The 266,010-nt window shown below is 43.1% G+C and overlaps 1 protein-coding gene and 1 long non-coding RNA gene across 2 annotated transcripts; both read left to right on the top strand.

Annotated features, from left to right (window-relative positions):
* The first annotated feature begins 22,989 nt into the window (after nt 1–22,989).
* Nucleotides 22,990–211,111, top strand: EXT1 (exostosin glycosyltransferase 1). The gene is made up of 11 exons (XM_009684082.2): nt 22,990–24,109; nt 184,715–184,808; nt 187,628–187,735; nt 191,712–191,831; nt 197,168–197,300; nt 198,582–198,700; nt 199,429–199,524; nt 202,296–202,385; nt 206,111–206,271; nt 207,262–207,433; nt 210,623–211,111. The coding sequence occupies exons 1-11, from the start codon at nt 23,139–23,141 to the stop codon at nt 210,806–210,808; spliced, it is 2,250 nt and encodes a 749-aa protein (XP_009682377.2). The 5' UTR covers nt 22,990–23,138; the 3' UTR covers nt 210,809–211,111.
* A 13,463-nt stretch (nt 211,112–224,574) lies between these two features.
* Nucleotides 224,575–244,404, top strand: LOC104150073 (uncharacterized). The gene is made up of 9 exons (XR_011139304.1): nt 224,575–224,737; nt 225,297–225,388; nt 225,786–225,830; nt 226,661–226,787; nt 227,014–227,760; nt 229,301–229,461; nt 230,964–231,086; nt 235,763–235,939; nt 243,565–244,404. It is a non-coding gene; the product is annotated as an uncharacterized lncRNA (long non-coding RNA).
* The last annotated feature ends 21,606 nt before the right edge of the window (nt 244,405–266,010 follow it).

Below are 266,010 nucleotides of genomic sequence, written 5' to 3'. Positions count from 1 at the left end.
TAAATGGAGAAATGATAAGTCTTCCAGGAAGCTGCTGCTGCAAAGCCTGGGTTGCAAATGGGACTAATTTGAACAGACCAGGTGCCTTAGTACAAAAGAAATAAACTTGATTTGGCAAACTAGCATTTACTGTCCAAAACTCTTGCTTATCTGATGTTCAGTCTTGTTGCGCCCACGCTCCAGTCTGTCAGAGTCTAAGTACATGTTATGACACTCCAGAAGATGTTGTACAGGTGAGATTTTGGACTCGGTCTGGACTCGATTTTTCTGAGGCTTACACCTTTTATACACTTCTTTGCTTCATCCATAGTCATTGCCTTCTCCTTGCTCCTCTGTATCTAATGTGCTTTCTTGCTTTCCAACCTATGGATTAACATCAAGTGGGAAACGCACTGAATTACTGCATGAGAAATACACATGTAAGTGAAGTGGATTTGCTTCAGCTAAGTGGCACCAAGCCACTGGTCTTAGGAGAAGACCAACAAGAGAACAGAGAGATATGTTCTGCCACACCAAGCAGAATAATCCGGTCTTCATGTCTGTATTGGGTAAGACGGAAAATGATGGGTTGAAACGGTAGCAAGAAAGATTCAGAATGGGCAATGGGAAAAACTTTCTAGGAACAGGGATGCTGAGGCAGTAGGAAAGATTGTCCAAAGAGATGGTGATTAGGTTAGACAAGCAGCCATCAGGAATCACATTAGGGCAGCTGACCTGGTGTTAAGGCAGGAGGATGGACAATGTATTCTTCCAAAATCTCTTCCAGACCAATTTTTCTGCAGGTAAGACTCAAAAGGAAAGCCAAGAGCTTATTTTGTTAATTATCATTACCTAACGTTTCAAAAGGAACTGATTCAGCTTTTCTTTTGTACCTCTTAGAGGTAAAAACCTACCACTATGTAGCAGTGAGTAACTTCAGGCATGCTCCGGCTCATTTAAGTCAATACATCAGGTGTTCGACTGAGAAACTGGGACACATCCACCACTGCTGGTGGACCTGAGCAAAGCCTGGGCTGACAGCCGGGAACAGTCCCACCTTCCAGTGCAAATCAACAGACCTTCTCTAACTGCATCATGAATGCCTCACTGAAAATCACCTTGGTGCAGATTCGTATCAAGAGTCCAATTCCTATGTTACGCAGTCAACAAATAGCAGCAATTAGGGAGACTAAGAGCACAGAGGGTTTGCACAGTTTAGGCTAAGGCTCATGGTCAGGGTCGTGCTTCAGAGCATCTCAACTATCCAGGACACTTTCCTGCTCTTTCCTGGACACGATCAGGGGATTAGGGTAGCTAGGGGAGAGGAGTGGGTTGGAGGGGATGAAAAACAAAACAAAACAAAAGCTATTTTGAGCCTACATATAATACTGAAAAGAACCAATATTTTATAGCCAGCTGGCCAAAGCCCTGAAAACTTAGGACATATTTTGCAGAGGGCAGGTTTAGAGGGGTGCATGGTCACCTTCAGCCTCTGCAGAAAGCTGTAGCCTGATTAGAAAAAAATTATCTTCTTTCACTTGGGAATTTTAATACAGAGAAGTGAAACACTCTAGGGCACATAATAAGTCTCAGCTTGAATGCCCTGCTCTGGCACTTTTCAGCAAGAGACTGGGGAGAGCATAGTCTGTGCTAAGCCACGGCTCCTCAGCCTGAGGGGCACTTCAGCTCTCTCTGTGCCACTAAATGGGAAGGAGATGCTGACTATGTGGGAGGCAAATTGTTTTATGGAAAATATTGGGAACCATTGTAATAAGCTGATTAGCTCATTTTAACAATTTTATTTAACTGCAGCATTTGCCCTGTATGAAAAGTGCAGCTGTAAGCGTTTGCACAATGAAAATGCTCCCACATGCAGGAAGGCCAGATAAGCCCCTGCCTGTCATTGTTACAGCTATGTATGTTAGCACGTTGGGGAAAAAGCAGGGTTATTTCTGCCTTTGTTTAAGTTTGAACTCAGAGCATGAAGGATACTCCTATGCTAAATATTTTTGTACACGTCCCTCACGACTTGGCAATTCCTGGGAAGTAAAATTTCGTCAGAAATTTGAGGAACTGGGAAAGCCTGTGGGCTCTGAGCGCATAGTTCCACCTTGTGATAACAAATGCTCAATTTTATCTCATGAAAGTAATTCTTCTCCCCTCTCTCCACTTCCCCGAGTTGTATAGTCTCAAGGAGGGGAAATTAGATTTCCTTCATGCTTCCTCTCCCTCTTTATTAGATCTGCAAAAGGCTGCACCTTGATCTCAAAATATGGACCCCTTTTGACAGCGTCCTGCTAATCCCATGGGGGACAAGGGAACAAATAGGAAAAATGAGATTGTCTGGATTATTACTCAAATACTTTGGACCAAGGACCACCCTCAGCCTTCAGCATTTCTCTTGGGTCACCGGTTTTACCCACCGCTCTCTGTTAAACTTGAATTAAATCTCCTATAAAAATAACATAGTTTCAAGCACGAGCAGCAGGGCATTTATTTATATTGGTCTTTCAGACTGATACTGTCCCATTGGCCACTGCTTCGGACACCCCTGAGTAGAGGACATTGTCTCAATAGTCTCTGAATACCATTAAGAGGCACCGGTGTCCAACCACAAAAATAACTGCTACATCTTCTCTGAAAACGTTAACTTTAAACCAGTTTTAACCTACCCTGTTTACTTTAGAGCCTATGGCTAGCACTTTGACTCCAATTTTCTTTGTTTTCCCTTGTAGACTTAAAGAAGCAGCACACCGTCACCATAAACAGAAGCTGGGGGTGGCTGTCACGTTCACTTGCTATCTGCCAAGGTGCAGAGCCGCCCGAGTTATATAATTGACACTCACGGACATGGCTTCCTAGAAAGCCTGGGCTTATCCAAGGTACTTGATGAAATGGAAAACATGGTCATCCATATCCATGCATATAGGAAAGCATCTGAGAGGTTCTGGGCCCTTTGTGCTGCCATTTGTTTTGTTTTGAATGGTAGTGCTGCAAAAATCAATACGGCACATTTTAAATGGATTACAAGCCGGTTAAACGATGGGTCTCAAGGAGGAGTTGTAAATGAGGAGTCATCTCATGGGAGTTTTTATAGAGGGAATATTCAGGAAGCTGTTCTTGGCTATTTATTTTAGAGGTCATGATGGATAAACAATTGAATATAAGTTCCCTATGTGATGCTGTTACTAAAGGGGCTAATGTGACCCTTGGATGCATAAATGGGAATATCGAGTGGTAGGAAAGATGTATTAACTCTATACCTGACATTAATGAGACAAAAGTAGTCCAGTTCAGCCATCAACACGTAAAAATCACGTTGAAAAACTGAGAAAGGTTGGGAGAAGATCTCTAAGTCTGATTGAAAGCATGTCTTACAATGACCCAAAGGAGTGCAATCCATTTATATTATCAAAGAGGAGTATAAGAGGAGATTTGATCAAGATCTGTAAGTATCTATACATGGAGGAAGAATTCAATACCAGACGATTACTTAATCTAACAGATAGAAGCATAGAAGCCAGGAAGACTGAAGCTAAAAAAAGAAATCAAGTCAGAAATGAGGCATATTTTTTTCTTAATAGCCTAGTAATTAACCATTGGAGAAGCTGACATGGGATATGGCAGATTCTGCATCACCCAAAAAGATCTTTAAATTAAGTTTGAATGTCTTTCTACATGATGCAATTCAAGTTCAAGTTATTGGTGTGGGAATTACTGGGCGAAGCTCCACAGTTTCCATTATGCAGCAGGGCAGAGGAAATCATCGTGGTGTTGCCTTCTGGCCACAAAATGCCTTCTGGCCATGAAATCTATAAAACTATCAAAGCGATGAAGTTTGTATCTTACAGCCCAGCAGCATCTAGCCTGTTTATGCAACATATGCTATGAAAACACTCTTTTAGTGATATTTAGAGGGTTTTAAATATTTTATTAGGGATTTTTGGATAGCCTTTGCCTGTAAAAGCAGGTAGATGAAATGAATCTTAAAAAAAAAAAAAAAGATCACCTGAAATACATTTCCTATACACCCAAATTCCGGTATTAAAGGCCAATATCTCAGGACACTCAGGGCTTTCAATATGATGCTCTAGGGACTCAGCCCCTCATTATGGTTTAAAGCTCCTGTTTCACAGATTTATAAATGCTAAACTCAGAAGGGACCACTGTGACTATCTAATCTGACCTTGTGCGTAACAGAGGCCATAGGGTATCCTTCAATTACTTCCAGGCTATGCTGAAACCTTGCAGACTCTTCCTTCATAGTATTGCAAGGTACAGCCTTTCCTCTCCATCCATGCAGCTAAACTTCACGTTGCCTCACAACATCTTTTCTTCTGCCCTTGACAATGACATGTGCTTTCCTGGCACATGTCCATTCAAATGTCTGGCACATGTCCATTCAAATGTTTCCATTCCCATGTCACCCCTCTCTTTGCCAGCGTCACTGGCTCTTTTCTGCTTTTCTCATCAGCCCACCTACTGCTTCAATTTCAAGGCCTCTCACAGCCTGGCCCCTAACTTTGCCTTTTTGTCTTCATTCGATACTAGCTCACTCCTGTCTCTTCTGGGCCACTTTACATGGCTTATTCTTTTTTCCCCTCTTTTTTTTTTTTTTAAACAAGCCTTTCTATGTCTCTGTGGGTGTTGCCTTCACATCTGGGAGATGCTCCCCACGAGGAGCTGCAAAGTCAGTCCTTCCAGGGCTCAGCAGTTCTCTGCTGCTTACTTCCCCAGCCACCTCCACCGACATATCTCTCGTTTCTTGGGAACTCGATGAGGCTGCAATTGCCATTTTGCTCTCTGCTCACGCAGCCCATAGCCTGATGTAGCACTAGTCCATGGTGAGGTCTCCTAAGATACATCAGTACTGCTAAATGAGAAGATGGCAAAAAAACACCAAGATTTGGGAGGAGAGAAAGGAATCGTGTCTACACACAAGAAGGATAAGGTGATTGGGAACAGTCAAGTGGATTTACCAAAGCTAAATTGTTTCTGACCAACCTGATTGCCTCCTATGATAAAATGACTGGCTGTGTGGACAAGGGGAGAGCAGGCAGGTAATAGGTTTTCAGACTGTCTGAGGGCTAATTGGAAAGTGAAGAGAAAGGATGTGCTAAAATAATCTACTGCCTTCACTGCTTCTGTTCTAAGAAAAAATGAAAATAGTCTCTTTTAAAAAGCCTGAGTGTTCAGAATTTTTCACCTAATACTGATGTACACAACTGCACAACTGGTACCCATCTGAAGTCACAATGGTTACCTTGCTTTTTGTTATGAGCAGAATTTAGTCCTTCTGGAGACAAACTGCATAAAATTGCCAAAAGCTGACACACCTCTCTGCTCAGCATTGTCCGTCGACAAGCAGGCACCCCTGGCCAACCCACCAGGAAAACATCCATCAGTAGGTGTTAATGAGAGTATAGCATGTAATGTGCAAGACTAAACCAGCTCAGCAAGATCAGACAAAATTGGTGTTCTAATCAGGTAATCACAGCTATCTACCATTGCATTCAGTCACCAGTGGATTCCTTGCACACATCCTTCCTTACACAGACATTACATAAATTTTAGAGTTAGTAGAATGCAGACCTGCCCTTTCAAGCTAGCCTATCAAAGTTCATTTGCCAAAGAAGAGCTTGGGACAGGGCCTGGACAGGGGCTTGTACAGGAAAACAAGGAGGTATTAAAGGATGTTGCAAGAGTCCTTTTCTCTGAGTCAGCACTGTTCAAGCATGGGGCTGGAAGCACTTTTTTAGCAATTAGATGTAAAATTAAGTGCCCCATCCCTTGTAACTAGTACTGCTACTGTGTCATTTTTGCAGGAAGTCATGGTCAGCTTCAATCTCCATAACTGCCAACTATCTCAAATGAAATGCTGCTGCCAAAATAGGTGTGTAGCATTATTTCAGGCTGTCAGATGACAGCTTCATGCCTTTGAACAGTGGTGAGCTAAAGCGGATGGAAGGGAGGGGAGAATAGGAGAGAGAGGAGGCAGTAATTCACACAGAGAATTTTTATTTAATTAACTAATTATTTACATCTCACTATACAAATCAGAACTAAGTATATCCACCCAAGCCAATATATATGATTCACAGTTTGTCAAATAGATATTCTGGAAGGAAGAAGTTATAGAAATAAAAGTCATGAATCATCAGTTGTTCTTTTATGCTGATGGATAGCATCTTTTATTACATGCAAATTCAATTTATAACTATCACAACAGAAAAAAAACCAGCTAAAATCAAGTTTGCATGGATAGAAAAGTGATATGGCTTTAAGAATAAGAAATTCTAAGAATGGACTCTGCCTAGATGTTTTGGAGGGATTCGCCTAACCAACAGCAGACCTCTGCAATGTCTATTTATGGGTTCCACTAGGGGATTCTCCATGTTGTTCTAAAGTAGCAGCTAAAATAGTGCAGATGAACTGCACCCCAGAAGCTGCTGCTCCCCTCTGTTGACCATCAGAGGAAGCTCAACAACTAGCTCATAAAAAGACTGTAAGTTATCAGAGTTAGGTGAGAGGAACCCCACTTACTAATGATTTTTGAAGTCAAATGGCATAGACTTATAGATGAGTCCCTGATAATTTTGAGAATTTCAGGTGAGATTCCTGGCTTGATCCACAAGCCCTTCTTTACAGTGATGCTGAGCTCTTGCAGTACTAGCTGACAAAGATAAAAGCTGCAAATACTGCTCCCCCAACTTCTAAAAGTCAAATTGCAAAATCTTAGGCTTAACAGCCAAAAAGAAAAGACTCTTTTTTGATGTGGGATATTTCCTCTGTCTGTTTCACAAGACAGAAACCTGCTACCATGTAAGGTTCACTGTGGGGATAAATTAGCCCAGTGTCAGGAATTGTATCACGTGTTTTTACTGTGGCTTACTGAGAGGACACATGTTGTTTAGTTTGCAGAGGTAGCAAGCATATTTCTTGAGATTTCTTTAACATGTCAAAACATGCCAAGGGCTTATATAGGTTTCTGAATGGAAAGAAGAGCCCCATCCCAAAATGTAGATGTCTCAGGTACTGGGCCCCACCTGAAGCAGCTCCAGTCCATGGTCTCTCTCACCTAAAGATGCACCAAAGAGAAGGACTACACCATGTGTTTTTGTTTCTCTGGAGAGTATCTACAGAGGCAACAAACAAGTGGCTCTAAAGTTAGCTGCTTAACTGGCTTGACTGTTTAGAAATTTAATAAACAAATATAAACACAACTACGTATGAAGCAACTAGTGCTTTATTGTTTTGTCTGAGACTGCCAAGTGAATGGAGAGCAATATTCAAGCCCTGAACTAGACCACAGACAAAAATATACCCGTTGCTAGGAGATGGCATTTAATCTAGGATTTTAGGCAATAAATAAAAATGAAGTTATAAGAAGAAATATTGTTTAGGGTAGAAATTGACACTAAGCAAGTGATTTTTTTATGACAGGAAAAGAACTCGTGCTTGTCACAGAAGAGCGAAGATGCTACCCAACATTACATTTCAAGGACAGAGGTGACCAGGAAGGTTATCATCTTGACCGCAGGAACAAAACCTGTGCCACTGAGAAACACTGGATGAAATCCTTTCCTAGTTAAGTTGCTTGGAGATGAGCCACTAAAGTAAATATTTCAACCTGCAAATATTACCTTTGTCTGCAGTGGAAGCCTGACCAGAACCCAACATGTTGTGAAATTCAGCTTGCTCCCTCTAGTCATGAAAATTACAGCAAAGCACAGCAACTTCCTTGTGAAGTTGAATCTTGAATCCACTAGAGTCTGCTGGTTTCCATCTCTACTGAAAGTCCTAATTTTTTAATAGGATCAAAATTGATAAATGCTGTTTTTCAAGACTGGAATGTCTTGTGAAACCATACTAGCATCAGTGAAAATGCCATCAGGGAGTGGGTTTCGCTAGTACAACAGTCAATAGCCCAGCCCTTGGTGGAGTTCATCTTAGCGGAATTTTAATTCTGCTGAAATCAAGGGCACAATTTCAACACATTTCAAAAAGGTCTGTTTCTCTCACTCACACACATGAAAAGATTCAGGTGTAACCTAGTCAAGCGTAGAGTAATCAGCTACCCCTTTTGAGTACTTTGAAACATTATCTTTCTATTTCTTACATAAAAATGACTATATGCAGATCTTAGAAGTGTTGCTACAATACTACTCCTGGGTAATTCCCATCCCAGAAGTCCCCTGGCTGATAAGCCCTTCCATAATATTTAGTCAGAGTGATTACGGTGATTAGTAGGACCGGACAGTTTGGGTCTGATGGGCAACATGGACATTGAAGCCTTTTGTAACTTTGATATTACTTGCAATCCTGAACACTGTATCACTACTACGTGTTTAGACTTGCTTAGAGCTTGTCTGACCGATGACTGATAATTTTCTCTGGAGAGCAGCCGAAGATCAGAGTACATGCTAAGACCTATGATCTGCCAGAAGGCTTTGATATCGTCAACAGTGATATGGTCAAGCCTAAATAACCAGTGAGTAAGCGGTTCTGTACTTCTTTCTCAGAAGATCCAGAGTGTCAGGTGGAGCATCTTCTCTGCAGGCCCAACGTATCTTCTGAAGGGTAACTGCTGATTTCCATGGCCCCTGCAGACCTAAGGGTGCTAGCAGGAGAGCAGTAACTTCTGCTATGTTATACTAAGCCTGCTGATGGCATCTTCTCTTCGTGCAATCTGGACTGTAGGGACGGTACCATGACATCTGGGTCTGCACACCTTTCACTGTCCTGAACAGTGAAAAGATGAAGGGCTGGACAAGGACTGGTTGGTCTTCATTTGAGATGAAGGGCTGGAGAAGGACAGGCTGGTTGTTGTACGATCCTTATAAATACACTTGCCAGGTGTGGGAATTATGCTGGAATCAGCCGGGGAAGGTTAACTGGATTTTTGTCATTAAGTGAGGTTTAGAGCTCAACCACCATAGGTACAGACTGCATCTCTTCTGTTTTGATGTCAGCAGTGAGTCCTGAACTTACATAGAGGAATGTGAAAAATGATCGGTGAGAGCCCACACCTTTGGGAACTCCCTCCTTCCACTGGTGTGACAGGCCCAGCATGTGCTGTGAGGCTTTCTAATTACACAGGCATCCTCCAGAAGGGATCTAGTGGCTTCTAAATAGGGAGTGAGGCATAAAGACGGAGGGAATAGAAACAGAAGAGAATCTTACTAAATATTTTGTTGACAGAATCCTTAAACATATAGCACTGAAGCAGCTTCTCCACATTGCAGACTCAGATTTTGCACATGCTCTGAAGGTGGATGATAATGGTGACATACACCGAATGGAGAAAAGCACTCAAGAGCTCAATGGAGCTCCAGGCTGCAGGGGGCTTTTCTCCTCATGCAGCCATCACCACTGGACCCTGCAGATCCAGGTCGGTGCGGACTGTCTTATGCCCAGGTAATGCTGCCTGGTCTGCTGAGATCACCGTCACATCTGGGGCTGGGCCAGATCCTGCCCTAATTTAGCTCGGCTGAGTTGCTATGGCAGCACAGTGGCCTATTGTACAGATTAAAAAGCCAGCTGAGATGCCCCTTGGCACAGAGGAACCTCTCAGAGGTATGCAGTCACTGTAGCATAGCTTATTTCATCCTATTACAGCCCCAACAGGGGCCAGAGGGACTGAGTGCAGAATTGGGCTCCTCAAAGGCCACTATGACATCCAGAGTGGAACTGGCTGGCCCTGCAAAAGGGGATGAATTAAACTGCCTTGGTTTCTGCTGGGATTGAGCACAGATTTATCAGCGGGGCTAAGGAGACAGTAACCTCGATTGCTGCCATGTCACGTGGGCAGAGCCAACTGCCCACACTGTCCATCTGCCCACGCCGAAGCTCTGCCTGGGGTTCCCTTCAGCCCTGTGTGTGATTTGAATGAAACTCAGAAGGAAAGAGAGATATAAGAGATGCGTGTGGGCATCACATGATTTTTGAAGGTTATTTTTAAAAGAGTGTATTCCTGGGCCTCCGAGGGCCAGAGGAAGATTTCTGTAAACATGAAGATGACTGTAAACCAGGAGAGAAGAAAACAGTTGCTTATTACTGTTCAGTTTTTAATCTTTTAAGTCCTATGTTCTGGTTTGGGGCAGTCTATGAACCTTTAAGTTAGCTATACAATTCCTAAGAGGTCTAGGAAGAAACTCCTGCTTATTTTCTCATATCTAGGGCTGGAAATACACAAATTTCCTGGTAAGTTAAGTACTTAGCAGTGCCAGGGACTGGTAAGTGCAACACACTAGTCACACCACCAGCAGCCACCATGGCTTCTCTGACGGGGTTCACTGCTGAGCAGCTGCTTTCAAACATTAACAGTGATGTTTATCTGCCTAAAGAGAAGCTCATTTCCCGCATGCATGGACTGTGTGCGAGTCAGGCCTACTTATCTGTTGATACAATCAATATGCAAGGCCTGCTAAGGCTCGGTGCTTTGTGCAAGCTTAATAAAGTTGGAGTAAGTGCTGCTTTTTTAATGCTAGCTGAAGAAGGAAGTAAAACCACAGGGTAGTTGCAGGGGGTCCTATGCCAGCACTGTAAGAATTGTAAGAAATGTGAAAGGGGAAAAGAGCCTGTTAACCTTTTCCCTTAACTTTCTTATTTCCATTCTTTCAAGATTAATCAATCTGTAGATATGTCTTGTTGTAACCTTAACTGTAACTAAATGCGCATGTCTTGCGGAAAGAGGGGAAAAGGGAAACTACCAGTGTGGTTTTCAGAGGAAGAAATGGAGGCAGGGGAGCCAGGTCAAAACACTTCAGAGACCCACTCAGGACAATGGCTCTGTGTAAACCCTGAACACCTGAGTTTTTCAGAGGTATTTAGCACCCACCTTCCTTACTGATGTAAATCAGCATAAGCTTGACATTCAGATGCAGAAGGGAGTCAGGCCCTGTGGGCCAAGGTCATGCCAACAAATAAAAGTTGCTGTTAAAGGCTCCCTTTCTGCAGTAATGTTGCTCACAAAATGTGAGGGAATCCAGATATCCCAGCCCAGTCTCGGTACTCTCCACTTCCCCGGCTGAACTTAAGGATTCTTCTTATTTTCTCTGAAGTGGAAAAAGGATGTTACTCAACAGCAGCAGCTGCTTTAGGTTTACAGTCACCACCCACCCATGGTATAGGGAATGGGGACTCACACCCACTTACTCTGTGCAACAGAACAGGCTGTATGGAGAAGATGGAGTACTTTTATCTTTGTGATTGCTTTACCTTCTGATGCCCTGGGTGTTTATTCCTTTATCATATATTAATTACTGGCATTCTCTAGGCTTCCTTCTGTCTTAATCTGATTTAAAACAGACATTTGCATTTGAAAAGTAGCTAGCATGTATAGCAAATCCTTTCCCTTGGTTTCCTATTAATCCACCTAGCTTTGATGTATTTTATTAATGCTGTTTGCCAGGGGTGATATTAGCACATCACCTATGGAGAGGCACTTCCTTGGTGAACCTACTGCTTTCAGCCACAGGCAACGTATCTGCCTCCCCTGGTGCTAAACTTGGATCCTGACTTCAGCAGTATAGTCACAAAGCCGCCCCTCTCCCAGCTGCCTTCGCACTGCTTGGGCTCCGCATCCCTGCCACGGCATGGGGAGCTGTGTTCACACACCCAGCCTGTCAGCTTGGGGCTGTGAATGGGGAGAAGTGGATTTGCAGGTCAAGGATTAGACATCCGTTCAGTTCTCACTGGAGGAAGTGAGAACTAAATATACTCAAATGCACCAAACAGGCAATTGAGGGTTGTGCAGAGAACAAAACCAATGAATGCTGATGAATCTGTGGTCGAAAGAGGGCCAGAAGAGCAGCAAGCTTTGCCTAACGGACTTACGAGTGTGCAAGCAAAGAGGCCGCAGTATGTGTGCACTTCTGTCACAAGAGTGCATCAAGCTAAGCTTTCTGTTGCAATATCTTGGTCAGTTTGGGAGCAGAGTAAACCAACCCTCTGGAAAGCTCAGTAACAATACTTCTTTTTCTTTTTTTGATTGCACTCTATTGCTTGCATAATTTAGGTCTTTCACGAAGCTGCCTTGAGCCTGATTGATCTGTTTAAACGGTACAAAGGGCCTGGGGGATCACCGATGTAACACAGTTATGTTGATTTAACTGAAATGCTATGTGGTGGGCACATGGCTGGATGACCAAAGGTGCAGTCAGATTTGCTCTTCTGACAGTAACTGAGCTGACTTAAGCTACCAGCCTCAGTCCACTTCAGCTGCTTGTTGCTGCTTGTCCTGTTTTCAGCTGCTGAGATCTAGCAATTTAATTGCATGGAAGAGTCTCTCCCTCACCCTGCTCTGGCACAATATTCTAGGTTAGCTGAAACTCTTCTAATGGGAGGTTTTGCTAACCTGGATGATGTTGTCAGGATTGAGTGAGGGAGCAGTATTTCTGTGCAGCAAAGCTGGAGAGGTGGTAGCCTTTGGCAAGAAGTAGCAATGAGCAGCAGGGGTTGGAAACCAGGCCCTCCCAGGGCAGCATGTCTGATCACTGCTTTAGGAACAGCTCAAAGTGAACTTGTTTCTTCTTAAATGCCTGCATTGAGTTTTGCACCAGCTTGAGTTGCTTTTAAAAGCATTTTAAAAGTTAAACTATTACAACTTCTGCCTGTGGATGAGACTTAAAGCAGTTTCCAGAGCTCATTTACAAAAGGGGCTGGAAAAGTTATTTCAAGTTAACAGCCTACAGTAGTAGTTATTTGAACAGGTGGGGACTGGGGGAAGTAGGGACATTAGCCAAACTGTGATTCATAAACTAATCAGATTGCCACCCATATTTGCACCAGAAGAAAAAAGTGGTGCATGAAAATAATGCACATTGCCAGCTACAGAACTGAGTCAGCAACAGCCCAAACTTTTGTTGAGGTTTATGGGGATGATGAGCTACACTTTGTTACAGTCACAGGCTCTCTCTGGAAGCCATCAGAAAGGCTTGCTCTGTTCAATTGTCTGCCAGCTCCGAAAGTGCCATGACTTGTTTGTATTCTTTGTCCTCCATCACATTTCTGAAAAGATTTGCCTCTAAGTGATATTTCTCTGTACAAGCAGGGATGAGTTTTGAGTCCTCTGCTCTTTACATTTACCCTTAACGAAAGTATTTTCTGCTATAGTGATCAGATCCTGGATTAGAGGATCTTCCTTTAGGCTAGCTGGCAAAGCAGTGAGCCCGAGCTCTGAGTACTCCAGACGGCCCAGGCACAGACCTCAGGATACCCACCGCCTCCACCTCCTCTGGGGTGCCACAGTTCAAACTCCCAGCTACAGCCCTTTTGCTGTATTGGAAATTTGGAAGTATTTGGCTGTCAGGAAAAATGCAGTTCAGAGAGCTGTTCCTTGAGGCTTCTGAAATACAGGTGAAGGGCTGCACAGAGCCATCCTATCACCTCAATATGCCAGGCAGTCAGGGCTCCAGGTGGTCTGCACTGCCTGTGCGTCACTAGGGATTTTGCCTCTTACGGAGTGCAACTACTGAGGTTTCCCTGGGGTAAAAAAGTGCAGACATAATGTGATTAAAAAAAAGAATAAATAAATAAAAATTACACTGTTGAAACTCTGTTGATTTCATGTTTTACATCAGCATCAGCAAGCAGAAAATCAGATCTAAAATGCGGTGGTTGCTTGCCTGTTTGTGTGTGCAACGGAGAAAAGTGCTTGTTTGGTGCTGATTGCAGACTACAGAATAAGAGCAATTTCTCATCCCACCTCCACAGAAGCTATTTAAATAGTTCTACACCCACTTTGAAAGATGCTCTGTTAAAAAAAGGAGTAAATCTGGAAGTTATTACTCCTCGAAGGAAGAAGAATCAATAAATAGGCTTTGCTAAGACTGCCTGGGTTCTTGGGAATAACACCCGCGTAACAGCTATAGCTCCCTCCATCAGACTGACTCCTCCATGGAAAAATTTGTATTACACATCCTGCATAGAAAGTGCATATAGCTGGAAAGAGCCCTGCATGCCACTTTGGGGGAGACTTTAGAGCTGACTCTTTGTCCCAGTGAAGTTACTAGCCAAAGAAGAAGGAAGTGTACAGAATGTGGAAAAGGGGACAGGCCACTTGGGAGGAATACAGGGACGTTGTCAGAGTGTGCAGGGATGTGACAAGGAAGGCTAAGGCCCAGTTGGAATTAAATCTGGCAAGGGATGTCAAGGACAACAAGAAGGCCTTCTTCAAATACATCACTAGCAAAAGGAAGACTAGGGAAAACGTCGGCCTGCTGCTGAATGGGGAGGGTGCCCTGGTAACAAAGGATACAGAGAAGGCAGAGTTGCTGAACGCCTTCTTTGCTTCAGTCTTCACTGCTAAGGCCAGTCCTCAGGAATTCCAGACCTTGGAGACAAGAGAGGAAGGCTGGAGAAAGGAAGACTCTCCCTTGGTTGAGGAGGATCGGGTTAGAGATCTTTTGTCCAAACTCGACATCCATAAATCCATGGGCCCCGATGGGATGCACCCACGAGTGCTGAGGCAGCTGGCGCATGTTATCGCTAGGCCACTCTCCATCATCTTGGAAAGGTCCTGGAGATCAGGAGAGGTGCCTGAGGACTGGAAGAAAGCCAATGTCACCCCAGTCTGCAAAAAGGGCAAGAAGGAGGAGCCAGGAAACTACAGGCCTGTCAGCCTCACCTCCATCCTGGGAAAGGTGATGGAACAGCTCCTCCTGAAGGTCATCACTAAGCATGTGGAGGACAAGAAGGTGATCAGGAGTAGTCAGCATGGATTCACCAAAGGGAAATCCTGCTTGACCAATCTGATCGCCTTCTCTGATGGAATGAATGCCTGGGTAGATGAGGGCAGAGCAGTGGATGTTGTCTCCCTGGACTTCCGCAAGGCTTTGGACACTGTCTCCCATCACATCCTCCTAGGTAAACTCGGGAAGTGCGGGTTGGATGAGTGGACGGTGAGGTGGATTGAGAACTGGCTGGAAGGCCGAGCTCAGAGGGTTGTGGTGAATGGCGCAGAGTCTAGTTGGAGGCCTGTGGCTAGTGGTGTCCCCCAGGGGTCAGTCCTGGGTCCAGTCTTGTTCAATATACTCATGAATGACCTGGAGGAAGGGACACTCAGAGTGCACCCTCAGCAAGTTTGCTGAGGATACTAAACTGGGGGGAGTGGCTGACACACCAGAAGGCTGTGCTGCCATTCAGAGGGACCTGGACAGGCTGGAGAGCTGGGCGGAGAGGAACCTCGCGAAGTTCAACAAAGGCAAGTGTAGGGTCCTGCACCTGGGGAGGAATAACCCCATGCACCAGGACAGGCTGGGGGCTGACCTGCTGGAAAGCAGCTCCGCCGAGAAGGACCTGGGAGTCCCGGTGGACAACAAGTTGAGCATGAGCCAGCAGTGTGCCCTTGTGGCCAAGAAGGCCAATGGTCTCCTGGGCTGCATCAAGCAGAGTGTTGCCAGCAGGTGGAGGGAGGTGATCCTGCCCCTCTCCTCAGCCCTGGGGAGGCCTCACCTGGAGGACTGTGTCCACTTCTGGGCTCCCCAGTACAAGAGAGACATGGCACTCCTGGAGAGAGTCCAGCAGAGGGCTACCAAGATGACTGGAGGGCTGGAGCACCTCTCCTGTGAAGAAAGACTGCAAGAGCTGGGCCTGTTCAGCCTGGAGAAGAGAAGCCTGAGAGGGGATCTCATCAACGTGTACAAGTATCTGAAGGGGGAGTGTCAAGAGGATGAGGCCAGACTCTTCTCCGTGGTGCCCAGCAGCAGGACAAGAGGCAACGGGCACAAACTGAACCACAGGAAGTTCCATCTGAACCTGAGAAAAAACTTCTTGACTGTGAGGGTGACTGAGCATTGGAACAGGTTGCCCAGAGAGGTGGTGGAGTCTCCTTCCCTGGAGATATTCAAAAGCCGTCTGGATGTGATCCTGGGCAATATGCTCTAGGTGACCCTGCTTGAGCAGGGGGGTTGGACTAGATGATCTCCAGAGGTCCCTTCCAACCTAAACGATTCTGTGATTCTGTGAAAGCCTGGCTGTAGAAATGTAGATGTCTTGCAGAGTGCACAATCCTATCACAGGAACACACGCTCCTCAGACAATGCAGGAGGGGAGAGAATGACCAGCAGAAAACAAGAATCATGAAAGCCAAAGCATCTAGCAGACCACTGTTTTAAAAGCCATTATGAAATACTGGGCACAGGGTTGTGCCACATGCAGTCAGTAAGTGCCTCCCTTTCCCCTCCTTTGGGATTCCCTGCCATGAACTCCTCTCAGAGTAAGCTGCGTTAGCCAGCTCTTTCCCAAAACTGCTGGTGCAGATTTTAACCCACAAAATAGTACCCAAATCAGTTGCCCGGGAAAAGGAAGATACATATTTAATTTTTCTCTCTCTCCACAGGACTTCTGCACACTGCAAGAGCATGCTAGCAGTCAAGGGATGCTCCCTGCCGTGTGGTTGCTCTCTGGCTGCCTGTGCCCCAGGTAATGCTCTGTCCTTGGCAACTCCCGGGCAAAGAGATGCTATGTGAACTAGCACAGGCCCTTTCCCAGAGTGGGCAGCTGATCAGGTTTCCAGATTCTCCTGTTTTCCAGGCCTACCGAGGGAAACGTTAAACCCACTTAGTGGTAGGAGGGCACCCCTGGTGCCAGCAGGTGAGGTGCCATCTAACGTGGTGCTCTGGGAGATGAGATCAGGCCACCATCTCTGTGAACAGAGGTGAGAGCCAGGTACTTTGCTCCCAAGATATAAGCAGCTCCGATCATGTTGAGAGCAGATATTCAGACAGCCAGGAAGCTTCCTGGTCCTACTAAATTAGATGCTTGTGGATTTTAGGTGTTTTCAAATTAGGCTGCACCCAATCAGAAACTTTGAGTATATGAATTCACGCACTAAAAATAGCTAGATAGCGCCTAAACCCTCAATGAATCTAACACAATGCTCCTGTCACCTTCAGGACTCGGCCAGGTGCTTGTATTTATACCCTCTTAGCACAGTCATCCTGATCCATAACAAGACATGTTGAGGCCCTGACCCTACATTGAGTTTCAGGCAAAGTCTTATTTGTTTCTGGCTTTGCCCCAGCAGAGATCTACACTGAGATTAAGATCTTAATATTTATAAGCCTTTGGTTTTACTATCTGTTTAATGTCACAGTAAATCAGATGCCGAAATTGCTGTTCCTCCATTCCACCTGGAACGCTCACCTTCTTTGCAAAGGCAGTTATGTTTTCCCTAAAATTAAACTAATTATGAAACTGAAGTCAATTTTTTACATTTAAATAGCCTCTGTAACAGCCAATTATTTCTGAGGACATGAGAAACAGCTGTTGCAATGCTGAAGCTCAGTTACAGCTCAGCTATTTAAAGGCATAAAAGAGGTGTGTTTTTTTTTTTATTCCTATGTGGTATTACCAAGATGTGATAAATAACTATGGTGTTAATATTAATTTGTGGAGCAACGATCACTCTAATTTGCTCCAAGCTAAGGAATAATTTTTATGGAGTTTTCTCATTCCATAAATTCACATTTGAAGGTATGTTTTATCTTTTCCTTTTTTTCCCCCCTTTCTTTTTTTGATAAAGCAATAACAACCCCAGGCAAAAGCTATTTTAAGGTAGAGTCAGTTTTTAAGTCAGTCTTAAATCTTTTCAGATTGGGGAGTGGACTTCAAAAAATGCTTGCTAAAGTTTAACCCTGCACTATCAACTTCAGGATAAAAGGAGACCACTGGCTTTGCCTTCTGGGGACTTTGTCAGCTGCCATTAGAAGGTAGGCAAATATCACAAAGAAGTTGATTCCTCTTCTGTCGCTCTTCAGAGAGGGTTTCTGCTAAAAGCTGCACTCTTCAATCCGTGTATAATCACCTAAATCAAAGTGGGATCTGTGGGGTACTCAGCATCTGTGAAAACTGAACTGCTTTCATTTAGACTTCTAAATATAGAGCCAAGCTTGTGACTTCAGGCCACTAGCTTTGAAAGTTTTGGCTTAATTCTTTTGAAATCCTTGCTGCACTTAACCATGGAAAAGTGTGTCTGTGGCACAAAGAATGGCAGTTCTAGCTAATTAAGCAACAGGCTAATGCTGAGTAATGGCACATGTGTTTATCACTGAGCCTTTCCAAGCATTTTAGTCGCTCTGCATTTTTATGCTCCTTTTCTTCCTAGGATCATGACATACTTGACAATGGCATTGAATTAACTCTCGTGCTGTCTTATTAGCCAGGAAGCCCCATTTAGCTGGAAATCTGAGGCCCACAGACAATCTAATAGCTTGATTACCCCAGGCAGGAATCATCAGAGGATGACTGAGTGAGAAACAGGGCTCAGCACTTCTGAAACAGAGGAAAAGAAAGTTCTTAGAACCCTGTCTTTAACGTACCAGATCGGTGAGAGCTGGGTGCTCAAGTAAATCTAAAAATCCCATGGAGAGTTAGATTTCCTAAGAGATTTGGGTACTGTGTACCTCTAAAGGGGACAGTCAGGCACCTAAGAATAACATCCTTAATCGCTAGCATGTGGAGCAGGGAGCAGCTTGGGCTGGCCAGCTGAAAGCCCTGGAGAGAGGGCTTGCTCTTGAATCCTTTTCTACTCTGAGACTTGGGAGGCTTTTTCTACTGAAGGTTCTGCGTTGAGCCTGCCTAAATTAGGCCCCAAAACTATGGAGAGTGTAAGCAGAGGTTCTCTGGTTTTGTAGCCAGGGTGCTTACCTGGAAGTGACTTCTCCAGTGACACTTCAGCAAAAAAGGGATATATTCACTGAAGTGTGAACCGAAATGCAGGAATTTTCGTTATCAGAGACTGCTCAAATGATGAAGCTGCTTGAGTCGTGCCAAAATCTTGTATTTGACACAATGAGCTCAAACAAAAAAGTTTCAGCAGGGGAGCGCCACTCCATCCACCCTAGGAGGGTGCTGTCCTGGAAGGCATGAGGGTGAATCCAGGTCTCCTGCTTGGCCAAATGCTTTAACCACAGAGTTATCAGATTTAAAAAAAAAAAAAAAAAAGGGGGCGGGGGGTTAGGGTCAGGTGAGTGTGTGGCAGCATTTTCTCTTATGTTTTACCTGGATTCAATCCAGAAAGCACATCCAGAGGTCCACGATTGAACCCTGCAGGCAAAGGAGACAGAGGAACACCTAATTGCCAGTAGGTTAGTCGAGGGTATTACTCAACAGCATCAAAACTAAGGCACATCCAAGTGTGCGAAGCAGTAAGGAACCTTTCACATAATTGCTGTGGACTTTATGTTTTTCCAGTTAGGTGGCAGCCGAGCAGGGAACTCTGAGGAACTAAATTTTGGAGGCCCCTAAAGTTGAAGCGGGTCACCAAGAGAAAGATCCAAGAAAAGAAGTACACACCAATCTACCTCTTAAAGAATCCAGCCCCAAGTGACTTGCCCCAGACTGGACAGGTGCTAAGTGGCAGAGCTAGAAATAGAAAACTAACGATTCTGTCCTGGACTTTTATTTGAGGGCTTGGACAGATTCCCAGGCAACTGCCAGCCATATGGAGATATAAATTATTTGAAAGAGTGCAGAGGGCGATGGACAAGGGTCAGAAGCCACCTGCAAGCTTGCAAACCCTTAGCAGGTAACTTTGGCCAGAGCCAACCTGGGGATTCTGTCTTTCACATATCTGTCTGGTGGATACCTGAAATACTAAGATCTCTTTTACCACAGATTTTCCTCTTTTCCCCAGGCAGAATTTCTAATATGCCGGTTGTGCTCTACCATACATCTGCCTGATAGCAGATGCAGGCAGATTTATTACCTTAGAAAAAGGTAGGCTTCCATTTCTAGAGCTCTCCCTCCAGCACCTGCCGGGGCTGCAGATAACTCTCAAGTGGCAGCTGAATGCAGGCTACATGATTCTTGTTGGTTTCAGTGTTGCCCACAGGGTCTGAGCAACAGTGATGAAACAGGCTGGAGACAGGCTAATTCCATTCTGTTACTTGGAAAATTACAAACGGTAGGTAATAGCTAGTTTGTAAAGGCATTCTTCAAAAAGGCAAGTGATCACCAAAGCTTTATAGCCCCTTTCCCCCTTTGCTGGGGCGGGGGTTGGAGACTGGGGGGGGGGGGGGGGAGGGGGGTTCTGTCTTGCCCAGTACAACATGATCCAGATCCATTTGGAACAATTGTACCGTAAGCCAAGAATGCTATGGATAAAGCACCGTAGGAGTGATTTGTACAGGTTTATTTCCCTGAGTTTTAGGGTGATGTCATAAGTGCCCTTGTCTGGATCCGAAGCGTTTTTAAAGTGTGAATATTTACTGCTGCTGCAAAGCTGGTACTGGCTTCAGCACCTCAAGTGCAGTACAGCCCTCCTTGGAGCCCAACTGCTTTCACTTCCTTTCTACAGCGCTCTGTAGCGGTGAGAAGTTTTTGTGCCACAAGCTCACGAGGACCTGATCCTCAAAACCTGCCTGCAATAGCTACTGTCCTTGGCACAGGCAGCAGAATTCACAGGCTTCCTTTTCTGTTTTAAATGGGTCCCGAGAGCCTTAATTTGCAGATAGTAATGGGATTCCGTCTTTCTGCTCTTGACAGAAGGTGCCTCTGTGAGCAGCCTTGTTTCACCTTTCAAGAAGCTGATTTTTTTCTTGAATAGCATCCCAGTTTTGGTGTGTGGGCTGTGACAAATGTTTCAGGAAAGGATTACAGGGTTAATTAACACATTAATATTTAATCTCGCTTCTCTGCTATCAGGTCCTCAGCCAAAATTTCTGCCCCCTGGACCCAAATCTATGCTGGCCATAAATACCACTTTCCCCTAGCAACCTGACTTTTTATTATTCCTACTCAGGTTCCTACTTTTCTTCTGCCTCAATCCCTGGTCTCCTTCCTTCAACAGTCCTCCCTATAATCAAATTATTTTGGAAGGGCACAGTCTGCTCTTGGCTCCAACTACAAGATCAAACATTGTTTACCGCCAGTGATGTATCCTTCAAAGGTAGGCTCTCACTTATTTTGTTGAGGAGGCGCACTGTCTTTATACATATCATCTTTAAATTTCTCCTCCTCATCTCCACTGGAGTGGAGGGAAGACAGGAGAAGATACAACAGGAGCCCTGGGTCACTTGTGGGACGGGCATAGAAGAGCATAGGGATGGTCTAGGGCAAGCTTTGTTCAAGAATTGAGAGGTTTTGACCCTCAATTGGTTTAATACACCTCTGCTCTGACATGGCAGTAGGGTGAGGGGAGGGATTGCAGCCTGGGGAAGGCCTCTTCATTACAGCTTTAACATTGGGTATCAGTCGCAGTGAAAGCATATCGGCACAGGTCTCAGCGCAGGATAGTTTCTCGACATCTAGGGTCTGGTGCAACCAGCTTGAAGCCTGCCCCATGGAATTTCACTGTCATTATTTGCTGAGCTAGCAAGATCGAAACTAGTACACCTGTCTGTGGTGCAACCACCCCTTTCAGGGCTGCTGTGTGCATACAAGGCCTGATAGAGCAAGTCAGGGCTTCCAGCAGCACCCCTGCAACCTCGTGTCACCTGGCCCTGCAAGCCAATGCACAGCCTGTGTGAAAGGACACTGCTCCCTCCAGTAAATCAGGCTGCTGGTTATGGAATTAAAGGCCAAAAAGTGGGTAAGTTTAAACACAAATATGTAACTGGAGGGATGTTTAAGTGCTTAGGCAGCTCCGTACGGTCTAGTCACTTCATGAACCTTTAGAAGCGCTGCTAATTCAGAGCATCCACCCCTGTGGCACGTAGGGCCTGCTCCCCAGGGATGCCGACGGCAAAACAGCACTGTTGGAGCACAGCGCTTGGTGCTTTGGGACTTGAAGGGAGCATCAAGGCAGGCTGCTGAACTGAGCCGAAGTGTTGACCTTCCCTCGCTATTCAGGCTTTGCCACCCGCAAAACAGGAACCGCAGTGGCAGGAGCTGCAGCTTGGCATGGTTTCGGGGCAGACCTCACTGCCAGGCACCCAAGGGTGCCACAGAACCGCCCGTGGGCAAGGCCACGAGGGGTGCTTGCTCTCAAGTGTCCAGCAGATCATCATTATTATTTTAACTCCTCTCTGCTCCCTCTCGTTTTTTTGAGTCCTTCATTCGCTCTATTCCCTCTCCCCGGCCCCCCCGCGCCCCGGGCGGCCCCGGCGCTGCGGGCCGCGCTCGGCAGAGGGCACCAGCGGCGCCGCGCACCGCCGGCGGAGGGCCGGGCCGAGAGCCGGAGCCGAACCCGGGCCGGGCCTCCCCCCGCGCCCCAAGGCGGGTCCCCGGCCGCCACGGCTCGGCCCCGAGACGCGCGGCCTCCCCGCAGCCGGTTCCCTCCGGTTCCGCCCGGGCCGGCCCAGCCGCGTCCGTAACGGGCCCGACTGAACCCCCTCAGAGGCGCTGCCCACCCCGCCCGTCGGGTTATGAATGGGTGCAGCGGAAGCCCCGCCCCCCCGGACGTGACGCCCAGCCAATGGGGGCACGGGGCTGCGTGGCTGGATGAGGTCAGCGCGGCGGTGCCGGGGAAGGGGCGGTGCGCGGGGGGCCGGGTGAGGCGGGGGTCGCAGCCCGCGGGCGGTCGGGCGGGCAGGGCAGGGCAGGGCGGGCAGCGGCGCGGGCTCCTGCGTCTCGCCGCCCGCTGGTGCCGGGGCCGCGGGGGAGGAGGAGGAGGAGGAGGAAGGAGGGACGGACAGAGGAGGAGGAGGAGGAGGATCCTCGCGGCCGCCGCTCCACCGCGGGGGCCATTCAGCGGGCGGCGGCGGCGGGGGGCGCCGGGCGATGCAGGGCTTCGTGAGGCTACGGCGCGGCGGCCGGAGGCTGTGAGCGCCCGCCCGCACCGCACCGCTCTGCGCACCGGCTGCCGCCGCGGCGCCCCTGGCCGGCCGCGCTCGGAGGGAGCGTGGCGGAGGAGAGCGGCGCCAGCAGCGGCGGGAAGGCGGGAGCGGGGCTGCCCCGGCGCCCGCCCCGCGCGGGGGGCCGGCCCCCGTGTGCATGCGGGGCGCCCCGCCGGCCCGCCGCCGCCGCCGCCGGCCCGCCGCCGGCCCGCCGCGGATGAGAGACGGCCGGGGGGAAAGTTAACGCCGTCGCCCACATGCGCGGCCCCGGCCCGCGGCTCTGCGAAAGGAGCAGCGCGGCGGCGGCGGCGGCGGCGGGAGCAGCCAGTTTGAAGTGTTTGCCGGCGGGAAGATGGCGGACTGGCGCTGAGCGCGCTGCCCGGCGAGCTGGGGCGATCCCCGCGTTCCTCCGCAGCCCCCCTGAGCCCCGCAGGACACATGCAGGCCAAAAAACGCTACTTCACGCTGCTCTCCGCCGGCACGTGTCTCGCCCTGCTCTTCTACCTCGGGGGCTTGCAGTGGAGGGCCGCCCGCAGCCCGCGCCGCGGCCAGCCGCCCGGTAGCCGGCATGGCCCCAGCGCCGAGCGGCCCTGGCCCCGCTTCCCCGACGCCCTGCGGCCCTTCGCGCCGGCCGAGCCGCCGGGCCCCGAGGGGGCGGGCGGCGGCGGCGGCGGCGGGGGGCGCGTCTCGCCCCGGCAGCGGCGGGACGCCAGCGCCGGGCTCTACCGCGGCCGCCGCTGCCGCATGGAGTCCTGCTTCGACTTCGCCCTTTGCCAGAAAAACGGCTTCAAGGTCTACGTCTACCCGCAGCAGAAAGGCGAGAAGATCGCGGAAAGTTACCAGAACGTCCTGGCGGCCATCGAGGGCTCCCGCTTCTACACCTCGGACCCCGGCCAGGCGTGTCTCTTCGTGCTCAGCCTCGACACGCTAGACCGGGACCAGCTCTCCCCGCAGTACGTGCACAACCTCCGCTCCAAGGTGCAGAGCCTCCACTTGTGGAACAACGGTAGAAATCACTTGATTTTTAATTTATATTCCGGCACCTGGCCCGATTATACTGAGGATGTGGGGTTCGACATTGGCCAGGCCATGCTGGCCAAAGCCAGCATCAGTACTGAAAACTTCAGACCTAATTTTGATGTTTCTATTCCGCTCTTTTCTAAGGATCATCCTAGGACAGGAGGGGAGAAGGGATTTTTAAGGTTCAACACCATCCCTCCTCTCAGGAAGTACATGTTGGTATTCAAGGGGAAAAGGTACCTGACAGGGATAGGGTCAGACACCAGGAATGCCTTATATCACGTCCATAACGGAGAGGATGTTGTCCTCTTGACCACCTGCAAGCATGGCAAGGACTGGCAAAAGCACAAGGATTCGCGTTGTGATAGAGACAACACCGAATACGAGAAGTAAGTGAGCGGCACCTCTCCGCTGCGCGGGTCCGTTTGGGGGGATACCAGCCTTTCCGACTCGGGATGGTCTCTGCAGCTGTCAGGCTCTTGTGCCTTTAAAGGCTGGTAGGGGCTTTCAGGCCAAAGGAAAGTCATGATTTTTGCTCTTTCTTTTCTTTTCTTTCCTTTGTTTGCTGTGAGATTGCTGGCAAACTCTTGGTGGGTTGCTGCGCATCGAGGGAGCAAGGAGGGAGGTGGGAAAAGGCAGTCCGGACTCCCGGGGTTTTGGCTTAGGCTGCCTAGGGACCGAGGACCTGTAGAGCATCCGTGCTCGCAGCCCATCGGCTGCACCAACTCAGCCGGCAGCAGAGATGCTGCTGCTGGAGGCTGCTCTGGCAGCCGGCACCGCCGCTCATCCCGTGCTCTGCCTCTTCGGGGGAAATGCCCTCTTCCTTCCCAGCCTTGAAGTTCTCCGCCTAAGCCAAAGTTTGAGGAGAGCTGAGGACTTGTACAATGTGTGCGTGAGCCCGCCTGTGCGGTGGTTTAGTTCCTGAGGGTAACGGCTCATCTCTCCCCAAAAGCGCTGCCCGGAGTCCGGGCTCAATCTGCACGTCTGGGTGGCGGGGACGGTGACTTGCCTCACAGTCTTTCTCCTCTGGGTTCAAATTTGGTACAACATCAGAAGAGGAAGGAGCAAAAAGAAATGCTGACTGTGTTGTTTTCTGTGCTTGAGTTTGAAATTTTTGCGTGTCCGAGAATACTCCAGTGGTAGCAACACACTGTGTGTTCTGCTAGTGCCCGGCTGCTTTTTTTTTTTCCTGCCTTTTTTTTTTTTTAATGTGACTGTATATAAACTTTAGCCAGATTACAGGTTGCTGCGGTGTTATCCTTGTGTCCCAGTAGGTTTTTCAGGTTTGTACATGAAGCCACTGGGAAAATCACTTCCTGGGAATTACCTCTAGAACTGTGATGCTGATTAGGCTGTTTGGAGCTGATTAGTTCATTTAAATGCTGACGACCACTGTGTTGCTGCGGAGTAGATACATAGGAAGTTTTCTGCATGAGAATGTTGCCTATGTTGGAGAAGTTAGAAACTAAATTGAAACAAACTAGCTTTATACTGCTGAGGTAGTGTACAGGGGAGCTGCATCGAGAGCTGCCAAAGGCTGAAGGGGTTTGCGGCGCATGGTAGAATACTACGTGGGTGGAAAAATACTCCTGGAGAAGAGTAGTGAAAAAACTACAGTGGCGTTAATGCTGATCAGAATTTCCACTTTACCAGAATTTTTCTCCGCTAAAATTTGCCACAGAGATTTGAGAAAGATTGCTGCGGTAACACCAAAACATGGGGAAGACTATGTGTGTTCTTGAATGAACTTTATTCACCTTCCGATTATTTTAAAGCCACATTAAGAGGGGAGAAGACAGCAGTGCAAATACTTGATAAACTTTTAATACCGTTCACGTTCAGAAAACTGATGACTGAGTGACAAAATGATGCATACATGGGAAAAAATAGTATATTAATCCTAAGTGCGTAGCTAAAATGATGTTGTTTCTGATCTGGGAGTCCCTTTTACCTGGGATTCCCTTAGCACAGTATTTAAAGGGACCTGTTTTGTTGAAGAAAAGAAGGAAAACCTAATGACTTTGGCTGTTCAGGTTATATTTTTGTTTGGCATAGATTTAGGTAATTTGAGCTAGTTTAAAGATGTGGAAAGTGTAGATCGTTTGCTAGGTTCTACAGAATGTGTATTGTAAGGTTATGATAAAAGCAAACATACCAGCCAGTTGTTTGACATGAGTAAGGCCTTGTTCGTTTTTTTTTTTTTTCCAACTATGCCATTTGGCCTAGTAAGATCTGCTTCTCAGCATAAACTCTTCCCCACCTTAAAAAAAAAAAAAATTGTTGCCTTTTTTGTAGTTAGGAGTATACCTAACTATGTATCAGCGGATATGGAAACATTAAAGCAACTAGTATGTATGGTATTCATATTAAAAATACACTTGCCACTGAAATACAAGCATATCTGGGGTGGTGTATGATGACTTTAATATTCCATCACAACATTGCTGTTTAAGACAGGAAGTTTAAAAAAAAAAAACACAAGATAATTGCAAGAAAATAAGATTACATGAAGAATTGAGGCAGGCTGAGTGCAGTTGTTAGGCTGAACTTGTGGTCAGGCTTCTGAGATGAACAAGCTCACACCGGCGAACAACTGCAAATAGGAAAAAGAACTTTAACCTTGTGTCTTATGTGAAAGAGTGCACCTGCCGGAGCCTGCTGCCACCCCTTGATGCTAGCGATTCAGTGCTGATTTACAGCAAAGTATGCCATCTACTGATATTTCCAATACCACTTCCTGTAGTGTCCTGAATTTTGTGCTTCTCCCATTCAAATACTGACCACGCCTGACGCTCTGCCTAGTTTATAAAATCTGACAAGGTCAACATCCTGAGGGTAGTGTCCCTGTAGTCGGCCAGCAGAAATTCTTACGTGTAAATATGTAACCTGTGCATGAAAGTTGTGTGTGAGAGAGACGGAGAGAGAGGCTCCTTGAGTCATTCAGCCTAAAACAGAATGCGATGATGAACAAGGCTGTAGTACTTGGAAAAGACATGCCTCTAAGTAAAGCTGGGCCTGTGCTGACTTGAAAATCGCTTACTGGGTCTTGGAAACTGCAAGTAGAGCTTCTTTGGCGGGGATTTTTCGACTTGGATTTAACAATGTGTCCTTGTGGCTTTAATCAAAAGGAAGAAAAATGCATTCTCCAAGATATGTATATTTGCATAGCCATAGAGAGTTGGAGAAGTCATGCATTGCACTGTGTGCCAATTTTTTATTCCTTTGCTGTGACATTTAAACTGCTTTCTTTCATAGAAGGACAGGAGCATAGATGCCCTGAGAGAGAGCTGGCCCCAAGATATTGATCATCGCCAGGATGAAATATGAGCAATTGGCTATAGACCTGGCCAAGCCAGATAAATTAGATGATCAGATTTCAAGCACGCTAGTTTCATGTCAACAGAGTACCACTACGTCCTGTTACGTTTAGCGTCAGCGTACAACGTAAGTCATTTGTGGTGGAGTTTTGTCTACAGTGAAACACTCGGTGTGCAGTTGGAACAAGATCTGCGTTTCTGCAGGATACATTGTTTCCTCTCTAGGAAGTTGAAAAAAATAAGAAAGATGACGTCTTTACCTGTGGAAAATGTGTAGGGTGTCTGGGGACAGGCTGGGGGAAGGAGGGAGCATATTTGGCTTTGAAAGATCCATCTGCATGTTACAGCTAATTAATTTGCATCCCAGTTTTGCATCTCGACAGATAAAGCTGATGCAGAGTAAAATGAATTGCATTACCATGATTAGACTACTAGCAAACAGGATTTAAAGGAAAACAAAGAAAGCCTCTAGTTTCTTTGCTGCGCCCTTGTCTCTGTCAAAGTTGGCGTTTACGATCTAGCACTAGGGCAGATGGATTTTCTGAATTCCTGTGCAGTAGAATTTAATTTCAAGCTTTCTGTTTCATAAAGGGTTAAGTGAATAAACAGTGCTGCTGAAGTTTGAAGACATCCTCTTAAATATTTAATGGCAGTCTAAATATATACATATGTACCCTGTGTTTTAAAGAAAGGCAGAATTCATATACAGGCTTAACTGGTTCCAAATAATTACCTTTCGGAAGGTAGTATAAATGACTGTGGATATGAAAGAAATTGAGGAAAGAAATTTATTCCTAGTGAGGAAGAAACGAAACTAGAAATTACTTTCCTTTCTTTTCTGTGCTTATTGCACAGCACTGTAACCTTTGCTCAGGACAGCCTTTTTATAGGCAGGAGACTCAGCTGTGGTTGACACAAGTCCTACCAGTAGTTTGCACACCAGATAAACCCATGGTATACCAGGAATTAATAAAAATATCCACAAAAGTGTGCATTCAGCTGCACATATTCACATTTAAAACTGTATATGCAACCCCATTGAATGTCACCCTGTCCCCCACAGAGATGTCTCAAACGTATGAGCACATTAATCTGATGTCGCCTTAGAATCTGGCCTGTTGGTCTTTATTCTCTCTGCAAGTACTAATAACACCCAAGTAGATGGTTATATAGCTTTTTAGGTAGATTCATCCTAAACCAAAAGCCTTTAGCGTTCTCTCGCTTGCCCCTATGTCACAGTGTCTTCTGTATTTTGCCTGCATTTCTCTGTTAGGTCTTGACCATACAGTCTGTTTGAGCAGTGACCAGTTGAAAAACATGGTAAGACTATAAAGGACACCAAGCTACGCTAGCTTTACCCTCCACCATAAACATATGTACCTAAAGAGAAAGATCAGATTTCTCAAAAAAAAAAAAAAAATTTTTTCTTGGCTGACTCCCCCCTCAGCCTTCCTACCCTCTTCAACCCCACTCATTATTTGTTTTTCCCCATGTATTCACCTTCTACCATTAATTTTAGCTTTCCTGCACAGATATTAACAAAAAGCCTCCAATTAACTTGAATAAGCCTTTGACGAGGCCTTACATTTTTGGATATGATCACTGCTACTCTCTCCATTTTCTAAGGGCAGAGTTGTTCAGAGATTGGGGATGCACTGCAGACATTGCTGTCGTTTTCCTAGAAAGATGTCAGTTTTGATGCAAATATCTTTTATACATCTTGCTATATTACAACGTTGCATTCCTTTTCTGTGCAATGAGCACAGAAAAGAAAGGAAAGTAATTTCTAGTTTCGTTTCTTCCTCACTAGGAATAAAATACAGTTTAAAAAAATCAGTAGGACTAGACACTAGGGCTGACTTTACCACTCACAAGAGAGGCACGAAAACATGCAGTAAGGCTTAGGCATGCCTGTTCAACTTGTAACGATAATCTAAACATTGTGTGTGCCTGTATGTGCATGTTTTGAACAAAGGCAAAATTCTTGTATTTTCAGCGTATTGAATTTCAGTGTATTGTATTCAAATGTAACTGCCACCCTTAATCACCTACTGACTTATTTTCAGAACTGTTGAAAAGCTTTTACAATTCAGCTCTTATTTAGAAGGGGACTGAGAAGCATCCAAGTTGATAGTGGCTGTTGTGAGAGACAGATCTGTTCCCGAATTCGGTGAGCTGAGCTGAGACTGGAATCGGCCTATGGATTTTATATATCAGTGGGCCTCTTCTGCAATCTGGATGAAACTCAAGAACTACTGAGTGAGCTTGGGCATTTTCCCAAAGTGTCTTGGCTCCTGCAAAGACCTATCCCCATCAGACTACTTTTTTATTTTCATATCAATTTTCAAGCAATTGGAAATTTGCCTGTTTTACAATGCATTTATTCAAAAATGCAATAAACAGGTAAATAACAAAGCACCCCTGCTTTAACATGCCTCTGAGAAATTTGAAATTTGTTCTAACAGGTTCCTCCTCCTGCTTTCTGTATGTCTTGCAGAGTGTCCTTATATGCCTGTCAGTGCGGATTTAAGGCAGATAGCTTCCTGGAGGGGATGGGGCCCAAGGCCTCCCCCCACCGATTGGCAGCAAAGTATAGGTGTCTGGGAGCTGTGTGTCCCCCCCGGATGGTCCTCTGGCAGGAGCTAGGAGCAGAGGTGACAGGAGCCCCCATGGCCTTGCCCGAGCTCTGGGCAGCAGCGAAGCCCTCGGCCTCGCCATTGGAGCCCGCGTCCTTGTTGCTGGTGGCTGAATGGCTCTTCATCTCTGTCCCTTTCTTCCTCATCCTCTTTCATCTTGCTGCCTTCAGTATTTCCCCTTCTTTTCTTAACTCAGCGTTACCTATAATCCTCACTTCTTTACTGAACAGCCCTTTCTCTGTTGCTTTTAAACTAAGCAGAACAAGAAGCAATAGTTACCATCTAAATAAGCAAGACACGTGAAAAATGTAAGTTCTTGTGGAGGGTGGCGTGCGCGTGCCCGTTACCTAGCGTGCTTGTAGTCTCAGACGGCGGCAACATAACAACAGCGATAGTAACTCCCTGCTACCCCTGTGCACGAAATTCCTTGAAGTTTGTGGTGGAGTCGGCACAGCAAGGGGCCTTTGCGCCCGCGAGCTTCCCCACGCAGGAGCTCGCAGAAGTGGGAGAGCTCCTCGGAGAGCAGCGGCGTGTGTGGCTGGTTGCGTAGGGTCGTGCCCAGGCAGATAACACGCCCTGCCCGCCGGCCTTAAACCAAGCTCCCTCCTAACCTCAAATAACTAAGTTTTCTTGTGGGGCAAGTTATTATTATAATTGCTCGCTCCAGGCTTTTCTGCGAAGCATCTAATACTAGACTCTGTGGTGATCAAGCATTACATTGGATGACCGGCTGGTCTGGTCCAGCGTAGGCTCTTTCTGTATGCAGCAATGTAGGTGAAAACTACTCTCACAGCCAGAGGGACACCGCTCTTGTTTTCCATGCCTGAGAAAATTGTTCTAGGATAATTTACTGATAAATAATTATCACTGAAAAAATGTTTGGCAAGAGAACGGAACTCAAAAATGAATGATTTGAGCCATCGCTTTCCTTTTAAGCAGAAATGCAACTGAAACTAGTAGTTTGAGGTTTTTGTTGACCCCAAAGCAGAACTGAACCAAAGGTTTCCAGTTATCTCTTCAGGTGAGATTAAACCTGACATGCACCAGCAGCGAGGTCTGCGGCAGCGAGGTGCCGCAGCCGGCGGAGAGCCCCCGTCGCTGCCCTGCCTTCTTCCCGGTCTCCCTTGTGCCAGGCATTTCACGGGCAAACCCCAATCTCTGCCAGCTTCGCCAGGGACTTCTTGCACCAGCCTGGCCTAAACTTGGTTAAACTGCTCCTACTGGGAGGGGGAAGGCTGAATGTTTTATTAGGCCCCTGGGGACTGTATACTGGTGCTGCCTGCAGCACCCTGCAACTGCCTTTGGATCCCCATTGAATCAGTTTATTCCCAGGCACATCACTGTTTCTTTGCATGTGTACATCAGTGCAGACTTACTGGGAGAGGAGAGTCCCAAAGAGGCCTTTAGCCTCCTCTGTTCCTGCCAGGAGATGATGGCTGGAAACAGCTCCTCAGCTGGGGTTTCTTCTGCTGAACTTGCCCCCAGTGTGTCCTCTGAAGTGCATCTTCCAGGCTGAACTGGTTTCGATGAGAAAAGTTTCAGCCAAAGATTAGCCTGAACAGAGTACTGATTTGACTCTCAGCTAAGAGAGAGGAGTTTCATCCTTTTCCCGCATGTACGACCCCAGAATAGTCTACTGGAAAATAAAATGCCAAAAGTCTGCGACAGAGGGAAGTAAATGAAACTGGTAGGCACAAAATACTTATTTACTCAACAGATGTGAGTCAAGAGACTAGGCAGTAATCTGATGATTTCTGGAGTATTATCCGTGATTGTTTTCTCTTTCTCTCTGCAAGGTCTCTCTCAGAAAATCCAGAGTTCTGCAGTCTTTGATAAATAACCTGTTTTGCTAACCAGAAAAAAGTAATCGGTAGGTAACTAGATAACTGTTTTGCTTAAAAATGAAATTGAATAATGTGCTCTGGAGGGACTAATTTCTCTTCTCAAGGACTTGGCTATATCTAGGTGATGATGCAAGATACATACTCCTGTCTCATGTCATACGGAGATTAGTTCAGCATACAGGAATGCCTGAGTATAACTTTAGGTTATAGTCAAGGTTCTGCAGCTTTCCACGTTATGGAGTATTTTAGATTTTGTTTTTAAAGCACGGTCTCCTTATAGCTTACGCTGAACTGCAGATTTTATTTGTTCCTCACATTTTCCTGTTTGTCTGCCTACACTGAGCTTTTATTTATGGTTATTTTTTGTTGCTCTTTCTTAATCCAAATTTCCTGAGGAAACAGGACGTATATAGTCACTGTCTGCCAGTCTTGACCTTAATTTAGGTGCTAAGCTCAGTAAAAGGGAGGGAGCGTCAATGCTATGCAATGTGGAGGGAAGGGAAGATATAATTCATGCCCACATCTCTGCCAGCTGCCTGGCCACTGAGCCGGTGTCCTGGGCAAGCAGCAGTGCTCGCAGGAGTCTGCAGCACGTGTCGCTGCTGGCCCTGACAGGTAGGAAGTTGCAGACAGAGGATTAAAGACCCAGGCCAGAGGATACTGGCAGTCATTATTTTTTCTTCTTTCTTCTGCAAATTACTGTTTTTTAACAGTTGACACCCAGGCAGGCATTAGAAGAAACGGAACAGTGTGTTCACAGTAGCGATCGCTGTTCTGGTATGGTAATGCAGACTTTGCATGACCCGGGAGATGTTTTTGAAGTAGACAGATGAGACATCAGCATAGTACAGAGTCACAAAAGAAACTAGTTTTAAGGAATGAATTGGAAATGGGAACAAAAGAGATAAGATTTGTTTCACATGAGAAAAGAGAAGTAATGCTTTAAAAAATAAAGGCTCTAACTCAGCAATGTTTTGTGCCTAACTGCTTTTCTGGGAAAGAACCAGGGTGAATGTTTTCAGTTAGATGACTTTCCAAATGTGCTGTCACTTTTTAAAAGTATTGTAGTTTTGTTGAATGAGAAAACATAATTATAAGCCAGTTCAAAGGGTGAGGTTTCCGCAAGAACAGAGGAAAGAAGATGCCGTTTTCTTCAAATGTATTGCATTTTCCCTGTTCATCTCTCCCTCTGCATCTTGCTTTGATTTAACTTAAGTTTTTTGAGTGGTGTAACGCTGCCTCTTTGGAAGGGGCAGAGTTAGGGAGTTAAGCAGGCAGGTTCCCAAAAGGGGGTACAGTGGTGGTATTTATGTTGGGTGAATCAGGCTCCCGTTTCATTTTTGAGAAGAACAGACTTTCAGCACTGCTGCAGTCCTTTGTTAGCTATGGTGCTGGTAGGGCTGTCGGGGAAGCTCCCAGCCTTCTCCTGCCATGGTGCGTGCAGGTCACGGGGCTGCAGTCAGAAGACCAGGCTTGCCTCTGACCTCTCCTTCTCCAGGTACATCATTACATTTCCTTGTGCGTCAGTTTTAAAATGGGGAACAATGCTTTGCTTTCCGTAAGCATTTTGGGGGGTTACTTTAGTGCTTTAGAGTATTATAGGGAAAGCACTTCATAAAACTAAAATATTTTTCATGAGTGTTTATTGTGTCCCCTACTTGGGAAGCAGTGGTGAGTATAGGTCTAAATTTGGCTTTCCAATAAGAGGTGATGTGATAGTCATCAGAAGCAGCATAAAGTAGCTGTTTTTGGGGGCGAGGGGACACAAAAACTTTCCTCGGTGCTTCATTTGTCAGTTGATGTAGGTCAGAGTACTTGGCCATTTTTTAGCATCCGTGCCTTTTAGTTCTCCCTGCTTCACTCAGACTTTACCAAATGTCACCACTTTTCCAGCTCTTGTAGCATTGCCATTTCTGATCAGTATTCCAAGGGATCTTGCAGTGTAGTTAGTAAATACAGTAAAGCTGTCCTTACTTAAGTTGACTTTTTTTCCCCATGATGGCTTCTAATCCAGAAATACATGAAAGCGAAATAATTTCCAGCTTCCTAAGTGAATTTCCTGTTTGTTCACTTTTTTTCTCTAATATACTCTTTGTGTTTGTGGATGAAACAGAATTAGGGCTAATTTAGTTGATTGGCTGCAAAACAAAAGTATTCAATGCTAAGAACGGGAAATGAGAAGGCCTTTCTGAAATGTTACTTTTTGCATAATTGTAACAGATTATAATTATACAGTTGGGTTTTTTGCAGTGGATTTGCAGTAAACATGGTCATGTGAAACGTCTCTTGCTCACTTTTGTCAGTTTGAGTCCTAACTCAGTCCTGTCAATGTCCGCGCCAGCATCTCTAATAACGTTTTTTCTTCCAGCGGCGTGGCATGTTACAGAAAATGCCGTCTTCAGTTCCTCTCTAAACTCCTCCTACGAAATTACTGCGGGTCGATGCGACTGTGTCAGAATGTTGACAGAAATCGATAAGATCAATCATTCTTCTGCTCCGAAACGAAATTAAAAGCACAACGCCGAAGGACTAAGCGTAGCAATATTGGCAATGATTCCTAAATGGAAAGTGTATACCATAGCATTTTGAAAGTATATGTGGAGGGCCTCGTCCTGTTAACAATACGGTACCTCAGGCTGTAAAAAGAGCATGGTATTAGTTGTTTCCCCACAAACGCAATATACTTTGACCCCCACAGTCAGAGCATGAGCTGCTTAACGGTGGTGTGGGTAAGGGGCGAGCGCAGAAGAGCAGAGCTGGGGGTCCTTGTGAGGAAGGCCATGGCCTCAGTGATGGCGAAGAGGAGGAGGACATGAGCGGAGGCATGAAACCAGGAGAAGTGGGTGAAGGGAGCTTTGGGCGAGGAGTAGCAAACGATTGAAGCCTGTTACAGTAGGAGTGAGATGATGGTTGAGGCCAGGAGGTCAAGAGTGAGGGCCTCAGACTTGTTTGGTAAAAGACCCAGAGCCATATGGAGGATTTTGCGGAAGGGGGGGATAGGGGGAGGGCGGGGGGGAAGTGTTGATGATGATGTCCCGTTAGCTTTGATCTGCAGTCTGCAAGGTTGCTGGAAGCCTCCTCGGTCAGGGAAATAAATCTTTGCCACAGGTTCCTGCATTTGAACATTGGAAATCAGTTTGTGTGCTTCCCTCAGTTAGTTTGGTCCATTCTTAGGGTATTGAAATAAGCCAGCAGAGGTCAAAGTTACCCGTTTCTGACTGCGAGGGAGCGAGCAGAGCACGGAGACACCTAACACTGGTGCTCAGCGGCAAGCTTGGCGTGTCGGGGACCGAGTGACACTGCCTGCATGTTGTGTGGTGAGTTTGGGTGCATCTCGTTCATGCAGCCCCACAGTAAATTTAGTTATAGATGTGGATTTTTTCTTTCTCCTGAAAGATCTTGAGTTCTATAATCTTTTTTTTTTTTTTTTGGCCTGCAAATAATTGTAGTCGTTTTATCACAATACGGGATTTACTGGTGCAATCAGGCAGTTCAGTGTTTAACAGCTAGAAAGCCCGTCAAGATTGTGCTTGCTGTTGTCTTTAAAAAACAAAACAAAACAAAACAGAGGCTGCTTCTAAAAATCAGTTTTTATCTGAAGTGAAAGACAAATCTTGGTTTATAGTGTCTGACTTTACATCTGTGAAGGCCTCTGTGAGCGTCTCTGCTGATAGACTCAATCAGCTACGTCAGGAAGACAAACACATAAATGTTTTATCTACTTGATTTGCCACCAACAATTGTGCTGGGTGCTTGCAATTTTTTTTTTAATTAAATATAATTTATCTAATCCTAGTGGGAAATATAATTATGGGATTTATTTTGTGTACTGTGCTTTTGGAATTACTTTATAAAGAAGAGTAACATTTCCCCCCTTAAGGGCTGTTTAAAAAGAAACAAACAAAATCAAAAAAAACCCTACGCTTCAGTAAAAATAATAAATCTCAGATAGGAAGCAAAATAAAAGCATCTGATCTGTTGGAGCTGCAATAAAGCTGAAAATTAATAATCAGTAAGTTGGTGCTGCAAGAGGGTGAATGCATTATGAATTGCATTTCCTCATATGAATGAGGAAATGTCTATAGATTATTAAAGGTCAGAATATTTTCGCATAAGCGCTACAAAACACTGGTCAGAAAGTGTGTAATTGTGCAAACTGCAGTCTGAGGACCCAGTGCCACAAAGGATGGGGGAACTCTGTATGGCTGAAAGTTTAGAAGGTGCTTTGCAAGATCAGGCTCTGAAACTGCACACTAAACTTCTTCAGTTTCTGATCAGAGGGATTTAAACATTTCAGTAAGGCATGACTGTAGTCTCGGGGAGAGATTTATCACACTGTAAAACCTTCATACAAAAAGGTATGTATGACTGTTTAAAATAATTTAAAACGAGTAACATCCCTTCCCCTTCCTGCTTTCTCTCATGCCTTTTTCCCTAAAAGCGAAAGGTAAGGCTAACACTGGAATTGTAATGGAATAATATATCAAGTGAGTGATCACATCAGGCATGGACACTTACCAAATCACAGTGAGATAACTGTGAATAACTCCCTAGTTTCAACAATTTGCATGGCCATTAACAATTGATGGGTTTCCCTTAGAACTGCATTATCTATGGCAGCAGGATCTATTCCTGTGTATGGCTTCTGCATATTAAGTGCCAGGGAAATCCTCAAAAGGAAGGGTAATAAAACTCTGACAGCAGCAAGGTGAATGATATAGGTATGAATTTTAAGGTGACATGTTTTTGAAGATGGGGAACTATTTCAGGCAGTCATGCATTTTTCCCCCCCTTATTTTTGTGTGTGACACCCTCCCCTAGCCCCCCTAGCTTGTGTTTTGAAAATGAGTTCTCCAGATCTTAATTCAAGGTTGTGTTACCTTCCTCTTTACTGCTTGGCATGCTTTCAGACGTGAAGGCTGGCTTTGGCATTGGGATTCATTTGAAAGAGACTTTAATATGTGCTTTGTTTTAGTTTTGAATTGGACGCGTGTCTCAAATAGCTCCTATGTGTATTGAATAAAAGGTAACCTCACTGCTAAACTTAGCAGCCCTAGATGGCTAGGTGGCTCTTTTATGAGAGCGATTTTGAGGGGGTGTCAAAGATGTGTTTTCCTTATGAGAATCATGCCACCATTTTAATAAACGCACTAGACGTCCTTTATTTAGGGTACTTTCATCTCCAACTTAAAGCATGACAGATTTTTCCAGATTCCTCTGTCAAGTTGGCTTCTTCAGCCCCAAATCCCCTCTTTCTCTCTCTCTCTCTTTCTCCTGCTGCCATCGTGGCAAGATAAAAGAGACTGAATAAAGTGGCGCTGGGGAAAGCGCGAATAACAAAGTGTATGAGTTGTTAGAGCTTTATGAAGGCAGGTAGATGCCACATTAAAGTTCATGGGTGCAGGCTCTCCAATGCACTTGTGTTTTATTGTAGACAAACCTCCTGCCATAAATAAACCCTGAGTTCCTGTAGTTATTTGTGAATTTGCACACAGATGTGATTGCTTTTCCATGCCCTTCCCAAACTTTAATTGCACAGCACTGTAATAAAATCTTCCCTTTGTTTCCTACGAAATTACTTACGTTATAAAGTTAAAGAAATAACTAAAGCAAAGCCACAGTTGTTGATACATGGGAGGTGCTCGTTCACCTTTCGACTGAGAAGATCACAGCTGCGACCTGTGTGTAAGCGCCGGCTCGGTCCATCTGCCAGTAAATACAGTTTCTGGATTACAGTGAGCGGGGTCACCCTGAGGAATGCAAACAGGAAGATCTGGGAGGTGCATTAACGGCCTCTGGGGGCAGAGACCTGCCGCGCTGGGCGCCTGCGTTGGCGAGGAGCTCGGTGCGGCGAGCCGGGGCAGCCCGGGCAGTGCCTCAGGGTTGCTGCGTTTGGGGAGAGGGTTTCAGAGAGCCTCTGTTCATTGCAGCGCTGCAGCCTGCCACGTCCAGGCAGCGGGAGAAATTCCCAGCGATCTTGAAACCCTGTGAACGTGTCTGAGTAAACGGCGCCACGGTTTGGTATTTTTCCAGCCGATGAGCCTGCCGGCCTTGCCTTCTCCCCGGCTTCGCGTGTGCCTTGTCTTTGCCGTTAGCTTGGAGGTGAAGCAACCGCATCTGTCCCGGCGGACTCTCGGTGTCTGTTCGTACAGCGGGATCCCACTCCTCGTCTTAATTGTTGGCTCTAACCGCGATGGAAAGAATTGCGTTTTGACCCGCCATTAGGCGATGGGGCTGCGCGTCTTTTGGCTGCGTGCGTAGGAGCATCGGTGAACTTCAGTGAAGCCAGATTTTCAGCTTTCGTTCTGTTTGCTGTTTCTGGTGGCTTTTAATCGTCCTTTCTAGCAAAAATGTTGTCTATTTCATTTTTTTAATGAAAAATCTTTCTGACAAAGGTCATAGTAAAATAATTAGCAGAGAGATCTTATGTGCTGTGTATGCTTACAGCTAGAGATCTAAGGATGTAGAGATAGCAGTGTGATCTCAGATTGCCCTCTTGGTGGGGGTACTGATTATAACAGTAATTCTTATTTACTTTAACTTTATTCTCAGGGTAGCTGTGTTTCGCAATATTCAATGCACTGATTACTGTAATTGCATTTTGTGGTATTGTGGTCTTATAATTAACTGACTGGACTAATAAAGTGTGGAATCTAATGAACATTTGTAAACAAACTTCATTAGGAAGCAGCTTAGACTGAGAATATGCACTGGTGGAGGATAGCAGAGGGAACCAACCCATCCTTTATTCCAAAAATTAAAATATATGAAAACCTGGAAGTGATCAGCTAACCATTGAAGCCATTCTACTGTTACTTACTTTGCATTTACTACTGTACCATATCTTTAAAATCTCTCTCTTTCTCTTTCAATTTTTCCAGAAAAAGACACTACACTGGAATGAGATCCTGCATACACAATTTCGGTTTCTTTTGCAGAACATTAACGTTAAAGCAATACCAGGCATGATGTTGAAAATTGAATTTACAATGTAGAGCTAATGTCAGCCTTAAGTAAGAAGTGTCTATTGTTGCTCCATGACTGGATCTTAATGCAATTAAAATGAAAAAGGAAACCACCACTGAAAATAGGAAATAAATTTCCTAGGGGGGTGTCAGTGGGGGTGGATCACTGACATCTGGCTATTGCTGAAAAGTTGGATATATTTATTTTCCTTGAGGAACTGTGTCCAATTTTTGCTTTTGTGTTTGCACATGCTTTATGTGTCTCCCTCCAGTTGTATTCTCTGTGTTTCAAACATATGTTCCTTGTTTCAAGCTTGAGGTTTGGTCCTGTATACTTCTGTCAGACTACTTGGAAGAATATCTTACTGAGCATAGCAAGTCAAGTTTTGGAGAATCAGGGCCGTTTTGAAACATCAGTGCAGTCACTTTGGTTTGTTCCCAGGTAGCCAGAAATCACTTTACACTGCCTTGTCTTCTCTTTCCCTCGTCCCTCATTTGAGTAGGTATCCTTATCTTTAAGAAGCTCAACTCTTTATTTTTTTCTACATTTATTTATTCTTTTATCTTTTAATGAGTTTTCTTGTTTGGGTCTGTGTGTCATTTTTAACAGGTTGCATTAAATTCTCACTTTTTTTTTAAGCTATAAGTTTAATCATCTGCAAAGTTTAGCATTAATTTTTCAGAAAATGAATTCTGAAAGCAAGGTTGCTCGAGGAGCACCAGCTCTAGGCCATGAATATTAGGCTTGTGAATGTTTCTTCTTGCAGTGTGAGCCGTGAGGCAAAAGGGTCTTTCAGCAGCTAGAGTTCATATGGTTGCTTCCTACCTGCTGGTTTCAAACAGTATTAATTTTTATGTATATATTGTGTTTAATTAAAAGCAGTACTGCTCACAACAGTGCTTGCAGAGTTTCATTTCTCTCCCCCTTTCACCCCCCCCAACTCCCCCCCCCCATGAAACAAATAGGCATCTGGTGTTTGTTTTGTATAACACAATCCTCATAAAATGAAGAGTAATAAAATATAATTATCTGTAAAGGCTTGTTTTATAAGCCTAAGAATGAGCTCGTTTCTGCCTTGTTTTGTTCTATTTGCAAGATAAAGGTTCCCTTTGTACTTTTTTTTAGCCCCTCTCCAAATTAGTAAAGAATCAATTATTGCAGTGTTTTAAACCCCTCCTATAAGGGAGTACGTAAGTGTGAGTGGATACACATCAAGGCACGTCTGTGTCTTTAGGGGTGGGGAACATACTTTTTCCCCTCCTTTAGAAAATTTTCCTTCCAAACTATAGCTTTTATTTCAAAGATTGAGTAAAGAAAGAGAAGGAAAATCTATAGGCTATACAGGCAGGGAATACAGGGCAGCACTTCTGAGCTATGGTCCTTAAAGTCAGGTCTGAGCTCTTTTTGCATGCTGGTTATCTTTGGCAGAATACAGGACAGCTATGTATATCCAGTTTATTGCTTGGCTGCATACAGGGACTCTCTTGTTTCGGGGCCCCTGTGGCTCATCTGACAGACTGTAACTGCTGCTCTATCATCTTCTCTTTGGAGCACTGCTGGCCTGATCCAAATCCAGTCAGGTCACTGGGACTCCTGTTTATTCAGCAGCTTCGAATAGAGGATTATTTCACCTCAGGTTTTGCTGTTTGTTTGCAATTTATTTGCAGAGCAGTATGCATTTGTGCTTCTCTTTGGCTTGTTGGCATCTTGCAAAAACGCTTCCAACTACCAAACGCTAGCTGTGCTGTGGGATTTTGCTAACTGTTTCTGCATCGTGTCCGTGCCCAGGGAACTCGGTCTCTTGGGAGCGTCCCCACTGCTGATTCACAGCTCCGTGCGCCCCTTGAAGGCGAAATCCTCTAAGGATTGCAGCCTCCTGGACCTGTGTGGCTACTGCTGCTGGATTAAAAGAAGCTACTGGGTAACGGTCATGCAGCGTACTATATCACTGGCGACAGTTTTATGTGCTTTTGTGGTATTGCAGAGTCTTGTATGCAGTATCGACCTGTTCGTTGGCTTTTTTTTTTTTTCCCCCCAGGGAAGAAGGTGGAAATAGATAATTTAAAGCAATGAGATATTTAAGTGAGAGATGCTAGTATGCTTTGCGTATTCTAAAATTAAGGTATGAAAAGAATCCTTTTAGAGAACTCATACTGTAAGCCTAGTGTTTGTTATTGTGGAAAATAGCAATAAGCAAAATTTCACTTGTTTATCGTGAAAACAAAAAGCTGTGGGGCTGCAAGCCACCCTCAACACAAGCATGCTTTGTAATACAGTGATTTAGGCCCTATTCTTGTTTGCACAATTAATTAAAGTGACAGAAAAGAAAATAAAGCTTCTCTGAGCTTTTAGGTGAATTGTAGCTTTCTCGAAAGCAGATATGACTTAGGTATTGCTTTCTCTCTGCAAGGCAAGCCTTGTAATTTTGAATCTTGATTAGCAGCTGCTTTTGTTCTTCTGTGAGTCTCGGAAACAATGGGGTTGAGAGCATGTAACAAATTGCTAAATGATACCCTGGCAGAGAGCGATTTCTCCCTTTCGCTCCCTGCATTTTCCTCTGCAAAGAGGCTCATATTAGTACAGCCACAGACAAAACAGCTCCCTGCCCACTGCTGAGGCTGGAAGGGGCTTCCACAACAAGATGTTCTTCCTGGGCAGAAAACTGCTCCCATGCATATTTACGCTCTGCTCTGCTGCTACCTACCGCGTTTGAGAATCGTTTGCTTGCAATGCATTTTCCTTGTCTTATCCCTTCCCAGCTATTTGGAGATACTAGCATCATATGCAAGTTGCTGGCTCTAGTTATTTCTAATACTGCCACTGTGGCTTTTCTGGGTCTTTAGCCAGCTGATTATCATCAGCAGCAGATAAGGTGTTAGGGGGTATCCTGCTGCCTGATGTGAGCTGGTTCATTTTCTGTGGCCAGAAGTCTTTGATCTATTCAAACAGAAGCCTGCCCTCCTCCAGAGAAGCAGAGGATGGGTGCCAAATTGGATGCTGATGTGTAAATGTGTCATTTTGCAGTGCAGTTTCATGTCACACGTGAGCTAAATGTGCTATGTATTTTGGAGACTATAGAATCCAGTTCTAGCTACAAGTCAAATGGTCTGAGACATGTGGGCCCCACCACTTCCCCATGCCGTATAGTATTCCACCTAGTTTTTCATAAAGGGTCTGGAATGTGTCTTTGTCATTTCTTTTCTGGGCTATTGTTTTTCCCACTTGTAGAGTTGGGAAATAGCTACCTGGAAGGTCTACTGGTGCTCAGTTAGTTAATGGCTACAGAATATTCTGAGACCAGTGTTGCCTTGCATTCACAACACCAGAATTACATTTAAAAGCTGGGCCAGCTTCTAAGGTAGCCTCCTTATATCACCAGAACTGAATGGCTTTTACCTTATCAATGTAAAGGGAGGGACAGGCAACAACAACAGCAACAAAAAACCCCAAACCTCAAGCCTTTAGCTTTAGTCATGCCATTAATATCACATGGATTCTTTATTTATATGTTCTCTTTCCCATTGTCTATGAAGTGGTAGCATTGGGTGCATTTTCTTTTAAATGTGACATAAAGTGGAATCCTGTTATTTGCACAATTTCTGTGGCACTCATCTTCACAGTATCTAGGCAACCTTTATGTAAATGACACTTTCAGCTCAAACTCTTCATCGTTGTGGGTATGGCCCCATGGAGAGAAGTAAGTTTGAAAAAGAGCTGACTTGAACTCATGGTAGGCAGCTTGAGTCACTTACAAGATTCTACGTAGACAGTACAATACACTGAAGAGCTCTGCTCCCATATGCTTAAAGCCTCTGCTTCAAGCTATTCCATGTTTTTATTTGAGCTTGGGCAGGTAGGGGGAGATCCTGGCTTTGGTGAGGCTGATGGTAGAGCTCCCTTGATAGCGCTTATAGGAAGTGGGGTTTTCATTGCTTTTATAATCCGGTGTCAAGCAATGAACTTGCTTGCATAGTTCTCAATTTCAGGCTCTTTAGCAAGAGGGCGAGTGCTCCAAAAAGTCATGGTGGATGCAGTAACAGGGCTGTCACACTGAGAGGAGGGTATGTTTAGAAAGCTTTTTAATTCAACTGTGCTCTCCAGAAAACAAGAGACAACGGCTGACTGGGAAGCTTTCAGGAGTTCAAGAGGAAGTTGCTGCTGCTTTGAACTCCCCTGAAGGAAAATAAGAAGGAGGAATTACTCAGGGGAGATTCTTTGAATAAAGACACATCTATGGCGTTCGGGGTGGGCAATCGTGTGACCGCAACCTGCTGACAGTCCATATGGAGCAGGCATCACTAATACAGTTATAGGATCTCTGGTTGGAAATTAATCTCCACTGAAGCCACACAACCAACCACAACTGGATATACCTTGCTACATAAGGCCACCTTTGGTCAAGGTCTCGGCAAGCACTGAGGAAACTTGACATCTCTTTTTGGTGTAGCTGATGGAGGTCAGCACTGGCAATGCTTAGGGCTGTAGGCCCTGGTCCCATGAGGCAGTAAGTCCGGTTGGAGGATGTCAGGCATCAACTATATCACATTGTTGGTGCATGATGTGGTGTATCGTATATCAAGTAGTGCAGACTCAGTCTGTTGGGTCAGATGCTGTCAGTGTACCTCGAAGAAGTAATGTAGTCCTGGACTGTGTGGCGAGTGTGTCTGTCAGAGTAGTTGGTTAGATCCAGCGGGCTCTCTCTTCCCCTTGTAGCGACAGGGCCTAACACCAGTGTAGACACCATACCATGTGCTGTGGCTAATTTGACGGGAATGTGATTGCATACTCATACTTAGTACTAATCAAATGTGGACTCCTGGATGATTGGTAGTGCACAGATTGATGTTAACGAGCGCATAGTGTGGTTCAGCATCACTGGCACGCTGGTTGATTGGAAATCTCATACTTTCTTGCCTAACCCTGTTCAGCTGACTCGGGCTGTGGTTATCTTGTTATTGATCCTGGAATATGGAGTAAGGCTCCTATTTCTGCAACCATGTTGCAGGTTGCAGTTGGATGGCAGCATTTGGGAGTGTAAGGACGGTTCCTCGCTTTGGCGCTGACACGAATCTGATCCTACTGTCCAAACTTTGTTCCTGCTTAGTGAGCTGAACTGGCTTCCTGGAGTGGGGGAGATGACTTTAGGTGAACCCCAACGATAGTGTAAGGAAGGTGGGACCATATGGATGGGGCCGTTGTGGAGGACATGAGGCATTACCTGAGTCTCCCTGTGGAGACCAGTTTAGGCTGCCATGAGCCTGTGATCCCGGTCTGTGAACCCCAGCCTCCATCAAAAGGAGGAGAGTTTTAGGAAAAATCCTTAGTGTAGATGACAGGTGCAGCCAGGATCAGTTGGCTGCATACCTTCTCACCAACATCTTAACTGCAGTCCTTTGGCTTTTCTGATAACTTTTTGCTTTACATCTTTGGGCCAAACCCATAGCTGTGGAAAAGAGAAGCTTTTTTGCCTTTAGAGGGAGAAGCCTCTGCTTTTTAGTGGAGTCCTCATTTAATGACATAGCTCGACCAGCTGTTTGTGACCAGATGTTTCCTGCTGCCTTGCAGCGCTCCACCTCAATTGTGCGATCTACATGGACTATGACTGAGATTTGGCTTTAATTAGCCCATTGCCTTCTTACAACCTCCTCACCCTCCAAACCCAAAACCCTCAGCGCACTCAAGTCTCTGTTTAGCCCCTTTACCCTGCTATCTGGTGCTCTTTGATTGCTAAGTGCTGTATTGCCCCTGCAAAGGGAATGGATGAGATAGTGGGAGGATTGACACCAGAAGACTATCACGCTGGTTTGGGGAGATAAAATGTCGGATATCAGTGATTTACATTTACTGGGCAGTTATTGCCTTGTGCATTCATTGCATTTATTGAGTCAGCCAACGTGTCTGTGACCGTACATGTCCGTGTGGGGAACTGATTCAATGTGGGGGAAAAAAAACAGGCAGCCACCCAAGCCTGACAGTTTTATTTGTTTACTTTAGTTGGAGGATTTTGTTTGTTTTTAACCTGTGTCAGTTCAGTTTTAGTTTCATTCACAGCTTCTTCACACACACAGTTACACTGGCCACAGTGAGGGGGTTGGGCAGGAGGAAGGAGGGATGCAAAACTCCGTAAGCCAGTATTGCCACAAGGCCTGCACTTTGGGAAACCACAGCCCCAGTCGGCCAGCCAGCATTGCCCAGGAAACCTGTGCAGTACAGAAGGTGACACTCAGGTTTCCCAAATTCCCATGCTAGTTCTCTAGTTGCCGAATCCCCTTCCCCATCCTTGTGTAGTAATTCCAATTTTTATCAGTAGCTAAGGCTGATTTTTTTACAGTATCAGAATAGTGATTTTAACTGCTTTCTTATGAAATACTGAGACGGAAAAGTAAGGAATGGCCTAGACAAATATTTAAAGTGTGGGGAGGAGGAAGATAGTGTTTTCCATGTATCTGTATTTGAATGCTTTGGGCTGCAAACAGCTTCCTGTCATAAGGCAAGACAACTATATTTGTAGTCAAAGTTTCTTTTCTGCTATGCAGAACAATATCATTCCTTGTGAGACTAGTGGGGGTAGCAGGGAGGAATTGCATACGCTAAAAGGAAAATCATACTGTAATTTGATTTAGTGCATGGTTTTGCTGGTAATGTGCACATAAATAGAGACTCTAGCACTGAGCTCTTCAGTGGAAGACAGGTCTTCTATATTTATCAGTTTTTGCTATTTTTGTAGCATGCCATGTAACACTGTTGTTAGAAGAAAAAAAAATCCATATTGCTTCCAAAGTAGTATTGTTGCCTCATTTGAAGGTCAATTGTATCAGACCTTTCTCATTGACTCTGACCTCACTGCGTTTTAAATGGCGGAAAAATTCCAGTATTTCTTGTCTGCAGGAACACAGAAACAGTCAGGTCTGAGTTTCTGTTGCTCGTCTCCTATCCTTAGGATTGCTTTCCTCTGCTTTGAGAAGATTCTCCGTTTCCTGCTGAAGCCAATAGGGACAGCTGCCCTTATGGATTCCCTGTAGGATGAGGACTAGAGTCGGCCATGATGGCTTGATAATAGCAGCAGCGGGCTGGATTCTCAGCTTGCTGTTTTGTACACCAGTGCAACTTTATCGATTTTGGTGAAGCTAGCAGGGTAAATAGCAGAATACATAAATCTTTGCAGTGTAAAGAAATAGACTGTATACTTGTAAAAGATACAGTCTTTTAAAATAATGCATATCTAGTAAAGATGATGAAAATGGCTTTTACTTTCCTTTAGCACCAAAGTAGGGAAAAAAGTCTTCTATGTCTTATAATATAGTAAGCTGAGTTGAGTTTTTTATTTTCTCTGTGTCTGTTTCAACTGAGTAATCTTGCTGTACATTAGTTTCTTTGTCTGCAAAATGGAAGTATTGAGTTTTTAAAAATGCTTTGCAGTCCTCAGAGAAAAGTACTTCTGTTATTAAACGTATGGTTCAGGTTACCTTTCGGTAATATTTTACATGTCGATGATGCTCCCTTCCAGAAGGGTTTTCCAGATTATACACAAGCGTGCAGCATCCTCAGAGCGCAACCACCGGAGGCAGAGTAGGGCAACCAACTGATTGACAGCAGAGCAAACAAAGAGGGAAGAAGGAGAATTTCCCTTAAGGATGCCAGGTGGTTCTCCTGTTTGTGGGGAAAAAAGGTATCATGGGATACTTCCGATTTCTTTTTTCAGATCAGATTTTGTCCTTTTAAGGCCTCGCCCAGAGCTGTTCACAGGTAGCGTATATGGGACTTGTATTTATGTAACGATGAAAGTCTAGATTGACTTTTCAGGGTTTTACATTTTTAGTTCTAGGAAGACTGGTTATTTCAAGTTGGGTAGTTAACAGTAACACAGCGTTGGTCAGAAAGGAAGAGAGTGCTTGATACGTCTTATTATTGAAAGGCCAGCTGCATAGTACTGTGACTTCATTTCTCTACTACAAAAAGCTAAAAAAGCCAGCTTGGACACGTCACCTCATGATTAATGACAGATTTGCCTGTAATGAGAATAGTGCTAGTAAGTATCTAAGTGCAGTAATATTTCTTTATTTCTGTGGGTTGGTCGTGAAAGCTGAGATGGATATTGACTAGTCTAATCTTGACTATATGCTTAGTTACAGTGCAATAAGAGTAAAGTGGATCGTATTTCGGACAGTAGCTGTAGAGAATGAAGTGACATGGTAAACTGAACCCTGGTAGTTCATTTGGGACAGTGTAGGGGATTGTTATTACATTATAGTGGGAGAAGCTGCCAAGCAGATACTACTGTACGATTAAATGGGGCTGTTAACAGCATGACTGAGTCAATTCATTAATGACAATGGTGTATTCTTGTATCTGTTTTCCTTTACAACTCCTTGGTGAGGATATGCGGGGCGGGGTGGGGGTGGGGAGACAAATGAGAAGAAGTGAGGAGGAAAGGAGAATCTGAAGATCTTGCACAGATGTGGTTTTCTTTAGGTGTTTGTTCCCTAAGTCATCCTAAACAAGGTCCAGAAAAATTGTATGGAGACCTGTCAATACTTGATTAAAGCAGGGAAGCCAGCGTGCTGCTCTTAAAACATCTTCACATAAATACTCCTTCTGTGTATCTGCTTATTTGGTGGGTTGGAAAGAAGTGGAGGAAAGGACAAAGTTACTCCTGTCATATGGAGACTTTTGAGTGAAGGGATCTATCAAGGCAACAAAGCATCCTTGGATACAGCATTGCATGGATATTCTCGGTTACTGTTTTTTTCAGTGGCAAATAGCAGTAAACTGCAGGGGTGTTTGAGATAGGAAAACAGCAAAAGTGCCATCTTTGGAATCTGAAAGCAAAGCCAAAGTGAAGAGCTGGAAGCTGCGGGCATAGTAATATTTCCTTAATCATATACAAAGCTGTTGTATGACCCATTTCTCTTTATGATTATCAGCTTCCTTATTAGGAATTAAGGTCTGGTGCTGGACCTTAGAATTTTTGGAGCTATCAGAAGATAATAAAGGAGACCCTGAAGTAACCTTCTGTTAGAAAATAATAGCAGGAACAGTTTAGAAAAAACAAAAAACCCAAACCACTGTGTTTTAAACAGTCAAATACACCACTTTAGTAATTAGAGCATTGAACAAGCCCCAGATGCCGTTTTTGCGCTGCCCGTGTAGAAGGTGGCCTCCCCAAGGAAGAGCGGGACGATCTTGGGCTCCCGGGCTGGACGGTGGAGGAGTGCCAGCTGGCCTGTTGGCCTCAGGAGAAACATGGTGAGGGACGAGGAGCTGTTGCCTGCAATCACCAGGGTCCCGACAGGGACAGCAGGACAGATCTAAATAAATGGTAATTATGCAGAGTTGGCTGAGCTTTTGTTTGTTGGGGTTTCTTCCTTGGAAGGGCTTTAGAAGATTTAGGGCTACTCGCTGCCACGGCTTGGCCCAGATCCTGGTTTACGTTATCGTAATGGTGCTTCCCTGTTGAAGGCTCCTGGAGCATACGGAAGATAAATGCTTTGTGCGAGAGCCTGAGGAGGGAAGGAGGGAGGGAAGTATGAATTTGCAAAGCAGCACAAGCTTTTTCAGTGGAACAGCTTTTTCTTCCCTTCCAACTCCGTTTCTCCCCATATAATATTGCAGGAAGGATTACGCTGTTTTGTTTTGGGTAGTGAGGGGGTGAGAAGGTTACTTTCAGTTTTTAATTTGCGATAAAAGCCATTGACCTCTTCTAGGCAACCAGATGGATGCAACAAACACACCTGAGGGAGAGATGCTCGCTATTGCTTAAAACATCTCTGTGTCTGAGTGGAGGGCATTTGTGCCTGGCATCTTGATTCAGTAATAAAATAAACCTAATTTAAGAGCTCCCAGTACTGGATTGTGCACCCCAGGCACATGATTCAAAGTGCAAATCTGGTGCAAATTGCCTTTAAAAAGGAAAACCCAAAAGTGTGATGGTTTGACTTAGATTTGGCAGCATGTGCTGAATCAGGTATTTGCCAGGCTGTTATAATTTAGCTCAGGTGCCATCCCACCTTGAAGCCAGTATGAAACCAGCACAAACTGAGTATTGGGTGCTCTGCTAATTTGGCAGCTGGGAGACCTACGCCTGTGCCAGAGGCAGCAACTTCCAGCACCGGGGTGGGATTGACCCCCGTGGGACAGCGATGCCGAAACCGGTGGCGCTAAATTCGCCCCCGGCCAGAGACGAAAGGCCTCCAGAGAGCCCCGCAGGCTCCCTGGGCATCGCAGCTGGGCCCGGAGGGAAGCTAGTGCCTGAGCCGAGAGCCTCCAGCAAAGGGCTCGGAGCCACTTCCTCTGCCAGCAGCTCCGGTGGTTGTCCCAGTCCCTGTAAATGGAGTTTTTATGTCTTTGCATGTCCCTCTGGAACGTTTATATGTGTATAATCGCTTGAGCTAAAGCATTTATTTTCTGGCTTCCTCTTATTATGCTAATTTTGTTATGTCTTTATTTTTTTGAGTGCTTGTGTGTTTTGCGTTTTTGTCTCGTACAAAAATCTGCTAGGGTTCAATTTAGAAACAGGTTTTGCAATAATATTGTAGGCATTCTGTTGCTTTCCAAAATGCAAAATGTATGCAGTACCCAGGCAAGGGAGAAACAGCCCTGGCCCTGCCCTGAGCCTCCAGTGTGAAGCAGGAAAGGGAGATAACTCAAGACAATGGAAGTGTTTCCTGGAGGTAACGAGATGCCTTTTGTTATCCATTTGAATGAGCTCTTAAATGCGGTGCTAAACAGTGGTGTGTTAAACAATTAATGGTGGTTAAAACTTCACAATAAATGATAACTTCAAGGGAAGGTTTAAAAGATGAGGCATTTCCTGCTTTGACTCTTTATATAAGAGATCAAATTAGGCAAGCAGTCTGACCTTTGAACTTCCTGAGACTTAAACATCAAAAGGGTTTTATCTTTTATAGTACTAAAAAGCAATGCATGAAAGTGTCTCACAACACAAATTTTTGTTCAGTGCCACAGTTCGAGGACACTGGGAAATGCTGAGGTAGCTCTTCATGTGCATTTGTGACACAAAGCTCAAGTAGGATGTTTTTAAATGTTTTTTTTTCTCCTTTCCTTTATAGGGCCAGTTTGTGTACATGTGTGCACGTGTGTATAAGTAACTGTTAATCAAATAGATGGAGAAGTATATTTGGATGTTGATTCTGACATTTTTTCCTCCTAATCACAATTGCTGTCAGCATTTTTGCTCCGTTTTTTTTTTTTTTTAAATAACACCAAGGCTGATCCGATATCCAGTGCACGTTTTCCCTGTTAAATGAAAGTTTCCCTGTCCTGAAAGTTTTGACCTGTAGCATTTCATAGAAGCTTGTAAATTATGTATGGAAATATTCTATATTGTTACGGTATGAACTCCACTGAGATGGGGTGTCTGAGTTGCGCCGTTTGTTACCAAGCTTGTGAATGTTTCCCTGTTCCTCCCAAAACTCGCATCGCTGCGCTGTTTTAAACTTGAGATGACTTTTGTCTGTGCATACAGAAAACCTGGAGTTGCTCTTAGCCAGATTAAAATAATGGATCACTTGAAAGAATGTTGCTAGTATTTATTGCTGCTCACCAGAGGATAGTTGCAGTAAGAATTTACCACGTTTATTCAATAGAAGGCTAATACATTCATATTTGTTTACACAAAGACTTGAGGAAGAAACTGCTAAAAGCGTACTCTTATATTCACTGGAGGCGTAAGCTACTCCATTTCACTCAATGTACTTGTACCTGCTTATGTCACCAGTTAATTTGGCTCTTAATATCTTATTTTCAGAACTTTGTTCTTTTTCCTCTGGGTACTGCAAGTCGTGTTCACCTCTGATGTAAGTCTGTTGAGGATAACGGCATCTCTGATGCTTTCTAGCTTTGTGTGAATTTGATTTGTTGTTGTGGCAAAGTCTAGATAAATAAAAACAGTATTACAGGAAAGTATGATCTAATATGCTGAGCTTGAAACCAGAAATATCTTTAAACTGAATTCTCCTATGCTCTCCCTGTGCCTTTGAATAGTTCACCCAGTCCGTCTTTGTTCTCCGGCTTAAAAGCAGGCTCAATGGTTAACACATCGAAGGTGTTGCCGTTTAGTATCTCTACAGTGTTGTGTGTATGGCAAGCATGTGCCAGTACAAATTCTTATATGGTTCAGTAGTTTGAGATTTTTGGTGGGAGGTGTTCTAAAAGCAAAGAAAGCAGAAAGAATATTGGTAGCCTAATAGCGAGTGGGACCATGTGTGGCATGGATGAAGGGTATGTGTTGTTATAATATGAGCATAAAGCTAAGTGATCTTTATATATATCTTATTCTAATTTGTTGGGTATAATATTTTGGGAAACTAAATGGATGCTCTTAAGAAATTGCAGTTTGGGTGAAAGTTTTTTTATTTTTATACTAAAGTTAAATTTGCAAAGCTAGGTCCTCTACATGAATGGGAATACTCCAGGGGACTAGAATATGTTATGCCAGGTGGCTTCTGGATTTGTCCCTGTATATGGTGCAATCTGTATGTCTCTGTGTGTGTTCAGAACTGGTGCATACACCATCTTGTACACTTATGTATGTAAGTGTGTGTGTGTGCCATGCATATGCTTTTTTTTTTTCACCTGAGAGAGTTCTGCATTTTTTAATGGAATTCAACATGCTGCTACTTTTCCTATTTTGTTGGTTGCCATCCCACCAACTAACACATCCCACTTTGCATTTAATCTTCTTCAACTACAATTAAACCACTGCAGATGCTCTGAAATAAGCTAGGGCTCTAAAATATACTAGACCTAAAGACAAATAAAAACATTGATGGAAGACTTGGTCTTGAAGAGCACTGACATGGCCAACAGAAAGCTCAAGCACTAGAGACCTGATATGTTTTGCAGGCTGTATTCATGACTATTTCTTAAATTCATCTAACAAACCTAGTCATACCAGTGAGAATAGTATTTCTTCCTTATTTGTGCTCAGCAGGCTTTTGCCAGTGCTCTGCTGGACAAAGAGTTTAGGGCTTCCATCAGACTATGAAAATTTGAAGAGCCCCACCACAGCTTTCATTTGCTTTGTGATAGTCTGATGTTTGAACGTGCAGAATATGGAGGGTTAATAATGGTTCAGGAAGGAAATGCCAGGATGACCTTTTCTATGTAAAATAAGGTCGAGGAATGCTATGCATATTAACCTAAAAAGGCTAAGTAGGAGTTGTGGGCTTTCTAGGAAACCTTTGCGTGTGTTTGTGGTTTCTTTTCCATAAGAAATGATTTCTTCTGTGTCCTGGGAGTGAATCACAATTTTTTTTTCGTCACTTTTTAAAAAGTAAAAATAAAAGACAGCAAACTAGATATTTTGAGATTTCTTTTATAGAAAAGTGGTTTTAAAGCTGGGCAAGCCATAAGAGATAAATAAACCAATACAGATTAATGGAGCCAAGTAATAGAAATGACAGATTCCTGTGCTTTCAAATCCTGGCACAAATTTAGTAATATGACTAACATGTTGATTTCCTAATCTGCCCTTGCATTGCAAATTATTTTGTGGACAGTATGCTTTCTGAAATCCAGAGTAAAGTAAAGTAGTTTGGTGTCTTAATTTGATCTTTGCTATCCAAGTAAAGTACTAGAAATGCATTGCTGATGTAGCAGGCATTTTGAATTATCTTACTGGTAAACAGGGAGAAAGAGTGATCTGGGCAACTTTTTGAACCTTGAAGTCTTCTTTCATACATTTAAAGCAGCTAGGCGTGCTCGGCCGTGTGATCTGTGGACTGCAAGCAGTGATACGCCTGGTGACTCTGTGCAGGCAGCACTTACCTTGTACCCTTAAAGTTGCCCATGTGGTTAGTATTCATCACGTAGATGTTATAGTTTTTTAATTGCTTTTGTGTCTGGATGGGTGGCAGTGCTCTGTGATTTATCATCCTTGTTATTTGTATGACATTAGCGCTCAAAGACTCGCATCAGAGCTGAAATGCTGTTGTGCTGAGGCACCGTAAGGGTGAGGCTCGCGTAGCAAAAAGCTGCTGCTGCTGCGGGAATTGGGGGGCAGCTCTCGTTGGCTGCGTCCTGTGCCGCTCTTGAGAAAAAGAGAGGCAAGAGTCAAAGGGCAGTGTTCAAAACCAGTGTTTTTTTATTTAAACTGATACGGTTCTAGAGTATCTGCTACACTGCTCGCTGTTAAAGTAGCCCAGGGTGGTTTTAAATTATGCTCTCCTGCATTGTCAACAGGGAGTAAACAGTTATGCCAAGATCAGTGTGGAATAAGTCATCCTAAAATACTCACTCCCTCTGTGCACCTTGCCAGCGGGGAAACGGGGGTGTAACGCATGCATTTCTAGCCGGCTGTCCACCACTGCTGCTTTGCTCCGACGACTGGTTATTCTTCCTAAGCCGCTCGTTTGGGAACGTGTAAGCTAAAACCCTCTTCGTTATGGCCTGGGGGTGGGATGGGGTGGAGTGGGCTAAAGGCAGTTGAATTTCTTTGCTGTTGAGGCTAAAATAATGATGAAAACTGAGGAGAAAAAAAAAAGGCAGTTTGAGATTGGTGATTTTGGGTAACTTGTTTATTGTAAGGACAGGGACTGAGAGTGAGCACTGTAACTGGGCACTTCAGCAAAATGTCATTTTACTGATCTGGGTTTGGATTTGCAGATGTTTTGCTCTCTCTTCCAAAAGCTCAAGGCTTTTGAGGTCTATGTTTTGCTTTGTTATGAAATTGAGATGGCAGGCAGTGGCCTGAAAAATGTTTCTCTAGGCGTATTTTATTTGCTAACACAATGTGAGCCTGTTTGCATGGTGGAGGTTGCTGGAGATGAGTGTGTGGATTTTGGCTGATACCTCAGGTTGGGACAGGCAGAAGGTGGCCCTGAATGTGCGTCACAGTCCTTGGGTCTAGGAGCTTGCCTTCTGCTGAGGACCAAAACCTGGCGTCGGGATCACAGCGTATGGTTTTACTGGCTGTGAAGCTGAGCAGCTAACTACCTTTACAGGAATAGTGCTAATGAGCGTTTATAACCCCTTTTTGAGGCCTTCAGGTTTTTTTGGTTTCAGTGCAATAAATGGGCACCTTTTTAGTGCTGCTTTGAAAAGGGACAAGCAAACTATTTTTGTTAGATTCCCATCTGAATTGCTCACGATTGGTTCCGAGCGTGCCGGGGCCTCTGCTGGTCTTCATGCGTTAACCAAGGTTTTAAGGGCTTTATAAACACTTCCCATTAGCTACGCCATAGCGATTGTCATGAATACTTAATGTCGAGAGCGGTACTTTGCCTTCTTATTACTATTTTTTTGGTCAGTCTGCTTTGAGAAGAGTAGATGTGGAGCTCCCTTTTGGCCCGGAGCCCCGGCGAGGCAGCGGCGGGCGGCGCTGCCCAGAGGCCAGCCCATCGCACTGCCTTTGCCCCCTCCCTCTTTCAGCGCTAGCTGTGAGAAAGGTTACCCTAATGCCATTGTGGCCTTTGGGTTTTTTTGGTTTTGTTTTTGCCTTTTCTCCCTTTTTCTTTTTATCTCCAGTTTGGCCGAGGCCTAAACTTCTCCTCCTCCCCCTCTCCTGCCTTCGCGGCCGCTGGCCGGTCCAATGAACGGGGCCGTTTCCGATGGGATTTGTGGTTGAACTTCGCTCGAGCACAATAGCTGCCTGGCCACTTCACCCAGGCGCCGCTGGATGAATTCCCCACACTTCATGGGTCGCTGGCCCCTTTCTGTCGGCAGCCGAAACAGAGCAGCGTCTGCAAGGCAGGGTGACTTTGGAGGGCCTGCAGAGATATGACTTCTCTGGGGCAACCTCTGGGCTTTTTCTTCTTCTTTTTTTTTTTTTTTTTTTGCTAAAGAAAAGTGTATTTTTCTGATTTATAGCCCAGTCCTCTTCCTCTTAATTGATAATTTATTTGATTAATATTTTTACCTTGTCATCCTTCATATCTATGTTGTCCCCGATGCCATACTGCTTTTACACCTAGGTACTCACACATACATACGCACACACACGTGCACGTATGCACACACGCACACACAGAGTCTCTGCTCCACCTTTTGCTCTCAAGGAACTATTTTTTTGTTTTGTTTTTCCTCTAAGAAGTGTGAACTTTGACTGCTCTGAAATGTTTGGGTGTTTGGCACCAGTAAAAAATCACATCAGGAATTACTAGAATATGATTCTGTGCTGAAGTTAAAGGCACAGGTATGCTCAAGATACCCGGCTACTTTATTTATTTTCCTAGCAGTATAACAACAGACAGCATGGATGATGATGCTTCTTCATTAGAATAAAAGTTTTCCTAAATAGAGTGTGATGTCTATTTAGGTACGTTTGACCGTTTCCTAATCACTTGTGCATAACAGCCTTGCAGTTCACGTGGGGCAGGGATTTATGTTCTATGCTGGCCAGATGGGACATGGAGCTGCAGGAAGGATTATGGGATTTGTCCGTGTTGCCCAGCATATCTGCGTCAGACCAGAGGGCTGCGTATGGGTCTCCGAAGTGCCCTTCAGACTTCGGTGTTTCACGTGCCACTTTTCTCAGAAAATATTTGTGATATGAATCAGATTTGGATCCTGCCAGCAGAATGAGCTACAGGCCAGGAATTTCTGCTGGTGGTGCGAAGTGGTGCCAAAAAGTCATTGACTGGTTTTGGGTAGAAGTCTTCCAAGTGTGGACTTAGGAAGGCCTCTTGGAATTGCCCCATTTTAAAAAGTATGGATAATAGCAATGCATACACTTTGCAGAAGCTCCACTTAATTCTATTTGATGACATTCTTACCCGAAATCCAAAACATGCATGAGTCCAATTAAAGTCAAATCCTGTTGTATCCAAAATTGTGAACATTTTAGTCATAAAGGAGGAATCACTGATGGTCTACACTGGTTTTCATTTTGCTCCAAAGGATCCACTTTCAGGTTTTCAGTTGCTCTAAACACCAGCGGTGGCATTTTTCCCATTTTTAAGTTACCACCAGCTAGCAGGAAGAGTGCGCCCACAGAGTTTTAAAGGGATTTTCTTAGGTACGACCTCTAAAAATAATAAAGTGAGAACTTATCTGTACATTATCTGTCCTGAACACACCTCTCGGCTTTATCTCAGTGTGTTTGAAATTGTTTTACTTGATTTGTAGACCCAGATCAAATGGCCTCATTGTTTAGCGTCTGTGTTATCTTGAATTCACGAACTCTATAACAGAGAGCACTGGAAACACATTAAAAAAGCGAATCACCAAAAACGAAGGGCATAACTGCTGTCGTTGGCTTTGGTTCTTGGTGTGTATTTCCTTTAATAACAAGTTTGGGGGTGAAGCCCGTGAGTTCATTTTATGTGAACTGCAAGTACTTGTAACCATTTTCTCCGTGTGTGTTTTTGCTGTTATTGGTTAATGTGTAGCTAGCCGAATAAGATTGAAAATCCTAATTGGCTGTTTTCACAGACAGGAGTTCCCACCACTGCTTTATTATGCTCTCTATGTGTTTTGGCAGGATATGTCCCATGCTTGGGTTTTTGAGGTTTGAGAGAAACTGAACTGTATATGTTGTAACTGATCAATATGTAATTATTTCAACCACGATCCCCTCGCACCTCCTCCGATGAGGACGTGGATGTGCTATTACACACATTGCTTGTTTGGAGAAGCATTAGTTAAAGGCATCTTTCCACGAGGGTTGTACCAGTACGTCTTATTTTTTTCCTTTTTTTTTTTTTTTTATTATTAATCTAGTTATAACTTAGCCTCCAGAGGCAAAGTCAGCCTAACCACATGTCCCAGATTTATGTGTATGTCAAGTTTTAGTGTTAGGGTGGGACTGGATGATTTAAGCAGATTTTTCTTATAGTAGGAGAAAGGCTTGGGGGCAAGAGAGGCTTTTCACTTCAACATATTTACTTTGACTAAAGCAGCTAGAATGCTTTATTCTCCAAATCCTACTGCAAACTCTCTTTCTTCATTTCTGGTGCTTTTGAAGCGTAGCTCAATTTGATCCATGGAGAGTTTGAAAACTCTTGTTTTGCAAATTGGTTCCTGGAGCCTGTGATTGCAATCATGACATTAAGGGTGTCGTAACTGCGGGAGCTGTGTCTGCCAAATGCCTCTCACAGGCTGCTTTTCTGGTACGTGAAAAATGAAGTTCAATTCTGGATTCAGGAGCCAACCAGTGGTTTGATTGTGCACACGGAAGGTTGAGCTTTGAGAGATGAAGGCTCTTCCCATTGAAGTCTCCTTAGTATGATTCCTCCTACTCCTCTTTCTCCTGCAACTCAAGCTTGAGCCCTCTTGGCAGTGGCTGTTGGTGCTGGTTTTATATAGAGAAAGGCAAAGAGAAGGCAGTTTATGATGCCACCAAATCTGCTGTGGAGATGACCCTCCATCTGTGGATTTTGATGTGGGTCCCTAGCAGGGACAGCTTGCCTCAGGACTCTCTAAAATTATTGGGAGGAAGAATGGCCTCGTGATTAAAGCACAGGAGCGTAAATCCTGCCAAAGCACTTCTGGCTGCAGGTTTGGAGATCAAGGGATCTGGATCTGTAGATCTTTAGGAACCTGTGATGAATCTCTCAGTCTGCTCCCTGGTGCTACAGACTTTTTTTTCTCTCTCTACCAGTAGTAGCTTGGTGGGCTGTACCCAGCCTTCCCTTGCTCCCCTCTCCTGGGCTTCAGTCTGTTGAACTAGTTGACTGGTTCAGCTGAAAAATAATCATTTTTCTTGAGGTTATGTTCCAGACAAATCAGTTAATCAATCCAGTTCACTCTACAGCCTCACTAATATCAACACAGCACAGAGAGTCATTGCAGATACGACCTACACAGAAATCAGGAGAAATGTAAGCCTGTTTAAGCCACATTGTATGTGAATATTTAACCATGGCTTCAGGTTTTTCTGTCTAAAAATGAAGCAGAAAATCTTCCTTGGTTAGAAAGTTGTTAAGAAATATAAAGCATTACTGAAAAACAAGCGGTGGTTAAACGTTAGAGCTAAAGCTTTTTTCTTTCCACTGCAAAGAGCCTTTGTTTCCTTGCAGGTATCTGCCATCACCCACAGTATGCTGCTTTGTCAGATTATACTGATGTAAGTTGTCATATTTCTCTTGGGATTATGAAGTGAGAACCTGTGATTTATCTCTCTGTCTCCCTCTCTGTGTTGAAGAAGGGGCTGGGTGGAGTTCTTGGGTGCAGTTTTCCTGGAGGTGAGTGGTGCTTTCTCCATGGAGTTCCCAGCATAGCACCATGGTCTTTCAGTAGGACTTGTGTAACAAGAAACACTAACAAGCTCTGCTCCTTTTAATTCCATTGATACCATGTGTACTGGAAACAGTGGGGCTTCCCTCCTCTTCCCCTTCCTGTCCCTGGAAGAAAACCATCTCTGATTGTTTAAACTTGGTGTTCCCCAGCTGAGAGTTTCCTAGCAATTGGGACACTTCCATCATTGCTGTAGCCCTTTATTCAAGATAATATTAAGAGACATCATAACATCACAGTGTCAGAGCAAACAAAGCGCGATGTAATTTTATCCCATATTAATGCAGAGTGTCGCAGATGGTGCTATCATTAGACAGCAATCTATAAAAATGGCCCATGAGACAAAGCCCTGGCACAATTATTTATTCTTCAATTATTTATTCAGCCCTTTAGGATGTGCAATACTGACAGACAGCACAGAATGTACTGCCTACCAATTTGCCGATCTTGACTGATTTAGTCCTCCATCATTTTATGGAATAAAGCATTAATGGGGAGAGAGGGGTTAGTTGTGGTCTTGGATTTTATTTTTGCTTGTTTTTCCATTTGCTAAGTGGCTCTAAGGGTACCTTTTTAAAACAACCCCTTTTGCCCTCATTTTCATCTTTTCATTTCAGTTAATTATGAGAAGGACTTAGCGATCTTGGCCTGAGGTTTTTAATCCCTTGTGTTTTTGGACCCAGGGGTTCATATCCCAGCAGGGTTAACATCGGCTCAGCAGCCTTGCGGGGCAGACTAATTGGCTGGATTTCTGCTTTTCCCGCTACCTGTGTCAATCCAGCAGAGCTCTGCTCTCGTCACTGATTGATTTTATGATGGATTCGGCACTGACCTGATGGAAAGCAGAATTTAATCCGCTGATTTCTGGTCAGATTAGTGCGAGAAAATGCAGCTTTTTTTGGTTAAGACTGTAACAGCCTACAACATTGCCTGCTCCTGACGGCTGTTACAGGTCCAGAGGCATTTCGAACAGGAGTTTACCTCCTGCGAAATTTTCACTGTCACTTTACCATCAAAATGATGTCACTGCTATCAAAAGGAACACATCTGCCTTCTGACACTACCTTTGCCTCCCCTGTGATAAGATAAACCTTTCTGTGGTTGCCTGGTGAACAAGAACTGGGCTCCGATCTGGTCGTTGTTATTGGTTTAGGTTTAGGCTTCAAGTGACTGAGAGAACAGAAGTGTCAGTGTCCAAAATGGCTCACATTCATCCAGAAACATCCTCCGAAGTAGCTATGTTATATTATATTAGTGATAACTTTAATTGGGTTTTAGAATCCCAGTAAAGAGTAAGTGCGTCTGTCACCAATTTCTCCTTTCTCGTTCCGTAGCTGTTGATTAGGTTCATAGCTTTGGCCTGCGTATTGTCAAAAGTTCTGTCCTTTGAACTAACCTGAACCTGAAACCACTGGCCCAAAGGCATCGCTCTGTTCTGTTTTACTTTTTTAAGGAAATGTCTATAACATTCCTTTGAAAGCCTTCCTTGCCTTCCCCGTAACAGTTCTCTTCATACCTGTGATAAAAAATGAACGGTGGACCTTTCACTCAGAAATACAGCTGGAGTTATTTATAGACTATATTAACTACTTGTCTTTAAAACTCTAAAATCCAGCTCTGCCCTCTTATTTGGTGTTGAGTCATGCTGGCAAGTCCTTTGTATTACGCTGGTAAATTATGGGCCAGTGAGGGTAACCTCCCATTTCTTTTAAATTTACTGATAAATCTATAACAAGTAGCTTGTAACTGACGAGATAAAGTCTTTCATTAGGTTAGCCCGTAATTTCTAAAGAGCATGGTTTAGAGAGCTAAGTTAGCTAGTTCTGTTCCGGATGAGGTAGGGGCTCTTGATAGTTCACTATGTAATTTAAGTAATTTCTTAAGTTTGCACACAGCGTTGGTCTGAATTCTAAAAGTGGACAGAGAAAACGTATGCATGGGCTGTACCCTTCCCATGATGTCAGCCACAAAAGGCATCCGTAGTTTCCATTGTTTGACAAGATATTTAATTACATGGGAAGGAGTTGGGTTTGGTTTGGAGTTGCTTGGGGTGCCAGCCGCAACATGTGCGGGCCGGGGGAAAGAGGTGATGCCACAACTCTGGCTGGGATCGGTCCAATGACTGCCGAGCCGTGCCCGGGTGGAGCACCCGTCGTAGCCCCACCGCAGGCCAGGCCAAGCGTTTCCGCTTGCAGTGGAGGTTTTCTTGGTCATGTGAAGCCACCTCCTAACAAACTCCCCCAAAGCTTCATATTCTCGGTCTCCAAAGAGCCACCAAGTTATTTTCAGCAAGGGGTGGGTTCTTTTAAAATACCCAAGACTTCAGCCAGCTCTGTATCCGTTTTAGACATAACATCTCTCCCGGGGCAAGACTACTCCGTGCTTAATCCCCCAAGCTTGCTTTCCACCCGCCGCCCCGGGTCCAGGCTGGAGGGAGGGAGGGAGGGGGGACTGAGAGCTGGATTCTTGCTATTTGACACTGCTCTGAAATACCCATTGCTACGGTTACACAGGTCTGCTTGTCAGTACTATTCAGCGCTGCTTAATTCCCCTTTGTGTCTACTTTGGAAGGATATCTGGGATTTTGCAAGTTGGTTCATGCAGTGTTTGCAGGCGTTGCAGGGGACGAAGGCGAAGGCGCACATGAAAAGGTGTGTGGGTGCCTATGCATATACAGCACATGTGCACACACACGTTGTTTTCATTAGAGGTTCATATGATATTAAGAAGAACACATCTGAGTGAGGTTAGCAGCTTGACTTAAGCAAAGAAACTCATGATGAAGCCTGAAAATCTCTGCTGACACACAGGCTTTAACCCAGGCGGTTGTGCCAAAAGATCCAGAAAAGGCTTAATGGCAGGAGATAATGCTGCAGTGTCAGCACACATTTTCAGCCTTAGCTGTGAATTTCCTGGCTTTTGTGTACTTAAGTTAAACCCATATGTTAGTAGCCCCTCACCCCCTCCAAATAAGTACCCTCAAACAAAGAGAGAGTTGAATCCCAGCAGTTTGCTGCTCAGCGAGGGAGAGTGGTAGGTGGTAATGCGTTTGGAGGCGTGAACCTGATGAACGTGGAGAGCCATGTTGCAGTCCATGAGTGACCTATTAAACTTGCTATACTTTGGGTCAGTATGGACGTTCCAGGCCTGCCATTCCCTGAAAGATATGTTTAGTCTGTGGATCGATAGCTAGAGATAACGACTCCTTGGGAATCGGAGGTGCAATTGCTGATAATCTTCTGCCCATAGCAGAATATACACAGATGTGCTAAAAAATCCTTACTTAGAAATTATGTGGCTGTACTTCTTTTAGTAAATGTAAACTACAACCAGGTGCTTTTGTATTCACGTTAACTGCATAACCTAATTATTGTAGTAACTTATATTTTCCTTTTTTACATTCTACTGTTTAGTCCTTGCACTTTGCAAGTTTCTAAGCAGGAGTGTATGCTTATAATAATACCTGTTATGTCTTAGATGCTGGAAGTGCCACATAAGCTCTTTGAGTATAGTAACAATGGCACCCAGGGCATTCCCGTGCGAGAAAATACTATTGTTTTGACAGCACCAAAATAAGAAGACAAATACTGGAAAAAATGACAGATACCTAGCGATATTTTCAGTGATAGCAGGATTCGGTGTTAAGACTGATTCTGTGCTGGAATCCGTTAGGTCTGATCCCAGATGTCCCAGTGACTCAATCTCCTTTAACAAGAAACGTTCGAGGGAAGGAAGGGGAAATCTCTCTCTTGAGCTTGAAGTTGCAACTGGTATGGAGAGTGAATCTATCTAATCCAGCAAAGCAGGGGCAGAAGGAAGGGTTTATCTTCTGTGCATAACCAAGCCTTTGTCAGTCTCTAAAGCCAGAAAACATGTAAGAGCATAATATTATTGATAAGCCATGCTGTGTGTATGCCTTGAGGCAGCCCTAGGACACATGTAACTTGAATGTGACATGTTCAGACCATTTGCAGTCAGTCTGAGCTCAGGAATCCTGCCTGTCCTGTGGACCCTTCGCTGAACATCTGGTCATTCCTGGCAGGAGATATGGGATGATGCCAGTCCTATGCACCCTGCCAGTCATACCACAGGCAGATACTTCCTGGAACCAGTGTTAAGGATTGGCATGATCTGAAGCGTGAGCTTGAGTACCACTTCTGCAGACTAAATGAACTAGACACATTAAATCAAATGCAGACCTGTATTTTGTACAATGTGGGGTGTCTAGAGTTGTATAATAGTTACTGGAGAGAAATGAACACTCCAGGGTGCAATTCTTCTCATCCTGTCATAGCATTAAAAAATAGGTTAGGTGACTCAGCCCTAAAACTTGACCATGAAGTCTTCAGAGCGACTAGATGGCTAGCTCAAATTATGATCATTTGATGAGGATATGAATTGCACCTGGATTAGAAGGGTTTGAATATGGGTTTGTGCTTAAAATCCAGTCTAAGCAAAGATGGTGCTTTCATGGAAGAACAAATATTTCTATTTCCACTCCCTGTAGAAAAGCCAGAGATTGTGTTTGTAAAGTGGCATATTTGGGAAGCTCTTATTTGACAGGTGTCCATGCAGTCCTCATTCGGATGAAAAGTTCAGAGAGAGACTGAAGAAGCTGATCTAGCTGTTGAGATGCTACCCCCATTGTGTGCGGTGTTTTGTTCTGGAAAACTTCAGCTGTTTGGCCCAAGGAGCGTATAAGTCAATAAACCATCAGCATCTTCAGGAATGAAGAAGAAAAAGGGATGGAGCATCTTTCTCCCCCCTTTTTTGTGAAACTGATGCACACCTCTTCTTTCACCTTTCAGACAAATGAGTGAAATAGAAATGATGTTTTAAATAGTTAATGCTGTTAATGAATCAAACAATCATCTGTCTTTTTCCTCGAGGGCTTCCAACTTCGGAATCATATAGACACTTTAGATATTGCATGTCACTGCTATGTAAATATACAGGTCATATTGTTAGTAAAACCAGGATATAATAAATTTGGAAAAAAGTTTATACCAGGTTATTCTGTTTACTCTGGTTTACTCTGCTTATATATGAAAGCTGAATTTGGCCCATTCTCTTGTATTTTTTATAGAAGACGTTTACTTTACCTCTCTAGTGCTTCAAATACTACAAACAGATACAACAGCTAAAATAAAGGGGAAGTTTTTATCAGTGATAGGTTGGCATGTAAGTTTTTTTTTTTTTAAGAAAAAAAAAGCAAATTGCGTGAAGCTCTTTTCTTTGAAGTTTTGTTGGAGATGTGGTTTCAGCTGTGGGCTTCTTATAGGGTTTAGTTCATTCTTCTTCTTAAGGAGGTGGTGGTGGACATAGGCCTGCTTTTGAACCAGTTCCCAACTGTGCAGAGCTGGGATGGCCTCACCTAAAGTTGTAAGGGAGGAGAAAAAAAAGGACAGGAAAATAGAATAAAATTTTAAAGAAGGCATGGGAGGAGGCAGGAATGAGAAAATAGTTATCCCTATTTCCTTTGAAAGGTAAGGAGCTCTGTTCCTCTTTCTCTGCAAGGTTCCTGTGGACTTCAACACTTCATGAAAAGGATGAATATGGTTTCCAGTGCAGCTCTTCCACATCAGGCTAAAGATTTTCTATCTCAATGACAGATCGGGATAAAATTATAGCTTCCTGTGACTGTGTGGCTGCTTTGGAGAAAAATACGGTTTAGTGGGAATATTACAGAGCTTCAAGTATGAACCATGGTGCAGTTTAATAGCTGAGCTTTGCCACGCAGATTAAAGTCTTCATTCAGGAGAATGATGCTTCTGGGCCATGCAGAGAAACAGTGAGTAAAGGTTGTAATCTGTGGGGAAGCTGAATTTCATTTGTGTGGTGTGAGACCTAGACATCACTTAAATCCCATGTATCTGTCAAAATAGTTCGTAAGGGGATTGAAGTAGCGTCTAGGCTTTGTGGTGACCCTCTGTGCTAAGGAGGATTTCCTCCCTGGGAACAGTGCAAGGAAAATCTGAAGGAGCTGAAATGTTAAGTGTCTTCATTTCACTTGGTCAATCACTTGCTGTTCTGCAGCATCCTTTTTCCAGGTCTCTTCAACTACTGTTGAGTAAATCATGGGAAAAAAAAAATCCATCTTAAGCTAGTGTTAATACTGCTGAAAGAACTTATCTCTATATGCAGTCTGCTGCCCTCCTGTTCAGATAAAGAAGGAGTAGAGAGGCTTCCTTGACTTCAGATGGGAGAAGGCAGAGAGGCAAAAGGTTCACCAGCTGTGACAGGCAGCAATTTTGGGGCGAAGGTGGGTTTGTGCTGAGGTGCGTGCTGGCGAGCTGCAGGCTGAACCCATGGAGGAACACCAGCATGAGCGCTCCTCTCCCTGCCGTCAGGGCTGTCATCGCTGGCAGAGGATGGTCACAGAGAGCTGGGGGCGGTGAGGTGACAGGGGGGATCGAACTGCAGCTCGCTCAGCAAATGCGAAGTGGAGTCTGCTGTGTTGTGCTCATGTCCCTGCATGAAACTATTTTGCAGTGGTTCTGCTAAAAGGTTGGCACCAGAGAGAAAATGGGAAAGTTTCAGTTCTCCTTAAAAGGATAGTATGTTTGTAATAATTCTTTCCCTTCCCTTTCAGTGAAGGGAATTTCCTGGCAAAATGTCATTTGAAAGGATTGTTTTCAAATTTAAACATGTATCTTTCCAATCCCTCCTTCTTTTTCTTCACCTCCAAGAAGAGGAGAGGTATGAATGCTAAAATAAAATTTGGCTTGGCTATTTAGGGGTGTATGAATGATTCAGAAGAACTCAAGACTGATAGAATTGCAGACATTTGCTCCCACAGTTCATTGCAGATTTTGAAATCTTGTTGTATTTACGTCTCTTCTTTTCAGTTTTGTCTTGAGGTGCTAGGACACAGGTTTGCAGCCAGAAAAAAGTAGAAGCTTGGCTTGGATGGTCATCTGTACTATCTAGCCTTGTCCAGTTCTCCCTTCTTTCCTTGAGTACAACCCTTGGGAAGTTGTTTTTTTTGAGATTTATGTGTACAGAAATTGTGGAAACCAACGACGAATTGAAAGCGAATAATAAATTTCCACATGATTTTGAGTAGTACTCTTCACACACCAAAATCAGACTTCTATTGCATTCTGGTTTTAATATATTTAAAAAAGAAAGGAAAAGAATGACTCTTTCTCATGGAATTTCATAAATGGTTTTATAGCTGATACTGGTTCCAAAACAAAATAAGCTTGAGTGAGGTGTAACAGTATTTGCTCTATGACTTTTGGCAGAAAGTGAACCGTACAGCAAAATGTACTTTTCACAGATGCTGCAATCTGAACAAAACTTTATCATAGGCCTCATTTAATTTTTCATCCACCTATGACTGTATTGTGTTCTCGTAGTAATTGCTTATGAAGAAATGGAAGAGTCAGGAATATTAGGTATTTTCTAATGTGACTTAGTGGATAAGCTTGGCTGGGATTTAATACCACCTAACCTGTTGGCTTTGCATACGTGCATCAATAAACCCAAGGCTATAGGTTGGGAGCTGCTGCTTCACGGTTAACTAGGTTACTGTTTTCTGCTTGTACCCTTATCTATTCTGTAAAGTCGATTGTTGGTTTTGCCACTGTCCTTTTTTGCTATATTCAGTAATGAAGGATTGAGGGCAGCATGCTTGTGAAACACATCTGTTTCTTAAAAATTATTTTAAAAATTATTTTTATTGATTTTCACTTATGATTTTTTTGACCTTCTAGTAGAATTGTAGCAGGAGCCAAAAGCAATTTTGATGAGAAAAGCAATAGCAGAGAATCTTCTAACTTCTTTACATATACTGATAAAGTCACAGTGTCCTTCAAACATAGGCAGAGCTCCTGTCCTACCAAAAAAGTCACTTGATGGGTAAGTGAGCTTTTTTCATTCAAATAAAATATATAATCTATTGTGTATTTCAGTGTTCATACAAGATTGAAGAGTCTTGATCCTTGTGGGAAAGTCCCTAAGCATTTACATTTGGTCTTGTCGTTCAGGGAAGGTGTCTTGTGCAGCAATACCAGGCCTCTACTTTGCAAAATAGATGATTTTAGGACTAAAATAGATGATTTTAGGACTTTGAACTAGTTGACAGAACAGTTATTTTGGACATTTTCTTCAAAAAGCTATGTTGTCTTCTGATGCAATATACGTTCTCTCAAAAATAAGGGCAGCGGACATATAAATATAAACATCCTACAAACATCCCTTTACTGGTATAAACATAGGACTGTTGACTAACGTCCAGGAGATAGCATGCTGCCTATTTTGCTTCTGAATTTTAGGAAATATTTCCTCAGCACTAGGAACAAGAGCAAAAATGTAGCATGGAAAGTCTGAAAAATACCCAGAGGTGCTGCCAGTTCAGCAGCCACCTTGCCTGACTGCAAGGCCAAGATTCTTGAGCTCCTAGATCAGGTCTACGTGGAATGGAGTGGTGTTGAGAGCCATAAATCAAGATTATTTAGTCACATTGTGGTTGTGAAAGTACATTTAACTTTCAATCTGATTTTATCAGAAAGAGCCATATAGAACTGAATAAACAAACAAAAAAACCCCCTTAATTTTAGGAGCAATTATTCTCCAAAAAAAAAAAAAAAAAGGGAAGAGGAAACTGTGAAAAATACATTTTTTGTTTCCAAGGGAAATGGTAATGAGAAAGAGTTAGGTCACTGTGGAAAAAATCCACAGAGAAAAACTTTTTTAGCAGGGAACATGGAAACAGGGCTTATCTTTTAGGGCAGCTTTGCTCAATAGATAAAGCGCTGGACTGGAACTGGGTTCAAATCCCAGCTCTGCTGGAGAATTTTTGTCAACTTAGACCCAGCAGTTTATGCCCTTTTAATGTCTTTTTGAATAGTGAAGATAATATATTTTCCTCTTCTCAGAACTGTTCACAGTAAGGATGAGGTGCTTGTATGGTGCCCCTCCCGGCCCCGTTTTTATACTGTCTTAATACCTACCTGAACAGATACTTAAGATCTGAATTTAGGTGTGACAGTAGGCCCTGCTCACTTTTATATCCTGTTTGCGTTATCACTTTATTTTTCACCTTTGCCTAAGGAGACTGTTGTTACCTCTAAATGACAGTACTGTCAGAGATGCTATATGCTGTAAAGTGCCCCAGCTCCTAAGCTCCAAGCTCTCCCAAGGTCCACCAACTTCTAAGAAACCCAGTGACCTTATTGAATCAGTACCTTTCAGCCAAGGAGCAGATGCTAATTAATTAAGCCTCGTAGCAGACTTTTGAAAAGGCTAAGCATAATCCCAGCTTTTCAGGTAGATGAATTAAGCACGGGGAGGTTAAATCACCGTTTCAGGATTGCCAGCCGTGTGCAGTCTAGATCAGAGCCCTGAAATTGATCTCTTACTAGATTCCTCACCTCTGTGTGAAGACAAGCTTTAATGTATCACACACCACCAAACCCAGCATACAAGGCTTGGGTCAGGGTTAGAACAGGGACCATCAAAGAATGGGGGAACTGGAAGCGATGCCAAGGCTTTGCTTTCTTATCAGCTGTCTCTAAGTCTGCAGGAAATGAAATCCTGGTTGCTTGGTGTTATGAAAGCTGCAGGCTTGCTAACCCAGCGATGAGCCAAACCCAAAGCCATGACTAGCAGGGCTTCCTTAATTTTCAATTTTCAGCGTGGCGCAGTAGTCTTTGTTTCTTCTTTTCCTGGTACGTAGTGTTTTCTGTAAGCTGTTGAACAGCTACTGTGTGTGGCAGAAATCTGTGTGCGCGCCATGTTGCAGGTACATTACGACTCTTTTTAAAATGTTTGAAGTCGTGGAAGTTCCCAGCAACTTTGGGAGGCATAGTGGAGAACATCTGATAGAAACAGGCCGGGGTACACACACGCTCATGGGCTGAACTTGTTGTAAGCCTGCGGTTGTAAACCATGGGAGACCAAAAACAATTAAATGAGAATGTTTAAATTTTTTAAGCCCATTTAAATTCAACATGTCATTTCCATTTTCACAAGGAATGAACTTAAAAGATGCAATACCTCAAAGCTTTCAGTTAAAGTGAGGGTGTCTTTAAGACTCATGTTTCAATATCTCACTGGGGAAAACCAGATTTCTTATAGCTTAGAGTCCTAAGGTAAAAATTAACTGAGAAACCATAACAAGGCACCCCCTCCCACACACACACACACACGAACACCCACACGCTCGCACACGTTCTCTCTTAGTCTTCCACGCCTACTTTGAATCTCCTAAAGGAGAAAAGAAGTACAGACAACCTATTTAAAAAAGAACTGCTTTAAAAAAAAAAGTAAACTTCTTTCCCAGGTTATTTTTAAGGTGGTCCTTTGGTCCACCAGTATTCATAGCCTTGAAAGCCCTGCAACAGAGTTACCCCTCACCTTACAGCCCTGCCTTCACTTCACGCATATCTTCTTAACACAGCTGGAAACCTCTACAGGCTACACAGGTTACTCCTGGCATTATAACTGTGGTAAATCAAAGCCTGGCAGAAGCTCTGTGAGCCTTCTGTTGAAGCAGCTTTTCAATTACAAATGGCAGTGCTAGCTTGATGACAGTTGTTTTTTGCTGATAGTAATTTTTTTGAGACTAATTATTGCTTAAGTAGTTTTTAAGCAAGAGAGTGATTGAAATCACCCCATTTTGAAGAGAAGAGGCGAAATACTGCTAATTTATCTGTGAGTAAAAACCAAAGCAGAAAAAGGTTGTAGTTCTGTTACAGTTCCTGTTAATTCCTCTGTTAACCAGCAAAGTCCAAAGCAAAACCTGACCAATGTCTGTGTATTTATATTGGCCACAGCATTTGGTATCATCAGAGTATGGGAGAAAAATATTTGATATTGACCCTGCGCAAAAGCCAATGGTAAAGTTGCAGGCAACTTCAAAACGCAGTTACTCCCTACATAAAAAATGTACAGTAGAAAATAGCAGGTCAGCCATGTGGAGAAATAAAGCCAGAAGAGGGAGAGTATATTTTCAGTAGCAATTTAGTGCATGATTGATCTTACTGATAGTGTGAGTGTAGTGTTCATAGCTGAGTAAGCCCACCAGCAACAACCTGCTTGTAATGCGTGTGTTGGAAAAATGCAAGGAAAATAAATTAAGTTTTAAGTAAAATTTACATTTGTATTAGGAAATCAGCATGTTAGTTTAGCACGATTAACATTTTATGAGAGCTAATTCCTTTTCCAAAATTGCTCTATTTGTATGTTTGTTTTGCTGTTTCCTCTGACTCTCTTCTGTGGCTGTTTTTTTGTCTTGGTATCTTTGTGGTTTTTTTTTTTTTTTTTTTTTTTTTTTTTTTAGCATTAAGACCTGAGAGCAAAACCGATGATTTCGGATGCAGTAAACCAGAAGTTAAGTTTACCCCTGTGTGTATGTTTTCTAGTTAAATTTTCTGTAATGCTTCCTCCCTTCCCACTACCCTCTCTGATAAAATCTCATCTTTTCACTGAGTCAAGACAGCTGATACAATCGTGTGCTGCTTTTGCTCGGGGATGTCCCAAAGCGGTTGCCTCCCTTCTTCAGCCAACGCAGCAGCGCCCGCCCCGGTGGAGCGGAAGAGAAACATTTGGAGGAGCAAACGCGGGGTGCAAGCCCCACCTCCACGTTGCGAAGCCATGGCACGCATGGTGGCAGCTCCCAAGGCAGAGGCTGGTGCAGGAGGCTGCAGCCACTGGACGTTGGCCAGGTGCCCACATCTGGTTTGACTCCAGTCATCCTTCCTGGTAGGCACTTGTGGTTAGATTGCAACTGGCATGTGTGCAAGCAAAAGCTCTTCTTTGTTATGATGTGAAGGGAAGCTTTTAAGCTCAAGTCTCTTACCCTACAAAAATTTGAATAGGAAAGCTGTCAAAGCCACCTTGCAGTGAGTGGTTGAGAGAGATTTCCCTTCTCTCCCTGACCTTTCTTTTACAATAAGTGCACTAGCGCATATGCTTCTGAGCAATGACGGTAATCATAGGGATGTTGTTCAAAAAGACTTCAGTCAGAGGTAGTCGGCCTTGAGTGATGCATTCGCTTTTCCAGCCCTTCCTTAAGTGTGCTTCCCTTTGTAATGAGGGTGTTCAGAGTAACAGACAGCCTTGAGCATTATAAAGTCGGCATCATAAGTAATCATTATATTGGTTCATCCTTTTTCCAGTGCACAACCTATTTGCTGTCAGAAACAAAGCAGTGGTTCTCACCTTCCTTCCCATCCCCTTGCAAAGAGAAGATTAAGAAATGGTTTAGTAGTACTACTGAATCCTGCATTAAGGCAGCAATGATCTGTTGTGGATACAGTGATCCTCTTCCTCGTATTCCTTGTACTGCTCTGTGAGGGTCTGTGCTTCTTGGCTGCAGGTCATGCAGGCTCACATTTAGAAGTCGAGCCACTTAGCTGGACTTCAGTTCCTGTTGGCACCTTTGTTCAGAAACTTTACCACAGTTTTGGCAGGTTGATGTCTGCAAAATTCAAGTTCCCTTTTCACTTTTCAGTGATTTGATTTGGTTGAAGGCATGCTAATAGTAATGTTTTCCTCCAGTGAAATTTTAGAGTGCTCTCTTGTGTCTTGCCTCTTTGGGACTTTGCGCTCTGACAAGATTTGGTACCTCTTTTGCAACAGTTTAAAATGCTACTGCTCTCAGCTGATTACAGCTGTGCTGGAAGATTGGCTTGTAGCAGAGTTGGTGAACTCACTGTGTGCCTGTATGTTAACCAGGTCTCTGGGTTATTGTCCTAAATATTACCGCTAGTAAAAATAGGCTTTCTCCAAAACTCTAGATGGTAAGTTGGAGATGCTAAAGTGCAGCATGCCCACCCTTCTGCTGAGTGTGCACGTGTGCAGGTACAGAGTTTGGCTCAGCTCTGAAGTTCGTGGGGAAAAGAGAAGATATTAGTGCCTTGTAGGTCTTGACGGATCTGGCAGAGATGAGGCCAAGCAAGCTGCAGCCTGAGTAACCAGCTCAGGTAGACTGAGCTCCTCCCGAGCAAAGTGACTGATCTGCAGATCAGCAACGTACAGCTGCTGCAGTACAGCAGTGAGGACAGAAAGGGTTCAGGTCACTGGGTGGAGGACATGCTTGAGCTTGATCATCGTTTGTAGGTATAACAGAAATCTAAAGTCTGAAATAAAAATGACAGTATCTTGGGGCACAGAACGGACCCAACTTTATCTAAATCCCGACAGTCTTAGGTTTGAAACAACCATCTATATTTCCTCCTGTTTGGTTATATCCCGATATTGTTTATATTACTAAATTTTAGTTATGATCTGTTTTGTACCAGGGTGGTTTGTTTTGAATTCCTACAGTAGCTGAGCTGTGATCTCTAGATTAATGACACTGCTTCTGTATTTGCATATATATTTCAGTTCCACTTGGGAGGGAGTGGATATCTGGGTTTTGAACAAGTATTAAAATATTATTTTGGGTAATAAATTGTTGTTATAGGCTGTTCACATAGTGCCTTAGATTTACATGCCCTAGATTGATAAATAAAATGAGTGATCATGTTCTGAGTAAATTTAGCCTCTTTATTTTACTATACTTTTTCTTTTGCAGAAAGGCAGACCCAATGTTGCGTGTTGGATTTTGCATGCATGATATGAACAGCTAATATTGTTCCATAATAGCTTACATTAGAGCCATTTTATGGTGGGATGTTACTTAGTAGCCTTGAAAAAGCAGGTTGCTACAGCTTGCTTAGCCCAGCGGCGAGCAGTTCTCCTTGACAGCGTCCTCAGTTGAAAACTCATGGTTTGCACCATGGGCCTTAGGTTGTGCTCACTTTTTTGCCTTATTCCCTCCTCTTTACTCATTCATGTCTGTCATGTCATTTTTCGTCTGTGAAGGAAAAGATGAGTTATTTCCTTTGGAAAGTATCTTCCTTTGCATAAAAAAGTGCTTCTGAGTGATCCTCTTTCCTGTTGCTGTGCTTCTGTCACCGGATCAGCTCCTGTTTTGCTAATGTGGTCTCCATCTCCAGATGTGCCATACAGGGCAGTGGTAAGCAGTACAGAATACTGCAGCATGTATTCACTATTGTCTGTTCTGGAGTATAAAGTAGCCATAAACCCGTTGCATCTGGAAAACAGACCCAGGTTTTGGTTCTTGTGTGCCACTGGCGTTCCACAAAAGCAAGGTGCCCTGGTGAGTGATACTTGCACTAGTTGTTTTCTTCTACTTATAGATCTCAGAATATCTTGTATGTAGATCCTGAAAGTGTATAACATCACTACATGAGATGTATAAAGTACCTGCTACTAAAGAGGAGTTTGGCTCACTCTACAGTAGTTTTCAGAAATGTGAACACCTAGTCCAGGCTGGGCAACCAAGCTCCCATTCTAGGCAGTGAAAAGCGAGCAGCTCCGGAGGGCGCTTCTCAGGTTGGGTATCCCCACGATTTAAATCAAGGTCACTGTGGCCTGGGATAGATGGATTAAATTAGTCTATGGGAAACGCATCTCTCCCCCTTGACTTAGAGAGCCTGTATAGCTGGCTTAGAGCTGATGCCTGGTTTTCAGATGGCTTGTTAGGTGACATGAAACCCATCCTTGCTCTAGCAATAGATCCATAATAAAGAACTTTATTTAACAACTTTGTCTCTTAATAGATTTGTGTGTGTGTGTGAACTGTGGAAGTTGTGTTTGTGATTGTTTTATCTTTACAATATGTTATTTTGAGGCAGTTGTAAGTACCCTTCCTCTTGCCCAGCTTAGTTGCATCTGCATGCATTAGCCCTGTTCAGTGGAAGTTTTCTTAGAGAGCACATCTAGAAATTGTGGAGGTTCTCAGAAAATGAACAGAAGGAGATTCCTGAAATGTCTGTTGTGAAAGGAAAAGGAGCATTTTCTGTGAAGAGTGTAGAAAAGATTAACAGACCTCAAGCAATTTACCATCTGAAATGTGCTGCTTTTGAGAGGTTTCAGAAGACCAAAGGAGACCATGGAAAACAAATCATTCTGCTAATGCAGGGCACAGCTCAGTCCATGAAAGTTATTAGGTCTTGGAAACTTTCTGTAATCATGTCAAACTCTTTCCTAAATCATCAGGGCCTGTTTTCCTTTCTTGGCTTGGTTAGTATGTGTAACCTCTTTTACTTGGCGTGAATAGATAGGTGGCTGAAAAAAAAAAAAAACAAAACCCTTTTCCAGGGAAGGGAAAGGAGACCTTTTCCAAAGATAAATTTTCACGCAGAGAACTAGGAGATAGAATTTTATCCCACTTTGGAAAAAAAACCACAGAGGCTCAAGGAGTTGATGAGGCAAGTACTGAAGGAGCAAAAAACAGTTATGCTTAAATCAGATGCAGGTGCTAGAAGATCAGCTGGCCTTTGCCCAGAGAAGTCATTTCAATGAGTCATATGTGTGTGTCTGCCTCCAAGCAGCCTGAGCTAAGAAACTTTTAAAACTCTATTATCTAATTAAAATAACAAGGCATTTGAGAAAGGATCTTTCCCATCTGGATGATTTTAATGAATCAGCTAAAGTCTATGAATTTTTTAGCTGTAGTCTGCCTCAGTGAAAAGAAACAGCTGGTGTAAAAAGATGGAAGAGTTGGCCTGGAGTCAGCTTCAAACTGCAACGTTTCAAATCTAGGTCTGTTGCATCTCTGAAGTTATGGGTGTTTGGATACATGTCTAAATAGGATGTTTTGTTTATTTGAGAGCGTGCATTTCTTTTACCCTGCAGTATTGTTGGCTTGTTCGAGACACGACTCAAGTGGCTCCTCTGCAGGTGTCACATGGCAGGGAAGTTGCTCATCATAGCCTATGCTTTTACTTGGAACAGAGACACATATGTGTATGTGAGTGTGGGTGTTCCTCATTTTCTTCTGAGGAGAAGGCAGATTTCATGTCGTGCACCGCGGGAGATGGGGAAGACGTACTGCTCAGGCATGGCAGACAGTGGATGTCAATACGCCCAATGTATATTGACAAAAGCATTTGATGCGTCAGTCAGAACAGGGCGTCCTCCCAGAGACGGAGGGCAGCTGTTGGCTGCTGACTTGAGAGGCGTTTGTGAGCAAATAAATCTTTGTCTTCTTTCAATCTGCTAATGGGGATGTACTAAATTAGTGCAAAGAGGTAGGAGGAAGGTGTGAGTGCCTGCCTGCCAGTGAGGGTGTTTTGCGCAGGTCCTTTTCTCTCCTGGGAAGTTAGCATCAGAACTGATTTTTGTACCACTTCTAAAGTGTTGTTAAAATACTCAGAAAAGGAAGACTTCTATCTCCAGATACTGAGTCAAAGCATGATCTTGCTAGAACTTTCAAAAAATAATAGACCTAGTATGGTCCTAGGTGAACACGCTTGCAAGGGAAGCTTCTCTGTCCTGTGGTTTGTGGTCTGCTAATTAGGTCGGTTGGTTTATTTGAGCTAAATAGAGATTTGTTAAACGGTATGATTACTAAAGAAGTTTGAGAGTTAAACATTGTTCTTTTCTGGTCCCAATTATGTTTTTACAGAGTAATGTGATGCATGTTAGTTACCTTCCTAGACACCTGTGTTACTTTTGATAAATACCAAATGTCAGGTGTAGAAGGCTGGAAACAAAAATATTCACAGGTTCACAACTGTTTGTGAATGGAGTGTGAATCATTGCTTCAGTCAGAGTGAGACTGAATGTTTAATTTATAAAAGATGATTCCAATTAAAATACAATTTCCAGCTGCTTGCAGAAAATGGGGTAAAAAAGGAGCTTTTTTTTTTTCTTCTCATAACTTTGACTACAGTTTTTTTTTAAACTTCTTTTTAAAATGGATTAAAACTAGATCTAGTTGTGTTTTGTTATAAAAGATTAGTCTATGAGAATTACTAGACAGAAGTTTTTGCAGTGAAGATGGCAACCTATGGGATAATCTGCTTGGAGAAGCTGGAAAGGAATTTGTCTCGTTTCGCATATTGCAGAAAGAAGGACAGTAATGAGAGTTATTTTGGGCTCTAGTAGGTTATATACCTCTTCCACTTGTTTCTTTAGTCTCAGTCATTAATTTAACCTTAATTCCTTTTCTTCTTTTCTGTAGATTTAAGATGAATTTTAATGGAATATCTTATCAATATATTTAAAAATATATAATGTTGGCAATAGATTGCAAGTAGGCTAATTGAAATGCATAATAAATTGTTTGCTGTATAGCTGTTCTGGTTTTCTGATTACAGCGGTGCCAAAAGCTGAAGTTGAGGGAAGTTTAAAGTTCTTGTCATCAGTTGGAGCTTGACTGATTTGAATTTTTACTTAAACTGTGCCTTATGTCCTGGCTTCAGATGAGTTTTTGGAGCACAGGGTTTTTGTAGGCTATCCGTTTGAGTCTCTTCTGCCTTTCTGAGGATTCAGCCCCCCCCAATGTGAACTGACCGTGACAAAATCCATCCTCAGGGGCTGGGAGTGGGAAGGAGCCTCGGCTCCTCGTACAATAAAAGGGAATTCAGTGCGCGCTTTCGATTTCTATCCGAACGGTTTATTCCATTTTCCTAGCAAAAGACCAGATACTTGGTCTTAAAAAACTGTTAATTGGATTGAATATACTTGCAAACAGTCACAGGGTAACAAAGAACCGATGGAGCAGAGGGACAATGCCTTGGTCTGAACTTAAGGCTAAACGACAGTCCCAGGCTCATTATGAACCATTGTAGTGCATCTCCATAGTTAAGGTTGCAACTGATTTCCCATTGTATTTTGTTATATCAGGTTATTTGTTTTGTTGTATGAGAAAACTTTTGTCAGCTAACTTCATTTTTCACAAAGCTTTTTTGGTGCGTCCTCAGTACTAATTGAGGTCCATCAGTGCCTATATGGTTTAATGGCCTTAATAGGAATCTGTGAACACAAACAAAACACTGTAAGTCACAGCATGCATGGAGAAAAGTAATTCTCTTTCTGTAGAGAGGTAAGCAGCAAAATTATTGAGCTGTATAATACTGTATACCCTATAGGTCACTCAGAGAACTGGGATTTCAGATTTATCCACTTTTGTAAAATAATGTCACATAAACAGAGTAAAGTATAAATATCAATGACTTCTTTGTTTCCTTTATGTGGCCATAACGAGTGCTGCTGTTGTTGGGGAGTTACAGCAATTTACCGTGCTCCTGCATGCTCTCATACGGGTATAGACATTAATTTAATTGAGCACATTTTCTGGCAAATAATGTTTTAAAATAATTGAGGATAAGGGTTTTTTTTTTTTTTTAAACTATGCACCTGCTTATGATTCTAGTAACCTAGGCAACTTGTATATGATATTATATGGAGATGTCTTAGTTTTATTGGGACAGCCTGATTTTATTTTATTGTCAAGTAGGTGGCAACCGTGCAGAGATTTTTACATGAAGACAGTGAGAACTGCTACGTAATTATTAGTCTTTCTGGTATGAGGCATATGGAATGTAGTTTTATAATCTTTTTTTAAACATGCTATATTTTATTATATAAAATATAAAATCTATCTTTTTCTTCTTCTGCTAATAAAATAAGATTTAGATTAAGCACGGAAACACACATTCAGCAACAAACACACGTTAACAGACATTTGCCATAATGGTTGCAGCTGAATAGGTGTTATTTCCCATCTTTTCTCTTTTGACCTTGTTAGCTAGAAAATCTAGCATGTCATCTCAGACTAATTGTGCTACTGGAGTGTATGCATTGTCTCTGGCTGAGCAAGATCTTTTGATGTACATAGAGATTTAATTATCAATACATCTCTTGACAACATTTCAAGAGTGGTAGAGAACAGAACAAGTGCATCATTTTTTTAAAGCTATCGTTGACATCTTCAAAGCCCATGGGATGTTGACAAAGCATAACATGTAAAATTCCATGGTGTGATGTTGAGTGCTACTATCAGACTTTTAATAAGGAAAAAAATATTATTTGCAGAAAGAAGCAAGCTGTGGATGGCAGGTTATTTCATGTTGGAATAATGTGCCATGTGTCACAAAGTGTGTATTTTATTGCTGCTCTGTGCCTGCTCCTGCTGCCTTGGGTACAGCACAGTCTACCATTTCTTGTGTGCTACCCCTTCCCCAAGGGGAAACCTATTCCGTTGGCGAAGGTCTGTTGCGTAAGCTGGTCAGGCACTAACTCGCCGTAGTCCATGTTCTGTTTTTTGGGATTTATGGAAAAGGCAGTCTTTCCAGTGGAAACAGTGAAGAGAACGCCCTGCGTGGAGTGGGCCCAACAGAATGTGCAAAGAGCTGGGCTGGCTGGGGTCAGCTGAAAGCACGCAGCGGGTGAGCGGGGCTCCCTTTTGCAAGAAACCACACTATCTTGAAGCAGATTGCCAGCCATTTCCCTTGTTTGTTATTTGTAGTATGAAGACAGCAAACCTTCACCTTCATGATGTGTTGTCAATTCTCATTGGCAAAACTTGGTGGGGGGGAGGGTACAAGATTAAAAAATGAGGAAAAAAAAAGATATTTTCAATTGTACAAAACAAGAACCCAACATTTGAAAACAAAGAATCACAATAACATTCACTTAAGTGCTGTTAACTTTCTACGTGTTATAGTATGTCACACGTACAATTAATGAAATAAGTGAAATAAAATTCATTAAACCTTCTGCCTCTTTTCTTTGTTCCCGTAATAGAGTAAATCATATAGAATTAATATTTGTAATCTTGTGTTAATTGCTGGATAGACATAGCACTGCCTAAACTGTATACGCATGCGTATATTTATTCCTCGTTGCTGACATGCCAGTGACAGTCTTGAACTGTGGGCATCGTGCTCTGACTTCCTCTTGCTACCCTGGTGCAGACATGAAAGTCCTCTGCCTCTGTTGCAAATATTTCGGTTTTAAACCACAAAAGCATAACCCATTTTTTCCCTGAAATGCTTTGATATGGTAATGATCAAAATATGGTGTGATTCCAAATGAGGTATACAAACTTCCTTGTTCTAGGCATGAAAATATTTCTCTCTGGAAACACCTTCTGTGTCAAATGATGGATATGTTCGTGTGATTTATGTAAGTGATTGTCAGGGGGTTTTGTAGCTCATCCAATTTGAGCAGTCAAGTGCTCTTTCCTCGCCACTTATGACATACTTGATGAATTTTCGTGATTAGCTAACGTGCTTCATAATTGTCAAAACTTTGCAGTGGTATTCCTTAGAAATATTGAGGGGAAGTAAGTTCTACCTCCCTATTTTTCTTTCCAGGCCCTCTTTTTTTTTTTTCCCCAGTTTTTCCCAGTACATTCGCCAAGTCAAGTAACCTTTCACAACTCTGTTTTGCTTTACTTAACTCTTTCTTGGATGCATGCAGTGTTTGTTCATTTTTTAGCACTCAGGCAGGGTTAATACCTTAGCGTATGAACGTTCCAGTTGTATTTAATGGGACTAGTGTGGTCGTAAGATACTGTGCTGCTGAGAATATGACACTGGTATTTTCTGTCTAGTGTTTTATAATTTGAATTTTCTAGGTAAATGCGGATGTATGTTTTTTTTCTTTCTTTCTTTCTTTTCCTCCCCCACGTACAACATTTTCAAATGCTGTTGGCCTCCGTTTTGAGTTCGTACATACCTCATTACTTTGCTATCTAGGTCATTAGTGCAGATGCTTGAGAGACCTACCAAGGATGTCCTTCCTGTTGCTGAAAAGACGTAATTGTTTATGGTGCCTCTTATGATCTTTAAATCTGTGATTTGGTAATTCCTAGCCTGTCTGCCTCGTGGCTTGGGAAGCCTGTAATGGCCAACCTCTAACCCGTGCAGCGCGGCGCCCGCAAAGGACTCCATCATTAAGGGTGGCAAGGCCAGCACCTCTCTACCGCTCTTCTCCTCTCTGTTACTTATCTGTCCTCCGCGGCCAGCGTTAATTACAGTGGATGAAACAGGAAAGGATGAGGAAATGCAGCGGAGCCTGACAGTCCTGCTTCAGGTTTGCAGCGCTGGCGGAGAGGGCGGAGAGCGCAGTGCTCCCGTTCGTGTCATCGGACCCGCCGGTACGGGAGAGGCGGCCAAAGCAAACGGGGTCGGAGGGACTGAGCGAGCAGTGGAGACCTGTAAACAATTAACACAGGTTGTTTCAATTTGTGGGAGGCCATAAAGGGTAGCCAGGCTTGACTCTTAGCTGGGTAAATAATAGCGACAGCCTTTGGAGTCTGCTGCGAGGAAGCTGTAAAGGTTTAAAATTTGCCGAACTAATAAAAAATGGGGAAGATGGGGAGCAAAATGATGTAAATGCTCTAAACTTAATGGATGATTTTTGCAAAGGAAAAAGAGGAGGAAGACAGGGAGACAGCTCCACCCGCCCTTTCCCTCCTGTGCCCCGAAAAGAAAATCTGAGGTTCAGAGGGAAATCCGGATCCCAGAAACCGCCGGCAGGGAAAGGGGCGTCAGCTCGTGCCCCACGACGAGGAGAGTCGTCTTGCCTCCGCAGGGAGGTAGCTGCTTTATGTCCCCTTCTGAAATGGAGAAATCTCTATGCCAAGGTCTGCTCTGAGGGCCGCAGGGTTATCCCTTAAAAGGGACTGTGGTTTTGTTTTTCTGCTATGTGCCCAGGTGTCCCCAGGTAAGCTGGCTGTATGTTAACCCTTTAGGTGCGCAGGGGCAGCTGGTCTCGACCGAACCGTGAGCTCCAGGGCTCGCTAGCCACTGTGTGTGCAGGACGCCAGGGCGCTCTCGGTAGCAGCGGGTGAACAAATGCCATCTGCAGCCATCTGCTCAGGCTCTGACGACTGCAGTATATATTACCAGGCTTTCATTCAGAGGTCCTACGGGCAGATATGTGAAGATCCCTGCCTGATATAGTACTTGTGCTGGAGGCGAGAATATATAAACTGCATCCTGTTAAGGTTCTAGGAGGTATATTTTATCAGTCATTTTTCCTCCTACCTTCCATTTTAAACCTTATTGTGAACTCGAATCCTCCCTTTAATTTGCCTGAAGGAAATGTGAGTCCACTATTCTTATATCTCGTTATTGACTCGTTGCAGCAGGAACATTTTATCTTCTGGAGGCAGCAGCTCTGGGTGCCTTAGGGAGGATGCCATACAGCGTAGGCAGCACAGCGTCAGTCAAGACCACTGTACAAGGAAGACAAAACAGTAAATGCTGCCGTCATAACATGTTTGACCTAGGTCCTTGTATATGCCAGAGACATCAAGAAGTTAGCTACAGAAGCAATCAGTGCAGTGCTTCTTGCTGCTAAAATAGTTTTATGGGCTTTTCTTTTTTTTCTTTTTTCTGGGTAAAGTTTTGGAATGGAAACCTTTGTCCTTGAAAAGTCCTTGCAGCATAAAATCTCTCAGAGATGAGAAACCAGTAAATGTGCTTCCTGAATTGCTTACATAAATAACTGGAACACTCATTTTCTTGCCTCTTCAAAATATCGCAGGTCAGTATATCAGATATGGTGTGGTGTTCCAGACTTTCCCCTATGGCCCTGCAAAGGCCTGGACGTAGTTAGGCCAGTCCATTTGCAGGCAAGTTCTGATGGTGAGACCTGTTAAAATGTTTTGCGAATGAGAGAAAATATTTCTTCTGCTGGGCCCTCCACTACTTTCCATCTCTACAAAGTTTAGCCTGCATGCTTGCATCTTCTCAGTGAAAGCATCTAGCGTTTTTACTAAAGAAGTTGGTGCCTTTGAAAACTAGACCTGCCAAATGCCATGTATCCCATGGTGAGGTTGCAGGCTCTGTGGAGAAGGGTTGCAAAAATTTTTTTTAAACTTTGAAAATTAATATTCAGAATGAAAATTCTTCGGCATTGCTAATTCCTAGATGACTGCTGATCAAAGTCTTTGCATTTTTTTTACTGTTGGTTTAAGCAGGGATAAATTTATGCCAGAGCTGGCACTTTTTGAAAATCCAACCCAGCTGTAGGTACAACATTATGGGAGACGTGATGTAAAAGGGAAGAGGAGTGGGAAATGTTTTAAAGACTGTAAAGCAAATACCAGTGAATGTATCATATGGGATTTCTAAAACCCAGCAACTGAACCTCGCTTTCAATACATGTTCCTGCAGATGCCTGTCTAAAAGCCGTCATTTTAGCAAAGGAAGGGAGCAGAGCCCTTGTGGGTGAGTTCAGCATCAAAATTAGTTTGAAAGAAAAAGCTAAAGAGAAATAAAATAAATGTTAAAGAGAGTTTCTCATTTTTCCATCTAGACTTTTAGCCGCATTCACAAAGTGGTCTGGCAGCTCTGTAATACATGGTGGACACCCACTGAAATGTATACCCATCCATGGCATCAAAGATGCTGTTTTCCCTGGCTGGGAGTCACCGCGAGGCCACGAGGACAGGATGGGCTCCCCGATAAAGGCATCTGTCACCTTGGCATTTAGGCAGGTCACTCACTGCAGTGAGACTTCAGAGGGACCTTTCTGTTTGCATTCCTGGAGCATTCCTCAAAAGTCCGCTCTCCCAAGCAATTGGTCACCGAGCTGCTCTGAAGCGAATTCCTGGACGACCCGGGGTGTAACATTTCAGCACGCACCTCCTCCTTTTGCCCAAACACGAAGGGCTCTGGGGCTGTGCCTGCGCGCGTGCACCGAGTTTTGCTTTGCTGGCCGTCGCCAGTGCCGACAGCAGGTCCCCCCCATCCGTGGGGAGAGGGAGCAGGTGACCGGCACTTGTCACGCGGCTCATTACTATCGCAGAGCTGACACTAATATTGACGAGCGGGAATGGCATTGAGCTGGACTCAGACTGTGGCATAGCTCAGGCGGGTAATATTTATGGCTGCATTTAAAAACAAGCTCCAAAGCGGCCGGCTTGCTCGCTCTTCTCTGTGCTGCTGCTGCAGCTACTTCAGGTGTGTTTTCAGTAATGCATTGCCAATGCATTAGGGAAGGTGTGCACGTGCGTGCGTGTGCGCCTATTAATCTCTAAAGCAGTAATTTCCAGTGGGGTTCGTAATCTCCAGTTTCCTTTGTAATCTCCAGTTTCCTTTGTAAAGAGCGCTCTGTCTGGAGAGTAAATGCAGTCCTTTTTTTCGCTGGGTCACTTACAGGGCAGCCAGCCAGTATGAATTTTCCTAGTCCTGCTATGCAGGTGACCTAAATCTTTTTCCCGAACTGGATCTTCCCTCTCAGCAGTGATACGTTTGTGAGCCTTCCCTGCTCAAGCCTAGATTTTGCTCTTGAGCAGATACTGCCAAATTTGCCTGTGCAGTAGCTTTTGCATTTTTACGCCAGTACCTATTCCATGATCCGGCCATCAGTTCTTCGAGCTCAGCTGAGATCAGCAGTTCTGTTTTTATTTATCGTCTCTTCTTCAGCAAAGCACTGTAGATGGTGTTAATTTATAGCTCTTCCACCTAGTCTTCCTTGTTCTTCTTTGCATTCCTTATTCATTCTGGTCTACTGTTACAGGAGTTGCAATATATATTAAAATATTCAAGTACTTTAGGCTGGCAAGCATTACATTATGGACCGTGACTGTATTGAAAGTTGGCAGTTTCCCTAAACGTTTGTAACAATGAAACTGGCTCTGGAATGTATTTTTGCCCTTCATGGCCGGCGCTGCGTAAAACTATGTAAAATTTGCGAAGATAAGAACATTGTGAAGGGTAGGAGTGTTACCAGGTATTCTTTTTCTCAACTACATGATGCAAGGTGAGATTAAAGCTAAGTGAAATTCGTGGCCAGTACAAGAAAAATGATCCCAAAAAAAGTCAGTGACCAGCTTTAAGAGAGCAAGGTTTGCTGCTGGAAAATTTACATAAGCAAAGCCAGTGAGTGCTTATGAAAGAAAGAAATTAGATTTTTGTAATGTAGAAGAAATTAACTTGCTTTTTGTAATGCTTACAAAATCAGTTTCCTAAATGGTATTGGTCAAGATTTCAGAGGAGAACCACACGGTTTTCCCAAAAGCAAAGCAGTTCTCACTTGAGCCGTGGCACCACGCTCGCCGCTTAGGGGGGACGTGAAGAAAGAGCAGGGCAGCGCTGTGCTCTTCTAGGTGAGATCATTGGTTTTGATTGAGAGCTGAGCTTAAGGGAATGAAGTACCTTCTCTGGGGAATACCTGTAAAGAGTATTAGTGGTTTATTGGTAATGATGGGCCCTCCCCTCCCCTTTTGCTGTTTTCCGAGTTATTTAGCTGCGTGTGCGCCCAGAGGACTGAGGTAAGGAGCTGGGATGCGTGCAACTCAGTGCAAGTATTTTGAATAGCTGTTGGGTTCAGGAAGTAATATTTTTCTTTCCTATTTGTTGTTCAGCTCTCTTGAAGGACTCTTTTGGATTTTTTTTTCCACCAAAGTATGGTTTTGTTACTGGATGGGGCCTGTAAAAGCGACATTGTCTTGTCTTCAGAACGTATTTTGAATTCTGACTTTGCAAGCGGTTTGCAACACCTCTGACCCCAAAATGCCTTTTGACCTTTTCTTTCAAACTCATATTGGCTAACCCGATAAAGTGTCACCTGCATTGACCTGGGGATCCTTGCATGTTAAAGGATCCTCCTTGGACAGTGTAGACGTGCCTTTAGGGCCTGTTCGGATGGTACAGCCTGGAAAGTTAAGACAAATCAACACTCAGTACAGTCAAAGCACATAAATTAAAATGTGAATAGTTTTATCTGAGTGTGAAATGACCTTAGGAAGTCCTGGTGGGGAAGCAAGTGATGGGATTGGGTTTTGCATTCAGCAGGCCTTTCAGTTAGTACTTTTTAGAAATCTCTCCTGAGATCCTCTTCTACATAGAGGCAATGGAAATCTTAACAGCAAATCCTAAACATCAGTAAACCTAATAAATACCTGTTTACATCACCAAGCTACATATATGAGCTGAAGAAAATGCACTCCAAGAAAATGCACTTGAAGAAAATGTGAATAATGCAAAAAGTGGTCTTAGCCCTCTCTGCTAATGGTGATTTAGAGGTTCAACACATCGCCACTTTACTGGGTACTAAAGCACTGAATTTGAGGCTGGGAGCCTCTGTGATGGCCAGGAGCTGCAGGCGGTCGGTGTTGCTGGGCTGGGTCAGGAGGGCTCGGGCTGGCCGGGGCGGGGGGGTCCGTGGCCCGGTAGGAGCAGGGTAGACCTGACAGTACAGCGAACCGGAGAGTCGGGGCGGGACCATCCTGCTGCAAGTTAATGACCATCTGCTACAAGAAAGTCTCAAGAGGTGGTATCCAGAGTGATAGTTTACATTCAGGAAGTTCTCACCAATTAAGGGCTTTCTTTTTAATGAAAGTTTGCTTTCGCATGGTGAATGATTTATGGCAGGGCTTTAAACGTATTGCTTTGACTATGCCAACACACTTTGAACACTCTAAATAAAATCAGAAAGCTTTGAAACAAACTCATAAATATTGTCTGAGCGTTCAGAATATATTGCCTTCTGGAGGATGTGTAATGCAGTTTATCACCAAGCAGTTACAGGAAGATATTTAAACTATGTAGACATTGTTGCTTAAACCCCAGTAATATAATTACTCCATTAGTTACTAAACCCTGAAATAACCTCAAGCCCCTGAGATCTGAAGTAGTTAATGCCAGGGGGCATATGTTGTATTTTAAACAAAGCAAGCTATTTTAAACAAGGATTAGTTACTTGTCTTTTGTTTAAAGTTGTGCAGTTGTATATTTGAAAAAAAAGTTTTGTACTTTCTGTTTGCTCAGATAATTTTTATATTGGACTTTGGAGCCATAATATTTCCTAATGAAACACAGATAAGCAGAAGTTCCCCCCTTCCCCAAGTCATTTGATGTCCTCAGCTGGTTTGTTGCAGAGAGAATATTTGCCTTCAATCAGATCTGGCAGGAAGGGGAGCAATCAGCCCTTGCTCTCTGAGATAGAAGAACGACTCTGGTTACCTAACTGGTGGGCCAGTAGATAGCAAATCATCAGAAATCTCTATACAAACAGGATTTACCCATGTAACATGTCTTCCTGATTTTGAAGATAGGTATCCTGCAAAGCTGGGCTCTCAGGATGTAAAGGTAATTTTTTTTTTTTTTTTAAACAGGTAGGGGAAATAAGCCTATCTGTGTAAGAGAAGTGGGTGATTTCTCTGTTGATGTAACTGGCAGTGGGTGTTTAATCTCAGCTCCTTCAGTGTGGAAATATTTCCTAAAGTGTTTGTACTGTGATGTGCGATACGGGGCATAGCTCGTAAGCAGGGAGCCTGCGTAACTATTTCAGCTGATAGCATCGATATCGCAGCACTAACAGTGAGACCCAGATCCCGCAGAAGATCCAAGTGCGTTCCTTATGTCTTTTTGATAACTAAGCATTTTGGTGCTCAAATCCTTGTGTGTGTACTCTGGACAGTTTGGCCACGTTCAAACACGTTAGACCAGATGGCAGTCGCTGGCCCATTCTGGCCCTCAAGGTGGTTTTGTGACCAATACATGATTTTTGATCCCGTTCAACTGTGTCTGTATATGCTTCAGAACTGGACCCTGCAAACCCTGCTTTTTCTCTTTTGACTGTGCAGGGACATGAAATTAGCCCCCAAAACACCCTAGAAATAGTAACTGGATAATTTTCTTGGTTCCTCTTTGACTTAATCCCTCAATTTGCGTTCCAGTCCTTGCTTAAATTGTTTAAGCCAAGGAACTGCAGCAAGGGTATAAATGTACTAGAGGACTTAATCAAAAGCTTGAGGCCAAACTATTTTCAGGTAATATGTTTAAATATACTCTTTATGCTGGATAATGACAAAATGGTATCCCACATGGGTGTCTTTGCACTGTCTTGTCTTCCATTCCGAATTAATTATCAATGAGGAAGAAGAGGCAACAGTAAGAGAAGGTTTATCTCACAGAATAGTTATCATCTTAAATATTCTCATTGTACTCAGTAATTTTCTTTTACTTTGAGTGCTATCTAAGTAACTTTATATCAAGCACTGATCCTATTTTGTTGAAACCTTTGCATGGTCCGTTGCTTTTGATTTGTTAAATCGCACGTTTGAAGTCCTGTCAAGCACACCCATTCAGGAAGGCTGTGCCAGCCGTTCATAATTTTACTTGATATTAAATTATACAAGTCGGCTTTGAAAAAAGAACAGCTTGTAGGATTATGTTCTCTGCGACTCTTTTGAGTTTGTTCCAGAACTTCAGTTTAAAGGTATTTCTAGTTCTACCTGAAATTTTAGCTGTGTGGCATTTATACACTAAATTTAGTGACTCCTTGTGCTATTGAACATCCTTGAACCAAAGGGTTAGTAGTGCAGCACTGTTTCCCTCTAAAGGTATGTATCTTTGGGTATTTGGATATGTTTTTCTTAATTAATTCTGACAAGATGTTGAGAACTCCCCAGTAGTCTAGAAGCTAGTTTCAGTAACTAAAATTTCTACGTGACTAATCTTTTTTTTTTTTTTTTGACTTTTGAAGAGAAACAATCAGGACTATGAACCAGTTCCCAGAAAATCCTGAAAGACAGCTATTTTCTTGTCTTCTTGCAGTCTTCCAGTGTCTTTCTTGGAGGTTCAGAGCAAAATTCAGATGCCTCCAATGTCAGGTATTAGAACAACATGTATGTGCAAGATACTGTTGAAGGAGGCAAACCAAATCAAGAGTGGGAACAGTTGCATAGCCAATTAATTTTGCTTTGAGTCTTTCTTGTCTCTGACTATGTAGACTGAGACATCAGTGAATTAAGATCTTGGAGATAAATATTTCTTTGGCAAGTTTAGAGAAATTAATTTAAACTTAGGACTGAAACATTCTTCGTATACAAATTTCTCTTTATTCTTATTCCGTGACGATTTCTGTGCCTGTCTTTTGAACAGCATGATTTTTGTTTTTTGGGGTGTTTTTGTTTTTGCAGGTGCGTAACACCAGTCTTGTGTACAGCCAGTATCTGGCCTTAGCAAATGTTTCGTACTCTGTGGCGATGATTTCCTTTCCACCAGCTTAAACTCTTTAGGTACACGATTGCCATATTTTCTGTGCGACTGGAAACCTTTTTTATACTAAAGTGCTTGTGGGTGGAGGTTATTTTTTTATCCTAAACTTCACTGGAGTTGTGGAGCTGTTGTTAAATACTTGCATTTCCTTAAGGTGTAGAGGACTAAACCACAACATGACCACAGCCTAGAGCAAATAACAGTTCTTTTCCCAAAGAGCTTCTTGTCTTAGTCTTGAACTTTAAAGCTGTTTTTCAGTGAGGGGAATCTCTCTTCCCCTTTCCTGGGCACCATCCATTTTTGGGGGGTTAACCTCAGTAAACTGTAATGACAATATACTCTTCTGTTGTTAACTGAGTTACAGAGCAGTTTCTCTTTCTCTCTGTGAAATATTTCTGTCTCTTGCAACCAAGCGCTCCCTGTGTCAGTGTCTGGGAATCTGCTGCTGGTTTCCTGGTTTCCAGTGGTTTTCTCTGAGCAAATGATGACTTGAGGTTGTTGGTTTTTTTTTTTTTTTTTAAAGCTGCAATGAGAATCACGCTCGCGAGGCTCCCAGCGCCTGCCTGTGTTGGGAGGCGGGCATGTCTGCCCGCACCTCCTCGTCTGCCTGGGCCTGGGCAGCTCCGTTTTGGGTGCGAATGCTGAAGAACTTCACTGAACGAAAATCCCGCTTTAGGGATCGCTGGCTACCTGTACCGCTTTGCGTATTGTGTTGCAGTACATATTCATAATCCTTGCTTTGAGAGGTAGTAATTATTGAGCAGCTGTAGCCTACGATGATAGTGAGGATTTTAAGCGGCTTACTGATGCAGCAGTTCAAAGCATGTTTACTGGCTAGAGTACCATTACTTCTCATTGCCTGTCTTGATTCATTTCAGATTAATCTGTCTTACAGTCAGAAGGAAAATGAATCAAGTCAGTAACTTTGAGGGTTATGTAAAAATCTGTACAGTGCTCCATAATTGTGCAGCGCTTTATGTATGCCGCTGGAATTGGAATGTGAATTTGACACAGATCCTCCAAAACGGAAAGCTGGAGGAGCGCATCTTTCCCGCAAACGCGAACCTTGAAACGTCTGTTTATGTACCCCTGCGCTCCAGTTTAACAATCTCCTTGTCTCCTTTCCAACGACGTCCTGGGCGTTTTCCTTTTTCTATATGATAATTAACTAAACCTGCCCTCCTTTGCGCGTATCAGCCTGGGTGGTCCGCGTCTGTGCCTGTTTTGGAATTAAGATAGCTGGTGGCGTGCGCGAGTGTGTGCCCATATGTAGTGTGCCCCCGTCCATTGCACTCTTGTTGAACAAATACCAGACTGAATCAGATAAGGATATGGCAAAACAGAAACATATAATTGTATCAAGAGCCAACAGACTAGAAGTGACTAAATATTTTGGCAGGGTGCCCTGCTGAGGAAACTAGATTAAGTTTTTCTGGTATATTATGTGGGCGGGAAGAGGAGGTCTGGATTTTCCCCTGCTCCAAAATTCTTGAGTTTAAAATATGATTCTCTTTGACTGTTTAGAGCTATTTAAACTTGGTAAAAGGCAAAGCAGAACGGCATAAAGGCAGAATGGCAAAAAGGATGTGGACACCAGCTTTTAGAGTCTGTAGCCTGGAATCCTTTGTTAAATCCATTTGTTTGTCGAACTTTCAGTAGTTTGACTGTTCATTAGTTTGTCTTCTTTATTTTAGAAAAGGACCAGTGGGAAAAGTCTGGGCTCCCCACCCTAAACAAAATAAATAGTGATTTCATCTTGTTTTGCCTTTATCTCTGTTGTTCTGTATTCATCACAAGCATTTAAATCAGTCCTGAGTAACTGTTGGTTCTGCTCATTCCCTTCATCTTTGAAAACATGGCTTAGTGCCTCTTTCAGCGTATGTTATCCGCTGCTCTATAACAAAATTCATCCACTTTCCTTTGTCACTTAGTTCTTCCTAAACTTCTGGCTTTGTAAGTTAAGGAGGAACTCTCTGTTTATTCCTTTGAATTTTTTCCCCTTTGTGGTTAGCCTAAGATGCTAGGAACAATAAATACAGATAACTGCAAATCAGAGGTGTGATAATCCTTTAGGTCCGCTACAGACTTGGGGGTTTGCGTCTGTCGTGGTACTGTAGAGCATGGCTTCCAGCCCTGGGGAGCCTTGCGAGGCGGAGGTTTGCATCTGATTGCTGACCAGCGGCAGGAGGAATACCTTGAGTTTTTGAAGTACGCTGAATTGTGTGGGGCATAATTTTAACCCCTTCTTTTTCAACCTAAATTTCTAGGGTCCTTTTGGGGAGAAGCATGCACTGGAGCTCTATATATCTGCTAGTCTTCTTCATTGTCATTTAGAGTAAACAAACTGAAAGGGCAAGCTTCAGTGCAGTACATATTACCCAATATGTTAAACAATATCATCACCAAAGAGTAAAGGTCCACTTTGTTATTCATTTATTACCAGTGACACTTTATGAGAAAAATTCCTTTACCTCAAAGGCCAAGCGTGTGACTTCATTCTGTCTGCCTTAGAATAACATTTTTCTGTGGTAACTGGAGACACAGATACTATTTCTGTCTTAAGAGCTGAATAATTTTGGTAAATGATGCTTATCATTGGTTTGCTCCATTGTCTGGTATGTAGCTTGCTGCCTTGACCTTGGTTTGTAAAACAAGATGAATGGCATGAAACATGTTGCTGTCTCAGTCTCTTGACGAGAGTCTTGCATCCGTTCAGATGGAGCCCTTGGCTGCTTTTTATGTGGTTGTGTGGACCGAATGGGTGTGGAAGGTCAGGTTTGGGGTACTCTGAGAGTAAGGGGGGGAGATGAAGGCGCTATCACATTTTAATAAGAATCCTGGAATAGAAGAGGTCAGAGAGCATGAGGGGGAAACCTGGCCCAGTGTAAATGACTATTTCTGTGTGAACCTGCCTCGAGACCTGCCTCTGCCCCTTCCTTGGTTTCTCCCTAAACTTGCTGCTTGCACAGCTCCTTCTTCCATGACTGTGACCACCGCAAAGATCTTTGCAGGGCAAAAAGAAATACTGCCATGCTACTTTTTGCCAGCTGTTTACCTGCTTGCAGAATAAAAAGCATTGAATAATATGTGCCACCTAATGATATCTGGAAAGGAATAAGTTGTTTTGTTTCTCTGTGTATATGGTTGTGAATACATCACCCAAAAAGCAACACTTCGGTGCTCCTCTGTATCTGCTGAGACGTGAATCAGAGAGAGGCAATAAAAATCAGGGGGAAGGGCATCCTGTGGGAGAAAAATACAATTCTTTGGTGTTTTCACAGGAGAATAAGATTTACATTCAAAAATATTTGGTTCGTCAGCTTTCTTGTCTTCATTTTGCCATTGAGAAAGTGGGTGAAGTGCATAGGTTGGCTGTGAAAAAGCAGAAGTACAAAAGCCGAGCCCAGCTAACATTTGTTTCTGCTTTGTTAGAACAGATCACGCAGATGTGTGCGCAAGAATGCCAAAGGACCAAGTCTCAGCAAAGTTTAAGATTTTTAAACAAATCATCGCGCAGATTTGATATTACCTAAGGACAGAGAATTGGCTTTAAGGAAGCACCAGTGCCGTTTCCTGTAGCACTTTGAACCATCAGTCCAAACGCTTGACCTATCCTGACCCTGTGAAGCTCAGGAGACCTAATGAGAAGGGGTGCACGTGCAATGTCTGAAAGTGGGAGTGATCAGGCAGACATGGACAGGGAGTATAGGAATGCAATTTGAACTTCTCAAAAGATATATTTTTTGTATGTTTCTCGAGGACTAGGTCATGAAACTGGCATTAGCACTAATGGGAATCTGTGTGGCTTCATCTTCATAAACAGCATTAACATGCATCCTGCAATACTTAATGTGTTAATGTATATGCAAACTTGCTTTAAGCTAGCATGTTTGAAAGAGGCAAGATGAGGTTTTGGAGGTCATTATTACCATGCGTTAAAGTAAAATTTATGTTGCCTAAATCAAAACTCTCAAACAGATGGAGCTGGAACTGCTCCCAGCATCTGGTCAAAATGCCAGAGTTTTCTCGAGCAGGGGGAGAAATGGTACAAAAATTCAAATCAATCCTTCGCTCCTTTTAAGTAAACCCTAACCATACATCTTCTGTTTCAATGAGGAAACTATGATACAAAAAAAAAAAAAAAAAAGCTTTCTCTGCTACCTGGCACATCAGATTTTGTCTTTCCTGGGGCATTTAAAATTAACAGACTGATCTTCAGGCCGTTCACATGCTGTGGTTAGGGTTTTCAGGAATCCTGCCGTGTGGTCTGCTCTGGAGGGGAGGCTGAAACGAGCCCTCTGCTCTTGCACTTGCTCTCTGGTCTACCAAAGAACAACGCTGAAATCTAAGGAAATGTGAGATTTGAGGTCTTTATTGAATAGGAGAAAAGTAATGCGTTAGGCTGCGTTAAAAGGTGGAGAGGCGCGAAAGGGATATGGTTTCTAGTGTAAATCTGAAAGCTGTCATTCCCTGCCTGACCCAGAACAAGGCTGGGCTTTGAGGCAGCACACTTTCTCACAGATTCTCCAGGCTGTTTTCCCCAACGTTAAAGATGTGCTGAGTTCTCCAAGTGATATAGAAACCCACACTAACCTAGGGAGTCGTATGTTTGTGCCATGGCTTGATATCTAAGAAAGCAACCTGACCTTTCTTCCCACAAAGGACAGTGAGTTAGTTACGTTTCTACATAAACTCTTGCTTCTGTATCCTCTCGCTGTTGACATTCAGGTATGGGTTCCAAGTGGTAAAACCTCAGTGTGAAAACAGAAACACAGGCAGAACTATGCCCATAGCATTTTTTAACTCAAGAGGTAGGATTACATTAGCCTCTACTCCATGTGATTTAAATTGTTGCTCTTTATATTATATTTTAACCCTGTTGTACTTCCGTGCTTACAGGCAGCCTCATCACAAGGAAGAGCCACAAACATTATCTACTACATCAGCAATTTTCTTACTCCATAAACCACCCCATAAAGTTTAACCTGACCATTTCAATAGGAAGAGGCCTGCTACCCATAATTAGCACTGTGTCTGAAGCCTGGGCTGCTTTCCGATTGTTTACTGAATTTAACAGAAATGAATTTCATCTGTGAGATTTTCTTTGCAAGTAAAGGGTAAACCAAAAGGAATTTCCTGGGATTGTTGCATGTATTAGATCTGAAGAGCATTTGGGGTGGTGGTATGTTTAAAATACTGTGAAAAGTGAACCTTAGGCACAAGAACTGAGGTCATTAGGATTTCTTTGTGCTGATAAATGATTGCATATGTACCAAAGAAATGAATTTATCTGGATGTCTGCCACTGCCTCCTACTTCACTCTTCATAGACAGCATTTTTTTCCAAACATAGCAGAATGTGAACTCATAGCTTAAAAGAGCTGGTGGTTTGAATTCTTTTAAAATCACCATGCAGATAGGGAAAATAATGTTTAAAATATGCTTAGTTTTTAACCAAGATCCTGTTACGTAATTCAGGGCTGCTATGTACAGAAAATTTGAAACAGTTTAAAAAAAGAGAAACACAAACTAATCAGCTGCTGAAGGCTGTGTTGCAGTTTAGTCAGGAAAGATACTGTATTGATGAGGTTGAAGGTTGAGGGAGAAACTTGAGACTGTAGGATTAACAGATTTAATTTTACTTCGTGAAAATCTTTTTTTTTTTTTAAAAGAGGCATAAAGGGGAGCCTGAAGTAATGCTGTACTCTTCTTTATGTCAAGATGCAAGACTTAGTATAATGCCAAAAATTATAGCTCTATCTGTTGAAGTGGTCTATTGGTCTTCTCACTCGTTCGCTTTTAATGACATGAGAGGAACTGTGTACTAGTAGCCTTGGGATCTTGTTAATTCTGATCTTTGGTGTACTATAAAATACCTTTCCATGGGTTATAATTAGTGGAAGCCCCCCCAAAATAATTAAATGGCATCTGCTTTTCATCAGAATCTTTGCTTCCTTAACCCCAGAGCCATCATTTGCTGAAGGCTCTTCATAGACTCATAGGACGCACGTAGGTGAGTGCTTAAATTGCCTGCTATGGCCCATCATTGCCCAGGAAGATTAATGGAAATAAAGAGTCCTGAGTTGTCCGGTTTGGCAGTAAAGATACGGAAAGTGCCATCTGCATAGCAGCTGCTTTTTCTCTGGCCTCGATTAATTTATCTCGTGTTGCGTAATAGCCAACTTTTTTTTTTTCTTTGTGCAGTAAGGCGACCTTCTGGGCCCATCATTTTCCTCTGGTGTGCGTGGGTGTTCCCTCCCACCCCCCAATCTCTTCTTTAATAAAACTCGTTTCAGGCCATATGTTTATAGGTGGCAATCTGCCACCAAAAAACCTTGGTCTGGCTTTGCAAAATCTCAACGAGTGTGGGCCCAAGGGGAGAGAGAGCCTGCCAAGTGGGTGCTGGCTTGCCTGTGTGCAGGGCCCCAGCGTCCTGCTTCTGTCCGTGACTCTTTCTGCTTGTCTCTGTCCCTGGGAGCCCCTCGACGTGGCAGGAGGGAAGGGCTGCCTGAGGCTTGTTTTAGGGATGCAGCATAGGGATGGAAGTGGAAAGCGGCTGACTGCTGACAAATTCGTCTTGGAAGTGCAAGTGGACCCTCTTGTTGCTTTCAGGCAAATTAGTTCATCCAACTCCTACAGAGGTTGCATGGCCCCACTGGTGGTGTTCCTATCAGCATTGTTCTCCAAGAAAAAAAATCTCTTTTTGGACAGATTTACAGCAAAACATCTGTCTGAAAAGCAAACAGTGCTTGTGAACATTATGTTTGTGAAATACTTGCTGCTAAAGCAAACAACTTCTACAGTTTTGCTCCATAGGTATGATGTGTTTTGGGGAAGGGCAGAAGGAGGTAAATCCAGACAGAAGGAAATGCAGGTTGAAAATAACCCACTTCTTCAGATGAAGAATTTTTCTCATTACTTTTGCCTCGTTGGAAATAGCTTTGACGTTTAAGTTCACATGATCTACACAAGTTCAAATTCAAACCATTTTTTTCTAACTAGCTATTTCATTTCCCTGGAAATGAAGTTTATCTTGCAGCATTTTATTTAAGTGGAATTTAATGAGGAATGTCCTCATCCCCAAGATACAAATATGGATCTGTGCCATTTTTTTTTCTTCTTCTTAGAGAATGGGGGAGAACCTTGCTTAAAAATGGTTTACATCATGGACCAGATTCTCCCTTGCAGCTTGCTCCCCTTGAAGGCACAGATCTGTGTGCTGGGCACTAGAAGCAGAAGGCAGATTAAGGATTAATTTTTTTGAATTCTTCTGTATTTGCTGAAGAATTGTCACAATTTCTGCCACAACCCAAAACCTGTTCCAGCTCTGGAGCAGCATGAAAATTCGAGTATCTATCTAGGAAGATTTGCCTTCTGTTTTCTAGGGTTTTGCATTCATAGGATATAGGTGTTTTTAGCTGGCTTTGAGATGTAAAGAAAAATTATTTGTACTTTAGATCAGAAGAAAGATATACATGCAGTTGTTTTAAAAACACAAGGGAAATTACCTTAACGTAGTATTTCCATACTGGGAAAAAAATCCATCTAAGTATTCATAGATTTTTCAAGTGTGCTGAATACTTCTAGCTGCTCCTGACTTCAGTGGGGCTGAACGCTCTGCAAGTTTTTGAAATTAATCCTGTTTGCACTTTACTAGAGTGTCAGTTGTAGTTTTCCTGACTTATTTGCCTAACTAACCGTTGGGGCAACCAGCCCCATTCTGCTGCGAGGCGCCCGTGGAGATGACCTAGCCCAAAAAAGTGGCCGTGTGCTTCGGTGAGCCAGGGCGGCTGAGGCTCACCGGACCGCTGTCCTTTGGGTCTCGCTGCTTCGTTAGCGGCAAAGGAAGCTAAAGCCCCGTTGGGGGAGCTTGCGAGACGCGAGGGGTTTGGCAGGGCCCAAGCGTATGCGGTAGCGCTGGCGAGGGAGGAGAAAACGCGCAGGGCGGAGCTGCCTGAACGCCCGTGCAACGCATCGCATCGCCGTAGAGCAGGCTGACGGGAAGCCTCCTGTTAAACCTCTGGAGAAACCATTGCTTTGGCCCTCTGTCGCGGTTTCTGGAGGGGGTTCAAGCGGCCAGGTGTAGGAGTCTCCTTGCTCTCTTCCCCCTGCCTCCCGCCAGAAACGGGGGGGAGGTCAAGATGGTTTCAGTGTGAGACAGGCAGAGAGTGTTTCCTTCTTTTGGGAGGTAAAAAAAATGGAGTTTGGGAAGAGTGTTTTGCGACAAGGCGCTGCTGGGTGAGCGCAGAACAGCCGAGCCGCCGTGACGGTTTCCCGGGCCGGACTGCGGGCAGCGCTGGGTGCGGGGGCCGGCTCCCGCCCTGGGGGGTTCCCTCTCTGCCCCCGGATCCGCTGCGCGGGAAGGCGGCCCGCCGAGGGCAGCCCTGGGCGCCGAACGGCGCTGCCTCCAGCTGCCCTGTGACACCCCATAAAAAGGACTGACAAACTGGAGAAAGCTCCTCGGATGCCTATAGCAATAAGGGAAAAAAGAAAAAAAAAAAATCCCTGCGTGCGTGGTGGCCGTCTCTTCCGCCAGCCTGTCGCGAAGCAACCGGCGGTCAGGGGATTAAACAGCCCCCCCCGGACGCAAGGGAATAAAAATACCTTGGTGTGCAGGTTGTGTTTGCAGAAATCAAACACTTCCTCTCCCACTCTCTCTTAAGGCAAACAGCTCCCTCCTACAAGCAAACTGGCAAATCTTAGAGCTCATCCCAGCCCCGTTTTTCAAGTGTCAGACCAAAATAAAGACTCCGAAAGCCAGGGAGAGCACGAAGAAGGGAGGAAGCAAGCAAACCCCTTGACTTCCATATGAAATTCTGCTTGCTTAAAGGGAAATACTATCAGCTCTCAGATGATATTATTGTCAGCGGGAGACCCAGTTACTTGCCCCGATCTGTCAATGAATGCGTGTGCCCTTGATCATGCCACTTAATTTTTTTGCCTGTAGTTCTCCTTCACAATAATGTATTTCTAAAATATGAGCCAAGATGCTTTTGTATTAAATACAAATGCCAGTGCCATGGAAAGCTGCAAATAATTAAGAATTAAGCAAGTGGCTTTTTTTGTTGTTACTCTATATGTTATACTAGAAAAATGGGTAGAGGAGAAGGGAAGTAATACTCAGCTTTAAGTTAGATGTAAACAAAGTCCGAGCAGCCAAATTGGTATCAAAGACTGAATGCTTCTAAGTTGGTATAATCGATGAATTATCCTCAAATTGTTATTTTCAGGTCTCCTCTTTCCCTTTGATCCACAAGAATATTAGAGACAATTGGATTTTCAAAGGGAATTTAAAATAGAGCTTAACTGCTGCTGCATTACTTTTTCCCAAGCAGCTGCATTATTTTGGGGGTCAGGGAAGCTCAAATGAAAGGGGAGAGGGCAAAACGGCTGGGACTAATGTGGATGAATCAGAACTGAAGCATGATTGCTGGGAGTTTGGGCTTTCCATGTTAGCAACCAGCGTCTCTATTCTGCTGGGAGAACAAGTCAGCTTTGGAGCTATCTCACATGCTTGTTAGTCATGTTTTCCAGCGCTGGAAGAGAATTTTTCCCAGTCTGCTCCATATGCCTCCATATGCAACTGTGAGGAGCAGTTTTCCATCCTGGAAAACTTAACTCAGAGTAGAGAGAGAGAGAGAAAATATACGTGTGTGTGTGTGTGTGTGTGTATAGGTGTATGAGGGTGGATGGGAGACTCAGCTGATGATTTTGTTGGCTGATTTGGCACTTCGGGAGATGATGCTCTCTTCTGACCAAAGGGCTAGAAGGAAACGGCATGTTCACAAAATGTTATCCAAATGTAAAACAAATATTGGGAATTTGATCTAATGTGGGTCAGAAGGCTTAAATATGTTTTAGATGACAACAAATTGTCAAACTTAATTAATTGTATTGGGTAGCTTTCCAAAAAAAACCCTCTAAACCTCAGTGAACTTCAGAGAAGTAAAAATAGCTTTTTGAGATTTTGTGTGGATGGATCTTTTCCCACAATTTGGGAAAAGAAGGGATCTTCCCTGCAATGGTACTGGCACAGACTTGCACTTCATGTAGATGCTTTTATTTATTCTTTCCTTTATGTATTTTCTGTCATGTAGCATATTTCTAGACTGCCTTTTTCTCTCCCTGAGCCCTGCACAAAAACATTTAATTGAAAATGAATGTAGAAACATCTGATGTTCAGTGGTGTTCAAATTTTGGATTCAGCCCGTCTGCTGAGCTCTGTGTTACGCCAGTGGAAAAATGCTGGCTGTGTTTCATCGCATCTGACTATTGACTGAGTTAGATGCATTTTAGCTGTTGCCAGATGTACAAGATACTGTAAAATGAGCATTTCCTGTAGCAAATTAAGACTTGTTGGCTCTGTAACGGTATTGGCTAAAACTCCTTGTTTGCACTGGGGATTTGGCCAGATTGTGCTGGTCAATACAAACAATAAACTGAGTTAGTAGAGGAGATCTCCTGATCCAGCTTGAATTCTTCTTACTCTTCTAATTAGTTAAGTTTGGGAATTATAGGATTCTGTTGTCACTACGGTCTGAGATACGAGTTTTAGATACGCCCACTGTTAAATAACAGCAAGTGCCTTATGGCATTTCTTAACCAGATTGAACTGGTGAAGATAAGCCTCCTTGGGACTGGGGGAGCGCTGGATGAAATGACCCAGTTAGCTGGATTCTCAGGCCAAATCCTGAGCTGCCATAAGTTGAGGCCTTGCGGAGTCAGAAGCTCATCATACGACTTGGACAAAAGACGTGGCTCATCAGCTGGAGGCTTGTCCGTTTGTTGGTAAATTACCCCTGTTCATGATGGACAGGACACCATCTGACTAGCCACCTCCAAGCCTGTCCTCCCACCCTCTCAGCTACTGGAGGTAGTGGTGCCTACCTGGCTGTATTTTAGGCTTATATATCTTTCTTCCTAGCGTGCATTGATTCCTAGGAGCGGGAGCTATATGCATATCTAGACTGTGGGATATTATCCTATAGCTGCTGCCTTTATGCATTAGGAAAGCCATTTTATCCAGGGTCTCCCAGGGAATTAGGGTTCGTTCCTCTACGTTCTCTGCAGGCACTTACCGAAGAGAGGGTTCCTGTCTTAAGTAGCGCATGAGCAGCTGCAGTGGATACAAGAATTAAACTTGGAAAACTGCCATGTTAAAATGTGGTTGCGGATCAGAGCAGTAAGCAGGGATCACAGGGAGAGAAGAGCTGTTTTAAGGCAGTTCTGTCTTTTGTCATGGAGCTGATTGGGAATTTATTGTTTAAAAAACTTTTGAGTGCCATTAGGGGCAGACAAAAGAAAAAAAGTTTCTTGTATACTAGCCCTGTTTATGGATGCATATCTGCGTTGGAGGAGCCTCAGAAATTTGAGATAAGTGACGGGGCTGTAAATGCCAAACATTTACTGAGGTTTTTAAGGGGAATGTTATCCACCTCTGGAAAAAAACTACTGCCTGAGCAACCCAACTATGAGGGCTGCAACACAGGGAATTTTTTTAAACTGGTGCCGCACTGAAGACATTTAAAAATGTTGCCAATCTAAAAACGGTTAAAAACCCATCCTATTGGACACATCAAGTTGACCTGAGTGGCATATAACATAGAATAAGGAAAGAAACTGATGCACTCCTGAATTTACCTGCAGGCAGAAGATGGTCACGACAAGACTGGGTTTGAGGTAATCCAAAAGATACATGTCTGAGTTAATATCCATGAATCTATTATAATCAGTACAGAAATAGTGGCCTTTGAGGGGATGATTTAACCCATGTATTTTAGACACCTATTTTGAGAAGGAAGAGCCTACCTGGAGTTGGGCTGGACCCATGAGATCCTAGACACTAGCAGACCAATCCAGTGCTGGAAGAGTTTGCTGCTAAGGCAAAAAGTGCACATAAACATAGAAGAGAAAAGCTAGGGTCCAACGAGATGTCCATCCTTGGTGCTGTGGCCCAGAGAGGTGCAGACCTTTGCTAACATCTCAAATGAGGCTCGTTTGCAAACGGGTTGAGAAGGATTGCTCTAGACGACTCGGTAGCAACAAATGTTCCAGTGCCAATTTTCTGCCTCCTCTCTTTTGCTGTTTTAAGTGGAGCTATGCCGGTGATATGTGTAACGATTGAGAATTGAAAGAAGCAGTGCTGCTAATGCTGCAAAAGCATAGAAGTGTTGCATACAGTGCTTTTGCTGAGGGAAAATGAAGTGTACAGGGAGAAAACAATTTCTCCTCTTCTTGTTGTTTAGCTAATATTGTTTGCAGAAAAAAATAATAGCTATATCACTACAGTAAATGTAATCCTAAATTGGTTTTGTACCCATAAAACGGAGAGAGACTGTTGGTTTTTTTTTATGTTTTTTTTCTTTTTTTTGCCAATGCAGCAGTTGCTGAAAGATCAAGGTGTTGTAGATGTGAAATTTTGAGCTTCACAGGATGACAGGAGAGATGCTGAATCCCCTTTTTCCTCCGTGACAGCAGCGGTGCTGTCAAGTAATGGGAGAATAGCGGGGAAGTTGAAATTCAGAGACTGAAAGCCTACAGCTGTCTTTCCTCATGTCATCTAGCCCTCTCCAGACTCATTGTCATTGAAGCTCTCCTACTCTGGGCCAGAGCCATCTCAACCACTGTATGGAAGGGAAGTTATCGGACTGGCACTGATTATCTTGTCATAAGACAAAGGGTCCACAAAGTAGGTGCATGTGAAGCGTCAACAGCGACTCTGCAGGGAACTGAGAGCTCGGGAAGCCTGGGGAGAAAATGCTGTGCTAATAATGTATGAGGAGTATCATCTCTGCTGTGTCTAAAAAGATGCATGGGCCTCTGAGGTATGGAGTAAACAGGGCAAAGGGAAGGCTTCAGCCAAGATTTAGTATTGCTTTCTCTGTCTCCTTTGAAAATATTAACTAGTCTAAAGAAGGTAGCTCCTTAGAGATTTCCTTTTTTTTTAAAAAAAAGAATACATATATATACATATATACATATATACATATATATATATATATATATATATATATATATATATGAGACACTTTTTACAGCTATCTACCATAAGCAGATCTCTTGGCTATTCAAAGCAAGGATTAATATTTACAATAATAAAACAAGCCTGTTATTTATTTAAAAAAAAAAAAAAAGTTGTATTGTATAAGGTTGGTGGAGGGAAGGTATCTCACTATCACATTTGGTGACCTGTATTAACAGCATGTAATAGGCACTCAAAATTCATCCAGCTGGGGACTTCGTTGATATCTCACCCAAAAGCCCCAAATCCTTAAGGCCTAGATCCTTTTTACCCCTGTAAATAATCCCGCGCAAATCAATTTACTTTCATGAGTAGACTAAACGGGATTTGTCTCTGGTTAGCATGAAGTGGAACAGATTGCAGGCGTGCTTATCTTTTAATGTGGAGGGGCAGCCGGCAGAGGCTGGGCACTGCCGCATCACCGTCCACGCACAGACAGACGTGAGGACGCGTGGCTACTGGGAAACTTCAGCAGAACTGAGCATCTTGGCCTCCTGCTGCCATTAATTCACTAGTAAATGCTAGGAAAACAAACAAACCTCAGAGCGGTTTGCCAGACCAAAATGGTGCAAGATAAAACCTCATGTGGGATTGAAGTCCATCCTTTTTATTTTTCCCTGTCACAATCCAGATATTAATGCTGCCTTGTTTATTCTTAGTTATGTAGATTTTTTTTTTTTTCAGATTAAAGCCAGGGGAACTTCTTAATAAAATCGTAAAGCAAATTTACTCTTTAATTTATTAATTCTAATACATCATTATTTAATATTCAATCCCTCAATTTCATATTGCTTCTTTCTAATATTTGAATCCCTAAAGTGGTAATAGTATACTTAATGGATTATTCTTCATTTGTGTTTCTTGTGCTTTCGAGATGGGGACAGCTGTATTTTATGGCTTTGTGAAACACTCCAGCTTTCAAAGTTATCCTTAGATGGGGCTGTTCTTCTGTCTGTTGGGCAAAAGTTAAATGATGTTGGCTCCACGCACCAAGCAGTTTTTTTTTTTTTTAATGCCAGTGTGTATCAGTTCAGGATTATGCCCCCAGCTAAGTCTGGGTGGGTTTCTGTGCCCAAGATGAAACGTGCTTCTAAGAACTGCAGTCTGAGAGGACTCTTTGCCCCTCATGGCCCTAGCTCATGTGTGAATGCATTTTTCATTTTAAAATTGACTTTAAGATGTTGTGTGTTTATATATATTCGGTTATATATATATATATAGGTTATATTCCCTAAAAATGAACTTTTTGATTTCGTTTGTTGGTTAGACTGTTTCTTGTGGCTCCTTGGACATCTCCTAGCTCCCTGCTTGCTGGGGAAGGGCTAATAGTTCTCATGCACAGGTAGGGGATTCCCAGTCCCAGCTGATACAGGTTGGAGGTGGCAGCATGGTTTACATTGGAGGTAAAGATGTAACGTCTAAAAAAAATGCCTTAATAATCCTCTGCCTGTTATCTGACAGATTCCAGCACCTTTTCTGATACGGCCAATTTATTCACAAAAAGTAAATGGCGTCTCTCTGTTTTTCCCTCTGAAGATGCTGTGTTTTTGCCCAAATAAGCAGGACTTAAGCCAAGTCCTGTTTGCTGTCACAGTGGAAAAATAGGACGGAGGTCAGTAGAACAGCCTTAAATTTACTGGGGTAAAACTGACAGGAAAATCTGGCCTTTACAAAGGTTAATTTTGCTAGCAAATGCACAGGAAACCTATTTATAATGATAGCATTTTTATGATACTTTTCATTTTGAACATTTGTTGAACACCTTAGTTTTAATATCTACCTCCAGACATGAAACACCACGGCCTTCCTCTTCCACTGAATGAAATTAGTAGCAAAATAACACTAAATTTAGTAGGAGTTAAATTTGGGCAGGGAGGAATAAAGCATTTTTTCATTTTTGTTTTAGGAGATGTTGACTTCAAAGCTGGTCTTTTAACCAACCAAAAAAATTGGAAAGGTAACAGTAAAGAGATTTATTTACACAATATGTGCCGTGAGCTGATAGCTGAATTGGTTTAAACCCGGAAAATAAAATCCGATGTGTTTGAGATATTGATAGGAAATAAATAAAAATGAATCTGTGATTTGATAAATTGAGACATGGTACTTGCAAGAACACAGCATGCCTATAAAGAGGGATCTGCTACTCCACAGCCTGCACGGGGTTACGTGAGGGACAGAAGTACACCTTGAGGTTACAGGTGAAGTAAACTCCCCATAACTTCTGATAGGGAAAGAAAAATCTAATTGATTTGACTTGATAGCTAGTGTTTTGGAGAAGACTTGTCACGGAGGCAGGAAATGAGTCAGCACTTGCTCTCCGGGTTTGACCTTCGGATCGGTGGTTGGTTTTTCAATTTGAGTAGTAATGAGCACTTAATATTTGCTGCTAAACCGGCAGACAACAGAAAGGAAATTATAGACAGATTTCAAATCTGTGTGGAGAAATGAGCCAAACAGAAATTTTTCATGCCTCATACTGGATAACATAAATATTTTATTTAGCTTTAAGGAATAACCTTTGAAGTGAAAAGTGACAGCTAGCTGAAAGATGGCCTGGAGCATGCAACTGAAAGACTTCTATTTCCAGTAGTTTGTTTAGGGATTATTATACTTCCTTTTTTTTCCCTCTTTTTTAAGTTGGGTCACTTCATATTTTCTAAATACAAGTGCTCCTGGTTGTATCTGTAGGCTCTGAGATATCTATGTATCTGTATCCATATAATGTTCTAACTAGCACCTGCCAACGCTACAGCATTTAGTTGTCTTCACTAGTTCGGGAGTATCCAAGCACCAGGACAGGCATTATATCGCTTGCGCCTTTCCCACCCGAAATCCCCAAAGGTGCAGGAAGAGCTTTTCAGACTCTGACTTGCCGCAGCCTCGTCCTTTATCCCGACTGGATTATTCTGTGGGCCTCGCAAAAGCTGACAAGGCTCGCGATAAAACCAATTTAAGAGAGAAGTCTCCTGCTCCAACGGGAGCCGTTTGGAAACGAACGCACAACAGGCCGCCGCGAACAAGGGGAAGCCAGGGCACAGCCAGGAGCCCCGAGTGAAGGCAATGCAGCTGGTTGCAGATTTATTACAAGTTATTACAAGAAAAGGGGGGAAGCAGAAGAGTGCGAAGTGAGTGGCGTCTTGCACTTCATTTGCCCGGCTCTTGTTTTTACAGCTTCTTGTTAATAATGTTAATAGTGAAACAATCTCTGCCGGCGAGGCATTAGAAGAGCAGCGTTCGGCGCGGAGGTCCTCGTCCGTGCTGACAGCCTGCCCGCGATCGCGCCCCGCCGCTCCCTCAGGGATCTTCGCTGCCCCGGGGTATAAATTGGGAGCCGAAGGCGGCGTGTCACGAGAAGCGGCTGGGCAGCAAGAAGGTGCTGTCAGTAAAACGGGTGACTCGGGGTGCTGCTGGCTCTGGAAAGGAAAGGTTACAGCGTAAACGCTGTACTGGTTACTATAAAACACTGGTTACTATTAAAAAAAAAAAACTTTGAGTTTTGGGGTTATTTAACTCTGAAAGCACCCTTTCCAAGCACTACTGGGAGTATAAATAGGAGAGGCCCCAGCCTGCGATTGCTGAAGGGTTGCTGGGCAGGAAGGGGGATGAGCTTCAGCGCCAGCCTGGGGCGCCTCGGGCTCTCCGAGTTGTTGTTGCCCTCACGGGGAAAGCTTTGAAACACCGGGGCTTTCGCCGTTGCTCACCTGCTTGCGCGTGGAGCCCTTCTTGACAGGCTACCCCTTACGCTGAAAATTGCCTTTCTGAGAGACGCTCTGTATATAAACCGGGACTACCTGCCAGGAGTCCCAGCACGAAGCCACAGGAGCGGAGGGAACATAAGCGATAGCTACAGGCGCGGTAGGAGCTTCTCTTTTAGGCAGTAGCAGTCCAGGCTGTTATTGCAATTATCAATCTGTCTTCGTTGCCATAAAACCCTCTGGATTGTTGCCCTTGTCAGTGACCGACTGACAGACCTCCTGTAACATTTGATCTATGGGTCAAGGAAACACATCTGTTCTGATGCAAATTTTGGCATCTTTGTGAGATCTAGATTAATTTTTGGAATTTTTATTGCAGGGTTCAAAGCTGCTGCTTCTTTTAATTTTCTAAAGACAGTTGTGTACTTAATTAAAACTGTTGTAAAATTCTAATTTAGCCTAGCACTGCTAAGGCTTAGCAAAGGAGCGAGTGCTTTTATTTATTTATATTCTAAGTGCTTAGCTAAACTTGTCATGTTTCGCCCAAATCCAAAACTGGACGATAGATTTAATCTCCACGAGAATAGCGGAGAAAGAATCAGGAGAGCAGACGAGAAAAGGTACACTTCCGCTGCGTCATCTTGCCATGTTTCTTGTCGCATACAGATATTAACAACGTAGTTCACTCTTGTAACTGGCAACCGCCTCGTTTAAATGAGAGTGGAGGTGAAAGATCGAAGAGGAATAGGTTTGCGGAGACGCTGCTCTGGCTCTGCAGTTCAGCAGAGGAACGGATATTGCTGCGGAAGTGCCACCTGGCCTGTCCGGTTTCATCCCATAACCAACTTTCGTGTCCGATTTTAAAAAAAACCCTTGGAAATAGGGCTTAAAAATGGAAAAGCTGAACAGCCCTAGTATTGTGCGAACAGCAGCTTGGCTATAATAAGAGGCCAGCAGACAAGCGCTCCTTCTGCTGTTGTGCGCCTCTCTGCATGGGGCTGCCCTCGCAGCGTGACCATGTGTCTGCGGCGGCTATAATGAGACATAGCCCTGGCTGGTTTTGTTTATGAGTGAAGTGCAAGGCCTGGGGGGAAAAAAGAAGTCCACTTGCTAGTGGTGAGTAAAGCCACGTTGTTTGACCAGTAAAGGAGATTAAGGCATAAATTCACTCTGTGGTGGGTGTTTTTTTAAGTTTTAATTAAAAAGTGGAAGGTCTGGCCTTTCTGTGTAAAGATAGCCTTTCAAATTAATATAAAAGGCATTAGTGAGTTCTGCTGAGGTCTACAAGTAAGGTGACTCTTCTGTCACTGCTGCTCCTTGTTCCTCTCCCAAGAAGCAAGAAGGCAAAACTGATAAAACTCTGCCGTGTGATACAGCTTTGAAATTTAGAATTTAAGAGGAAATTTATTGGGTACGCAAAAAAAGAAAAAAAAGTCTTGTTAAAATAGTAAAATAAACAACAATTTGGAATGCATATAGGAGTTCTGCTTAGGGTCAGAAGAATAAGAGGAGTTTCATCCCGGAATAGCTTTCCACAGCTGTCATCTGTAAGTTGCTCTAAAGAAGCAGAAGATCGGCAGTGCAATTCTGGCCCTGATTTTTGTCTCATTTAAAAAAATGAATCTAGGTAAAGTGAATAAAGCTATTTTCATGCTATGGGAGTAGCTCCCAGATCACTCTTTCTTCCCAGCAGCTGGATAAGGAGTCATTTTTGTAAGACCTTTTCCTCTAATAAATAGCAAAGCGATCTCATAAAGAAAGTAATGTGCTTTTTAGACTCAGTAACCATATTGAATTAAATGTTATGCGCACTGTAATTACATTTGCCTGTCGGTTGTATTAATGTGAATTTCCTTGATTAATTTTTCAAGTTAGCCTGCATTAGAGCGACTAAGAAGTTAAAAGCCACCCCCTCCCAGACCTCCCGCGTCAGTCTACCTTCGTTAGTGGAAGGATAGTGAAGCTTAACAGAATCGGTATTATTTCATTAACTTTAATAAGTTACCTTGAATCTTGGTCTTTTAAGTCTCCCAATATGATGCAATATAATAAGAATCGTTGAATGGTAACAAACGTGCCTTTCAAGTGTGATGTGCAGCACTTATAAGCAGGGTGAGCGCCCAGATAATTGCATGTGTGCTGTAGAGTTTTTATGCCCCAGTGGTAATACATGGTGGTAAGTACATGGCGGTAAGTCTGCTGGGCACAGCATTGGCCATGTTCGCTGCTGTACTCGGAGCTACATAGCTGGTGCACAGGTTACATGATCTTCCATAAACGGTGTGAAGCGTGTGATTCCTGAAGATACGGAGCAGTAGTTTGAAAGCACAGGTAACAGAATACTTACCAAGGGTAGTGAATGTACCGTTAGACGCGTACTTTCCAATTTAATGGTGATCTCATCCAGTTATCTTGGTATATGTCAGCTTACTATTTCACCAAAAGCTTGCGGTTCATTGCGTTAAAGCCGCCTAGGTTCAGCTTACCTTCTGAGTAATTGAATTCTGATCTCGGTCCGGGAGACTACTCCTCAGACAGATAACGGGAGGGTCTGTTACTGTGCCCAGTGATCTCGCAACATTCGGCACAAAGCATCTCGCAGCCGGTGGATGTTGATATGTAAGTCTGACCTTCTCTGAATTAATAAAATACTTCAAGCTATTTGAGAGAGGAAGCTGGAGTCATTTGCACAGTGGGGGTCTGTGCGTTACAGCTGTGCTACTTTTTGCTTGGTGTCTGCAAACTTTATATTAAGTCTCTGTTCCTGATTCATCTCTCAAACATCTGTGTTAACTCATGGGGCTCTGGGAGTCCTGGTGTAAGTGTGAAATGGGAATGAACTGAAACAAGCTCACTTAAATAGGGGCCCTTCTTTTGTGTAAATCAGTCTGGATTATCGTGATCCAAATAAACAATCATTTGGATGCATATACATCCTGCAGCACTCTTTGTTTCTATTACATAGCTCTTGGGAGATGAAAAGAGTCTGTTTAGTATCTACTCAGAAGGAAGAAATGGGAGCAGGGCTGTGGAAATTTTTTTCAAAACTGGGAGTCTGTTTCGGATTACAGTGGCTTGCCCAATTTGATAGAAATTTCTTAAATTTCTTAAATATTAGTGTCCGTATAAAATTGACTAGCGATTAACAACTGTTAAGCCATGGCATGCACTGTAATTTCCAATGTACATAGCTTTTACTCTTTAATCCTGTTCTTACAGAACAGTATTTTAAAATAGTTTGGAAAAAAATGCACAAACCACATACAAATGATCAAGTAAAAAGAAGAAGACTGGAAAAATTGGAGGTACTTAATAAGAAGGTCTAATATATACAAGCTTATTTCCTTAAGAGGCTTTTTTTTTTCCTTACCCTCCTGTTCCCTGTCTGTTTTTAGTATGCTGCAGAGCATATACTGTAGCAAACCATATGTTTCAGGCAAAGCGCAAAGTACTGTACGTGGCTGCAAGGCAGTATGGACAGGCAATGGATTCTCTGTTCTTTCCTCAGAAGTGCAAGAAGGAAGCAGTTGGCACATAGGCCAATTTTTAGTTTATTCTTATTTGAAAAAAAAGTGCACCCTCCTCCCCAGCTAGCAATGATCAGAAGATAAAAGATCACCATTCAGGCTCTTGTTTTCCCTCAGCTTTTAGAGCAACTAAATGCTCCAAGCAGAAGAGTGCACTGCTTCAGTTGCATTTAAATTTCAGCTCCCTCTTTGCTGGGCTGAGTGCTTTCAGTGCCGTACATGAGCTGTTTGGTTTGTTGTGAGCAATTGCTTCTTTTTTCCTTGTGACTAGTGGCTCCTCAGATAACACAAAGTGAGATCCTGGCCTGAGATCTCATTTGAGTGAGATTCTGAATCTGTGAAAGTTGCTAATAATTTCAGAGGAGCCCTATCTGTACCTAGAATTAAAGACTACAAAGAGGAAACCTGAGGGAATCCACAGGGAAACCTGAGGCATTGTAGTTAATGTTAGTATGCTCCAGGATGCAAGAAATATGAATTTGGTAACCCCCTACTTTTTTGCCTGGTCTATTGCTGACTTGTAGCAAAAGATGGCAATATGTTTTTCCTTCTGTCTCAGTCCATTCTTCTGTAAAATGGGAGTTTTCATAAATGTTGCATGACTGCTGTGAGGACAAAATAATTATTGTCTGAAGAGATAACAAACTTGTTTGTTTCTTGGTTCAGTCACGGTGATGCTTAAGAACGTAAGCAAAAATTTTCGATAACCACAATGTCAAACATGATGCTATGCCAAGCAAGAGAGCGTAAGCTCTAACCCAGTAGATGCCTAGATTGGAGAGTCAAGTGAGTAATTATTTCTTTAAAATTATAGAGAGCTTCCTTTAACATTTCTAAATAGGCTCAGTCTCTTCTCTTCTTTGGATCAGCTTCTGGCTTTTCTCTATAGGGCAGAAAAGAAGTTGGCCCTGTTCCACTTTGAAGGGGTAGAAAAAAGTTGTGTGAGAAAATCCACTTGCCCGAGGGATCTAATGAGTTTAAGATACTTTGAAATACTTGTGATTTAAATTAAAATGAATAATATTTGTTAATGTTTCTAGTTAAAACGTCCTCTAAAGCTGTGAGCAGGTAGGCATATTGGGATGTGTTGCAGGTCATAGTAAGCAGCATTTGGCAGTCGGCACAGATATTTTTCAGTGTGCACAGAGTTTCTAAATGCTCCTTAGTGAACAGTAGAGAATAGACTGGGATTACTGCAAGCAAATTGAAACCTTCTGGCACGATGTCAATAGTCACAGAGAACTAGGGGGAGGGACTGAAGCAACGTACTCCAGAAAACCTCCAGGTTTTCTTTAGGTGTTGTCTGGATAGCACTTGATAACCTTTCTCAGATCAGATCCAGCCCATGCCTCTCGTGTTCTTTTTGTGTGAATAAAGCATGCCGTTACAGAAGCCCGCTGTAGGAAAACCTGAGTTATTCAGGCAGCAATGTGCCTTAGGAAAGGAGAACTGCAGCATTTTCTTGAGGAAAGTCTGATTCATCACTTGTCTGCATGCCTGGACTAGAAAAGGGTCATATTTCTGCTAGACACTGAAGGGGGGGGGGGGCTGTTTCTAACTTGATTTATCAACTAGTAGAGATGAATTAGAAGCCTCAGGGGAGGGAAAACTTCACAGAAACCGAAATATTTTTACATTGCAGATGATTGTGGCCTCCAGACTTTTTCTTGTATGGCATTTATGCAAGCACACATTCCAAAACAAAATTAAACAAACAGTCCCTTGAAGACTCCTAATTAGCCACTTTGTGCTCAATACTCAATTAGAATAACCATGTAGGTAAAATATGACTGCAGTGCAGAGATTCTCATTTGAAGTTGCAGTCCGTAAATAATGTTTAGCAACAAGTAAGAGAGTTCATCAATGAATGCCTTTTACTTGGAGCAAATTCAGCACTGCGGATGATTGGTAGGAGAGGAGGGTGAGTTGCTATAAACCTGATGACGTCTTGTAATTAAAAGCAGAGGCCTAGAGTTCAGAAGATTTGGGAAGATCTTACCTCTGCCAGAAACCTTGATGTGACCTCAGGCAAGTCACTTCACCTTTCTGTACCTCATCTGAATAAATAGCTCTTCTTCCTGTCTATATAATGAAGATAGTGCCTCATACGTCTTCTGAAACTTTAGTGTTAATAAAGTACACAGAGATCATCAGATGGGAAGTCCTTCAGAAGAATAAATTCCAAGTTGTATACACCTATATGTCACTCAGCTACAGTTTTCTTTCTGTTTTTTTCAGGCTGCTTGCAAACTCTTAATCTATTTAGACTTACTTGGCATGAGAAAGAGCATGTAATATAGGGACAGACTTGAACGAAACATTTGGGTTCAAACACTCTGAATACTTGAGGGATAGAGAGCAGCTGGTTTCTCTAGTCACACTTGGATCTAAAATGGAATTTTGAATGTAGTTGTCATCTATATACTGAGTAAAACTTAGTTTGGACCCTTACACCAGAATCCAGATTTGACTTGAGGTTTTGTGGCTATCAAATCATGATACAGAACATTATAGGGAACTTAGTAGAATTCCACTAGCCAAAAATTACCATCTCTGTATGTCGGTTTTGGTTTCATTTCCTCAAAAGGGCGCAACTCTCACAACTAGTAAATTACATAGTTTCTACTGATATGGTTAATACCATGCTACTAGCTAGTGGTTTTAACTGACTGTTTTGTGTTTTTCATAGTGCCTTGTATAGAGGAAGTTACCTAGAAGTGCTAACATTGTAGGTTTGTCTTCTCCTCTCGCCACATCTCCAGCCCCTTTTATAATTACACTGAAGTGCATGCTTTATACTTACTCACACTTCACTGTTAGGAAAACTTGAGACTCTACCCAGGGATTCCTTCCTCCTCAGAGAGACACCAAAAGATGAGCACGTTTTTGAAGTGTTATGCTCCAGGTGAGGTAAAACGCAGCACATTCAAGAAAAGGTGAAAGTATAATAAGCGTTGATACTTTGAAAAAGGTAAATAGAATTTGATGCAGAACAAAATGTGATTTGCTGCAAAGAGTGAACAAAATTGGTTGATTTAGTGACGTGTTCAAGTCACGGCATTGCATGCTCATGGAACGAAAATAGCTAACGTTTAAAGAAGTATTTTGCCTAAAATACAGTAGTGATATATTGATTATTAAAAACCCAAAGTTTTAAAAAGAATTGGGTAAAAAGCCTTGGGAAATGTTAAATCTAACTCAGGTGCTCACTTCAGTTAGTTAGGGGCAGTGTCTTCCAGCTGTATTCCTAGGCAGTTGTAATTCAGAGGACACTTTGAAGACTAAGATCTTCTTGGAAATAACTTGCAGTGCAGCTCTTGACTTTGATCATGCATTTCTCCATGTGAACTGACCGACAGAAATCAAAGGCTGCAGACGAAGCTGCAAGATTGGAGCCACAAAGACTGGAAATGCAGGTTTGTATGGGAAGAGTTCCAGAGTGGAGCAGGCTGTATGAATGCTTTGAAATTTTTGCATTGTTCGTGGTTTAAGAACATTTGATAGTTCCTAAGAATTCTTTTGCTTAAATTCAAAAGCAACGATTCTTGAGTACCGAATTTGGGATGTTTTAGAAGGATTTATTTTTCCACGGTGGTGTGCTCAGCATTTGTGAAACTGAGACACTTTATAGCGTCCTGGATTTGGAACAACCAAAAATTTAAAAAAAAAACGGAGTGAGGAAAAATGTGAATACATAGCCCTTTATCCATTCTTTAAGATAGACAGGAAAGGAAAGGTCATAACTGGTAACAGGTCAAAGAAAAACCATTTAACTATTTTGTACTTTGCCTATGTCTATTTGTAAAATTCAAATGAGGTATTCTACCGGCAGGGACCTTCAAAGAAGTCATTTAAAACGATCTAGCAGTTATGAATCAATTTATTATAATTTTTAATTTAAAATTGAATTTGCATAATTTTCCAAATTAGTTGTAGCCTTTGTAAAACTCACTTGAATCACTTTTTTTTTTTCTCCAAAAGAAGTCAGGTGATATATCTTTACTTATCTTCCTGATTAAATCTTTCCATGGTGGAGAGAATTATCGTTTCCTTCCCAACCTTCCCTTTTCTTTTGAAAAGACCAATAGGTAATTTTACCAACTTAGATAAAGAATTCCATTATAACTGGGAAGCCAATTTTCTGTCAAGACATTACTACATTATTATTAGAAAACTGGATACTTAAGCAGCAGGGTTTTTTTTTCCCTGCATAATTACCATGCTCTATGTTTTGATTAGATCCTAATGATAGCAAGAACTTTTTAAACAAATACTCAGCCCACCTAAATGAAAAACATTTTACTTCTTCAGTTGCGCTTGTGTGGCAATGGTAATTAACACATCTTGGGATATTCAGACTATATCTGATTAAATCACAGTACACCAAAGAGGACTTTATAAATAATCTTTCCGAGAAGCTTACTGAGAGCTATGGGGGGGAGGAAAAAGGGAAATTTGTTAAACAGCGGGTTTGTGACGAAAGGCATCTAGTAGCAGTGCAATCCCCAGATAGATTCCCTTGCCCGTGAGCCTTCCCTTGCCCTGCACCACCCCTGATGAATGGGACCAGCTTTGTCATTTAAATTGCAATATCGAGGTCTGCGCTCCAGCAGCCTGGCTGAGTGCTATCAAAACACACAACTAAGGAGAGTTTTCTGGACAGCATTGGATTCACAGTGCAGTCCACTCTGTGATAGTGCCTTGTGTGCGTGCACCTACTTTGTAGCAAACAAAACAGTGCTTATCAGAAACTGAGAGTAGGAACATACACATTGCGCAGTAGCTACCTCATTTAGTTGGTTTACCTTGCAGGGATGCAACTTATCCTGGCAGTAATATCCAAAAAAGCAATCCTTATAGCAGAGCCTGTGCTATTCAAGCGGGTTCTCCCCAGTATGACCTTCCCCAATTTGTACTAGTCCTGTAGTCTGATGCAAGTCTGTTTTAAAAGGGTCAGCATAAAGGGTATGTCCAGGAGGCAAGCAAGAGGTATCTGCTTGGAACAAGGTACCATGGTGGGTTGTGCCTTGCTGACTGTCACCAGCTAGTTTGCCTCCGGGTAGCCCCCAGGATTAAAGAACCTTAGAGCCTGGCCTCCACTAGTTAGTTTTGCCAATCCCTTACCTCAGTGATGTGATATTTGCAAGCCAGAAAGAGTAATTTGTTTTGGTTTCAAACTAAACATGTTTTAACTTCCCCAGCACTCTTTCTGAAGGCTGAGATTCAGGCCCCCATGAAGGCAGGGATGCAGTTTTCAGGAAGCACTGCCAACCTAACAACAACAAAAAAAGTCCTCATATTATTTTCTGTGTGATCTGTTTTTCTCTGTTCCTTTTACAGGAATTCATTGTATCTAAATGAGTTTAGAGGAAAGAGATCTCTGTTTTTCGGATGGTTTAGTTCACATTTGTCAGCCAGCTTCACCCTTTCCCCTGTGTTGTCAGCTTCCCCGTGTTGTTTGCATAGGTCTTTCCTATAGCAACAGGAAGCAGGTTCTTAAAAATAGGAAAATGTGATGTTATAACGGCAAAAAAAAAAATGGCAGGGTAACTAAAGGGCAGGTGAGACTTGTCACGTTGTAGGGCTGGCAGTGTCTCTCTGTTTGTATAAACGCCATCCTCTGCGTTGCAGTCTGCGCCGGCTTTTGACTGGATGCTAAGCAGGCGCTAGCCTTGAACCTGTGTCATTTGTGAAATCTCATTTTCTGGGTGTGCTTGGGCATGTCAGCGAGCCTTTGAAGATTTATTAATAACAGATTATACTCTTTTGAAGAGGTGTTTTCAGTTCCTGGATTAGATGAGGGAGTGGCCCATTTACCTCTGCAGCCACCCATATCTAACCATCTAAGCCAAATTGCTCCAAGTCCTTTTATAACGTAGCCACCAAAAACCAGCACAAAATCCCTCCTCGTTGAAAGATATAGCGTTCCTCATGGTCCCAGTGATGGCTCAGTGGTCTCCAGGTCAGGTTTCACGCGAGCTAACGCAGGCAGTCAAGAGAAGCACGTGCAAACCAGTCTGTTTGGTGGTTACTGCAGAGCTGAAGCACAACCACGTGCAGAAGCGTTGAGGTTTGAGATCTTGGGAGGCCAATGCCCTGGTGTTTTGGCTTTGCTAGACTTTTCTGCCTGCCTATTTGGAGCAGCAGACTGAAAGCCTAGTGTTTTGTGCTTTCGTCCCCTTTGAAAATTGGAAGGAGTTTTATAAGGGCAAATTCCTACCGTAGGTCAACATCAGTTGCACCAGAAGGTCTCCTTGTAACCGTGGAAGAAAGGGAAAAAGAGATAGCTGATTCAATTTAGAAGTTGATGTATAGTTTGCTAATTTGTTGTTCAGGGTAATAACTTAGATCAGCACTCCTGGACACTCCTTCATGAAAAACAGAGTAACTAGGAGAGAGATAAAAAGTGTCAAGAAGTACTGGAAAACCAGCCTCGGTTTTCCTCTTTCCCATTTGTATCATCTCACTTCTGGTGCCTGTGTTACTGTTTGCCCTACAACATACAAATCTTGGATCTTTCTGTGTATTTTCTGTGGGAAAATACTTGGGAAGTCAGACATTGACAATTTTTTTAATTATAGCCCATGGCAATCACAGCTTTACAAAAGGAATTTTCACGGGGAATTTTGGCTAGAGCTGGCATTTCTGTCCATCAGTGTAATTCATTTACGTTTTTAAAAATATTTTGATTGTGGTTGAATAACTGCTAATCATGTGCAGGTGGTAGATTTTGAATATGATCTTCATCACTTTTGGCAGGGAAGGAAAAAGGAATCTTCATGAATAAATGTTTTTTTCTTGAACTTAAGTACTGAGATTCCAGCTTTGTGGGAAAAGAGTTTCTTTTCTCAATCCGTAGCTCAGATCTATGACTTGCCCTTATTGGGACACACATACTAAATACACTTTTAATTTTACAAGATGCCCAGGTGTTCATTTTCTTCTTTTTCTTTCAGTTCTGGAGCTTTGTGTAATTCTGGACTCATTCCATCCACCTGGTCGAGTGCTTTTTTCTGTTCTTGATTTCTTTTTTTCTCCTTCTTTTTCCTCATCTATCTCGTGTTTCATTTCCTAGGCTTTTCTGCCAGAACAGCTTTTTATTTCAGTCACCTCTGGGAATGGAGTGGACATAATGAATTGGGTATTTTATGTGGGCTCTGTGGGAGAATCAGGTGTGGCAAGAAGTGTTATGAGCCACTGTTGACCCGGTGCTCCCAGGCTGTGCCAGCGGGCACCATGCAGCTAGCTTCCAACGCGATAGCCGTGAGGTGGAAATCTGTGACTTTTTTGCAATTGCTTATGATGCGTAAAGCAAGCACGAGCCCATAATGCAACTTGCATGCAGTTCGGTTGGAGATTATTTTCAGGAACAGATATATATCTGAAGCAGAGATCTGCACTCTTCCATTCTTGCTAATCAGGATTGCTGATGAAATATTTATTTGTCAAAGCTGGCTGTTTAGCTAAATATAGGAATACACTTTTGCAATGCAAAGATGAGCTTCAAGGATCTTGGCACAGAATAACATGAGCTGCAGATACAATGAATGTCTCCTGTCAAATGCAAGCTATTATCTTCCTCGCAATCTGAAGAGGTGCTGGATAGGTGTGATTCATTTTTGTTGATTTGTTTTGTCTTAGATTGTTGCTTCCTATATTACTGTTGCATTGTTAGTCGTGGACTAAAGCAGACTTTAGTCTGCTCAGCCGTGGAGCAAGACTCCATTTGCATAAGACTCATGAAGCAACTGCACACATTTGCAAGAAATGATCTGGTTTCTGGCACTGGGACAAGAAGTCGTCTTTCCCTGATACTCATTTTTCCAAGCTGCTGTTGAAAACTTGCATTAAGTTAATATTACAGTAGCTTTAGGAAGCCTTGTTCCGGTGTTTCACTACTCTTAATATTGAATTATTTTCCCTCCCTATCCAACTAAAATGCAGTTTGTTACAAGTTGAAATTTTTTTGTCCATCTGCCTTTGGACATAGGAATCTTCAAATTTAAAGTTTATCTGCCTTTGGACATAGGAATCTTCAAATTTAAAGTTTCTATTTAAATTCAATTTATATTCAATTTTAAAATTTATATTTTTATTTTGTAGTCCTCTCTCATTTTAGACTTAGTACATCTAATTCTAGTATCCTTTAGTCCGTGGTTAAACTTCTTAAGCCCCTTACCACTTTTATTGCTCTGTTCAGGTGCTGTTTTAAATTTGTCTGTTGCTGTATCTATCTTAAAATGCGTTGCCTGAACCGGGACACAGTAATATGGATGAGGTCTCACAAGCGCTGAATAAAACAGCAGTTGTCTCGTATTTCTTATGTGTGCCACTGCTTTTCATAGAAATCAAGATTTTGACTTTTTGGTAACAGCATGACTTTGTTGACTCATGTTTATGTTGTGTTTCTCCATGACCCCTAGATTCTCATTGCTTGTTTTGCATTTCTATGTCAGTGTTTCCTTCCAAAGTGCATTATTTAGTTTGTTAATTAGCTCTTCTGAGTGTACTAAGTTCTTTGGATTCAAGAGGCGCTCATATTTTCCCGTGTGAAGTCTTTTTCTTCCTTATCCTTGCTCTTTCTTCTGTTGCTATGTGAAAGACAACACACAGAAAACAAAGAAACTGCCCGATATTCAGAAGAAGTGGAAAAACAGAATATACAAAATAAACAGGTGAGAAAAGAGAAAATCATTCTTCCTTTTCATCTGTGGTAATTTTAACTGAATTCCTAAGAATAGCAAGGGAAACAGATATCAGATACGCAATTTTTAAGAAATTAAGCAGAAATTGAGAGAGCACATTTATTAAAAAAAAAAAAAGTAAAAAGAAAGCCATAGAAAGATGGAAGGAACCATTAGATAGACTGCTTGTTATTTCTAGGCACAATGTAATGATTTAGCCAGCTAGAAATGGTCTTAGCAGGTTTTGTAAATATGATGGATAGCGGAAAGGTTGACTTCCATTTTTCAATTTAAATATGTTTACACGTGAATTTCAGTTTGGCCTGGGTATATTAAAACATTATTTTACTGGATAAATACATAGATCAATGCGTTCAACATTAATCATGTCTTCAAATTCATTTTAGGGGGGAACGATGACACTCATGTTTTCTAAACATACATGTTTCTTCATCATTTTGTTTTTTTAATTCAGCCAGGAAATAGGGAGTTAAAGTAGACTGCTGATATAATTTTATCAGGAAGAGAAAAATCAGGGTGGGATGGTCTGATTCCAGTCCAAAGGTATTGAGATTCCAGTCCAAACAGACGGTGAGCACTAGGCATGGACTACTGATAGCACGGTATCAGTGTTGTTGGCCAACGTGCAGCTCTTCAAACGTCTCATAATCCAAATAATAAATTATTTTTACTGGGAAGATTTTAGGAAAAGCAATTAACTTTCATGCCAAGGTAAGCCTTTCACTTTTATAGTGAAGTAGTAATGGGAGTGTTTATGCGATTCATATATGTCTAAGTGCTGTTCTGATATCGCTGAACTCTCCTCTGAAAATAAAATCTTTTTATGGGCATCAGCCTGGGGCAGAGCACTTATATTTCTGGAGTGTTTGTCTTGCTCGCGTTCCCACCAAAGCGGGTAACGTTTTGCAGCTCAAGCCTCCCCCTCGCCATGAGGAGGGGAGCAGGAAATCTGCTTGAGCTTTGGCTTTTAATTAGTTTTTCTTTGTTATTTATTTATTTTTAATTCCATTTTCTGTACCTGCCTGAGACAATGGGATGAGCGCAGTGTGAAAAGGGCTAGTAAGACGTGAAAGGACGGGCAGCATCACACAGCTAGTGGTGCTGGAGCTTGTCATGAGCTTGGTTGGGGGCACGATGAGAGAAGTTTGAGCGCTGCAAGCAGGGCCAGCCAGGGGTGGGCTGGAGGGGATGGGCAGGAGCCAGCTCTTTGCTATTTAGTACCCTAGTTCCTGTATATGCAGCCAGTCTTTCCCCTTTTATGCAAGCGACAGAGAGCTACTGAACGAAGCTTACGTTTTGACCCTGAGCTGCCGTTTCCATTTACCCTTTTGTTGCCCTTCGTCCTTTCTCTTTGCACAGAGGAAAGAATTTATGGACGCCTATGGGCTGCGGCAGCGAGCATCAGGACGAGAGGTCATCCAAAGTTTGGAGGGTTGCTAATTAGCTTTTTTCTTCATGAATTAGTCAAAGCTAATTAGTGTCTGTCTTAGCAGAGATTCTGATGCAAACACAAGAAAAAGTAGTTAAGTTGGGACTCCTGAAAGTGCCATGATAGTGCCAGCAGCCGCTAACTCCTCCCTTTCTTTTTTATTTTTTGGGATTTATCCCACCATGGGTAAGATCTACCTGTTGCCAGAGAGTGCAGCTGTAATGCTCTGAAGTCAGATAGTGTGTCTAACTCATCAGCCAAGCTCAGGCCACCTTTTGCTGGATTCCTAACGCGGGCAAGAGCGGTTGTAGTCCCACCACTAGCCCCTGTGCTTGTTTTGAGGGGATGTGGGAAGAGAGAGAAAAGGAGTGGATTTCCAGACGCTCCTGCTCTGGAGGACAAGGCTCCGTCATTATTCATCAGTGTAAAAGGAAATTAGGCTTTATAGCATTGTCTGTTACATCTAGAATTTGTTTCACAAAAATTTAAAATTCCCCTGTCAGGAATATTTTTCAATTTTTAATTGAAAATTACTGTGCAGATAGTCCGAAGTCACTTGGACTCCCGTTGTAAAGTGCAGCACTTTGAGAAGGAGCTAAAATGATGAAAACGACATGTAGAAAATACTTGCTAACTGAAGCAGAAGAGGGGAAGATGGCAAAGTATTGAGCTTGTTCGCAGCTCAGAGGTCTTATGACATGCCAAATGTCCTCTGTGTTGTAGTGTCCGTGGCCGTGGGGGTAGGCGCTGTTGGGTTTGACCGGCTGCTGGCTTTGCTGGAGGGAACGGCGTGTGCTGCCAGAGAGCAGGCCCGGCTCTCTGGGGAGGACACCATGCACCTTGGTGGGGGAGCCAGGAAGTCCTGGTTCGATATCACCGGGTGTCCTTGAGCAAATTGTTTAGACCTCCTGGTGTGTTTTCACATTTACTCCTGTGAATTGGGACTGACTTTACTGAACTCTCTAGAAGTCCTCTTGGTGTATCTTAGTGTAACTGAGAGCAGGATCAGATCCGTATCTAGCTTCTTTGTTTAGCACATGGACATAATAATCCTTACCTGTCTTCCAGGATTAATTATTGATCACGAAGGGCTTTTTTTTTTTTTTTTTTTTTTTACATAAAGAGCATTATATAATTACCATTTCTTTTATATACTGCTCTCTTCTGCCTTACTCTTGGCTTTTGGACTGTTGCTGCCACAAAGCTTGTCACATCAAGAAGATGACTGTCTCCAGCTGTCAGCTCAGAGAGACCATTTTAATTAAATTTTTTAGTTTCAAATTCAAGTCACAGTTTTAGACATGCTGAGATTTGCTTCTCAACCCGTGAACTTTCAGATTGCTTCTGCTGAATACGACGGGGAGCACTTTCACGTCTGTGGAATTCCCTCATTTTTCTTTTTTGTCTCCACTGGAGCTAAATTAGCTGTGCAAGAAATTGATATTATAATTTTGATATACATGATATTAAAATTAGCTTTGAGTATTAAATACCCAGTACTCCTCAAACTTTGTAATGTACTCCTTACAGTCTGGCATTTATGGTGTTTGAATTGGACCTATCTATAAAAGGTCTTTCTGTTGAGAACAACCAGTTTCTAATGAGCAAAAAGTTCGGGAACATTAACCTAAGTACCAGGAATATTAGCTTTTAAAGTTCCTCTAGTGCTCTGACTGAGTATGTATGACGATCTCTTAGAAACTTCCTTGAGGTTATTTAATTAATTGAATGGTGTAGTTTCATTTTGGACACCTACTGACTGGGAGGAGGATTGGATTGAATTTGCAACATTCCTCGTGCCGTGCCTAAAATTTCTCACGTATGGAAGCCAATAATTCAGGTTCTGGAGAGTACAGACTTTAAAAGAAGAGGTCGGGGGAGAACCCTAAGCAGGGGTCATTTAAAAATTGCACTTGGCTTTGTGCTAGTCATGCTGCTTAAGGTAATGTCCGCGTACGTTCACAGTGCTGGCTTGTGGCTCAGTTTCCATCGTGGCAGATTGTTCCTATATTTGATAAGACTTTACTTGGTCAGTGTGCATTCCCTTAAGGCTAGCTCTTTCCAGTTCCTTTTTAACACGTTCCTCTCACATATTCAGCTGGAGGTAAAAGGCCAAATGCTAATCTCTGAGACCAATGTAAATTGGGAGTATTGTTCCCCTTGAAGTTGGTGGTGTTCCCTCTGCATTTATGTCTGTGCAACTGAGATCAGGATCTGGTATAAGGTGATGGGAGCTTTTCTTGCCCTCTTTTGTGGTTTTTGTTACTGGAGTGCTGCTACTTACAGAACACGCTCAGTTTCACTGATACCTGAATCAGCACAGATGTTTTTCTGCACAGAAGTTTCCATTATGGGCTGAAGCTAATGTGATTTCCCAAGTCACATCTCTCTGAATTGTTTTGGGTTTTTCTGTTTACAAGGGATAATGGAAAATCATAAAAATCCCCCAGCCATCCCCCCCCAAAAGATTTAATACAACTGTGTCGTAATATGCTGCTGAGCTTCCCGTAGTCTCCTCTTCACCCACCACTTCCTAGATCTTAAAAAAGCTCAAGAGCTCTTGATACCAATTGAGAAAGCTACTAGTAAGGTTTTAAAGTAAGAGGTTGTCGTTACATGTATGCTTTTCCTCTTTTTGCCCCAATGAGTCCTGGTCACTGTGCAGTCACAGAGCTTAAAGGGGACAAGCATCTGCGGAAAAAAAGTCATTGGCAGAGGTTAGTGTTTTGGATGACGAGGTCCGATGAAGAGGTGCCTCTGCACAGGGCTGGGCTTGTCTGCTCTCCGGCCGTGCATTTAGAAAAGCTATTGTTAATAGCTGGTTAAATGGGATAAGATCACTTCTCTGTCTAATCCCAATAGCTTTATCTTATTGAGATCAGTTTGCAATTATAACGAAACACGTTTCAGTGGAAACACAGTTAAGCATGTTAAACGGCTCAGATGGTTTAGGCCCTCGGTGGGAATCCTCTTGGTGGTGTCAGTCTGGCCGTGGCAGGCGCTTTGCTGCCCCTCAGTCCCGCTCCCAGGGCTGGGATTCCCACGTGTGTCCGACTGCTGTACCGTACTGCACCGCTCAGCCTGCAGAGAGACCCGACAGCTCGAAAGATTACCTTGGGAGGGGGTGGATTTTCCCTAATCAAATGAGACGTATTGACCTCATCACCAGGGATTGCCAGCTTTCTTCTTTTAATGCTCGTTTTGAAGGTTTCTGTATCCAAGCGGCACTGCTGCAGTTTCCCACACAGAAAACATCCCAAGTGAACAGTTACAGCATGGGGAAAGGATGGCCTTCTGGGTGTCCTTTCCGAGAGCTAAATGAAACGCTGGCACAGAGCAGTGCTCGCAGTTTTAAATAGGGCTCGTACAGGTTGACCCTGTGCGGTGACAGCCGCGGGCTGCTGCGTGTCCCGCTTCTTCACCGACATGGTTTGCTGGTTGGAATGGTTCACGGCCTGGGCAAAAGGAGTTGACTAATCCGTTTTACTGCCGGAGTCTAGACAGGAACAGAAGCATTTAAAGCATGTTCTGTTTTTTGTTTTTTTTTTTTTTCCCGAGGAGCACAAGACGAGGCAGCATTCTTTAGTGTGAAACTATTCCTGCTTCTGCTCTGCTGGAACGGAGCAGGACATGAATTCCTTCCTCTCCTTTCAGTTTACAGCAAGCGCCTCGAGTTAGCTGGGAGAGCCTAGCAGTGACTTTATTAGGCTTGTGGTTGCATGCCAGTTCAATCCCACTTGGCTTTCAGAAACATGCACCTGACACCATATTTTTTTTGTTATTTTTATAACACAGCTTTCAGAGTTTTCCAGGGGGAGTGATTCTTTTTTTTTGTTTCTTTGTTTTTGTCTTTGTGTAACGCTTGCACATCGGGCTTCACTAGAGAAGACTTGAGAGCATTTCATATCCAGCCTTCCTGAGATGCAGGCAGGCACTCCTGGACTGCAAAGCCATAGAGTGATAAAAGAAGGAAATCTGAGGCCAGAGCCAAGGACCCAAAGATGAATGACAACATTTACAATGTCACTGTGGAAGCATGTCATGTCCTTAAACATTTGGTTAGCTGAGAGTTTTAGAGGAGATTGTCTGGCTTTAAAATAGAGTAGAAGATAATCTGTTGAGAATGTCATTGCAAAAATAGCTGTAGAATCGAGAGTTTCCTGCTACAAACTACTGGTTGATACTGCTTGAGCTAAAGAAACCCTGTGAGGTCCATAGCAGTGGTTCAGATTGCATTCACTGGAGGACAGTGATGCATGTAAAGATTAACCATTGTTTTGTACGTATCTTGTAACCTTTGCCTTGAACAGTTCTCAGCTCCCATTTAAAAAAATGGAACAACTGGGAAACTGGAGGAATGCAGAGCAATGAGTAGATCTTCTAAGGCACGAATTTAGGTTCTAAATTTTACTGGTTTCTTCCTTTTCCCCAGTGCTGCCCTCTTACCATGGGTCTTGGGTGCATAAGTGGCCTTTGTGCTTTGGAAAATCCCCCTCTTAGTCTTTTCCAGTGAAGATCTCCTTATTTAAAGGACCTTACTTTTTTATTAATAAGTACCAAATAATGGAGGTCCTTTTAAATAAAAAAGACTGTGCCCATATGTATGAAAGCATACAATGCAGCCTGCCTTGTGCTGTTTATACAACCTGGTTTTAGATCTAAACATTGACCAAGAAGTGTCAGTGACCATAAATGGGGAGGGCTAATGCACAGCTGTTTTATTTGGGTAGGTTAAAGCAGAGATCACTAAAGCAAGTCTCAATCCTCTATGAATTGAATGACTAGCAGCTGCTTAAGACATTGTTCCTATTCATAATGCCCATAAAAGTGCACTTGAAGTTGGTTACTCTTTTTGGAGACAAGAAACAGAAAATCTGTGAGCTTGTTCCCAGTCACTTGGTCCAAGTGCCAGTCTAATTGCCTCAAAGCAAAGTAAGTTTAAATCTAATAATTGGAGGGTGTCTGTTCCTCTCATGAAAGTGCCATACTGAATAGTATGGCAGTGCAATTCAGTAGACAGCAAAATACACTCCATAAAAATATTAAAAGACAACAGATGTTCTAGCCTACTCCATGACATGAGAAGCTGTCTTCTCAGAACAAATTTTGAGAAGAAATTAGCATCTAGTCTTCCTGATATTCAGTGCACACGTTTCTGACTACTTCATAGTCTTTAGGAATTTCATCCTCAGCAGCTAGGTAGAAAGTAGCTGGATGGGCTTGAGGTGCAGCAAGGAGGCATACATCTGCCCTGTTAGGTCAGACGAGGATTTACGATGGCGCTCCAGCCATGGGTCTGCTCTCCTCCACGCTGCTGTTTTGCCGACTTGCCCTCGGCTTAGGTGTGCTGTAATCTGGCCAAGTCCTGAGAAATTTGAGATGAGGAATGATGCTGACAGAAGATCCTGGAGAGCTGATGGAGGATGTTACCGAGAGAACTCTCCAAAAATGTCCTGGAGTAGGACAGAACGTCTGGTGTCTGTTAATACTTCTGTGGAGTGTATTCTGCTGTCCATTATTCCGTAGGAAGGTCATTACTTACTTTATTTTTTTTTAAAAAGAGATAAATGTTGGAATGAGAAAAGCAAATTTATGTAAATCCTGTTTTAAAAATAGAAGGGAATCAGATCTTTAAGATGACATTGCACCATAAAGAGCACAGAAGAGTTTGAAATTCTGTAGGTGTGGAAATACATATTTGTGTGTGTGTGCATGTGTGTAGATAATTTCATGCATGAATTTGCACATGTCTTACTTGTGCTGAGTTGGTAGTGTTCTTATTGCAGGGAACATCCTATAAACGACTCTGTTCAGCCTTTTTTCTTCCCCAAAATAATGCAAAAAGTCTCTACGTTAGCCTTCCTCATCTCTAGGTTTCTAATGAAGAAACTGTGCTGAACACAATTTAACCAAATTAAAATATAAGCTTTGCTTAAGAATGAGGAACTGATGGAAGGCTCAACTCTCTTCTTGCTGGGGGTAATGTAAATCATGAGTAAGTTTATTGGAGGTGATTAAATTATAGTGGCCTAAGGAAACGGTGTATAATGAGATGTGAGTCAGGCCCAGAAAGTCCCATGCAGAGATGCCAAATGGCAGCAAGGGATCATCAGAAAATCCCACAGAGCAACTTGAAAGTTAATTATTAGGGACAGTTTCTCTTCTGGAGTAAAGTCTGGTGTTTATTGAAACAGGTTATGAACCTGCACAAATCCTGCTATGCTTATTTGGCCAGGGTGACACCACACTGCAGAAAAAAAAATGTGTGTTGTTTTTTTCCCCCCATTTGTTAGTCTTTTGTGCTATCCTGTTTTATGCCTTGCGTTTCACTTATGTTTTCCCATCTGGCAGCTCCCACTCTGTATCTTTTCAAATAAGGAAGAAAAGATGGAAGAACAAGGTTTTCCCTGGGTATATAGAGGGCAATGGGAAATTCGCCTGAGTGCTCGCTGCTTGCAGATAGATGAATAGTTTAGGCCATAAGCATCTTCTCTGAGCGTCTTTCGACTACATAACCTATTTGTGCTGCTGTGCATGGGAAAAATACCCATCTTTGCATCAGTTTCTAACAAGAAGAGAATGATACCATCTTATCTGATTTTAGCAATAACTTCAGCTGTAAACCGGAGGAGGAGTTCTCCTTACATGAGGGAGGGGGGAAGGGATGTTATGGTTGAACTTCATTTGTGCTGTTTCTAATTCTAAGGTAATTAATGAGCAAAATTATAACCCAGAGAGACTTTCTGGTATTTTCTTTATAAATTCACACTTCTAAGTACCTTGTGGAATAACAAATCATTGTGGAAAAAAAATTGATTGGAGGAAACTATTAAAAGTAAAGCAGAATACTTGCATAGTAGAGGCTGTTGGTCTCCTCCACATTGCGTGTTAGTAACGCTAGGAAAGTGGGAAGGGCAAAGAAAAGGTCATTAAAGGAAAGACCACTGTGAACAGATGCCAGTGCTACCTCAAGAAGGAAACAGTAAAATTTGTTGGGGAATCAGTAAAGACTGTTGTAGGAGAGAGCTGTATGCAGGGCTTCCTACAGAAGGCCAAACGTTCAGGGGTCAGTGGGTGCTGAAAGTGTCCCTGTCACCAGAATAAATGTGTGTCAAACTAAGGCTGAAAGCTCTGATTGCAAAAGCATTGCCATGGAAATGTTTTGGAACCAGGGAAACAAAAAGCTTCTACAGGGTAGCAATGAATCAGTCCAAGACGTCTCGCCAAGCTAGTGTGTCTGGAGGGCAAGGGCTGTTGGGTGAGGATGTAAACCCCGGGGGGAAGGGAGTGCCCTGGACCTTGCTGGTGCTGGAGAATTACTGCTGGGGTGGGCGATGCCTGGTAGACCGACCCCAGAGGAAGCATCCTTTCTGGTTCAGAGCAGCGTGCGTAAGGCTGGGAAGGGGCCTCCCCGCAACGCTCCCTGCTCTTAGCTGGAGTAAGCAGCGCATTTGGGATGTGGAGTGCTCACAGGGAAAATGTGTGCGACAGCTGAATCCTTTGAGAAGCGGGTGGGCCGCTGAATTACAGGGCAAACGCTCTCCTGCTTTGTGTTTCTTTCTAATGGTAAAAAGCAGGGAGAAGGCTCTCGGAAGCACAACACTTGTGTCTGTACTGTCGAAATCGGATGGGGTGAGAGCTGTGACTGAACGGTGTGTTACGGCAGGATGGGAAGACTGGGCTGTAATGGGTGGTGTGGGAGGTGAGGGCTGCCCCCATGTACAGCCCCTCTGGTTGTAGAGGAACCAGAGAGGTGAGGAGCAGAGCTGGGGTGGGATCTGGGCCATCAGCTACCTCATTTTGTGCCATGGATACTGAGAGTGCCAGAAGATATCATAGTTTTAAAGAAAAAATGGAACGGAGGGAGCAGGCATGCTTTTTCCGTTTAAAAATCATCATTAATGCCTTGATAAAACTGAAAAGGCTCTATGAAGTCCTTCTTGCTTCAAAAAGAAATATAAAATCTGAACAAAATTACCAAGAAAAACAGTCACAGGGCCTGTAATGATTTAAGTTCAGAGTCCCATTGGGTGTAATGCCTTTGGAGTTGCTTCTGGAAGATATATGCATTTTTGCCGAGGGAGTGAAAAGGTTGCCATCGGAGTTAGATGTAATGTTTTTCAAGCAAAAAAAGTCACACAATTCCCATGAACTTGTAAACGAGCTGCTCATAGTTTTGGCATTACCTCTTTAGGAGCAATCGGCGCGATCTCTGGCTGTGGATACTGTAGTCATTACAGAGGGACTTGAGAAATGTAAGTCAGAGCATGACACTGCCTTCCTGCTTGCTGAGTAATCGGGCCGTATCCTCCTTTTGGTATGCGGCACTTTGCTAGCACACGCCAGCCCGCTCCCACTTAACTGTCCGCTACGTAGCTGTTTTTTTTTTTTTTTAATTATTAATAACGTTGCTCGATTTGTCGACCTGTTGGATCGGAACAAACTCTGCGAAGCACTGAAAAGTGCATCCCGGGGTGGATTTTTTTTTTTTTAAAAACAATTATTATTGCTGTTGGCGAGTGCCTAGCAGGGAAACGGTTTGAGAAGACTCTGCTTTGTGCTCCGGCGCCTGGCAGCGGGCCAGGCTATACGCTTACGGCGCCTGCACGCGGGCAGGCAGCGCTGAAAACCGAGGAGGGGTAGCGCGGGGAAGCGAGGCGGTCAGACTTCATAAATCAGGGAGATTCAGGGAGATTCCAGTGGAGTTGACTCTCTGCCAGCTGAGCACAATGCATCATGCATCTGGGCTGAAGCTGACGTTTTAATGGTTTGATTAGTTTAGGGAGAATACTTTTATTGTGTGTCTTCGATTATATTAAGCACCGTGTGAAGTTGTTACATTATGATGAGCTTATATTACCTTCCTGTATGCTGCGCAGGCTGCGCTTCCTAGCCAGGATCCTACCAGTAATCTGGTGGAATCCTCTTAAGGAAGGAATTGTTAAATTAATAAAGCTGTTAATCACATGGAAAAAAAAAAAAGGGGAGATAGCGAGGAAGAAGAGAAAATCTTACTCAGAAATGCCAAATTGTAGCTGCAACGTCTTGAACTGGGATGGCCCTGCAGCGTCAGGTAAACGGGGCTCCTCGCGTTACAGGGGTGCCTTTCGTGTGGTGGTTTTTATACATCCTCATTTTCTTAGATATTCCCTGTGTCGTAGTTTGAGCCTCGCGCCTAGACTGCGCTGTCCTTCTCAAGTGTTAATCCCAACAGAACCCCTTTGTACTTGATAAAACCCTGTTGTTATTATCCTCAGCCTACAGGCAAAAGTTACAGGCAGAGAAGTGAAATGCGTTGCTAAAGGCCTTCTGCAGAGGTAGCATCGGAACAGAGAAGCAGCCGTGACTGACAGCCTCGGCTCAAACCGTGGCACTGTGCTTCCATTTTAAGTGTATTTTTAGGAGAATGTAAAATGTGTTTAGGGATATTTCGATGGGGTGGAATTTACAGAAGGGGCTTAAGTACTTGAGTCTTATTGAAGTCAATGGGACCAAGGTGGCTTCTCAGCCATTCAAGTGCTTTTGAAATTTTACTTTACATCTATTATTCTTTGAACTTGTGTGGAGGAAAAGATACTGGAGTGGAGTGCGGTAAATAATTTGCATTCAAAATCATTGAAAATTGACTTTTTCTGTATGATTAGATATATGGAGCCATTATGCATGCAGATAATGACCTGGTTTTGATTACCCTTTATTTGCCAAGTGTGACTGCACTGCCGTTTGCAGCTGCAGTAAGCACGCAGGCACATGTGGCTGATTGTTCCTGTGTATGGAGCAAACAGAGTCCTTGTCAGACAGTTCAGTGTCAGAGTGGTTTTAATCTTCGCTGCTTTTTTTTCAGGGAGGAAGTGATTGCTATGCCTCAGCCTTTCGGCACAGGATGCCCTGCCTGAAGTGCATGTTTTCTTTTAAATAAGCTGGTTGATTTTAGGAAGGAGGCGTGATGCTTCCCTCGGTCTAGAAACATTTTCTCGTACATCAGATGCCCAGCATATGCCAGTAAATGCATGGAAAGTAATTAAAAAAAAACACAGAAGGAAAAAAAACATCTTCATGGAAAGAGTGGCAGAAGTGGGCTGCAAAGCAGAGCTACCATGCTAACTAGTGTGCAGAGGGCAAATATGCTCTGGGAAATGAGTGGTGTGCGTAACTGGAAAACCTATAGACAATCTTGGGTCAAAATCTGCCGATGTTTTTGCATTTCTCTTTGAAGCTGGGGGAGTTGTATTCTCATAACGTGACCTTTGTACTATCCTATGGATCGCTCTGTTGACTGGAGGCCAGTGTACCCTTAACAAAGCTTCAGAAAAGCAGAGCTGTCTTGATTTTTTTGTTGTTTTAAGACCCTCTCTGTTACAAAGGCGCACGCCTGCAAACACAGCGGGGAAAGCGGGGGCGATGGCGCGAGAATACTGCTCCCGTTTGCCTGCAAGAGTTAGCTCCGTTGGCCCAGGGTTCGGACTGTGCTGCCCACAGCAGGGTTTGCAGCGGCTCTCAGCCGCGTTGGGATTGCCGAGTTTTGTGCCACTGAACTGCTTATAGCCAGCTGGGTGTTGCTGCACATTCATATCCGCTAATCTGGGCTGATGAGCCACAGCTCTGCTCCTGTGAAAGGCTGGCACCCGCGCCTAATGTTAGTAGCTGAAGGTTCTTGGCATGAAGGGCAGGTATTTGGCCTCGTCCCCCCCAAATCCCTAGTCTTGGCCTCCTGTCAGAGAGAGGCACTCGGAGCAGATCAAGCAAGTGAGAAAATCTCTTTTTTAGATGGTGAAGTGTGTCAGAGGATAAGACTTTTCAGGAACGGGAACTTCCAGGCTAACTCTAGTGCTCCAATTCAATCCACCCAGATGCGTATAAAATGCACCAGGATTAGAGCGGTTGGGAGAAGCACTTTTCTGGCAGTCATTGGCCTTGACTGTGTCCCAGAGCTATCACCAGCTGTTGGCTACTGGATGGCCCCCGGCCGTCTTCGGGCGTCTCACTCTGTCACCACCTACACCCAGGGCTGGCGCTGATGCTGGCAGCCTCACAGCTGCATCTACGCAGCACTTTTCAAGCAGAAGTGAGCTGCTCTTGGAGACGGGAGCCCCGTCTGCCTCGAGGCTGCAAAGCCATGTTATCAAGGTGCCAGGTCTGAAGATCGTGCCCTGCTGCCTGGTGGGTACGGTCCCCTCACACAGGCGCTCAGACGCGCTGCGGTGGCCCTGCACCGATGACCTTCTGGATGTTGTTTCCCCATCTTGCATTTCCCAGGAGGGTACTTGAGCATCGCGTAATTTTTGGCTTGTTTTAGAACCTGAAGATCCAAGCTGAAAGACATCCGTACCCACCTGCCGTCCAACCGAGTGACCCATGTTACCTCTTGGGACTGAAGTAAACCAAAAAACGTTGGACGGGCCCTTAGGGTAGTGCTGAGAAAGACACTTTTGCCTACGTGTAGTGAAATCAGCAGGAGCAAGTGATGTTGACCGCAGACCTCAGGCAGAAGCAATATCTTTAATCTCATGTTGTACTGGATTCTTAATCTGCCTTACATTCCTATATCTCATTTGCACATATTTTCCTGTGTATGTACAGATAGGGGCTTTATTCAAATATTAATCAGCCTGACTGATGGAGGAGATTTGTGCATCTGACAGCTTGACATCCTTACTATGCAAGTCGTATTATTTATAGGTTATTACAGATAGCCCTATTCTGAGCACCTCCTTGAAATGACTGTTTCGTGGGAAATTTTGGATTTTTTTTTTTTTGAGATGTTCACTTTCCAACTTTTTTTATTGACTTAAAGAAAAAGAGATGGGACATGATTCTTTGGCACATATTAATACCCTTGTATGCTGACATCTCAAATTTTGTTAGATGCTAGTTGAGGTTTAAAAATCCAGTTTGTATCAGATTGCCAAAAGCTGTTAAGATTGCCTTGGGGAAAAGTGATGTGGTTGTCTTATGTTCCCTCCCTCTCTCCCTCTTTTTTGTACAGTTTGTTAGCTACAGCACTGAATTCATGAGCAGCCAAAAAAGGGCTTGACTGATCATCTTGCAGACCCGGTGATAAATGACGCCCCACGCTGCCGTTTGGGGGGATGGAGGGTGCCGTTCGGCTGCCTTTCTGTTTCCGCCAGCGTAGAGATAATCAGCTTTTGGTTGCAAGATCAAGAAAGACAAAATGGGCTTTTGCTCCTGGTCTGATTGGAGATACGGCGTCCTGTGCTGAATCCGCAGCAGGCGCTGATGGTGAGCGCGGGGCAGGACCTGGCCCGCGTGCCTCCTGCGGCCGCACAGACCTGCAGCAGAGCGCCTTGGAGGATGGATGAAGGGGCGGGCGATTTCTTCGGGCCTTCGCATTTGAAGCTCCCACATTTTATCCCCAGGCTTTGTGCTGGCCTCGGAAGCAGCTCGCCACCTGGAAGGTGCAGAATTGTTTTTAAAGTGGCCTTTATGGCTTTTTATTTCTTCTTGCCTTCCAACCCTTTCTCCACGAACGCTATCTCATCCCGCCTGTCAGTCTAAGAGTTCGTTGAACCCTTCCAGGCGTGTTTGTAGGATATCTGCTCTACGCTGTGCTCTGGACCCCTCTGCTCTCTGTCACAGAAAAAAGAAGCTTAATAGAGTTAAAAGCTAAAATACAATATCCACTGAACTATGAGAATTGACTGCATAAGCCTCCTATGTAAACAGAAAGCACCAGTTTGTACAGCGCTGCGGTTAAATGCTGCAGATTAATTTTTTCCAAATGTCAAATGTCTGCATTTAAATTTAATATACATATTAAGCATTTTCCCCCCTTCCTTAGCCTTTCAGTTGCAATACGAATCACTCCCATGGAGTCAGCTAGAATTACTGCTTTGGGGGAAAAAAAAAAAAGGTCCTAATTTCTGAGAAACATTCTAAGAATGGAAGAAAAGGTTTGTTCCCTGCACAGGATTTACCCACTCACTCTCCCACAGGTTGTATCCCAGGCTCTGCGGAGGCCTTGCAGCCGGTATTCACTGAAATCTCCGCAGACTCTGCTGCTTAGTTGACAGGACAGCGCTCAGAGGAAGGCAGTGCGGACGTTTCTGACCCGCAGAGCTGCCGGCGCGTTGTCTGGCTGTACAGTAGCGGCAGGTCTTCTTCGCTAGCAGCGCTAGCCACCTGTGCGGCTTGTTCTTCCTTCTCCCTCTGATTATTTTAGTTCTTCTTCTTTGGTAGGGTCTATGTTATTTCGGGAGTAATGTGTGGACAAAGGAAAATCTCCACCCTGCGTCTCTTTGCAGTTTCGCCTTGTATCCATGCATAAAAGTATTTTAAAAGCACAATAAATGCATTTTCTGGCCCAGATTCTATTGCTTACCTTTAGGCGCTGGGGCATAATTATTTGCGGTGTTGACACCTCTGTCAAGTGATGTGGCTTTTCTGATGATGTGGATCTCCAATTATGCCTTGCTCAAGATCACACATGCAAATGGAGACAGTGACAGGAGATTCGGCAGTAATGGGCAGCTTTAGAAATGCTCCTGGATGGACAAACTCTTCCTCCCACCTTGGTGACCTGCCATACAAGCTAGCAGTTCCCTGGATTTCTGAAGCGTTCGTGCTTCCACCCTAAATATACATACGCAGCTTCCCCATCTCCTGGTCCAATCTGCTTACGTATCATGTTTCCAAAGTGAGGCTACCCTTTCCCATAGGGAAAATAAAGTCTCCTTAGCTTGGCAGGCAAATTAGTCCAGAGGCATTTGAGGAGGACTCACAGGGCAGTAGCTTTGTGGGTGACATTAGAGGAAAAATAGGAACAGCAGTACCTAGATGTTTGCGTTTTTCTCTGTATTTTTGTGCTTCACTGTTTTATTAATTAAATCAAGTAAGTGAGAGTAAGAAATAAAATATCATGCAATATCATGCTTAATTATTAATCTCATAAATGTTTCAGACACTGTAAATTTTTTAAAATAATATTGAACAGGATTTGTCTTTTGTTATTTGCTGTGTTCTATTTGCTGTTATCTTTGTGCTTCTCTTTATGTATCTGAATAATTCTTTTGAATCAACATGATGAGCACGCACAAATATTTACGTGTATAACCATCTGCAAGAACAGGTAGTGGGTGGAAATTAATGCTGAAATTCACAGCCATGTCGTTAAGGGAAAAGGCGGCAACCAAATAAGAATAACCCTTTTCGAGAAGCTGTGAAATGCCAAAATGGCCGATGTTACAGAATCTAAATAAACGGCCTGTGTAACAGAAATAACACAGTGACACTGAACCCAGTTGTAACCACTCCACAGTGTTCCTCTGGCATCGCAAACCAGTTGAGCTTCGTTCTCCTAGTTGATGCGATGCCAGCTCAACCCCAAGACATGTTTTACAGCCTTGTAATTCTCCTGGCTGTCATATATTCCCTGTGTACATTTGTGCGTTGCGACCCTGGTCCCTGAAGATAGATGCCTAGCCACAAGGAACCCCATTGTACATGCCCTGTCTGAGTAGCATTTAGTCTTGGGAAGGGTCCCCTTTTATTTTTCTTGACAGTGCTCTTGTTATAACTCCTGAGAGCCCAGCCTGTCCTCAGAGACTCTGATACTTTATCCTCCTGAATGAACAATCAGAATAAAAGGTAGCACCTCACCAACTCTCATTATTTATTTACCTTTCTATTTGTCTTTGTCTTTTATGGAGCAAATAGAAGCACACTAGGCACTGTGTTAACGTGGCCTGGCTGAGGAGCCTCACTCGGTAATGTTATCGTTAGTATCTCCAAAGCGTCGTCTCCTCTTCATCAAGTGCTGGGGAATGACTGGAAGGCAGAGCCTTCCTCAATATTATAACGCAGATGGAGGCAACAGCCACGTTCTTGGGAAGCGAAGAGCACGTAGAAGAGAGAGCTCTGCAAATAGTATAACCCAGCAGTGATCTCCCTGGGGAAGAGTTTTAGGTGTCTGCAGCTTTTCTTCATCGTGTTAATGGAAGATGACCTAGGGAAATGCTGATGTTGACTACTGTCTGAGGGAGATGCTAATTTTCATCAGCTAATAGTTACAGTTTGGCTCCTTAGACTCAATGGGTGCTCACCCCTGACACAAACGTACAAACAAGCCCGACAACTTTGTGTGCCATCAACTTTTAAGGCAGTAAGGTCACAAACAGTGGCATGCAATTTTTAGTAGGTCGTGAGAGGTGGTTATTGTACTATTGCTGAGTTATAACGTCTTCATACACGATATGCTTGTGGCAGTGGAGATTCAATTTAGGAGTGACTGATTTATGGGGTTGCACTGGTGATATATGCAGCAATCTATGCACAGGCTGCTCAAAATAGATGCATGGGGAGTACTTCTCCATGTATAAAAGTGCCATATATTATAAATACGTAATGTTTATATAGACCAGTTTATGTCTTCCAGTAGTATGCGGAAAGAGTAGGGAATGGAGAGGCACCTCCCTACACTCAAACCTGGAGCGTATTCCTGGAGGTGGCAATATCTCAGGCATCAGAAGGGGCTTCTTAAGTGCATCCATTATACATAAATCTCGTATGTGCGTGTAAAGATATATATGTAAATGAGTACTGAGAGTCTGAGTTTTTTATTCTATCTGTGTATGTAAATGCCTACTCATGCACGTATAGCGTTAACTGTAGGTTGCAAGTATAGCGGAACCATATGGCTTAAAAAATAACTTCAGCTCTGTGCTGTGAAATGGATGAGAAATGCAGTGTAATGTGCGTGGCTGCAGTCACTACTTTTACCTCTGGGATTTTGACACATCCATTAACAAAGAGGCCTTGGTAGTGCAGTTGTTTTCGATCACTGTGAGTCATATGGAAAATTCAGAAGAAAAATCCACGAATAACTGATAATGTTGCTTAAACAATAATACTAAAACACATTCCTTTAATTTGAGACATAAATAATCTGTTTATATATAAATATATACATACATGTTATTCTCATATGTATGAGTAAACTTTCATATAGTAACTTACATTCTACAGAACCTTAAATTTTGGGAAAGATTTAGTTAAACTCGAATGCAAACATATTTTATTTCTTTTTACTTGTTAATAAAATGCCGGTTTCTAGGATGAAATGGGTTATCTGCTCAGCAGCATGTAGAGCAATATCATTCAACTTAGAAGACCAAATGGTGTGTAATGTAGTATCCAACTTAACTGATGACTTGAAAACTGCATAGACATTATACCCAAGGTGGTGCTGGACGTGACTAGAGGTAATAATTTGATTTTATATGGAAAAGGATTTTATTGACTGCAAAATTATCTTATATTATATTATAGGAACCTGAGTATACATAATGATATATACATAAGGAAAACTCAATAATATGTGTATGTGCAAAAATAATAAAAAGATTGATATATGTAAGGTAGAGATAAGTCTGAGCAGCAAAATCCAGATGTGGATTTTATATGAGATACTTTTTTAATGAAAAATTTGGGGGAATGTTTTCTCTTCTTCCTTCCTGGCTCTTACTTGGGCCTCTCTCTAATATAAGCCACATAAGAGAAATGCCAGTCATAATATTGCACTCGGTGAATATGAAGTATTAAGAAACAATGGGGAAATGAGAAAAAGGGGCTGTAGGAGAGCTAGACTCCAGACTTGGCCTCTTTTTTCATGGATTTACCCATTCTAGAAAAGAGATCATGTAATGTTTTTTCAGCAGTGTTTCCACAGTTCTTCATTTGCAATTTTGTTTTTAGCCTCATTCTTGAGTGTCTGATTTTTTTTTCTTTCTTTATATTTTCACTGAGAGTCTGATCCACCAGCATCACCAATAACCTGAAAACAAATTACTTTCCTAAACTGAATAAGTTAAACCTATGACTGTCCTTAGCATCTATTGCCATTAATGGCCTTTTTGTTCCTGCCTCCAGATGCTGGTCTTAAAATCCTTGTGCCTAGACATAACTCACAGGATAGATGTTCAAGCATGAATGACAAATTGGTTTATCACACAGATACGAAAAGGAAATGAGGTGCGACGATCTTGAAGCTAGATAGGCTTCGAAAGAGCCAGTGTGACCTTGTGCAATGTGTGTGCCAAGCCGCTAAATTTAACTGGTTGCCGTCTTGTTAAGAAAGTGCTAATGCTTCTTGTCCAGGATGGAAATGGGCTTTTGGGTTCCCTGGGCACCTGACCTCCTTCAGTGCAAATCCTGAATAACTTGCACATCCTGACCCGCTTCTATTTACAGCCGTTCCAAAGAAAGACTTCAGGGAGCAGGGGAGGGAAGAGACCGAAGCACGGACCAACTTGCAAGAGCTGGCGAAGGCAGGGAGGGAAAAGGAGGAAGGTCGTCTTCTTTCCAATGCTGTAGGTAACAGGTTTCGTAGAAGTGGAGGAAGATGTTTTGACCCAGAATATCTTACTTGCAGAGTCTTAAAGGCCGTTCTGTTTAAGTGGTGAAAATGAGGTTTGAGTTAACTCTGTGCTGCTGTCCCAGAGAGGGAGAAGAGAGAGCTCATCACGTTATCTTTTGGGATTCCTCTTCATTGGCTTAGCTGTGGGACCCAGGTGGAAATAAGCCTTCCCCAGCTCAGTGCTGCTTTTTTTCCAGGGCAATTGAGGCTGTCTCTGATAGATCAACACCTGCAGCTTCGTGTGTTTCCCTAGATGTTCGCTACCTGGGTAGCTATGTGGTCCACATCAGTTGTCATCCAACAGTATATGGAGCGTGCTGATCCCAGACTCATCCTCTTCACCACTTCACAATCCAAGGACAATCTTTGCTGTAGTTTTGAACAGCAAAGATCTGTAGTTCAAGGACTTTTTCCAGTTCTTTTATGTACAATGTGGCCTCACTTGAGCTTTTACTAGAAACTCAGTTGGCTTACATTTTTCTTGAGGTGCATCATCCCAGCCTCTTTCAGCTGAGGCCGTACGAGTTGTTGACAACGGTGGAAAGATTACTTACTGTGTCTTGCAGGCTATGCTCCTGTTTATACGTTCCAATCAGATATTTGCTCTTTTGCCTTTTTTTTTTTTTTTCCCAACAGGAGGATAAATTTTGGCCTATGCTCAGTTTATGATTCACTATAATCACTAGGTCCTTTTCTGAAAAACTATGACCTAGCTAGTTGCTTTCCCTCCTGCATGGAGCGTAAAAGTAAGAATAGGAACAGTTATTTCAGAAAATCTTTTCTAAACAGTGCTTGTATCGTATATGCATGTCACATTAAAGCTCCTATGGGATATTTTTCAGCTGTAGATCTCAAAGCGTTTTACAAAGGAAGTCAGTACCAATGTTTCCATTTTACAGGTGGGGAGACGAGGCCATTGAGAAGACAACTGATTTCACAGCCCCCAAGCTAGCCAGAAAGGCAAAGCTATGAGAGGAGCAGGGAGGTCTGGAGCTCCCGTCCTGCCCTGTGTCTGTACGGCCTGTGTAAAACATGTGGGCTGCTCTGCTTGTCTCTTATCTGACTCACTTCTTTGTGCTATTTCCCAGTTAATTCTTGTCTCTCAACTACTTCAATGCTTTAGGATGGGGGTCCTCCTGTCTTAGTGTTTGGTACCATGTGATTCAGCTGTGTTGTGGCTTTCTATGCATCTGAAAGGTGAGTGCTAAGTTCCAGTATTCGCATAGGCTTTCCATCAGAGGCAATTACTAATTTTCCCACTGGAGAGCCAGTTCTTTTAAGAAATCACTGCCATGACGGCTACTGGAGGATGTGAACGAGCTAAATAGGGAGACCTTTAGTTTGCAGCTAGTCCACTGGCTGGAGGTATGCGGTTCTTGAACGGCTAATCCTCAATCTGCTTTGCATACGAACTGTCTTGTATCAAATTGCCTTTGAAAAATCTTATCCTCTTTTTTATATGCCTTAAAGGTGTGGTAGTAACAATTGTTCTGTTTTCATAAAACTGCTGGACAGGACTGCAAGCGCTTGGTTAGGACTCCTATTTATTCTACTTGTTTAGGCTTGCAGTGATAATTATTTTTTCTCTGAAGCGTATGATATAACCCATGAGGCCAACGTGAGGTTGCCATGAGCCATGCAGCACAGCAATCACTGGCAAATGTTGATTACCTTTGTGCTTAGATGATTTGAGAGGATGTTGCATGAAGGTGTAAACAGATAATTTTCTTTTAGCTTCTGTTAGCAATGCAACCAAAGGGATTCCCACTCATTTAGCATTATTCCAGTTTGCTTTGTAGCAGCCTTGCCAGCCAAGAAATAGCCTTGGTGAGCCTCTCTTCGGAAGCAACCAAGAGCAGCTTTCTAAGTACCACTAGAAAACCTCCCGAAGAAAATTATTCTTTCTTCCTGTCCACGTTCTTTGCTAATAGCTGCCCCCAGAATTTTACACTACATAGTTATAGTTTTGAGAAATAAAAGCCATGAAGTAATTTGCCAGATTTCTTTTACATCCATTTACAGAAAATCAAAATTAATAGTTCTCTTTGAGCTGAGGGTTTTTTTCTTTTCATTTCACCATTTCTCTCTTCTTCTTCTTTGTTTTAATGCAAGACTCCTGGGTCTTGCAACAAAGCGGGGGAGTAGAAGAGCTGGCACTAAAGCTTGGCAGTTGTGAGAATGGTGTGCAAGTCTCTCAAGGAGATTTCCGTTTCCTCTCCAAGTACAGTTATGGTCATTCCTCAATGGATTATCATCTTTGGTGGCAGAGCCTTGCTGATTATAATGGAGCATTTTCATTTCTGACATGGGTTTGAGGGACCTTTTTAATTGCTAATGTGGTGGCAAACTCCTTTTTGTATTAAATATGGGGAAGGGTTGGAAAAAGAAGAGGCCCCAGGGTGGTGGCAGCAGCGCTGTGGGCTGAGGCAGGGTCCCTGCGGGTGCTGCAGCCCTGTCTCCACGAAGGGCTGCTGCCGGCAGAGCCGATCCTGTGCTGCAACGTCAGCCTGGTCCCCACCAGAGCAGCGTCTCTCGGCGCCGAGTAAGACGTAGGAGTTCAGAGCGTCAGTGAAGAGGCAAACCAGACTGGGTAAATTCAAGGCTCTTTTTTTCGACTGTAAGCGGAGCATTCAGGATTGCTAGGCCAAGTTTTGCTCCGTGTTGAAATCCAGCGGGAAAACAATCAGTACTTCGACTAATTGCTGTTACTTGGCTCCAGTACTTATCGATCAGATAATTTTAATTAAGCAAATTAAAAGTTTACGTTCCAGCTTAGCATAAATACAGACTTTAAATACATTGAATCTTCTAATTGTGGCTGAGCTTATAGCATTCACTGAGGGCCAGTGTTCTGCCACGTTGGAAATTTTGGGTTTGGGTGGGATGACTTGCTTTGAAATAGGGATAAGTATCTTTTTACTGCCTGTTAAATGAAAAAAACTGAAAGACTCAGGTTGCATTCTTAAAAACTCACATTTGAGTTGGAACCGAGTCTGGAAAGGGAAGCTGAAGCACTTTTACAGGAATGAAAGGAATGGTGTCTACTGGAAAGCCCTTCTCCAGCCGTGCACAGCAGTTTGCAGCACTGGTGCCATATGAACATACCATGGCCATTGAAGTCATGAATTTACAGCCTGTTTGTTAAATGCCGTCCGTGTCTGAGGGACTTCAGTCGGACTGGAGAGATGCCGAAAGTTGCAGGAGATTTATCGGAGGTCACCCCAAACAGTTTGAAGGTCTGAAAGCAGCTGAGCTAGGCGTATGCAACTAGCTTTAAAGTAGTAAGCTGAAATGCAGATTGCATCTGTCTATCTGGAGCTACCAGCATGTGGGACCCAGCACTAGCCAGCTGTGGGGCACTGCGCTGTGTTCTGCATGGATTTTGCAGCCAGCACTGACTTGCAGCCCTTGTGCTCGGACAAGGTTTGAGTCTGAACGAGCTCCTGTAAAAGCTGCTTTACAGCAGCCGCAGTGACACTTCTGAATTGTAGCAGAGCTGCGTCTTTCAAGGGAGCCACGTGTCACATATTGAGGCCTCGTCCTCGCCTTCTGTCCCCCTGCTTAAGTTGCCCTCTGCAGGCTTCATTTCACATGTATCTGGGTGCTGCTTATTTAGGGGATTGCAATGATACCTGCAGAGAACGTGTAAGACCCTTTGGTAGGAGAGAGAGGCGGGTGTCACTGCTGGGTTAAAGTACGGATAAAAAAGCCCTTTTTTATTTACAGGAAATGTTGGGCTGAACTCATGAGGCTAATTCTTAACTCATTTATTAGGAAACAATTCACTTCAGCTGCATTTTAATTTTCACGAGCAGATTCAGCTTTAAACTGAGTCTCCCTTGTTTTAATTACTCATCTATTTATGCCACTTGCTCAAACTCTGTTGCTAAGCAAGGGCGGCCATCCTTTAGCTGTAAACGTATTAAAGGCAGGCCATGACTTCGCCAGGCATCCCGGATAATGAATGTGCGTGTGTGTGGCAGCCTCTCTGGGCTCTGGAGACTGGTATCAGAATTACTGTGACCTGCAAATGCACTCTGGGTTTTAAAACACCTCCAGTAGGCGAGAGGAGGAAACATTTGCAGCGATGGAATTATCGGTCCCATTACCACTCAGGTGTCAAGGAAATGAAGCTTTTCCATTACAGGATCTCGGTAAATCACTTGGGGGGATGACAGCCTCGTTAGCATGGGCAAAGTTACTGTAATTTATGTACAAATAACTTCTTTGTGTCAAGATAATTCAGCAGCATTGAAATGCCTTCTTTCAGGATATATAGATACCTATGATTTATGCATTCTAGTTATATCTATATTTGCAACATTTTTGTAACTATCTTTAGTTTTTGTGTGTGTTTGTGTTTGCATGGGTGAATGTTGCAGGTAAGTCATTTCGGTAACACCGGTCTCCGCCAGATCCTGGAGAACGAAGGGAGGATTTGTTCCTCCTACCTCTGTTTTTCAACACAGTAGCCAGCGTTTCCTCTTCCCCTTGGGCTTTGTTTGACTAATTGAAATAGGATCAAAGTGCCACGTGCCAAAAACTTCTGTACAAGTGTGCTCTGTGCAGGAACCAAGCACTGCTTTTGTGGCACAGCGCCTTTGTGCAAGGCATTGGGAAAGACCCTGTGCAACCATAAGGGTCCTGAGGAATGAAGATACAAGGCAGATAATTTGCTACCACTTTATCGGACCGATAAATAAACGGTCACACACAATTTCCCTTCTGCCAGGTGCCACATGGTGAAAAGCCACGAGAAGAAGTGAGCACGGACCACGGTGTGCCCTTCCGTCTCTTCTGTGTCCAAGCTGTACTTGGCTGAACTGTGCTTAATGCTTTGCAAATTATATTATGTCTCCCATGATTACAGGCTGTGTCATCAGTTTCCATAGATTCTCAGTAACTTCCTTTGGGAAGGATTTTTGCTTACGATTAGGCTTGGCCCTTAGAAACGGGTGACCATTTCACTGCTTCCCTTTGGTCATATTGTTTGCTGGCTGCGGAGTCTTACGGCTGTCAGGTTGAATTTTATGTCTACGTGAACTTGTTTAGATTTGCCTGCCTCCTGGTGGCTAATGCCAAATATCTGAAGGCATTTTTTCTTTTTTACTTTGCGAGAGGGGTATTTTTTTCTTTAGTAAGGGTTTAAATGTGCTCAGCTTTCCTGCAGCTTCAAATCTTATAATCGTTCTTTGTCAGAATGTTTTTTCAGCCTTTGCTGTTTTTCAGCATATCAATAGACTATTAACGCATTTAGTAGCATAAGTATTTTTTGTTAGTAATGTAGTACTATAAAACCTTTTACCTAACTCTGTAGCTACTTGATTCGCCTATGCAGCTGTCTAGTTTGTTAGGGTCAAAATTGAGCTTCTCACATAGACTCCTCTTGCCTGGAAACCCATGTCTCCACTGCCTTAGGTGGAGCCAGCAGCTCTGTTATTTCTCTGGGTTTTTTTTTTTTTTTTCCACATGGCCAGTGGACTACGCACCACCCTGCAGCAAGGAGAAGAAAAGCAGAATGCAAGGCAAGCTTTGCATGCAGTTTGGGAGCGTGCTGTAACCAATCATTTTTCTTTCCCTTTTCCTTATTGCAATAAATTTCTCGCTCACTGGACTGTTCTTTCCAAGCACTTTGCAAGGAAATAAAGAGTCTCAGCCCCTTTTTATAGACCACGTATGAAGAAATCTCAGCAGGTAGTGGCAGTGAGTTTATAGACGACTGTGCAGGTTAGGTCCTGCATTTTAAGGGTTCTCTTACTGACAGGCCTGTTTTATTTTGGCTCTACAAACCGAGCCCATTGCAATCACAGACTTAGAAAGCCAGAGCATGAGTCTCTAAATTATATGGTATCGTTTATGATTTTACTTTTGTTTTAGAAGTTTCCATTCCACAGAAGATCCAAGCAGGCGAACAGCTTTAGAGTCATTTAGCTCTCGATTACAGCTCAGTTACTAAAAAAGCTGCATTCCTTCAGAACTTCTCAGCATTCTGCAAACTTAAATTTAATTTCATCATGGCACAGCAAGATGCGGGCATGGTTACTCCACCCGTTTGAAAGACAGGAAAAAGAGAAGGCAGTGAGTTGGATTCAGGTACGGAAAGTACATGGGCATTGGGAATATAGAGAAAGGAGTCTAGACTTCCTGTACACATGCACTGACAAGACCAAGAATAAATCAACTGAGTCAGCAGCCTTTGGCTGGTCTGAAGCCTTTGTCTTGATGGACGACAACAACAGAGTCTTTCATTTTTGTTAAACTAACACAATTGAACTAACAAGGTTGAAAACGTACCCTTCGTAGCTGTCGATACGTGCTCTCATCCGTAGCTTCCAAACAGCTTTGGAGCCTGTTGAGGACTCTTGGCAGTGTGTCCTTCATTGCACAGCGTACGACTAAACTTGAGGGTGTACTTTGTAATGTCTGACAGAAAAGGTATGACATTTTGATGGCAGCTGTGTAAGCAATATTTGGGCTATTTTTCAATTAGTCTGTGTTCTGTTCAAAACATGACAGGAGAAAGAAAAACAGAAAAAGCTAATGATTAGTTGCGAATGGGCTAGGCTGGAAGGGAAGTGCCTTCCCAGTCTCCTTAGAAAAAAGGAGGCCTTAGAAGCTGAACAATTTTGGAGACTTCACCCTTGGCTCATTTTGCTGAGGGCAAAAAATAGGCCTGGAAACTGCCATGGTAGAGCTGGAGCTTTCATGGGGCTGGAGGGTGCTTGGTGGTGGATGACCACAAGGAGGAAGGAGGGGTTGGTAAGGGCTGGCAGATGGTCCAGGAGGCTTTTCCTTAATTGCTGAACATCTCAGACTTAAAACCGTAATGCTGAGGGGTGCTGGTTGGGTGTTCAAGCATCCCTTGAGCGCTGTCTTCAGATAAGGAGCTATTACGGAGATGGGCTTCAGGGTATGGACGTAAGTATTTTGTGATGTCTCTTAAAGGCAGCGAAGTATTCTCACCTTCCCCTTACTGTATCTGAGAAATCAGGTTCTCAGCATTCTGGTTTTCAAATAGAAGATTTCTGCCTAAATTACTGAACTTTATAAAAATAACGATTCAACTGCTGTTCTCACGCCTGAAAACCGTTGTTTGCTGAGTACTTTAATGTCTGAGCCTTTAAAAAAAGTGGAATAATTTAGACGCTTTGTTAGGTTTTTTTAGCTTTAGCCGCAGAGAAAGCGAGCAGGGGATTTGACTTAAAATGAAGAGAAAAACACATGTGCACTAAGGGAGCGGTTGAATTTGGTTTTTTTTCAAGTTCTGCTTGGCTTTCATGGGCTCCAGCCCAGCGTTCCTGCACCGGCGCGTATTTACCGGGTGCGTGTTTACTCTTAAGGCGCTGGTGAGGAAAGGAGGGGGAGAGAAGGTTGTGATGTCCTTCAGAAAACGCAGCTCTCTAAAGACTTAAAATCAAGACTTTGCAACTAAGCTGTAGCGTTTTTAAGGGGAGTTCTTTGGGAATTGAAACAAATGTTTCTTCATAACAGCTCGCAGGATTTAACAAAAGGCAGTGCTGCAACGAGGAAAGGTTTGGATTTTTTTTAAATGATGGTATCGGTATTTTTCTCCTTTTGTCTCATAGCAAGTGGAGTATGTACGAGAGCTCCTGAGTAGAATATGTTCCTTTCCAAGACTCGACGGTGTTAAACCGTGATTTGACCCACTGATGAATTAATGAAACACTGAAGCACTACAAGTTTTAAATAACTCACCCAGGCGCACAGGAAATTCAGAACAGATCTAGGACCAGGACCCACGTCTTTAGCTGTTAGAGCAACCTTCCCAAGAGACTGATTAGGGCATAAAGTCTCAGGCAATTTTTAATGACCATTAGTCTGGGAGAAGCTGTAGTTGAAGTGAGCCTTCTAGCAGAAAGGCAGCGTGCATGTTTTGGTTAATTATTCTTTTTCCCTGTGGTTCATTTTTGTTTTTAATCATTTGGATTTACAATGAGCTAAAAAGACTGGGATGCATGTGCCTAGATGCTTTTGTAGATCTCCCTGTCCCTTCTTTGGTACAAAATTTGATCAGATTCCAAAATAAGGCATTGTGATCATCATTTATAAGAGAATGAATCTGTTGGAAGTTGTAACGTTGCCGTAGGTAAACAAGTGTGCTTATAGGGATTTGAAATACTCAAAGCTCAATAAATGTAGGGGAAAAGTGAGTTTAAACTCACTACCACATTGTATGAAGGCTGCCGCAGCAAGACATTGTCTAAATGCTCTGTTTTCAGCATGCTCTTACAAATGTGTGCTCAGAAACAGGGATTTGTGTATAAATGGTTATCTAGATGTACAAAACACTTAATTTACTCATGTAAATGTCTGCATAAAAATGCAAATACGGATACCTATGGCTATCGCCTCTGTATTGGGCTACAGTGTAGCATATAAAAGGCATGATAATGAGTTTTAGCAAATTTTCTGAAACTGCTTGAACAGTCATGGACTCTGAATGCAGCTGAATCCAAAATGCTGTCGTTAAAAAGGACAATTGTAGAATCAAATAGTCTGTGCCTAGTAAAAACTACTGGAGGCAGCAATGTTGTGCTTACCAAAGAGTCAATTTACAATTGATGACTCATTTTGTGTTTACGCTTTGGTTAATTTGATGTTGATATGACGTGTCACGATGTTAAGAGTATCATTTGAAACTCTGCTTTTCTCTTTTGTGTTTCACACCTCAAAAGAGCATCTGAAAATCCCTTGCCGATGCCAAAGCAAGCAGGTGAAATCCGTTGTGGTAGCTGCAGTTCTCGGTATGTGGTGTGGGGCGTTTACAGCTTCGGCCGAGACGGCGCGCTGAAGAGAAGCCTAGAGAAAAAAGTCAGAAATTGCAAATAATAATATGCTAGTATAGGCTTAAATGAAATACTGGTCATTTGGGAAAGAGATATTGTTGGATATTGTTGGTTAGTTATGGGTAAGCTGTACCAGTGCTAGTGCCACGCTGCTGTTCTTTAATCCATTTTTAAGAGGAAGAGTTAAAATGCTGCGCTGACTGTGCTGTCATTCATAGGGCGCTGCTTTTGACAAGAACAAGGAGGTTTATCTCAGGGTAAGGCCAGACACTGTCTGAGCTGTCTTCCCAGGAGATCAAAAATGAAAAATGAGAATCCATTCAGGAAATCCTGGTGCTTGCGTGTGAGTGTGCATGGGGGGATGGCCACACACACATAGACAACTTGTCCTGTGTAAAACAGCCTTAATTATCTGTAATGCATAATAAGAAATAAATGCATAGTTTATGAACAGTAATTTTCCAGAACTGTGTGTTCTTGCTCAGTGACGGCTGGAAATGCTAAGCTTGACTTCCTAGGGTTTTTGGATGACGTAGAGTGGTTAATTTTTTCCTGCCGGGACTCTTTCTATGTTACAATAGGGAAAAAGTTTAGTGACTCCTGGTGCTATATATTTCAAGATGTTCCCATCCCACAAGGTTCCTTTTCACAGTCTAAGCTATTTTTAATCTTCAAATTGAGAGCCTGTGCTCTGTCATATTAGATATAGTTGGATTATATTTAAATACATGAATCTGTAATGTTTGCTCTCGTTCTCTTTTTTTCTCCTTCTGCGCTCTTCCATGATGATTTTCCCTGCCTGCCTTCCCATATCCCTCTCTCCCTACCCAATTATTTAAAAAACAGCCTGGCTGGAATAAGAGGATTTTGTTGTTGCAGTCTCGGATTTCAGGAGCCTTGTAAGACAACCAAAACCAGCAGTAAATTGGAGTTGCCTTTATCCAGACTGTGAAACTGTTGTTGATCAGACTTTGCCTTCTCCTCGAGCGAGAGGCTCTTCTGGAGCAGGAGCGATGAGCTTTCACCGCAAGCGCCTCGTTACGGTCTGACGCTCCTGTCGGTCGTCTGGCCAGGCGAGCCAAACTGCCCCGAGGTTGCCCGATGAGGGACAAGCCTTGTTACTTTGCGCTCTAACTAATAAAAAATTAACCTCTGATCATCCTCCGTTACCAGCGCTCTGAGCAGCACTTGTTTGCAGGGAGGCAGCTATTATTTGCTTTTTATTCCTTTGAGCTGGTACAAATAAGATACACAGGAGACAGCCTTTGCCAAGAGGGTTTCTGAAGTTTTTTTGGAAAGTGCGTATGAATGCACATCCACACCCATATGTTACTTTAAATCACTAAGTGTACCAATCTTAATATTTAATACCGGTTTTGAGGGGGCTGAATTTTTTTTCCCCCCACTTTTGCTCTTCTGCTGTAGTCACGGTGGGTTTGCAGGGAGGAGTTTCATCATAAGTTGTTCAAAATAAATCTTTTTTTTGTTGTTATTTTCCTTGGGGATGTGATGTGGCTAGCTGGCTTTGAAGGAACAGCCTGTGAAGCTGTGTGCGTGCCCGTGGCACTCACCAGAGGACGGGACCTCACTGTTGGGTGGTCCTGCGAGTCCGTTCCTGACCAGCCACTAACTCTGTGCTGCCCCAGATAAGTTACTTAACCTGCCAACTTTATTTTCTCTAGCTGTAAATCAACCATAATTTCCATAACAGGGAAGGAATTTTAGTTTTGAATGTATGACAGAGGTTGCGGCTCTGTCTTCGGTCCTCGGTCCATGCAGTGTTGCAGACTGCAGAGGAATTAAATTAATTGGGCTGCTTAGATTTCTCCTGTTCCATGCATATGAATATTAAAGGAGATAGGTAGTTCTTCATGGGATGACCAGCTGCAGACTGTGACTAGTGCAGAATGCTGGGAAACTTACTTTTGTGTGTTTATGCAGTGGCAAGACGATAGAATAGAGTCTGCAGCCTGGGAGGTTCGTGCATGCAACTAGTTTTAGAGTGATGAATGGATCCATGGTAGTCAGTATTTGGCACCAAACATCGTCTTGCTATGTTTTTGAATTGCTTCCACGGTGCAAGTCTGGAGGACTCTGCTCTTTTGTTTTGTATGTGATCACCAGATGAACAACTTCTATAGAAGTACCACTTCTGTCCTTCCTGCATTTCTTTTTGCCTTGGCTACTGATAAAGGTTTTCTCCGAAGAATAGCAGAATAACCCTGAGCTGGACAGCCTCGATTTCTGTGGCATGCTGTCTCTTCAAGTGAGGAGAAACAAGGGGAGAGGAAAGGCCTGATTTATTATTTTGAGATATCAGACCACCATAGGAAAAAAAAAAAACAAAAAAAGCAAAACAAAACAAAAACAAAACAGATGTTACCTTCCTCTTTGCAAACAACATCCCTGCTAGATTTCAGCAATATATGAAATAGCTGCTAGCAGCAGAACAACATAATTGATCTTAAATACTTTCTATCCTTACTAGCGGCCGAATAGTAAAGTGCTCATGAAATAATTGTAAGTCCATAGTCATCCTGGCTAAACGGTGATGCTGCAGCAGGATGGGGTGAGCACTGTAAGAGCAGCCCAGTGCTGGCGCTGCAGCGTTCTCAGCCTCGCTCTGCTGCCACCAGACGCAATAGATTTCAACAAGTCCCTCTGTAAGGCTATTATTTCCTATCTCATTGCTTTCAAGAGTTGCAATACAACAAAGATTACGAGAAATCAGTGTTAGTTTGTAGCTGGAGATGAGGGTAGAGAAGAGAGGCAGAAAAGAAAAGGATAGTAGTTTGCAAGCAGGAAAGTTGATCGTCATGATCACCTTTTATATTGCTGGTCAGGAGGAAGGAGGCTATTTTTGCTCTTCGGTTACCTTTTTTTTTTTCTATCTAGAGGGGAAAGGAAGAAACCCTTTATGCAGTATTCATCAAGGTAAATCAAGTTTGGCCAAGAAGCATATTTTGGGAATGCTTTTTTTAGAGCCAAAGGGCGCTATTTGGTGAGAATGCTGTGCTGTATTCTTGCCTGGTATATACACACGTGCATATGCATAGAAATAGATGTACCGGCTTGGCGTTTTGGTTTATTACTGTTGTCTTTGGTCCTGAAGTCATGTGTTTCTTAAAGTGACACTGGAGAATATCTTCAATGCTTTCAGAAAGTTAGAGGGAAAAATAGCTCAGTGAACGAAGATGTTGGTGATCTAGCACACCAGTTTTTTGCACTTTTAAAAGTAATTTTTAGCAATTTTTTTAGCAATTTGAAATAAAGCTGTTCTTTGCTTACTGGGCCTGTGCAAATGTGGTAGGAGTCTTCTCTCCAAGTTGTCTTTTTCAAGACTAAATATTTAATGAGTAATTGCCTACAAGTGTCAATGAAACCCGATCAAAAATTAAACCAATTGAGACTACTTTTAAGTAATGCCTCTTAGCTTCTTGTTTTCAGTAATACTTAGTTATTGACATTTCTAGGAAGTAGATACAGCCTCAGAACAGGTAAAAGTAATAGAGCAAACTCACTCTTTCAGCTTTGACTGTGGTTCCTCCTCTTGTATAGAGTGGAATCTTGGGTCTATTGATGTCAACGGCAAAGCACCCTTTGACTGAAAATAGGCTGTTTTCAGTGTTTAGTCATTTCTGTTTTGAGGCATATTCAGTCTTTGTGGTCTCTGCTGAGAATTGCCAGCAAGGGTAACAATAACTGAGGTTATAATTTTTGTGGTGCAGAAATATTAGATCTCTGGAAACTGGACTAAACATACCAGACTCATTTCTCATAGGACACCGGAAAAGGTTCAACACAGACTGTAACTCAGACAAACTGTTGACATTTCAGAACACAGGCCAGGAAGGATTAATTTGTCCAATAACTCTCTTTATGTAGTCAGGAATTTTGAGTTGTAACAATCCATTTGGCAAATGACTGCTAACGTTGTCTGAAAAATACAACTTACTTGGTAAACTGGAGAGCATATTCTTGTGTTGATGAGTGCTGCTATATGTGCAAATTCCCCCTCCTGCTACCTGCAAACATAGCCCTTCATCTCACTTGTATGTACTGAAGGAGGGAGAGAAGGAGAGCTGTTAATGTGCTAAATTGTTGAGGGCTCTTGGTTTATAAGTCTTCATAGGGTTTGGTTCTAATTGTAAATGCAGATTCTTGAACTAGTATAGGCTGCTTCTGAGGCTTACTGTAGCTTTTTTATTTTTTATCTTTTGTATTAAGAGAAAATGGTGTAGTGGTTGTATAACTTGGGAACCCTTGTTCCTGAAATCTCAGGAATTTCTTGCATGTGCTTACCCAGTGTATCATGTGCACGCATGTCCTGTATGAAAGTGCAAGCTCACATATATGAAATGTATTTTTGACTGGACTGAGGCCCACCTAAGTACAGTAAAGGTGTATTATGCATACCGGTATGCTTATACATGCATATAAAGGTCATGACTCAGAGATATAAGCAGTTCAAGGCCTTCGTATGTGAACATCTCAATCATTTAGGTTAAATTCTAAATTAATTTTGATAATTTAATCTCAAGGCCATTAACGACTCTATACAAACAATAAATCAACCCCTTTGTGGCTTTTATAGCCCTGTCAGCTTCAGTAGTGGTAAAGCCCGTTTCTAAAAATGCTTTTTCCAGTGTTTCTAAATGTGAATGTGGCTTATACAGTTGTCTTCATAAAAAGCACTTTTTGACAATCTCAGAGAATGTAAATTTAATCTTGATAAGTGCTTTCTCTGAAAGCAACCTTTCCTCTATAGTGGGAGAATGCATGTTACATCAGCATAAATGTACTCAAATAGATCAGTATACACGCGAGTGACCTTTCCTTCAAAAGATGTTTTAGGATCATTTTGAAGAACCTATTATCCATCATAAAATTTTTGTGCAGATTAGGAAAAACAGTAATAGAGTTTTAGAGTGTTTTTTTTTCTTTTGTAAAAGAACAAATTGGACTTTCCTTAGAAGTCGTTTCCCACACTATCTTCTAAGCTGATTGGTGTCATTATCCCTCGGTCCAGAAAGTGGTATTCATTCATTTTTTTCCACCCTCTGTGATACATTCAGAGTTCAGCAGGTAATGCAGAAGCTTTCTACTATAAATAAATAGCACAGCTGAAAAGGAAAAGACAGAATCTTTATTTTTTAATCTTAGTAGCTTCTTTTCAGTTTACAAATGAAATTTTTAGATTTTCAACAGCATTTTCAAGAAGCTGCACACCCTACATTATCAGAAGAGTCACTGTGAAAAATTCAGTGAAATGCTTAAAAACAAAGAATAGTTTTATGCAGAGGTCTTCTTGTATATGGGTAGTTTAAATGCGAATGAACTACCTGGCTTTTAAACCTGTGACAGTGCTGGGGTGCTGTTGGTTGACACTGATCACAAATGAAAGTTTTCTCCCAAAGTTTGGCATGCCAGCATTTTTCTGCTTGCCACAAATATAATTGCAAAGAAAGGTTTCTTGGAACCTCCCTGCTGTTTTAACTAGAGTGCAATGTGTCGATCACAGCTGCATGGTTGCTCTCCAGAAAACCAAACCACAACATGAGCTGAATTTCCCTCTTTCTGTCTGGAAGGTACTTTGCAGCCTTGTGCAAATGATACGGTTGCTGGAGAAAGGTACTGAAGATCCCTACGCAGTCTCACTTCCCCGTAAACAACTTGAGGATCTCAGGGGAGGGATTCGGGCATCTCAAGGAGTTGAGAAGCCTTGAGGATCCAGGCAGCCTGCATGGGTCTGGCAGGCACCATTCAGGACATAAAGGAGACCTGCGCTGTTTTGGGGGCAGATAGAGCCAGGCAGCAGGCCCTAGGACATCTAAAAGGACAGCAGACATCTGCATTTGAGCATCTAAATTCCTCTGCTGGGGTCAGTACCAATCCTCCGAGAAAAAGGCCGTCCCTATCCACTTTCTCACAGCACTGAAGCATCTATTTATTTATTTATTTACTTACTTATTTTTAGTGAGACACTTGAGTATGCAGAAGCTGATGACTTTTAAATCTCTCCCGAGTTAGGTCACAGTCACAGTCATTAATACCAGATCTGTGAACTACCAGATCACCCGGCAGAACCAATTTGCTCCAGATCTGGCATCTTCGGTTGATTGCATTTCTGTTAAATTAGCCAGAGCACAGGATATGGAAGGTAGGCTGGCTTTCTGGTTTTATGCCAGCTTTGGACAGGAGAACAGAACATACCTGGTTTGGCATAAAGCTGACTGGTACAGAGTTAGTCTGTGAGAAATTTTTTGAGCAAATTTGAATTGCCAGAGCGAATCTGTATTGGATGAGCACTTTGTCTTGTGTAGACGTGGTGTGTGAGATATGATATTGGGAAACCTTCAGCTAGATTTTATCACGAAGTAGGACTTTGCATCTTGCCTTCCATCATCAGACTATGATTTTCATACATATATCAGCTGAAAGGGCTTTCTCTCAGATGGCTTGTGCTAGCCTTTAGCATTGTTTTTGGACTGTTTCAGGGTTCCTGCATTTCATACTTACATGTTTTTATTCAAATTGTTTTATGTTCCTCTTAAGTATTGCTTGGAAAATATTTTGCTTCTTTGTTTTCAGGTTTTCTTAATGATTGTCTAGCTTGTCCAGGCAGGGTGAGTACCTCATGAAGAAGGCACCTTTGTTCTTCTGACTCTCAAGTAAGCTCCATTTCAAAGTCTGTGGAAATCTTTTTTTTTTTTTTTTTTTTTAAATCTGATGATTGCATGGGAGCATAAAGAACTTGGCAGCAGAGAGGAAAACTAGAGGATTCGTCTTCTTTAGCTTAACACTGTGTTGTCTTGAACAAACTAGCTGGTCACTGCTGCTGCTTTCAAGTTTATGGCATGTTTAGGAGATCTCATCTTTTAATACTACCTTGACTTTTGAGATGATTCAGGCACGTGGATGTGTGGAGGAGTCCCTGGGTAAAGCATGTGTGGGCATCTAGATGTGCTGTAGTGAATACGGTGCTTGACTGTGATTTGGTTGAATTGCAGGTTTCTGTAGACAGTAAGAACGAGAGGGTGAGCAATGGCAAATGAGAGGGTGATTAGCATTTCCAGCATGAAACCCTTCGGTCAGCAGGAAAGAGGAAAAGCAAAGCAGTTTGACACATGAGAACAAGAACATTTCTTATTGCCTAGGCTATTCCCGAGACTTTGAAATGCCCCTCTTTGTTGACGAAGCATGCAAATGTTCTCATTATTTTCTGTAATTTGCATTATTAAAGAAAATTTATTACCCAGGCTCAAACTTTCTTAGAGCACCGAGGAAAGATACTGTTTTACTTGCTGACACTGCATGCTCAAATGGACCTAATAGCACACTGTTCAGGAGTATTTTATTTTTAAGAACCTTTAATTACTTTAACATGCCCTGCTGTAAATAGAGTGAATCATGGATAAACAGCAGTCCATTGCAGCTCTGTTGTTAGACAGGGTTAAAGGAGCTGGCTCAAATTAAGAGTTAATCCTTTTTCTTAAATCAAGGGGACTAAGTCCGTAAAAGAAAAAAAGAATCCCCTTCTGTAGTTGCTAATCCCAGTCTGAGCCCGGGTGCTGCCAGAGCAGCACCGTCTTTGATTCTGGCATCTGGACTCCCGTTGCTGACTTGTTTCCGGGCCCCCGCGTTTCGCTGCCGCTTTGTTGAGCACAAAGGTGATGGGACTGTAGTGTCTGGCTCCCACGCAGGGCCCTAAAGCGCACTGGCTGCTGTGTAATTTCTGCCTCTCTTTGTGCGCCTGGCTTGGGCCGGCTGAGCACGGCTGCACTGGGGGTGGTGGCAGGCGGTCGCAACGCCTAGACCATGCAGTCAGCACCCTCCGCTCTCTTGCCCCGATCTTCTTCCCAAATCGCTGCCCCGCTCCGATCTGCTGACATGGCTGCGCGTCTGCCTCTGACCTGATTCTAGAAAAAAAAAAAAAGGAGAGATTAAAAAAAAATACTTCTAAGTGTTTAATCTAGATGATGACGGCAGAGCAATGACAGGAACAAGTGGTAAGCCTCAGCAGAAGAAGCTGGTGAGCAGCTGGGGACCACAACATCTCCTCGCAGCTCCAGGGCTGCCAGGGCAGCACGGGCAGCTGCTGATGAGCGTGTACCCACATTTCTGCTTCTACATTTGTTGTGCCTTTCACCTCGCTGTAAGTCCGACAGCTCAGTTTGTGTGTCTGGGTGAAGCCGGCCATAAGCAAGGCCCCATTTTGACCCTGTTTTGGTGGAATCAGGATGTCCTGATGAAGCAAGGCTCTCCTCTAGTGCTGAAAAATGTGCTATCTGCCTGCAAAGGAAGTGAAGCAGCCGAACGCTCTCCACTGAGAAGTGATGCTCTCGGTAGCCATGGGAGCAGTCGGGGGCTTGGCGGTTCCTGCTGCAAAAGGGAAATGGTGCCCTGCGGTTGCTGACAGCGATGGGGTGGGAGGAAATGGGGGATTAAGTGGCTCAAGATTGATTCCTGCAACTGCCAGCATTGCCTCAGATTTTAAAAACAAATCGCGGCAAAGCTACCGGAGAGTTTTCCTTTGTGGTTTTCTCTCCTGGGCTAACGACGGTAAAAGCAATGTTGATTGAGGGTGAAATGAAGCGATGGCATCAGTGACCTCGAAGCGCTGAGCTGGCTCGCAGCACGGAGGGCGCCCTGCTGCGGAGAGCGCGGCCGAGTGGCCTTGCTGCTTGGTGTTTATTCGCGATAAGGAAGAGAAGAGATGAACTGTTGATGTCTGGGAAAGGCAAAGGGCAGGGGAAGAAGCAATAAGGAGTTTCTCTCAGGCACAGGCTAGATGGGGGGAAGGGAGCCCACGGGATACAGTGGATTGGCACCGATTTTAGCCTTCCCTCTAACACTGAGCGGGTCTAGGAGCGCATATGAATGCAGAGGTGCTGAATAGACGCCGGTCTGCCCTGGAGGTCAGTTTGCTCGTTTGTTTCTCACCACTGGCTTTCCATATATACCAGGGAGTTCTTGAACAGCCTGAAAGACTTGGCTGGTGGGAGGGTTCGCTCTGGTAGCCGTACGACCACAGATCCCATCGGTTTGTTTTGCCCCGTGGTTTTGACTCAAAGGATTTGCCGGCTGGCTGAGACATTTCCTGTGGCCCAGCTCTCTGGCATGTGTACGTGCACATGGTATGAGTTTTGTGTTTGAGCTTCGACTAGAGTTGACAGTAAGAGCCTGGGACGGGCTGGAACGCCCTAATAATAACAGGGCAGTTTCTCTCGTGAGAGGAACGTTATCCAGATGGGCCTCTGCGCCGCTTGAAAAACGCCTTGTTGGCTCCGTATTCCTCTAATATTCTTCTGTGAACAGCATTTCCCTGAAGATTAAATCCTTCTAATTTTTCCCAGTCATCAATTTATCATACCCAAGCTCACCAGGACCATATTTGCACAGTTTGCTTGCTTGCTGAAGTTGGTAGAAGATTGCTCCCAGGATGCCCTCACATAGGACTTTGCACGAGCCAGCTGCTCATGCTCTGGATCTGAAGTAGCATAAAGGAGGGTTCCCTACTGCATTAGCATTTAAGGGGTTAAAAGAGATGAAATGGATTTAACCCCCTGATGCAGCGACACTGGCCTGCACAAGCCCAAGCTCAGCCATTGAGCTGTTCTGCCCGAGAAGGTGCTTTTTGCTGCGACTTCCCAGGCTTGTTCCTCAATGCCCGTGGCCAGGAGGGAAGGGAGGCGTGGAGAGGGAAGAGCAAAACACTCTTAAGCAAAGGCATTACGTATATGCAGAACTATTAAAAGTTAACCACAGGAACATTTGTCATCCTGCAGAATGGGCTGGGATGGCATTGCATTTTACACTGAGTAATCCAGGAGTCCAAATGAGCGTTTAAATATTGTGAATCAAGGGGAATGATTGTGATCGGGCCACTTTGTCTTCTTGACTTGGAGTGTTTTCTCCTCAAGGGCATTTAAAACAATGGAGTATAGCCTTCAGATTCGTAAGCTGCCACCTTATTATCCTATTAGTCAATTACGGCTGTTGAGGTGCAGGAGTAAGTGACAGTGTGGCAGATTACAGCAATTTATTTGCCGTTCTCCTAGTCCTGTACCACATATCATCAGGCTGTTTAAATTTAATGATAGGGTTTTTGCATGTGTTTTAGTGCAGTTAAAGTTGTAATCAAAATATTTAGGCAAACCCCTACTGACCTGCATAAATACTCCCATCTTCAGCATTGCTTTAATGCCCTGTTGTAATCTTTATTAGCAGAGATGCCTCACTAATTAGGGGAAGCAACCTGCTTTGGAAATAATAGATTTTTTTTTACCACTTTACAAAGCTTTGAGGAATAAAAATTGCTCGTTACTGTCTTGGCTCTGCTTCTAAGCTGTTCTCTCACCACCCACCTAAATGAAGTTAAAACCTAGAAACAGGTTAACTTATTTGCCTTAAGCCTGGTGCAGTATATCCCAAGTGGAGGAGATAGTCACCCACTTGGAGTTAAGCATCTGGCAGTAGTGTTCAGCTTGAGGAGGTATCTGCGGTTAGACAGCGCAGCCTGCAGCGTTGTCCGGCACGTCGTATTTGCATATCAGATGTCACTGTTTGGGGATATTGAGAAACTATCAAGGATTAATTTGTCTCACAGCCTTCCATCGGTTCATAGCTGATATGATGACCACTGCATGGTCTAAAAGCAGGCTGGAGGCAGTTTCTCTCCTCACCTTGGTAATACTCGTCGTCCTTGACAAACCAGGTCTGTTCTGCTCCTGTGCTCCTAGGAGGCAAGAAGGAAATTGGAGTTTCTTTGCTTTTCCCCTGGCAAGACTCAGGTTTGGCCGAAGCAGCGGTCGTGGTGGTGTGCTCTGGTTTCATCGCTGATGCTGCTGGTGTCAGGAGTGGATGGTCTCATAAAGAGACCAATCTGTGGCTCGTCAGCAGCATCCAGCAGCTTTCATCAGAGCTTTCTTAGGACTTTATGAGCTAGCTTCACGTGGTCACCTGCCCCCTGTCTTCAGTCCATGGTAGGATGGAGACTGAGATCGCGCCTGCTGTTCACAATACAGTCATTCCTCTGGGCATCCAAAAGCTCAGCAGCTCTCCTGTTGAGCTAGCGTATTTCAGCGCTTGGCTTTTGAAAAATTTAAGAGACTTCTTTCAAGCATTTTGAGTCTAACTTCATTCTGCACAAAAATAAATGTGTAATTGGCAAACCCATGAGCGTATTCAGTGTGTTCAAAGCCAGGGTAAGGAAGATGAATGAAGTTGCAGCTGCCTGCTGCTGTGTGCTTTGATGTAAAACAGCAACCTAAATGAAATAGGAATACGTAGGATGAAATGTAGGGCTAAAGTGTTTCATGGCATAAAGAGAGCTCTAAGAATAGCTGCTAAGCAATGAATCTATAAACTCTGTTGCTTACACAAAGTAGAATGATTGAGCGGATGAAAGACAACTTGCTCTGAGGAAAAAAAAAAAAGAAGAACATATATTTCTACGCTAGCAGTTGCTGTAACACAGATAAAGTGGAAAATGGTCAGGAGGCGTGGACTAATGTTGTAGCCACAAGTGGACAGTCCTTTCTCCTCTTCTGCACTTGAAATAGAGGTGCAGAGGGCAGGATCATGTTCTCTTTGCTTTTTCTCCTATGCATCTCTGGTGTTAGGCTGGGTAGTTTTGTTTTTCTTTTAAACTTGCCTTTCTGTTAGTTGCCTAAGTACGTTGTCGGTGTAAGGTGCCTGGATCCCGCTGCAACCCTTCAGCAGCAGTAGTTTGGATTTTTTGCACTCCCCTCAAAACCCCAAATCCTCACAGTCTTCTCAATCTCCCTTCCGCCTGCCTCTGCCCTGGGCATCTCTTCCGCACTAAAGCTTCCTGACAGGAGAGTTTCCTCTCTCAGGTCAGTGGTGAAGCCTTGATGACTCCCGCTGAGCCCAGTCCTCCCCTCATGTCCTGCGTGCTGGGTGTCCAGCGCGGGGTCAGCCCAGTGGCTGCGCCCGCCGAGGCCACTCCTGCTGCATCCCGGCAATAGACTGAGATAATCCTGGCTCTGCTTTTAGAGGGAGGGATATTTTCTGAGCAAAGCAGCATCATCAGATCTGGATTTAGACTTCCCTAATTAGTGAGTAATGGGATATGAAGCTGCGATACACTTCCAGGGATGTACAGTCATGTTTATGATTTAGGGAAAGGTTTATAGACAGTATTACTTTCTGCAAAGGCAGGGACAATTAAATGGATTTTCTTTGAGCTGTTAACCAGGAGTCATAATGCCATTTATTATATCCATATTGGGAATATGTCACATAAATATATAATTGATGAAAGTATTACCTTGCTTAATTGTGAAATCGAAAAAGTGACTTTCCCTTTATTTACAGATTATTAGCAGCAGTATCTCCTGTTTGGTTCATGATGGTGTGGACATAAGTCTGATAAAATCAGCATTTTAGTCCTCTGAAAGGACTCCCTCTCCTTAGTTTCAGGAATAACAACCTATAGGAACACACACAATTTAAGCCTCACAGTATTTTACAAATATTTGCTACAACTGACACGTAGCATTACTAATAACTGAAAGATTCAGAAAAGTAGCATTTTTTTCCTATTTAATTAAGTTCAGATGAATCCCTTAAATTTTATCTTTGACCTCTTTACAGCAGCGAGTTTCATGTTGAAAGTAGGTGACAGTGCTTTGTGTAGTCAGTATAATTATTTTTTCCGGTACTGTTTCACAGTAAGTTTCTGACTCATGATTTTGAAGGAGTTCTTGCAACAACAGGAAACATTTTTTTTAATTGGAAAATGTGATTATAAAATCAGAAAAGATATGGAAGACTCTGAGGCAGAGATAATATCCAAACTGTAGAACACAGGAAATAAATAAATAAAGTAGGCTCTTTTTGATTTTGAACTCTTGCTTTTCTTTTAAACTCCAATTCATTTTTTAACTAAAAGCCTTTTAAAACACAAATCCAGGCTTTTTCCACCACTCAGAATATTAAACCCAAATATTATGACAGTTTCATTTGGTGTCAAAAGGTATTAAACCAAATGTTTTCATAGAAAAAAAGTTGATTTGAATGAATTGGCAGAATCCACTGAAGATAAATCAATCAGTGAAGTTTTTTGTAATAACCAGCTTTAACTAAAACATTCTCCTCAATTTCAAGTAGTTTTTCCTTAACTGTGGAGTCTATTTTTGGAGAATGCGTGAGAAAATCTGTTGAAGGATTTAAGTCGATACATCCAGACCAGAATTTTCAAAGGTACACTTCACCGCAATACTCGTGCTTGGAGCACCTTTCAAAGTCAGGATAAATATATTAATTTTAGACTGAAGACACCTCTTGGTGGATGCTTCTGAAAATAAGGACCTATCTCTCTATTATCTGTAAGTGGTGCAAACAATCCTGTTTTGTCTTCAAGAGATATTTTGAAACGTAAATTGTAAACGTTGGCCGAGTTGTCTGATAGTCTTGGCTTGCCAGCAGTTGCTGGAGTGCAGATCACTGTTAGTCACTCTCCTCAGACCCGTAGCGTGTCGTTGTTTCCCCCTGGTTTTGAAACGGTTCAGATCCTCAAGATGAAGTTGTTCTCCAGGGCCACGTCTGCTCAACCTCCCCCTTCGTGTTCAAGTGGAGAGACCGATTTCTGCGGCAATTCCATCTGAGCAAAAACTGATTTAGCGCTTTGGGAAGAGCAGGCAAATGGTGCTAAATGAGGGAACTGGAGCCAGGTTTGTTATCTGCTGGCTGGAACAGGCTTAATCAAAAAGCAGATTTCCTTTTTGAGTCCGTCAAGGGACGTTCAGCTTTACAAACATCTCCTGAGGACTTGAACAGAGGCTGTGCCAAGTGGGAGAGGGGTGTTTTTCGGTGCCACGTGCCATAGTGGGAGCGGGCCAAGGTGATTAAGGCAAACCAGCCATCGTGGTGAGAAGCGCCCAGCTGCACCTCCGAGTGAGGAGTTTCAGCCTGCGAGTGTTTGTGCAAGCAACGCGCTGACACTATAAAATGGAGGTTTTATGTAATTTGCCATACAGGCCAGTGAAGACATGTTTCTCATGGTGCCTTGTTCGGTGACTAATTGCTGCATTGCTTGTGCTTGCTGAGGATGGTTTTGGGTACTTATTTGGTGTCTGAGGAGTGTTGCCAGGAAAAACAAAAAGTTGAAAAGCAGTTGGTTTTATTCGTTCAATGTGAAAACAGATTTTAAAGAAACTTCAGAGCAGAAGCTCACTGTCTGAAACATATGGACATTTTTCAAGCAGAGTAATTTATTAACCTTTATTCAAGTAAGCAGAAGTCTCCTGAGATGCTGTTTTCAAGCTTCATAGAAAATGAGAGAAACGTATTTCGGAAAGAAAATGACTCCTTTGAAGTCTCCACTTTCTGTTACGCACTTTTGCCCTTCCCAGCTGATTGGTTCAAGTGCAGTGATTGCAAAAGTGACCGAAATGAAAGCGTTTAAGGCAGAGAGCAAAAGTCTGCCCAGATGAAACCTGGGGGATGTCCCACTCTCGGGAGATCCCGTTCCGAATGGGCTGCAGCCGATCCCCTGAATCTGTTAGAAAGCTGTTCATCGACCTATGACTACAGGGTTCACTGTGGCCCTAAAGAGGTATTTAATTACACCTGTGTCATCTGCAGTGTTCACTCCTTGCGCCAGGGGAAGCGAATCCTTCCCAGGGTGTGTGAAGTCGCCTGCTCTCCCATTGCTCCCTGCCCCTCTGTTTGCCGATGCCTGGGGGGCAGGAGAGTGGTTATAGCAGAGGAGGAAGCCACCATGGGCAAAGGTGGCAACAGGCAGATGTGGCTGAAAGAGGCAGCTGCTGCTGGCAAACAAGAGTGTTTTGCCGCCCCGATGCTTTGGACGAGCACTTGCCGTTTGTCTGTTTTACAGTGTAAACCTGCGCAGCAGGACAGGGCCCTGCGGCGCTGGTAGTCGGTTAACGGGGTGCCAAATGCTCCCCTGCCTGCTGGATATCCATCCGTGTCGCACGGGGGCTTCGCAGAGGAGCACGACTTCTGTTTGCACAACCTTCTTTTCCCCTCGTTCTCTGTGTTTGCCAGTGACCTGCCAGAAATACAGGTTCATTTTCTGGCAGCTTTGGAAAATCTATAGCAGCGTAAGTGGTAAGGGGCCAGGACTTTAAAACAGAGCAAAGTCCCCGGGCAGAGTTCATCAATGCAGTTAGGTAAGAACTGGGTTTCTGAACACAGAGCAAACCCTGCCAAATAGCCTTTCAAAAATTGTCCAGCTTAAAAAATAGCTTGGGCCAGGATTAGCTGGAGCCCGCCGATGTTTGTTACTTTTGCTCCCGAGTTGCGTTATGCCCTCGTTTTTCTGGGCAAAAGTCTGCTCAAATCACCGAGCGCTGCTTAAAAAGATCGATGACATGACAGAACCTCTTCTTTGCTCTCCGAATAACCATCCGCGTCGCACAAACGAAACGACGAGCCTCGTGTCTGCTGCTGGTTTTTGCCTGGAGCCAGACAGTTGGCTGCGCTGGCGAAAGGCAGCTCCCCGTGAGCGCAGCAGGACTCCTCTGAGCAGAGAAAGCTGCTGGCTTGCAACAGCGACTGCACGCTCCTATTTTAATCTGGGAGCTCTGGAGCCTAAATAATTAGCAGCATCCAGTCCTAAATTGGAGACAATGCAGTGGCCTAATGCGATGATGTCAGAAATTGCCTATTTGTTCTTTGTTATGGAAGATTCTGTTAAATTCTTATTTAAAGGGGTTCAGACTTCTTGTTCCCTTCCCGAGGAAGAACGGGAGCGTGGCATTGCCATTTGTCATCAGCCGGCTCCGGGCTGGTTAGTCCCGTGTCCTTCTCTAGCGCTGCCTTGGGCCGAGGCGGTGCATGAACTTCAGAGCGGTGCCGTGGACTGCCTCTCACCAGAGGGTTTGTCTGGGGGACCTGAAGTCAAGCTCAGCGCTTGTCGGAAAGCCCACAGTCTCATAGGACCAGCTCAAAGTGACAACTTTGGCTGTGGTCAGTCCCATCTCCCTCACAGCGATGTCAAATGACCGCTGCGGGATGCACAAGACAGCCGCTCGTCCTATAAGGACTGGCTGCCCCAAACTGCCACGTGCAGCTTGTAGGCGGTGTGAGATTAGCCGCTTTTGGGGTGCCTGTCTGAAAAGGGACATTTGAACCACCTTTCCCAGGGTCCCTCGGCAGTGCGCGGGTCAGTGCACGTATCGCTGCTCTGCACCTTCAGCTCCAGACTAGCGTGAGGTACAAAGTGAGGGGGTTTACCCTCCCCAGCACCCCTCTGCTAAGCAGAAAACAGCAGAGCCCTTAATGAACACATGCTCATTTGATAAAGCAGACTTGTTAATGTTGATACAGTAGCGGTGGATGGGCTGAAAAATGAACTGTGCATGTGGGGCTTCCTCTTACACCCACAAACCGCCACTGCGACCGCTGCCTTACAGCTGAGATTAGCAGGAGGAAGGAGGCTTTGCTGACGGTGAATTTTATGGTGAGGGAGTGAGTCACATTTCTCAGCCGCTGACCAATTTAGTTATCTCCCAAAGTCCAAATAAAGAAAAAATTTCCCTGCTACTTGCAGTGGACCATTTAAGCATGAAATAAATTGCTTCTTTGGTTCATTTCTCAGAATTGTGTTCACTCACACCCTCCCTCTCTCATCTATTTGTTTAATAAAATATCCAAATTCTGGGTTCAAGCAAACACAGCGTTGACGTGACTGATGTGAGGGAAGCTGGTGAGGGCTCAAGGGCTATATTGTAAATGTACGTGGTGGCAGCTTAGCCTTATTTAGGCCTTGCTGGGAATCTGACGGTATCTAACGTCTTTTTAGTGCTTTCTGTAGTGCCTGTCATGGCAATATGTGAGAGCTTGAGCCCAAAAAACACTCAAGGCCAAATATGCTGGAGCATTTGGGCGCTATTCTCTTACTTATTTTAACAGGAATTAAGCAAATGTATAGCTTTTGACCTTACTCGCACTCTTTCTAATCTTTAATATAGCTGGGAACACTTGCTTTGGTAAGTATTCCAACACGTTCTCAGGATTAGGCCTTTAAATCCTGCTGCGCTAAGTAAATAAGTGAATATTAGACAATATTCTTGCTTTTCTTGGCTTGGAAGACAGGGAGACCCCGTAAGTCCCTCATTTGACTGGATCTGCAAGGCATTTAAGAAGCATCATTTCTAAATAGTTATCACTGGAACCTATTATCCCCAAACTTGAACGCCCAGCACATACTGAGGCGATATGGTTAAATACTTAACGGCTGTTGCACAGCACGTTGCTAAGGAACGGAGAGGCCTAAGATGGCCTTTGGAATGGCTAAAATTTTTCTCTCCAGTCTTCTAATTTTTTTTAATTGGTGCAAAGTGAAAAGTCAAGAAGTTATTGTTAAACCAGCCTTTTGGGGGCAGTTTCTCTGACAGCATGAAATGTCACATATGTCTCTAAAGAATTTTCTAGTTGCAAACCAAAGTGCAGTCATCTGGGCACCAAAGAAAAATTCTTAAAGAAGGGGAATTTTCTGTCCTTCAGGACAGGAAACGCTGTAGGAAAAGTAATTCCTATTTTGGGAGATTCAGAATTTAAATCCTCAGCTGGTTTTGGCTGATAGAAGAGTTACACAGATAGAAATTAATACCGTCTTTGTCTCCCCTTCCCCCATGCCCTCTCCAGCACCAGGGTAGATTCTGACACCCTGAAAATTTGGGATTTCAGAGCCTGGATCCCACACAACTGAACCAGCTGTTGCATCTAACTGAAATCCAGCACGTGCTGTGGAAAGGCTGATGAGTAGTTTCTTTAAGCTATTTGTTGATCAACCACACTCTTACATTTTTGTTATAGTCTTCTCACTCCATTGCCCGTTCATAATTTGGCATTTGCCAGCCAGCCAGCCAGATTAATGCTTAGGGCAAAGTGGAGAATGTGTGTCGTCTTAAATTACTTTTCATGAGGAAAGTAACTCTAAAGGGTTAAATATGTGGGGGTTTTCGCGGGAGGAAGAGGAAGTTGGGCTTAGATTGTCACTCTGTCTAACAGAGGAAGCATGTCACGCATGATTCAGAGGTTGCTTCTGTTATAGATAGATAATTTCCTTCCAGAAGTATGTATGATGGCATATTCTCAGGGGAAATCACAAAATGTTCTTGTAAGAAACGAAAACTCAAGAGTTTCAGACTTTGCCCTGAGAACTGAATCCACTGTGTACAAAGGCTTTGGTGGAACATGACCCTGCAGGCTGTAGAAAAGCAATTAAAAGAAAAAAAAAACAAAAACCAAAAAAAACGATCATCTGCTACCAAGGAACTGATGGAGAAAGTAAGGGAGATCCTTCCATGAGTTTCAGAAAGCAATGGAATGGTCTGTTAAACTTTCTTACCCTGCTTCTCTTTTTAAAGTCAAGAACCCCACCTCACCTCTTTCTCTTACTCCACTAGAGCTTCGTCACTGTTTGAGGCCTTCTTCTTCCTTTCTCCTCACCCTTTGCCCTCCCCCTCTTAAAACGTCAAGAGGAAGCAAGCATCCTTCCCACCTCCTTTCTAGGTAGACCCCTTCTGCACCCTGTCCACCCAGGTATGGCGTGAGCAGTTCAGGGACACCCCTGCCTCCTGTTTGGAAAAGCCAGCCTGTCCGTTTGCTTCTGACTTTGACTTGGAAGTATGACTCCTGTCTCAATGAAACCAGGTCAAAGGAATTGACTCTTAGACTGACTCTTTGTGAATTAAAATGATAAATAGTACTTGTTGTAGTTGATGATCCCAAAATATATGAAATTATTTGCAAATAACCATAATGAGTAAGTGGAGTATGGCTAATGAGGGCACACCCTTGCTGTTGGAATGAATGTTTTGAGCATGTCCCTTGTTAAGGGCACATTGATTTCAGCCCTACGCTTGTATTTCCGGGGACCTACAACATTCGCTCATTTCCTCTGTTCTGTCATCATTATTCTAGTTCTAAGTGTCATTACTGTAAAAACTTCCCACCGAGAAATTTAAACATGAAGAGTTTTTCTGATCTCTTCAAAATAAAATGTCTAAAAATAGACCTTGTGGGAACAGTTTTCCATTTCAAGAACAAAATCCTGGCAAAAATGTTTTAATGCAGATTTGGGACCTAATTATTTTTTCTCACTCGTAGCTATAGTTTTGCTACAGTGTGAGCAGCAATTCCATAAAACTCAGACTTCATCCACTCAGAAGCTGATATTTTTCTTCCTGAGGGTTTTCCTGCGGGAGTAGGAGTCAGACTAACCAAGGCAGTGATTGCCATCTTAGACGTCCTAGAGTTGATACCCTCATTAATTCTGCCCCCTTCATTTTTCTGACCAGAGAAAAGTCAAACATTTCTGCTATGTTGCCCCAGGTTAGTATGAGAAGTCAAAATGTCTATACTGGGCAAGAGTAAAGGGTTCTTCGAAGAAAAAATGGCAAGAGAGCTGCTATAATTGAAATACGGTGTTTCAAAGTGCTCATTAGATTAGCATTGAGGAGTATCTGGTGTGCCAACATACAGTTTTAGGGTTGACTAACGTGTACTGAAATATAAGGCTTGTGTTGTCAAGGCCCCTTAAAAGCTTGCTGTAAGTGACTCTGACTGGCTTCAGCTGGAAAGGAGAGCCATGTCGATATGGCTGTGGACTTCCCTAGCCGTACAGAGCCAATGTTTCCTTCAGGGCTATTCTGGTTGGACCACTGTGTAACTCTGTCTCCTTTCATAGTGAAAGGTGTAATACGCCTGCTGTACTGGGAGGGGATGGAGATCTTGGCCAAGAACGGGCCCAAGATACTAGTTAGTTTGAATCAAACCGAGTATGTTGGATCTGAGCGTATTTATGCATATGTGTGTAGTCAAGTCAGTTCTGTCTACCTACTGATCTAATAAAGCTGTTTGTAGGAGAGAAGACCTTGTGTTATCCCTCATACTATGTGTGTATTGTTGGCTGACCAGCAGCGTGAACAGGCTGGACAACGGGGTATCTGTAAAAGTTCGTATGGCGAAGCATGCTAGAGGCATTGCAGTAGATTTCAGGAGCGTTTCTATACATGTGCAGTTTTACATATAAGCAGCGTAGATCCAAAGCGTCAGATTGCATACCTGTTGGAAAAAGTGTGTTACAAACATATGTTTCTGTTATTTAGTGACTTCTGAAAAGCAGAGACCTTAGCTGGCTGTGGCTGAAGGTTAATGCTTTGTGGTGGTGCAGATTAACAAACTGTGTTGGTTCTTTGGTGTTAAATGTGTTGGTGGCCTCAGACCTTTATTTCATATTTTTGCATGGACAGTTAAAGTTATCCAAATTGTTCTTGTTGGCCCTAGCGTAGAAGCTAGGGTCAAGGCTGGTGCAGCAGCTCCCTGCCCTGAAGGCGTTAGCAGTCCTTCACTTCCACCACAAATATTCAGGCATCCATTCGGGTGTGGAGGCTGCTGCAAACACATTTGTACTAAGCCTAGGTTGGCAGGAATGCCATAGTCTTGTGCCTTCCCGGTGCTGTCACAGCAGGATTAGTTTATCCAGTGTCAGCTTGAACATTTTTGTACTCACAGCATGGCTGTGCCCTTATCAAGGCAAGAGGAGGGAGGCTTGTGCCTTCCGCCTTGTCTGTACTACAAATGCTTTATCACTGCTATTCATTTTTAGTCTGGCGATACCTGGAAGTGTGCTACACATTGTATGAGCACAAGAAGAAACCGTGCATGCTTCCAAATGGCTATCTAAATACATGAGACAGGCTCTGGATGGGGAGGGTATTGCGGTGAGGGCTTGAGAAGTGGCTCTGCCCTCTCAGTCCGTTGAAGCCGTCATCTAGAGAGACTTCAGCAGTTTTCTGCATGAACTCTGTCCTCTCTTTTGAGATGGGAAGTCCCAAGTCGTGAACGTCTTCCCTTCCTCTAGACAAGACGATGCTTTTCTGTTGCTCCGCTGAAGCTGCCCTAAGAGCTGCAACACTTGTGGAAGGTTCCTCACAAGCAGAGGTACCTGCAGAGCTGGCGGTTCCCTCCTGCTTTTCATATGAATAAGTAAAGAGCTGTGTTCTTTCAGCTTGTGTGCTGCATGTCTGAATTCAGTAAATAAACCTTAGGCAACCCCAGACAATTCAATTATAGACTGTCATTTAGCTTTAAATCATGGCTGCATGATTATAGGCAATGCCCTTTGGTGCTGTGACAATTTCAGACTTTTCCCCATCTTATTTTCCTCCCCAACAGCTAAAAAGAAAATATTGAGCGAGTCTTAACTAAGCTAAAGCTTGCAGGAAAATCTGAGAGCATATAATGCCATTTCAGAGGACAGCAAAAAACAGCATGCATATGAAATACATTGTGAGTGGTAGACCCTGCTTGAGCAGAGTAAGAAGTGTCATTTGCTTTATATGAAAAATGGAGAAGAAATTGTCCTTTCCTTCTAGGATCCTCAGTATCGAGACAGTAATTTACTGTGGCTGACATTAAGGGAGATGATGCTGAGTATATATTTCATAGCTTAAGTTGTCACTAAAACAGGAACGAATTTTGATCAGAGACCTTTTTTAAGTTTTAGAATTTTTGCAAAGAGTCGTCTTCATTAATAGTCAATGATGGATGCATCAGTAGTTTATTAATGCCTAAACCAGAGAACTGTAGTCTAGTTGCATAGTTTTACAGTATTACATTATAGGCAAGTATGTAAATATGTACAATTTTTAAGATAATAAAACTTTAGGTGAGGGGGAAAAGATCTCCTGTTGTTATTGAAGGATTCGAAACTCTGACCATAGATCTGGGATGGAAGGATGCCTTAGGACCAGCACAAGTGGGAATGATTTTCAGATACTTCATCAATTCTGTATATGGCAAAAAGGTTGCACCCACTTCAAGACGGCCGGCATGAGCCCAGTGCTCCCCGCCTCACCCCCTGCTTATGGAGCCGCTGGTGTGTGACAGTCTGCATTTCATAGTTAGGTCACTGCAAGATAAACTGATCGAGGTTTCAAGTCAAAGGCTAGAAAGAGAATAGATCATTTACGAGGGCGTTTTTGTGGTTTACTCGTGAAATTGCGAGAGTTTCATTTTCAGTCCTAGGTGGTTTTAGGTAGCTGTGTCAGTGACCAGTGCAGCCAGCCCATGGGGCACTGCTTAAATCTTTGTTTTGGATATGAGTAAAAATAAATACATTTAAAAGCTTTTTGGAGTGAATAAGCAGCCATGTCAACTCTGGAGCTGTACGGACAGGTTCTCCTGACGTAATGAGCCGTGATAGCAAACTCGAACAGCTCACCTGATTGCCCAAACCACCCCATACGGCTCTGACCTTGTAACTGAGCATTTGCTTTCTGCGTGTTTCACATACTGCTGAAAAGGAAAAGAGATTTAAAAGCGAATTAAGATTAGTTTCAGATCCTGCATCGCTCCTCATCCCACAGATAGCTTTTTTTTTCAGTTGTTTTTTTTCCATGTTTCCGTGTTGCTGCTTGTTGTGTGCAAGACTCCTACAAACATGGGAGAGATTCCCTGTAAATTCTGTCTGAAAGGAGACCTGCAGAAATAAAATGTAGCAGTGTCAGCTAGTAGGAACTGATGATTGGGGTTGTTTCCATACCGCACTATATTTGTGGGCAGTCTAATCCAGCTTTTGGCAATGGTTGGTACTAATGTTTGAGGAAGATGTAAAAATCTGTACGGGATGACCGTGACATAACTTTCCCAAGGGCCAGTCTGAAGTATACCATGAAAACGCAGAGTTTAAGCACCCCTCGCTCCTTTTCTGTTGACTCTAAGAGAGCGGTAATACTCTCACTCTCTGTTGCTCGTTCTTTCTCTGCTCTCATACCAGGTCCTGGCTTTAATTATGTGCAGTGGCAATTAGTTCCACAACTTAATTGTAAACTGCGTGCTTAAAAAAAAAAAAAAATCCTTTAGCACTTTAAATCCATCTCCGTGTATTGACTATTCTTATGAATGGGAGTGTCAAGGCTGCCTTCTGTATGTTGCTCGTCTCCCCCTCGCCCGTCCCGCTCCTGTCTTGTTTTGCCGGCCCCGCGGGCTGCTGCGACGTGTCCAGCGAGGTTGCTGCGGAGCTGAAGTCTGCGCCCTCTTTTCTAACTTTTGAACCTAGTAATGTGTTTGTATAAGCCCATTTACTGTACCCAGTTGTGCGCTAACCGGCATTTTCTCGGCGGCGGATGCCGTCTGGAGCAGTGCTGCCCTCCAACCTGCCGGCGGGCTGGCCGCGGGCTGGCCCGTCCCGAGTAGTCGCCGTCCCCTGGAGATGCGGTGGCTTTGCAGGCCATCGCCTCTTCCGGGTCAATGCGCGCTCCAAGTAAACACGTTCAGTATTAAGCGTGAGGAGGGGTTGGAGGGCGCTTCAGCCTCCTTATGTATTTGCCTGAAGTGTTGCCGCTGAACATAAGCCGTGAAAAATCTTAAAAGTGCAATTTTAAAACTGATAGCATGCCCCAAAACGTGGGGATTTCAGCTCGTCCCCAGCTTTGCAGGCATCTCTCACTTTAATTCACCTCCTCCTAAAGTAACTGGCTTGTCCTACTCCTTTTAAGTAAAAATAGCACTTTGGGCACCCCGAGAACATCCGCTTCCCCAGCGTGCCGGGCTGGGAAGGCGGCGGCGGCCCCGAGCTGCTCTCCCGAGCCCCGCACCCCGCGTCCCCGGGTGAGCGTTTCCTGCCGCGCCGGCGCCTGCTGCCGCCAGCAACGCGGGATTTACGGAGCGTATTGTTAGCGTGTTGTCCCGGTGGCGCGCAGACAGGCTTGGGTGCCTCTTGACAGCCCAGGGCTTGCAGCGCTGGGCTGCGGTTTGAGAGGCCTGGCTCCGTTGGTAGCTCGGCCGCCGATCTGGTGTGCAACGTGGGAAAAGTCCCTCATTCCTTCACCTTGTAGAGGTTTCCTTAGGACATCTTTCAGTACAGAAACAGTCCCTTACTTAGGTGTACATACACCTGAAGGGTAATTACTTGGTCTTAATTGACCACAGTGCAACTGTGGTACAATAAACTATGATAAAAAAAACTGAATTACTTGTCATGCAAAGAAAATAACTAGCATTAACATCTTCAGGAGGTAATTCTCAGCTTGATATATTCAGACCAAGTGTTTTTGTTTGTGCTAATGCTGTATAAAAAAATACTTGGGTAGTTAGTAATTACAGAGGGCAGGGTTTTTTTAGGGGAGGGTTTTTCTTTTCTTTTTTTTTTTTTTTGGCTAAACACGAAGCACATCTCTTGTGTTTTCGTAAAGGTCGAGTGTAGCTGCGACGGATGCCATGGATAAACGATACAATCTCTCCAGTAGCTGGCAGAATTGGGGCCAGCTGTTGCATTTTGTACCCATACAGCTATTTGGGGAGGGGGGGAGAGGAAAAAAACCATTTCAATGCAGCAGCCAAGACCAACACATCAGTTTTTTCCTTTCGACTCATTTTGCACAAGCGCTGTCAATTATAACTTGAGATGTCCCTGTAAACATGGGTACCTGCTGCGGGACGCAGCAAGGAGAGGGGCCAGCGGGGCGTGCAAATGCAAGTGGTAGTACCTCCCTCTCCCTGCAGAACGCTCTATACCATTGCTGGGGCCAAGAGAAGAGTTTTGCCGGCACTGATTGTGCTTTATTTATATATTTAAATTCCTTTACGAGTTAAATAGAAGTGGAGACCTCTCGGAATATTCCTGTTTCCACACTAGATGTAGTAGTTTGGTACTGCAAATGTATTAACCACAGGTTTACACCAAACATGCAAAAACAAATTAGAAATAGGGAAATACAAACACATTTTCTCATTAGGGGATATAAGTATGTGCTGACTGTAGTACAAATATAATTTTTATTCCATTTGTGTAACCTTTGGTATTTTAATGAAGTCCTGTTCCTGTGTACAGCGTATGGTTCACTGTCAGATAATTTAACACTAAGAAAATCTGCCTTGAATAAATTAGAATATATTTGCAAATTAATTGGTTAATTAGATTTTAGACATCTCTTGAGGACAGGAGAGAAACAGATGTGTGCAAAAGCCACACAGATAGTTTGGGGATGAGTGTTTCTTGTAGGGTTTTATCACTCAGTTTTGTGAAAAACAGCCTTCTGCAGGTGCCAAAGATTAAAAAACCTTCAGCTTTCAGTGCAGAACATTAGACTCTGATTTCCATGGTGCTGCTGATTTTTTTTCCGGGACAAAGGCAGAGCCATTTGGACCTGTTAGCCAAATGACTGCACTCCGAATAGGCGAGGTAGCTCTTGAGTTTCTCTTTTCTTGACAGCTAGAAGTGTCCATGAAGCCGTATGGAAATACTCTGAGTTAAACACTTCCAGATCGGCAGAGAGATGCCAGCTGGCTTGGTGAGGCCAGGCAGCCAAGAAGCATATCTCAGATGGATCCCAACATTTAGAAGAGCGGACACCGAAGAAAGAAAACTGACGGGGCAGGTTTTTCTCTCGGCTACGTCGGTGTCAATCCAGAGCAACTCCACTGAGATTCACACCAGAGTAACTGAGAGCAGAATCTGGCCATCATCATCTGCCTGACTGCAAAAAAAAGGGCTCAGATAGGGAACATAACTTGCTTACCTTGCTCTTACAAGCCTTTCGCACCTAATTTTCAGAGAGGCGTGAGTTATTTTTGCTTCGTTTTGGGACGTGGCGCAGTCATATGGTAACATCCAACTATTGATTACCAAAAGCAATTAGAGAGTCTGCTACCAAAACTAGGGCTTGTGTGTTCATTATTAACTTAGAGCCCTTGAAAAACAACCTCTAATGAAACCTTGTTTGGAAATCGAGGGAATTTAAGAATTAAATTGCTCCAAAAGCTGAGTAGGGAAGGATTTTCAGCTTAAAAGCAATGCAACAGCTCATTGCAATCCTGGCTGATCGTAAGAGCAGCAGAGGTGGGTAGGTGACGTTACTTGCATCTATTTTTCACCCGTATGAAAATAATCCTGCAGGCTAAGCCAAAATTAGAAGCCTGATTGATCAGTCCCTCCTGGAAGACTGCTGGTGATCGTGTTGCTTTACTTGTGCAACATTATCTCAAGGATTTTGTTTTGGGTGTGTTTAGAGCCGTTTGGCAAAATCTTGTCATTAAAAACAATATTTGCCGTGCGCAGTAAGACAAACAAGAGCCCGTTTCCGTGCGTCATCGATCATTTTACAAACAGTCCTCGGGCTAAGCTCAAAACTCGCCCTGTGCTGGTTGCTCGGGGTCAGGACACGGACGTCAGAGGCAGAAGTATTTTTCCTGCTCGCGTAACCTCTCCCCAGCACCGAAAGCCCGATGCTGCTGGGAAGAGCCTTCAGTGGCGTTCTCTGTTTGACCTTGGTGCGGTTTTGTAAACAGTATAGATAAAGCAAAGTAACAACCTTGTTGCTGTCAATGTGTGAAAACTGTAGCCAGATTTTTCCATCTTGGTAGCCTGGAGCTGGGGGGCTGAGGTTATAGAGGAGGTACCGTATCCCCGGGGACAAAGCGTCGGGACGGTCCGGTCCGCGTAGCTGTCGGCACGAACGCTGAATTTCGTGCGCTGGAGACAAGTGCTAGAGGTGTTGACTGCCTTGGACCCAAGGACATTGATGTGCCTTTGGGAAAAGAAGACGGCTTTTAGCAGGGCTATTGCGAATCAGACGGGAGGTGCAAAAACCTTAGCAGGGTGACTCTGAGGCACTAAACAGTGAGCCCCGAGTTTCTAACCTGGCCCCGGCAGGCAGCTCGGTTCAGGAATATGAAGGAAAGAGCCTGGCGCGGTAGGTCCCTGCCTGCAGGCTGGTGTCCTTGGTGGCTGAAGCAACTGCTGGATCCCCACCAGCCCAGGGGTACGACTCTGCTGGGCTCTTGGCCTCTCAATCCAGGTTGACCAAATAGCCCGGATTTCCCTTTTCAGCCAGCTTCCTGGCTGCTGCCTGCTGCTCGCCGCTCCTGTTCCCACGCAGCATCTGGCCCTCTCCCCAGCCTGCTCCTGTCCGACCTCAGCACTTATTTCCTTTTCTGTACAGCAGGGATTATGGAGTTCTCCACTGCCTGGAAATTAAATTGGATGCGGCAGGTAACAGCTTTTAGCCGGATCTGTTTTGTGTTGGGTGGGAAGCTGCACCTGGGATGCTGAGGACAATAGCGTCCTCCCTTCCGGTCCTTCGCTGCGCTGCCTCGCACGTTTAATGTGCAGATTAGTTACATTCCTGCAGATAAATAAGAGCGTAGGTGCATTAAGGCTCCAGGCTAAGAGACTGCTGTTTTCCAGCTGTGATAAATACAAACAGCTCCAGTGGATGTACATGGACATTTCCCTATAGCCTTCTTAGAAATGCATGGTGATTCAGAAACCATTTTGTAGCTATTTGTGTACTGGCATCTTCAGGCAAAATGAATGTGCCCATTTGTCAGGGGTTTAGGGGTTGAGGAGAGACCTAAAAATTACTGGCCATGATAAAATTGACAGAATAAAGGGTTAACAGCATCACCCATCTGCCGTAAACTTCTCTATGGGGCTTCTGTCGAATCTCTTATTCAAGCCGTGTTTGCTGAGAGTTTTGACATTTGTGGCAGCACTGGGACAGACAGCAAGGTCATGTGTCACTTTAAAGGCTTAATTTTTTCCAAATTCCTAGCAAAGCTGGAGCTGAAAGCTCCCTCATGAATTTCATGGGGAATGTGCTGACACAGTGGTTATGGCATCCTACCAGACTTCCACGGAAAAGGTCGCTGTTGAAATGCGACAAACCTGCGCAGCCGGAAGGAGATGCCAGGGGAAGAGGGCTAAAGCTGAGGGCGTGCTTGCTAACTGCTGTCGTTTCTGCCTGAGCGTGGCTGGGAGACACCTGGGGAAACCACAGCCAGCTCTCGGTGCCGAGCTGGGGGAAGATGCAAACCACACAGGTCTACGTCCTCTTGGTTTTCTGCCAGGGCTCTATTTACTCCACAGAGCGAGAAAACCTGAAACAGAGGAAGGTATAAAACAAGATGATAACTGTATTTTTGGAGTGTAGCTGAAGGGCTTAGACCTTCTTCCCCTTTGAATGCAAGGTATGATGGGATGACACTAAAAACAGGCAAGAATCTTTCTTTAAATTTCTTTCTGTTTTCCCGCAAACCTCCCATACAAGAATATTAATATATGACGAGAAAATACTTTTAGACAGAACTGTTCACTACAAAAAATAATAAATGCCAATGTTCCCCAGTAAATTATAGAGGGCTTAGTATATTTTAGTGGAAAAACTGGCTGCATGACTAGACAGAGATCATAAACTTTTGACAGATGTAAGGAAAAGAAAGCAAAATATTCTACATAAGGAAAATATGATCATCACAGTAACTTTGCAAGTCCCTGGGCTTCCAGTTTTATTCATTCTTGGCCGGTGTCTATAGATGAACTCAGGAGAATTTCATTAAACCATTAAAAACAGACCATTTAAAAATTGTCACCCTGGCACAATCTTTGCGTTTTTTTTTCCTCCTCCTTCCCTGTGAATTTATGGAAGCCACTATTAGTTTTACCATAATGATAATCGAGGAGTGCACCTTTTCATTTGGTAGTTTGATCCTGATGATCATCCCTGTGAAAAAGTCCTGTAAAGATTTTTATAGGAATGAAACCAATTGATATCTCGAGAAATGCAATACAGTTCTGTATATAATACTAGCGAACTTTTCAACTGTCCTGTTCATCAGATAATTCATTCTTGATTAAGTTCAGTGTGTGGGTTTGAAGCAGCAAAAATCCTATTTATTGATTTTAGTCTTTGCTTGGTTAGTCTTACAGAAGGGGCTATTATTATTGTTACTCTAGTAAAGCTATCTGAGTTGCACAGGAAGCTGCTTATCAGATTACTCTGTCCCTTTTAATGTCCTTGCACGTTTCAATAATAATTTAATATGATGAAGTTTGCATACTAAAATATGGGAGGTAGTGGTTTTGTGCTCTTGACAGTCAGAAAACACACAGATACAAGAAGCTTTTATAGAAAAAGGCAGGCCAGATGGACCGTCAGATTATTTTGGTCTGATCTCCTGCATATTGCATCCCGTTCTGTGTCACCCAGTTTACCCTGCATTGAGTCCAGTAAATTGGGTTGAATTATAGCATCTCCTCCAGAAAAGCATTCACTTTTGATTTGAAGAGCTCACTTAATGGAGAAGCCACCATCTCGTGGCAGTTTGTGTCAATGGTTGAAATACTTTCAATTCTGAGAACTTCATACAGATTTCTATTGATATTTGTTTGGCTTTAGCTTCCACCTTTTGATTCTCGTTCTGCCCTTTCTGGGTAGATTAGGGAACTCTCAGCTCCCTTCCTTTTACTCCCCGTAGAGATACTTATGTGCTGTAATCAAGTCCCTTTGTATTCTTTTCTCTGATAAGCTAAACAGGCTGAGGTCTTTAAGTCTCTCCCAGTAGGGCATTTACTCCAGTTCCTTAAATAACTAACTTTTCTGTCCCTTTTCTTTGTATTCAGTTATTCGGCATCTTTCTGAAATTTGGGAGTTTTAGCGTGGAATGTATTCCAGTATCTCTCACCAGTTGTGGATACACAGGCAAAATTCCTTCTCTGTTTGTACTCCGTGGTCGATACGTCTAAGGATTCATTCACCCTTTTATTACAGCCTTGAGCTGCCTGTCCACTGAGACCCTATAATCCTTTTCAGAATTGCTGCTTTCTAAGGAAGAAAGTCCCGTTTCAGATGCCAAGCATTACAGTGGAATTTAGCTTCTGGGGTTTTATAGTCTCTTAACCTGTATGTGAAAGGCATCTGTGCTGCGTGAGGACGTTCCAGAAAACCTGCTCCAGGGCTGCACCTTTTTGCCTCCAATGTCAGCAGAAAGTGCTGACACATCGAAAGTGTGATTGGAGGGGCTGCTCTGGGAGGGTGCCTGGGCCAAAACCCATCTGGAATGCGTGCGAGCAAACGCGGGCCAACACCTGCGTGGAGGCTTGCGGGGACAGCTAGCGGGCTGATTTATACGCCGCGGGCAAGCGGCGCACAGACCCCCCGCTCAGCGGGCAATCGGACAGCCTGTTCACCTGCCAGCGCAGGGCACTGGGATGTAACCGCTTGTGAGATCTGGGAAGCCGAAGTCACCCTGCGCTGAAACCTCCTTTATGGATATCTCGTGCTGCGCCCCGCTGTCCCCGCACATCCCGCGGGGCTGGGCTGGCAGAGCTGCTCCAAGGCGTAAGCGTGGTGCAGATGCGCCGCCGGGACCGGATGCACAGCAGATCTGCGAGGACATCTTGGAGCCCTCTGTCTAACAACCCTGTACTTTTCTTTGGGGTGTTTCGACGGCTGGCAGCTCACAAGAAAAAGTGCCAAGATCTGCTTAACCTCCTTGCTTCTCCTTGTTTAACCTCTTTGCTTCTTATCAGGGTTCTGGCTACCAGACCTGTGAGCTTGAGATTTCCTTGCTGAGGTATCCAGTTTCTCATGATTAAAGCTCTGTTTGGGGTAGAGACTCCTCCCGCCGGCCGAGAGAGTCCTTTCATATCTGCACAGTCTAATAAATGATTCCGAGACAACTGAATTTGTTGGTTTCTCTGAAGAAACATAATTATTTTAAAATGACAAACTGGCCCCTTTGTTGATAAATGTTTTATACCCTTGCTGCTATGCCTGAATAGTCTGTGTAAATAATGTAGTAGCTTGCAAACAGGCGTCGCACGTTCAGGCACACGCTGCCCAGCAGGGCAGGATCGCTGAAAAAGCAACACGGATGATCCTGTGCGGTGCTGAGTCCTGGGCGTCGATAGGGAACGAGAAACGCTGCCTGGATTTCAGTCCCGACACAGCTCAGGCGCGTGATGCTGCAGTGGTGCATTAGGGACACAGATGTGAGTGTTCGGGCATTCACCAGCCGCAGGTACGGGGTTTCCCTGGGACTTTGCCTTGCATTCCCAAGAAGAGCTCTCCCTCAGAACGGGCTTTCCTGTTTGTTTTGGTCGGTTATCCTTCTAACTTTGCCCTCCAAACGGGCCTTGATTTTGAAAAAGTAATTTTGCAAAAATAACGTGAGGTTCTTCATGTATCAGGATGGGATCAGGAAGAGGAAGGATGTGCACGTGCCTCACGGGTTTCCAGATGAAATTACTGTGTAAATTATGCAAGAGTATGTATATGCACGAGTGTGTGTGCGTGCGTGCCTATGTGCAAACATGTGCATGTGGGGTTTTAGGTTTCAGTCTTGCACAGTCAGGCTGGGATCTAAAATGCCCATGTGTCACCACGGGGCGTTCCATGTGGATAAGACTCCCCAGCCCTGTTGACTTGAATATATTTGTCCCGATCAGATGTTATGTTGACTGGAAACCACTGGAGTTGCATAAACAATCCTATAAAAGGTGTTACGAGTAACTGTAAGCAACCTTATAAAAGCCAAAGGCAAAATCTAAACTTAATTTGAATTGCATGTGGCTCACATTTTTTTGCTGTGGCTCAGGAGGGAAAGGGGAGCCCTGCACCAAAGGGGACATGCTGACGCAGGGATGCCGAGGAGCTGTTCCCTTGCTGTAGCTGCCTTTTTGCTAAGAAGAGCAAATAACAGAAAACTTAACTTTTGATTTTACTATGGTCAGCAGAAATGAGTCAGCACACAAGAGGAGTAGATCTGCTGAGTGACAGATCACATTTTACCTGGGCACTCTTTGGAGCACAGTCATAGTTTTTAAACTGTGCCTGTCATGCTCTGATCTACCTTTGTGCTAGCAAAATGGAGAACAGGAATGGGAGGTATTAGTGAAAAACAAGTATTAGTTAATTTATATATTTCTTCCCACTATCTCCTGTTTTCTCTCTCTTAAAAAAAAAAAAAAATTATTTAATAATCACTGCTGACTGCAATAGGAAATAAATTTCCTGAGTTTCCTGCCCTTCCAGTTAGCACTCCTGTGCTCATTTATTGCAGAAGTTAGTCCTCATTAAGTTCAGAAGAGAAGCGTCTGCTGTCATAGTCTCTAACTTAATCTTTTAATTTGAATTACTGGCCAGATTTGCAAGTCTGTCTTTTGGAACCCAGTGATGGCTCTTATCCCTTGGCAGCTGGGTTCAAAGGCTAGAGTCAATATTTACTTTAATTTCTGTTTCCTGAGCAAATCTCCGCATTACTCCTGTCTTCTCCCCCGTGCCCCTTTGTGTGTGCAGCAAGGCTAGATGGGCGCAGGAGCCTGCAGTTCCCAGTACAGGATTTCTGGGGTTTCCTAACCGGGGGTGAGCTGTGAATCTCTGAGGAGCACACCCTTTCTCTTAACGCACCAGCTATTCTTTGCTTTTAGGACCTAAAGCAGAACAAGGAGGGTACAGGTGAACCAAATAAATAGTAAAAGACCTGGGTGAGCTTTGCCCGCCTCTTCCCTAACCACTCTGTGCCAGAAACGGAGGGCCTGCTGTTGCCAGGTGTATAAATAAATGCATTGATTTTTGACTCTGATTGAAGTCAATAGCAGCTACAGAAAGAAAACTGCAGGGTGAGATTTTCTCAAGCACTTAGCTAGGGCTTAACAAGAGGAGTTAATTTCAGTGGAAGCAGGATTTGGGCATTGCCGAGGGTTTTTGAAAATCGCATTCGAGAGGTCAGGGAAGCCCCCGCTGGACTGTAACCCAGCTGGCATTTCACCCTCGAGTTCAGAGCTCCGCAATTACAACATGGAGAATTAGTGCTTTTTTCCCCCATCCCTATATATGTATCCTAGTCCTGTTTTTGAGATTGCTTTGCCTTATTTATAAAATGGAGATAGAAAGTACTTTGAGATCCTGAGATACAGGGATTATGAGAACTGATAAACAACTGCAGTACTGAAGTACCTTCATCTGTTGTGTTCCTACAGCTGACTTCTTATGGGTTCAGATAAATCACTTCTCTGTTTCATTCAGAGATGTTCCATGGATTTGCTGAACTAATTTTTTCTCCAAGAATGGTTACGTGTTGGGTCAGCAAGGCTAGACAGTGTGGGTCTCTGCCAGCAGTTCCTGTATAAAATCTCTCCTTTTTTTTTTTTTCCCCGAACAAATCTAGTCATTCACAGAAATGAACTCCGGCATAATTAGGCCCACTATTGCACATCCTCTTTGCTTTCTGTTTTCAGATGTTGCGTCTAGAGAACTATAACTTTTAAAGACGCCAGCAAGTCACTTAGGAGCTCGATAGCCATAGTGGGAAAATCTGTGCAGCTGAATAGAAAACGATAAGCTTCATAAGGACTATTTTAAGCCATTCAGTAAAGAGCTCAACCAGACGCTCAAAGCATGAATAGAAATGATAACCCCTTCTAATTCAGCCTCCAGGGTCTCATGGTTTCTCTAGTATCCTACTGAAATCCAAATCCTACAGGCAGCTTAGCACAGAAGACAGTGCTCCTTATGGCAGAGTGCAGTAGACTCTGGTGAATGCAGTTATTGGACCATGACATAAATGGCCATAAAATACTGGTTTTAGCCCTATTTTAACATATAGGGCTTTTCAGTGGGATCAGCCATTTCTCCTTCTAGTTTAGTTAAAGCATTCGGTAACTGCAGATACTGCAGCATGAAACTGTAGAAAGCTGATCCTCTTTAGCATTTTTTTTGCCTCCAGTTTTCAATAAAAAGCTATTTAAAATAATTAAGAAAGATTTGGAGGCTTTTTTTCGACAGGCAGCAGGGAGTCATTGGCTTCAGGACTTGCAGGTGTTGACAGGCGAGAGATCTCACAATAAGCCTTTTATTTCTCTGTACTCTGAGACTTTCAGGTATGTCCTGTAATCTCAAAATGAGAGTAGGTGGCAGATGAGCTAAAATTTGTTTCTTTGTTCGGAAAATGTGGTATGGATTTTTCTTTGTTTGGGTCTTTAATCCAAACTGATGCTTTAATAACTAAAATTTCAGTAGTAGGATTTTTTTTTTTCTCTTAAGTTAGAGGACAAATCAATAAGAACACTGACTTTGCAGTGGAAAGTTACTCCAAAGATATTCACAGCTGAACCATCGGAGCATTTGAGGTTAGTTATTGGGACCAGGTGGAGGCTCTTTAGGACACGTGTTTTTGACACTGCTTTGCTGCCAGAGGAAGACTAAAGGCCTAACAAAGTAACTCTGTGAAGGCAAGAATATAATATACCCAATTTTAAGAATTAGTTATCCATTGAAATGTCAGGGCACACTGTTGAGTATTAGATATCACTTTTAACTTAATTCTGTGTTTTTCTATGCGAAGTACCAGGAACGCGGCTTAGGAGATGAAGCAGAAGTTCCAAGTTGGGAGATGTGCAACCCTTCCCAGAATGCGCACGCGGCTTTGCTGCACAGCGGGTCTCTGTGGCAGTTTCCCCATCAGTAAGATGGAAATGCCACTTTGTTCTCTCATCGACAGGCTGAGGTTCTTTATATTAAAATACTCAAAAGACTTTTATGATCTCCAGAAAATGGCAAGGTAGAGGCACCATAACGATGCACAGTATTGAGCATAATTTATTGTTAAAAGAATTCTGTTAGAAAGAACCTGCCTCCCTGCACATGCCTTGAACTCCTAGATACTCTTAACAGGTTGGTCTTATCTTTAAGTTGTAAGATTCAAGCAGCTTGTTGGGCGACTAGCGTCAGACGTGCACATTTCTGGCAAAGGGGATTCACAGAAGTATATGGTCACTTCAAAGGGAGGTGGGTAGGCGAGTTAGGTCCATTTAGCAGCGTACACTGTTATTCTGCGTATATGTGGTCTTGTGCATGTATCCGTGCATGCAAATATCTGTGTCTTTAAGGTTTTCCCATCAAACTAGACTATTACACGATCTGCGGTGCTGCATTTGCGTTCCTTGGAGGAACTTAGTGGTGCTTTTATGTCCTGCGACCTTTTCTGATTCAGACCTGTTGTGGATGTCCTTACTGCCGGTACAGGGCAGTACTGCTGGGAAACAGGTGCTCTTGGAGGATTTCAAAGCCTGAGAGCCAGCGCTTACTTTTAGAGAAAGGACTACACGTGTGAATTAGCAGCTTGCTCATAACTGGGGCACGGCACTGTCTGGAGAGGCATATCTGCAGTTTTGACTCCAATACACTACCTACGAACCCTGTCTGGCACATTTGCTAGATAATCATTAGCTTTAAGCATCAGATGATGTCGAGAAAACATTAGCTACCTGCAAAAGACCTCTAGGTCACTATCAGCCAGTTGGCTAGTCTTTGGCAGTCCAGACGTTGCGCTTACTTTGCCTGAGTCATACAGATTTACAGGGCATACTGTATATATATTTACATAAAATGTCATGTGCTGAAAAATCATTAAAACACATTTTATCTATTAGAACGTACTTTGGCTTAATGGCTTGTGTATCCAAACAAGCCATTAAGTTTCTGTGTATAATATGTAAGTGGACAGAGTACAACCGTCATGCCACTGAAGACTTTAAAAATGATTTAGATTTCAGTGAATATTGTTGATCTTAACTGTAACAAAAGGCTTTTTCCAGTATCTTTTGATCTTTTTATGAGTCTGTTAAAGTGAAAGCTGTACTTCCCCTTAGATGCTGGTACAATTCTTTTCACAGAAAGGAGAAAATACTTGTACCTTGATGTTGGTTGCTGAATGTTTCCAAAGTTTTATCGCCAGTACTAGGCCTAGAAGAATTTTGCAGCATTTCCGTGAGTTTTGCAGCGTTTTCAGATTCAGCTCATCCTCATAACTGTACTCGGCCGTTACCTATGTGCCGAGAATGCTGTTTTTTCATGCATGCCCTACTGTACTTGCACCTTGGCGCCTTTTGGACCCAGAACTAGAGCAGCATGGCTGGCTGCTTCGCCGTTAATGAACCAGGCTGAATGAAATACTCCAACGGCTGCCTTTCAGCACTTGGCAAGAAAATCCTTTTTATGTTAGTTTCAAGGTCGTCAGATATCATTATAGCCAAGTATTAAAATTTTCAAAGAAAGGAGGCAGTGTGTTTGATTTATAGAATAATTATCTAGCTTAGCTCTAACTTGGCTTTGGCAATGGTTTTGCAAGCACTCGAAAATTAAATCCATTTTTTATGGCACTACAAGGTATTATCTCACAGCAAATGATAATTAAACACCTGTGAAATCAATTAGCCCTTTAAGCAGGAGAAAAAGTTTTCCAATTATATTTTTGCACCTCCAAACTTTCTAATTCCAGAACCAACCCTTGTGGAGAGGGAGGGAAATGAACTGCCAGCCAGTATCCTGTTAACCAGCAGTAAGATCAGCTGAAAGCACTGCACAGCCGTAAATCCCAATACAAAGTAGTTTGTGGCGACGGCACCCTTCCAAGTAGGATGCATGAGTCTTTAGAGCTCAGTCTTAGGCAGCTATCTATCTGAGGCACAGCTGAGCTGTCAAGTTTTCTACAAAGGCAGTTACTCACTTGGTGCTTTCGGTGCCAAGTTTTACTTGACAGTTTATTTAAAAGCCAAGATACCTTAATGGAAACCAAGCAACGAGACACTCCATGGGACCGAATGGGTTTCTTTTCAGGCTCTCCAGCCAATAGTTCAGAGCCCTCTGCATTAAGAATTCATACATAGAAAGCTGGCTGATTGGTTAATAGCTGAAACTTAATACACTGGAAAACTAGGAAACACTCTACCATTTAGCTTTGCAATATAGTGTGTGTTTAATATCTTAGTTGTAGCACTTGAACTGATCCAGATACTTTTGGAAGATGCAGTGTGAGGTCATGGGCTTGCAGATTCGAGGAGGCAGCCCTGGACTTATTTGGTTGCATGCCATAGCAGTTTTTGGCTTGGGAAAGAAAAAACAGCTCTAATCCCATCTGACGTCCACAGCGGTATGTGCTGATACTCCCTGCCAAAGATGGGCTCCAACATCTTCCAAAAGATTGATTATGTGTGGCACTGTTAAAATATATACTGCTGGGTTAAGCCCATTTAATTTGTTCGGCTCCTGTATTTCCATCTGAATTTTGATGGAGATGACGTATGGCTGCTTTTCAGTATGCAGTGCATCGTCAGAGGGGATAGGAGACAGGTCAGCACCCTGGTTTTAGGGTTCCCGGGTTCTGCCTAGCTACTTGAGGAGCAACCAGTCATCTGTATCTCAGGTTTTCCACGTGGGAAATGGAGATGGTGATGATACCCCGTACCAGTGTTCGGAGGATTACGTGAGAAAATATGTACATTGCTTTGTGATTCCTATGTGACAGGTGGTATGTATCTGGATAATGTATGGTAATGAGCAGCCAAATGTACGTGCTAGTAGTAATCTGGGTAGCTAGACGTACTACTGATCCAGTCTAAAACAGTGTAGCTTCTTTTCTAGACCTCTTTTCAATCTATGCCAGCGAGGATGGCGATGTGGAAATAAAAAAGTTTATAAAAAAACTTGGTAGTGAAAATGTTTCCTAGGGTAGTTTATAATCTCTTAAGTGTAGTGACATGGGGAAATGCTTAAGCTGTGAGCAGGAATGTATGGCATGACTGATTAGTTGCTGCAGAGCCTCCGCAGCGGCCCGGGCTCCGTAGGATCACGGTGGACCAGGAATTCCAAGCAGCTGCCTAATCCCGGGGTGACTGACGAGGTCGGCGCATCAAAAAAAGAGGGAGAAAAAAAAAAGAAAAGAGGGAGACCAAGAGAAGCAATGCAGTGGATCAAGGAGTTAAAACTATAAGAGCATTTTGCCGAGCAGCATTTCTTCTTCTGGTAATTGCCCACACAGCGTTTTAGTGTTTACACCTGCATGATAGATGGGGCCGTACATGTTTTCTCAGCTATGGGTGGTAGCAGGGAGGGGATATTTCAATTAAAATGTGAATAAATTAGAATTGATTACAAATAGAGCTATTTGTTTATGCTGCCTAAAAAGGTATTAGCTGCAAACATGGTGCACTTAATCATTATGGAAGGAAGCCTGAAAGTTAATAAAACATCCTGCTGATCCTTACAGAGGGACGTGAGCTTTGGGTTAAATCTGTAGTTATTTTAGTTTTCAAACCCTAACTGTCATTTTAAAAGCATATGCATTTTGGGGTTTTAACATATCTGACTGATGCAGCTGAGGCCCAGGCCAAGCCATCCTTAAAACTGGCAGTGAAGAGCTGCCTCCATGTGAAGGTGCAGAATGAAGGAATACCGGAATAAACGGGAGGAACATGCGCCCCCCCCACTGCAGTCCTGCAGTCTTCAGAAGAAGAAACCAGGAGCATTCTGCAAATAAATAGCCACGAGCAAAGCAGCAGACTCCTTTCAAAGCTTTTCTACGATAAATGCTTGGGAACATTAACTGCCGATGCTAAACGAACAGTAAGCGCTAGGAAGAACGTGACACCTAAATAACAAATGACGAGGAACTGCCCGGGAGCACGCGCGTTGCCCGCTAGCGCTGTGCAGAGGGAAGCGCTGTAACCTCTCCTGCTGCAAGCCTGGGATGTGGCAGGTTATTGTCACTCCGGTTTCTCTGCCGTAAATGGTTTCTAGAAACCTCCATAAATGCGCAAAATGAAAATGTCTGGATATGCAGATAGTTGAGGCCCCACAAGTTGGGAGCTCCAAGTATGGAGAAACCACAGCGATGCAAACTACAATACCCTAAGCAAATTGTCTCGCTGCCCTCAGATGTTACTGGCTAATGGAAATAAATAGTTCTAAAAACAGATATATTTGCTCGTTTCCAGGGCAGAAAAAGAAAAGGGAAATCTAGAAGAACCTCTTTTAAGCGCATGACTATTTTCACTGTTACTTCAGCCCCCTCCGCCAACTGGGAAGGGGGTTATAATGCTTTATTGCCTCCCAGAGGTCTTGTTCAGATTCGTCAGTGAAGAGCATGAAGAAATTAAACCAGTATTTGGTGCAATAGATTTTTTTTATTTGCAATAGATACCAGGATAGTGCTGAATGTGAAGGTGTCTGCCCTACCTAGGAGAGTGGTTATTCCTGTGTTTCTGAAAATTGGACCAGGTTCACTAGGAAAGAGTCTGAAATCCACGCTTGCAGCGTGCTCCTGCGGGTCCTCAGTGTGGGGCTTGTGGCTCCCACTGGGCACGCTTTCAGTCTTGGTCACGTCCATATAGTCATGCTTTTATCGTTCTTGTTATTGCCAATTTTATATCCGTTCAGCTCCTGAACTCGTGCCGAGCACCTCTAGCTCTGCTGCACAGTCAACGCTGAAACATTTGTTCACCGCGTAGTCTATGGGCTGCAGGAGAATTTAGCACTGAACGTTTTTATAGCTGGTGTCTTCTCCAAATGGTGCGTGGCAGTAGGAAGAAAACATGAAATGGTCTCTGCTAAGGACTGTACTGTAAAGTATTATTTTGTACATATAAAACATTTCCACCATAAATGCTGCTTCGCATTTCAAAGACATGCTTGTAACTGGCAGAGATATTTATGTCCTTGTGTCTGTTTGCAGGAGTTGTGTGAAATGCATTTCCAAATTCATTTTTAAGCATATTGGGCTGTATTCTATCTTTTGGTTAAATCAGTGTACCCCCCCTTCCTTTCTGTGCTATCCTGGAACTAGTAAAAGCAAAATTAGCACATTGTGTTCAAGGATTTCAAAGAAAGAGATGATTAATCCCAGAATGTTAGCTGCAGGGGATTAAATTCAAGATGACTCCTTTAGCACTGCTCTCGGAGAGTGTTTTGAGCCACCTTAAAACCTTTAAGTTGAAGTTGCAATGAAATTTGTTTGTGAGAATAATCTCTGGTGCAATTCATTAACAGTAGCTTGAATATCTTGATGGATATTGCTCTGCTCTGGTTCTGCTCGTGTTATATTTGGGAGGCCTCGTTGCAGTAAGTGGAAATTTTGTGCCCATACATCAAGGCTAGGATGAGGCTCTCGGAGTATGCATGATGTAGATAAATTGCTTGATGACCATGGACCGTGCTATTCCTCAGCTAAGCAATAAATCATAGGTTAAGCTTTAAAAAGCACAAACGGGAGCGAGATGCTAACTGGTTTTCAGGTGGGAAATGGTCAACAAAATCCTTTCTTCTTCCCCCTTTTGAAAAAACGATCCTAGTATCAGCAAATTAGATATGGAAGAAAAGGTGCTCAAGACGAAAAGTTGGTGGCATCTGGCGGTCTCACTTCCGCTGGCCTCATTCTCTGCTTTTTCTTTGTGTTCTGATTCTGCCATTGACGTTTTGTGGATGTTGTTGCATTCCAGGGTATTAACAGGTTTTTACAATTTTAGGAAGCTAATGATGGGGGACTCATGACTGGTGTAGTCTAGCCCTACGGGGTATTCTATTTTTGGTATTTATTAAAACTTTCTGTCATGCAATATGCAGTGAAAGTGATGAGGCTTAGACTTCTCAGTATGTGAAAAGAAGAGTGCTTTAAAAATGGCAACCTTTTTTTTGCCTGTGTTCCAGCTTCCTAGCATTTTCCCTCCATGTGCTGCGTCACTGCTGACTGTTGAGCGGGGACTTAGTTGCCGATCAATATTCCACACTGAGAAAAAGAAACTGCTGCTACTCATATGGAATATATTTATTTTATTTAGCCAAAGTTGAGACCTGATTTTTAAAGACACCTACTTTGAAGTCTGTTTTGTAGTTTTAATTAATGCAACGAGGGTTTTTATTTTACTCTCAGTGGAGATAATCTTAATCCATTCACAGTGACCTTTTCTTGTGCAAATTAGCTATACACGCTTGTTTAAGCAAATGGGCCTTTGCAAGATGTCTCTTCCTAAAGAGGGTGCTTATAATTGAAAATTGGCTTACTCCCATCTGTCTGGCCTGTGTGAGATTATAAATGTGGTTCTAGACTTTTTTTATATATAAAATATAATCATATACATACGTACATACATACATGTACACGCATACAAACAAATTTGCTGCGCCTGCCAGCTATGATTAAGTTAGATTATTAGTGTTAGAAAATTCCAGTGCCCCAAGTTACTGTCAAAATTGCATCTATCTCCGGAGTCCAGGGACCTTCAGAAATGAGGGATATTTAATCTTGATCCTTTTGTCTCAAACCGAGCCAGCCAGTGAGGTCAATGCCGTTTCCAGGTCCATAGGTTTGCCAGAAGTGCAATAGCTGCTAATAAGCTAATAGCTAGCTTGAAACTGTTCGGATTTGATACGTGTTTTTGGTAAATGGTTTTGAAGTGATTGATGGCATCAGAAAAACCCCAGGAGTGTCTGGCCTGAAGTTTGAATTCAGAGGAGCAGGGATCATTGCCACTACCTGGTTAATTGCCAAAATTTGGCTGCCAAAGCAGTTTATCCCTCTTCCTCTCACCGCACATCACAACAACCACAGAGCCAGACACTGTAAATGCCCACCCCACTTTTTAATGCCTGGTTGATAAGGAAATATTTATATGGCATAATCTGAATGTTTTCTTGCTTTTTACAAACCTCTTAGGCAAAAATGAACACGGTTGTGCACGACTTTGACTAAATCTGAATAGAAATCAGATTCACAGCATTGCCATGACAGCGCTTTGGATATGAAAACATTTAATATAAGTTTATTGTTGTGCACTCATGCTCACCTATTTATACAGAAAAGAGTGATTATTGCTAAGGCAAAATTATTTCCTCCGTTCTCAATTTTGTTGCTGTTTCCCTGAACTTTTTTCCCACGTTGGTTACTCCTTAGGATGAACAAAAAGGAGTGTGAGAGATGGCCAACACATGTGTAAACACCCACACCCACACCCCCCACTAGTTAACCTGATGGTGAGCGGCCTTCATCAGAAGTGATTTTATCCAGATGCGTCTCAGCAGCTGTTTGCATTTTCATGCACAGTTACCTTAGGACTCACCACTAATTGAATTTTCTCTTTTCTCCCCTGTTCTTGTTAGGTATGATTACCGTGAAATGCTGCACAATGCCACTTTCTGTCTGGTTCCCCGTGGCCGCAGGCTTGGCTCTTTCAGGTTTCTGGAAGCGTTGCAGGTAAGAGCCAGGGTTTATAGCGTTGGCTCCGCTGGCTGGAGTTGAGCATGCAACAGCAAGGCAGTGGGGAGGAGGGAAACGTGCTTCATTTCCCTAGTGGACAGTAATCCACTTTGCAGAAGCCTCTGTTCATACTTGTGGAGCAATTGGCAGCTTCTTCCCAGGAGGGGCTGAGCACTGAGCTCATCTGAAGGCTGAATTGCATTACCTCCAGGAAGAGGGTTTCGCTGGTTGTAGACGACTTTGAGGTTAGGTTGATTTAGGGCAGTATTTTATCAAGGTGTGAGGCTTCCCTTGGGAGACCCTGACCTCTCCGAGTAAACCCTGGGGCACTAAGAATAGCTTTCTGTTTTCACATTAGCAACCCTGCTTATGCACTGTCTGTCCTGTGACGCTGCGTGCTGACCATGCAGAGTGTGGCCCGGTGACTTTAAAGCCCCAAATGGAAGCATGGCGTGAAGCAGGAGATTGATGTAGGCTGGTTTCAGACAGCTTACATTGGCTCTTCTGGACTGTGTCCGGGACAGCACTCAGATCCCCTTCACCATTTCAAAACCCTTTGGTTAATAGGTCTACCTCTTTTGCTTCTGGCCAGCACCAGAGAGCAAAGCAAAGTGGCTCCTGAGTCGCTGTGGCAGTGAAGCTTGGCAGCACGCCGGTAAGGTTTCTGTTATCAGCCTGCCACTGACTGCTGCCAGCATGACCGTTTTTTTTCGCAAACGTCAACTCATCCCTGGGGTCTTGCATCTTCAGTCAGCCATAGTGAGCAACTATGCAGGGGACGCTGCAGCTCCGCTCTGGGACTTGCGTCTGGATTTAATCTACATGGAAGCCAGCGTAAAGGGAAGAGGAGGCTGGGGCACTTCTTGGTGTCGGTGAGATTGCACATGAGGACACCTTACAGGGTCCTGCCTTTGTCATGCAGGAACTGTCCCAACGTTGGCAGTAAAGCTGCTAAGTAACTACAATCACATGACCTTTCTTCATCATCCACAAAACGTCCCAGCCACTATTGAAAAGTAGAGTATTGTTTAACAAAATGTAGAGTGGGATTCCGGTGCATAAATGCAGATGCGTAGTGTCGTTTAGAAGTCCTGGGCTACCCTTTTGGCTTTCAGCTACTTCTCCAGAACGGTGCAAGTCTCCTGTAGCTCTTGCGTCGTATCTGCCAGCCTTGGGTGGGTGTGTCAGATACCCTAGAACATCTCAAAAGGCATTGGACGCTTATGTTTAGCCACTGTATCCCACCCCTAGTATCATATGGGAGATTCAAGTACTGGACTGTCTCCTCTTTGCTCCTACTTAGGAGACGATTAATGGCTTGCAATTGCAAAGTGCTGTGCCCTGCCCAGCCTCTTCAGAGGAAGCAGTGGGACAAGCTTCTTGGGGATGACGAGTAGCTTCAGATCCTCTAAAAAGCACTGGTCAACTCTTTCCTTGACTTGGCCCAAGATCAGCACAGTTCATGCAGCTTCCATTAGATAGATAGCCTTAGGAGAAGAAAGCATCACTGTGCAGAACTTGGAGGGCTTCCTCATGGTGATGATAAAATGCAGGGATTGTGGGTTTTCCTACTGGGCTAGCAGCAGTATATGATGAGTTCAGATTATGATGAGTTCTAAATTTCTGTCTGGTTCCTGGGAATGTTGAAAGACATCGTTCACATTAGTGGAATGTTTTAAACATGGAAATAGATTGCTAAGTGTTTTCTGATTGTCTTTTTTCACGCACTAGTGTAATTTCCTTACAGAGGATCGCAGTTCTTTACATTTTAAAGGTACTGCTATAATACAGAGACTTGACTAGTCTAAGATCCCATGTATAGTGTATATTACAAACGCAGGTACAGCAATCTGAAAGTTCCTCTGTATTCCGTCCTTCGGGAACTGACCCAATCTAGATCAGACTCAGAGCATTTAAGCTTAGTTTGGCCTAAAAGAAACTGAACCAGAGCACTGACTTGAGGCAAATCTTCTATTAATAGAGAAGATTCTGTCATCACTTCAATGGGCTTTTGGTTTGGATCCTGTGTTCAGATCCAGCTGACCAGAATGTAGCAGCAATCACTTACTTACGGAAATACTGCACTATTTACTGAGTAGCCACAAAGTTGTTCTCTGTGCCAAGGAACTTGCGCAACACACAAAAAACGAGATAACTGAGGTGAACCATACTGTTGAGAAATACATGCTAAAGGTATATGCTTTTTATTTGTTTTTTTTTTTTAAACAGAAAGCAATTATTTTTGTAGACTCATTTCCAGCGATGATAGATAAATTTTGCAGTGGCTTCCACTTGGAGAAACGGTTTCAAATGGGATAGGAACTTCTCACCTGCTTTATGGAAAAAATGCTCTAGAATTAAAAATCACATACATTTTCTATAGAGTTGTCTCACAGCATATTATAAAAATTGAAGGAATTAGCTCCCTGCTGAATGGTTCACAAAGCAGCAAGAAAGGCCATAATTTTTTATTAAATTCTCTAGTGTTATATTTCTAGGACTTTACCGGTTCTTTGCTAGTCCTACAGATAAGCACAGCCTTTCAGTTGCTACTCTGCCTGCAAAACCTACCTTTCAGTGAATATGAATGAGCGTAGAAAGGAAAGCCATAAAAATTTGGGCTGCTATGCTGTCGTCTCGAGCTCCGGGTGTTCTTTGCCGTATTGTCTTTCTTTTTGATTGCTTTTCATGAGAGCCGGGTCAAAAGTTCTGCAGAAAATTACAGTAATTGCCTTGGTATGGACCTCAAAGTTTGCACTAATCATTGACCACACGCACAGCATATCCTCTAATGACTGCGCTGGCTCTGTGTGCAGGCTGCCTGTGTCCCAGTGATGCTCAGCAATGGATGGGAGTTGCCATTCTCAGAAGTGATTGATTGGAACCAAGCTGCCGTCATAGGGGATGAGAGATTGTTATTACAGGTAAGGAAAAGGCTGTGGCCTTCAGCGGATCAGTTGATTATCACTGCTGCCATCTAAATGGACGGGGAAGATGAATCCAAAAGGTCAAGGCTGTAAAAGAATTTTTATCATGAAGGGATTGTCTGTGTCACACTGGCTATGAGCTCATTTAATATGACATCATTCATTTTTTTGACCTGAAGGTCATTCAGACCACTCGGCCACATTCCTGCATGGAAGAAATTTTTTTTTTTTCCAAGAGCTCAAGATTTCTCTCGGTGTGGAGCACCTGGATGCCTCTCTGAGGCAAGGCTGTCTGGAATTGGATGCTGTCATGAGACACAAAATACCTGACGTACATTTCTGCTCTTATGCTTTAGAAGTACTTTATTCTTGGGGGACAGCACCAGGACTGCCTATCTGACTGGTAGGTCCCACAAGGACTCCTCAGGAAAGCAGGTATCTCCTCAAGAAGGAGTTAATCCCTAATGTTTTTATGAGAAGCAGAACCTGTCTCTTTTTCGATATCTGAATCACATAACATTTCTTTCTGAAACCGTGCTCATATCACTTAATTGTTAATTTCATTGAGATCTTGGAACAAAAGTGAGCTGAGAAATTGGAAATGCTGTGTTACCTTCAGCATCTACTTTTGTCACTAAATTCACTAAATTTTTTTTTCTTTTTCCCTAACAAGTCTTATAGTCTAACTACATTTTTTAAAGTATGTGGAGAAGTTGATGTCAGGAAACATTATTGAAAAATTGATTTCTCCAAAGTAGCATTTGATGAAAGGCTGTTGCGCGGTGTTAAGCTGAGATCCAAGAGATCTAGGACCATTCCTAGAATAGCCAGTAAACAGCTATGTGATCCTGAACATATTAGTTTCCACCTTGGTTACAGGGATGTTCTTCCTATCCTCTTGAACACATTTTGATATTAATAGGGAGAAGGCAGGATGTTTAGAACTTTTTTTTTTTTTAATAAACAGTGGATTTTGCAGACTGAGCGTTAGGGTAGGAGTTTTGAATGCAATAGCTGCTGTGCACTGACTGCCTTCGTATTGCATGGGAAGAGGGCTTTTGTTTTTGTGGAGTTCAGCTCATTTCCAAAGTGACAAGCTGCTGTCATTTATGGAGAGAAGTCCTCAAGGTACAGGTGTCCTGATTCCCAAAAAATGAAGCGCCTTTGAAAATCTCATTAGATGCCTGTTTACTTATCTGAAGATGTAAATATTTGTAAAGAACTGGCCTAGCAGTTCTTTTAAAGTGCTACCTATAGTCATTAATGAGTAACAAGAGTAACAAGCTGCAAACGTAAAAGGGACATTTGATTTTTCGCTTCTATGGACAACATATTTTCTGTGAGCAAAATTATTTCACTCTTCAAATAATAATAGTTTGCTGATCTTCATGCTTTCCTGTAACATGCCATTCGTTCTCTTCACAGCTGCTTCCATACTGAACAGCTACTGCACCATTATTAACAGTGTTTTTAAAGAGCTGGCAGAGGGCCTGAATGTCTGCTCTGGGAAATGTTTTTGTTATGTTACAGTTTTTCATTTCCTGTTTTAGAGCAGCTCAGATGTTTTTATTTGCATATTCTCCTCATCATAGCACTAGGAAAGCTTAATCCAGCCTTTCTGCATTTATTTGTGTAGCATGATTTTCACCCTCCCCCTCCTTATTACCAAAATGACCTTTCATTAAGACGTCATCCAGTTCTAATAATTCCAGTGTAATCCTGCCAGATTAGTATTAATACATCATTTTCCCCACCTGTCTTTCTGGACAAGTAGATTAATAACTAATAGGCAAATACAGTTAAAACGGGAGCTCTGGTTTTTCTTTCCAGCTGTTGCAACAGAGCAGGCACCAAGGCTTTTTTTTCACCTTGGCACTGCATTTGCAGGCACACACAAGCACACTGTAGTCTGTACAGCGATAACTTATGGCAGTAACCTTCATGGTCAGAGCAGCCTTCACGTTCAAAAAGCATAGCTGGGAATGAGTACGGATTTTATATCCTGCTCGTACACGTATGCACACACGTGAGGCTGCATGTCGTGCAATGAAATGTTTAATTTTAGGGGGAAAATGCCATATTAAAATGCCATTGGGGGGGAATGCCATATTAAAATGCCATATTATGGGGGGGAAATGCCATATTGAAGTGCATTTGGTCACGTGTTTGCTGTTGGTAATGATCACGGGTATGACTGTGTGCTTGTCTGTGTACAGCCAGTACAGATAATGTTCAGTGCCCCTGCATTTATGGGAACCGTGGTCTAAAAATGATGAAAAGAAAGAATATTCACCCGAAAAGATAAAACTTGGTTCAATTATATACTATTCAGCAATAATGAAGTAATTGATTAGAAAAACATGCACTAGTACATGTTTTAACTTCAGCTTTTCATACTTGTTTTGCCGTGAATATTTTACATAGAGACATAGGGGGACTGCAGCGGAGGAATGATACTGTCTTTCTTTGACATTCTGACCGTTTTCTTCTAGGCCACCTTGCTGTAGCCCTTCCTCTCCCATAAGCTCAAATTCTGTAATAGAGTTAATCAGTATATTAGATTAAAGTCTTAGAGAGTAGAGATTGCCACATCTGGTGCTGCGTGGCTCTGCGGAGCTGTGGTCCAGACTTGCAGGCAAACAGCGCAGTAAAGAATTTACTGATTCTTGTGGAAATGCGTTACATATAAATTATTAAAATTTCAAATTTTCCTCAGATAAATGTTTCTTATGAAACCATTTCATTCGGAGCGTGCGAAACCAAATAATGATCATTGCCAGCTCTCGCTCTGAATTTTTCAGGAATAAGCAAAGTGCGTACAGCTCAGGAGACGGGGGGGGATGCGCTGGGGTGCAGGTAAGCGTCGCAATAAGCTGGTATAAGCAAAAAGCAACACAGCCAAGCGATTTGCTATCACAACTAATGACTGAGGTGAAAGATTGGCGAGAAATGAGTGACTGAGAACGAAGTGGCCTAATTTGAAATCCCAGTAAAAAGGAGGTGCAAAAGCACAGCTCCTCGTTCCTGGAATAAATGAACGTAAATGTGAAAAATATCCCAGATGCCTTTCTAGTGTTGTGAGCAGGCCTTATAACTGGAGTAAATTACAGTGAAATTCCTTTGATACTGTCCATTTGCATTGTCAAAGTAGTGTCCTGGAAGCCTCGGGTGAGGTCTTAGGAAATTAAAAGGTGACACATATAGACATTGGGTTTCCTCCAGTGTGGAAGGGGAAAGAAGTGGGAGTGAGGAAAAAAGCAGACGTGAAGCCCTGCTTCTTCTGAGCCAGTGAGCATTGCAGTAGGACTCTTTGGTTTTTATTTGTAAGGCAACTTATACCAGAATTAAAGAGTTACTTTAATGGAGAGAGGAAGAAAGAAGCATTGTTTTCCCTTGTGAATAACAGGTGTGGTGGGAGGCGCTGTTCTTTCCACCCACAATAATTAGTAAAATGCAATTTGATCCGCAGGCTCCAAAAACCGGAGTCTTGCTTCAGATGTTGCTGTGTTTACCTCAGGGCGCTTAGCGTGGCCATGCTGTGGTAAATGCAATTCCAGATCCCTTTAATATACTTTGAGATTATTGTTGGACTCTCAAGTCCTGCAGGTACTAGTTTGCTAAACTGCCGGTCCATGAAAAGGTCTGTGTGTGAGGGATTTATTGAGGAGCTCCTTGCTGTGCCACACCACAGCTTGAGGGAGAGGAGTGGGGGAGAGGCAGCTTTTGCTGCCATAGAAACAACCAAAAACTAAGAGGAAGCACACAGAGCTGTTTTTGTGTATTCTAAGGTTGGCCAGTGCCAGAGATCATAAAGGGATGTGTGTCATTCATTTCCCATCAGGGCGTTACCTGTTGGTTTACCTCTTGGCGGATGGGAGCGCTAGGGAGCGTCGAATCCATGCAGCTTGGTATTAATTTGATGAGGTTGCAGTGTTTGCTGAAGCTAATGACTCTATTACATCTTGTGTTACAGATTCCTTCTACAATCAGGTCTATCCATCAGGATAAAATCCTAGCACTTAGACAGCAGACACAGTTCTTGTGGGAGGCTTATTTTTCTTCAGTTGAGAAGATTGTATTGACTACACTAGAGGTGAGTAAAAGTTACCTGGGACCATACAGGACAGCGAGGTTTCCTTACCTGTCCAGCCGATCCTGGGCTCAGCCCGCGTCGAACCGTGGCTTTCATGAAGCGAGTTTGGTCACTAGGAAACAAAAACAAACAAACAAACAAACAAACAAACGCAGCATCTTGATAGCTTTTCTCCTCTAAAGAAATACTTTCTTCATTATTGGATTCCACGTTAGAAAACAGACCTGATGAAAAATGGGAGATATCTGACATGTGGAAAAGTTGTCATGTGTGATCTTGCCTTCACCAGGCTTTATGGCTTATGAATCACTATTCTTGTCAGTGGTAATGAGTATGATTTTTTAAGAAACCTTTCTAGAATTCATTCTGGGAAAAAATATTACTGTAAAGCTCCTTTTCTACCGTTCCTTAACATTTTGATGCCCTTTGATGGGGCTATTGGTCTGGCTGAAGAAAAACGGGAGCTGGTAAATCACCAAGTCTTATCTTCCCACAGAGGGTAAGGGAAAGTCCTGATCATTTCTATGAAATATTAAGAAATAATCATAATTAGGCTGCTATTTAAAACGGGACAGATGATCTCAAATGTGGAGAGAATCCTTTCTGAATTCGGAGGTAGAGCAGAGATGAAAGACTCTTTAGAAGTAGGGCCCAGGCTACAATTTCAAAAGTGGATTTCTCTTCTAATTGTTTTGCAATTTTGCACATGAATTTTTGACATACTTTTACCACCATAAGTGCCTCACTTTGTAGGTGCAAATGTATTTGTCTTATGCTAATGCTTCTGCAATTGCATCTGTCTTAGCGCTCAACTGTAAAACTCCACATTGCCTGCTGTGCTTGCTTTGCCCTGAAAACGGCAAATGAGAGCTGCTGCCTGTGTTTTGGTCTGCGGTGCAGGTTGCCCATGGCTGATCTACCTCCAGCTGCTGGAGGATAGTCCCTTAGGTTTTGTCTGTGCTCACAAGGAAAGCCAGCCAGAGAACATTTTCAGAGCCCCTGCCATAGCTGTCCTCGCCTCCGTGCAATGCTGTCCTCCCCTGTGAGAAGAGGATGACCCTGTCCCTCCTGCCTGTTGGGCTCCACATCCTCAAGCTCTCCATGAGCGCTGAAGAGGTAGAGGTAATTATTGGAGCCCCAAACCATGGCGGGATCAGACTAACTGAGCTGGAAGGCCTGCGCCAGGGCTTGCCCTCCCAGGGTCTGATTTATTCTTATAGAAGTACCCTGAGAGACAATCAGGGTGCCTCATGCCTTGGACATCTCTGCCCTGTCCCTGCATGCACCATTATCATTAGGGTTTGTGAAAAGGAGAGGGCAGCCTGGCCTTCCTCCCAGCCTCTCTCCTTGCCATGTCGTGGCCATCCCATGGGGAGGTTACGTGCCGTTCCTGAGCCTTGGCGTCAGTCACATCAAGCGCCAGCACAGGCATGTGCATCTTTAGGGCTTCCCCCGGGCATGGTGGCCCATGTGGCCGTAGGTGCCGAGGGGACAGGCATCAGAACCTGAAATAAAGCTCAAAGCAGCTGGGCAACCAGCAAGTTGCAGTATCGAGTGGAAAAACTGAAGAGAAAACAAACACTATCCTAGAAGGTTTAATTTAATTAAAGCAAGGAATGCATGCTTGGCATTGAAGTTGTGTCCTGGGCTTTTGTTTGTTCACGAAAGTGGTTTTGTTTTGAGGATTTTTTTTTAATTCAAGACTTTCAATATTTGTAAGATGATTAAGAGGGGTTCTGTTCATATAAACAGGTATGTATTTTACATTTCAACTTGCCTCAGTAATGTCTTGAGTTACTTTCCTTAAGAAAGGAATGAAACAGTTGAGAGTGGTTCATAATGTCAGAAGTCTGATAGCAGCATATTCTCTGCTTAAAATCTGATGCCTGGAAGTAAATTCCTAGCAGGACTGTTTTTCTGGTGGATTTTATCCATCTTCTGTTGTAACACTATAGTACTGGAGTGTTCTGATGTCGCTAAATATGCAACGCTGTGACCTGTCCAGGTATGAGAATGTTAGGACAGAAAAATTCTTCACCAACACAGCTCTCCTCTCCCTTTTATCCTGGATGCCTGTTAAAACATCAAGTCACATTTTAAAGTCCTTTTTCAGCTCATTCGGTGGTCTGGGCCAAAGAGCTCTTTGCCTGTAGTGGGAGGATTGAAATCTTTGACCAGTAGCCCCACATCGCTGGTGCCCAGGAGCGGCCTGGTCCACGGGCTTTGGTTTAGAGTCCGCCTCAGGCTGGCAAGCGGGAGGCAGAAAGCAATGGGCTGCCTCAAACACCCTTCCGACACACCCTTCAGCGTACTCTGCACTTTTTCAGCTTGGGTCTTCTGTAAAAACCAATCCAAACATACCTGATCCCTGCGCAGGATATTTAGTCCTCCCCTCAGGAAGAAGAGCGGAGAAGGAGAGTGCAAAGTACATATAAGAGGTGTTTGATGCTTCACTGTAGTGTACTAAGAAGCAGCAATGATTAAGGCTGCTTCTTACGAACTTTTTAAAGGCAGAGTTAGTGTGTGAGGACATTGTACCATTAATGAACTCCAAACAGAAAAGGGAGATCTGGCCATAGATCCTAACCCCTTCCTTCTTATTAAACTTCCTATGTTGCCTCATCATTGAAGACACCATAGAGCTGCTATCTCTGTAATACATGGAACATTATATACTTTGAATTTTAATTGATTAGTCCTCCATGTTATCTTTTTTATCCTCCCCTGTTCTCCTTCTGCCAGCTTGTCTTTTCTTCTATCACTACAGACAGTGAGATTTCTTATGTTGACCAGGAGTGTGATAAATTAACCTCCCATTTTTTAGGGGTGATTTATTACGCAGGTCAGCTCCCCAGCCTGTTGAGTAACAGTATTAGGGAGATTGGTATGCCTGACATGCGATGAAGACTGCCTCTATCGCATGGCATCAGAGGGCTGCTTCGTGTTAGAGCTGCTTTCGCCCCCGGCGCGCTGAGGCGGTGTTGAATGGGAGCCATGTGTTTCCCCTGCAGCCTTGTTGGCTACCAGTGCCATGGAAGACTCTGCCATCTGTGAAAACCTCCTGACCATGTAAATTCGCAGACTTCTCCTTATCTGATTATGCCTCAGTTGTGAGAAAACAGTAGGAAGGAGCTGTAATATTTAGATTATGTGGTAAACACTCGAAAATATGTACTTTCTAGGTTCTGTCTTTGTTCAGCAGCGCAACTTGCAGATGGAAAAACAGCAGTCATCATCTTTTTTGTTTTTCTTCTCCCCACCCCGCTACCGTTCAGGAGATCTGACGACTGATACACCTAACTTTCCAAAGAGAAGTATTCAGATACGCTCTTATCAGTGACGGAAATATAGTCATAACTCTATTACTCCCCCACAAAAAAGGTTATCTAAAGCTTAGAAAGGTGAGAAAATTACTGCATATTAGCTATGATATTTGGCTGTAGGCTAAAATTAATGCAAACATGCAAACACTTCCCATTTCAGATTAGCAGTATATACATGGTCACTAGCTGCGGATTTGCTAGCACAAAGTAACTTGTATTTTAATATGTTTCTTTTGTCAAGGCAATCAAAAAATCCAGGAAAACCACTGGTTGTGGTAACATTTATTCATGTTTCGTATTGGCCTTGTACACCTTGACACCTTTTGTATTGTCCTTGAGCTCAGCTGCTTGTAGATATTCCAAATTTGCTTTGACTCCAGCAGCTGCTTCTGTCTGGGTTTTGTTATTTGGGTCTTTTTGCTTGCTTTTGGTTATCGTATTTTGTGGGCATATTCCTTCCATCGTTCACAGCTTTTAAGGCCAGAATAAACTAGGGAGCAGAGTTACTCTGACTTTCAAGTCATCAAGTTTTACCCAGATATGCCTATGTTACACAAACATGTTGGGTTTGGAGAACCCAGCGTGTTCATAGCACATGAGCCCCATGCAATGCAAAAACTACCAGTTATGTGAAATCTCCCTAGCGTATCCGAGAAGGTGAGCTCTACCCCTGGCTGCAGAAGGAGGCGAGGAAAGGCTTTAGGTGACTGAGGGGCAATTCTTTCTTAACCGCCACCCAGCCCTTGCCCAGTAACCCATTTCCAGATCTAGCTGACCGGCGACGCTTCAGAAGAAGGCAAATCAGTAAAACTGTGTAGCCCAACCGTGAATCGCAGGCAGATTGGTGCGAGGAAGATCCTTCCTGACCCTGAAGGTTGCCATCTGAATCCCTGTCTCTGCGGTTGACTGCATGAAGAGCTGTAAGCAATAGAGCCAATGCAATTTCCCCAGAGCTCCTGAAGGGAAACGAATCGACAAGGACACACTGAGATCCGCTGCTGTGGATTGTTGCATTTGTCCTTTGCACCCCAGGCAAATACAGCCCTCTGAAAGTATAATCCTTAAAAGATGCTTGAGGGGACCAAGCACTGGGATCAGTCCTCTGGATAAGATGGTCTTGTTGTTTTGTTACCCTTGTACTTAGGAAGTTGCATCTTATTTGGAGGCTGAATTTGTCCAGTTTTAGCTTCCCACCCTTGAATCTGGTTATGCCTTTGCAACAAGTCTAAAAAAGCTCCATTAGTGTAAGAAGCTATACATGCTGGCAAGTGATCTGAAGCAACTATAATTAGTTTCATAAATACACATAAGTGTACAGCTCTGCATCTTTTTTTGTGGCTTGTGGGATTCCAGATGATAAAGTAGATGACCTAACAATCTGTTCTGGTCTTAAAAATCTATAAATCTATGTTTGCGGCCCTCTACAAACATAGGTAGTAGTTGCCAAAAGTTCTATTTCTATTTCACCCAACAGGAGCTGCTATAGAACTGGGACATGGAATTGGTGACGTATCTGAATACTAATAACCCTTTATAATTAAGCAAGAATGAATAATTAGTGCATCCTGATTTGCTGAAAGTCCTTGTGTTTTTGAATGCTCTTGTTATCTCAAAAAATACCTAGCTTTGTAATGCCATGCTCAAATAATTATCTTTTGTGAGTTCTGGATAGTACAGCTGACAATGAACTAATTGGGCTCACAACTGGTAAGTTATTCTAAAAGGCAAAATGTTTGGCTTTAAATACAGAATGCAATGAATTGCAAGGTTCCCATGTCCACAGAGACTAATGAGGTGCTTTGAAACGTATTACACAAAGCCTGAGCTGCTGAAGTGGCGTTGAAGTATCCAGGTTCTGTGTCGTTTTAAGAGAGATTAAATAGGAATGCCTAGTGATTTGTGTGTTGCTGCTTTTACAAAATTGGTGATGATTCCAGTCAGCTGGAGACTGTGCAGCTTCTACCAGTGGTTGTTACAATCTATTTAAAAATCATTGCCTCTCTTGTTTTCCAGATTATTCAGGACAGAATATTTAAGCACATATCACGTAACAGCTTAATATGGAACAAACATCCTGGAGGGTTATTTGTACTGCCACAGTATTCCTCATATCTGGGAGATTTTCCTTACTACTATGCTAATCTCGGTAAGTGAATCGTTGCTGTACTCTCACGGTATTTGGCGTGTTACTGATCTCTGAGCAGCATGTGCCAGATGACTTACCATTCATTTCTAGTTAATAAATGATGAACCTTTGGTTTATCGTATTTCAGTCTTCCCTGTCCACTGTAGACTTGACTCATCAACATGCATCATGTGCCTCTCACTTGCAAAGATTATTTTAAAAAAATCTGTGTCCCTTCATAGTTTTCAGTTATCGGTAACGAGTGCCTGAGTTGCAGACACGTTTGTGGCCCAAGCGAACACAAAAGGAACAATTTTTTGCTTTATTTTTTCATTTATGCTTATATATTAGTGCTCATGTATTTTTTATTAGAAAATAAGGGGCAATTTACCCATAACACTTGTGACTGGAGTGGGTAGTTGGTATGGATTTATTCCCCATGCTGTGTGTCTTCACATGAGTCCTGCTAGAAGGACTGCGTAGGACATAGGTCCATGGCTTTTTCCAGAAGCAGAGACTAAACGATGAATTCTGCAAGGGAACATGCCTGCAGTCTCAAGTGTTCCTACTTACTGGACTGCTTCCACTTTTTGCACAGCCTTTACCATCCCACTTGTGTGGAGTACTGCCCACCTGCTAAAAAATCACAGTTACCACATTAAAGAAGGAGAAGAAGGCTTCTGTGGGAATTTTGATGAAAAATGACTGTGACCCCACACAGATGAATGTAGATAAGATTGAAAGCAGTAATGAAGGGTATAAGCAAGTAGGATGTATTATTTCAGGCAGAGAAGGAAAACATAGTGAAACAAAAATATCAGAATGGAAGACAAGGATGCAAGCAGAATTATCAGCTCAGGAGGTAACTGAAGATGAGTGTAGATGGGGATCCTTCCAGAAAGAGCAAAAATTTGACAGAGGGTGCAATGGGACTGAGGAAACTCAACAAATGTCTGGAAACTGTGGAGATATCCATAGAGCCTGGCACTGAAACAGAGCCAGTGGCAAGGAAAAAATTTTGCTGAACAAGCTAGGTGTCAGTAGGGCATCTGTGAAAACAGTGAGTAAGAAAAGGCAATAGTTGTATCAGAGTCAGGGATTTCAGAGGGCTTGGGAGTTGAAAGGAAGTGTAATCTCCTCAGAAGCGTCTGGGACTACTATCTGAAACTGAAGGTGGTGGCCTGATAAAATATGGCAAGGTTTTCATTAAGTGTAGATTATTTTTCCATCTCAGAGTCCTTTAATCTCTACCTATATGGGGCAATTTTGTCTTCACTGAACCTATGTCTCTTTATATCTCAGGTCTGAAGCCTCTGTCCACATTCACTGCCGTAATCCATGCAGTAACTCCCTTGGTTTCCCAATCTCAGCCTGTGCTGAAACTCCTGGTTGCTGTAGCCAAGTCCCAGTACTGTGCACAGGTAAGCAACACTATTTGTTATGTGTCAGTTACACTGGAGACAAAAGTGTTATCCCAGGATTGAAGAGCCTGCTGACCTTCTCAGGCTGGTTTCCCACTTCTGTTTCCTTTCTGATGTCTCTTTTCTCTGAGACTTCTGCTGCCTGTGATCTGCGTGCGTGGAAAATAACAAATTCTGAGTATAGCGTGAGTGCAACAGAGGCAATAACTAAACTCCCTGGATTTGTTTCATGAGAAAGGTAAAACAGCGGCTGCACTTTAAAGATCAGGATTGCATGTGCTGCAGACAGGGAGTGTCTGTGCCTCAAGGGCCCCTACGTGATCTTCCTTCCTCCTCCCTGTGGCTCTTAGTCGCAGCAGCGCCAGGACTTTGGCTTCCGTAAAACAAACTCTGGAGAGCTCGATAGGAGCACCCTCTTACAGCAGAGAGCCGTTAAGTGCTTTAGCCTTTTATGAGTGCCAAGGTAAATCACTGACAGCCTTGTGACCTGGGCTAGAGACTTCCTGAGTTCATGTCCAACCTACGTTTGATTTAGAGGATGTATGTTGTATACAGCCAGGATGGGTGAAATTACCGTCAGAAGTGTTATTTTTATGCAGATTTGTATCATGTTGTTGATTTCGAAATTCCCAACTTGAATTTGAGATTTCTATCTGGAGATTGAGTCCTTAGGGTTTGAACTGCATTTCCACGAAGGTCTCTGATCATGGTCCAATGTTCTTTTTCAGATTATTGTTTTATGGAATTGTGATAAACCCCTCCCAGCCAAACACCGCTGGCCTGCCACTTCTGTGCCTGTCATAGTCATTGAAGGAGAGAGCAAGGTAGGTGGAGAGGAGCATCATAAAAGATTGCATATATTCTCTAGTGGGACCAGAGTTTATTTTTCCAACTGCTTTGGTGAAAGCTTTGTAGTTCCCAGCTGTGTGACAGCCCCTTTCTTTTCTGTGGCCCTTTGTGTCAACTTGATCATGGATTTGTGTTTGATGCGTGGGGTTTGTGCTGTCAGTAATCGCCAGCCTGGCAGTTAACGCTGCGAGTTTGAGACTCACGGGGGGGACCCAGTTTTGAAGTGTGCCCTCAAGAAGAGGTAGTGCTGACCCATCCTTGGAGATTTCTGTCTATCGGCAAGTGCATAAAAGTAGAGATGCAGCAGAATTCATTCAGCCTGAGTAGTCAGATGCAAGGCTTAGGGATCAGTTGTGGTCACAAAAGCGGAGGAAGATATGAGAATGAATGTATTAACCTACCTTTGAAAAGTACCTTCTCTTACAGCCTAGCAGGATACTGTTGTCAGTGATGGGATCCCAAGGCAAAAAAGGAAGGGGCAGGGGCCCTCACACAGGAACAAAACCACTGCAGAATATCTTACTATGCAACATACTGCATTTATCATTTGCACTTATCACTAAGTCAAAATAACCAGCGCTCAGATGAGAGAAGAGACCTTTTTTATTTTTTTAATCTGCACTGAAGTGGATGTTTCCCCTCCAAATCCAGACCTCTGAGAAGCGGTCTTGTCGCTTCTGGACTCATTGCAGACACATTTGGGCTGGTCTCCTCTCTGATCTCTGTCAGCTGCTGGCTCTTGAGCTCCACATTTGCAAAGTGAACTTTTAGCTGCTTGGCTGTACAATCCTATTTTGAATTTACAGTCTTGTCTTTGCTCTTTTCCCCCAGTTGACTTAACAAGGGAAAAGCTAGGGCCCTGCTAATTTGGCAGCTAATGGCTCTTGCCTTAGCTAGCCATGTAAACAGTATTTGGAGAGCTGTGGCTGAGAAAGACTGTAGTAATTTCTGAGCTTTTTGAACATTGTGGGTTTTTTTTCTTTCCTTTTGGAAAGCTTGAGGGGTGAGATAGAGGAGAAAATCTTTGACTAGTTCATCAGGGTATGTAGAAATTGGCCCAGGCACTATTTAGATTACAAATGAGTCTCCTGAGTACACAAAGGTGTGTTTATAGTGGACAGTCTCTTCTCTCTAATATCCCGTCGTATGCCAAATGGCTTCTTGTGCAGAAAAGCTCTGTTTGGAGAAGGCTTGCAGAGCCAGAGCAGTACAATTCAAAAGGTGTACAAAGGAACTGCTTGTCATATTCGAACTTGACTGAAGCGTTTTGGCAGACAGTTATTCTGTCCAGGGGATCACAGAGGTCTGCCTTTACCTAACCTTCACTGTTCCCCAGTGAACGAAGATATGTTATCGCACCCAATTTACAGCAGGGAGCTTTAACTACAAAAACAAAGACGCGGTTAATCCTATTTTACACAGTCTGTAAGAGAGCTAGGATGGGAACTCAAGTCTCGTGACAGCCACTTCCTTTGCTTTGCCTTTGCCTAAGCAAAGCAAAACCTTCAGCACCTGCCAGGTCACCTCCTCCTCACAACCATGGCCTCTCCGTCGTAGCAACAAAGAGATGCTCTCCAGAAGGACACAGTGAACCAACTGAATATAGGAGACAGAGCTTTCTCTGGATCTGGGCATAGATCCCTTGTCCCTGTTTCCGCAGTGATTTCCTCTTCCACGGCCTGATTTTTTGTGGTGTTTTCTTGGCATAGTAAGTCAGACAAATGTCTTCAAAGAATAATAGCAATACCCTCTGCAGCTATCTGTCAGAAGATAAGCATAGATAGCCCACTCATTTGTGTATACACAAAGAGTCTGTTAACTAGCCAGGCTATTTTTCATAGCAAGTGAGAGGGAAAAATAGTGTTGCGTCCTTATTTCCATTCATTAATTCTCAAAAGGTGCTAATTAGCCTAGTAAAGAAACCGTATGGATTTTCATTTCTCGTTGTTATCTTTTGTATCGTTTTCTCCTATGTATTTCCTATTGCTTTGCGAACTATCGTGCCCTAATTCTTAAAAGCCTTTTGTGTATATAGATTTTATGTGCATGTAGTGATGTCACTTAGGAACGTGACATTTATAAATGATACAACAATACCAGTACGATTTCTGATGCACGTGAAGCTCAGTTGACACAGTGTTCTCATGTTCTTTAGCTTGTTCTCCTTTTCTGTTGGCAGAAGTTGCTCCATTTGACAGCAGCTCTGTTAATACAACAGCAGTGCACAGAGATGGAGTTGTAGCACTTTATGCTAGTAGCATAACTTCCGTCAGCAGATAAAGCCCTAACATGCAACCTGGACTCATTAGCTTCCCAACTGCGTAACCTTATGAATGCTACAAAGGCCTTCTCAGCACTTCATCATCTTTGATCCTCACACCCCGTAGGAGGGCAGAGGGACAATCCTAGGTACCAGAGAAAATCCTCCCTAAAGAAACTGTAGGTGCATGTAGTTATTGGTGCGTACAGTTACAGTTTGTCATATAAGGAAGGCAGACCACTCCGAAGCGAGAGATCTGTTCAGAAATTAATCCCTCAGGTACAAGATGTAAGCTGACTTCTGAGGTGATGAAAATGACAGTCTTTCACTCCTGAGCTGAGGGGTCCTTTCCATCAGATAGAGACATGCGCTGTGAGACACACTCAGATGAAAAGAAAGGAGAATGAGCAGCAAAAGAGTATTTCCCTTGGAAATGAGTCTTTCAAGTGATTTTTTTCCTCCCCTCCTCGCCTTGGATACCCACAGGTTATGAGCAGTCGCTTCCTTCCCTACGACAACATAGTTACAGATGCGGTGCTAAGCCTGGATGAGGACACCGTGCTTTCAACCACTGAGGTAAGGCACTCTGTTATCCTGGAAGTCTCCTTGGCGCTTCCACTCACCGTGAGCACAGCAGAGAGGCTCCTCTCTTGGGTTTGCCAGTGAGCAAATGTTAAAAATATTTCCTGCTACACTCCTCAGGTTTAATGTGCTGCGCTTGTTTCAGAAGCCCTGCCACCGCCTGCCATCGGAGGAGCTTTTCCCCCTGGTTAATTGGCTCATCATTAGCATATAGTTCTTCCGTTCTTTATTATTTTAGTCACATAGCTGCAGGCGGGTATAGGCAGCCAAGAGCAGTCTGTTTTAATACTCTGTTCTCACTTTGCTGATTGGGGTAGCTCTTCTTCCCCACACGTTACCAGCAGGGGTGTAGGTGGGGAAGGAAGGAGTGTCAGCAGTAGGGGGTTGCTGTTGCTCCAGAAGACAGTATTTCCACCCTAATGCAGGATTTCTCATTTTCGCTAAGGAATGCCCTCTCACTGATTCTTGTGTCATCCTATAGAACTGGAGATCCTTGCTAATTTAAATGGTGGGGTGTTTGTGCCAAGAGAAAGATTGCGCTAAGACAAGAAAGATACTGTAGAAAACCCATCTTTAAGACGGGGATGAGTATTGATTTCTAGAACTGCTTCCTGAGAACCATGGGGGAAACTGATGACAGTTTACATAAAGTGTAATATTTAGGAAATACATTATTAATGATGGCCGGGGAGCAGCTTGAAAAACTCAGTTTTCTTTTCTGTTTCCCCTTTTTTTCGTGTTTCTGTGCATTCCCTTCTCCCCACTCCACCTTCATAAAACAGCCTTCTTGTCAGTGGTGTGGACCTTTCACTGATGCTATTACTGCTTATTTGTTAGTGAAGGAACAGCTAACCTTAGCCAGCAGTCACTGCTATAAGCCCTAAGGTCTCACTGAGTTTGTTGTAAATGGATGAGATTGCAACTGCTCTTCTCCTCAGCATGGATTTGCTGTGCTTTGGTCAGTCTGCTCCAGGAGGAGCCGTTGTAGCCCTCCTCTGCTGCACAGATGGAAGAAGTCATTGGCATTGAACCTGTTTAATTTCAAGGTTACACTTTGGTGCTTCCTGCTAGATGAGGAAGAATGCAGCCACTACCAAATCATTTGTGTGCAAAGTCCTGCACAGCCAAAAAAACCCGAAACCCCAAATAAAAGGCATTTATACTAAGCCTGGAGTTCCTAAGTAGGTTGTTCTTCAGGATAAAGGGTAAATGTCTCAGCTGCCCTGAGGGCCGTGCTAGGCCTGTTGGGGACGTCACTGCATGGTGGTGGTATTTACAGCAATCTAGCCTGTTGATCCCATGAGGATTTGCTGGCTTGCTTTGTTTTGCCTGGTATTTAGTCATCATCCAAGCTTTGGAGTCAGTCAGACTTCTGGAATGCATGTTAAATAAATAACGTTTCTCATTCAACTTGGCCATGTTTTATGCTAAACATTCTAAAATGCAAATATTTGTTGTTGGGTGAAACAATGTCCACACTTCTTTGTGGCTTTTTCCCTCTTGTGGGCAGCTTGCTGCTGATATTCCATGTTTGCAGTGTGGATTTTAGCTTTGCCCGTGGTGCCTGGGCTGCCGAGAGAAGCAGCTGGCCAGCCCCTCTGGTTAGTACAGACCTCTTACCTTCAATACGCCTGTGCGTGGATGCCCAGGTAAAGCAGGGTAGGTGGTTCACTTTGAAGAATTGGGGCTTTTCTCTTGCTTTAGTTCCCTGGTCACATGGTTTGTGTAAATAAAGAGCGTGTCCCCAACCCTGATGGGCAATGCTTGGCATGAAACTTCACTTGAAACTGGCTTGTCACGTGCGGTCGTCGTGGAGAAACCCAGGGAAGGCAATTTCGAAACGTGGTCAAACATGATCACGTTCCAGTCTGGAGGAGCAGTTATCAGACATGTCTTCCACTCGCTGCAGCTTTAGGGATACTAAAAGGTTTCTGTTCCCAAGGGAATGACACATAATTTCGCTGGTGTGAAGAACAGCCCAAAGAGCTCTGCCACACGCAGAGAGGGATGTTTGTATGGGAAGTAACTGGAAATCAGCACGGGTTAGAAATTATATGGGGATTAAAGAAACTTGTTACCTTTTCCTGCTGATCAGCCAAGTGATAAGGCTGCTGAAAATTATATAGGACGAGAACTTGGGTCTTTTTTTTTTTGTAAAGGGATATTTCCCTTAGGGTAGTTGTTTTAGTGCCTCTCACTGGTACAAGGATAGATATTTAAAAGCACAAGCGAGGACGTGGGATATAGCTGCTTCAGTATTTGTTTTAGTTTGAGATTCTCCAACTTCTCTAAAGAAAACAGATGTCAGCTTTTATGGGAAAGGGCTTTACAGGGAGAAAACCTTTAGTGCTTTCATGTGGTATTGATTTGGATGAGATCAGAACTATCACAACGATAACTGGTTTGTGCACATTGGCCTCAGACTCCTTGACACAACTTGAAAGAAAAGCGCCAGTCCCTAACTCTCTGTTCCAGTACATGTGCGACTCTTCTGTTTCATAAAAACACTTGTAAATGAGAGAAGTCTGACAATAATCATGCAAAAAGTAACTATTTTCATAGCCGCTATTCTTTATCTAACCTCTAAACCCCTGACCGTGGCTGTATTCTTGGAAGGTTTTTCAAGTATTTTTGAGCAAACTTTTAGTCCCTGTGGTACTGAGAGAAAACATTGTATGCACTGTAGAAACAAATCCCTTGTTTGCATGGTTTTGACTGGGGCAGTTAGATTTATCTTTAATTCTTTTAAAAATTTGGGCTACTTTGAGCTGCAAAATATAAATTGAACTGAGGAGACTGTCAAAAAACTTCACATGGGTTAAAAAAAAAAAAAAAAAAAGCTTTCCATATGTATTTTTACCAAGCTCCTTTCAAATCCAGGGCCGATGAGCCTGCTGCAGACTACCCCAATCATTCCTTTCCTGTTGTCTCTAAAATTTGTTTGGTGGTTAGCAGTATGCTATCACCCTTTCAATTCTCAGAGGTTTGAGTTATTAAAGTAGTTATGGCAAGACGAAAATAAATAATGCAGCTTTCGACATCTTCTTGTGGCTCATACAGCATCAAGCATTTTTCTTAAAACACAGACTCCTAAAGCTATATAACTGCATGGGAATGCTATCCTCCTCTTTTCTTAAGAAATGCATTTAACCCTCTTGGCCATATAGACAGTCTTAAAAACATGAAGTGTCTGTACCTCAAAGGCTCAGAACAGAAGGAAAATATGAAAGAACAGCACACTGATTGCTTGTTTTAATCTTTCTGAGCCACCCTTATAATTTAAAGTGTTTGACTCCTCATTTTCAGAGCTTTGTGTTGACAGTACTGAAGTAGTAAATAAGTGAGATGCATAAAGATGTGCAAAAGGTTCCGTTTACCACATGGCTATTAGCGCTAAGGTCCATCTAAGTATAAATGCATGCACCTACCCTTATTCTTTCTGTAACTTGAAAAGGGTTGATATGTAAAGGGCTCGCTTGAAAATGTTAATGTAATGCTGCGATTCTCTAGACTCCCTTTAACAGGAACCATTAAAATGTGCATAATTATAGGGCAAAATGTCAAGCAGTCAGTTTAATTTGCTGATGAATACATAGAATTAATGTTTTGCAACAGTTTCAAGATTCTGAATTATGAATTAATGGCAAGGTAATATTTTGTTTTGTTGACATTTGTCGAAAGAATTTGGCTGTTCATTTGGCCTGTGCCTTTGTCTGCAGGTGGATTTTGCCTTTACAGTTTGGCAGAGTTTTCCAGAGAGGATTGTGGGATACCCTGCTCGCAGTCACTTCTGGGACAACACTAAGGAGAGATGGGGCTATACCTCCAAATGGACTAACGACTATTCCATGGTATTGACAGGAGCTGCTATTTACCATAAGTAAGAACCTAGAGCATCTGCTGTCTTCCTTCTGTCTTAAACAAAATAGCATGGGGGGAATACAGAGCGTTCTTCCGGGGAGGGGAAAAAATGGAAAGATAATAAATGGGTCTCCTTTTTATGGGGTAATAATTTAAGTTCTCGGTTTAGCTCTGGGAATCTGGTAATCATTATTGCGCTTGTTGGGTCTCTTTGAAGTCGCTTGTGTTCTGAGGCAGTCGGACTGCTCTTTTTAACATCAGGAATTACACACTTCAAAGAGTTCCCGAATTCATTAAGCTGCTCGGCTGAATGGCCTGTAGCATAGCAGAAAGGAAGTTACTTCCAGCCCAGCTCTGGGTATGTGTTGGCTGACAGCTGCAAAGTCTTCTGCAAAGTCTTCTGGCTGCTCTAGAAGCGTAGTGCAGTGGGTACACTGCAGAACAGTGCAGCAGACCGGAGAAGATGCCTGTTGTTAGGACTTCAGCAGACTGAAGGTCTCTCCAGATTTTAAGAGAAAGTCAACAAGTTCTACAGTACCTGATCGATCCCGCTATAACGGAGAAGATAGGGTGAAGGAAATAGAGTAAGTCAAGAGGAGAACGATTTGAACAAGGACAGTAATAGGCCAATTTAGTAGTGTTCTCTCCAGCTTGACACAGTTTTGAAAGAAGAAATGGAGAGTAAATTCATCAATGTTGACTATCACAATATAGCATGAGGAGTTCTTTTTCCTACTTCACCATTATCTTATACTTAGGTCTGTGTTTTTTCTTTCAACCCAATTTAAAAAATAGACATGTATGTTGTTTCTCCAGTAGCACTGTTTACTGCCTTGATGAAACACTGATTTGTCTCCCTTCTTATTGGAGGATGAGACCAAAGAAAGGATCTGGTATATCCAACCTTGCATACAACGTTTATGTCTCAGTTGGGGCAGGAATTCTCTAGAGTTCATAGTCCCTGAAAATACAGTGACTTGTATTAATAAACCTGCTGTTGGTTTCCCAGATATTATCACTACCTGTACACTCATTACCTGCCTGCCAGCCTAAAGAATATGGTGGACCAACTGGCCAATTGTGAGGACATTCTAATGAATTTTTTGGTGTCAGCCGTGACAAAATTGCCTCCAATCAAAGTAACACAGAAAAAACAGTATAAAGAGACCATGATGGGACAGGTATGTATCCACAGCATGTTTTAGCTGCTGAGACATGTTGTTAATACCGCCTTTTGACTTCCAGGTTAGACTTGTGGAATGAATTCAGTTCTGCTTTATTTTTTGTAGTTTTTAATTTAACAGAACTGTAAATAGACTTTAAGTATGCTTATTGTAGTGAAAGAAAATCCAAAAGGAGAAATAGCAAATATCTACATGTAGATGACAGCTTCTCTTCATAGTTTTCTCGTATTATGTTATTTACAGTGGTGTACGTGCTGGGTAGGTGCTGGTTCTTTCTAGCTCTCACTAAGAAAGAACACCCACTTGAATCTTTAAGTATAATGAGATGTTTAATTAGAACGTTCAAGGATAGGAGCGGAAAAAAAGACTAGCAATTAATTAAATATTACATCCCTTCTGATGCTGGGAACCCCAAGATGATACAGCATGATGCTGGGAACCCCAAGATGATACAGCAGTAGACAAACCTCTTGGCCAGTGCATAGCGCCCTGCTCAGATTCCGTCTATGGTGAGGTTCACGCATATTTTGATCTTAGAGCTCCTGCAGGATTTTTTTTAGAAGAAAACAATTATATTGATCATTCCTACTGTCAAGCAAAAGTATGTTCACATGCGAACATGCTGCTTCACTTTTAGATAAAGATGAGGACACCCAGGTGACATAACTGCTGGTGGGAGCTGCCTAAAGGGCCCTCTGTTATGATTAGCTGGCTAAGTTTATTCTGCGGCTGAGGGATATGAGCAGCCCAGCACAGGCCTGTGTCCTCGATGGAGGACCAACCTCGATGGAACGCCAACTCCTCACTGTACAGTGGTCTTCCAGTTAGGATCACTGCACGTGCTCATCCCAAATTAATGGACCTGATGACTGTGGAATGATTGTGGTGACTGAATTTAGTTAGACTGCAATTTGCTAATTAAATATTCTAGACCTAAGACCTAGTCATGCAGTGCTAGAAGCAGAAGTAAATTCTAAAAAGATTTCGTATTTTTAATTATTATTAATGAGTGTAATGTACAGGGCCATACCTGTGCTATTTAAAAGTTTATAGTGTGGTTAAAGCACTGACGTTAGACTGTCACAACAGAGGTAACTTGTGCTTTGAAAACATTTTTTCCCCCAAGGAACGTTTTGTCCTGTGGTCACGACTGCTCGCTAGCTGTTTGGTTTAGAGCTTCTTCGAGCCATTGGAAGTATTCTGTCCCTGCAGAAATGGATGCACCTTTTAATTACATAGGTGCATGGTAGGTTTGGGGGACTATTCCTGCCATGTGGGAGTGAGAGATGGGATAAGAGCACAGAAGCTGCAAGTCCTAAGCAACCTCCCATCTGTGCCTCCACAGTGTCTGTGGTCAGCACTTCAGCCAGCACCAGGGTTACCGGGGGAGAAGGGGACAGGAGAAGGAAGGGGCCCTCTATTTTCCCCTCACATTTTCTTCTATTAGCATGACCCAACATTCTGGATCTTTGACTGAGGCATGGCCAAGCCAGGCTGTAGACTCCCTCATCTCTTCGGCGCTACATTTTCATCTGCTTTATGGATAATATTCAGCAATTCTGACTCATCTGTGCACACGAGACCTTATCCGAACAATAAGATGCCATGCAAAACTACTTGCTTGCTTCCAGTTTGAGCTTCACTTGTCTGCAGGGCTGTGTTTTCGCTGTTTGGTGCAGGCTGAACATACATTTTTCTTTTTTTTAGAGGTAGTGACTTGAGTTAACCGTGAACTGTAACTCCCTCTTTAAGACAAGTTGTTCCTGCAGCTTTGGGAAATATAACGGACCATGCTCATAATTCCTTGAAAGACAAATAAAAAATTATCATAACCTCAATGTTGTGACAGAGATTAATGGTCATATGGAAATTCACTGCTAATGGCCAGCATGTCTGCTGTAATCCTCTAGCAGCAAGATTTTGCTTGCTCTTTAGAGGCTGTGTGTAATCAAGAGGCTGGAATCAATGCACATTATAACCTTCCACTTTAGCTAAACTCAACAGGCCTTGGATAAAGATCAAGTCTGATACCAAATTCCTTTGGCAATACCCTGACTTTATCTGTTTCTTCATATTTTAATTAACACACTCTGAGTTTATGAATTTGTATTTATTTTTGAAGCATAGTAGAAATAGAAGTAAAATCCTGTAGAAATGCATGAGAAGTGGCACAGAACAACTTAGTAGTTTCTCAGCGTTCACAGTTTCTCTGAAACAGTAGTTTTAACTTTTATTATATTTATACATGTAGTTTAGGTACAGAGAGAGAATAATAATTGCTTCAGAGCTTTTAGGGGCTTATTTTTCAGAGGTGCTGAGTTTCCATGGACTTTCATAGCAATTACAGTTGCTCTGAGCTTTGGAAAATCAGGCCACAGTATTTTCCATAAAGACAAGCTATGTTCTTTTCCTCAGATCAGAGTTTAATGTTATGTCTCTGGAATTTCAGTTTATTTTCTCAGTGCTTAAGGTTGTACTGTCTTACGTACTACTCTCAGCCAGTCTGATTTCTGGAAGCATCCCGCTTTTACATGCGGGACATTTACATGCACGAGTAAATTTAGACATGTAAGAAGTGGCACTGAGCTCAATTACAAATGATTTGAAACTACTTGTATATAAATTTTTGCTGGTCTAGACTGCAGAAGTGCATTTTTGACCTGACAAACTGTAATAATTTTGCAGTATTTTCCTCTTATAGCTGAAGGCCATGGGCAGCAGCTGGTTCTAAGATGTGTACCTCTAGTGGAAAATGGTGTCCTTGTTTTCGTTCCTTTTTTTTTTTTTTTAATGACTTGTTCTCCTCTCTCCTAATAGCTTGTAGGTTTAAAAAAAAGAGAGCAAAAGATAGATTGTGAGCTAGTGTGCTGACAGGCTTTGGGAGGCTTGCCCCAAGGTGCTTGTGCTCCAGGTGAGGGCTGCTAGCAGCCAGGGTCCGGGTCGCCTCCGCGCGTTCCCTCTTCCCGCCTCGAGCGAAGCCCGTGGGGTGGCCAGCTCCTCCTATGGGCACAGCTTCGTTCCTGGGGTTGGAAAATAGCCACTAGCTAGATTTCAGCCTCCTGCTGCTACTGTGGAGCAGGGTGACCTCAAACCCTGGCGTCGCATCATAGCGTGGCGTCGGACCTCCTGCCTTTTGGGTGGTTTTGTCAACGCTGACCACTGATTTCTGCTTTTCTGCCCGTGCAGACCTCCAGGGCTTCGCGCTGGGCTGACCCCGACCACTTTGCCCAGCGACAGAGCTGCATGAACACTTTTGCCAGCTGGTTTGGCTATATGCCGCTGATCCATTCTCAGATGAGGCTCGACCCTGTCCTCTTTAAAGACCAGGTCTCCATTCTGAGGAAGAAATATCGAGACATTGAACGACTCTGAGGAGCCCTGCTGAGGGGGCTGAACTGTTCGCCCTGCCCAGCGCAGATCCACTGACACAAGGAGCCAGACTGTACCAAGGACAGAAAAATGCGTGAAAATGGAAAGCTGATTCATGGCTCCCAGGGGTTCATTGCTCTGGACTGCTTCAAACCACCTCACAGGCTTCTGTCGCTCGAGACTAGGTTGTGTACAGTTTCATTATGGAACATTAAATAATTATTTTTGAAATGATTGCTATGCAGGTTTAAACTTTTTTAATGATCAAAAAAACTATTAAAAACAGAGTTCTTTCTTTAATCAAAATTGTGTTGGTTGTGAATATTTCAAAGCTGCCATTTCTTTCTCACATGCATTTGATTACAATTTTCGTTCATTTTCCCCTGCAAAGTTAAATGTTTGAATCTCACAGGGAGAAAATGCAGCAGTTACAGAAAGAAATAGAGCACAAGCAGGACAGAAATTAAGTACTGTATTTTCCACTTGCTGCTGACTTTTTTTTTTTCCTTAGTTTTCCACAAGCTAATAGCAGTCAATATAGCCAAATTCCTTTTCTGTAGACAGAAAACTTGGAGAACTCCCGACGTGTAAAACTAGAGGTAAGATCCTTCTGTTTGGGGGATCTTATTTTTAAATAAATACAGTCATCGGCTTTGTTTTTAAAGGGGAGAGGAGCATTATTGCCAAGGAAGAAACCAATAGCATGGAGGACAGAAAAGGCTTCGTGCACAGCAAGAATTCAGTGCCATTTACTCTCTTACGAATGGGTCACACCGAATCAGGCTCATCGTGTCCGAGCACTGCTGCGGGCTGGAAGGACTGTAGGGGTGGAAAGGGTTGTTGGGCAAAAAGAAGACATGTTAGTTCTTGAAATACAGGAACTCAGCCTGTAACAAATTGTTTTATATTAAATCAATTCGTGGCAGGGCTTTTATTTTGTGTGTGTATGTGAAATTGCTGAAGTGCCAATAGGTGGAGAAATTTCTTCCTGGAGTTTGGACATCTGAACTAAACTGCGTTGTCAGTTGCTTGGTATTGGTGGCAGCGAGTTCTCCCAAATATACTTAAGGCAGGGTGATTCGGGCAAAAAAATCTGCCCCTGAAGTACGGGTGTTGCTGATGCTCAAAAATGGTGTTATAATTTCAAATGGAAGTATTTAAAATAGAAATATGCCAGTTATATACTTCTCTGTAGTGCTCTGCTCATTTAGGTGTTCCTTTAAATTGAAGAATTAAAACAAAAGCAGTGATTTAGCTTAGAAAGGTACCGTTCCAATTTATTGAGACAATAATCACTCTAAAAATGTTTTGAACCCTCACGTTTTTATGAGGTGCATTTGGGGGATACTGTAACAATAGCCACTGGTAAGAACAATGTTAAAAGTCACAGTGAGAGGATTTGGCGTCAATGCCCAAAAGAAGACCAGCAAATCTTTCTATAACTCATTCCTTTGTATCTAGGCTGTGTAGTAACAGGAGTGAAGAATAGCTAGAGGAGTACGAAGGTGCTTGGACCAAGATTATTAGTTTAATTTCAGGTTTGGGCACTAATTTATTAAGCAGCTTTAAGCAACTCCCATAACTGAGGTATACCTCAAGTTTCCTCACTGTAAAAATAATAATTACTGGTTATGGAGGAAATACTGTGAAGCCTAAGTAATTACTGTTGATGGTAAGATCAGAATTCCTGAACTGAAAGTGGCTTTAAAAGTGCAAAGTGTGTATTATTAATTGTTTTTATGCAACCTGACACACAAAGACTCACAAAGAAGGGTTTGCTTTTCATATGCAGTGCAATACTTGAATAGCACATGGTGAGTTAGGGCAGGAGCATCCAGTTCCTGGCACGGTGTGTTAAATCTGAACCAGATCGCCAAAGGAATCTGGCAAATCGTGTGTGAGACTAGCTCACGACCTGCTGCTGAGGGGAAGAGGTGCCACTTGACCCCAACTCGCGCTGCTCTCTGGCCCATCCCAGGGCCTGGCCAGGCAGTCTCACCTTGGACCTTTGGCCAGTGCCCATCAGATGCTTCCGTGAGCCTATTTAACTCATTAAAGTCGCAGAAAGCAGTCCAGTGATTTACTGGATTTTAATGTCATTTTCGTGAGATGAATGAACATGGGGAGAGATGTGAAAAGAGGTAGGAATATATAGACAGGAACAAGGAAAGAAGGGCAGCAGGATATTCTCCTGCCGGCTCTGGTGAGCTGCTAATTCAGTTTCCTGAATCTCTTAAAACCAGAACTTTACTTCCCTTTGCTATCAGTTCTGCACTTGCATAATTGCTGGCGAAGGCAAAGTCCAGTGGTTTGCTTTCCCAGAGTGAATTGCTCAGCAGTTCCCATGCCTCGTTCTCCTTTTGAAAGTCAGCTCTTTCCAGCTCTTTTAGGGACTGGAATACGTCTTCTCCTTAGACTCCTGGATTTGGCGAACGTTGTCCAGCGCTTATTGAGGTTGGCACAGCTCCCGCTTTGCTCATGTCCCAGCTTGCAGGCGTGCACGTGGATCTGTCCATGAGGATGTTCGAAGCTCTGAGAAATAGTTAAATTGGTCTGTTACCAGCAAGAGGAACCTGGCAGGGGGAGGGAAGAGAAGTGCTCGGTCACTCATTCCACAAAAATGAGGACTGCAGTTCTGCTAGGGTTTTATTTAATGACATTTTGGGGGACATATGGGTTAAGTTTTTAGTAAAATGGGAGTAGCTCACCATTTTCAAAGTGCAGCAAGTAAAGCCAAGCTTTTAAGCTCTTTGGCATTCTGTTAGCGTCATTTTTGGGGTGGCTGAAAGGCTGTGCAAAGCGAGCTCTGACCATGGTTCAAGGTTTCTTCTGTTTACAGATCACTAATTAAACAAGTAACAATAAAAGGCTTAAGTCCAGAACGGATTTGGATAGGTATGAGCGTTTTTCTTTGGAGCACGTTACCAAGGCGTAACCGTCTCTCCAGGAAGGAATGTACGAGGCGGCCAGTGTTGATAATGGCCACAGATCTGTGTCCATGGGCTGGAGATTGGGGGTAAGAGCTGAATACAGACTCATTTTAGAAACTTAGTGTATCATGCAGGGGCGGATGTTATCAGCCAATGCTCCCAAGGACACCAGGCACGTTTCCAAGCCTCCTGTGTGAATCGGTGGTGGATAGGGCTGTTCCGTTTCTTTAGCGAATGAAATCACCCTTTTATCACATCCTGTATGTGAGTTAATGGTTCTTCATTCTTTTTCCCTTCCCCTCCTTAATTCAGATGGTGCTGAAACAAGGTTCACACTCCTTGTTGCTCCTTTTGTAGGGTTTATTTTATTTTTCATTAACGGCAGGCTATGTTAGCCTTTACTTTACAGGTACTTGAATGCCTGATGACTTGACTGAGTGTTATCCATGTGGCCTTTTGTAAAGGTTACTGACCTTAATTTAATCAGGGGTGAGATGGATGGATGAATGTGAATAGATCCATGCCATTAAAACAGAATAAAAATAGGTATTAGAGTTTGTGAGAACTGATGAATTTTTAATTGAATTTATTAAGGAAAAAAAAAAAAGAAAGAAACCCTTCCCAGTTATAATTTGAATGAGATCTATTGCTGGAGGAAGGTTTCATAATGAGAAAAATAAGACATAAAAGTAGGGGCAGACTTCCAAGATAGAAAGTGCCTGGCTCTCCTCATAGTCCCTTGGGCCTATATGAGATTTTATTTGCCCTCTTTCTATTTTGTGAAAAACTCTAATTATTGCCATAACTTTTTCCAAAAGTGAATGTTTAAGCTTTGTAGCAATTTCATAATGAACACATCGGTGTGCTAATGCATGGCTGTTGAGCGCTTTGATCTTCTTTTCTGTTTGAAAACATCATGGATTTGATCGATTTCAGATTTCAATTTCTTTTTAGAGCCAACTTTGACAAAGGAATTAATATTTCACCAGTGAACATCTTTCAGAATAGCTCATCTACCAAAACATGTCATTTCAAGAATGGAAATAATCGTTTGAATGCTGAAACAGTGAAAGAACCAGCTAGAAGTAGACTTCACGGTTTTGTTTTGTTTTTTTGAAAAGCGTTGTTTCCTAGCCTAAAATATAGTGTCCTCCTTTTTCTCTCTCTCTCTCCCCGCACCCAAAATAAAAACTACCTGATGGCTGTCATGACACAAATACTGATCAACAGCAATTTTATCATTTCCTCCAATTGAATATTCTCTTCCAGCAAGAGGTGGCTGGTCAGGTTGGTGGCTTTTCCAGGCTGGCTCCGCAGCTGAGGGCTAAGGCAGGGAGGTGGCCCCGACGGGTGGCCGTGGGACACTGCAGGATCTCGCGGTGACACCCTTTGCTTGGAGGAGTTGCTCGCCAGTGGCCTGCCCCGGCAGCGCCCTGGCTGGTGTCTGCAGCAGAACAAAACGGCACCTTCCAAAACGATGTGCATCTCACCCTTGTTTAAAACTGAGGCCAGCTGGCCTTTATATCACTATTTTAATTGTCTTTACGCTCTTTTTTAAATTTGAGTTAAATTAAGGGGGGTTATGGGACTCATCAGATGCTTTCGGGTACTCTCTCTCACCTTTTCATGTTCTTTTAGTGACTGTTTCGCAGTGGATTAGTGATGATCCAGTGGGCCTTGCGACCTTGTACATAATCCTATGTATTTATATTAAGAGAAAATATGTATAGTATTTGGATGATTGGAATGGAAATCTGAAATGGAAATTCTTAGACGGGCATATGTAAAGCAAAAAAGCAAACAAAAAGTACAATCTTATTTTGTATAAAATGTACATTTTTGAGAAAAATTTTCTAATGCATTACCAATGTTTTCACAGTGCTGCCACATCTTTTTTAAAGTGTTCTCACCCCTTGTTTCACTGTTGACAACATGGTGCAATTAAACCTAAAGCAAGTGTGTGAGTGAGAGAAAAAGAGAGAGTGAGAAATTAAAAAGCCATATAATTTGGTTTACTTCATTAACCTGTATAACACCATAGGTTTACCATCTAAGACAGGTTGTTTTTATAGATAGTGTCACCAAAGACGTTTTTTCTTGAGATTTATTTTGAAAATTTGTTAATAAAGGACATACATTTCTGTGGCAGCGTGTTTTTATTTTTAAGGGAGAATAACAAATGTTGCTTGTGCTCTTGCAAGTGCAAATCTGGGAGTGTGACCGTCATGTATCTCAAGTTCAGGGTAATTAAATTAATAGCTTTTTTCTATATCTGCTTTCTTCTCTGCTTGAACTGAGAGATGTCTATTAGTGTAGCCTACGTGAGTTTTAGATAACGTATATGGTGTAGCATGCATACATAGTGGTAACTACTCAGGCAACATTGACAGGTGTGCACTATCTTACCTGAGGGCAGAAAAAAATTCAGTCTGTGTGTCACTTGTGTGTGGTGGCACAGAGTCCCTGTGTTGTGACACAGTAATTGGCTGGTGACTTTGACTTTAATAGGAAGCACTGCCTGTATATGTGTGTGTGAAGATGATTGCTCCACCAGCCTAGAGGCCTTGGAAGGCTGGTCCCTGAAGGCTGAGAATATATTAATTTCTTCACCCATCTTTATCATTAGGGGCTTATTGGAAGCCCATCCCAGTCACAGGGGATTCTGTTCCTCCCACCTAATTTTAGGTGCCTACAAGGCAGTCGACTACCTCAGAGTTCATCCTCTTAGACTCCCTCCATGCTCGGGGGATGGAGCGAAGCATTTCTAGGAGCGATTCTCCTCACTCGCTTTAGACCTGTCCTTTAGTACGAGATAAATTGCACCTTGCAGGTGCCACTTGCTCTCCCAGACAGTGGTGGCACACCACTCACAGGCTCTGCGCTGCAGATACCCACCTGAGGTCAGGTGAATCCCGCTCTGGGAATCTTCCTGATAAGTTCACTGGGCTTTGGATCATGGCCTGTACGTTTTAGGGATTCGTCATTTTTTCATCCCCCTCAGAGATGTCCAGACCTAGCCATACTCCTTCTGGGGTACAGACTGTCCAAGCCTGGAGAGGTCCATAAATTGTCATCCCGTCTGATCTGCCACTGGAAGAAGACTGATATATCTTGGCAACAGGCTGAAAGGAGCAGGTGGCTCTACTCTGCTCCAGTATTTCTGAGTCACTACCGGTTCCTCCAAAACAGAGGGTTCCAACAGCTGTTTGTGCTTGCTGTTGGCTTTGGGCGTCTCCCTGCCGGAAAACAAAACCAAGAAAACAAAAGCAAGTAACGTGGCCTAGTTGGGGTAGATGTCCAAATTGAATCTGGCTGCTGAGGGCCTGGCTTCCACCCCATATATACCTTGGAGCGGGGTGATCTGGGGTTAGCTCAGGTCTTATGCTGTGGACTGAACACCCCTTTGCAGATGGAGTGCATTAGATGCGCTTCTGCATCTTCCAGTTTAGCTTCACCCAAAAGGCAGAGTCGCTTCAGAAGTGCAATCCTGAGCTGAACCGACTCACTACTGTAGCTGCACACCCCTCGTGCCCTGTGTAGTCAGTGGAAATCAAATCCGAAATAAGTCAGATGAGCGATGCCCTCAGAGAGCTTGTTTCATCCCTGTCGTCTATAAAAGTATCAGCTTCCCTGGAGATCTCGGTGTTGTACTTACCGTTAGGTGAGGGGAATCCCATGCTAACCTGCCTCGCTGGGAATAAAAACAGATCAGAACAAAACCACTGTTATTCTTAGCTGGAATAAATCAGCCATGTCAGTGAAATCACTGGGACTGTGCTGACTTAACGTGAGCTAAGGATCTGGCCCAGGCTACTTAATGAATAATCAATTGAACTTTAACTATACTTCTGATAGGAGGGCATTTTGGAAAAAATCTCCCAGCGCAATAAGATGAATGGAGACAGATATGAGAGTTGACGTTGATCAACATCTTATTTTATTTTCTTTTAAATTATCAGCCAAAGAGGAAAGAAATAGGTCTCCATTTTCTCTTTTTAACGCTATTAGCTAGTTGTGCCCACGATGTTATCAGCGAGAAACAGATTTCTCTTAAGATTTTGAGTAGGATGAGAGTGACACAGTAGCTGCACGATGTGCTTTATTGCAAGCTTTTGTTTCTCTAGGTTGCGTTCAGGTCCGTACGAGAATTTTATGAACTGCCTGCCGTAGCTGCTGCTGGTGCAGGGTAGCTCATTTGCACGTTACCTGCATTTCTGCTGTGCATTAAGAAAGGCAGGGTGTTTCCCTGACTGCAGTGTGTCTTCTCTTTTCAGCCTGAGCTCCTCCTCGTTTCCTTTCTGTTATTAACCATTGCTTCACTGGTGGTGGTGAAGTGAATTAAGGAACAGATTTTTTTCTTTCAAGAAAATATAGGATAAAGTCCATTCTGGAGGTTTCACTGGAAGGTATTTGGAGAAAGAAATATTAACAGCAACTGCTGAGGTAATGAGTGAAAATACCAATGCAACACTTTGGAATTTGCAGCAGAAATGTAAAACAGTTTTCCTCAGATTTCTCCCTTTCTCTCCACTTAGAAACAGCTCCTGTTGATGACCACAAAACAAATACAAGGCAGAACCACTGCTGGAGATCAGCACTGAGTTCCTGCTTTTTTTTTTTTTTTTTTTTTTTTAGTATCTTGTGGTCTTTGGCTTCCCCAGTGGGCCTTTTTTTTGTTTTTTTGGTAGTCTTGTAGAAGACAGCTGACTGAAAATGTCCTAATTTTTTAGGAAGAGCTTAGAAAACCAAAGCATTTTATGGCAACTTGACTCGGAGATGGAGAGAGTCATCTGCAACCACTCTGCTCTTTCGACAATGCAAGTCCGAAATGCAGTTCAAAAGTGTTCAGTTTTTCAGTTCTGCCATGATTTGGTAGGCTGCTGAATGGTCACTAGAATTTTTTTGAAAACCTGCCCTTCTTCACAGTCTGGTCGCCTAAACCTGCTGTGGATCTGTGTGACACAGCAAATAGATAAGTTGCTGGTGCCCAGCTCACCACGCACCCACTATTTTTACCACTGTCAGAGCATCAGGGAATTGAGAAGAAAACAAAAAAACAGATTAGGCAAGGTAGCAGTTTCAGAAATGGCCTTCAAAAACCAAATTTAAAATGTAAACTTAAAAAAATTTAGTATTTAAAACACAGTAATGAAATGGCTGATACAGCATTAGGAAATGGATTCTCCTCTTTTTCTCCTCTTTCTTTGATTGATGTAAACTGATCTTAGCTGTGTTGAAGACCATGTATTGTCATGGCCTGAAAAAGGGTGTAATTCGACTTTTTAAGGATGAAGTTACAGTATTTTTTTGTTCAGTGATATCTTGATCCAGCTATGATAACAAGCCACATTTACAATGCAATCAGCACCTTGTGATAGGCTGCCAAGAAAACATACAGTCCTATGCTTTTCCTGAAACAGGCAGTCAAAACACTATCTTAAAGCACTATGTGACTACATTAAGATTATTTTTAATACCCAGCAAATTCTCAAGAGAAGCCAAAATAAAGCATTTGTCATTTTATAACTTTTAAGGGAAATGTATGCCAGTTCACTGCAATTCCATTTCCTTCACCATAACAGTAGAAAAGTTGCTATTAGGGCTAAAACTGAGTCTAGCTCAAGATGATCTAAAAATTGGGAATTGCCTGTGATACCAAGCAATAATGTTGTTTTCAAAATCCACGGATGATTTAAATGCAATCCCCCTAAGTATTGAAATCTATCTAGTGCCTCCAAAGGCAAATAAATCCAACATATATATATTTTTCTCTCTCTTAGAGCAGAGCCAAATTCTGATCTCAGTAACACTAGAGTAAATCCAAAACAAATGCGGCGTTACTCATGCTTGCCCTGAATCCCCAGTCCACATGCCCATAGAGATCAGTGATCCTCCTTAGCTGTATGGCATTGGGGTAACCGCGGCTTGAGGTCACCTTGGAACTGAATCTTCCCTTTGCAGCTGGTTGGAGTAACAGATACATCAGTCAACAGAAGTCAAGTCTGATACATTAGGAGCAATAACATCGGGAGTAAGTAAAGTGCCAAGGAAGAGGTTCTCCTCTCCTGAGACCGAGGGCTAGCTGATAGGATTCTTGCTTCTGCTCCTGATTCTTCTCCTGATTTATTCTGAGGTAAAACCCACTTAACCTCCCTGCACTTCACCATTCCTAGACGGCAAGTGGATATTAATAAATATCCTTGTTCTGCAAGGACGGATGTGAGATTTAGGGGTTCATGCCAGTGCTTTCGGATCCTCAGATGAAACATTCAGAGTAAGTGTATGTTTCTGTTACACCGGATGGAAGAAAGTCTGAAAGTGGTACTACTAGGTGGGAGCTCTGGAGGTGGGTGTTTTTAGCCCCCCATCTTACTGCAAATGTAATAGATGATTGCAGTTTCCACAGATTTATTTTATTAAACTACCAAATGAAAAGAAGACTTGGAAAAGCGTAATGATTTATGGTAGCATGCAGCAATAACAGTATCTCAGTCACAATCACTTACAAAAATGGTTTGAAATCATTACCCCTGCATAGCAATGGGGCAGAGTTTCAAGGTCCAGTCTTGTAAGACACTGACATCCCAGCCTGGTGAGTCCCAGTTCGTTACACTTATGGAGACACATTATTTGCAGCTGCAGCTGTGCTGGAGGTTACCGGTGTCAGCAGCACCAGTTTAGGGCATTTCACCATCTGCTTATAGCCGCCCATCGTAGCTGCTCGCGAGGATGGGAGCAGGCAGCATGGGGCAAGCCTACATAAGGTGCCAATCACACACAGAGCTTGTGGCTCCCTGCAGATCTGCTGGCCAAACCACCCATGGGGGTCTCTCCCTAGCCCAGCTTGTTCACAGTGAACTGGGTTAGAAAGGCCCACAACTTAAGATCTTGGAATGCGTGGAGAATAGCACGGAAACATCTGTGCTGCCTGACTTGTGGGACAGGAACTTCTAGAGCTGGCCAGTGAGGAGCTGTAGGAACAAGCAGCCTCTTCATTCCAGCACTGCAGAGCCAGAAGATATCTGTCAAAGAGTCTTCAAAGGGTTTCAGCTGTTCTTCAGCGTCTTCTCTGACTACACCAGCAAAAAAAATCACACACCCAGATGAGTGACAGAACAACAAGAACTGAGCCTTCCCAACAACTAGCATCTGTCTAGGACTGTGTTGCCTTTCTTATATCTGCCTCTCCTGCTCTGCCAATGAACGTTCCGCAGGATGTCATGTAAATGAAGAAATCTTAGCCCTCACGTAGCCCTCAGAGTTGAACTTTCTGAGGACAGCTTGCTGGGTTTGTGTGTATGGACTGATGCCATGGAAAAGAGTGAAATCCTACTGTATTCTGCAGCTGGAAAATTTGACCACTCATTTAGTTTTCCAAGTTTTCAAGTTTTCTTGGACTTTGGTCCAGAAGAAGAAAAAGCTACACTATTTCAGTTAAACCAACTAAAGAAAATGGTCAGAATTTATCCAGAGTGCTGGAAATCTGGCTGCCCTGTTCATAACAAGGCAGCCTCAGAAGGAGTGGTAAGTCAGTGCTAAGGTGACTTCTGAAAGGTGCTATCAAACCCAGTGTGCTATGCAGGAAAGTGTGTGTGTGTGTGTGCGCGTGCGTGTGTGTGTGCGCGTGCGTGTGTGTGCGCGTGTGTGTGTGTGTGTGTGTGTGTGTGTGTGTGTGTGTGTGTCCAGATATGCTGAGAACCTGAAGTGCCTAGACAATTTGTTTTGCATCCTGAGATTTTCCAGAAATGGCCTCTAGTGCTTTTCATGTGTTATGCATCAAATGTAATCAGCCACACAGCACACGGTATAATGAAATAAATGCATTGGGTCACTAAAGTGCATTAAGTGCCATTTACTGCATCGATTTAATTCTGTCCCTAGTCAAACTTATAATAACTGTCTCTATCCCTTACTGCTGCTTCCCTTTTTCGTTTAGTGCCAAGCAGGCAATAGCATCCATTTTCTTACCCAATGGAGGAACTCAGTCTGTCTGACAACCCGAGCTCACTGCCATCAGTCCTGCCTTGCGCAATGCAGTAGATCAGAGGACTGTAGATATTTCAGACTGGCTGTCCCCGGCGGGGGGTGCCTGGGTGAGCCAGCAAAGCCAAGGCTCTCTCACTGCCAAAGCATGGCAGCCCTGGTGCTTGAGAAATTCAAACCTGTGCTCATTGATTTTTTTTCCTCTTGTAAGGAAGGATTTTTTTTCCTCCCACTTTGTGCGAGAAGTTTTCCATTAACAGACCAGGAGCTCTGCACTGCCCAGGAGTCGAGTGCATTAATACGGTGGGTCTGAGGCTGGAGAATGGATGTCCCCATTCGAACGCTTTCCTCTGCAGGAATTTGTTTATGTCGTTTGCACTGTGTCCGCATTTCCCGTTGTACAGCTGTGTAAGTGCCAGAGCAGGTTGAAGGTCAGTGCACAGATTAATTTTCCATATAGAAAAGTGCTTTTCCTTTCTTTCTTTTTTTTCCCCCTCTGAGTGCTTATGCAACCTCCCTCTGTACTGAAGAATGCTGAGTCTCTTTTTTTTTTTACTTTAAATTGCCAAAACACCGGTCTATGTGCTCTGCCTTGCACTCTTTTGCAATTATCCCTTTTTATCAAGCTACACATTTATACTACTTACTTATATCACATCATATTAGAGGGTTTTGCAAGCCCTGTGTGAACAACGAGCTTTCCATATTTAACTCCCAGGCTAAATAAATGTCTTTGACAATGTGGTAGAAAGTTAGTGGATGAATATTTAAAAGTAGGTAACACATCAGCTTTTTTTACCCCACAGCATAATTAGTTTCAGCATCCAAATGTGGGTTGTGCGGGGAGCGAGGAAGATGCTCCTGGGCAGGAGCCTGGCAGCGCTGCCGCTCCTGGGAGCCCAGTTCTCTCCTCTGCGCTCCAAAGCAGCAGACTCAGAAGGGTTTCCCATAAAATAATTGTTACTATGTAATTTTACACAGAGAGTACATCATTGTCTTTAATTGATTTCATTGTGTTTCTGTGCGTGGTGCACAATTTGTGTGCTCTGCCATCTGAAGTGTGCTGACAAAATGATATCTAACCAGGCCCCGAGAATATTGTAGAGGCTACTTTTAGTGGTAAACTCCAGCTGCTTTGGGCCAGTTAGGTAACACAATGCAGCTGCAAACCCAATTTAACTGGGTTTATGTTTACTTTGCTGTATCAGAGTGGCTCTCAGCAGCTGGAGCATAGCAGAAAATAGGGTCCTCAATGTTCGGTATTTAGTATATGTCCTCTCTCTAGGGTGTATGTCTCGCCTTTGCAGGGGAATGTTTTCCTAGCAAAGATGTCTTTCATCTATAACCACTGTTATCATATAATCAATGAAGTCATCTGGAAATGACCCGTTAGGGGATGCAGCATGCTGTTACTTTGTTGTAGACGGGAGCACGGCAGTGGGATTTGCCTGTGCCTCACTAAGTGGCTAGTACATTCAAATATACTTTGGGGAAAGAAAGGGATAGCGTGATTACCTATGAGTAGGTAATAACATTCTCTTGGGGAATCAAGATCTGCTTCACGAGGACTGCTGAGGGGTTGTTCTGTGCAGCCAGTTTCACAGAGTAGGAGGAGATGGGAGATGAAGGCTCTGCCCCCTTCCCAGCAGACCTGTCAGTAGCCAGGACACTCTGGGAGGTGAGAGCTAAGGGGAAGGAGGCTCCTGAGCTTTGGCCTCTCACGACCACCCTCCCTGCTCTGCTTAAGAGCCTATTTCTTTGTCCATTTCTTCCCCTTCATACTTTTTTATTTGTAATCTCCTGTTTCTTTTGAAGAGATACACTTTTTATGAATAATTAACAACTAGTTTGTCTAGAAAGCTGTGGTAGAACAGAGGAAGGACCATGCCGTGCTTGTTTCCTGCAGACCTGAGGTGAGGAGCGAGGTCCGGGAGCGGTTAATACAGAGGCAGCAGTTTATGGGTAGAATAAGCTGGGGATAAAGTCTAGAAAAGGAAGAGAAGAGAAATAGGAGCAGAGATCCATGTCATCTCTCCCTGAAAGTTGTAGAGAAGATGAAGAAAAGCCCTGAGGAGTGATTAAAATAATGTGAGGAATTGGCAGAGGTTTGTAGACTGGGAGCAAAGGGGAAGACAAATTGGGCCATATTTTTTGTAAGGGATGGAAGCGTCAAAACTGTGTCTGCATAGTCAGGAGAGGACAAGAGTTTTTCTGCCCCTGGGCATTTAGGGAAGCAAAGGAAGACAGATCTGTGACCTGCTGGTGAAGGGCTGAGGGAGGTGAGAACGAACTGAGTAGAAGGAGAAGGCCACTTTTTTTTAACCTGTTTTCTTTAGGAAAAAAATCACAGGAGGCAAAAGTTAGAAAGCATGAGATAAGGGTTTGCAGAGCTGGAGGAAAATGTCTGTCTGGGGTTCTTGGTTCGGTTGAATCAGAAAACCAGTTGATTAGCAAAAGCTGCAGAAATAGACATTTTTTGTGGTGCAGGAATTTGACTGGCTTCTGGGATTTCCACTAGCAATATTCTGCAATGTGGTAACGAAGGCTTTGAGCCCCACTCCTGTGCCAGTAGGCACAGGCCAGCACTGGGTCGGGGAGCCTACCGACAAGGAAACACCGCAGGCCACCTGTTTTACTTGCTAGTGTAAATACCACCAAGCAGTCCATGGACAGAAAAGGGGGATCTATGACAAAGGGGTACCTGCAACCCAAAGCCCGATGCTTGGTGATGCCTGTGGTGACAGAGGAGCCAGCCCTCTAGCGAGAATTGCCACTGAACCAGTAGATGCCATGCAGGCAGACTAGCACAGGCTTTCGATTCGGGCCTGGTTTGCTGTGTTTTTTTTCTGTGTTTAGATGCTGCTGTGTTGGCCAAGGTCACTGAGTTTCTCCATGTGCAAGGAGGAGCACGCCACCGCCTGGGATATCACGCCTGCTGGGTCCTTGCCCTTCCTTCTCCTCCCTTTGCCTTTGGCTGTCTGCGTCGTCTCGCCTGCTGGGTTGGGAAGCGCTCCCCAAGGTTAGGCTGTTGACGCTGCTATTGCCTTCGTCCAGGCTGAATCACATCCATAATCTCTTGACAAGGCAATAGCTCCCCTCCACACTTACTGCCACTCGCTTGGCTATTCAGAGGTGTGATTTTTCCCCAGAGCTCAGCTCCCATTTAAGCACCTGCAGATAAGAGCCAAATTTCCTGAAGTGCTCATCAGACAGCTGCCTCCACTGGGACACTTAATAGTAGATTTTTCAAAAAAAGTCATGCTGAACTGTTTAGAAAGATCCAGCCATTTGTAAACCCTTGGGAGCGATGACTGTTGTTTATTTTGTGTCTGTGCCTGGTACCATGGGGCTTGGTGTTAGGCACATGTTCTGGTCGCTTTATAAAATTAACCTCTTAGTCTCCACCTTGGAGGAGCTCAGAGCAGTTTGCTTAGTGTTCTCTTTTGAAGATGAAGATGCTGAGGGAAGATGAAGGCTTCAGATTCTTGCCTTACTGTGTCCTAGTGCACAAACAGGCCGTTTGCTCAATTGGCATGATCAGGTAGAAACAAAATTCACATTTTGCTCTATATTAACAGGTGGATGCTGAAGGAAGAAGTGTTATTTTTTTAAACATATCTGAAGGTCTGCTCAGAAGGCCACCCAGGACAGAGCCTTTTATATTTTAAAGGTAGGTTAAATTTTTCTCCTGGTCGCTCCTGGGCGTTTTCCTATCACGCCAGGATAGGCAGTGATTTGAAAAGCCAGGTTGCTGAAGGAGAGACTCTCCCATTCAGCTGGCTGAATGCCAGCCAGGAAAACCTCTGGGAGCAAATGTGGCTCTGCCATCACCCAGCTGTGTGCTGTGTGCCAGTGTCCCCATCGGCAGCTGTCCTGGCTGTGCAGAGATGCGGGTGTCTGCTGAGCGCAGTGGGGAAGGGACCGTGACTCCCGTGTGACCGGACTTAGGCAACGATCTTTCAGGAACTTGCTTTAAAAAGATCTTTCAGCTAGCACCTATGACATTGGATCCGAAATCCTGGCTTGCAGGCTGAGGCTGGATTTCTTTCCCTTTCTTTGCTTTTCAGTCAAGATTTTGGTTGCTGAAAGCAGTCCTTGGTGAAAGCAGTGAGGTGAGGAGGAGGAGGAGGTCTGGAAGCACTTCAGTCATGTTTCTCTGCTTTCTGCAATGAAACAGCAAGTCTTTCTGCCCTGCAAAGTAATATTCAAGGACTAAGACGTGGCCTAAATCAGTTGTGCCCCATCTTTCAGCTGAGAGGTCACACAGCCTGATATAGAGACACTTGAGCGTCACATACCTTCCTGTAACATGATTAGATGTGTCTCCATTACATGACAAAAATATGGGTCCCCTTGATCACACGATGGGGAAGGCTGTTGCAGCCTTCAGGCACAGTAGGCAGGGAGTTGGCTACAGTCAAAATGAGCTGTTCAGCCCAATTGTACCTGGCTCATCGTGGTTGATTTACTTTGGACTGTCCAGGTTTTTCTTCTGCTGGGCATAGTGTTACAGGACATGGGGCAGGGATATGATGCAGCAGGTCCACATTCCCTTGTTGGGTCTTTTAATGTGCTGTCACAAGAATTTGGCCAAACTACTTTTTGATTTCTGGGTGTCAGTTTCTGTGCCAGTAACAAAGGAATGATGCCGCCAGCTTCCTCTGCAAAGCGCTCCAAGACGGAGGTTAGAAAGCACTAATGAAGAGCCGGCTATAATTACATCCAAATTTAGAGAGAAAAAGCGCTCTTGTTCCCTTGGACTTAATGTAATAAATAAATACATGGAGGAGCCCTGGCTTTATTGCCAGTTTCATCTGATTAGATGGAACTTAATTTCCGACTTTTTTCCTGCTGGTGGCTGTATTATAAAGACACCCCACAGAAGCAGCTTGACCTCTGGGTGCCTCATAATTTTCCCGGGTATGAATTTACTCTCTTACAGGATTAGTTTCCTCAGCATGCCTTTGTGGGGCTGGAGCTTTAAATCAGGCAGACCCAAGCAGCTGTAGCCCTGACACGGTCATTTTACAGCTAGCTGCTGCTTGTCGCCTCTCCTTCTTTCCCAGCTGGTAAGTACTGTTTTACCTTTCTTATTGCTTTGGAGATGACATTATCTTACACTGGAGAATTTTGCTGCCGTACAGTTGCTCTGGATAATGTTTGTGTACAGATGATGTTTATGAAAGCCAGGGGGCAATTTACTTACTGCATTGGGCACTGTTGCAACACGTAAAATCATCATACACAAATACCATTGACTAAACTGCTCCCTTTCTTCTCATATTTCATTATCAGAACAGGTTACCCAGGGATGGGAGGGAATCTCCATTGCCCGGAGTCTCTAAATCAGAGCTGGCTCTCTTTCTAAGGAGTATGCTTTCACCAAACTGCATGGTGTTGAGCTGGACGTGGGGATCACCAGGGAAAACTGAAGCACTCCCTTATGCAGGTGGACAGATGAGATGGCTGTAATGATCCTGCTGGCCTTAAAGCCTGCAAAACTACTGTTGCTACTCTTCTTGTACCAACACAGAAATAAGAAAACTGATTGATAAAATGTATCTCTCTTCCTTCCTGAAATCTCTCTGAAGTTCAGGACTGTGATATGCATTGCGCACATTGATCTATTCCAGAAGTGCTAGATCCAGACTGCATGGAAAACTGAATTACTTTCCCCGCCTGGGCCCCTTAACCTGCTACTGTCTGTGGAAACCTGAGTAAAGACTGCCCAGATCTATGATGATCAATGGAAAAGGGCTCTCTGCTAGCCAGGAAGGAAGAGGTGTGCAGAGCTGAAGCCCTTACCGGAGATTCTCTGCTCTCCTGGTTGCAGCTGCCACTTGTGGCCAGAAGAAGGGAATCACGGAGCCTCTGCAATGACATCTCACTTTGCAACAGTTTCTCCTGATGCTTTGCTAGGCCTATCCTGGGGCTTGTCTACACCAGCAACCAGCTGTGACTCACCTGGGCTGATCACCCTCATTTGCCTATCTGGTGGCCAGGGGGAGAGTGCACTCTAGGAATGCAGGGTTGGCACCAGAGGTGAATAAGTGAATGCTTAAATTTTGCCTGGCACTGCATGCGGGATGCCATAAGGCTCGTTAGACTTTAGGGCTTGTGGTGTGGCTCTGAAGACCTAGAGTAGAAATGAAAAGTATCTTTCAGCTATTTAGCATACAAATATGCTACAACTATTGTGAGGGGTGCTTTGTTTTAGTTCAGCCTGCACTGTAACTGAGGCCCTAAAATGTGCCTGCATTTAATGAGAGGTTGCTTTATCAGTTATTGATCCATGCAAAGAGCAGATTTACACCATTTTTTTAGTGTTATGCAAAGAACAAGTAGAAAGTTATAATTTATGGCTAGGCATTCTTATTTCTTGTTCTCTGACATTAGCAAGTCATTCGCTCTCCTTTGGTGTCGCCAAATTCTTCAAGGAAGGGGATTCCTTATTGGCACCTACCACAGTGAAACTCTGACCTCCTTGGTCCCAGTGATGGATATACGTCTTATCTCAGCTATAAAGTTTCTTAACCTCTAGACTGTGATGAGCAGGCTGTGTAAGGACTGAGAAAAACAGGTTTCTGCTGAATTGGAATTTAATTTGAGCTCATAGTGCTTCCAGACAGCTGCTGCATGCTGGCTATCCCGCTGCCCGTGCAGCACAGGCTGGAGGCGGCAGCCGTAGTCTGCCCATGCTTGCTGCAAGCCTGCCTGCCCGGGGCCACAGCCAGGAGAAGCTGGTCCCTTGTCCCGTTGTTCCTGGCTTCCCTCCCAGCTGGTAGGTGCAAGAGAGGCTTGTGCTCCTGCTGGAGACAGCCACCATGAGATGGACTGTCTCAAGCCCTAGCAGGAACCATCTCTCCATAGGGCTAAGCAGAGAACTATTCAGATCCTTTCCTGTGTGCCGCTTCACTCCAGGCTCTCTCAAATGCCTCTGTTTTCACTAGTTTCAAAAATAGAGGCCAGTAGCAGCAAAACAGCATCTCCCACCACAGCAGAAAAATTCTGCTCTGGTGGCTGCTAAAGGCTCTGCAAGCATCAGCCCCTTGAGTTGTAGAAAGTTCCCAGGATATGAGAAGCAATATTATCACAGTTTTACATAGGGGAGAGGAGGCATTTGCTTGATCCACATACAAAGCCTACACATGCCTGGGAACCGAAGCTGTATGTCTTTAATGTCAAAACTATATCCCACTCATAAGATCAGCTCCATCATATTTTTGGGTCTGCCAGTATTTTCCAGTGTTGTGTCTATGCAGGATGTTAGCAGCTATATACCATTTACACTAAATGCTAAATAATCATCAGGCCCTTTGAGTTTACTATTTATCTTGGAGATTGTTCACCTTCTGCATGAGACAATAGTCTTAGGGAGAAATTTCTTTTATTGGATGAATTAATGTACCTGGAAGAAAATAGACACTTTTGCAAGCATTCAAGCCCTCTATCTGGTCTGAAACAGAAGCAACAAACTTCCAGCTGAGTTCAGGCTGAGAAAGATTGCTCCGAGGCCATAGCGTGATATCTCTTTTCTTCAGCATCGCTCTGCCCTAAGCAGCCCTGCTAATCTCTCACCCAGGTCATGCTGCTGCCTGTGGCCAGCCTGGCTATTTGCGTGGCCATAAGATAGATCAGAGAGCTGGTTCAGCTGAAGAATAACCATCTTCTTCCATGGCATCGGCTGTGTTCCCGGCTGGCGCGGCATACGGTTGCAGGCACGCTTGTACCAGTGGAGCGCAGGTGTGTGGGAGGTCATAACGGGCAGCAGGGGAGCCGGGGCTGGAGCGGGAGGGAATTAATTCAGTTTAAACAGTGCTGCTGCTGAATGGAAAACCGTGATCAGACTGCAGTTACAGTAGCTGGTTAGGAGGTAACAAGTGGCGGACTGTCCTAGGTTGTTCCCAGGCTTGCTGTCCTTCTACAATCAATAGGAACTTTGAAAGCTAACAATTAGTTAACTATAACATCACTGTCACAGGGTCTGCTTCAAGTAATCATCTCCCAAATCTTTTCATCCTCACTGTAAATCCAGCTTTTGCTGCAGTGAGGGCTGGTCAGGGCACAGCGCACAGTGATTCAGGAGTGCACTGAATCACGGGGCCCTGCAAACTGCAATCCAGTAATTCTTACTTTTGATATCTGATGTTTGGCTGCAACGACTAGCAAGAAATAGCAGCTCTTTCAGCCTCAACACTGTGAAATCTGAGTTTACCGCATTTTCTCCTCTTTCCATGTAGAAAGAGTTTTAGTACCCAAGTCCTCCTTAGAGAAGCATTGAGAACAAGAATTCAGCGTAAGTGCTTAATTTTGTCCACATGGACCATAGTACGAATATGAAAACGTGGGTTCCTTTCTGAAAAGTAGAGCTGGTTTAAATTTCACATGAAATTTTCTTTCATTAATTTTTTTTTCTTCAGAAGGAACACAAATTTCAACAGTAATTTTTTTGTTAAACCTCCACTGGGGAAAAATGGGAAATATCAAGCTCAGAAAGGTCTGCTGAAATGACACTAGCTGAAAAATCACCCACATGGGCCATGGCATGGTGGTTACAACACCGGTACTCTCAGGTTTGGTCTGCTCCTTGCTGAATGCTGGGAGGATCAACTGATTTTCTGTAGCTGTCTCGGTTCGTCACATCTATGTTGTTACGTCAGCCAACTACTAATTTTCCTTTAGGAGAATAGGAAGCAATAACCTCATATTTAGCAATTTCAAATGCCTAGTTTGCATATCCCATATTTCAGCTGCTTCCTTTTGCTGCTCCAAATGCAATGTCCTCCATTGAAATGTGCTGATCTGTGGTTTCAAACAGGATGATTTGTGTTGGACAATCAGCCCCTTTTCAGCTAGTGATGAAGGCACTTCCCAAGTGATATTGGGCTAAGAATGCGTAACTCTTAGGGTGACTGCCTGTATCTTATGCATTTGGTCCTCTGCCTACACGATGCCAAGTTTTTTAATATCCTTGACTATCTACCTCTGCAGTCCTAACTACCAGACCACATGTGTATTGCAGTAATTTTCCACCTCTGCTGCTGTAGACTAGCAACAGTGAAGAAAATGCAAAGCTTTCGGCAATAATCCTGAAAGTTTAGAGGAAGGAATGTCATGATAACAAATAGTTCTATTAGCTCTATACTAAACTTAACCTTGAAATTAATAATATTAACCTCCCCCATTTATAGCACAAATTTCAGCTCCAAAGCACAGAACAAATATTGATATATTTCTTCTTTCAGCACCTATCCTGCAAAATGTGTAGTTATCCCTATTTTACTACTGGGAGAAAGAATATACAGGAAAGAGGCCAGAGAGGCTACGGGTCTTGGTCAAGGCTACAGCGGTCCTATAGCGGATCTATGGTGAGTGTCCATCTTTCTTTGCTTTTCTCTTTTAATCTGCCCTCAGCTGAAGCAGGTGAAGTTTCTTTCCGTAAGAATTTATGTGAGTTTGAATGGCTGTGTCTAGTCTTCCCTATGAACTATTTCAAGCCTGTTTCTCTTGGAGCTTCGCATTAGCGGGGGGCTCACAAACTCTGCCCCTCCTCTCCAACACTGAACATTTAAATGTCTTTTGTTCTTTAAGGAATTCTAAGGAGTTCACAGCAAAAGTGACCTGCAAACCCCACTGAAATCAATTAGGGGAGTTCTACTGACTTAGAGAGCATTTTGTCAGGCCCGCTAGACAGAGAGGGTGGTGTATAGCAGGATTAGGAAGTTATGATCTGGGGAATCTCAAACAAACCTCTCCTGTTAGAAGATATGTCATAGGGTTTTTTGACTAGATGCAGCACTTGGGCTCTCATTTGTTTGGGCTCTTTTGAAGGACAGCCAGGCTGCAGGGTAACATGGCAGGGGGGTTTTGTTTGTTTGCTTACTTTTAAACTGTGGAAGGAAGCCGAACTGTTCTGACCCTGCCAAGGGCTGAACACATGTTGCTGAGATAATTCTGCAGTATTGATTGGGTGCTTGGAAGTGTTAGTCCATCTCCTGCTAGCACAGAAACATTACCTCCCTGGTCTTTGGGTCTTCATCCAAAACCTCACTCTGCTCTAAGACTGCTAATGTTTTCTGCCTAACTTTACTTGGCCACTGTCTTATGTCTGCAAAGACATAAGACAGTGGCCTATTATTGTATCTAGGGCATATATGTATGTCTGGGTGAGTCCTTTGTTCTCAGCTCATCTGGAAAAATCATCAGCCCTGGTAATATCAACAGAAATAGCTCCTCACTACTTCCAAGCAATCCTTCTCCCTTTCCATTGCCTACGCAAAGAAAGGAAGAAAGGTCAAATACTTTTTACTCTTGGTGACCTGGCTGTCATTTACATTTACCCAGTGCTTTACACCACATCATCTTGAAGCCCTTCGTGTCACCATAGTAAGCAATTTTTTTCTTGGCTGTACAGATGAGGAGAATGGGGATGACAGGGATAACCCCTGGCAGTAGTGGGGCCAGCCAGCTAACCGTGGCTCCTTTCACAGCTGTAGAGCATTTGGGAAGGCCAAAGGACCACCGACTGCAGGTGATCCGTTGGCCTCTGCAACAGCTGCGCTGCCACACTCTGTGGACAGGGGTGGACTCCATCAATGTGTCCCCTCTAAAACCTTGTCCAACCCTTTCACTACACGTCGCCCCATGACACCCTGCACTCCCGCAGTCTCTTTGCTCATGATTTCAGAAAGGTGGTGGACTATGCCTTTAGGCAGCAAGTCAAGCCTGGGTTTGTAAAACATGCTGTGTTCGTTGACATCTCTTGTGTCATGTTATGTAGCAGGAAACCCATTCTCACTGCTGGGAGTGCCTGCCCAGTAAACAATGCATGTGGTTAGTCAGGGTCTCATTTTACTTCATCTACTCCTCTGTCACAAACAATATTCCCTTCATATTTATAGTGTTTTACTGGTGCTAACATTCATATCTCCTCAGAAGAAGAGCTGTCTTTATCAATGTACTGTACTAACATTCCTGTACCCAATCCTTCAAAAATATTGACTTTTTGAATAAAGTGAAAGAGGTCCAGAACTGCGTGAATCAATGATCTAGGCGTATTTACTAAAATTCTCTTGGGCAAGAGCTGACACATCTAAAGATTCACTTAAAAATCTCTCACTGTACAAGGCACATTATGATCTTATTGAATAAAAATGAGTCTATCCAGGAAAACAGTACAGTTCTGTTAAGTAGTTTCAGATCCTATGGGACAAAGGTGTTCTACAAACATGAGATGATGGTTATTATGACTGAAGCAGATAAGATCATGTAGTGTGAATAGCTCACTAAATAGTTAGATGTATTGAAAAAAGGCAGAGAAGTAACAATCACAATGCACGCCCTCTAATCTCAACCTGCAAGAGGAAATACCTGTGCTGACTTGATATTGCATTGACAATGAACAATCTTTTAGTAGACACTAACTTGCTGAAGACATGTACAGTGCACCTGATACACCGTAATTAAAACTGAGGCCTTAATGGTGTAGGACTGCAGCATCCACCATTTCAGAGAATCCTGGTCAGTGATGGTCAGCACATGCAAGGTGCCCTGCACAGGTTTTCCATTTTCTGAAAGTACCCAAGAAGTACCCTATCAGTAGGACTCTGGGCCCATTTGATGTGGGAGCTTTGAAGAGAAGAGAAAGCTGGAAACACCCTGAGGAGCCACTGTAACATAAGGGTGAGGAAGAAAGAGGAAAATGCTGGTGTCAGTGCAGAGAATCAGGGCTGTTCAGTTCCTTGTCATGGGAGGAGGAAGATTCCCCAGCAAGGGGCCACAGCTGGCAGAGTGGAGATGGCCCTATTCTGCTGGTGTCCTTGTGACTGGATGGATCGCAGTGGCATATTGGCAGCTGTGGAGCTTTTAGAGCATTTCAGGTTTTCAGACAGAGCAGGCTGTGCAAAACTTTTCCGCAGCGGAGACCAGAAAACGTTTTTCCTCTCCTTTCCGTTCTGCTTTCGTGCAGGCTGAGCTGCTGGGTCATGAACGTGTGGAGCGAGATGCCTGGGTCCACAGCATCCCACATTCTAAACACAATGGTGTGCGCAGGCTCACGTGAAGGTATTTGACTGTCAGGGCAGCATGTGTAGCTTAAACAGCCATTTTCCACCTCCTTTGCCCTGTGTACAGTGTACTTGCCCTATGAGCTCCCAGCCAGATGAGGCCACTGGATTAGCATGCATGAATAAACACAAAGGCATGTACTCCTTAAAAACAATGCAGTTCTCTCCTCACTGAAGCAGGAAAATTCAGCTGAATCTGTTGGAGTTCCCTCTGGTTTGTGCAGGTAGAGTTGAGACTCAGTCTCTATCATCTTTTCGTCCTGTAAAACCTACACACTGCAATTTACTGTACTCCTGACTCAAAAGTAATATCTGCTATGCAAATTTTTGGCAGAAGGAGACCATTCTGGATCCAAGGTCAGCACAAATTTACACTGAATTTGTTATACTGCAGTTGGCTTAGAAATGCTTTTGAATGCTACGGTTGTTTTTATAGTTTTTATTTCTTTATCTTATGCAGAGCTGGTCTTATACCTAGAAAGACATTTTGATGTTTTAATGGAAATCTCTAGTCGCTCAGCAAAGAGAATTGGAAAGAAATAGGCTTGCTGAAAGCAAGCTCTGTCTCTTACTATTGCTCTCCCATAATCTGCAAACAAACCAAGAGTAGCTGGCTGCATGCACAACTGGAATTTTTGCATATGTACAGTTGGTAGGTGCAAATGAAAAGCAGTGATTTAGCCGCTCCACTATATTAATGGCTGCCAGTCACATGGCCCTGAGCAGCTGTGAGTCATTGTGTCAGGCAGGATCTGTCAGGGCAAATAATGTGAGTGATGCTGGCTGACATGTTGTGTCACCCAAGGAATCTGGAAACTGAACAATGTGATAAAATTTCTTCTTTTTTTATTAGTATCTCTTTTAAACAGCTCCTCCTGACAGTCATGCCTCCTGAGCAATTTCTCTCTCTTTCTGTTTTAGAGCAAGGAGTTTCCTTCCTATCAAAATGAAAAGTTTCAGCAACATCCCAATGAAAATTTCAAAAAAAAAAAAACCCAAAAGCCCTCCCTGGAAAACATTCAGTTTAAATGTATTCTGTATTTGCTGCCAGAAAACTCTTACACTGGAATTTTTTTACCAGCTGTATGTAAAACTTAGCTGAGCAAAGAGTTTCTTTGGATTGAGGACCTGCGTATCAGACTACGTAAGAAAAATGACTTCCCGATCACACTTTTATGCAATGACTTTATGGAGTGTGACGGCACCCTAGCATTCTATCTTTAGCCAGGATCATTAAGAGCTATTGGATATTGAATTAACAAAATGCCAGCAGAATTCTAAGAGTAGAAGGGTGTAAATCAATAGTAGCTTGAAATAAAGAGAGCATTGTCTAACAGCTAGATGGCGAAAATCAGAGCTCACGTGCTTGTACGCTTCACTCAGCTTGAGATACTGATTCACACGGCGACCTTGGGCAGTCCTTTGGCCTCCTTGTGTTTGATTCAGTTTCTCTGCATAATTGAGAAGCAGCAAGACTTTACCAAAACCATATTAGTGCATCAAAATCTTGTAAATTTGGGGAAACTGGTTTCCAGAAATGTTTCTTATTTCTACAGTGGTCCTAAGCAATGGCTCCTTTGGAGTGTTATTCAGTTTCTAAAGTGAGAGTGGACTGTGAAAGAAGGAAACTATCAAGGAATAATATTGCAGTAGAGGAGCATGTAAGTGCCAGTAATGGTGACTACAGGCTGCCATACTGAGGCAGCATTCCTGTCCTGAGAGGGTGTCTCCTTGACCAGGTGCAGCCATGTAGAGTTATATTAGCTCCACTTGGTCTGGAGTCCGTTTAACAAGCCAGCCATTTATTGCCCTTATTCTTTGTATGAACCCCTGAGGGACAAGACATACTAACGCAGGTCCAGACACAAGCCAATTGGACTGAACTTGCTTGCCCTGCCTGCACAAGTGTTCTCAGAATAACAGATGAATTTATAGATGCTTCAGAGAAGTAACATCCCCTCTTGATATCATCTTACCAGGATGTTTCCTGCGGCAAGTTATAACTGGACGACCACTGGAACAGCGCGAATGCAGAACAGGACATTTTAACTGGAAAGCAACCCAGCAGGCCGGGGGAAAGAAATTCAGATGTCATATTGCTGGTTCTGGCTACAGTACATAGACATTATGAAAAGACAGCACCAGGAGACCTTAAGGTATGTGGCTCTAAGAGTTGGATTTAAGTTTATATTGTATGGTTTAAGTTTGTGTTCCTGGTTTATGAAAAGATTCTTCAACACTATTGTATTATAGGCTCCAGATCCCTTGCTCAATTGACAATAATTTATTCATTTATTTCTCAGCTTCTTTTTAACCAAGAATTATGTTACAGCTGATATGAGACAGCTGTTCAGGGAAGGCTTGGCACCAGACATGACATTTTCAATAAGAAGATAAGATAGATGTTTTCAGTCTGTAGCATCTAAAGGAGTTGTAACAGTTCAGTCACCTGAAGCATCTTTTGAGAAAGAAATGAGGGACCCGGCTGCTATTTCTGGATCTGACTCACTTCTCTGAATGTTGAAGGTGGCACTTAGTGAAATACATTACATTGGATAATGGAGTCCTCACCCTTAAACTCTCCAAAGTGCTCTCACGCTCCGACGCAGAGCAGGCAATGTAAGCCTTCATTTTCACACCGTAAAAACACAGCTCTAGTGGCTGCCGTACAGGCCTCACAGTATGTCTTTATTACAGAAAACACAAAAAAGATCATTATATCTTAGGGCCTCCAGGGCATCGCATGGAGTCCAAAGGAAATATGGGGCCAAGCTGACATGTAGCTGGTGCATAAGGTAGACCTGCCTGGTCTGCTCCACAGGGTGGCTACAACAAGCAGTGTGGCCCACCGGGCCAGGAAGCCAGGGGTCATGAGGAGGCTGCGTGTAGCAGGCTGATACACGTCAAATGTCCTACCTGCCCCGTTACCTCTGTGGACAGCCTCTTTGGAGGTGCTTAGAGCACACTGCCCTTGTCCGACAGACGGGATCCTCCTGCAGGATCACGTTACTGCGGGAGGCGAACCTGAATTTGAGGAGGGCTGCCAGGCCATCCTTTCCTTGCCATAGCCACTGATTTTTCCCTTACTTGACTAGACAGAAAGGTATTTCCTCAGTCTTCCAGTATTTTGGAGAAATGCGTCCAATAAGATCTTTCAGATAAAAAAGTAAGGCCTTGAAGGAGGAACTTTGCCCAAACTGTTTCACGTGAAGAGAGATCACAGACAATGATATAGAAGAAAAAGGAAGAAAAGGTTTGAAAACCTATATTTAAATGGAACCAGTAATAGCGAGGATAGTGCCTTCACACAGTAGGGCAGCATACTCAAACCCTACAGCTTCTTGATTCTCATATCTTATAGCAAACAAGAGCTATTCAACAGCAACGCAAGCAAAGCGCCTTTAGTGGTTAAAGAAGTCAAACTAGCTTGCAGGTAGTTAGAGAGCATGAGTGAATAGCTTATACAAGCACTTTTCTATCCTGTAACACTTGGCTGTGGTGCTACGTCTGGTCACAACAGTTGTGTATGAAAACAAGGCTCTGAAATATTTTATTACAGTCCAGTTTCACTGTTCTCCTGAGAGTACCTTCAGGACAGTGAACAAAAAGAACTTACCACCTTGGGGTTAATACAGATTTTACAGCTGGATGATGGTTTCAGGTTAAATTAATCTAGTCGACTGTATGACTTTGAGAAGTGCTAAGAGGAGGGAGCACTGAAATGGAAACTATGACAGCACTGAAAGCAGGGAATGGGTATTAAACATGGAAGTGTAGGAGAACACTATAGAGAAGACATGGTTTGCACTTCAATTTTGTAAAGATTTTACCACATAGTGTTTTACCACCTTTATATATGAATGGGAATTTGACTGTAGAAAAGGGCTGTGTGTGTCTCTCTGCTGGAATCTTATCCCAGGCAGCGCCTTGCATGGCCAAGACCGTGTTGACACTTTCTCTTTGGTCAAATCAGACCTCATCAAGTTATTTCATACCATTTTTAATTTTTAAGATTAGATTTAAAATTAGATTAAAAATTGCTTTTTTTTTAATTGGAAGGAAAAAAAAATCAGCTTATTTCCATGCCTACACTCTCCTTTTTCTTCCTCTTGGCAGTAAGGCAGGTGTAAGTGCGCAGTAAGTGCACTTATTTGGAGAGGACCCCATCTGATTTCTTTTTACTTATTCATCTCTTTAAAAGACAGAAAGTCCTCTTCGTGCTACACAAAGTCAAATTTAGACTGCATTTTCTTTCTTTGATTTAAGAAAGAGCGTCCACTCTCCCTCCCAACATCCTTTTTTTTTATCCTTCTTTATTTTATTATTTCAAAAGAGAGGCTTTACTAAATAAAAGAACATGGGGTTTTTTGGATCCAATCTGCAATTCAAAATATGCTTTTTTCCCTCGATATAGAGATTTTCCTTTTTATTTTTTCAGTGTTTGAAAACAAAGTACAAAACAGGCCCAGCTTCATTATATGGTTTCTTTTTCTTTTTGAAAGTCTGCCCATGCTGATCTTGTCTCTAATTCAATGCCGTGCAACTCTTTCAGATTGACGATTCCTTATTCAAAATAAAAAATATTCTCTGCACATTTAAATTTACTCTAAATGTAAGAATAAAATATGTATCTATGATACTAATGGCAATCTCATGTAGCGGGTCTGAGTGAGTGTTTTGAGAGACTGGCAGTGAATACTTGACCTCAAAGGTAGGATTTGCAGGTAAAGGGAGAGTGAGATTTTCATTCACTTAGATTATAATTAAACTCTCAGCATATTACAGTTCCATTTTTCCTTCCTGCGTGCTCCAACTTCCCCTCCTGAACCGACTTCTTTGCCCTTTTGGGGGGTTACAACCCAAAAGCTAAGAGGCACCATTTCAGCTTGCTTATTCTTTCCTGCTAATTGCTGTTTCTGCTACATCATTTTCGATATGAGGTGACCCAAGTTAACGTCATTTTCAAGCCACTTTTCTTTCCTATTCAACTTTTTGCTCTTTGTATCTTACCTCTAACCGGAAACTTTTCAGAGCACATTTATAGTATTTCTCATAGTTGGCCATTTTGGTTACTTTTCTGCAATATAGCCTATTGGTAGGTCACTGCAAAGCTGAGTTTGATTCCCCTGCGTGCTTATGACTAACTCTGTGACTTTGTGGATGATATTTAACTCTTCTCTCTTCTTATTTGCTCCAGCTGTACAGTGGGGATAGTGATTCTCTTCCACCTTGAAAACGATGAATGTGAAGCACTCTGGAAGGATTCAGCATGATTATTCTCCTCTGCCTTTTATTTCATTCGTCTGTGGTTTTACTACTTTTAGCTAAATATCTTAAAGCCTGAATTAGGAAGCATTAAAATGTATCATTTCTGACTCTCCTTAATTCAGGTTTTCCATTAATTTCACTGCTTGTTACCTCAGCCGTATCCTCGATTTCTTTTCCTCCCTTTGAGCCTGCAAATTTACCTTATCTCTGTCTCTGTAAAACTTTATATATATGCCTTGGCCTTGACTGGTCTAATATTCAGCTGTTTTGCTCTGATTTTGTCAACATTGTTCTGTGTATTTGTTTTACAGAAAATACTAGTTTCTCCTATTCTGCACAAGCAGAAAACATAAAGAAATAATCTGTACCTGCAAAGGGATATAGTAGAAATAGGGGGAAAAAAAAGACACAAACCAGGAGGTGAAAAATATGCATAGAAAATTGAAAGATTTGAGACTGAACCCTGGCTGCTTCACCTCAGCCCTGCAACCACTGACCCAGTGATTATGAATCCTTGGGGCTAGCCCCCGAGAATTATCATATGGACGTTTTTGCTATGTATACAAATACCCACCCACAGACAAACCTAGCCATCTAGTCATAATAGTTCCCATTTGTATTCACCAATCAAAGCAGATATTTATCTTTATTTCTTTGCTTTCTTACTTCTCTGCTCATCTGTTTCCAGTTTTCTCTTGTCCAAAATTTCTCCATCAATGGTGAAAGAGCTTTCTTCTATGGCAGTCCCTCTGTAACTCTACTTTGTCCAGACTTCATTTCAATCCTTTGCTCTTTACTTAATTTGTGAGCAGAGAAGCAAAGTTTCTCCCTTTCTTGTTATTTAATTCTGCAATTAGATTGCTCCAGTTTGGAGGGCACTTTAAGTTGTGGATTTCATGGGAGGTGGTATACAAAATAAATGTCTATTGACTTGGCAAGGCTGAAGATGTTTCATTGATTCCAGTGTTCTCTGCATTATTCTCTGTCTGTTCCATGCTCAATATCCCCTAGCATTTCATTCATTTTTTTTTCATTGCTGCTGCACATTGAATAGATGTCTTCATTGAGCTAACCACAATGATGCCTTTATCTTATTCCTTGGAGGTTAGAACTAATTCAGAACCCATTAATGTTTACAAGTAGTTTAAAACCATTTCCCTCAAACCACATGTTTAGGCTGAGTTTCATCTGGTATTCTGCTGTCCAATTACCTAGTTTGGTTATGTCCATCTGGAGCTTCCTACAACCTCCTGTCTTGGCTACATTGACTGATTTTTGTTTCATCAGTATGTTTTATCACTTCCCTTTTCTTTTCTGCAGGTTAATGAATGTGTATTTTTTATTACACTTTTGTGATGAGTTGCAGTGTGATATATTACTGTTTCCTTGGAAGGGAAACGAGACAGCTGTCTTTGGAGAATGACCCTACTCCTAGGTTATGATCTTTGGACAATGCTATTTGCTGATGTCCTGGGAGTGGGATTACTGACTTCTTTGTATTGCATTTTGAGTTGTAATTATTTATGAGCATAAGAACATACCTTTTTTATTATCTGTGTTTATCTGAAGACCTAACAGCCCCTTATTACTGTGAATTTGGCCTGACAAAATCCCCGCAATAGAGGAATAAAGCTTTTCTCTCCCATTTTCTAGGTAGGAATCAAAATAACTGGAAAAAGAAGATAATGATGATTCTGCCAGGAAAAAAGATCTACCTAGCCCAGAGCCCCTGTCCCTCACAGGAACAGGGCCGGCAAATAGTGACACTTCCAGGACATTTTTGCAGCCTTAGAACTTGATTGTCTCAGGAATTTCCTGAGGGGCAGGATGGGTGTATTTGCATTTACTAGGCGTCCGTGGCAAACAGATAATTAATTTAGGATAAAAAAACCTCTGGGCAAAATGGTAGACGTTTTTCTGACAGATTCCAGCTGCAGTGGCTGCTCCTGCTGGTGAATTCCCTGGGTAGCTGCACTGGGTGGTTTCTCCAGAGGTAGGAGGATTGCTTTCGAACAGGTCCAGGCCTGGACCACAGGTCTCTGCTGGAGAGAACGTGATTGTGGACAAACCTTCAACCCACAGCTACCATCACTATGCCCTCTGACCCAGGAAAGCTGCCCTTGCTTTCCTCCTTTCAGGTACTTCCGTGGCTAGGATTGTTGGCTGGCCCTTCTTTTACGCTAGACAGGCAGAAAATATCACACCTTTAACCAATGTCCTGGCAAAAGCTTTCCCTGAGGCTTCTCCAAATCTACACAGCCAGTTAGGTACAGTGCTTCCGGAAGCAACTTTTCTGTCTATTTATGCTCTCTACCCTTAAAAATGTCTTTTTTTTTTTCTTTCTCTTGCTAGCTAAGCCACAAATCTCTGTTCTTAATCTAGCCTTTAATTGGTATTGCCGATATTTCCCTTGTCAAACACTCTCATGTAGTTTATTCTTTAGCTTACCCAAGTTTCCGAAGTCCAATGGGAACTTCCATTTCTCTCTCCTCAGCTGGGTCCTCTTTGAACCCCCTAGATCATGGGATTTTAGGATAGTTTACATTTGAATGGACATCAAGAGGTCTCTGGTCCAACCTACTGTGCAAAGCAGGGGTGGCTGTGACATCAGCCCAAGTTGCTCAGGGCTGTATCCAGCGGGGGCTTGAAAAACCTCCCAGGACGGAGACTGCACAACCTCTCTTAGCAACCTATTTCAGTGCCTTACTGTCCTCCTGGGGAAAAAGTTTCTGCTTATACCCACTTTGAACCTCATCTGTTCCTATTTAAGCCCATTGTTTCGCATCTACCCACCAGGCACCACAGTCAAGAACCTGGCTCTGTCTTCTTAATAAACTCCTCACAGGTCCTCGCAGGCTGTTAGCAGGTCCACCTGAAGCTGTCTGTTCTCCAGGCTGAACCATCCCAGCTCCCTCAGTCCCTCCTCACAGGGCAAGCGCTTCAGTCCAGACCATCTAGGTGGCCCTCAGCTGACCTTGCTCCAATTTTTCAACGTCTTACTTGTATTGGGGGGCTCAAAATAGGATGCAGTGTCTAGTTGTGGTCCAATAAATGCTGAGTAAAGGAGGATAACCCATTCCTTCCCTTAATCTCCTGGCTGTGCTTCTGCTAACACCGCTATTAGCCTTTGCTGCCAGGGCACACTCCTGACTCACGTGCAGCTTACTGTCTGCCAGAACTCACCAGAACCTTTTGGTAAAGCTAGTCAATCCCCAGCTTGCACCACTGCAAGGGGTTCTGCCTTCCCAGCTGCAGGAGTTTGCATTTGCCCTTGCTGAATTTTGTGAAGTTATTGTAGCTCATTCCTCCAGCCTGCATAAGTCCCTCTGAATGGTAGCCCTGCCCACAAGTGTATTGACAGTCCCCCCCCCCCCCCCCCCATTTTGGTGTTGTATACAAACTTCATCAGTCCTCCTCCAGCTATCTGATAAAGATGAAACAGGACCGACCCCTGTAGTACTTCAGTTGTTATTGACCTCCAGGCCGAGTACCACTCGTTAACCACTACCCTCTGAGCTAAAGCATCCAACCAGTTTTTATGCATCTGGTTGTCCACCTATCCAGAATATAATGTCCTAACTCAGACACCAGAATGTTCCAGGAGACAGTGTCGAAAGTTTTGCTATAGTTGAGGTAAATGACATCTTTTGCTCACCCCTTGTTCCCATATCCAGACATTTTATCGTAAAAAGTAATCCACTGGGTCAGGTATGATTTACCATTGGTAAATCTAAGCTGATACAATTAAAGGGGCTCCTTGTTGTGCTCTTCCTAGTGAGCGGGATGGGACCTGTTTAGCCTCAGGGTCTCAGCAATGTTCTCAGCATCCAGTTTCTTTATCAGTTTTTATTCTTTGACTTTGAGTTCTTTTTTGCTTTTCATTTTTCTCACTCAGGAAAATGCATTTCTCTCTTTGGCAGCAGTTCATCCTCCTCCCTCAAGGACAGTGAAGCAAAAAGTTCATTTAATTTTTCTGTAATGCCTATCTCTTCTGGCTTCTAGTTTCTGCTCTTCTATCTCTGGGAGACCCTAATGATTCCTTTGCTGCCCTTTTCTTCTTTATAGAACGAGAAAAAAAGTTCCATTGTTTATCTTAAGTTCTTGTGTGATCTTCATTTCATCCTTTGCTAAGCTTTTCCTGCTTTTTGGTATTTTTTTGTTTTGTTTTGGTTTGGTTTTTTTTTTTTGTTAAAGCCATCACCTTGTGCTGCAAGCTTTCTCTGTCTTCCTTAGTACTGTACCTGCTGTTTTTTATGGCTTATTCTTATCTTTGATTACATTTTCTTAAATCTGAATTTGCTGAACTTCATCTAATAGGAGAACAAAAACATTTGAGTTGTTATTATTTTTGGCATCACTCTCAATGTTTTTCCTTTCCAAGTTATTTTATAATATTGCTACTCCCTAAAATGATGACTACTGGAAGTCTGATAGCCATATTAGGAAACCTGCAAATACACAAGACTCCATTTTCTTTTTAATTCTGTTCCTCTGTCCTGTTTGGGGAATATAGGAGAAATAGTGAACCAGAAGTCCTTGGATATGTCTACCATGCCGGCTACACCAATCACTTCCCTGCTGTGCAGCATTGCTATTTGTTTTATATGCATACGACATTGCAGTTACCAAAAGGTATGGGTACTGTCAGGGGCAACGTCTGCTCGGTGTCTTTCTCACACTGTGGTGGCACCCATAGAAGTCAATGGGCATACCTGATGTCTCTTGCCCCAACCTACAGCTGACTCCACCTGGGTATACCTGTTGGTCAACAGTTTTCTGCTTAGTGACTGGACAGTGATTGGAGGAAACAGCTAGCCATCAAATCCCACGTGAGTGGAGCAAGTGGCACCTATGCATCAAAGAACATTCAAGAACATGCCAGAATCATCTTGAACCTGCCAGAGCCACCAGGTAATATTATGACCACACTTCTGATTTGATCACAGCTATAAATAACCACCAGGGGCTTCTGAACCTGGAGTTTGCCTCATTGGATGCAGCTGGTCTGCTAAAGTGACAAACTCCCCTCAGATCGGGACACCACCCCGGGAAATTCCCGCTGGGATTTAAATCCCTCTCCGCATGGTTGCGTGAGTGTTTGGTGCACCTATTGGATGGTTGTTGTCCAATCCATGAAAGCAAAGCTCCTTCGTTAAAGGGGACTGTGATGGTCCAAACCACAGAAGTGAGAGCTTCCTTGCTCTTTACTGCTTTTCCCTTTTGAAAGTAGCTTCTTACCCTTCTTTTGTCTGTTATTTTGTTTCTGTTTCTTTCCCTGGGCCATAACATATGAATATATGTAAATAGCTTATATATGTAAATACTTTGATAAATATGTTTACTAGTTAATTACTTTATTTGTTATCAAACCCATTCATTGATAGTAGGAACGCCTATACTGATATCTGAATCTGTTATCTGTAACAGTTCAGTAAGCTATCTAATGATACCTTTAAACTGGTTTGGTACTTAGTCCTTTTATGATATGCACAAAAACTCTTTGAGGAAGATAGCACTGTTTGATCCATTTCACAGGCAAGGAAGTGAGGAAGCGAAGGCTAAGTAGAAGACAGAATCATGGAACTGTCCCAGCTAGCTCCTTTTAGGGTTGCACGGTATCCCTAAATCAACTGATTTCCTCACATTTAAAAAAAAAACAATAACAACAAAAAACCCCCCTTAGATAATATACAGTGTTTGCCAGAACAGAATAACTTACACAACAAAGGCCAAATGCCACTCCTTAACAGTAGACGCCCAGAAGAGTCAGGTCGCATTTTTGAAAGGGTGGGAGTAGATTTGCAAAAATCTTATTTTCCTGAGGTTTGCATGGGATTTACAAGCGCAAAACAGATAGAATGAACTTTCCAGAGAAGAAACAATCACAGACAAATTTGCTCCTTTTTAAAAAAATGAATATCTGCTATGCTTTTCACTTCTTTAGTACTTGCACTTAGTTGTTTAGGAACAGATTCATATGACATTTATTTCACACAGGACTTTCATTCTTAAAAGTTGTAGCTACAGTGTGGGAGACTACTCCTTTGCCACAGTGTAGCAGGTGTGTCCCTCTGAGAATCTCAAAACACTTGATAAATCCCCCTGTAATTAATTCATAGAGTATTCTACAGAATATCTGTGGACTGGTAGGTGATTTTTAAATAAAAGATCAGGAGAATTGGGCACAGAGAATATTAGAAAGAGAAAAGCACTAGCCATAATCGATCACAATCTGTTGCCTCTCCTGGTCTAATCAGAAATCCATCCTTCTCATTAATATCTAGTTTCTTCCTTCTCTTTCAGGAGCCTCTTTTTGCTTTTTCGGTTTGGTTTTTGCTAGGGAGGAAGAGTGATTAAAAAGCCAGACACAGTAGATTTTAAGTAGTCTCAACTGTTATATTTTTTGTAAATGCATGCATGCATATAATATACATATGTGCATACGTATACGTATGCACATATGTATATTATATGCATGTATACATATTTACAGAGATATGGTTTTCTAAAAGTAGGTTGATGAAGTTAGCTTCAGCTCCACAACCCTATAACCAATTACTTGATCTGTTATCTGGACATGCTAAGCATCAGTAGCTCTTTTCCTAACTGCCTGGAAGAGATCATTGCCTCAAAGAAGTGCTTCCTTACCCAGATTGCCCATCCTAAGTAGGCAAGAAAATCTGAGGATTCAAGAAACTGCTGGAAGTGCCCCTTGTAACCTCATTCCAAAACTGGAGATGGCATTTAGCCATACTGGCAGCCCCTAGATCTGGTCTGTGTTTAGGGATTCCTCATACATGACTTTGTCCTTTCATAAAGCAAGGTATGAACAATCCCCAGCAGAGAACAAGTATTTCCCTCTCCAGCTCCTTCCCACCCATAAAGATCACAGAATAAACGATCAGTGAAGGACATTGTTTGAGGCTCTAACAGTGAAGATTTCTGTCTGTGGCTCTACAGACAGCTGTGAGAACATGCCCAAGCCTGGTGTTTCTTAGGCCTGCTGCTACCTCATTGCGCAGTGCCTGCAGAATAATTATGTGACCCCAAGAGGTGACACAACAACTGTATAGGCACTCATGTCCTTGCAGAGGCTGCAGGAAGGTGCATCCTGGCATTGTCTATGTGGATGGCGAGCGCAGTCTCAAGGGGCGGCTTCTTTGGCAGTGGGTAGGAGGTAGGACAGACATCCTGTTGCTTGTCCCAGCTGCAGCTGGTGCAGACTGAGCCTAGATGATTTTGTGTTGAAGGCACCCAGCATGAATGGCTGTTGTCTTTGAACATTTTAGCTTCCAAACTCGTGCCCATAGGAAGTTTTTGAGAGCAGCCCATCTGCTTCCTACCTGGCCTCTGCATTAAGTACTGCGGATGGGTGTTTGGTGGACTTCCGGGAGTTTTCTCGTTCCACCCAGATGACACTGGGCACAGGTGTCTTTTGCACATATCTAGCATACACAGTAGCAGATTAAGAACAAAACTCAGAACTTACCTTTACCCTTCCACTATAAATGACATCTCAGTTGCCTTCAGCCAAAAATCTTTGGATGACCGGCTGGGCTCCCATGTTGCATCATGAGCATCTGCTGTAATGGTTATTCCATCTTGTACATCTTTACCTTATAAACCTTAACTCCTTTTATATAAAAGATCTCTGTGGCTACTTACTCTGTCAAAATTGTTGTCATTTCTGAAGCAGGAAAAAGGTGAACAGAGAGCTTATAATGACTCACTTCAGTCTCCCGTGTGAAGCAGAAATCCCAAGTGCTCATGATGTTGAGGCGTACTTGCTGCCTGTGGGGAAAGAAAAATAAAACATGTTTTGTTATTCATGGATTCAAAATAAACATGTTGCTCACCAACACAATAGAAAAATCAAGTCAGACAACTCTTTTGAAATTGGTTAGTGACCTTTCTTGCCTGTCAAAAATTAGTGAAGACATTTTAAAACAAATAAAAAGACTTATCAAACATATTATAAGTTGACAATTGATATGAGAATGAGAAGGACAGTTTTTGTCACGAGGATGAATTTCTTGGCCTGGTAATAAATGAGAAGTAAAGGGAATTTAGCCCATCCAATACGATGCGTGTACGTACAGTGAGATGACAGGGAATGATGCACTTGTTCCCACTAGTCACATTGGTTGCTTCCTGCAGGAGATGTGTATGTATACTGGCTACAACACTTCTATTCCTCTTAGCCTATGCTCTATTCAAGAAATTGTATGTGTCTTTTTGGTTTACATAAAAATATTTTATTGTAACAAAAATACAGACCCACCATGTAGCCAGTGATTCCCTCTATGAAATTTTAGATCATTAGTTACAATATTACAGAGCTTCAGGCACTGTTTTGCAGTGACGGTCTAGCTAGCTATGTTCCCCATTGCAGTTAAAACATGCTTAAAAAATGTAATATCTGGGAGAAACAAAGCAGTCTTTCACATCTGTTCGGAAAATTTGCCAACACAGCTACTGTATCTTCTCATCTGTTCTCAGCTTCCATTATTGATTATAATGGGGAAAATGTATTCGATTGAAATTACTCACACTAGGTGACTGTCATTTTGTAAGGGAAGGTCACAGAATAGATGAAAATTAGTTTTACATTATTTTTATTGGTAATTTTGAGCCAGACTCTTGACTGGTGTAAACTGGCAGAGATCAAGGATGATAAACAAATTTACTCCTGCTGAGCTGCTCTGGAGTACGAGACTTGTAATAAGAAGCATGACACTTTCAAGTAAATTGATACAAAATTTACTGATGATCAGATTTATTCAGATTCTTTAAGAGTTTAATTTTTTTTTCCAAAATCAAATGGGTTTCTTGGAAGAAATCCTACCCTTGCTGAAGTCAATGGAACAAAAGTAATCCTGCAGTCTTCATTAGATCGAATGCAGAATTAGTGCCTCAATACTTTGCTAATGAAAATGGTGGGAACAGAGGGAGAACAGTTAAATGACAAAGCTACAGTCCTTCAAATCAGAAAGTAATTTTGTTACACTTAGTATTTGTGCTTGCCTAACATGTAGGTATGCTAATCGTAATTATACTAAATATTTGATGCCCACAGAATATAAAGGTGGAGGGGGGTTAAAGTAGTTTCAAGAGCCAAGGGCTTACATTTCGGTAGTATGTCTTAAAAAAACAGGCAAGAGCAAAGAATCACACATATTTATGACGTGGTGTTTTTAAAAGAAGGCTGGACAAGTGGCCAAAGAGATGGAGGGTCAGTTAAAAATGCTGCAGGCTAGTGATGAAACTTAATCCAAGTGTGACTGCTGAATGCCTGGAGACGTGGATGAAAGGCGAAAAGCAGTGGAAAGATAATCAGTAGTCAAGTCTGTCTGTGTTTAACTCCAGTGCATGAAGCCATTGCGAGGTCTGGTGCACCACTTAAGCTATGTGAGTGCTCATATAAACACTATTACACAGTCTTCTTGTAATGGGATGAATTTTACCCTTTTGAAAGAGCTAATGCTCTTAGAAAAATGCAGTTTTTGTTAATATATACTAGATTGATTTTCAGAGCCTTGCTGTGGACAGTTTGTTGAGACGGCCTTGCAGATCGACTTGCCCATAACTCTCTGCACAGGATGTCACATAACATCTGCATTCTGGGGAGCTGCGGTTATTCCGCTGAGAAGTACTGTAGCTGGTGATATCTGTGAGTTAAATAAACCTCTACCTTATTTTCGCACTGCTGTTTAAAAATTTGGAACAAACATCTCTCTTCAAATAATAACAGAAAAGCTGATCAGCCTGTGCCTTGGAGGCATGAGTTCCTGAGGTCAGTAGGGAAAGCAGTGAAATATTGAAAAAAAATGAAAATGTTGGAGGTTTGTGGTTATCTTTGAAAAATAATTCAGCTTGCGTTTCATTCCAAAGGGGCTCCGGGACCTGGAAAATGTTCTTGATCCACCAGATGTGATATTGCAGAGTTAATGCCCTTTAAAAAAAGAAATGTTTTCATATGATTCCTAATTATATTCTTTTGTAATGAATGGAGACAATTTCAGATGATTTGTGGCAGAGAGAGACAGAAATGATGAAAAATCAAATGGGAACAATGTATGTTGATGACTTTCCTTGAGTCTCTGTAGGGTGATTATTATTGCATTCTACTAGACATAGTGAGGAAAGTATATTGGTGAATAGGTAAAAGGCTGTTCTGCATATCTTTCTCATTTCCCTAAGAATACAAAGATTATTCTTTATTTAAATCCCTTCTTTCTGAAGTAGACCCATTAGCAAGTCAAGAACCCAGCTATCGTGACAGACATCCTCAGTGCTGTCACACTGATGCTTTCTCTCCTCCTCTGTCAAGGACTGCAGAGAGCTGGTGGCATCCAGCATTGGCTCCTCTCCCACATGTCCTCCCTGTAGGATGCAGGACTCATCCATATCATCATTATTTTGTGGAGTCAGTTTTCCATCTTTCCTTCCAGGATATCAGAGGACAAACCTCAATAATACTGAGTTATTCATGTTTAACTTAAATTAATTCTTGCCGCACTAGATTTAACTTGTTCAATCTGTGGCAGTGAGGGACCAGCCTGCAGGTAGAGCAGGCAACGAACACAGGAGGTAGCACAGTCCGTCAGCTCTGAAGGTAAATGTGAAACAGTGTCCTATCCCTTTTCATTTTAAAGGAAGGTGTTAGAGCCCCACCACTGATAAAGGTAACCTCTTTTGCTTTAGGCATACTCTTTATGCAAATTAATACAGATCCATGCTAGTGAGGAAGTAAGACTCTAACTATCCCTGTCAAAACTGTAGTAATCTTCAATTACATCACCTGTAGCAAAGCAGTGTCTTTATTCAGATCCATTTTTTTTCCGTTTCTTACCTTCCGCGGTGCCCTGAGGCATCACGTTCCACAGCATAATTACATGGCGAGTAGAAAGTTCCTCTTGTATTTGAGCTGGAACCGTGTTTAATTTCATCACTAGTCCCTTCTTACCACCTTTGTTCCTGCCTTCATCTTGTGCCTTGGGACAGGAAGAGTGGGAATGCCCCTTCTGCCTTTTCTAAGTGCTTTGTTTCACGGCCCGGGCATGCTCCGGCTCTAGCAGTCCCCCTTTGGCTGACACCCACTGTGGGGCTCAGCAGCTGCTGTCTGGGCTGCTCTGGTAGCCCTGCTGCACAAGTGGGATGTTCTGAGAGAGATGCAGAGCAAGGATCTGGAAGACAGAAACCACCGCAGCCTTTCTAAGCTAATCCATTCCTGTTCATGGTCTGGGGCCTTAAGGTAAATAACTCCAATCAATGCAATTTCTTATCCTATGAGAATGTTTCTAATACTTTTATTGTGGCTATTGACCTGCCTTCCTGCTCCGAACCCCTGTAGCTCTGCAATACTCCTTCTGAGGTAAGGGGACTAGTAATTCATACTGTATTTACTTGACAGCCTTTGTGAAGTCACGGCGAAGGGAGACAAGGATGGTGAGGCATGATTTCCCATTCCCTTGCTGTGAACCCAGCGAATTTTGTCTCTTCCACCTGAGTGGATGGGGGTCATGTAGTAGGCACAGGTTGAAAATGTCCTGGAGATGTAGCGGTCAGAATTTTAGCATCTGACTTTGTTTGAGGAGCCTGAATCACAGAACAAGCTTAACAATCAGGTCTGGGTGAATATTTTGTCAATGCAATATTTTTAGAATAATAAAAGAGACCACTAATTTATTTAAAATACATTCTCATTTCATAAATATTTCCATAAAAGCTTTGGGAAGCTTAATTATATGGCAATTCTTCACCCCATTGTGGAGTAGCAGAATCGTAACCAGCTTCAATTTCCTTTCTCAGCAGCTCTGTGATTTCTGATCATAGCTCTAATTGCTCTGAAGCAGAACCTGCTCTCCTTTAAATGATTTTTAAATGATTCAGGAACCATATTTATCTGGAGGAATTGTTTCACTGATCTTCACAAAAAAAAACATGAGGGGAGAAGCATCACTCGTTTTGCAAACGGCAGTTCTCAAACCTATTGTATTCCTTTCGTAATATGTGCACTTTGTATAAAACATCATTGGGTCATTTTTAATTTTTCTCCCAAGTAAACCATGCTAATTAGAGCTTGATTAGATGAGTAGTTAGTGAGAGGTACAGATCCCTGCATAGCCTGAAAGAGCCATTAGAAAGGATTTAAGCAACTGAAGCTCATGGGAACATACAGCTTAAACCGTGTAAGAATGAGACTGGATATCCAATCAATGTTTAAGCTTATTTCATGACCCTTTATTCTCAGTGATTTTCACTTACTGCTCAGCTAACCAAGATCCTGTGATGCGACCCTTTCTATTTCAATATGTCTTTTTTTGAAAAGGTTGATTGGGGAATTCTTTTTAAAGCTGAAAATCATTCGAACTATTCCACCTCACAATTTCTTTGTTGAACTACAAACAGAATTATAGATGAATACAGGAATCTGGAGTCTGAATATTCCATATGAACAACAGGCGAGACTTGACTCTCAGCTACACTAGTGGAAATCAGGAGTCATTTTTTTTTTTAAATAAGTGTAGTTACTTTAGTTTTCAGTTGGTATAATTCTTAAGAAAATTATTTTGAGGAAAGAAGCTCTTATAGAGCCAAGATTGGTAAATATATACATTGCTATTCTTTCTATCAATTTACACTCCCATTTTCCGTGGAGTAACCCTTTGTTGGTGGAATTTAGGGATTCAAATATACTTTCGGTAGCTCCACAAGGAGAAAGCAAACAATGTAATGAAGACTCCCTCTAATTTCCTTTAATCACATGCTGAGTTACTACCAGCATGACCCTGAGAGAAGTATTACTACCTGAATACATCGCTTTGACGAGCAATAAATTCTTCTTTCACGACAGGTTTATTCCTTTGTTGAGGAATTGCATCAGAGCCATTTCATTGTATACAGAGAAGGTGTAACTGGGCTACAGCAGGCTTATTCCTTTCATAGGTTGGACAATAACGTTATGCCACCTTTTAGTACGCAGGGCTTTCGTTCTGTTAAACTGATTGATTGCTTTATCAGGATTCATTTGCCAGCATGTATGTAAAAAAAATGTCTTGCAGAAGGAAGAAGTACACGACTCTATCCCTCTGTCAAGACGAGAGGACCTGTGTGAGATAAAACAGCAGAGAAGCAGGTCGTGCTGCCCAGGCAGCTGTGCAAGCGAGTGCAGAACAAGAAGTTGCCCAGCTTCTCTCTCTACTCAAGGCAGACTCAACTAAACCCACCACATGCCTTCCCTGGAAGACATCTGTGTAACTTTTCCCTAAAGTCCTGCTCATCCTTCGTGGCCTGAATCTGCAAATATGTAAACCTCTCTCTTAAGTCCCTCTCCACTGAAGTTAGTGAAATTAATGTTGAGGTCCACAAAGACAGAGATGAGTTTTTGGAAATTCCACCCTGTCGTGACCAAGCATCGATTCCCTGACCTGCGACAATGAAATTGTCCCGAAGTTTTGAAAAATATTTACCACAGGGTTTTCAAAAGCACCCCACTGTTGTTCTGACAATGGTCAATACTGGACGGTGCTGAGGAAAAGCTGACCTTCTCCTTTCTCCAGCAAGCATAGTCTTCTACTGGAACTCGATAAATGAAAATAAAATCAGTTAAAATCCACTTTTAATTTCTATTAGATTATTTCTCCAGACAGAAACCGGAGAAACGAATGTTAAACTACACTCTCTTTAAGTTAGGCTAGATTTTCTTTGAGAAGGAAGAGGGATATTTCTGCAGACTTTAAAGAAAAACTATCAAGCTGCATTTGAATGTCAGGCCATTAAACACTTCGGCTAAATTTTAGTTTTGAGATTTGTTACAATGATGTTTGTGTCTAGTTCATAAACTCGTTACATTGTTGCCCTCACTACAGAATTTCCAGGGGGTTACTTTTGGACTTTTTGGACATTGAGGGCCAGTTGCACGTGAATAAAGCAGTCATCAAATCAAAATACTTGAGTAACAATCAAATGAAAATTCTTAAATAATATTATTTTTGTCTAGTGCTGTTCCCATAAATGATAAGCCCAAATCACGGCCTGCAGTAGAAAGCATTCCCTGCCCTAGTCAGACCTAAACTCTCCTGAATGAAGCAAGATAGACTAGCTTCTTTTGTCCCTATATTTACTTGTGTAAAGTCTTACTGAAGTACAGTTTTCATGCGCATTAGTCACCCTGAACGGTATGTGCAGAGTTGATCCTGATCTATGCTGTGACTTTGTTTGCCAGAAGGCTTTGCTGCTAATTTACCATGAAGGATGCTTCGTTTGCTGCCAGGTGGGTTGCACAGAGGGGCTATGTTGTCCCACTTTTATTGCTCCTGTCCAGAAAATTGCAGTCATGCTTTAAAGTGGGCAAGGAGGAAAAGGCAGTCTTACATACCATGCACACATTCTGCCTCATTTAGCACCTACATGCAAAAAAAAAAAAAAAAAAAAAAAAAAAAGAGAGAGAGAGAGTTAATAGAGCTGCCAAACCAATTACATTAGATTAAATTAGATTAGTGAGCCAAAAAATTAAGACATCATGGTGGACAGATCTAAGAATGCTGTGGCAAAAGGGGTACGCAGCTCCAGGAGAAATGAATTTACTCAGTGAGCTACCACTGAAATAAAAATATTTAAAAAATGTCAGATGGAACTAAAACATTTTAGACATATGGTGCATTAACCAAATGTTTAAACATTTGCCTTTAGCTGCATAAATGTAAAACTGATGGAATGTGTTTAGCAAGCGATACAGATTATCTTTAACTGCACTAAACTGCACATGTTCATCCTAATGCAGGCCAGTTATAAATGCAATAGAGACCATATCTATCTAATCTCATCTATTAGTGATAGCTGCATTTTTCTATTACTTTGAAATTTTTTTGTCAACTATATCATGGGGTATTATTTCTTCTAGCTGAAAATATGAACATCAAAAATTTGATAAACAAAGCAAAAACAAAAAAAAATCCCCCCCAAAACTGAAAGATCCCCAAATAAACACTCTGATTTCACTAATTAAGGTGCTGAGCAGGGAGTCAGAAGAAGGAGCTTTAGCTTCATGTACTATAAATAATCTTGGGAAATTACTGCAAATCTCTATGTAATTTGCCAGATTGCAGAGACAGCCTGCTGATAAATCAGAAGAAGCCTCCTTTGTCAGCCCCTATCTAGTTTATATAGATGCATTGGGAGTTTGTAGGGAGCTTGGACAATTCCAACAATAACTGCAGAAAATATGCTCTCTGCGGGGATTCTCAGATGAATAACCATCCCTCCTACAATGTAGAAAACTCAAAATTTTCATGAATATGCACGGACTGCCTGAATAGAAAATAATATAACTTGTGGATTCACAGAAAACCAAGCTCCCTATTGTTATGAGTAAATCTATGAAGGAAAGACTTAGTCAACTTTTCCTGTTGCACAGCTTTATGCGCTTTCTAAAAATGATATTCTTTAAAAAGTGTCAAACCAAACAATTTTCTGGAGTTTGAGGGTAGATGTCTTAACAATCGTTACTTTAATTGACCATGAAAGCTTCTCGGTGAAGCAACTGAGAGCTCTACAAATTGTATAGCTTGAGATGATGTTTAGGGACGGTTATGATTCCAACATCCTAATATTGAAAATTTCAGACAGACACATGGATCTATCAGGTGGGAAGGGACAGGGGCTGATAAGTCAAAGGCAGGGAAAATGTAATTGCTCTACTAGCGGGTAGAAAGCAAGTGAACTGACTGGAAAGAGGGAGGGAGAGCTGCTGAGTTAACCTGTGCATAAGCAGCGGTTGCAGTTTATCAAAACCATCTGCAGGTGCTACAGAAATGTTTGGGGAAGGCCAGTGAGCAGAGTGTGGCAGTAATTAATGGTCCGAGTCAGAAGTGCTTGAAGTCTTGTTTTTGAAATCAGGTAATATCAGAAAGTCAGCGATACTGAGTGGCAGTGATGGATTAACCCTTTTACTTGCCCCGTGATGAGACTGAAAATAACGCCACCTCGGCCTCTTTGCCTAAGGACTAGAAGTAAAGGGCCGGATGTACTGACTTAGCTGTGAGACTGGGTGCAAGCTTCCCTTAGGGGTGGTGAACATGGCACAGCCAGGATGAGTACCGGGCCTCCAAGGATGTTTCTCTGTGGTATTTTGGGACTGTTTGCTGCCTGCTCCAGCACAGCTCTCCTCCTCGCCCTCCATGCTCTCCTCTCATGTTTAAATAAAAGTGTTTTTCTCCAGGATTAGGAGCACAAGAGTTTCTTATTTTATTATTAGTTATCCCTTTATGCTTTAGGTATGCCAGGAAAGAGCAGAGCATGAGCTTTTCCTAGCCATTTATCTCATACCACAGCTTCTCCTAACGCCATGTAGGGGACTTAATTGCTCCAGCGAGCATATGTGGATACCTATTTTGGCATGTATACGAGCTTCATGAAAGACAGTTTAGTTTAACATGACCTCCAAAACAGAGGAGAACACAACACATTCAACACAAGTTAAAAACCTCTGCCAGCTGTTCTGCTAGTCATTCTTACCCACGCGGTGCTCCCTGAAAGGTGCCGGGGCTGGTGAGCTAGGGGCCTGCCAGCCCACAGAGACGTCTCAAGGCAGAGCTGGTGCCCCTCTCCGGGGCTCGGGACGGCCTTTGTGGCTGCTGGCAAGGCAGCGGTGGGGGCGGGAGGTGAGGGGCACGGCCTGCTGGGCGTGCAGCTGCTCTGCAGCCAGCTCTTTCCAAGTGACAGGAACATGGCCAAAGTGATTACTCACCCACCTCGAGCAGGAGAAGCCCATATGTAACGGGACCATTTGGCCTCTAGTTGTTTCAGCAGGTTGCTGTATCATGCTTAGGAGCATTCGGAAGTATCAAAATTGACATCTTTCCACGTTTCTATTTGATTCAGTCAAGGGCAAATCAAAAAGTAAGTGCAAAAGCCAGCTGGTACTACTCGATTGCATTGCTTTCAAGAGAGCCTAGCAGGGAGATGTGTGGAATTTAGGCATTTTTAACCAACTGCTTGAGCCCCTGATCCAGGTAAAGGAGGGAAGCGAGGATCTCCAGAGTCTTGCAATTTTTAAGTAAGTTAGTTTTTGCAATATTAAATTGTTGTCCTATTGTTTGCCTGCAGAGAATGAGTCATCCACCTCTCTCTGCACTGGCTGTGGATGAATGGCACAAGGGATGAAAGCATAAGCCAGCAGATTGCAGTGACTTGGGAGCCACCTAATGTACCTGGTGGCACCATTCAGAAGTGGTGGCCATTATTTGCAGACAGTTGCTAGCAAAATTGCTGTACTACTGAAAGACAGCTTACCATCTCAGGAAGGTTTTCTTTGTTCTTCTATCTCTTATTTGCTTTCTCCGTCTTACGTAATTCTTCAAGCACTCGGAACAAAGTGGACATGAGGGATATCTGCACAATACAGGGAGCTCAGGCTACACCCATAGTAGCCCCTGCCACAGGTAATGTAGCCTATCTGTTTACCATGATGGTGAACTGCCATTATTATTTCTTCCTTCTCTAATCACCAGTTTGTATCCAGAGATCTCGAAGGAAGTGCAAGAGCGGATAAACACACTTTATGACAAGGGCATGGTGCAAGAACAGTACCACAAAAGATAACGACCTGCCAAGTTTATGTGGCATTTGAACCTCCCACACAAATAAGTGTTTGAAATTCAGGTTCTCTGGGACATAGGAATACTGAGCCTAAGGAATATTATCATCTTAATGCTGCGCTTCTGTGAACTGGCCTGGTCATTCTAGATGATTATAGTCTGTTTCCCAAACAGCAAATCTGTGCTGGAGAATCCCATATAATTTAGAAACTTTTGAAAGGATAAAACTTATGGGAAGATAATAAATGTGGGTGTGACAGACATACTGAAGGAAAACTTTTTAAAAATAATGCATGTGTATCTCAGAACTTTTGGCTATCTGCCCGTCCTTCCCTGCTCTCACTAACTTATCCAGATGTAAGTGTACCTTCTCTCTTGGAAAATACTTTCTAACTAACTCCCCTGTCTTTATGACTGACTGGCGTAAGTTCAAAGCCTCAGTAGTATCATATTTCTGTCTGCGTGGCTTAATGTCCACAGCTAAACTAATCATGGCAACCAGAGTCAGTTAAGTACCTAAGTGTCTGGATGGCTGGAAGAACACTACTGGAGATAAATTTCTCTCCTTTAACACCAAAACCCACATAGTGAGGCTGGGTCAAATCATCCTCTCCTCTTTCCATGAGGCTGTGGCAGTGGACAGTATCGTGTGCCTTATATTGAGCATTGCGGGAATCTGATTTTTACCTTCTTTTACTCAAATTGTATGCACAGCAGCTAACATGTGATATTAGGCAATGGGACAGATGATACATTGGACACAAGTGGCTGCTGTTCGGCAAACATGATTTTCTTTACATGTGGTAAAGGAAGCATCTTATTTTTTTCTGAGGGTGGACTGTGCTTTAATGATCTTTTTTCTACCTCACAATTACGTCTCTTAGATGGTCCTACGTGGACTTACCCTGGAGGTGTTTCCAATGTTGAAGGGAATCCGTGAGGCAAAACACCTCTCACTATGCAGATTGTTAGGCTTCAAGTATGGACAACAGTCGCAGTGGTTGCCTATGAGCTACTAGATTGCATTCAAGAGCTTGGGTGACAGTACCAGAGAGATGACTTCTCTTCTGCATCTACTCCAGAAGAAATCTACTGCATCTTCAAATATTGTCATCTTCCTATTACTATAAGTTTTTGTCTTTGCTGGATCTCACTCTATTTGAAAATAGAAAACATTTTTGAAGGGTAAAAAATCAGGAAGCACATATTTCACCGCCATCTTTGATGAGAAGCTAGTGTGTGGTGGTAGAACAGCTGTATTAGGCCAAAACGTGGAAACAGAGAAAAATAAATATGAGAAATGGGCTCCTATGAGCAAGGGATGTGGATAAGCAGTGATCAGCTTGAAAAAAAACTGGTCTTACGTCCATGAAGGTGAATGTATCTCTGTTTCCACAACTGAAAAAGACAAGATTAAAAGTGCCTGCCTGTCTTTATGGGGATGGTGCTACATTTGTGTGCACAAAATTTATTTGACTACTTATTATGATAGAAATGATAGCAGACAAAAGTAGGATAGGAATTGTATTGCTAAAACAAAAAAAATGGGTTGAAATAGGAAGCTTGGAATGCCTGCTAAGCAGATACTTCTCTTCTAAGAGAAATCTTCCTCTGAAGAGAAACCTTTCCTTTAGAAGGTGTGTTTTTTGGAGACACTCCGATTATATTGTAAAAAGAATTTACTAAGATGAATTTCAGGATCTTGTTTGCATCAAACTCATCACTGTATTATTTGCTTGGGTCTTTGGAAGCTTGAGTTTTTGACATGTTGGCCTTGATATGCCTAAGTTTATTGCTTCTTTTGTTATGTTGATGGCCGTGAATTCCTAACTCTTTGGAACTAGATTTTTGAAAAAACAAAGCGGAAAAAAGCAGTCTCAGTAAACATCTGTTAAGAGCGTTAGACACAAGAAAGCAAACTTTGCTGTCACGGTAGCTTTCTTTGTTCAGTGTAATCTAACTAGTCATCTCCTGTACTTGGAGCTATGTTGTCTGCTAGGTATTGTTCCCCTTCTACAGAGCAAAATCACACTGACTTTTGTGCTGCTAATTCCCCCAAGACATCAGAACCTTTACACTTCTGAACCATATCTCTAAGTATTATGGTTTTGGGGGTTTTATTTCACATTCCATGTCAGATTTGGAATTGCCACTTCTTATCCAACTCCTTAACGTATGGCCCTCACCTCCTCTTTCCTACCTCCTTCCACAATATGGGGATGGCATTATGGTTTCTTCCCCATATACAGCAAATAGAGCAAGAGCTTTTTCCCACTAGTGGCCTCTCCCCCGAACTCCCCAGCCAGCTTTTGCCTGGAGGAAAGCCAGCTACTTCTGAAATCACTGGAAGAACAGCAGTATCAAAAGACACTGCCAAAAAATGGAGGAGGGAACCGAAAGAGATTATCTGAGATGAAATTTCAAGTCAGATCAGGCTTTCTTCGAAATTTTCTTTCGGATCAGACTGTAAACCAGGCGAGGTTTAACCAGATTTCAGGTTGCAGGCCCGTGTTTCTAAGGCTTTTTTCCCTCAACCCTGTTCTTAATATAGCACAGTCTTCAGGTGGCCTTTCTTGGTCTGGCCTAGGTCTCCGCTGTAATGGCAAAGAAATGTCTTTGAAATATGTAGTCAGTACTCTGCACAGTGTTTCAGAAGTGAAGCAGATTGTCTCACAATCTCCTTTTCCACTATTTTCTGATAAAATCATTAACAATCTGCGTGAGCAAGCTGTGGCATTGCTTGAACCTTAGTCCATTTGACATTCTCTTTTCTGGGTTTTAACTACACTCACAACTTTTCAGGAGGATCTTAGCCTTTCTCTTGCTAACATGGGCTTTTCTCAGAAGTCCTCAGCTTCAGTTCAGTTCCCCCCGAACGCACTTAGTAACGTTTGTGTTGTATCTCTCTTGTGCCCATGAGATATGAATTGTAAGAAATGATTTAAAAAGTAGGAACGTAACTATATCTTCATATTTGTATTTCCAGGGCACTTATCTGCCAGTGATTTTACAGGCCCTCTACATAAAAATATAATAAATAAAGTAAAAATAGAAAACAAAAACAAAAACAAATCAGTGTTGAAGGTCGATCAACATGAACGGCTCTTTTACTGTATTCAGTTTGAAACTGATTTGCCCTTAGTTTCTGGAACCTGCACGTTGAAATGCAGCTACAGCTCACACTTGCTGTAGCCCAAAGCAGAAGCACATGTAACGTACTTTTTCACATAAACACTGGGCTTGAGATGAAAGATATCTGTTTTACAGTATAGAGAAGCAGCTCACAATACAGTCTAAAAAAGAAAAGATCATCAGTGTTGTGAAGCTGCAGGGCCTTGCCAGGGGGCTGTGATTCACACCTATCAGAGCAGTGCCTCTGCTGCCACGACAAGGGCCAAAGGTCCGATCCCAGCTGACCAGTGAGGCAAACCTCTTCTGTAATTCTGGTCCTCAGGCGTCAAAAACTAAACAAGCTCACAGAATCACAGAATCGTTTAGGTTGGAAGGGACCTCTGGAGATCATCTAGTCCAACCCCCCTGCTCAGGCAGGCACCTCTAGAGCATATTGCCCAGGATCACATCCAGACGGGTTTTGAAGATCTCCAGCAAAGGAGACTCCATTACCTCTCTGGGCAACCTGGTCCAATGCTCTGCCACCCTCACAGTCAAGAAGTTTTTCCTCAGGTTCAGATGGAACTTCCTGTGGTTCAGTTTCTGCCCGTTGCCTCTTGTCCTGTCACTGGGCACCACGGAGAAGAGATTGGCGTCATCCTCTTGACACTCCCCCTTCAGATACTTATACACGTTTATGAGATCGCCTCTCAATCTTCTCTTCTCCAGGCTGAGAAGCTGGAGAAGAGCTCAACCCAACTTGAATCCCTTTCTGGGTGTAAAAAGCTGGATGCAGTTCTGATGCCTGAACATGGGTATCTAGTGCCATCACAGATGGCCTTGAGTACCTTTCCCCTGCAGTCACCCCTCCAAAAGTTGTGGATCCCCTGCAAATCCAGAGTCACATCTGCTAGCCTCACATGGCTGTTCTGGACACCCAAAAGCAACTCAAAGGATAGTAGATGCCTATTTGCAGCCAAATAAACTGAGGCAATTCTGTCTACCTTATATGGCTGAGGAAAATTGTTTAGCACCTGCTAATAAAAACTGTGCTTGAACTACATCAGCACTTACAGGGATATAGCTTCCCTGCAGCTCTCACTCTTGAGTATCTTCTGAGGGGCTGATATCTTCCTTTTTTCCTTCTAGATGTTAGGGCTGGTAGCAGCGTAATAGAAGCCATGTGATGTCATGACTGGGTTTCTCTCAGAGCTACGGAAATTTTAATCCACTGCTTTCCTTTATTACTAATGGTTCACAAGAACAAGATTTACAGAATTGTGTCGGTAGAATCACTGAAGATCATATTAAAAGAAAGAGATCTGCTGTCACTGCTTTATTGTGTACTGCTACACTTCCAGGTAGCATTTCTTTAGCCTGCTCTCAACCTGGGAGTCATTAAAATGTTCTGTTGAAGTGAATTCTTTTCCTCATCTCTCATAAAACCAGGAACAGACTGTATCTCTATTTCTGCAACACATTTTTTTTGCCACCTCTGTAAATAGGTTACCTACCACCCGCCCCTCATTACTGCAAAGCCAAAGCATCTCTCAGTCTTTGAGCTATTCTCTCTCCCATCACATCAGTGAGGTAGGAAAGTATAGCAAGAGCCATCTAATGATGAGTGACTAAGGTCCAGTGGGAAGAAAACTGAGGAAAGAGAGATCTGGACCTCCTCATCCAGATTCCCAAGTTTGTTCCATAATATGTTGGTGATCTCTCTTTGCCAGTTAACAAAAAGTGCTGAAATCATCACTAGCTAGGTAAGAACAGCCAAACAGAGGGAGAGTAAAAGTTGTTTGTGTAATGAAGAGTATAAGAATAGAAGAAATATACATGATACTGGGAACAAATATACATGAGTCTTCAACTTCCTGCACAAGTAATGATTTTTAATACTTAGTTACTTCCTCTTTCATGAGCTTGTCCAGAATTCACCTGAAGCCACTAAAAATTTTTGCACATGCAAAAGCCTTTGGCAGAGTTCCACCTTGAAAGCCCAAGCATCCCTTTTCGACTGGTTCCCCTTTATCCACAGTTGTTAACTCCTTCAAGGAACTTCGATAAGTTTCTAAGGTAGGACTTTCCTTCATAAAAGCTGTACTGACTTCCAAAAGTGCATCACATTTGTTCAGGCATCCACAATTTATATCTTTATTATAATTCCCACTAATTTGTCTGGTAGTTGTGTCAGTCAGTTAGAGGTCAGTAGCTCCCTGAATCTCCCCTAGAGAGGGGAGGACATTGCAGTTTTCAAGGACCAAAGTGATTTTAAGGGAGAAGTTATATATCACAGCTAACCAGTCAACAAATTGATGAGAAAGAGCTCAATAGCTCAGTGCCTACCTTTTTTTAACCTGCCTGGATTCACCTTGACAGTACCTGAATGCTTTGTAATGATGCATTAAGTGATGTGATTAATACCTGTCACGTGATGTTTGTTCTTCTCCCCTCCTCTGGAGAGAAGTGTGCGCCCTGGAATGTCTTATTTTGGTACTGCTTGATCAGTTTTTGGTTTTGTTTGGTTTTGTTTTCTTTTAAAAATATACTTGTTGCTCTGTACTTACTTTAGAGAAGGCAATGTTAGAGAAACATGGATCGGAAGTCTTGAGGGAGCTCATTTCACAGTCCCAGACTGACCAGCTCGGTCTCCTGCACAGATAAGCTTTGCCCTAATTTTAGAGAGCTCCATTCGCAGCAGAAGAGCAAAGTTACTGAGTACAGATTTTATCCAGGACTTTAAGCAGTCTTTAAGATATTTTAAGCCAAGGATATGGAGCATTTGAAGGTAAGATCTAACATCGTGAACTGAATTTGCTAGCCTCTGAGAAGCCAGTACAGGAACTGGATGACAGATCTGATTTCTTGTGGTCCACTGTAATACTTAAAGTACTATATAAGACTCTGGAGTACAAGCTGAATGCCTTACACCAGATATATCACAAGTGGCGATAGAGGAGTAAATAACTGAAGCGGGTCACTGCTGCCACTAGGCACACGGCATGTCCTAGCCAATTGCAGAAGGAAGAGATGTAACTGCGTGCAAACTCTCATTAACAAGTTAGCGTTGACAGGGAATGACCGCTCTGCAAGTAGAGGTTCATGGATACCTTCTCACAGGGCCTAGGCTTGGCCTCCAAACTTCTCAGGAGCCCAGTCTCATCTCTGTCTTGTTTTAGTTAGCTTCCGGTGCCTGTGCTGAATTTAGACCCAGTCCTGTGACATACCAAACTCCCTACTTCCTGCTGACTCCAGTGAGTGATTTTGGATCCACAGAATGCAGATCAGCTGGAGAAATTCATGCTAATGAGAAGAACAGTGGAGGGAGCTTTCTCATTAATATGTTAATCTGTATCCTAGCACTTTGTGGGATGCCTCAGCAGCTCCACTCCAGGTGTTCAGGAGCCAATGCCATGTTCTCACCAGAGCTGCCTGTGCTGCTCTGGACAGGAGCCAAAAGCGTTGCTTCAGAATGGCTTGAAGTCTTTTTGTATTTGAGAGGATGGATCTGATGCCTTCTAGCCCTGCAAGTTCAGGTGCCTCTGCTACGGTCATTTTAAATGCTGTCAAGCTGAAGCTGAGCAACAGAAAATGGTAAAAACCAACAAAGGATTTGCTAGGAATTTGATATGAAGGAAGGGCATCTAAACTTGCTGGGGCACTGGTAGATTTTTTCAGGCATGCATCCAGTATTACGCTCAGCCTCCTAATTTCCTCTAGACTATAATTACATGTGGCTGGGTTTGTTCATAGGTACGTGAAGAGTTTTAATAGTTTCATACAATCCAGAAACTTTGTAATGACCTCAGACAGGACCATAAAACAAACAAACACTGGAAAAGTAATAGCAGCCATAGTAGCTGCAGATTGCTTCCTCGAGCTTTAAGTCCTCCTTTCAGAGCATACAAGCCAAGCAGGGTTCGCTGGGTCATCCGGTGGGCAGGATACATGCAGGTAACAGATAAATTCTGCCCTCTGCAAGCTGTAGCACTGACTCCAAAGGTATCGCTCTTCACTCCTGCCCTGGCCACTTATAAGAGGGCAGTGCAGTTTCACATGAAGTCTTTTTGTGTCAGAGATAACCCAGGTTTTAGTCCTTCAAATCACTAAAAAAGTGCAATCACTATTGTGCTGTTGACAGTAATTCTCCCTGGCTCCTTGGCCTGGTTACAATTTGAGTAGTTACAATCTGCCTGCTTACAGTCTCCCTGGAGTTTCAGTTGGCAGCATTATTCTTTTTCCACTTCTTGTCCTAATTTATTTGGGCTATCTTGCTGTGCACTGTTAAATGCTACCTACCACAGTCCATACCAGAAGTGGCTACGTGTCAGGTTTGGGTGAAGCAGTCTCTCGTTAGGGGACCCTGGTCTTTCAGGCTTCACTCCTGCGAATAATCTGAAGCCACGTAATTAGGTCTCCAGAAGTCCAGCACTATTACCAGGGAAAATACCCAGACGAACAACATTGCTTGGGTGCCCCAGAGTTTCATACATAGATCTACACAACATCATTGCTGCAAAAGTGCAATCTTTATATAAATATGATGGTTTAAAATTGATTTGAACATATGCATAGCTTTGAGACAAAAAAAAAAAAAAGCTGAAAAGATTTGCTTTCTTTGTTCTGAAACTGTTAAAAGCTTGGGGCTTTAAATACTCTTGTGAACTGAGCAATGGTATTCACTGCATTTCGGCTCACTTTGAGAAGTTCGGTGGAAGCCAGAATTGAAAATAAAGCCCACTAGGCCTGAGTGTAAATGAATTAAAAGCAAAGCAAGGACTCCACACTATTCCTGTGCATTTTACACAGTTCTGCGTGCCATTAGGATGCTGATCAAGCACTTTGGGAAAGTATTTTCTAAATAAATGCAAAATACTAATACAGCTGTTTCACCAGTAGATGTTCAAATTTTTCCTCTCTACGGTTTTGTATTTTTTTCCTGTCTCAATAAAAATTATAGCTAGTTTCTTTCTCTTTCTGAGAAAGGAGTATTCATTTTTCATGAAGCCAGTATTTTAGACAGAGGTCATGGCTCCTTACTGCTTCTTGCCCAGCGCTGACTTGGCTGCTCACTGCCCTGCACCAGTCAGGTCAGGGAATGAAACTGGGGTGTCCCTTCCCCTCTGGCCAAAATACTAATGGAAGCAAGATTTCTTTTTGAAAGGGCTGTGTGGTACCAAAGGGTCCCAGCACTGAGCTTGTGGAGATAATTAAAGTAGAAATTTTTATAGGGCTCCAGCAGGATTAGCAGGCCTTTGCTGGACTGTTAATTTTTCTTATTGTTATGACATTATTTTCTTCTACAGATGCGAACACTAAGGCAAAGAGAGGTTAAATGATTTGCCTCATGTCGTGCATTTGGTTACAACTTTGTCTTTCCTCGGGCATCCACAGCTATGTCCCATAGGTACCTGCTTCTTCCCAATGTGAAACCAGAAAGAAGAAACTTGTACTCCTCAAACGACAGCACAAACGACCCTGGCTAAGTAAGTAATGGAAAAGATATCTTAATTTCCTGCATCTGATGTACATTGGAACATTGATTTTCTCTTTCTTAAGCAGCGGAACATATCAGGGCAGGTTTCATCCAACAGGAAGTACACACAATATGTATGTGCATACTTAAAATCACACAACTTTATGTTAAGTTACCGGAGGTGAGTTATACAGGCACTTGTTTTCAGATGCAGTCAATATTTATACTAGCAGGAGATTTTTAGGTTTTGATATACTGCTTTGATGATTGCCTGTGTAGGGTGAAATGCATCCTTAAACACTGTGCTGTCAAAGTAATATTCACAAATCATTCAGCGCCCATCACTGGCAGATAGTAAATATTTTATACCTTATTGAAAAATAATATTTCTTCTTCCCAAGTATTGCTCATGTGTTCCCTTTGGGCAACTCTCAGAATAGTCTTTTGGGATTCATAAAAACTAATAGTTCCCTTTACGCTTTTAAAGCTTTTGTCACATGGGCTCCCCAAAGCACTTCCATGGCAGCAATCCTAGTCACTTAGTTTGAAAGATGAATATATTGAGGGGGAAGGCAGGGGGAGGAACACTTCTTTTCTGTCTTTCAGCATGAGGACTTCACCTGCGCTGTGTGTGCAGAGCTGCCACTGATGGGGATGGCCACTCTGCAGGGGTGGCAGGAGGGGGCAGCCTTACTCTGGGAAGACACCTCCGAAGCAACATACACAGAAAATGAGCTGTGTTCCTGGGGGAACACCATGGGGCTCAGGGGAG

This window comes from Struthio camelus, chromosome 2, assembly GCF_040807025.1.
Source record: "Struthio camelus isolate bStrCam1 chromosome 2, bStrCam1.hap1, whole genome shotgun sequence".
NCBI classification, from domain to species: domain Eukaryota; kingdom Metazoa; phylum Chordata; class Aves; order Struthioniformes; family Struthionidae; genus Struthio; species Struthio camelus.
The sequence above is the reverse complement of the archived record's forward strand: the minus strand, read 5'-3'. Positions and strand labels throughout refer to the sequence as shown.

What these genes read in the sequence shown, in the direction of transcription:
- EXT1 (XM_009684082.2), top strand. Translation starts at nt 23,139, where the DNA reads ATGCAGGCCAAAAAACGCTACTTCACGCTGCTCTCCGCCGGCACGTGT. An exon ending in GACAACACCGAATACGAGAA is followed by an intron (nt 24,110 to 184,714) that starts GTAAGTGAGCGG and finishes TGTTCTTGTTAG; the next exon opens with GTATGATTACCGTGAAATGC. An exon ending in ATGAGAGATTGTTATTACAG is followed by an intron (nt 187,736 to 191,711) that starts GTAAGGAAAAGG and finishes CTTGTGTTACAG; the next exon opens with ATTCCTTCTACAATCAGGTC.